This window comes from Mesocricetus auratus, unplaced genomic scaffold (assembly GCF_017639785.1).
Source record: "Mesocricetus auratus isolate SY011 unplaced genomic scaffold, BCM_Maur_2.0 Super-Scaffold_100037, whole genome shotgun sequence".
Lineage (NCBI taxonomy): Eukaryota > Metazoa > Chordata > Mammalia > Rodentia > Cricetidae > Mesocricetus > Mesocricetus auratus.
In genome coordinates, this window is record NW_024429215.1 from 9,863,403 (window position 1) to 10,115,428 (window position 252,026).

The 252,026-nt window shown below is 47.6% G+C and overlaps 9 protein-coding genes and 3 long non-coding RNA genes across 31 annotated transcripts; 7 read left to right on the plus strand and 5 right to left on the minus strand.

Moving 5' to 3' along the window:
- The first annotated feature begins 19,075 nt into the window (after positions 1–19,075).
- Positions 19,076–36,765, plus strand: Eddm13 (epididymal protein 13). 2 transcript variants are annotated; one of them, XM_040734030.1, is made up of 12 exons: positions 19,076–19,222; positions 19,443–19,469; positions 21,721–21,777; positions 22,328–22,345; positions 24,274–24,279; positions 25,487–25,495; positions 27,336–27,344; positions 27,975–28,001; positions 29,247–29,273; positions 31,973–32,094; positions 33,700–33,737; positions 36,428–36,765. In XM_040734030.1, exons 1-12 carry the CDS (start codon positions 19,216–19,218, stop codon positions 36,450–36,452), a joined length of 372 nt encoding a protein of 123 aa, XP_040589964.1. In that variant the 5' UTR covers positions 19,076–19,215; the 3' UTR covers positions 36,453–36,765. The 2 variants fall into 2 exon arrangements, with proteins under 2 accessions (XP_040589964.1, XP_040589965.1); XM_040734031.1 differs by lacking the exon at positions 21,721–21,777.
- Positions 36,766–38,768: 2,003 nt separating this feature from the next.
- Znf667 (zinc finger protein 667) lies at positions 38,769–67,709 on the plus strand. 5 transcript variants are annotated; one of them, XM_040734002.1, is made up of 5 exons: positions 38,769–39,646; positions 45,508–45,589; positions 48,304–48,430; positions 52,372–52,464; positions 64,654–67,709. In XM_040734002.1, the coding sequence occupies exons 1-5, from the start codon at positions 39,585–39,587 to the stop codon at positions 66,228–66,230; spliced, it is 1,941 nt and encodes a 646-aa protein (XP_040589936.1). In that variant the 5' UTR covers positions 38,769–39,584; the 3' UTR covers positions 66,231–67,709. The 5 variants fall into 5 exon arrangements, with proteins under 5 accessions (XP_040589936.1, XP_040589937.1, XP_040589935.1 ...); XM_040734003.1 differs by having other exon boundaries at positions 45,511–45,589; XM_040734001.1 differs by lacking the exon at positions 38,769–39,646 and adding an exon at positions 39,989–41,064 and having other exon boundaries at positions 45,511–45,589.
- On the minus strand, positions 44,891–52,800 carry LOC121135362. 4 transcript variants are annotated; one of them, XR_005872506.1, is made up of 7 exons: positions 52,759–52,800; positions 52,337–52,402; positions 51,214–51,347; positions 50,177–50,273; positions 46,442–46,535; positions 46,085–46,188; positions 44,891–45,560 (listed from the first exon to the last, which is right to left on the minus strand). It is a non-coding gene; the product is annotated as an uncharacterized LOC121135362 (long non-coding RNA). The 4 variants fall into 4 exon arrangements; XR_005872507.1 differs by having other exon boundaries at positions 52,337–52,472; positions 52,759–52,799; XR_005872505.1 differs by lacking the exon at positions 51,214–51,347.
- A 4,952-nt stretch (positions 67,710–72,661) lies between the features above and the next one.
- Positions 72,662–88,047, minus strand: Znf583 (zinc finger protein 583). Of its 4 annotated transcripts, none has more exons than XM_040734008.1 (5): positions 87,894–88,047; positions 86,376–86,451; positions 81,811–81,937; positions 79,766–79,861; positions 72,662–74,627 (listed from the first exon to the last, which is right to left on the minus strand). In XM_040734008.1, the coding sequence occupies exons 2-5, from the start codon at positions 86,382–86,384 to the stop codon at positions 73,144–73,146; spliced, it is 1,716 nt and encodes a 571-aa protein (XP_040589942.1). In that variant the 5' UTR covers positions 86,385–86,451; positions 87,894–88,047; the 3' UTR covers positions 72,662–73,143. The 4 variants fall into 4 exon arrangements, with proteins under 4 accessions (XP_040589942.1, XP_040589940.1, XP_040589944.1 ...); XM_040734006.1 differs by having other exon boundaries at positions 87,519–88,047; XM_040734010.1 differs by having other exon boundaries at positions 87,919–88,046.
- A 3,969-nt stretch (positions 88,048–92,016) lies between these two features.
- Positions 92,017–97,293, plus strand: LOC106022476. 3 transcript variants are annotated; one of them, XR_001197438.3, is made up of 5 exons: positions 92,017–92,163; positions 93,791–93,944; positions 95,954–96,080; positions 96,373–96,462; positions 97,038–97,293. It is a non-coding gene; the product is annotated as an uncharacterized LOC106022476 (long non-coding RNA). The 3 variants fall into 3 exon arrangements; XR_002386154.2 differs by having other exon boundaries at positions 92,018–92,163; positions 96,373–97,293; XR_005872503.1 differs by lacking the exon at positions 92,017–92,163 and adding an exon at positions 92,189–92,428 and having other exon boundaries at positions 96,373–97,293.
- A 20,947-nt stretch (positions 97,294–118,240) lies between these two features.
- LOC121135366 lies at positions 118,241–123,513 on the minus strand. Its single transcript, XR_005872511.1, has 2 exons — positions 123,235–123,513; positions 118,241–118,442 (listed from the first exon to the last, which is right to left on the minus strand). It is a non-coding gene; the product is annotated as an uncharacterized LOC121135366 (long non-coding RNA).
- LOC101829660 (zinc finger protein 471) lies at positions 118,441–129,573 on the plus strand. The gene is made up of 4 exons (XM_005085649.4): positions 118,441–118,628; positions 119,954–120,080; positions 121,639–121,734; positions 124,045–129,573. Exons 1-4 carry the CDS (start codon positions 118,611–118,613, stop codon positions 125,670–125,672), a joined length of 1,869 nt encoding a protein of 622 aa, XP_005085706.2. The 5' UTR covers positions 118,441–118,610; the 3' UTR covers positions 125,673–129,573.
- Positions 129,574–133,177: 3,604 nt separating this feature from the next.
- Positions 133,178–146,792, plus strand: Zfp28 (ZFP28 zinc finger protein). The gene is made up of 7 exons (XM_013124951.3): positions 133,178–133,453; positions 134,013–134,104; positions 137,104–137,230; positions 137,364–137,459; positions 140,259–140,419; positions 141,888–142,008; positions 143,573–146,792. The coding sequence occupies exons 1-7, from the start codon at positions 133,246–133,248 to the stop codon at positions 145,270–145,272; spliced, it is 2,505 nt and encodes an 834-aa protein (XP_012980405.1). The 5' UTR covers positions 133,178–133,245; the 3' UTR covers positions 145,273–146,792.
- A 1,822-nt stretch (positions 146,793–148,614) lies between these two features.
- Positions 148,615–181,449, plus strand: Smim17 (small integral membrane protein 17). Of its 6 annotated transcripts, XM_013124959.3 has the most exons (6): positions 148,615–148,809; positions 151,025–151,181; positions 152,810–153,386; positions 170,332–170,569; positions 171,768–171,844; positions 178,629–181,449. In XM_013124959.3, the coding sequence occupies exons 4-6, from the start codon at positions 170,428–170,430 to the stop codon at positions 178,737–178,739; spliced, it is 330 nt and encodes a 109-aa protein (XP_012980413.1). In that variant the 5' UTR covers positions 148,615–148,809; positions 151,025–151,181; positions 152,810–153,386; positions 170,332–170,427; the 3' UTR covers positions 178,740–181,449. The 6 variants fall into 6 exon arrangements, 3 of the variants coding, with proteins under 3 accessions (XP_012980413.1, XP_040589966.1, XP_005085705.1); XM_040734032.1 differs by lacking the exon at positions 152,810–153,386; XM_005085648.4 differs by lacking the exons at positions 148,615–148,809; positions 151,025–151,181; positions 152,810–153,386 and adding an exon at positions 162,749–162,940.
- Positions 181,450–199,523: 18,074 nt separating this feature from the next.
- On the minus strand, positions 199,524–204,103 carry LOC121135358 (olfactory receptor 10A7-like). Of its 2 annotated transcripts, none has more exons than XM_040734015.1 (2): positions 203,719–204,103; positions 199,524–200,896 (listed from the first exon to the last, which is right to left on the minus strand). In XM_040734015.1, the coding sequence occupies exons 1-2, from the start codon at positions 203,803–203,805 to the stop codon at positions 199,880–199,882; spliced, it is 1,104 nt and encodes a 367-aa protein (XP_040589949.1). In that variant the 5' UTR covers positions 203,806–204,103; the 3' UTR covers positions 199,524–199,879. The 2 variants fall into 2 exon arrangements, with proteins under 2 accessions (XP_040589949.1, XP_040589950.1); XM_040734016.1 differs by lacking the exon at positions 203,719–204,103 and adding an exon at positions 201,210–201,363.
- Positions 204,104–212,366: 8,263 nt separating this feature from the next.
- LOC121135361 (olfactory receptor 2A1/2A42-like) lies at positions 212,367–213,749 on the plus strand. The gene has a single exon (XM_040734023.1). The coding sequence runs from the start codon at positions 212,367–212,369 to the stop codon at positions 213,330–213,332; it is 966 nt and encodes a 321-aa protein (XP_040589957.1). The 3' UTR covers positions 213,333–213,749.
- A 9,169-nt stretch (positions 213,750–222,918) lies between these two features.
- On the minus strand, positions 222,919–224,745 carry LOC121135359 (olfactory receptor 10A7-like). Its single transcript, XM_040734020.1, has one exon. The coding sequence runs from the start codon at positions 224,694–224,696 to the stop codon at positions 223,725–223,727; it is 972 nt and encodes a 323-aa protein (XP_040589954.1). The 5' UTR covers positions 224,697–224,745; the 3' UTR covers positions 222,919–223,724.
- Positions 224,746–252,026: the final 27,281 nt, after the last annotated feature.

A 252,026-nucleotide genomic window follows, 5' to 3' on the forward strand; every position in this document is an offset into this window, starting at 1 on the left:
GAACCCCTGAATGTTAATAGTGGATAATTGACTCTTTTGTTGGGAGAGACACCTGTGTGTCCGTCTCAGAGAACTGAAACCTAAGTTCAGTTGTAAAGTGGGAGAGTTTAACCCCTTAGCATGTATGACCATGCCTGGCTTATGCATTCTAAGAAATATTTATTTTAGTATGTATATATGTATGTAGGGAGAAACTGGATTTGTGCGTGAGAGTTTAGTGGCCCAGAGAGGTCCAAAAGGATGGATGTTGGATCTTCTGGAGCTGGAATTGCAAGCATCATTGTGGGTGCTGTGAACCCAGCCCAAGTCCTCTGCTATGCTCTTAACTACTGAGTCATCTCTCCAACCCCTGTCTTTTATTTTATGTGTATTGGGGGGTTACATGTAGTGCCCTTGGGGGCTCTAAGAGGGTGTCCCAGATGTCCTGCAACTGGAGTTACAGTTGTCAGCTGTCATGTGGGTGTTGAGAGTCAAACCCAGGTCCTCTGTGAGGGGAGCCAGTGCTTTTAACCACTGAGCTATCTCTCCAGTCCTTGTCTTAATTGATACACTTAAATTGTTGTCTTGTTTTTAGAGACAGGGTTTCTCTGTAGCTTTGAAGCCTGTCCTGGAACTCACTCTGTAGACCAGACTGGCCTCAAACTCACAGAGACTTTTCTTTCTTTTTCTTTTTTAGAAGATTTATTTGTTTATTATGTATACAGTGTTCTCCCTGCATGTATGCCTGCAGGCCAGCAGAGGGCACCAGATCTCATTACAGATGGTTGTGAGCCACCATGTGGTTGCTGGGAATTGAACTCAGGACCTCTGGAAGAGCAGCCAGTGTGCTCTTAACCACTGAGCCACCTCTCCAGCCCCACAGGAGAGACCTTGAAAGCCTCTTCTCCTGCTGTGGGACAGCAGCTTTCCAGAGCCTCTTTCCCCATCCAACCATGACTTAGTGCCCGCTAAAGAATAATATCTTCATTTACTAATCAGAGGGGTTTATTTGTAACATTGATAACTGACCCCCACCACCACCACACACACACACACCAAAATCTAGCTAGCTACCTAGCCAGATGCATGGTGCATCCAGAAAGGTCTACACCGCAGTGTCGGGATGAGAGAAAGTCACATAGAACAATCTTTAGGGAGAGTTGTGCCTTCTCATCAGCCTCAGATCCTGTCATTAGAAACAGGAGAGCTAGTTTTATTTATTATTATTTTTTAATTTTACATCCATCCATTCATGTGTGTCTATACTGGAGTTGGTTTCTCTTACCATCCTGGGAATGAAACTCAGGTTCTGTCACGCTTGGGTCTAAGTGCCTTTACCCACTGAGTTACCAGATCCACGCCTTGCATTTTAATTACAAAGTTTCTTTTTTTTTTTTTTTTTTTTTGGTTTTTACGAGACAGGGTTTCTCTGTATTGTTTTGGAGGCTATCGGTCCAGCCCAGCCTCGAACTCACAGAGATCCGCCTGCCTCTGCCTCCCGAGTGCTGGGATTAAAGGCGTGCGCCACCACCGCCCGGCCACAAAGTTTCTTGATGAATATTTATCGCGCAGGGGAAAAAAAAACTACTTGCAAACTAGTGTCTCCAAGAATTGCTAGTTATTACGCCTCAGGGCCTGCTGAGAGTATGGGGAGGGACGGGGGGCGGGAATAAAACTTGTCCTTTGCCGAGGAAGCCACGGAGGATTCAGAAACAACAGTAGCCGCTCCCGTCATCAGGCAAACAGACGAATGCAAAGGACAAAACAGCCAGCTAATTAGTCCCCAGCACCACAGGGCAACACCTCTCTAGCTATTTCGGAGTTTAACTCTCCTGAATCGGTTCAAATCGACCTATTCCCAAATCCTTCTGCCGAACTCAAAGGCTCCGTTTTTCTCTTTGGTGTCTGTTTATCGTGTGCCAGGACAAGGTGGGTGAAGTAAATTGTAAATTAGTCACAGTGATCCCGTGGGGAGAGAGTTGTCCAGAGTCCCCGTGGGAGCTGCTAACCACTTTTAATGAGGTCCCGGACGGCGCAGCTCAGTTCCTGCCAGCCAGAGTTTTTAATTAGCTTCAAAAAGTTAACTCTGAGAACCGGGAAAACATCGTTTGTCAATTGCTGGCCCCGAGGGCGGCCCGACTGTACTCAGTCCTCACTAATTTAAAAAGTGATTGCTGTACTCAGTCCTCACTAATTTAAAAAGTGATTGCTGCCTGTTTCTGATGGGAAAGACAATACATATGTATTCCTCAAAGACATCTGATAACACAGAGGAAGGGCAATGGAGAATGTTTACATTGGCCCCAATCCCACCATTTTATTTAGTGGGTTGTTTTTTTGTTGGTGGTGCCTGCGTGTGTGCATGTGTGTGTGTGTCCTGATGCACATGAGTCTCTGTGAAAGTAAAAAGAAAAATCAGTTTCCCAGGAGTCTGCCTTTGTGTTCACCATGTGGGTTCAGAGACTAGGACTCGGGCTGCCAGTCTTGGCAGCAAACGCCTTTTCCTGATGAGCCTACCGCCTTGTTTTGTTTTAAACCAGGTCTCCTGTAGCTCAGGCTGGCCTCTAACTGGCTAGGTCGCCGAGCCTGGCTTTGAACTCCTGAGTGTGCTACCTCCGCCTCCCCATTGCTAGGTTTGCAGGCAGGTGCCACTCTTCCTGGCTCTAGTGACAATGTTGACACTGGTGGTGGCTTTTAGAGATTTTGCGTGTATGTAGAAATGTCTACACGGATGTGTATAAAAAGTATATAGACACACTGTTATGACAACACGCGTGAGGAACCTTGGCAGATTCAACGTCCGGCGAGGGTGACCGAGGTGGAGGGGCAAACTTGCCAGGCAGACAGAGCTTAGTGAGAAGTTTTATTAGAGAGGGGAAGGAGGGAAGGAAAGAGAAGAGAGGTAAAGAGACAGAGACAGAGAGAGAACTGAAGGAAGAGGGAGACAGGAACCGTCCAGTCTGCCCCTGGGGAACTTGGGGTGGGGAGAGTAAGTGGGCGGGGTCTTTCTTTTAAAGGGGTCCTCACACCTGTGTGTGTATTACCACAACCATGGAAAACCCTGGGCTGACCAGGGCACTGCCTGAGTGCCTTCTGCAAGGTGACAGGGGCAGGCCAGCATAATGCCTGCATCCTTACACACACACACACACACACACACACACACCTGTCCTTTAGTATTCAAGAAGAGAGTAGTTGTAATACCTGCTTCTAAAAGCCAAAAATCAATGGATGCTTAAGTTCTTCATAAAAAGTGTCCCAATTTAAACATAACTTATGCATCATCTTTTATTAAATCACCTCAATGCCAGGTGGTGGTGGGTTCACGCTTTAATCCCAGCACTCTAGAGGCAGATGCAGGGGGATCTCTGTGAGTTCAAGGCCAGCCTGGTCTATATAGAGAATTCCAGGACAGTTAGGACTATACAGAGAAACCTTGTGTCAAAAAAACAAAACAAAACCAACAAACAAAAAAAAATCACTTCTAATATCCGATGCAATGAAATCCTCTGCAAATAATTATTACACTGTATTGTTGAAGAAGAGATGACAAGGAAGACTCTACAGAGTGTGTGTGTGTGTGTGTGAGTGTGTGTGTGTATGTGTGTGTGGCACATGCCAGATGTTCTACTCCATCACTCTCCACCTTATTCTTTTGAGGCGGGGTCCATCACTCTCCACCTTATTCTTTGAGGCGGGGTCTCTCCTTGGACATGACGCTAGCTGGCACCACCTTATTCTTTGAGGCGGGGTCTCTCCTTGGACATGGCGCTAGCTGGCAGTCAGCGAGCCCCAGCCACCCTCCTTTCTCTGCGCTTCTCAGCAATGCTGGGGGTTACACGTGGGCATGACCATGCCCAGCTTCTTTGGAAGGTTCTGAGATTTGAGCTAAGGTCCTCACATTTGTATACCAAGTATTCTTATCTGATGAGCCCCCTCCCAGCCTCGATGCATTTTTTTTCTTCTTCTTCAAATATTTGCCATCCGAAGTGGGCTGAATCAGACGAACCGCACACATGCAGTTCTGTCAGCTGTGCATGCATTGCATATATGATATGAACTTTAGATGTGTATATTCGAAATTAATTTTGTAGGTTAGCATGCAGAGTAACGGTTTTTTCCTATTTCATGAACATTTCTTTATTTATTTTACATACTGAACAGTTTACCATCCTGTAGAGAGCTGCAGTGCCGCACCCTTAAGATGACGCTGGCTTCTGCCTTCTGCTAGCCTGACAGCAGGTGCTCTCTGTGATAAACAACACCTGTATTTGGTTAAGGCTGGATTATCAGGCTTGCTTCCGCGTACGTGGACCTATCTGCATGTTCCACGTGGCATACTGGGGTTGGCTGCCCAAGGGCTTTTAAGCTGTGGTTTGGGCTCCCTGGCGCTCCCCGGGAAAAGAAGATTGTTCAAGGTTCCTGAATAAACTGCTTAAAGAGGAGTCTGGGTGTTGCGTCTTCCTTGCTGGTGGAGGTGAACGCAACACCATCCTTCCTCTCCTGTTCCCTCCCCCTCCCTCCCATCTACCCTCCTCGCCATCCACTTTTCCTCCATTCAGAAAGGGGCATGGGCTTGCACACAGCATGGAAAGTCAAGTTGAGGCAGGACTGAGCTCCTCCCCCTGCCTCAAGGCTGGGCAAGGTAACCCAGCATGGGGAGCAGGTTCCCAAAAGCCAGCTAAGCATCCGGGACAGGTCCTGCTCTCACTGCTAGGAGCCTTACAACGGGACCAAGCGACACAGCTGTCACACACATGCAGGGGGCCTAGGTTGATCCCAAGCAGGCTCCCTAACTGTTGGCCCAGAGTCTGTGCGCTCCCATGAGCTCAGGTCAGCTGTCTCTGTGGGTTCCACTGTCAGGCAGAGTAATGGGTTTTATGGTGCGTCATCACGCTCGGTTCATTTGCTGCCCTCCCCTCTGCCTAAGGCGGGACGCATAGGGGGCAGTTCAGCCTGGGACACTATTTGGTTTGGGTTAAGCACTCCCCCCCCCCTTGTGACAGCTTATGACCTGCACTCACTATGCACAAACTCTTTGCCCCTCTGCAAGAATACGCCTAGCAGCCTCTGAATTCACCACACCACACACGTGCGTCAGGCTACTGTGCTCCCATCTCTGAGTAGTAAGTTTCCCTGGCCCTAGTAAGAAACAACCAGGAAGTGTGTGTGTGTGTGTGCGTGTGTGCGTGCGTGTGTGCGTGCGTGCGCGTGTAGGGGGCGGGTCACCCTGAATGGGCATTGTACGCACATCCACGTCTGGGATGAGGAAGTGTGTGTGTGTATGTGTATGTGTGTGTGTGCACGTGTGTACGTGTGTGTGCGTGCGCGTGTCGGGGGCGGGTCACCCTGAATGGGCATTGTGCGCACATCCACTTCTGGGATGAGGAAGTGTGTTTGCGTGTGCGTGTAAGCGTGCGCGTGTGTGCACGTGTGTGCGCGCGTGTGTGTGCGCGCGTGCGCGTGCCGGGGATGGGTCACCCTGAATGGGCATTGTGCGCACATCCACGTCTGGGATGCCGGCGCCCCGAGCAGGACAGGGGCGGTGGGTACAGAGAAAGTCTGGCGTCCTAGAGAGACTAAGGCACACGTTTGGGTTGGAGCCGCGGTCTCGGACGGCGACAAGGAAAAGCAGGGTGGCTGTGGAAACCCCAAAGCTGTGGTTGTCAGCCGTGACCCCTTGGGAGGGGGCGTCACATATAGATATCTGGCGGCAACATCACAGTGTCCAGTAGCAACGAGAATAGTTTCATGGTGGGCGGGGCTGTGCTAAGGGGTCGCGGCGTTAGGAAGGTAGGGGACTCGAGATGGGAAGGCGCCTGATGCGGGGAGCCTGCAGTGGAGGAGGCGGTGTGCACACACAAGCGAGGACGCTGGGATACCCGGATTAGGGTTAGGGCAAACTCCTCAGTCAGCAATGAGGCGCTCCTCCCCCTCCTCTCCTCTGCTCTCCTCCCTCTGCTCTGCTCTCCTCTCCCCCTTCCCTCCCCTCTTCCCCCCACCCCTCCCCTCTCTATCTCCCTCCCTCTCCTCTTTTGAGACGGGTTCGTCTGGGCCCCGTGCTCAGAGTGAGGAAAGAGCCACACCTCAGCTCGGGTGTTGGGGAAACTGAGGCGTGGAGGACCAGAGAAGGAGGGGTGGGTGGGTCCCCACGCTTGAGCAGGATTGGGGGAGGTTTTAGACTCCCGGGAAGAGAAGGAACCCGGGGGAGGACACAGACAGCTGGCTCGCCAAGACGGGGCCCACGCCGCTCCGCCAGCGGGCCACGGGCCACTGATAGCAGAGCCGAGCCGCTCGCTCCCAGCGCGCTGACGGCTTCCCCACCTCCGACGCCTGCCTCTGGCCCGCCGCAGCTGCCCGCTCCGAGACGGAGCCTCGGGGAGGCTCTGGAAGGCCCTGGCAGCTTCCCAGACCGCCCTCCTCTTCTGACTCTCAGCCCCGGTGCTGCCTGGCTGTCCCAACCACTCCGCACGAACTAGAGTCACCTGGGAGGAAGGGCGCACATTGGAGCAAAGGCCTCCGTCAGACTGGCTCGCGGGCGAGCCTGCGGGGGCGTTTTCTCCGTTAGTGAGCGATCTGAGAGGCAGGAGCCTCCCAGGCAGATGGTCCTGGGTGCATAGAAAGGCAGGTGGAGCAAGCCCGGAAGCAGACCTTTGATTTTAAGACTGGAACCTGTACCCCGAATAAACCCTTTCCATTTCAAGTTGCTTTCAGTCTTTTTTTTTAAATATTTTTTAATATTTGTTTATTTTATGTGTATGGGCACTTTGTTTTTATTCATGCCAGCAGAGGGCACCAGATCTCATTACCGATGGCTGTGAGCCACCACGTGGTTGCTGGGAGTTGAACTCAGGACCTCTGGGAGAGCAGCCGGTGCTCTTAACCTCTGAGCCATCTCTCCAGCCCCATCTGAGCCCTTATCGGCATGGGCACGCACCCGCAGTGCCCCTCAAAGCAAGCAAGCAAGCAAGGAAAAGGCATGAAACAGAAACAGGGGACCGGGTGTAGCTTGGCTGGTGGAAAGCGTAATGCCTGCCTGGGTTCGATCCCTAGAACCACGAAGCTGGGTGTGGTGGTGACACCCATCACCCCGACACTCGGGAAGCAGGGGCACAAAGGTCAGAAGCCTGAGGTCATTCTCGGTGGCACAGTGAATTCCAGGCTAGCTTGGGTTATGGGAGGCCTTGCCTCCAAAAAAAATCAAAATTGTTCTTGGTGTGGTAGCACATGACTGTGATTCCCAAACTTGGGACAATGAGGCAGGGGGAATCACCATGGATTGGAGTCTAGACCAGAATACAAAATAAGATCCTGTCTCAAAACAACAAACCCGGTAGGTGCTGGAGAGTTGACTCAGTGCTTAAGAGCACTGGCTGCCCTTCCAGAGGACCTGGGTTTGACTCCTAGCAACCCACACGGGGGCTCACGATCGTTGCTCTCTGGTGCCAGAGAATCTGACGCCTTCTTTGACCTGTGCGGGGCCTGAACGCACGTGTAGGCAAAACACCCACACATAGAAAGGAAAAGGAAAAGAAAAAAAAAAAACCTAAACTGCAACGTTAAGGGTTAGAGAATTGGCTCAGCAGTTGTTGCTATTTCAGAGGACTGGAGTTCAGGACCCAGGACTTCTGTTGGGTGGCTTTCAAATACCTGTAACCCCAGCACGCGCACACACACACACACATACACACAGACAGGCAGGCAGACAGACAGACAGATTTTAACACTTAAAAAAACAATAAAAATTAAAATGGATGTCACCAAACAAGATGTTGCATTTGGGTCACAGGAAAACCAGCAAGTACCTCCAACATGTAATTATCACAGTGTGTTGCTTTAAGAAAAATGCCAGGTGCCAGTGGGAAGGGGCAGTTGCTGGGCCAGCAGCTGGTGGCGTAGGCACCGCTCTCATCGGCTGGCTGCCTCCTGGTAGCTGGGGGGCATGTGTGGGCACTGAATTTTTGCCTTGAGAGCCCAGGAGAGCAGTGAGTGGCCAGTGTCCTCTTGAACCTGGAAGGAGAAGATCAGATACTCTGCCCAGGCCCTACTATGTGCAGACTGGAGGCACTTTTGAAGCGGTCCCTGGTGGCCCTCCTTTTCCTGGGCCTGGCCGAGGCCTGTGTTCCTCGTGGAGGTAAGGCTTCCACCCACCCGCAGCTCTTCCCTGTGGCATCTTAGGATGCTCTGTGGAGTCTTAAACAAGCAGGCCGCTGAGGCTGGACTCAATAAGCAATCCTGAGGTCTACCAAGGCTTCCTGGTTTGTTTGCTTTTTTAAAGATTTATTTATTTATTATGTATACAGCGTTCTGTCTGCATGTATCCCTGCAGGCCAGAAGAGGGCGCCAGATCTCATTACAGATGGCTGTGAGCCACCATGTGGTTGCTGGGAATTGAACTCAGGAACTCTGGAAGAGCAGCCAGTGCTCTTAACCACTGTGCCATCTCTCCAGACCCCAGGCTTCCTTGTTTTAAGCTTAGGCAGCCCTTTCTTCTTTTCTTTTTTCTCATGGAGATGGTTGCATGATTCCTGGGTGGTTGGCCTTGCCCTTAAAGACACCAGTGGCTTCCCTAGTTTTCAGTTGGTGGCCTTACCCTTGGAGTCACTAGTGTCTACATTAGTCCCAGGTTGTGGGGTTTGTCCCTGGAGGCACCGATGGCTTCATGAGTCCTAGGTCGGTGGTCTTGATCTGAAGGTCCTAGTGGCTACGTGAGTCCCTTGCTGGTGAATGTCCCTGGAGATGAACACACTGTCACCTACATCCTGGTTCTCTTAAGTGTCCGTTAGCCTCTTGTCCTCATCCGCTCCTCAGTAGTCACAGAATCCTCTGGACTGCTTTGTGTCATTGCGGAGGTCACATTTTGGGAGTGAAGTCACCAGTCCTACAGCCAGAGTGGAAGGGAGATGCCCGTTCTTCACACAGAGTCCCCTGGACTGCTCTGTCACTGCAGAGATCGAATTAGTGTAGATCTAACAGCTAGTCCTTTACGGTATAAAGATGCCAAAGACTACACTAAAAAGACTAGCACCTAGTCGGGCGTTGGTGGCACACGCCTTTAAACCCAGCACTCGGGAGGCAGAGGCAGGCGGATCTCTGTGAGTTTGAGGCCAGCCTGGTCTACAGAACGAGTTCCAGGACAGCTTCCAAAACAATACGGAGAAACCCTGTCTTTAAAAAGAAAAAAAAAAAGGCTCGCACCTTGTCACAAAACTGCATTATTCCCCCACTACTAGATATGCAATGACTTCAAGTGTTGGTTTGTACTCGGTGCTGGGAATAGTCGGGGAAAGGCAGGCATAGCTCTGTCTTGATGTGACCCTCATGATGACCAGATAACCACATCCCGTGAGGGGGCTCTAGGTAAGACTCTCCTGGAAAAGTGGCATTTGAGAGGAGGCCAGCAACCGGGTTAGAGATTACTTCGGGCAGTCAGCACGGCGTGTGTGTGTGTGTGTGTGTGTGTGTGTGTAAAGGTGTTGGGCTGGAAGATGCCGAATCCCGTCAAGGTTCTGAGAATAGTCGGTGTGGGAGAAAGATGGAGCGTAGAATGGGGGATGGTGGGTGAGCAAAGGTTCAAGTACGAACAGAGAGAATGTGGGAACCGGATGTGCAGGTCACTGGGGTCATGGGAAGCGTGTGATCGCTTCCTCCTCCTCCTTCCCTCGCCCCTATATCCTTCCTCTTTCATCTTAAGAGTTGTATCTTCCTATCATCTGTCTATCTGTCTAATCTACCTATCTACCTATCATCTGTCTGTCTGTCTGTCTAATCTATCTACCTATCTAATATCATCTATCTGTCTGTCTAATCTATCTATCTACTTATCTAATATCTGTCTGTCTAATATATCATCTATCTATATATCATCTATATCTATTTATCTATATACCTACCTTTCATCTATCTATCATTTATCTGTCTATCTGTCTAATATATCATCTATCTATCTAATCTATCACCTATATCTGTTTATCTACCTACCTATCTCTCCATCTACCTATTATCATCTATCTATCTGTCTGTCTGTCTGTCTGTCTCTGCGTGTGCCTGCCACAGAGTTCATGTGAAGATCAGAAGACAACTTAAGAGAGTTGGCACTCTCCTTCCACTGTGAGAATCCCAGGCATCGAACTCAGATCATCGGGTTTTGGTGGGGACAGAGCCTTCACCTGCTGAGTCATCTTACCTGCCCTTCTTCTTCTGGGTCCTTAGTCTTTTCCTGTCCTTCCGGAACTTCAAACATTTGAATGATCGGGGCTGGTTGGTCTCAGAATGTCTCCCGGCCAAGTGATTGATAATAGTTTGTCTCTTGCCTATGATGATCTCTTTGCTAAGGTTATTGGAAAACCAGGTTTCTCCATTACCTGTTACTATCTCCCCTATAATTGATAAATATTTGGGGGGGAGATACTGGGACTAAACATACACGTTCTTTTTCTTTTCATCTTGACCAATTAATTTTAGCAGCCACCTGGTAGATCTTGCCTTAAGAAGGGATTGCTGGCAGTGGTGGTGGCGCACACCTTTAATCCCAGCACTCGGGAGGCAGAGGCAGATGGATCTCTGAGTTCGAGGCCGGCCTGGTCTACAGGGCGAGTTCTAAGACAGCCTCCAAAGTAATACAGAGAAACCCTGTCTGGAAAAAAAAAAAAGAAAGAAAGAAAAGAAATAGACTTATTCGGATGTTTATAACAATGTGAGCTCACAGCGACTTGTCCATCAGTGGGCCATCTTTTGATGGGCCGGATGTTGACAATCACAAATTCTCTCTCAGACAGGCTAAAGCTGAGGTGACCGTAGATCCACAGGCTGCAAGTCCCAGAAGAACACCACGTGGGAATGTTTTGTTCACTCCTGTTAGGATGAAGCTTGAGGGGATCCTGCATTGGGGGGACCTTGGCGGATTCCATGGCGAGCTGGGACCGAGGCGGGGTTGGGGTGGGGGAGGAGGACAAAACAGGCAGACTGAGCTTAAGTGAGAAGTTTTACCAGAAAGGGGAGGGAGGGGGAAGGAAGGAGAAAAGAGGTAAAGAGACGGAGAGAGGACGGGAGAGAAGAGGGAGACAGGAAAAGTCCCGTCTGCCCCAAGGGAAACCGCAGGAAAGAGAGCCCAAGCGGGCACGGTCTGTCTTTTAAAGGGTCCTTTGCAGACTACTCACAGGGTACCGCCCTGGATGTACAGGGGCAGGCCAGCATAAGGCCTGAGTCCTTACGATCCCGGATCATCTTAAAAATGTGGAATGCACACGGAAGTCAATAATTGGTTCTCCTCTTCCTTCATGTAGGTTCCCTAGACTGAAATCAGGAGGTTATCAGCCCTGGTGCCAAGAGGTCTTAACGCTGAACCATCTCACCGGCCCTAATTCAATTAATTAGTTATGTACGGATTTACTATTTATTAGGAAACAGTCTCATCTTACTAGGTAGCCCTAACAAGCATGGAATTTGATAAATGCCAGTGACCTTAAGCCCCTAGAGATCTGCCTATCTCTGCACCCCACCCAACTGCTGGGATTAAAGGCAGGCATGTACCACCATGCCCAATCTTCTAACAGGATTGTTAAACAATTTAGGAATCCTTCAACTGGGGGCTGGAGAAAAGGCTCAGAGACTAAGAGCATGCGCCTGCCCTCCATCCTACATCACTACCTGTTTGTACGCTCTTGGTCTACTCTCTAGTTTTAGATTTCACCGTAATCTACACACACATAGTCTCTCTCTCTCTCTCTCTCTCACACACACACACATACACACACACATACACACACACACAAGGCTTAGATACTGCGTGTGGGAGAGAATATGCGGTGTCTGAATGTTTGAATTTGAGTAATACCTTGCTAAATATTATACTTTTTGAATCCACCCATTGTCCTGCCAATTTCGGTGTTTTTTTTATAGCTGAAGAAATTTCCACTGTGTTTATAAGTACCGCATTTTCGTTATCTGCCCATCAGCCAATGGGCATCAAGACTGGTTCCATCTCCTTGCTATTTCGAGTAGAGCAGAAATAAACACAGATGCACCAGAGTCTGTCTGGTAAGGGGACAAGGTCCTTGGGGTGCCCAAGAGTTGTGTATGTCACATGGTAGCACTATTTTGAGTTTTTTGAGAAACCTCAGTACTAATTCCCATAGTAGATATACTATTCTGCACTCCTGACAGCGGCGGGTAAGGGTTCCTCCTGTTCCTCTATTCCGCATTCTCCACGATGCTTCTGGTCAGATTTCTTAACTCTGGCTATACTGATCGGGATGAGGTGTTATGCTGAAATAGTTTAAATTTTCTTTGTCTTTGTTTTATGACTAGAGCTGTTGATGAAATGTGATCATGGAGAATAAGTCGATTTTGTCCCGGCATTCCTATGCGTGGTTGGCGCTTTCACAATGCTGATTGTGGTCTATACCTGTGGGGAAACGGTTCGCTGCTCTTGTGTTTGAAACAGCCCAGCTCTCTTTTGAACCAGATGTGGCTACACGGGCACTGTTCCAGCTCTCCCTTCTTTCTGACCCTTTTTAGTCCTTTGAAAGTGTGAGCTGCTGTCTGTTGAGAAGGACCAACACGGTCTTGATTACAGTTTCTCCCTTTGGACGTTGGGATGTATTGTAGAGTCAGTTCAAGGAAAGGCATCTAAAAGCGTGTTTATACCTTTAATCCAGCACTTGGGAGGCAGAGGCAGGCAGATGTCTGTGAGTTCGAGACCAGCCTGGTCTACAGAGTGAGTTCCAGGACAGCCTCCAAAACAATACAGAGAAACCCTGTCTCGAAAAACAACAAAACAAAACAAAAAAATCAAAATAAATACATAAATAAAAATAAAAGCTTGTTTACTTAGTTCCTGACATTCAAGCCGGTGTAACCCAGAACAAGGCTGTTTATACAGCTTCTGAGGAGCAGAGCTTCTTGAAGAGAGAGGCAGCGGTCCGTATGTCTGTGTTGGTTCACTGATCACAGTTAAAACCTCTCAATGTTGTCTCCTTTAGGATCCAAATGAGCAGCATTGCCTGTGGCTGCTGGCAGAGGGTGGCATGTGTTTGTCTGGGGGAGGTGATCAGTGGTTTACCCCAAGTATGGCACCAGCGGCAGACCAAAGGAAGGAATGCTTCGGTCACTGAAGAAACGACTCCTCTACCAGGAATTCTTTGCCCAACCAGCTTTGCAAATGTCTATAAAACCCATTTATATGTGTCTCCTAAGCTCTAAGCATAGGCTGGAGGATGAGCTAAGAGAATGCTGGCTGGCTGGCTGGGTAGATGGAGGAAGGAATGGGTATATGACAGGCAAGTAGATGATAGATGGGCGGTGGATGGATGGACGGGGGATAAAAGGAAGGAAGGAAGGAAGGAAGGAAGGAAGGAAGAACGTGTGGGTGTATGGATGATGAATAAGTTTGTGAGGGGTCGAATGGCTGTAGGGTTGAGTAGCTAGGTGGGTAACTGATGAATAGAAGGATCAGTGGACGAATGATGGACAAACTCGGGGAATGGGTGGATGGGTAGATGGACAGATGGGTGGATGGATGACGGGCAAGAGCATGGCCATGGATGGATAGGTAAATGGACACGTGGATGGGTGGAACGTGTCGCCGGGTGGCTGATATGTTCGTGGGCGGATGAGTAGATAGATGGGGAGCTGGTGAGGTAGCTACGTGGGTGCGTGGGTCAAGCATAGGTGGGCGGGAGACTAACAGTTGTTGGTGAAGGGGCAGACATGCCAATGGGTGGATACCGGGTGGACAGATGAGTAGACAGATGGGTGAGCAGGTGGTTGGAAGAACGGGTGGATGGAGGATGGATAGGTGTGTGGTGCATGGCTGGGTGGGTGGGTAAAGGGAGTGGACGGGGAATTGGCAGGTGGATAATAGGTGTGTGGGTGGGTGGATAAGCAGGCGGGTGATAGTCAGACATGAGGAGCTTGATGCATAGCTTTGTGGGTGAGGACATGAGTGAACCTGAGGAACTTTGATAGAAACTGTGTGTATTGTCTAGCCTCGAAACCATGGCAGTTGTGGTGGTCTTGATTACTATTGTGATTTAAGCCTCATGCCTAATTCTCTCCCTGCACCTGCTTCCTGGTCCTGTTGGAATCCGCACGAATGATGCTTTTGCCTCCAGTCGCAATGGAAGAAAAAAGTAAGAAATGTAGATAGATATTCCATGTTCGAGCCCTGTAGATGGCTCCTCTCAGATTGTGTTGGGTCTGGAAAACCCTCTGGGAATTCTGGGGAAGGGTGGAGTGTGGCTTCAATCTGCCAAACAGTCTTGGCCTGAGGGTTCAATTCCCAGCAACCACATAGTGGCTCACAGCCATCTATAACGAGATCTGGTGCCATCTTCTGACATGCAGACAGAAAACTGTATACATAATTTAAAAATGTGAAAAGAACTAACTATTGATGATCAAATTGAGATATAAAAGTGCAAGAAGATTCTGTTTGTGGTTCGTTGAATAAATGGATGCAGAGCCTGCTCATACTGCATGAATGTAGTGCTCTATCTATATAGATACACATCTATTTGGCTCTAGACACACACATATGTGTATATATATATATGCAAATATGTATATATGTAAAGCTAGTTTAAAAACACGAGACTAAAAGAAGTGTCTTAGTCAGGGTTTCTATTGCTCTGAGGAGACACCAGGACCACAGAAACTCTTTTTTTGTTGTTGTTTTTTGAGACAGGGTTTCTCTGTGGCTTTGGAGGCTGTCCTGGAACTCACTCTGGTAGACCAGGCTGGTCTTGAACTCACAGAGATCTGCCTGCCTCCGCCTCCCGAGTGCTGGGATTAAAGGCGTGCACCACCAACGCCCGGCCCACAGCTACTCTTATACAGGAAGACATTTAGTTGGGGCTGGCTTACGTGTGAAGGTTTAGTCCGTTGTTATCGTGGCAGGAAGCATGGCAGACATGGCGCTGGAGCTGAGAGTTCTTCATCTGGGTCCAGCAGGCAGCATTTGAAATCCCAAAGCCCACCTCCAGTGACACACCTCTTCCAACAGCCGAGCCTCGCTAACAGTGTAGTTCCTGATAACCAGCTATTCAAATATAAACCCATAGAAGCCATTCTTTTTTTTGTTTTGTTTTGTTTTGTTTTTCAAGGTAGGGTTTCTCTGTGGCTTTTGGAGGCTGTTCTGCAACTAGCTCTTGTAGACCAGGCTGGTCTCGAACTCACAGAGATCCACCTGCCTCTGCCTCCTGAGTGCTGGGATTAAAGGCGTGTGCCACCAACGCCCAGCTATAGAGGCCATTCTTATTCCAGTTACCACAGGAGGATCCTGGATACTTTTGGCAATCAGTATTACCACCATTTTTGACCTTTCTGAAATTATATGAAGCAAACTGCAGAGAAGCCCCTCACTTTATAACAATGGGTGTGTGTGTAACCATTCCATGAAGCAACAAAGAAGTTCAGGGGGAGACTGAGGAAGCTTGCAGGGTATTAACGCTACTCTCTTCTTTGCCTCTGCTTTCCGTCCTGATTCACTGGCTCCTGGTTCTGGCTCCTCTTCCAGTCAAAAGTAAGTCACAATCTGTATACATAAGCATGGGTTAGGGTGGGGATTCAGCTCAGGGAGACGGGAGAGAGGGACAAACAACTCACCATCAGGTTCTGCGGGAGCAGTCTTAGAACGCAACTCACCATCAGGTTCTGCGGGAGCAGTCTTAGAACGCAACTCACCATCACGTTCTGCGGGAGCAGTCTTAGAACGCCCAACTTGAACATGGCCACTCAACCTAGATCTGAAGGTCATGGGGTGGGGATGGGATCTCTTAGATCTTGTGGGAATGGTGCTTGCAAGAGAGGAAGAAAGAGTCATTGGTTTCCATGACTAGTTTTATATTAACATCAGTAGGATCGGTGAGCCCACCTGGTTAGGAGCCCACTCTTATCTGCACAGCCAGGCTCGACTGGGTGGGTATTCGCTGGTGACTTTCAGAGCAGACAGGCTCTCTTCTCTTTGGAGAAGGAACCATCTCAGACTCCAGCCAGAGCAGAAGGTGACGGTCGTCATGGAGACCATCTTCTGCTAATCTCCTGGAAGTCAAATGGAACAGGGAGGCCGGGCGTTGGTGGCACACGCCTTTAGTCCCAGCACTTGGGAGGCAGAGGCAGGCGGATCTCTGTGAGTTCGAGACCAGCCTGGACTACCAAGGGAGTTCCAGGACAGCCTCCAAAGCCACAGAGAAACCCTGTCTCGAAAAACCAAAAAAAAAAAAAAAAAAAAAAAAAAGGAACAGGGAGGGTTTAGATTCCTCACATAGCTGTTGCCTTGGCATCCTCACTTCTGGGGAAAAAAAGTGTCTTCAAAGAGAAGCAGGAACCATAGATTACATCAAAGCACCCCATTCTGGTTCCTTACCCTATTGGGGGGATCTTGGGAGTGCGCCGAGGGACCATGCACACTGCTGACGTAACTGATTCCATATTCCTTTTCAACTTTGATTGGATAAACGTTCTCACTGGTCCTGGCACATCCCCTCCTCCCCGCTGTTCTCGGGCTCACAGTGCTGAAAGGTAAGAGTCTCCATCTATTTCCTTCCCCATCCGTTCTGGTCGCCTTTGCCCCACAGAAATAACGTCAGCTGATGGTCAACCAGCCCTTCCTGTCCTGTGTCCACAGCCCAGCTTCTCATCTAGGGACTAGAGTGAACTCGAGTCCCAAGAATACCTCCTTTGACAGAATCCAAGCACCACTCTTTCCCCTCCAAAAAAAATTCAATATTTTTTCTTGATCCGTATGTACCTGGCTTGTATATTGATGAGATGCAAACTCAGCCAAGAAATTAAACAGCAAAGTAAGAATTTTCATCCGCAGTAGGCAAGGAGAGACTAGTGGTTTCCAGAGCACAGCTCTCCTCCAACAAAGGAGTCCACTCGGAGTCAAATAGGAAAGTACGTATGGGAAGGTGGATTCCCCAGCGTGCTTAGTTGAAGGTCCTATCTAAAAAGGGGCCGTGGAAAACACATCGTGGGGCACGTTTAGCTCAAGGTCATGTTAGAAAAGTCAAAGGTGGCAGCCAGGGACACATCTGAGCATGTCCAGTTTGAATCACAAGCATGGTGGAGAGAAATACTTCTGAGCACGCTCAGCTGGGGTTGTAAGATGATTGACAGGAACATCTCCGAGCATGCTCTGTCTGCATCATAAAGACAGTGGACTGGAATCTTTCCGGTATGTTCATCTTTAATCATGAATTTTTCTTTGTTCTTGTTGTGTTTTTGAGACAGTGTTTCCCTATGTAGCCCTGGATGGCCTGGAGCTCACTATGTAAACCAAGCTGGTCTTGAACTCTCAGAGATCCACCTGTCTCTAGCTCCCAAGCACTGATAGTCAAGGTGTGCACCACCATGTCTGACTACAAGGGAAACTGAAAGGACAGTTTGAAGGCGTTTGTCCCTAAAAAAGTCTTCCTTTCAGATCCAAGTTCAGACTGGGACAGAAACAAAAGCCATTTGACAGAGGACAAACTTTGCTCATTTTGGTTTTTTCTTTCTTTTTTTAAAAATAATTATTATTTTTTAAAATTTTATGTGCATTGGTGTTTTGCTTGCATGTATGTGTGTGAAGGTGTCAGATTTTGGAGTTACAGACAGCTGTAAACTGCCGTGTGGGTGCTGGGAATTGAACCCGGGTCTGTAGTACTCTTAACCACTGAGCCATCTCTCCAGCCCCCATTTTGGTTGTTTTCAAGACAGAGTTTCTCTGTGTAGCTTTGGAGCCTTTCCTGAAACTCACTCTGTAGACCAGCCCGGCCTGAAATTCACTGAGATCCACCTGCCTCTGCCTTCCGAGTGCTGGGATTAAAGGCATGCGCCACCAACGCCCAGCTCAGAGGGCAAACTTTAGATCTACCTAAGATCGAATTTGGCCAGACACAGTCAGACGGAAAAAGTCACACAGGCTGGAATGATGGCTCAGTGGTTAATGCACTTGCTGAAAGCATTAGGACATTAGTTCAGATCCCGAGAGCCCATAATAAAGGCAACAGGCATTGCATCCCAGCTGTAATTCCAGCAGCAGAAGGCGGACGTTAGGGACCCCCCAGGGCAAGCTGAGGTGAGCCTGATACCTCTTTCTAGAGTCATCAAAAGGCAGCCTTTCTCCTCCTCCCAGTGTGGCTGCAGGCAAGCCATTAGCCTGCCGTTCCCAGCTTACTAAGAAGTCCTCCCCGCGTCTGCTGCAAAGGGGCTCCCGGGAATCTCGTGGAACCGGAGTCTCTGGCCCTGCCTCCTGCCCCATTGTAGATCCCACTTCCCAGCATGTTCCCAGCCCCCGGCATCTGACCTCGTTTTTTGCTTTCTAATTCCGGCTTTGTCTCTTTGACCCATCCGACGACGTTCTGCGACCCATCTGTGATCTTGGCCACTGTGTCACCTCTCCTGGTCCTGCTCCCGTCAGGAATTGTGGGTAAGCATGGGCGTCACACCGGCAGTGTCACAGACCAGAAAGTTCAGTGGATAACTTTGAGCAAGAATTTGTGGGCTGGAAGACGCCTTTAACCCCAGCTCTGTGAGTTCGAGGCCAGCCTGGTCTAAATAGAAGAGTTCTAGGACAGCCAGGGCTACGTAGACCCTGTCTCAAAAGATTAAAATTGTGGACCACACTCATGCTTGTCTTTTGACCTCCACGTATGCACTATGGCACAGGTACACACACACACACACACACACACGTGCATGTGCACACACTGGCGCACACATGCATATGTTTAAAGGTGGAAGCCCTTAATGCTTCATGACCTGACCTCATCCTAGAGACACTCGTAGTAAAAGGAGAGGACCAACTCCAGCAAGTTATCCTTTGTCTTTCACACGTGCAGTGTAGTACGAGCAACTCCTTATTTTAAAAATAAAGGCCAGGGCAGGGGCTAGAGAGATGGTTCAGTGGTTAGGAGCACCTACTGCTCTTCCAGAGGATTCGAGTTCACTTCCCAACAATCATGTCCTGCAGCCCACAACTGCCTGTAACTCCAGTTCCAAGAGCTCTGTCGCCCTCTTCTGGTCTTGCCGGGCACTGCATGCCCGCGCACGCACGCACGCACGCACGCACGCACGCACGCACGCACGCACGCCAAAGGTTGATCTTTGGCCTCAATATGAATATGCCCACGCATGCACGTAGAAACCTGATAAGATTTTAGCATGTGTCATGCCCAAATGATGGAAACGCAAAGATGGAACTAATTCAGAATCAAGTGGGGTCACAGTCATGTACTACATGACGATCATATGTTGGGTCAGTGGTGAATTGCATACACTCCAACAGACCCTACAAACACATGTGTTGCCATCCTCGGTGGCCTTGACCCCGACACGTAAGGCACCAGAGCCACACTTCCCCCCAGAAAGTTGGCTGACTCCGTTTGACTGGGAAAATCCACTCATTGTGGATTTTTTTTTCTGTTGCAATTGTTCTGTGTGTGTGTTGACATTTATTTTTTTGTCTCCTTCCTCAGGGCTGATGAGCAGACTGTCCCCGGATGGTAAGTGTGTATCTATGTCCTCAGCCCACAGCCTTTCTCTTTCTTGTCGAGGGGTGACCCACGCAGACCTAGCGAGGCCACAGAATGCCTCGTGGGCTACCCAGTTGAGTGCTTCGTTTATTCGACTTGGAATTTAAACAGAAGAGATGCTGATACTGAAGGGGACCGCAGGGCCGAGGGATGCACGTGGGGGTGGCTGATGACGCCTGACGGGAGTTGATCCCATCTTTCCACCGTGTGGGTCCTAGGAATAGAGCCAGACCTTCAGACTTGTCAGCAAGCACCCTTCCATTGGCTGGCCCATCTTGCTGTCCCAAAATGTTGATGTGTGTGTGCATGTGTGTGTGTACACACCTGTGCATGCGTGCACAGGCCAGGGGAGGATACTGGGTACCCTGCTCTATTTCTTCCAGTCTGATTTCCGGGAGTACTTATTGTGGGATGGGCACCCAAAGATCATTTGTTTGCCAGGGAAAAATACTCATCTACTACCCAAGGCCCCATGGATTGCCCAGGCCTCCTCACTGACGCCTACATTCAGGGGGTCTGGATTGGTCCCATGCTGGCCTCTCAGTTATGAGCAGATTGGGAGCATGGGGGGAGGTTCTTGGAAACCATGGAGATTGCTCAATGGGCTAGCCACTGTTGGGGGACAGCCTGGGTTACATAGTGAGTCCCAGACTGTATCTTTTACTTTTCTCACAGCAGCGGGAGAATACCCCGGGCTTAGGAAAGGGAGGGCTTGGCCAGCTTGCAACCTGAGCGGGTAGCATGGTGGGGAAACCGTGGCGTCAGGAAACCAAGGCAGCTGGCTGTCTTGCATCCACAGTCAGGGAGCGGAGGGTGATGTCTGCAGGCGCGCGCGTGCGTCAAATACTCCTCTTCATTCCGCCCATGGGATGATGGTGCCAGGATTTAGAGTGGGGTCCCTCCAGCATCACTTAATTTTTGTCTACAAAACCCCTTAAGGACATCCCAGAAAGCTTGTGGGATGATCATAAATCAAACTGGCATTTGAAATCCTGACTCAAAAGACCAAGGAAAAAATTACTAAGCAATGAGCTAATGGGTTTGCAGATCTTCCTCAGGCTTTTTTTTTTCTAATGGGGGGGGGGAATGCCATGCCATGCTGTTAGTGTGTGTGTGTTCTCCAGGGCATCTCCAGTTTTAACAGTGACACCTCTCATTCTGGAATCCTTTGTACGACGGTTGTTTGTTCTACTTCTATTCCCCCCCCCCCCGGGCCCCCCGCCCCCGCTTTTGAGACAAGGTCTCCTGTGCAGCCCAAGCTGGTCTTGAACCCCCAGTCTACCTGCCTCCGCTCCTGAGTGATGAGATCACAGGTGTGCACCACCTGGATATGATGCAACTGTGTATACGTGCAGTCTATGCAGGCGTGCGTGCTAGTGCGTGTGTGGGCGTGTGTCTGCACACATGTTCCTGTGGAGGTCAGAGGTCAATGCTGACTGTCTTCTTCAATCACTCTCCATGTTAGTTTTTCTTGAGTCAGACTCTCTACACTCTTTTTATTAACCCTGTGTTTTGGTTTTGTTTTGTTTTGTTTTGAGACAGGGTTTCTCTGTGTAACAACCCTAGCTGTCCTAGAATTAGCTCTGCTGACCAGGCTGGCCCTAAACTCACAAAAATCACAGAGATCTGCCTTCCTTTGTCTCCCAAGCACTGGGATGAAAGGTGTGCGCCACCACATGTACCTGGCTAAAGTGTATTTATTTTTATCTTATGAGTGCAGGTGTTTTGCCTGTGTGCATGTCTGGGAGTCCTGCACATGCAGTGCCCAGAGGGGCCAGAAAAGGGCATCAGACCCCCCCTGGAGCCAGGCGTTCATACAGGGCGTTGTGAGCCACCCCGTGGCTGTCTTTTCAAAAGCAGCCAGTGTTCTTAACTGCTGAGCCGCCTTTTTGAGCTTTCCTGGTTTTGTTTTTATGATGAGGAAACGGAGGAAAGGGGTCACACGACTGGGAGGTGAATGAACCAAGATTTGAACACAAGTCCTGTTTGTTCAGCAACACCTCCGTGGCTCTTAGACTGGAGTCTAGGATGCTAAGATGACTCACGTGTCTTAGCATCATCCAGCCACAGTCTTGTCTCTGGGCCCTTTGAGGCCTGAGTTCTTTTCAGGTAGGGCCATGCCCGTACTCTTCCCCGTGTCTGGGAAAATTGTCTTTCCTTTCCCTTCCAAGTTTCTTTCTCTTTTTTCCCCCCACTCAGCTAACCCCTGCTCATCTTTCAGGTGTCAGACAAAACATCATATCCTCCTCCAAGAAGCCTCCCCTGGTACCCACTCCAGGTCAGCAACCACCACCCCTTTATAAGTTCCCGCCATGCCCTGCGGGTCGACCAGGAAACGACTCGAATCTCTGTCCCACTTCCCAAGGGTTTTGGTCCCCTTCCTCTGCAAGTTTTTAGAAACCATGGATATTGTTCCTTGGGGTAGACGCTGTCTCACCCAAACTTTGCTTATGCCCAGGATGCAGTAGGCACTCTGTATGTTTATTAAGAGAAAGAGTGGTTACAGACTTGAGTTTCTTTCTTACCCTGTAAATCGAGAGAGCTGAGTCGCCTGCTTTCTAATGGTGGTCTCATCTCCGGTCTCTGACTGGTTGGGGATGCTTATTTGGTGGCAAAACTATTAACCTCTCTCTTTCTCTCTCTCTCTCTCTCTCTCTCTCTCTCTCTCTCTCTCTCTCTCTCTCTCTCTCCCTCCCTCCCTCCCCCACCCCCATCTCTCCCTTGCTCCTCCACCGTCACGTACACACATACACACACACACACACACACACACACACACGTCTCTCTGCACCCCTGTTGAACATGGCTGCGTTTATCCTTCATAACAGACAGGACAGAAGAAGAAAGTAAGTACTTTGGAAGTTTATGACACTCAACTCCCCTCCCCAATGACTGAGCTCAGAACCTGGGAAGATGTCTTCTGCTGAACCACACCCCCCAGGCCCTCACTGGGGGATTCTAGACAAGTGATGTACTGATGTACCCCAGAAGCACTTCTTCTATTTTCAAACAAGTTCTCACTAAGCTGCCCAAGATAGTCATGACTTCAACTCTGTCTCAAAAGTAAAAAGAGGGAATAGCTCAGTGGTAGAACACCTGCCTAGAATCTCACAATGAGGGGCTGGGAGCATGGCTCAGTGGTAGAGCCCCTGCCTAGAATCCCCCAGTGAGGGGCTGGGGGTGTGGCCCAGCATTAGAGCCCCTGCCTAGAATTCCCCAGTGAGGGGCTGGGGGTGTGGCTCAGTGGTAGAGCCCCTGCCTAGAATCCCCTAGTGAGGGGCTGGGGGTGTGGCTCAGTGGTAGAGCCCCTGCCTAGAATCCCCCAGTGAGGGGCTGGGGGTGTGGCCCAGCATTAGAGCCCCTGCCTAGAATTCCCCAGTGAGGGGCTGGGCTGTGACTCAGTGGTAGAGCCCCTGCCTAGAATCCCCCAGTGAGGGGCTGGGCTGTGACTCAGCAGTAGAGTGCTCTGCCAGCATGTCCAAGACCCTATATTGAAGGCCCAGAGCCACAACAAAAAGGTTTGCTAGAGCAAGTAATTCACAAGTTAGGCAGAGAAAAACCAGAAGTAGTTTGGGGAACTGTGTCCAGACAGGACAGTGGGGCTGGAGGATGGGGACTGGAAGGATGATAATGCACATAGGATGATGACAGGCACAGCGATTCCATCGATTTATGTGGCCCAGTCCATTGCAAAGCCCCTGATTGCACAATGTGTAAGTATTTCAGATGTTTCTGATTGGCTGAGCCAAATTCTCTGGTCTAGGGCGGCTTGAGTATCCCTTAACTGAAATGCCCGAGACTAGAAGTGTTTCGAACGTCAAGCATTTTCAGAACTGTGAACATTGACGTAGACTCCGCCCATTCAGCATCTCTCACCCTAGATACCCCCAAATCTGATCTGGACAGCACCCAACCCAAAACAGGAGGTAGTGGCTCACACTTGTAATTCCAGCAGCTGGGAGGCTGAGGCAGGGGGATTGACTGATTCCAACCTGTGTCGTGAGTTGGTAGGTAGACCAAAGGATAGCCTTGGTCTACGGAGTGAGCAGACCCCATCTCGAAAATTACAAACAAATTAAGGCTGGAGAGATGACTCAGTGGTTAACACCACTTTCTGCTCTCCTGGAAGACTCAAGTTAGGGTCCTGGTACCCATTTAAGATAGGCTTACAATTGCCTGGGACTCCAGCTGGCTTCCGAGGACATGCATACGACATCTGCTTACACAGACATATACACACACATAAAAGTAAAATAAGCCTTTAAAATAGTAAAAAATGAGCCGGGCAGTGGTGGCGCACGCCTTTCATCCCAGCACTCAGGAGGCAGAGGCAGGCGGATCTCTGTGAGTTCAAGACCAGCCTGGTCTACAAGAGCGAGTTCCAGGACAGCCTCCAAAACAATACAGAGAAACCCTGTCTCAAAACAAACAAACATAGTAAAAATGTCACAGGGGCGTTTTGGAATAGGTATGTTCAGCCCGTTCAGACGTTAACGGGAAATAGCTCAAGTTAGACATGGGGCTGCCCACATGAGGTAAGGCTGGGGACACAGGAGAATGGTGCCTTTGTCTGCTCGGGGAGCCTGCAGACCTGGTCTCCTCCCCAGGTTCGTTCAACAGAGCAGGAGAACAACCGTTAAACACTTTTAAAAAATATTTCACGTGGCAGACAACAGCAAGGTGCCAGGGACGGGAGGTACTAACATCCATTCTACTCTCTTCCCTGCCCTTTTCCGCGATGATGCCTTGATTCCGATTCCAACCCGCTGTCCAGTGAAAAGTAAGTTACCTTTCCTTTCTATGGCTGATGACCTTTGGTGTATGGTGGAAGGGTCTCGAGTAGCCCAGGCTAGCCTCGAACTCCACATACAACCAAGGATGGCCTCACACTCCTGATCCTGCCTCAGCCTCCTGAGCGCTGGGATTACAGGTGTACACACCACCATGCCTAGCACAGGGAAATCTTTTTTTTTTTTTATTGTTTTACCCTTCGGGTGCGTGACTTGGGTGTTTCCAGACACTTGGAAGGAGCAGGGACAAGAAAGGATGGAACCAGGCATGGTGGCATGCACCTGTGATCCCAGCCCTCTGGAGACTGAGGCAGGACGGTTAGCAGCTCAAGGCTAGCCTCAGTTACATATTGGGTTTGAGGTTAGCCTGAGCTACATGAGGTTCCATCTCAAAAAAGAAAAAGGAAGGAAGATGGGGAGAGGAGAGGAAAGAGAGGGGATGGGAAGGAAGAGGAAAGAGAAGAGAAAGCTATTTTTGTTGTTTTGGGTTTTTGTTTTTGTTTTTAAAGGCAGGGTCTCTGTGTAGCCCTGGCTGTCCTGGAACTCGCTCTATAGACCAGGCGGGTCTTGAACTCAGAGATCCTCCTGCTGGGATTAAAGGCGCATGCCCACCCTTTGAGAAAGCTGGTTTTAGAGGAACTTGCCCTGCTTGTGGAGAATCCAGGTGGCCCACAGGCTCCACCCACTTCCTGGGGCTGCATGGTGGGGGCCCCGGAATCTGAGCGGATTCCCCAATCTCCCCATTGGCCTAGCGCCCAAGACAGCAAGAGTTATGTGCGCCTATGGGTAGAAAAGAAAACAAAGCTCAGCGAATAACCAGGAACCAAGCTTTCCTCCCTCACTTCGGGAGAGAAGAATGGGGCGCTTTTCTGATGCCCTCCAGGTATCTGGAGGATGAATCCCCGGGGGAGACTGGGGCCAGGGGATTCCAGCCAAAAGGATGAATGCGTCTTAAAATATCCGGGCACAGACGATTCAGCAGGGCTGTATACAGCCTCACTGGTGCCGTTTGGACTGGATGATATGTCCTTGTTCCCTGCGGGGGAAGGGGGGTCTCTACTGAGGATGCTCCGGGCGGGATGGGAGAAGGCCAGACATCATTAACAACCTTTCTCTCTCCTCTCGGATCGTCACTTCCGCTGGTCCCCAACAACTCCAACTGGATTTCCCTCTCCTTCATGCTGCCCGTTTCAACAGTATTGAAACGTAAGTTCATCGTTCATTTGTTCGCTCGTTCCTTCCTTCCTTCCTTCCTTCCTTCCTTCCTTCCTTCCTTCCTTCCTTCCTTCCTTCCTTCCTTCCTCCCTCCCTCCCTCCCTCCCTCCCTCCCTCCTCCCTCCCTCCCTCCCTCCCTCCCTCCCTCTCTCCCTCCTTCCCTCTCCCCCCACCTCTCTCTCTCTCTCATTCTTTTTGGTTTTTCAAGACGTGGTTTCTCTGTGTAGCTTTGTAAACCAGGCTGCCCTGGAACTCACAGAGATCCGCCTGCCTCTGCCTCCCGAGTGCTGGGATTAAAGGCGTGCGCCACCGACGCCCGGCTACAGTTTTCTGTTTTTCATCTGCTTCCCCTTTTTTTTTTGGTTTTTCGAGACAGGGTTTCTCTGTGGCTTTGGAGGCTGTCCTGGAACTCGCTCTGTAGACCAGGCTGGCCTCGAACTCACAGAGATCCGCCTGCCTCTGCCTCCCGAGTGTTGGGATTAAAGGCGTGCGCCACCAACGCCCGGCCTGCTTCCCCTTTTTATTCCTGGCAGGGGCTGACGGTGGGGGGGCGGGGTAGAGTGGGTTCTCATTACTCCCGTCTTCAAAAAGGCAGGCTTGGGAACAGCAAGATGACTCAGACCGTAAAGGAGCTTGCAACTAGGACTGAGTTTGATCCCTAGTATCCACATGACGGAAGGAGAGAATTGAGTCCACACACACACCAGTAAATAAGTAAATACAATGTAAGTGAAAAAAATCGTAAGAGAGGCTTGAAGAGATGTCTCAGTGGTTAAGAGCACTTGCTGCTCTTTCAGAGGGCTGGGTTCAGACCCCGCCCACATCTGGTGACTCATATCTGCTTCTAACTCCAGCTCCAAGGGATCTGATGCCCTCTTCTGTGCATGCACACGCACGCACACACTAATAACAATAACAACATTATGATAGTAAATATTAAAACAGGATTCTGGGGAAATGACTCAGTGGTTCCCAGAACCCATGAGTGACTCTCACCTGTAACTCCAGATTCCTGAGGTCCAATGCCCTTTTCTGGCCTCTGTAGTCACTCGCATTTCTGTGACAAACACACACACACAGATACACACAAACACATAAATAAAAATAAAAACAAATACTTTTTTAAAAAAATTGGAAGCTGGAGAGGTGACTCAGAGGTTAAGAGCGCCGGCTGCTCTTCCAGAGGACCGGGGTTCAATTCCCAGCAACCACACGGCATCTCACAACCGTCTGTAACTCCAGTTCTAGGGGATCCAACACCTTTCTTTAACCTCTAAGGGCAACAAGGATCCATGTGGTGCCCAGACACAAGCAGGCAAAGCTTCCGAACTTATGAAATGAAATAAAATAGATAAAAGTGGGAAGATAACAATCACTTAAAATGCCCCTCCATTCTGTCCTCCATTGTCGTTTGGTTTGTTTGTTTGCTTTTTTGTTTTGGTTTTTTGGTTTTTTGTTTTTTTGAGACAGGGTTTCTCTGTGTAGCCTTGGCTGCCTTGAAACTAACTCTGTAGACTAGGCTGGCCTCGAACTCACAGAGATCCGCCTGCCTCTGCCTCCCGAGTGCTGGGACTAAAGGCATGCGCCACCAATGCCCGGCTTTCTGTCCTCCATCACCATCGGATTCTCTTTGAAGCTCCGGGTCTCTTGACAAACCCTTCTCAGTTCAGCTCTTCTCTAAGGCCCACTGTCCTGAGCTCTGAGCGCTGGGCTCTGTTCTGGTCCCCTACCTCCCGCCGTGGAATGCTGTGATTTATTTCTCCCTCTTGTGGTCTCTTCTCTCGTGGTCCCTGGACTCATCACTACCTCCTGGCTCCTGGATGGACCACAGAGATCCTTGGTGAGCATCTCGAGCTGTGTGGGCCTGGGTCCTGATGCACACTCTGTGTGTCAGAGTATCGGGGGAGGCGGGGACCTGAAATGTGATGCCATTGGGTGCAGGCGTCCCTGGAAACCCAGGACCTGCCACGCAGGCAGCAGAACCCACGCCAGGCGCGGTGGTGCACACCTGTAATCCTAGGAAGATACAGACACGTGGATCTCTGGGGCTCACTGGCTAGCCAGCACAGCATATTTGGGGAGCTCAAGGCCAATGACAGACTCTGCTTCTAAAACTAAAATGGACAGCCCCTGGGGGAAAAAATCACAACTGGGGTTGACCTCTGGTCTCCATGCATGCAGCATGCAGGCATGCATGCCTACGCACATGGTGCTCACACACACAGACACACACACACACACACAGAGAGAGAGAGAGAGAGAGAGAGAGAGAGAGAGAGAGAGAGAGAGAGAGAGAGAGAGAGAGGATGTTTCCTAGCTTTTTCTCTGGTAAAGACAGACACTTGGTGCTAACGCTGAAGGCCAGAATTCTGCAGGGCTTGTTAAGACACAGGGGTTGGGGGTGAGCCTGTGGGCCCTATGACCCGAGCTCTGTCAGGCCGCCTTTGTGATTCTGTCTCTATTGTCCTAGGTCTGCTGAGCCTCCAAGTGCTGAGCGGTGAGTTGCGGACACCAACCTTTTTTGTTTTCGAATGTGCAGAGCTCTTGGGGTTGGGAGAGCCTTTAGGTGTCAGCAAGCCCTGCCTTCCTCAACCCCACCATCATTAGCAGACTAACCATGAGGCCTCGGGTACTGAACCAACAGACTACCTCACCTTCCATTCACCGTGCTGAGTCGTCTTGTAGGGACAGGACAGGGAGTATGACGTGTGCAGTACATTCCCAGCTGCGGCTGGAAAACAGTGTGCGGTGGCGCAGGCATGAATGCCAGCCCTTGGGAGGTGGGTGCAGGTGGGTCAGAGGTTCGTCCTGTGCTGCCTATCAAGTTCAAGGTCAGCCAGAACTACGTAAGACCCTGTCCCAAACAAACAACCACACACAGGAGAGCCGGGAGACGGCTCACTGGGAAAGGCCCTGCTGCCTAGGCTGATGTAAGCAGTGGCAGGAGAGAACAGAGTCTCACTGGGTGTGCTGGCATGCACACCTGTACCACATACGTGCACACACACACACACACACACACACACACACACACACACGGACAGACCCTATACAACACACACATCAGACATACCACCACCATACACAGACACACATGCACCATTAACCACACACACCATGCATACTCCCACACACACACACACAGACTCTGCACTACATATACCCTCCCATAAACCACCACCACATACCACGACACCCCCCCACATACACACAGACCCCACCCCCACCACACGCTACACACACCACATCCCCCCCACATACACAGACCCCACACCACACACATACACCAAATAAATGAATGCAATTTTAAAAACAAAGCCAAGCAGACGAGTGCAGCTAGTATTCTGGTGACGGGGGTGGGGGACGACGACGACGACACCAAGATGCTGGCGAAGCCATCTCAGAGTCTGAGCACTGCTGTTCTCCGAAGAGGGGCGTGCAGGGGACGTGAGGGCCGGGTGTGTCGGGGCGCTGGAGGGAGGTGACACCTGTGTCAAGAGTTGAAGGAGTAGGGGGGGCTCCGCCACACATGTGCGCGCATGCGCGTGTATCTGGGGAAGGGGTGTGGCATGTGTGTAGCCGGGTAGCAGTAGCGTGCCTGAGTCAAGTGACACCAAGGAGGCTACGGGCCGTCCTCATTCAGTCCCTAATTTTCCTTTCTCCCCTCTTCCCTTTCCCGGCTTCCATCTTCCTCTCCTTCCCTCCCTCCCTCCCCTACCGTCTCCATCTTTTTCCTTCTCAGAAGAAACGAATGACTGCAAAGAAGAAGGTGGGTGGGGCTATCCCCCAGCCCCCACTTGGGGCAGTTAGCGCCTTCCCTCTGAGTGAGGTGTGATGTGTTCCCCGAGAAAAGTCTCTGGGAAGCATCCACAGTCCTCGGCCACCCTTGCCCCCTCGGCTCCCCCCCATGTGGAGGTGCCTGACACACCGAGGTAAGAAAGAGGCACTCTGGCCGGGTGGCGCACGCCTTCAGTCCCAGCACTCGGGAGGCAGAGGCAGGCGGATGTCTGTGAGTTCGAGGCCAGCCTGGACTACAGAGCGAGTTCCAGGACAGCCTCCAAAACAATACAGAGAAACCCTGTCTCGGAAACAACGATGAGAAAGAGCCACCAAGCAACATGTTGTAGGAGATTGTGAGCGCCCCACAGAGACCCGATGTGAAGAAAATCAGGGCCCACACGATGGCTCCATGGTAGAAGGAGCTTTTGGAGCAGTGTGTGGACTGCATTCATTCAGATCCCACGTAAAGGTGAGGGGAGAAGCCGCCCCGTGACCTCCACACGTGCACACGCCTATGCACACCCACACAACGATAACAGAACACATGTCTTAGTCACTTTCCTATTGCTGCGATGAGACGCCCCGGCCAAGGCGACGTATAGAAGAAAGCATTGACTTGGCTGGTTTTCTTACAGTTTCGGAGGGCGAGTTCATGACTGTTGTGGTTGGGAGAGCAGCGACAGGAGGACCCGCATGACAATGGAGCAATGACTGAGAATTTACATAGATCCACAGGCACAGGGCAGAGAGAGAGAGAGAGAGAGAGAGAGAGAGAGAGAGAGAGAGAGAGGGAGGGAGGGAGGGAGGGAGGGAGGGAGGGAGGGAGGGAGAGAGAGTGAGACAGAGAGACAGAGAGACAGAGACAGAGAGAACTGGGGATGGTGTGGGCTTTTTAAACCTCAAAGTCTACCCACAATGACACATGTCCTCCAAAGAGACCACACTCTCTAACCCTTCCCAAACAATTACAGGAACTGTAGGACCAAGTATGCAAACACATGAGCCTATGGGGCCATTCCCGCTTAAACCACCACACACATCTTAAAAAATAGACTATTAAAAGGGGGGAGCGCTGCACGGTGGTGGCGCACGCCTTTAATCAACCAGCACTCGGGAGGCAGAGGCAGGCAGATCTCTGTGAGTTCAAGACCAGCCTGGTCTACAAGAGCTAGTTCCAGGACAGCCTCCAAAGCCACAGAGAAACCCTGTCTCAAAAAACAAACAAACAAACAAAAGAAAGAAAGAAAGAGAAAAGTGGGGGGCAGGCAAGCTGTCTTAGCAGGTAAGAGTGTTTACTGCCAAACTCACTGACCTGAGTTTGATCCCCAAGATCCATACGCTAGAAAGAGAAATGAGGACCCCTGCAAGGCATCCTCTAGCCTCAACACTTGTCCTTGTGGGGTTGAGCCAGCCTAGCCAAACTGGTGAGCGCCAGGTTCAGTGAGACACCCTGTCTCTAGATACATAGATGATAGATAGACAGACAGACAGACAGACAGACAAACAGACAGACAGATAAGAAAAGATGGAATAAAACATAAAGTGGAACAGGGCTGATGAAGACAGTGACATCATCCGACGGCCTTCACAGGCATGAGTGTGTGTGTGCACACATGTGTATAAAACACATACACACAGAGAACATGCACACAGGGAAAGTGACACAGTTAGTAAGATGGGCTTGGTGGCACATGCCTGCGATCTGGGTACTGGCAAGGTGGAGGCAGGAGGGTCAAGAGGTTGCCCCAGCGACATCTTTCGTGTGCAGCCAGCCCGAGTCCATGGGGCCCTGTTTCAAAAAAATCAATCCAAATCAAATAAACTCAACAAAAAGATGTAACTGGAGTCTCAGCCCCAAATAAGCACACAGAGACATACGTTAATCATTAAGCTGTTGGCCGATGGCTAGGGCTTCTTACTGGCTAGCTCTCTCTTAATTATTAACCCATAACTACTAATCTATGTATTTCTACATGAACTTATCTTACCAGAAAACGCCTACTGCGTCCTACATGGTGTCCCTCTGCATTGTCTCTCTGCCTACGTTTCCCAGAATTCTCCTCGCCTCCTAGTCCCACCTATCTCCCTGCCTCTACAGTGTTTTATTCATCAACCAATAAGAGAAACACATATACAGAAGGACATTACTCCACCAAAAAGAGGGACCTTGGTCAGGTTCCTGCAAAAGGTGGTTTGATGAGTGTGTTTTTTCTCAATGTACGGGTAACTCAGTGATGCCTAGATATGAGGAGAGAGAGAGAGAGAGAGAGAGAGAGAGAGAGAGAGAGAGAGAGAGAGAGAGAGAGAGAGAGAGAGAGAGAGAGATGAAAGAGCAAATAGTTTGCCTGAGAGTTGAGTGATGACCAAGATGGGAGAATATGGCCACAACGTCGAATGTTAAAAAAAAAAATTCAGGGCTGGAGAGATGGCTCAGAGGTTAGAAGCACTGACTGCCCTTCCAGAGGTCCTGAGTTCAATTCCCAGCAACCACATGGTGGCTCACAGCCATCTGTAATGAGATCTGGTGTCCTCTTCTGGTGTCCAGACATAATGGAAGCAAGATGTTGTGTTCACAATAAATAAATATTAAAAAAAAATTCAACCCAGGAGATACACACTCCAAGCTTGGAGTGCCAGAGGGGCAGGGATTTCTGGGTATTATCAATCATTCTCACCATTTTTCTCCAGTGAAGTCTCCCCCAGCCACCACCACTGCCAGGGTATTTGTGAAGAATAGCGGCTGGAGCTTTTTGAGATGTGCCTACATGGTGATAACCTTTCTCTTCGTGTCCTACAATAAAGGAGACTGGGTAAGGAGGCAGAACCTGGGGTGCCTTTCTATGTGTGGAGGGACGAAGGTGAAGACAAAGGGGAGACACAGGCTGGGAAGGGAGAGGAGAAGGGAGCCTACACAGTGCAGCAAACTTTCTTGTCCAACTCTCTTTTGTGGGACGGACAGCTCCCCAATAACCACAGGGAGGCTTAATATTAATTATGAAAGCTCAGCCTTAACTTAGGCTTCTTTTTTTTTAATTCAAACTAGCTCTTATAACTTAAATTACCTTGTCTCTTTTTAATTATTTATTGTTTTTTAATTCATTATTTTATTTTACATACCAACCATAGTTCCCCTCCCTCCTTCCTTTCCTCCCGTCTCCTCCCCCCACCTCCCTCCTACCACCACTCCCATCCACTCCTCCTCTGTCTTCATTCAGATAGGGTAAGGTCCCCCCCCCTTATTTTTTGGTTTTTCGAGACAGGGTTTCTCTGTATTGTTTTGGAGCCTGTCCTGGAACTCGCTCTGTAAACCAGGCTGGCCTCAAACTCACAGAGATCCACCTGCCTCAGCCTCCCGAGTGCTGGGATTAAAGGTGTGTGCCACCACAGCCCGGCTGATTCAGGACCAAGTCTTTTTGCTGTTTTCTGGAGATGCTGATGGATAAGACACCTGCAAGCATCTCTGCCTGCTGAGCCATCTCGATGAAAGAGGGTCTCTAATGTAGGCCAGGATGCTGACATTATCTGCATAAAGCACCACAGATAGTCCAGGGGGTGCTTGGGATCAACCCAGGTCTTCATTCCCGTCTGAGTTGTGAAATGAATCCTCTGGGCACTGAGTGTGGAGAGAATTTAGAGCAGAACCCAGGGGAAGCAGAAAGACCTGTCCATGGTCAAGACAGGGTCTATGGTGGTTCTGCACATGAGGAAACTCCTGCTAAATCTACTAGACCAGGGGCTCTCAACCTTCCTAATGCTGTGACCCTTTAATACAGTTCCTCATGTTGTGATGACCCCCAACCATCTAATTATTCTCACTGCTACTTCATAACTGTAATATTGCTACTGGTATGAATCCTAATATAAGTATTTCTGCTTTCTGATGGTCTCAGAAGAAGACCCCTGTGAAAGGGTCTGGGGTTGCACCACACAGGTTGAGAACCACTGAGCTACACTCTTAATCAGGAATGGACCTCATGGATTAGGTTTGAGGGCTGAGGGAAACGGGGAGACCCAGGAGTTGACTGGGGAGCCCTGGGTCTCACAGAGGTGACTTGGATCGGAACAAGGTCTGGGGACATTTTATTTTATTTTATTTTATGGGCCACCACTGAAGGATGGATTTCAGTGAGACGCTAGGGACAGCTGTCAACCTTCTTGCACCACGTGCACTGAAAAGTGACCCTGGTCAAAAGGTCATCGGTGTCTGTGTTAGACGCACTGGGTGTGGAGGTGGCAGGGCTTGGGAAAAACGGACAGGGCTTGGGGACGTAGGGAGGCCGGCCCATCACCAATACCTAACAGGCGGGAAGGAGGGACAGGTAGGAGGGAGGCGAGTGAGTTGGTTGGTTTTTGTTTCGTTGGTAATTTAATCTCTCTCTGTCTCGTGTTCCCTCCATCACCGTTGTCTCCGCCAGTGTTACTGCCACTATTGTAGCCCGGACATGAATGTGAGGTATGGCATCGCAGGGAAGGGCATTTCCGCTTTTGCCAATGGGTCAAGGGAGGTTAGCTTTAAACTTTTTTTTAAGGTTTATTTATTTATTCCAGACAGTGGCGGTGCACGCCTTTAATCCCAGCACTCGGGAGGCAGAGGCAGGTGGATTTCTGTGAGTTCAAAGCCAGCCTGGTCTACAGAGTGAGTTCCAGGACAGTCAGGGCTGTTACACAGAGAAACCCTGTCTCCAAAACAGAGAGAAACAAAGAAGAGATTTATTTATTTATTCATTTGTTTATTATGTATACAGTGTTCTGCCTGCATGTACACCTGCAGGCCAGAAGAGGGCATCAGATCCCATTACAGATGGTTGTGAGCCACCATGTGGTTTCTAGAAGTTGAACTCTTGACCTCTGGAAGAGCAGCCAGTGCTCTTAACCACTGAGCCATCTCTCCAGCCCCAGCTTTAAACTTTTAAAATTACAGTTTGTTTTGGAAGAGAAAAGCATTGACTCAGGAGCCCCAAGGCCAAGTTCTCAACACAAAGGAGATTTATTTCCCCAGAGGGAGGAAGGGCAGGGATAAGGGATTAAACACAGGAGGAAGAGGGAGGAGGGTAAGGGAACAAGGAATAGGGCAGAGGCATTTGTCCCAAAGGGGGACAAGGGCTGCCTCTAGATAGTGAGGAGACAGACGTGGAAACCGGCAGTTTATAAAGGCGAAAGGTGAAACCCCCAAGGGTCTTAGTTTGGGGCTTTGGTTGCCATGAAGAGAGACACCACGGTCATGGCAACTCTTTCAAAGGCAAAAAGATTTTAATTGGGGGTGGCTTACATTTTCAGAGGTTTAGTTCATCATCCTCACAGTGCATCACGGTGACAGGCAGGCAGAAGCGGTCCTGGGTAAGTAGCCAAACGTAGGACAACAGGAAGTGGTCTGAGAGACTGGGAGTGGCTTGAGCATATATGAGCCCTTAAAGGCCACCTCCACACTGACACACTTCCTCCAATAAGACCACACCCACTCCAACAAGGCCACACCCACTCCAACAAGGCCACACCTCCTAATAGCGCCACTCCCTTTGGCGGCCATTTCCTTTCTGTCTAATTTTAATTGTTCATGTTAACTAAGTGAGCAGAAGGGTGCTGAACTTCAATACTTCGATTGCTGGACCTTGGTAGTCAGCCTGGGGAGGAGGGAGTGGCCAAATGAGGGACTAGAGTTTGGGTGGATAGCGTCAGGGGTGTGATGGCTCTCAGCAAGGCAGAGGGAACACGAGAGAGGGACGATTTATTTATTTGTGTGTTTATTTATTTATTTAGAGACCGGGTCTCTCTGTGTAGCCCTAGCTGTCCTGGAACTCACTCTATAGACCAGGCTGATCTCGAACTCACAGAGATCTACCTGCCTCTGTCTCCCCAGTGCTGGGATTAAAGGTGTGCGCCACGGCCGCCGGCTAAGGAGGTTGGTTTTAAATAGCTAGTGTGGCCCAGGTAGGGTTTGAAAGCTCCAGTCGGAGTCACAGAATTGCACGAGGGTCCCAAGCTCATTCTTCTTCACCACGGGAGAACTGGCATGTGCACGCTCCCTCACCCCCCAACACAGTAAAATACATTTCAATGTCCTTCTAAGAGGGGCTTATGCTTTGCTCTGTTATTGGAGAGGAGCGCTAGGGAGATAGCTCAGAGGTTACTTGCCGAGGACATTAAATCCTCAGCACACACATTGTGGCACTCGGACTACCTGGAACTCCAGCCACGGATGTCCATTTCCGGCCTGCAAGGACACCTTGCAAGCGCATCTGCATTCACACGGACACTGAACCATCTCTCCACGCCCTCCCCACACACATGCATAATTAAAAATGAAACGGGAGCCAGAAAGACGGCTCAGAAGTTAAGAACAGTTGCTGCTAGGTTGGCTCCCAGCAACCCCGTGGTGACTGGCAGCCGTCAGTTGCAGGAGAGCTGACACCCTCTTCTGGCCTCAATGCGCACTGCATGCAGGTGGTGTACTTACGCATGGACAACGACACACATAAAACAAAAGTAAATAAAAAAATAGAAAAATACGGGCAGTGGTGGTGCACACCTTCAATCCCAGCACTTGGGAGGCAGAGGCAGGAGGGATTTCTCAGTTTGGGGCCAGCCTGGTCTATAGAGCTAGTTTCAGGACAGCCAGGAGTACACAGAGAAACACAGTCCCGAAAGAAAAAACAAAAACAAAACAATCCCCCACCCAAAGATAGAGATAGAGAGAGAGAGAGAGAGAGAGAGAGAGAGAGAGAGAGAGAGAGGGAGGGAGGGAGGGAGGGAGGGAGGGAGGGAGAGGGAGGAAGGGAGAGAGGGAGGGAGACAAAGAAAGAAAGAAAGAAAGAAAGAAAGAAAGAAAGAAAGAAAGAAAGAAAGAAAGAAAGAAAGAAAGAAAGAAAGAAAGAAAGAAAGGAAGAAGCCAAGCCTTCAGTAGGAGCCAATCCCCAAGAGGTCTGAGGGACGTGACATCAGCCCTAGGGGGAGGAGGAAGAAAGTGGGTGGGCCCTGCGGAGCATGGCCCTGGTCCAGGATGAGGGCGAGCGAGCGGGGTAGGCTCGGGCGTCTCCCATAGAGTCCTGTGGGGCGGTTAGGGTGCCACGAGGCAAGGCGTGTGGTTACTATATGACGATGTAAATACGTGTGCGATTGTTTCTCCCCCTCTCGTGTCTTCCCCAGAGACGACCCCTGCTGCTCTTTCTAGTGAGCCTGGCCCGTCTCAGTCAACCTACACAAGCCCTCGAGCTCCCAGGCATCTCACCTGCAAGGTGGCCCTGCAACCCGGAGGGGAAGTCTCTCAGGGGACCGAGCAGCGAGAAGAGGCCCCGAGAGAGCGAGCGGAACGAGCCTCTGCTTCCGGACCACTTTCGGCCTTTTCTTTGCTGTTCCTCTAGTGAAACGTGCACTTGTGCAACGCCTAAGGGTTTCTTTCTCGTGTTCACAAAACGCAGCACCCGAGCACAGGGTGGTGGGGTTCTGAGGGTCACCTGTAATTCTTAAATAAAAGGATTCTTTAACCGCTGCAGTCAGTGGGTGTGCATGCCTCGAGGGCATCGGTTTAGCCATCTTTACACACCAAACCCATCTTGCCGGACCTCGACTACAACTTCAAGGCGCGGGATCCTGATTCCCCTTTTTTTCTTTTACGGTGCATTTGCCTGCATGGATGTCTGTGTGAGGGTGTTGGCTTCCCTGAAACTGGAGTTGCAGACAGTTGTGAGCCGCCGTGTGGGTGCTGGGAATTGAACCTGGGTCCTCTGCTAGAGCAACCAGTGCTCTTAACCACTGAACCATCTCTCCAGCCCATGTCTGTGCTTTTGTTTTGGAGATAGGGTTTCTCTGTGTAGCCCTGGCTGTCCAGGAACTCACTTTGTAGACCAGGCTGGCCTCGAACTCACAGAGATCCGCCTGCCTCTGCCTCCCGAGGGCTGGGATTAAAGGCGTGCGCCACCACTGCCTGGCTTATTTCCTGTCTTTTAATTCTTTAATAGGCAGGGGAAATGAGCCCATTCCTGCACTCGTAGACAGTATCGGGGTAGATGCAGGACAATCAGGAGTCTTGGGCCATTCTTGACCACATAGTGAATTCCAGGCCATTCTGGAATACATGGGGATTTGTCTCAAAACAAGAACAAAGCCGGGCGTTGGTGGCGCATGCCTTTAATCCCAGCACTCGGGAGGCAGAGGCAGGCGGATCTCTGTGAGTTCGAGGCCGGGCTGATCTACAGAACGAGTTCCAGGACAACCTCCAAAACAATACAGAGAAACCCTGTCTCGAAAAACAAAACAAAACAAAACAAAAAAAGAAACAAGAGGATGGAGAGATGGCTCAGCGGTTAAGAGCACTGGCTGCTCTTGCAAAAGACACGGGTTCAGTTCCCAGCGTCCCAAAAGGACGCTCACAGCGATCAGTAACCCTAGTTACAGAGGATCTGTCGCCCACTCCTGGCCCCTGTTGGTACACACTTGGTGTACTTAACATTCATGAAGGCAAAACACGCCTAACATAAAAATAAAATCTTGGGGAAAAAAAAAAAAGAGTGGTGGTGGCGCAGGCCTTTAATCACAGCACTCGGGAGGCAGAGGCAGGCGGATCTCTGTGAGTTTGAGGCCAGCCTGGTCTACAGAGCGAGTTCAGCAGGGTTGCAATAAACCATGTCTCGAAAAACCAAAACCAAAAAGGAGAGACAGAGACAGAGAAACAAAGACAGACAGTCAAAGACAGAGTGATACAGAGAGATAGAGATGAGAGAGAGAGAGAGAGAGAGAGAGAGAGAGGGAGGGAGGGAGGGAGGGAGGGAGGGAGGGAGGGAGGGAGGTTAAGTGCAGGCTGTATACTGGATCTACTCATGACTGTATCCTTGGCAACCACACTAGTTGGACTCCTAACAAGTGCGCAGTCTGTTAAGTTACAAGCGAGAACCGGGGTGCTCCGTAGAGCCTTCAACGACCCAGTTTGCCCCAAGAGCAGGATTTCCTGTCAAATCTGGAGGAACCAAACACTCCGCTCACTTACTATAATAAAGCAGTCAGCCAGGCACGACGTGGGGTTTGCGCGTACACTACTGTTGCACAAACAGCACCCCCAGTCCCACCCCACCCCCAGCGCCCGAACGAAGGCCGTGAGAATCCTGGAGGGAAGGGAGTCAGCCCTCCCTGGCTGCGCTTGGGAGCCTGGGCCGGGGACAGACCAGCCAAGGTCCCAGGGCCGGCCGTGCTCGCACCTGTCTCACGACTTCCGGCTCCAGCCGGTCACAGGCTCAGAACTACAACTCCCACGAACCTTCGCGCCTACCCGTTTCCTCCCCTCCCTCTTTTTCCCACCAGGTCACGCCTCAAGGGTTTTCCGCTTCCCAAATCATTTCCTTGATGCAGCCACACCTCCCGCCTCTCTGCTTCTCGGAAACTACCATGCCCAGAAGTCGCTGGGCCACCCCAAGTCTTCCAGGCGGGTTGCCTTGGAGACAAAGAAATGCCAGGCCGGGATGGGGTGGGGTGGGGTGGGAGTTGGGGGATAAGGAGGAAATCTGCGCGCCTTGCGAAGGAAAGCAGGATTCCGATCGGTGTTCGCGTCCTCTTAGTTTTTTGTGTTTTTTTTTTTTTTCTATTTTCTTGCTTTTTTTCCTCCTCCGTTCTTTTTCTCCCCCCTGTGTGGAAGTTCTAATTTTTTTTCCATGCAATCCTCCCCATGGTATTATTCCCCCCGCCCCGGCCCTTGCCTTCTCCTCGCCCTCGGTAGGCAAAAGAGCACTTTTCGGGGGGGCGCACAAGCGCGTGGAGACGCGTGTCGTCTCCTCGTGCCTCGTCTTGGAACCCTTGGGTGCCGAAGCTTGGCTCGGCTGGGCAGTTGCAGGGGTGAGGCGGGAGAGAGGTTGGTGAGTCAGTCTGCACACGCAAAGCCCGTGAGGCCCGCTGCTGGGGTCCCCAGGGGTCTCCTGGGTGTTCGATCCCTGGTGCGGGGTCCTCCTGGCTGACTTACCCCGCACCCCACCCTCCCCTGAACTCCCCCAGCCCAGGAGTCGGGCTAGGCTTGTCTCCCCCTTAGCTAGCCACACCCCCTTATATAATTCAACCCAGGCTGCCCCGTCCCTTCCCTACTCTCTGTGCCCTGCCCCCTCTCCTCCCGTCCCCGGGAGCACGTCCTCTCGGGACCCTCCCAGTGTCCCCGCCTCTGACGCGCCCCCCTTTTACCCGCAGTAAATCTCCTCCTCCTCCTCCTCCACCAACCAAACCAGCCGCAAACCCACCGCCTGTGAAGCGGAAACCGCAGTGTCTGCCCCAGAGGACTGATGGCGTCTCAGGACGGGTGCCGCCGGCTCGCCCGGTGCCCACTCGGATGTCCCCCTCTGGGACGACGCTCGCCGCTGTCAGCTCTCGACTGAGCATCTCAACAGGAAAGTAAGTCACGTCCGAAAAGTTCCTGGAACCCCCGCCCGCCCAGATGCAGCCGTCCGAATCGGACCAAGTCAAACCGAATCAGAAAAAGCCCACGTTGAACGGATGCAAAACGCTCCCGCATGGCTTTCCATCCTCCGGGGGGGGGGGGGAGAAGGGAAAGGGGACCAGAAAACAAACAAACAAACACGAGGCTATTATCTGGGGTGGGAGGGACAGCTTAAATACCCCGTGGGAGTGGCCTTGAGCATCTCTGGGGGAGGGGGTCGTCATCACTTGGCGGGCTTTCCGAGAGGTGGCAGGTTTGGAGAGATGGGGAGGGGGTCCTGGGTGGAGCCACCACCGGAACAATGTCCATTCCTATTTATTTATTTATCTATTTATTTATTTCGTTCACCCACTGGGAAGTGAGTGCCACCTGTAGCAGCCCGCCCCCTTCCTATTTATTTATTTATCTATTTATTTATTTCGTTCACCCACTGGGAAGTGAGTGCCACCTGTAGCAGCCCGCCCCCTTCCTATTTATTTATTTATTTATCTATTTATTTCGTTCATCCACTGGGAAGTGAGTGCCACCTGTAGCAGCCCGCCCCCTTCCTATTTATTTATTTATCTATTTATTTATTTCGTTCATCCACTGGGAACTGAGTGCCACCTGTAGCAGCCCGCCCCCTTCCTATTTATTTATTTATCTATTTATTTATTTCGTTCATCCACTGGGAACTGAGTGCCACCTGTAGCAGCCCGCCCCCTTCCCACTCTCCAGGACCCTGGTGGCATCACCGTCCCTCCTGGGTAGGTGGAGAACCTTAGGAAGGGTTGTGAGACCCTTGAGCGTCTCACCTCGTCTTGGGGGGCTCCACAGCCTGTAACCCCTGCTCTGGAGATGCGGCCCCTTCACCCTTGGTCCCCCCTTCAGATAAAAGGTGTGTAGAACTCTTTAAGCGTTGTGCGCCCGTCCTCCTCCCCCCACCCAGTTTCTGGTTCGGGGGCCTCGGGCAAGGTGCGTGCGCTGGGGACCTCAGTCTTCCCATCTGCGACCCGAAACCGCAGTGTCTGGCCCTGGAGTGTTGTCGAGAGCACTGTGGGGTCTCAGGACGGGTGCTGCTGGCTCGCCCGGTGCCCACTCGGATGCCCCCTCTGGGACGACGCTCGCCGCTGTCAGTCTCCACTGCCGGCGGATCTGAACGAGCCGCGTCCACCCCTCCCGGGCCCTTGGCGTGTGCGCACGCAGGTTTGGAGGATTTGCGCGGCTGCCGCGCGCTTCCCCCTGTGCAGCAATGGCCGCGCTCCTGCTAAGGGATGCCTTGGGGTCTGGGGTCGAGCCTGTGCTCATCCTGGCGGTCTCCGTGTGGCTGGAGGCACTTCTTGCCCTTCGCCGACTTCGCTCAAGGATCGCCACCACCCACCGCTTCTCCCAGGTGAGACTCCCCCGGGCCTTGGAGTCATGAGGGCTGCTCAAGAAGCCTAGGACAGCTGGGCCGTGGTGGCGCACGCCTTTAATCCCAGCAGCACTCGGGAGGCAGAGGCAGGCGGATCTCTGAGTTCGAGGCCAGCCTGGTCTACAGAGCGAGTTCCAGAACGACCTCCAAAACAATACAGAGAAACCCTGTCTCGAAAAACAAACCAAGCAAACAAGCAAACAAAAAGCCAGGCCTTTCTTCCCCCTTTAAGTGGGATTTCTACTGAGATTGCTAACAAAAAGCCTCAGGTGTACCCCTAAGCAGTGGTGAATTGTGCGCGGATTCCCGCGCTCTGCCAAGGAGAGGCTTCATCCAGGCTCCAGGCCGGGACGCTCCCCTCCCCTCTCCCCGTCCATCATTTCCCCCCTCTCGGGGTCACTAGGTCTCCAGATGGGCGACCACGAAGGCCCTAACGCCCTTCCCTCCCCCAGGTTCTGCGCGTGGTCACCCGCAGTCCCTTTCCGAGGCGGGAGGCGAGCGGTGCAAGCTCGCGCGGGAGCTCCCCCACCCCCCGAACCCGAGGTGTGAGCCGCTGGGAGGAGAAGCACCCCGGGCATGGGCCGCCGGCTGCAGGGACCGAACCCCTGCAGCCGGGGAAGCGCGCGCGCGCGGTGCGAAAATCGGCGCGGGGGGCGGGCGGTGGGGTGGGGGTGGGTCTGGTTGCGCGTCGGGGGCGTGGCCTCGCGCAGTCTTCCCGGGCTCTGATTGTTTGGTGCGCGTCAGGGGCGTGGCCTCGCGCAGTCTTCCCGGGCTGTGATTGCGTGAGCGGGGCGGGGAGTGGGTCTGGCTGAGCGTCAGGGGGCGTGGCCTCGCGCAGTCTTCCCGGGCTCTGATTGCGTGAGCGGGGCGGGGGATCGGTCTGGTGCGCGTCAGGGGCGTGGCCTCGCGCAGTCTTCGCGGACTCTGATTGCGGGGCGGGGGGGTGGGTCTGGTGCGCGTCAGGGGCGTGGCCTCGCGCAGTCTTCCCGGTCTCTGATTGTCTGGTGCGCGTCAGGGGGCGTGGCCTCGCGCAGTCTTCCCGGGCTCCCGCAGCGCGTCGGGGGCGTGGCCTCGCGTTCCCGGGGAAGCCCGGGGGCGGGGCGCTGGAGGGGGCGGGGCCGCGGCCGTCTACGTGTTGCTGGCGGGGCAGCTGGAGGAGCGGCCCTGAGGGGACCCCGCGGGTCCCGGAGGCGAGTGCGCAGGCGCGGGGGCTCGCCCGCCCGCAGGTCTTTCTCGCAGCTGTGAGGCGGACGGTGCAGCGGGGAAGGCAGGTGAGGGGACCGGCGACTGCGTGTACGTGTGTGCGCGTGAGTGTGTGTGTGCGTGAGTGTGTGTGCATGTGTGTGAGCGCGAGTGTGAGCGTGTGTGTGAGTGTGCGCGTGAGTGTGCGTGGGGCGAGCACGCTTGAACCCCTCTCCTGACCCGAGGCGACTCCGTGCAGGTTTGGCGGGCCTGGCTGGGGGTGTGGACCCGGTGTGAGGATCCCTCAGGTGTCCCCACGTGTGTGTGTGTGGAGGGTGGGGGAGGGAGAGAGATGCGACCCCTGACTAGGCCTGTGAGCCTCCAGAAACAGGTGAGAGAGACAGACAGACAGACAGACAGACTAGGCCTGTGAGCCTCCAGAAACAGGTGAGAGAGACAGACAGACAGACAGACAGACAGACTAGGCCGTGGGCCTCCAGAAACAGGTGAGAGACAGACAGACAGACAGACAGACAGACAGACTAGGCCGTGGGCCTCCAGAAACAGGTGAGAGAGACAGACAGACAGACAGACAGACTAGGCCTGTGAGCCTCCAGAAACAGGAGAGAGAGACAGACAGACAGACAGACAGACAGACAGACTAGGCCGTGGGCCTCCAGAAACAGGTGAGAGACAGACAGACAGACAGACAGACAGACAGACAGACAGACTAGGCCGTGGGCCTCCAGAAACAGGTGAGAGAGACAGACAGACAGACAGACAGACTAGGCCTGTGAGCCTCCAGAAACAGGTGAGAGAGACAGACAGACAGAAAACAGGTGAGAGAGACAGACAGACAGACAGACAGACTAGGCCGTGGGCCTCCAGAAACAGGTGAGAGAGACAGACAGACAGACTAGGCCGTGGGCCTCCAGAAACAGGTGACAGACAGACAGACAGACTAGGCCTGTGAGCCTCCAGAAACAGGTGACAGACAGACAGACTAGGCCCGTGAGCCTCCAGAAACAGGTGAGAGAGGCCTCCAGAATCAGGTAAGAGAAAGAGACAGACAGACAGACAGACAGACAGACAGACGAGGCCGTGGGCCTCCAGAATCAGGCCCGTGTGGCAGCTGTGGCGTGTGGACACATGTGGGGTCTGAGGTCTCAGCTGCGCCCGTGAGTTTGGGGGACAGACTGTTTGTCACAGTCGGGGGGCTGCTGCGGGTGTCAGCCGCCTTGTGGGAAAGGGGAGCCGCAGCTGGTTGGAGGGGCCTGCAAGTGGGGGGCACACAGGCCTGGTGTCTCTGTCGTTGCTAGAGAGAGAGAGGGAGAGACGAGAGACGGGGGAGGGAGGGAGAGAGAGAGAGAGACGGAGGGAGAGAGACTGAGAGAGAGAGAGAGAGAGAGAGACTGGGGGGGACAGAGAGGGGGGAGACAGAGACAAAGACAGAGACACTGAGAGAGGGAGGGAGGGAGGGAGGGAGGGAGAGAGGGAGGGAGGGAGGGAGGGAGGGAGACTGTGCCACCAGATTTCAGTGCGTGGCTTTGTTGAGTGCGCCAGGGTGTGAGGACTGATTGCGCCTTATCTCACCTGTTACTATGGCAACGGGCTCCTGTACAGCAGGAGATGCTGCGATGGCCACTCTGGAAAACTGAACCTGTTAAGGACGAGGCCTTCCCTTCTGCACAGCGGGATGGATGACGGCCTCCAGGGGACACGCGCACACACACTCGCACACTCACACAGACACACTCACACGCACAGAGACATACACTCTCACACACACGCATGCCACACACAGACACCACACACACAGACACACTCACACGCACAGAGACACACACTCTCACACACACGCACGCCACACACAGACACCACACACAGACACACTCACACGCACACACGCACAGAGACACACACTCTCACACTCTCACACACACGCACGCCACACACAGACACCACACACAGACACACTCACACGCACACTCACACACTCACACACAGGCACACATTCTCACACACACACTCACACACACTCACGCACGCACGCGCACGGCTAACGGGACCCACTGAGCGCCGTGTGGGGTCCGGCCTTGGTTGCAGTCTGAGAGTGGGGTTTTGTGCTCTGCTGTTGACCTGTGTGCAGGTAGGGCCGGAGTGACGAATCCCCAAAGAATGCGTTGTCTGCTTTTGGAATTTGGCTGTCTTCCAGATGCTCTGCTCTCTCTGAGTTGAGCGGTGGTGCGTCCCCCACCCCTCCTACCCCCCCAGGCAAGCGGCCGCCGTCCTGGCGTCTGCCTGAGAATGCTTGGACCTGTGGAACCTGTTGTGTGTCTCCCTGACCAGGGGATCTTGAGGAGATAAGCGGAGGTGGTGGGGGCAGGCACCGTGTGGTGGATGTCGCGGGACCCCTTTGGAGTGACCTTGTTGAATCGCCTCGGCCATCATCAACAGACCATTGCATCCCAGCCCATGGTTTTTTTTTTTTTTTTTTTTTTTTTTAGCATTGCTCACTGACAGAAGCAGCAGCCCGCTTATTAGGTCTATAACCTCGCAGGGGAGAATAGAAGGTTATGTTGCTGCTGTAGCAAGTTGCCCCAGATGTAATGGTTTCAGAGCGTCATGTGTAGTCAGTGTTTACTAATCTTTTAAGTAATTAATCCAACCAGCAATTATTACGATTACTTCTTAAATTCCCAGCCCCAGCGTATGCTTTTTGTTAGGCAGCTTCTCTGGGTGTGGTAGCTCTGGGAGCAGGCCAGCGAACGGAACGGTCAGGGTCCTTGCTCTTGAGCCTAAGTCGCCATGTGCCACGCGGGCTTGTTTTCCTTGCGTGAACGACGGTACACGGCAACAGGTTCCTTCTCGCTTGGACTCTGGTTGCGGTGCCTGGCACCGGCAGTCACCGGGCAGATGGAGGGCTGGGTGGGTGTCTGCACATTTCTTCATTTGTGGTCTGATCGGGAGCCCGCTGTGATTATAGGGGCTGGGTGTTGTAGGATTCCCTCCTTGCTTCTTCCCAACCCCAAGCGTGGGACAGACGGAGGGACACATACTCACACACACACACACACACACACACACACACACACACACACACACTGGATGGATGGACGGACGGACGGACGGACGGACGGACTTGTTCCAAGTGCCTGGGCCTTTGGAGAGGTGATTGGAGACCAGGGACTTTGGGACCACTCCAAAGCATCGAGCTTCATGATTTTTCTTTTCCACCAGCAGTCCGCCTCAGCCTCTGAATGTGAACCATCAAAGTCAGGGGGAAATGATGCCTGTAGCACGAGGGAAATCAAAATCCAAGGTAAGTGGTGACCCCCCCTCCCCAAATATTCCATTCTGTCTTAATAAGACGTGGCCCGTTTGTTTTCTTTCTGGAGACTCCCTGCCTCCAGGAGACAGATGTGACACCGGGTGGTCCTCCCATTGCTATGGAGATGGGACCTGAGAAGTAGCCAGTACCCGGAAAGCTGCTGTGGGTCCCATTTCCGTTCCTCTCAGTGTTCACGGGACCACTCGCGGTCCACTCAGCATCTGTAGAGGCTCTGCTGGACTCAGAAGTGCCCTCCCCAGGAAGACTATGAGAGCTCTGTAGTTTCCTTGGCTGGGGATGAGTACCCAGGGGGCCCACTCAGCCAAAGGGGTTAGGTGTGTATGTGTCAGATTAACCCAGTTGTGTCACTTTGATTTTCTTTGTAAAACCAGTGCTCACATGGAAGACGTCTGCCTGGTTAAGGTACGAGAATGGGGAGTATAATTTAGAAACGGAAGAGAGGGGTACACAAGCCTTATGACTCACCTGCCTCACCACTGGAGATGACGGGATGAGTGTCGCATCAGCTCCAGGGCAATTTCTCATAATTTCCAGCCAGCCAGTGGTGGTGCACACCTTTAATCCCAGCACTGGGGAGGCAGAGGCAGGCGGATCTCTGTGAGTTCGAGGCCAGCCTGGTCTACAGAGTGAGCTCCAGGACAGCCAGGGATACAGAGAGAAACCCTGTCTTGAAAAACCAAAACCAAACAAACAAAAAAACCCCACATTTTCTCAATCTGGGGATGTTGCTCAGTTGGTAGGTTGCTTGCTAGGATGCATAAACCTTGAGTTGGACCCCCCCTGCACCCCCATAAACAGAGTGTGGTGGAACAAGCCTCTAACCTTATTACTCAGGAGATAGAAACAGGAACCTGGAGAGTTTAAGGTCATCTTTGGCTACATAGTGAGTCCGGGCTAGCCTTGGCTGCTTGAGGCCCTGTGTCAAAGTAACAAAACACATTTCCCTCAGTTACGTGTGTTTGTTCTCTCTTGCTTCCCCAATAGCTTTACGTCAGCATACATTCCCTGTCGCTTCTGATTTGGTCGGGATTCAGACACCACACAGTTCAGCTGTGTCTCCTGCTTGGGTTTCCCAGGGCCCAAATCAAATGGTTGACGAACTTTATTTTCATTAAGGGGCTTAGGTTGTTTTCCAGGTGTGTTTGTTATTAACAAAATTCCGTTCAGTTTTACATTTTCCACATTTTTACACCATCCCCCCCCCCATTTTCATGGGAGCAGTAGTCAGGCAACCCAGAGGAAGACCTAGGTACTCTATATAAGTGTCCCTGGTGCTGAGGGGATGGCAGCAAAGTGCTTGCCGTTCAATCAGGAGGACCTGAGCTAGGGCCCGTACGTAAAAAGCCACGCAGATGCCGGCCAGCAGGACGGCTCAGCAGGTAAAGGCCTGTGAGGTTGATCCCCAGGACCCGCACTGTGGAAGGAGAGACCCAGCTTGTCCTCCATGTCGTCCTCTGACCACCACCCGTGCATCAAGCCACACACTCTACCACCCCACTTACATGCTTAAGTAATGTAGAAAAACACACAAAGACTGGACTCGGCAGCGTGTGTCTATAACCCCACCTCTGGGGAGGGAGAGAAAGGCGGCTCACTGTGAGCTCCAGTGAGAGCCCTGTCTTAAGAAACGAAGGTGGGGGCTGAAAGATGACTCAGAGGTTTAGAGCACCGGCATGCTCTTCCAGAGGTCCTGAGTTCAATTCCCAGCAACCACCTCTGTAATGAGATCTGGCGCCCTCTCCTGGCCTGTAGGCATGCTGAATGCTGTATACATAATAAATAAATCTTAAAACAAAAACAAAGGTGGAGAACGGGTGAGGGAGCTAACTCATTGTCCATCTCTTATCCCGACACACATGTACAACATCTCCCTGTTGTTGTGGTGAAGCAGTGATAAACCGATTAAAGAATTTTTTGTTGTTTTGAAGAAGCCACACTGATTGAATCCCAGCTCCTTGAGTTAGTAATTGTGTGAACTACAATAACTTACCTCATCTCTCAGGACTTAGTTTCCTCATTTGTAGTGTTACTATGATCCTCTTGGCAATGCGTCATGACTACTAAGGGTGAATACTGAATTTTTAAAAAATGCCTTGATTATAAAAACCAGGAAGACTAAATTGCTTTTTTTTTTTTTTTTTTTTTTTTTTGGTTTTTCGAGACAGGGTTTCTCTGTATTGTTTTGGAGGCTGTCCTGGAACTCGAGGAGATCTGCCTGCCTATGCCTCCTAAGTGCTGGGATTAAAGGCATGCGCCACCAACGCCCGGCAAATTGCTCTATTTTTTAATGTAGCGTAATCTTTTTTTTTTTTAAAGATCTTGTATTTATTATGAATACAACATTCTGCCTATGTGTCTGTCTGCAGGCCAGAAGAGGGCATCAGATCTCATTACGGATGGTTGTAAGCCGTTATGTGGTCTCTGGGGATCGAACTCAGGACCTCTGGGAGAGCAGCTAGTGTTCTTAACCACTGAGCCATCTCTCTAGCCCCCAATGAAGCATGATCTTTAATAGCAGATTTGTTACGTTACACTATATGCTATTAGTTTATTTAATATCTCTGCTGTTTTTGGTCCCGGCACTCCCGCCATGACACATCTCACATGTTTGCCATTCTCTCTACCATGCAGAAGTAACTTTTGAAGCTCACGGCTGAATGAACTTGTAACTTTATTCATTTCAGGCACCAGTGACTTTTGGGGACTTAGTCATCTACTTCTCACAGGAGGAATGGGAATGGCTGAGTCCCATTCAGAAGGATTTGTACGAAGAGGTCATGCTGGAGAACTATCACACTCTGGTCTCGCTTGGTAAGGTGTCATGCTCCCCTCTCTGACCTCATCAGAAATCCACGAGCAGCCTGTGAAGGCATGTGTCAGTCAGGGTCTGTTCAGGAGAATGGAAGCCATTTCGTGTGTGTGTGTTTGTGTGTGTGTCCATGTCCACTTCTAAATTACACAGTTGTTTTTTATTGTCAGTGACCATGGTCAGTTTTAGGACATTGTCATTACCCTCCGAAGAAGCCCTGTAGTCAAGAGCAATTCATTCATTTCCCACACCTGTGTATCTATCCCCTGAGACTGGGAAATCCCTAGCCCTCATCATGCCTCTTTGGATTTGCTAATCTGAGCCTTGTGTGCTAAAGGAATGATAAACACATGGCCTTTTCTCTCTTGGTATACTGTTTTGAGGTTCACCCCTACTACAACACATTAGCAATACTTCGTTCGATTAATTACATTGTCTGGCTAGACATCTTCATCTCCTTTATGTTTCCTTAACTGGTGGGTAGTTAGGTTGTTTTACTCTTTATTCTTTTTTTTTTTTTTTTTTTTTTTTTGGTTTTTTTTTTTTTTTTACAAGACAGGGTTTCTCTGTTTTGGAGGCTGTTGGTCTAGCCTGGCCTCGAACTCACAGAGATCCGCCTGCCTCTGCCTCCCGAGTGCTGGGATTAAAGGCGTGCGCCACCAACGCCCAGCTACTCTTTATTCTTAATGAATTGCCACTGTGAGCAGTCATGAACCTATTTTTTGTTGTTGTTGGTGGTGGTGTTTGTTTGTTTTTCAAGACAGTGTTTCTTTGTATAACAGTCCTGGCTATACTGGAACTCACCCTCTTGATGAGGCTGGCCTCGAACTCACATAGATCCGCCTGCCTCTGCCTCCCAAGTGCTGGGATTAAAGGTGTGGGCCACTACTGCCTAGCTTCATGGACAGGTTTTGGGGCATATGTTTTTATTTCTTTTGGTTATTTGTTTTATAAATGGAATTGTGGGTCACTTGTAAACTGTACTTTTTTTGTTTGTTTTTGCTTTTTCGAGACAGGGTTTCTCTGTATTGCTTTGGAGCCTGTCCTGGAGCTCGCTCTGAGACCAGGCTGGCTTCGAACTCACAGAGATCCACCTGCCTCTGCCTCCCAAGTGCTGGGATTAAAGGGGTGCGCCACCACCACCACCTGGCTTGTAAGCTGTACTTATTTTATAATTTAAATATTTTATGTGTATGAGTGTTTTTCCTGCGTGTATATTTTTGCACTGTGTGCATGCCTGATACCCATGGAGGCCAGAAGAAGGTGTTGGATCTCCTAGGCAGTTGTGAGTTGTGGGTTCTGGGAACCACACCCAGGTCTTCTGCAGAAACAGCTGTTGCTCTTAACCTCTGAGCCATCTCTTCAGCCCCCTGTACTGACTTTTTTCATTGTTGTTTTGTAAGAATTTACTATAAAGAGTTGCTGTACAGGTGTTAAAAGGTGAACATGGACACTCATTTACCAAGGCTGCAGCTTCCAGCTCCGAGGCTGGGGGTAGAAAGAGAAGAGTTTGAAGGTTTTTTTTTTTTTTTTTAGGACTAAGAGGCAGAGCCTCGAACAGCTAGAATTCATATTTCTGAAAGAGAAAGGGTGTGCTTGTTTATACAAGACTAGTCCTACGAATAAGGGGATTAAAAGAAAACTGGGAAATTGAAATAGAGCCCTATCTTAGTTAGAGTTGCCATGAAGAAACACCATGGCCACAACACCTCTTATAAAGGAAAACATTTGATCGGGGGCTGGCTTACAGTTTCAGAGGTTCAGTCCATTATTGTCGTGGCGGACCATGGCAGTGTGGAGGCAGACATAGTGCTGGAGAGGGAGCTCAGAGTTCTACATCTGGATCTGCAGGCAGCAGGAAGAGAGAGTGAGCCACTATTTTGGTTTGAGTTTCTGAAACCTCAAAGCATACCCCCCAATGAGACACTTCCTCCAGCAAGACCATACCTCCTAACAGTGCCACCCCTTGTGGGTCTATGGGGCCATTTTGGTTGGTTGTTTTTTGTTTTGTTTTTCAGGACAGGGTTTCTCTGTGGCTTTGGAGGCTGTCCTGTAACTCGGTCTGTAGACCAGGCTGGCCTCGAACTCACAGAGATCTGCATGCCTCTGCCTCCCGAGTGCTGGGACTAAAGGCATGCACCACCAATGCCTGGCTATTGGGGCCATTTTTATCCAAATCACCACAAACTCTGGCAAAGCTGGCAAAGGGGGCATTTAGATTGTAGAGCTTAAGGCCATGTAAAGTCAGATACTTTCACTTTAAAATCCTTAATGGGGGGAGGGCTGGAGAGGTGGCTCGGTGGTTAAGGACACTGACTGCTCTTCCAGATGATCTGGGTTCAATTCCCAGCACCCACATGTCAGCTCACAACTGTCTGTAATTCCAGTTCCAGGGGACCTGACACCCATGGAAAAAAATCTCAATGCATATAAAATTAAATAATTTTTAAAAATCCTTAATGGGTCCAAGTTGCTGTTTGTTTGGCTTTGTGTGTGTGTGTGTGTGTGTGTGTGTCAATTAGTTATTTTAATGTATAGAAGTGATTGTATGGTCTATAACTATACATTGCTTGCTTCTTATTTAATACACATACATTTTGACCTCAGAGCCTTGAATGGAGGCACAACATAGCAACAGGTCACAGAATGCTGGCAATTTAGAGCTGAAGGATGATAGTTTAAGACTTTGTTCCTAGAGCATTTGACCCTATGGTCAAAAAAAATAGTTTATTCTATAGTTAGTGTCCTAGTCAGGGTGTCTTTTGCTGTAAGGAGACAGCATGACCTTGACAACTCTTAGGGAAACATTTATTTGGGGCTGGCTTATCGTTCAGAGGTTCACTCCTTTGTCGTCACGGCAGGGAGCGTGGCAGCATTACGACAGACGTGGTGCTGGAGAGGGAGCTGAGAGTTCTACAGCTGGAGCAGGAAGAAAGTGTTACTGGGCCTGACTTGAGCGTACAAAACCTCACAGCCCCACCCACCCCCAATAACACACTTCCTCCAACAAGACCACACCTCCTAATAGTGCCACTTCCTGTGAGCCTACAGGGGCTATTTTCATTCAAACCACCACAGTTAGTTTAAGCAGCACTACTGTATGAAACTTAGTTTTCATCTTCTCTGTATGAAAATTTTAAACCAACGCTCACATCCAACCATTCAGCACAGAATAGTCTGACCTCAGAAGGGCGAAGGTTTTCCCAACAGCAAACAATTCTTACTTGAGTATTGGACAGACGTTGTAATTCTGACACTACTTACCTGGGTCAGCATCAGATCCAAAGATTAAGAGCTCAGTGTCACAAGACTATCTCTACCTCAGATAACCATGTACAAGTCTAGGCCTCTGGAGTTTCCAACTAACTGTAGGTTGGGGGGGGTCTCACAACCTGCCCCCTTCCAGGTTTGATAGAACTGAGATATGTACTTAAATTTAAAGACACCACAGATGCTGTAGGTGAAAAGGCGAATCGGGAGCTATTCAGGGAAGAGGGCAGAGTGGCTATGCCCTCCCTGGGAATGCTTCTCTCCACACGCTGTGTTCAGCAGCCTCAGTGCCTTTAGACTCCTCCTTTGGGGTTCTAAAGGCTTCATTATGTTGGTCTGACTGATCAGTCTCCAGTCTCTCACTCGCCCCATTGTGAAGTTAGGGGATGGGATGGAGGTCCAAGCTCTAACCACTGTTGGTTTGTTGATTTCTCTGACCAATCCCGAGGAGCCCCTGTGCACTTGCTGTCTCTTTAGCGTAGGGGAGACACCACGTCTTAGAAATCACCACCGTCCAGCCTTATCTCTACCTCACCGCATTCTTCAGCCGCCCCACACATTCCGTGTATTTCTATTGTGATGCCAAGCCTTACGTTTTCATTGACCCAGGGCGTGGCTCTCATGTCAGTGGTGCTCACCTAATGGTCGGTTCTCTTGTCTGTTCCACGTCCAGGTCTTGTCAGTCGGAGACCAAATATCATCACCTTGTTGGAGAAAGGGAAAGCACCATGGATGGTGGAGCCATCGAGACGGCGCCGGGGCCCTGGTGAGTGACTGAGAACCAAGGCCTAAGTCATATCATTCAGTTTGCAAAAAGATGCCAAAGCAATACATACACTGGCCTGTCTACAAACAACAGAAATATATTTTACAAAGCCTTAAGAGTTGGTAATTCTAAAAGGAAGACTAGCTGATATAGTATCTGGTGACAAACTACTTCCTGGTTCATAGATGTTACCTTTTTTTTTTTCCCAAGACAGAGTTTCTCTGTGTAGCCTTGAGTGACCCGGCACTTACATTGTAGACCAGGCTGGTCTGGAACTCACAGAGATCTACCTACCTCAGCCTCCCGAATGCTAGGATTAAAGGCGTGTGTCTCTTTACTTCTTTTCTCTTCCCTTCCCCCTTTCTCTCTGTTCCTGGTTGCCCAACACCTACCCCTCCCTTGGCTCCTTTTCCCAGTGAACTCCATGTGGGTTTGTTGAGTTTTGTGGTTTGTGTTTCATCACTGTTAGAACAAGTGCCTGTCCCTTAAAGGCAGTGGTCACTCTTAAAAGGGCAGTGCCTACCACCTGAAGAAAATCAGCCCCAGTCTGAACCCCTCTCTGGGGCAGAGAGTTAAGGAGCCGTTCCGTGCTGTGGTCTTTACAGCTCCTAAAGTGTGCTCTTACCCAGTACCAGGCTCTTCCATGCTTTTGGTCAGATACCTGGTGTAAATCGTGTGATGTAAAACTTTCTGCTACTCCTGGAAATGTTATAAAAGTCAGGTATTTCCTGTGTTTGAAGGAGTTCTCCAAGGCATGCTCTGGGGACTTCTCTGGAGAGTTCCCTATGGCTTCCTCCCAGCTATGCATCTCATGGCTCGTGTCTCAGAGGCTCTCATTGTGTGAGTGCTCTCCCTCCTCCTTTATCCCTCCTCCCATCTTCTTTCTCTGTCTCTCTCTCTCTCACTTTAGAAGAAGCTCCTCTCCAGGTTCAGCCTGTTTGCCGCACCTCCTGCACAGCCTGTATCCGAGAATGTAGCGAGGTGGTCGGGATAGATGACACACAGACCAGTCGGTTGCGTTAAGAAAACTTTATGCTCCCCCAAATCAGCTTAGGAGAACTTCCCAAGAAAAACGCTTCTCTTCAGAAAAAGCTTCTGCCATCCATACACGCACAAATCTCCAACAGCCCCCTCACACACCTCTCACAGACCTCTTCTCCCTCCTGGCTGGTGGTTAAATCTCCGGCACCAGAATCTGGAACAGCGGGGAGTAGCTAGCCATCGGGAAGATCAAAGTCATGGTGCTTCAGTGACCGAGTCCCCTCAGCCCTTATCAGGAGCTTATGGCACTGAATTGTTTTCAGTAAACATTGTCTCGAAGCTGCCTGCTCCCAGGCTGATCGAGGAGTGGGTTTCCGGCCAGGGTCTGTGATCCCCACACCTGTTCTTCCCTTTAAGACCTCAAAAGATGTTTGGTCCTCAAATACATTGAACCAGTTGTTATCCCACACTCTTCATGCCTCCTGATGGTGTTCCTGAGACCCTTCCTCCTGATAAAGCTCGCTTCCTAATGGGCAACCATTGGCTTCCTTTCCTGAGGCAACCGTGCGTCGCCTCTCTGTAGACAGCAATCACGTAGGCGCCTCCTCTTGCAGATGTTACTTGAAAGCTCGCCACCACACGTGGCAAAGCCCCAGGCCTGCGCAGAGAGCTCGGTTGTAAGTCTTTAGGGAGAGAATAACAAATGTTCACTTAGTCTCTACTTGGCATCAGATATGCTTTGAGGTCCGGGTTCCTCCCAGCAGTGCTGTAGTAGATGGAATTAGTGCCGTTGCATCATGGCACTGCCGCCCAGAGAGGTCGGAGGGGCCCAGTGGCTTGACAGACCCTGAATCGGAACTTAGTATGCTTTTGTATCCAGAATCTTCTTCCTTTTACAGTAATACAGTATTTTTCAACCTTCCTAAAGCTGCGACCCTTAATACAGTTCCTCATGTTGGGGTGACCCCCCAACCATGCAATAATTTTCATTGCTACTGTGATGAAATAGGATATCTAGCATGTGACCCCTGTGTATGAGTGATTTGACCTCCAAAGGGGCTTGCAGTGACAGATTAGCCCTGCCTAAGTCTAACCAGCAAAGGAGATTTAGCAAATGAGCGCCATCTGCAGAAACACAGTGTAACGGCAGTCCAGGGTTCATTTTCACTAGAGTTAGATGTCACTCTTCTCCCCCCTAAACCCCACCCCAAGGGCTTGGAGATAGCCATCGCGTAGTCATTTTCCTACGGTTGAAGGTATTGACTTCTGGGTTGTAAATTTCTCTTGTTGTGTGTAGACATTCATCTGTAGTCTAGACTTTGGAATATGTTCCCCATTGTTTTAGTTTAAAATGTTTTTTTGTACCCTTTTTAAAATATATTTAAATTAGAAACAAGCTTGCTTCTCATGTCAGTCCCAGTTCCCTCTCCTTCCCTTCCACACCCACTCCCCCCACCAGCCCCCTACCCAATCCCCACTCCATTCCCCAGGGAGGGTAAGGCCCTCCGAAGGGGATCTCTAGAGTCTGTCATTTCGTTCCAGGGAGGGCCCAGGCCCTCCCCAAAGTGTCCAGATTGAGAGAGCATCCCTCAATGTGGGATGGGTCCCCAAAGCCCATTTGTATGCCAGGGATAGATACTGATCTACTACCCAAGGCCCCAAAGATTGCTTAGATCTCCTCACTGACACCCAAGTACAGGGGGTCTGGATCAGTCCCATGCTGGCCTCTCAGCCATCAGTCTGGGGTCCAAGAGCTCCCCCTTGTCAGGTCATCTGTTTCTCTGGTTTCTCCAGCCCAGTCTTGACCCCTTTGCTCATCACTCCTCCCTCTCTGTCACTGGGTTCTAGGAGTTCAGTTTCGTGTTTAGCTGTGGGTGTCTGCCTCTGTCTCCATCAGTCCTTGGATGGAGGTTCTAGGATAAGAAGTAAGCAGTTGTCAAAATCATTATTAGGGAAGGGTATTTAAAGTAGTCTCTTCACTACTGCTTAGTTTGTCAGTTGGTGTCATCTTTGCAGATCTCTGGAGATCTCACTAGTGCCAGATCTCTGCTCAAACCTAGAATGACTGCCTCTATTATGTTATCTCCTATTCTACTCTCCTCTATTCTTCCCCCAACACAACCTTCCTGCTCCCCCATGACCTCCTCTCCCTTCCTCTTCTCTCCCTCTCTTTTTCCTGGCTCCCTTTCCCTTCCCCCACCCTGTGCTCCCAATCTGCTCAGGAGATCTTGTCTCATTCCCCTTCTCTGGGATACCATGTATATCTCTCTCTTAGGGACCTTCCTGTTTCCCTGACTCTCTGACAGTGGGATTGTGTGCTGGCACTCCCCTGATTCATGTCAAAAATCCATATATGAGTGAGTACATACCATTTTTGTCTTTTTGTGACTGGGTTACCTCACTCAGGATGGTTTCTTCTAGTACCATCCATTTGCCTGCAAATTTCAAGATTCCATTGTTTTTTTCTGCTGAATAGTATTCCATTGTGTAAATGTACTACATTTTCTCTATCCACTCTTCAGTTGAGGGGCATCTAGGTTGCTTCCAGATTCTGGCTATTACAAATAATGCTGCTATGAACATAGTGGAACAGAAGTCCTTGTATGAATGTGCATCTTTTGGGTATATGGCTAAGAGTGGAATTGCTGGGTCTTGTGGTAGACTGATTCCCATTTTCCTGAGGAATCTCCATACTGATTTCCAAAGTGGCTGTATGAGTCGGCACTCCCACCAGCAGTGGAGGAGTGTTCCTCTCTCTCCACATTCTCTCCAGCATAAATTGTCATTGGAGTTTTTGATTTTAGCCATTCTGACAAGAGTAAGATGGTATCTCAGAGTTGTTTTGATTTGCATTTCCCTGATTGCTAGGGATGTTGAGCACTTTACGTGTCTCTCAGCCATTTTAGCCTCCTCTATTGAGAATTCTCTATTTAATTCTGTAGACCACTTTTTAATTGGATCCTTTGGTGCTTTGGAGACTTGTTTCTTGAGTTCTTTGTAAATTTTGGAGATCAGCCCTCTGTCAGATGTGGGGTTAGTGAATATTTTTTCCCATTCTGTGGACTGCCTTTTGTCTTGTTGACTGTGTCCTTTGCCTTACAGAAGCTTCTCAGCTTCAGCAGGAATTATCGATCTCAGTGTCTGTGCTTCTGGTATTGTGTTCAGGAAACCGTCTCCTGTACCAATTTATTCAAGGGTACCTCCCAGGGTCTCTTCTAACAAGTTCAGTGTGGCTGGATTTATGTTGAGGTCTTTGATCCATTTGGATTTAAGTTTTGTGCATGGCGATAAACATGGATCAATCCGCATTTTTCTACATGCCAGTCTCCAATTATGCCAGCACCATTTGTTGAAGATGCTTTCTTTTTTCCATTGTATATTTTTAGCTTCTTTATCAAAGAGCAGATGTTCATACATGTGTGGGTTAATATCAGGATTTTCTATTCTATTCCATTGGTCTACCTATTTTTGTGCCAATACCAAGCTGTTTTCAGGACTATAGCTCTATAATAGAGCTTGAATTCAAGAATGGTGATGCCTCTGGACATTGCCTTGTTGAATAGGGCTGTTTTGGCTATCCTGGGTCTTTTGTTTTTCCATATAAAGTTGAGAATTGTTCTTTCAAGGTCTGTGAAGAATTGTGCTGGGATGTCAATGGAGATAGCATTGAATCTGTAGATTGCTTTTGGCAAGATTGCCATTTTTACTATGTTGATCCTACCTATCCAAGAGCATGGGAGATTTCTCTATTTTCTGGTGTCTTCTTTAGTTTCTTTTTTAAAGACTCAAAGTTCTTGTGATACAGGTCCTTCACTTGTTTGGTTAGGGTTATCCCAAGGTATTTTATGTTGTTTGTGGTAATCATAAAGGGTGATATTTCTCTGATTTCTTGCTCAGCCCTTTTATCATTTGTACATAGTAGGGATACTAATTTTCTTGAGTTGATCTTGTATCCTGCCACTTTGCTGAAGGTATTTATCAGCTGTAGGAGTTCCCTGGTAGAGATTTTCGGGTCACTTATGTAAACTATCATATCATCTGCAAATAGTGAAAGTTTGACCTCTTCCTTTCCAATTTGTATCCCCTTGATCTCCTTTTGTTGTCTTATTGCTCTTGCTAGAACTTCAAGTACAATATTGAAGAGGTATGGGGAGAGTGAGCAGCCTTGTCTTGTTTCTGATTTTAGTGGAATCGCATGTGAGTTTGATGCTGGCTTTTGGTTTGCTGTATATAGCTTTTATTATGTTTAGGTGAGTTCCTGTTATCCCTGATCTCTCCAAGACCTTTATCATGAAGGGGTGTTGGATTTTGTCAAAGGCTTTTTAAGCATCTAGTGAGATGATCATGTGATTTTTGTTTCTCAGTTTGTTTATATGGTGGATTACGTTGATGGATTTTCGTATGTTGAACCATCCCTGCATCCCTTGGATGAAACCTACTTGATCTTGGTGGATGAGTTTTCTGATGTGTTCTTAGATCCGATTTGCCAATATTTTATTGAGTATTTTTCATCAATGTTCATGAAGTTCTCTTTCTTAGTTGTGTCTTTGTGTGGCTTGAGTATCAAGGTTATTTAAGCCTTGTAAAAAGAGTTTGGCAAAGACCCTTTTGCTTCTATTGCATGGAATACTTTGAGAAGAATTGGTATAAGCTGATCTTTGAATTTCTGGTAGAATTCTGCACTGAGGCCATCTGGACCTGGGCTTTTTTTGGTTGGGAGACTTTTGATGACTGCTTTTATTTCCATGGGTGTTATAGGTCTATTTAAATTGCTTATCTGTTCTTGATTTAATTTTGGCAGGTGATATCTATCCAGAAAGTTGTCCATTTCCTTTAAATTTTCGAATTTTGTGGAGTTTTCAAAGTATGACCTGATGATTCTCTGGATTTCCTCAGTGTCCGTTGTTATGTCCCCCTTTTCATTTCTGATTTTGTTAATTTGCATGTTCACACTCTGCTGTTTGGTAAGTTTGGACAAAGGTTTGTCTATCTTGTTGATTTCTCAAAGAACCAACTCTTCATTACATTGATTCTTTGTATCGTTTTCCTAGTTTCTACTTTATTGAGTTCAGCCCTCAATTTGATTATTTCCTGGCATCTACTCCTCCTGGGGGAGATTGCTTCTTTGTGTTCTAGAGCTTTCAGCTGTGATGTTAATTCTCTGGTATAACTGTTCTCCTGTTTCTTCATGTGAGCACTTAGTGCTATGAACTTCCCCCGTAGCACTGCTTTCAAAGTGTCCCATAGGTTTGGGTATGTTGTGTCTTCATTCTCATTGAATTCGAGGAAGTCTTTAATTTCTTTTTTTGTTTCTTCTGTGACCCAGGAGTGGTGCAATTGCGCATTATTCAATTTCCATGAGTTTGTAGGGTTTCAGCAATTAGTGTTATTGTTGAATTCTACCTTTAAAGCGTGGTGGTTTGATAAGATACATGGAGTTATTCCATTTTTTTTGTACCTGTTGAGGTTTGCTATGTTGCCGAGTATGTGGTCGATTGTAGAGAAGGTTCCATGTGGCGCTGAGAAGAAGGTATATTCTTTTGTGTTTGGATGGAATGTTCTATAGATGTCAGTCAAACCCAATTGGGTCATAACTTCTATTAGTTCATTTGTTTCTTTGTTACGTTTCTGTCTAGTAGTCCTGTCTAGTGGTGAGAGTGAGGTGTTGAAGTCTCCCACTACAAGTGTGTAAGGTTTTATATGTGCTTTGAGTTTTAGTAATGTTTCTTTTACGTACATGGGTGTCTTTGTATTTGGGGCATAGATGTTCAGAATTGAGACTTCCTCTTGGTGGGTTTCTCCTGTAATGAGTATGAAATGACCTCCTTCATCTCTTTTGATTGATTACAGTTTAAAATCTAGTTTGTTAGATATTAGGATTGCTACCCTGCTTGTTTCTCGGGTCCATTTGATTTGAAAATGTTTTCCCAACCCTTAAGTCTGAGGTAACATCTGTCTTTGAAGCTGATGTGTGTTTTTTGTGTGCAGCATAAGGATGGATTCTGTCTTCGAATCCATTCTGTTAGCCTGTACCTTCTTATGGGAGAGTTAAGACCATTAATATTGAGGGATATTAATGACCATTAATTGCTCATTCTTGTTTGTTTTAGAATGGTTGATGGTGGTGGAATTGTGTGTGGATTTCCACTCCTTTTCTCTTTTGGCTGTTGGTAAAGTGGGATTATCTATTTTCAATATTTGTCTGGTTGTAGCTAACTTCCTTGTATTGGAGTTTTCCTCCTAGAACTTTCTATAGGACTGGGTTAGTCGGTGTATTGTTTAAATCTGGTTTTGTCATGGAATATCTTGTTTTGTCCATCTATATTGATTGAAAGCTTTGCCTGGTATAGTAGTCTGGGTTGGCATTTGTGGTCTTTTAGTGTTGATAGACTGTCTAACCAAGACCTTCTGGCTTTCATAGTTCCCATGGAGAAGTCAAGTGTAATTCTGATAGGTTTGCCTCTATATGTTATTTGACCTTTTCCTTAGTTGCTCTAAGTATTCTATCTTTATTTTGTATGCTTGGGGTCTTGATTATTATGTGGCGAGGAGACTTTTTTTTTTTGTGGTCCACTCTATTTGGTGTTCTGTAAGCTTCTTGTACCTTCATTGGCATGTCTTTCTTAAGGTTGGGAAAGTTTTCTTCTATGATTTTGTTGAATATGTTTTCTGCCCCTTTGAGTTGGGTTTCTTCACCTTCTTCTATACCTATTATTCTCAGGTTTGGTCTTTTCATGGTGTCCCATATTTCCTGGATGTTTTGTGTTAGGGGTTTGTTGAACTTAAGATTTTCTTTGGTCGATGAATCTATTTCTCCTAGTGTGTCTTCAACACCTGAGATTCTCTCTTCCATCACTTGTATTCTGTTGGTTATGCTTGTTTCTTAGTACCTGACCGTTTCCCCAGTTTTTCTATTTCCAGCATTCTTTCAGACTGTGTTTTTTTTTTTTTTTTACTGTCTCCATGTTAGCTTTCAACCATTGCACTGTTTGAATTATTTCTTGTAATTTTTGCTTCGTGTTTTCCTTCCTTTCTTGCATTTGTAGGGTTTTTGGTATGTTTTTATTCCATTTCTTTTCTTTTCTTTTCTTTTTTTTTTTTGGTTTTTCGAGACAGGGTTTCTCAGTAGTGTTTTGGAGACTGTCCTGGAACTCACTTTGTAGACCAGGCTGGCCTCGAACTCACAGAGATCCGCCTGCCTCTGCCTCCCGAGTGCTGGAATTAAAGGCGTGCGCCACCAACGCCCGGCCTTCTTCCATTTCTTTAAGGGATTTTCTCACATCCTCTTTGAGGGCCTCTATCATTTTTATGAAGGTGTTTTAAGGTCATTGCCTTCTGCTTCATCTGCACTGGGGTGCTCAGGTCTTGCTGCTGTAGAATCTCTAGACTCTGGTGGTGTCGTATTTGTTTGTCGGTTTCTAGTGTGTTCTTATATTGCCTCTTTCCCATCACTTCTTCCAGTGGGTGTAGAAAGAGCCTCTTCCTCTCCCGGTGGGTAGACAACCAGGGTTCCCTTTTAGTGGGTGCAAGCAAATCCAGTAGTCTCTGGCCTCTGCTCTCTGCTCTCTGTTCTCTGTTCTCTGGCCTCTGTCCTGAGTGCGGGCAGGAGTGGACCGGCTCTCTCTGCAGGCTTCCTGGTTGCTTGGTCGTCTGTCCGGGGACGAGTCGACCTGGCTGCAGTCCCTAGGCCCGGGGATACCTAGTTTAGAATGTTTTTAATATTTATTTGTTTGTGTGTGTGTGTGTGTGTTGTATGCTATAATGCATGTTGTGGAGGTCAGAGGACAACCTTGTGGAGGTGGTTCTCTCCTCCTACTCTTTTGAGTAGCTGAGACAGGGTTTCTCTGTGTAGCCCTGGCCGTCCTGGAACGCACTGTGTAGACCAGCGTGGCCTCAAACTCACAGATACTCACCTGCTTCTGCCTCCTGAGTGCTGGGATTAAAGGTGTGCGCTACCACTGCCCTGCTGTCTTTCTGCTTTCATGTAGGTTCTAGGGATATAACTCAGGTCTCCAGGGTTATGTGACATCCCTGGGATTAACTTTAGCATATGCTGTGGTTTAGACTCCCTTCCTGGACACGGGGAAAAGAGCTGAAGGGATGTGTTACTATTCAGTAAAGAAAAGGAGGGGTCTTCAGTAAATGAAGATAAGAAAGTATCTGCAGAAAGTGGTCAAGAGAGCCTACTACTCTTCCAGAGGAGCCGGGTTTGGTTCTCACTGGGTGGGCACCTCTAACTCTGGCTCAGGAGATCCAGTACCTCTGTGTGTACCTACACAGTGAACACACACACACACACACACACACACACACACACACACACACACACACACACACACACACACACACACGCAATCATTGGGATCAGAGTCAGGAAGAATTCTACAATAAATCCCATTAATTTGGTTTCTTTGTATTTATCTATTTTTAACAATGTATATGTGCGTATGAGTGCAGGTGCCAGCAGAGGCTAGAGACCTCAGATTCACCCAGAGCTGCAGTTACAGGTGGTTGCTTGTAAGCCACTCAGTGTGGGTGCTGGGCACTGAACTCGGGTCCTGAAGCAGTATGCATTCTCAATTACTGAGTCATCTCTCCAGTCCCGAACTCTTTTGAAAATCTTTTATATATTCTCTGAGAGTCTTATACATATATGTATTAATTATATCTCCCTACACGGTCCCCAGGTAGTCTTCCTCCTTCCACTTTTTGTGTGGTTTGTTGTAAACCACTGAGTCCTTTTCAGTGCTGCCTGCTGGAATATTGACTCATCTGGGTGGCTTGACATCGTGCAGGCCACCCTAACTGCAGCGGATTCCTGAGAGGACCGACTCCCCGTCCTGACTCTTAGTGCTCTGTCCACCCCCTTCTCCACCATGCTCTCTGAGCCCTGGGGGCCAGGCTTCTTGTTTATCCGATCTTGCTGGCTTCGTGGGGAAATTTTCTGTGGCTTTCTTTATTTCCTCATTTTACCAGAATGTAATTCTGGCATACTATTCTCCCACAGTAGTACGCTAGTTGTTACACATATTAAACAGCTGCAGGATCACAGAACTTTCCCCCAGCATTCCTGGAGTGGCATGTGCTTCGCAGTTCATAATGGTCCAGACTCGAGGAAGGTAAAGTGGCCCTAGACCGGACACTGCATGGTACATCCAGCAAGGGCCAGATCGGTATTCTAAACTCACGCACGTTGATATTTTGACAAATATATCCTGTGATATACTTGTAATATAACATATAATGCTATAAGATGCTATAGTTAGTCTTCTGTCTTTTTTTTAAAGATATATTTATTTATTATATATACAGTGTTCTGCCCACGTGTGTGTCTGCACACCAGAAGATAGCACCGGGTCTCATTATAGATGGTTGTGAGTCACCGCATGGTTGCTGGGGATTGAACTCAGGACCTCTGGAAGAGCACCCAGTGCTCTTAACTGCTGGACCATCTCTGCAGCCCTTGTTGTCTGTCTTAATTGGTTTTCTGTCAGTTGTGTTAACTAACACTCTGCTGGGGAGAGGTAGACAAACACCTGCTCCCTCCAGACAGGGAACCAATGGCAGACCAGCCTAAGGGCACCACCAGAGTCCACCTTGATAAACCAATGGCAGACCAGCCTAAGGGCACCACCAGAGTCCACCTTGATAAACCAATGGCAGACCAGCTTAAGGGCACCACCAGAGTCCACCTTGATAAACCAATGGCAGACCAGCCTAAGGGCACCACCAGAGTTCACCTTGATAAACCAATGGGCTTTACTGAGGTTATTTACAGGGGTGTGGGTAGAGGATGACTACTTACAAGGGCAGGAATGACTCAAAGGACAGCTATGTCACCAAAGCCCACTCCAGAATGTGTCAGGTGACAAGACCTTTCCTGGGGAGACACACCACACACTCTACTCACCCCAAATAGGGGATCCCACAACAGATCAAAGCACAGGTAACCTCCGAGTCCAGCTTAGTGAACCAGTGAGCTTTATTGGGGTAACTTACAGGACTGTGGGTCAGGGGTTACTCACAGGAGCAGAGATGACTCAAAGACAGCTGCATCACCAAGGCCTAATCCCCGATGGGTGACAGCTCACAAAAGCTGGGAAACTTGGAGACCAGCCCAAGCCTGCAGGCAGCTCAGCGGGTTGGAGAGTGTCCTTTCCAAGTGACTCTGTTCGCATATTTGTGCTTCTCAGGATTCAATATTCAAGAATATCCTTGTAGGATTTAAAACTTTATAGAGCTATTCACTCAGTTTAAGAATATAATTTTTTTCATAAATTTACGAAGTTGGATGTCCCCATAATCCAGCTTTAGATGATTTTCATCATACAGGTAATATCTCTCTTACCCATTTACAGTTAATTTCTATTCCCCCCTTTAATCCCAAATAACTGCTCAATGTTTCTGTATAAATATTCCCTTTTGTGAACATTTCATGAGGTGAAATACATTTAACTGGTGAACAATCTATGGAATTAGATGTGGCATGTGATGTAAAATGTATCACATACACAGAAGGGATTTGTTTGTTCTCTTTCAAACTTCCAACTTTCCTGAATTTCGGTTACTAAATATTTCTGGAAAGCCCTGTCCTGCATTTGTTTCCTGTTGCTGTGATTAAATACCCAGAAAAAAAAAAAAAGCATCTTAAAAGGAGAAAGGATTTACTGCTTCACAATTCTAGGTTACAGTCCATCACGGAGGGAAAGTTAAAGCAGCAGGAACTTAAAGCAACCAGCTACTTTATGTCCACTGTTAGGAGCTGAGAAATGAGTCCATGCGTGCGCTGCTCAGCCAGCTTTCTCGTTTTTATTCTGCCTGGAACCCCAAGCCCAGGGAACGGTGCTGCCCATAGTGAACAAAGGAAGTTAAGACATTCTCAGAGGCCCTTCTGCCAGGGGTTCTGGATTAAAAGTAATCACCACAGAGCAAGATCATTAATAAAGAAATCTGTAAAATCCGAGGCCGGCCTGGTCTGCAAAGTGAGTTTCACGACAGTCAACGATGTTACATAGAGAAACCCTGTCTCAGAAAACAAACAAAAGTAATTTCCATAAGACCTTAGTATAGTAGTGGGGATTACAGTAAGGCACATTGTTCTTGTTAACATTGTGTTGTTATAACCACTAATTGTAGGAACTCCTTTATTACACAAGCTTCATTTCTTCAGTACAGGAAAACTAATTCTGACGTCTTGGTGTATTTCAGAATCAGGGTCTAAGCGTGAAACCAAGAAGTTACCATCAAATCAATGTAACAAATCTAGGCAAAGTGTCTGCCAGAAACCAGTGTCTTCACAACAAAAGGACACCACAGAGAAGACAAAACAAAACAAAAATTCACTCACAAGCAAACCCAAGAAAGGACATTCGGGCAAGAAATCTTTAAAGTGTAATGATTGTGGAAAAATGTTTTATCGAAGTTTGTCTTTTAAGCTTCATCAAGACTTCCATGCTGGAGAGAGATCTTATGGATGCAGTAATTGTAGACAGGTTTTCAGACAGATCTTATCCCTCATTCTTCATCAGAGAGTTCACAATCAGAAAAAAAGCTATGAGTGTGATAAATGTGGGGAAAGTTTTAATAGAAAGTTAACCCTTATGATACATAGGAGAATTCATGATGGAAAGGAAAATTTTAACCATGAGAAGGCCCCAGGTTCAAGCCCATCTCTCAGTGTACACCATAATAATCACATTGTTGAGAGTGTCCACCAGTGCAGAAAATGTGGGAAAGCCTTCAGCCGAATGTCGTCCCTTTTACTTCATAAGAGAATTCACAACAGAAAGAAAATGAAAAAGTATAATAAATACAGGAGAGACTTAAAAAAGAAGACAGTCCTTGTAAATACAAAAGATTGTATTGGAAAGAAAACTCACGAAAACAAGAAGGCCTTAAGTCAGAGTCTCAAGCAGAGAACTCACCACTTAGAAAATCCTTTTACGTGTAGAAAATGTGGGAAGTCCTTCAGTAGGATCACAACCTTAATGCTTCATCAGAGAACTCATGCTTCAGGGAACCCCTACCAATGTGATAAATGTCAGAAAGACTTTAGACGGCTTTCAACCCTCATTCTGCACCTAAGGACTCATAACGGGGAGAAGCAGTTTAAGTGCAACAAATGTGAGAAGGTCTGCAATCGGCATTCATCCCTTATCCAGCATCAGAAAATCCATAAGAGGAAAAAGAAACTCATTGAGTGCACCGAATGTGGAAAGAGGTTTTGTGGAATTAAAAACCTTAAAGTACATCTGAACATTCATTCGGAAGAGAAGCCTTTCAAATGCAATAAGTGTAGTAAAGTTTTTGGCCGCCAGTCATTTCTTATTGAACATCAGAGAATTCACACTGGAGAAAAGCCCTACCAGTGCGAAGAATGTGGGAAAGCATTCAGTCACCGAATCTCTCTCACCCGCCACAAGAGGATTCACAGTGAAGACAGACCTTATGAGTGTGACCAGTGTGGGAAAGCCTTCAGCCAGGGTGCTCATCTTGCCCAGCATGAGCGGATTCACACTGGCGAGAAGCCCTATGCATGCAAAACATGCAAGAAGTCCTTTACTCAGCGCATATCCCTCATCCTACACGAACGAAGTCATACGGGGGAGAAGCCCTACGAATGTAACGAATGTGGGAAGGCCTTCAGTAGTGGCTCGGACCTTATACGGCACCAGAGAAGCCATTCTTTAGAGAAACCGTATGAATGTAGCAAATGTGGTAAGGCTTATAGTCGGAGCTCATCTCTGATTCGACATCAGAGCACACATTCAGAGGAGAAATCCTGAAGCTGTTGCTATCTCTGCAAAGGCCAAAAAGTTCATCAAAGAAGTGTTCTAGGGCATGGAGAATGTGTGTAAGTGTTCTTGACTTGTGATGATGTATGTCCTGATACACTCACCATAAGCTGAAACATTTAAAACAAAAATGTTTCGTATACCTACCCTACCAAATGTGATCATTTAGCATAACGTGGAGTCCCAGTCTTTCACTCTGCTCATTGAATGGCTTCCTGAGGGCTATGGCCTGATGCTGCTGCCCAGCATCTGGAGAGTAATCATACTGCTTACTGCTTATCTGCAGCCTAGGGCACGATAACTATTTCGAACCTAATGGATATCACTCCTGTGCCATCGTAACACTGAAAAATCCTAAATGAGAAATCATTAACTGGAGGGAGGGAACTATCTGCCTATAACATGTCTTGTGTCTACGGGGCCATTTTATGATGTCCTCCCTTTGAAAGCCAAAGAGCAAGAGTAGCTGGTGGACTTTGAACTGAAGATCTGAAATCGGCTGAGGCGTGCTCAGGATACTGGGTGATCGGGGTTTTTGAATGAAGGTGTTTTCCGGTGGGTATTTTATTTCCAGGGTAGCTTTGGAGACAGTTCACTAGATACCTACAGTGAGATGCAAAGCCCTAGTCGAGGTCCAGGGAAACGGACCTCAGAACTAGAACGCCCCACAGGGAGACGGGGTGGTGCCGCTCTCCTGGTAGAAACGTGTTGGGGTGAGAACAAAGAAGAGGGAGTCTTTGGGTTGTTAGATAGCGTTCACAGCGGTGCGGAGCACTGGTCAATACCACACTGCCTCCACGATGTGAAGATACACTGAAATTTGATAGGACTAAGACAGGCTGGGGGTGGGATGGGCAGGAGGTACCGAAGAGTGAGGAACCTCAGAGAAGGAAGAAGTGACTTTTTAACTTTTTTTTTTTGAAAATAGTCTATATTTATATAAACAGCATTTTCATGTAATAATGCTAGTTGGCATACAAAAAGTAACTGTGTCTGTGTTTTTACGGCCTGAATATTTGTGTCATCCCAAAACTCTTATGTTGAAGCCCTAAGCTCTCAGTGTGATGATATTTGGAAATGAGGTTAACGAAGTCATGATGCAGATGGGCCTTTTTAATACATATATTGATCAGAGACACCAGAGGGCTTGAACTCTTTCTGTACCGGATGAGAACACAGGCTGCTTTCTGCAAACCAAGAAAGAGCCCTTACCCATCCCTGACCAGTGTGATACCCTGACCTTGGATTTCCAGCTATTGAAGGAACTATGAGAACCTCATTTCTCTTTAAGTCAATTAGTCTGTGATACTGTGTTGTAACAGCTCGAGCTGATTAATACCTGGAAGAACTCCTGGGTTAATGGCTGGCTATTTTCCTTTGAGCTGTCCAACATGTTCAGTGTATTTCTCTGTCCCTCTTTCCAACTTGTGTAAGTTATATAAGAAATAAACTCTGAGTTCTTTTGTGTGATTAGATTGTATATAATCAGGCTCGTTTATATGTGTTTTCTTTCTGCAAAAGCTATTTAGGAGAACACTTGTTAAAAAAAGTTTATAGTGCTGACCATGGGAGTGTCTACATTTGACCACAACTGTTGGGGTTTGAATAGGAAATGTCCATCATTGGCTTATCCCCAGCTGGTAGGAGGCTCTGGGAAATTTTAAGTGAGGTCTTACTGGGGGAACTAGATCATGGGAGTGTGGGTGTGTCCTGGGGACTGTATCATGTCCCACCCTCTCAAAAAAATTTTAAGACTTTAAAATTTTACTTTATATGTATGAATATGTGATAGAAGACGCAGACCCACAGCCAGACATTAGGCAGAGCTCAGGGAACCCTGAGGAAGAGGAGGAGGAGGAAGGCTTGTAAATGCCAGAGGGGTCAAGGACACCAGGAGAACATAGCCCACAGAGTCAACTAAGCAGGACTCAGAGGGCCTCACGGAGGCTGAAAAAGCAATCTTGGAGCCTGCAACGGTCCGTGTTTGGTCCTCTGCATATGTTATGGTTCTTTAGCTTGGTGGTTTTGTGGGACCCCTAACAGCGGGAGTGGGGGTGTCTCCGCTTTTCCCTGCTCTTCAGACCCCTTTCCTCCTACTGAGTAGCATCATCCAACCTTGATGGGAGGGTTGGTGCCTGGTCTTAGTGTAACTTGTTATGCTGGCTTTGGTTGATACTCCAGGGGGTCCTACTCTTTTCTGAAGAGAAATCGAGGATCCCGGGGAGAGGGGAGGTGGTGAGGAGACTGCGAGGAGAGGAAGAGGAAGCTGCAGTCTGGATGTATTGAATGAGAGAATAAAGAGTTTAAAATATTCGTATGTATGAATGTTTTGCTTGCACGGATTCACGTGCACCATGCATGTGCCTGGTGCTCTCGGAGGCCAGAAGAAGGCATCGGATTCCCTGGAACTGGAGTTATCGCTGTGAGTCACCATGTGGGTGTTGAGAATTGAACCTCTGCAATAACAAGTGCTCTAAATTTCTGAGCCATTTCCCCACCCCCCTCTCCCCTTTCAGGTCAACCAATTTTTAGTATTTTGTTATGGCAGCTCAAGCTGACTGATACATTGGGGAGTTTTCACAAGAACCTCTATCCCTCCCCTTACCCCTCTCTTCTGATTACCACATACCCGGCTCACCCTACTACTATGATGGACTGAAACCAAAATAAATCTTACCTTGTTTTGCTCAGGTATTTGTCTCAGGAATAAAAAAGTCTAATACAAGTAAAACAACCTAAACTTATGGAAGTTCAACTTGCAGGCCGGGTAAAAGCAGCTGGTGTGCTGTTTTAATGTTACATTTTCAGATATGTAGACAAAAAGTCACTGCAGCAATGAAGAATTGGACAGAAGAGGATGAGGAGAGGCATGTTTGTCTCTCTCCATTTCTAGCCCCCTTCACCCCTGCCCAAATCTATATTCTCTCTCATCTGCCTGGGCGGTTGGTTCCAGATCGACAGTGTCCCTAAGAGCATGCCATCTGGCATGTGTGGCTCAGTGGTAGTAGAACATGTATGTATTCTACTTTGCCGCGGTAAAACATTGACTAAAGGCAGCTCAGGAAGAAAGGTTATTTGGCATACACTTCCAGGGCACATTTCTTCGCATGCTTAGCTATGCGAAGTATAGCTCAGAGTATCCTGCCCAGAGTTTCTTACCCACAGACATCGATTTCCAATTAAGACAATCGCCTACAGACATGCCCGCAGCCTGATCTGGGCAGTTTCTCAATTGAGACTCCAAATGAATCTGAGCTACAAGCCTGATGGACCTAAGTTCAATCCCTAGGACCCGCATGGCGAAGGGGGAAAACCAATTCCTGCAAGTTATTCTCATGCACACACAGTAAAATGTATTATCTAAAAAGAGTATATAAGATTGGACTACCCAAAAGACACCTTAAATGCAGGAAATAAATATAAAATGTGTGTGTGTGTGTGTGTGTGTGTGTGTGAGAGAGAGAGAGAGAGAGAGAGAGAGAGAGAGAGAGAGAGAGAGAGAGAGAGAGAGGTGGATAGGGGGTATAAACACTTAAAAAGCTGAAACCAAAGACCAAAGCAAGGAATAAAGGATAAAAAGTTACAGAGTAATTGCCAAGCATGTGGTGAGGCTCTAGGTTCAATTCTTAGCACAGAAAAAAAAAGCTATAATAAAGGGGTCAGTTTCCAAAACCACATAATTTTAAGTGGACATAAGTTGACTCCCAGAGGTACATATGAAATGAAGTTAAAGAGCCAACAGGCAAAAGGAGAAATAGATCTGAAGTAGGTAAGTGTTGGATGGCTTAGCAACTAGGATCACCACTTGGCTTGAGCTACCCACATAACTTATCCCAAAAAAGTGTTTAGCAACTTTACCTTCAAGCTACACATGTGTTACACAAGCAAGAGGACCTAAATTCAAATCTCCCAACACCCATGTTAGTCAGGCATGGCAGCACACGCCTGTCACCCCAGTTCTGGGAGGATCTGGGGGGGGGCGGGGTTGGTGGTCAGACAGAATAGTTGAAAAGGTGAATTCCAGGTTCATTGAGAGGCCTCCAAAAATAAAATAAAAAAAAAAGTAAGGCCCGGGGGGCCGGGCATGGTTTATGCCTTTAACCCCAGAACTCAGGAGGCAGAAGTGGGGGGATCCGTATGGGTTCAAAACTAGATTGGACTACTTAATAGATAGTTCCTGTTTGACAAAACAAGAAGTAGGGGGCTGGAGAGATGTCCCGGTGATTAAGAGCAACGGGTGCTTGTAGGGGTGAGCCCAAAGGGGCGTGGACAAGGGTGGGCACAGGTGAGGATAAAAGGAAGCGAAAGAAAAAGTACGCTCTCTGGGAAGCCTGTCACACTTCTGATCTCCCAGCTTGTATGTCAGTGTTTTCTGTTAATAAATATATTTGATTCCACGTTGTGGTTTGGGTACAGCTGCTGACAAGTGCTCTTCTAAAAGACTCTGTTTCAGCTCTCAGGACCTGTAGTTGCAACTCCAGTTCCAGGATCATAACCGGGGACCTCTGGGCACCTTTTATGGTGGTCTTGTGGGACTAAGTATAGGCAGATCTCTGTGAGTTCGAGGTCAGCCTGGCTTACAAAGCGAGTGAGTTCCAGGACAGCCAGGACTGCTAACACAGAAATCCTGTCTCAAAAAACAAACAAAAACCACAAGGACTTGTAGGTGCCTGTTATAATCCCAGACAGTGGCAACATATATTCTATTATTTATTTTTGGTTTTTCGAGACAGGGTTTCTCTGTGGCTTTGGAGGCTGTCCTGGAACTAGATCTTGTAGACCAGGCTGGCCTCGAACTCACAGAGATCCACCTGCCTCTGCCTCCCGAGTGCTGGGATTAAAGGCGTGCACCACATGAGTAGTTCATTTGTTTTATGGACATTCTCAAAGAGTCAGTTTCTGTTTTGATTTTCCATGAATTCCACTCAGAATTGGGGAGGGGCAGATGATGGGGATTGAGCCTTGCTGGGGGCCCCCTCATACAGGCTAGCCTGGTACTCAGGATACTCTAAGTCTTCTGTTCTATTGCTCCCATTGTTTCGAGAGAGATTTTTGTATGTTATGCATATGTTAGGAGTGTTTTGGCTGCATGTCTGCATGTGCACTATTTGTGTGCAGTACCCATGGGGGCCGTTAAGGGGACGTCAAAAGCCCTGACCCTGCAGTTACAGGTGACTGCTGGGAACTAAGCCAGGGCCACTGCAAGAGTAGCCACTGCTCTTAACCGCTGAGCCCTCTGCAAACCCCTAGTGTCCATTCTTAGGTCTTCTTGAATGGAATTCCTGATACGGGTGCTAGTTTGATTCAAATTTTGGGCACATTCCAGTTATCTTTCTGTCATTTGTTTTTAAGGTCATTCCGTTCTGGCCAGAAAACATTTCACAAGACTTGAATTCTTTTGAATTAACTGAGATGTAGGGCTGGAGAGATAGCTCAGTGGTTATGAGCACAGCGTCCAGACTGGGTGGTTCATCAACAGGTGTAACTCCAGCTCCAGGGAATCCAGTGCCTTCCTCTGGACTCTTTAGGCACGTGCACACATGCATGCGCGCGCGCGCGCGCACATACACACACAGACAAAATAACGTAATGTGTGGTGTTTTTTGTTTTTCTGAGACAGGTTTTCTCTGTGTAACAGGATGTCCTGCTTTGTAGAAGCAGGCCGGCCTTGAACTCAGAGATCCGTCTGCTTCTGTCTCCCAAGTGCTGGGATTAAAGGCGTGCGCCACCACTACCCAGCTGGAGATAGCTATGGTACATCTTGGTAAGTGCTCTAGGTCACTGATTACTGATCAGATTTTCTGCTTGTTTTATAAATACCCATTTTTCATATATATAACATTATATCTCAGTAAATTCTACCTCGGAGTGATTGCTTTACTCCAAAAAGCTTCATAGAACTTGAATAATGAAGTTAACATGTTTCCCCTCTATCAACAATTTAATGTCAACCCAAATGCATTAGATGTCACTCATTTAATACACACACACATAAGATAGGGTCTTGTGAGGCCCGTCAGTGGGGGTGCATGCCTTTAATCCCAGCACTTGGGAGGCAGAGGCAGGAGGATCTCTGAGTTCGAGGCCAGCCTGGTCTACAGAGTGAGTTCCAGGACAGCCTCCAAAACAATACAGAGAAACTGTCTTGAAAAACAAAAACAATGACTATATATATATGATCTTGTTTAGCCCAGGCTGGACTTGAACTTGCCACATAGCCAAGAATAACCGTGAACTTTTGTGCCCATCTTCTGTGGTGCTGGAGACTGGATGCGGGATTGTGCATGTTAATGAGGCACTTAACAAACCAAGCTGCATCCTCAGCCCCCAACTTCAGTATCTCTAATTAAAGCCAAAGTTCTAATGCCCCAGGTCTGTGTGGGCATTTAATCTTTATGATTAAAATGATCAGCTCTTCTTTGTGCAGCATCATATCTTTATTGTAGATTAATAGTATTTTACACTAGGCACTCTGCTCAGAAACTGACATGCGTGGTTTACTTCTCCCAATAACTTGAGGTAGAACCATTATTAGTCTCCTGAAGGGTACAAGGGACCAAATGCTCTGAACTTAGGGATGGAAAATGGAACAGCAAGGACTAGATTCTGGATCTATGCTCACTCTACAGGGATGGGGACAGTGGCATAAAGGCTTTAGAAGGCAGTTTGAAATAAGGGGCCTGCTAGGTTACCTTAAGGACTGTGTGCTTTTTCCCCTATGAACTTTTAGGTGTCAGTGAGTCATCTTAAGTAATGGAGGATAAATAATGTGACCAAAAGGTGCTTTTTGAAAGTGAAAAGACAGAGGCGTGGGTGGATATACCGGAAAGCTATTTCAGTAACCCACATAAAACAGATTCGACACGTAGACGCCAGGATGATGAAATATAAATGTCCTAATGGGTCAGATCTGGATCATGTTTAGGAGATCGAGACTATGTAGAGCTATTGGCGACTGGCTGGATGCAGAGGGTGGCGGGGAGGAAAGGGACAGGAGCGCCTCCATCGCGTGGACCCTCTCGTGATGAGCGAGATGTGCACGCTGTCTGAAGGACTTGCTGCAGTCTTTACACTCGTACGGCCTCTCCCCAGTGTGGATCCTCTGATGGAGGGTAAGAGACCCACTGTAACTGAAGGCTTTCCCGCAAATGCTACATTCATACGGCTTCTCTCCCGTGTGGATCCTCTGATGCTGAGCAAGGCCCGCGTTCTGGCTGAAGGTCTTCTGACATTCCTTACACGTGTAGGGCTTCTCTCCCGTGTGGCTCCTCTGGTGCTGAGTGAGCGATGAGCTGTTGCTGAAGGTCTTTCTGCACTCGGCGCACTCGTAGGGCTTCTCTCCCGTGTGAACTCTCTGATGCTGGTCAAGGTAGGCCATCTGACTAAAAGCTTTCCTGCAGACTTTACATTCGTAAGGTTTCTCTCCCGTGTGGACTCTCTGGTGTTGAGAAAGATGTGCATACTGGCTGAAAGACTTCCTGCATTCTTTACATTCATAGGGTCTCTCTCCGGTATGGATTCTCTGATGTACAATCAGGTATCCTCGGTGGCTGAACGCTTTCCCACACACATTGCACACATAAGGTTTCTCTCCCGTGTGAATCCGCTGATGCTGAGCAAGGAACGAACCGTTACTGAAGGCTTTCCCACACTCCATACACTCAAAAGGTCTCTCTCCGGTATGGACTCTCTGATGCTGCGTCAAGTGCGCGATCTGGCTGAAGGCTTTCTGACACTCCTTACACTGATAAGGTTTCTCTCCGGTGTGGACTCTTTGATGCTGAGCAAGATGCGCATTCTGGCTGAAGGTCTTCCGACATTCCTTACACTCGTAAGGCTTCTCCCCGGTGTGGATTCGCTTATGTTGAGCTAGGTTTGCGCTCTGGCTGAAGGCTTTCCCGCATTCAATGCACGCGAAGGGCTTCTCTCCGGTGTGAATTCTCTGATGGAGAGTAAGGGATGAGGTCTGGTTAAAGACCTTTTCACATTCATTACATTTGAGGACTTTCTTTTCTCCATGGACCTTCTTGTGTCTCAGTTCAGCAGGCTTTTTCTGGTAGCTTCTCTTTCGTGACTCACACTGAGGTCCTCTTTCTTTGGTAGAGTAACTTTGGGGGACATCGAGTATTGCATCCTGATGGAATGATTGCCAAGATGGATCACCCCCGCTACTTTGATCTTCAGGGGTGTCTCTATGAAGCTGATTAGAATGTGCCTCCTGACCTCCCAACTTGTTCTGAAACCAGTCTTCACTTGGATGGTCTTTCAAATTGGGATAGTCAAGGCTATAGCTAAAATGGCTTCTTTCCACTGGTAGGACTTTGGCTGAATCTTCATAAATATCTTGCTTTGATGAAAATTCAACGCCTTTGAATACATAATCCCAATCTAAAGGATACCAAGGTAACAGATGTTTTAAAATTAATTCATTATAAAAAAAAAGTGATCAAACAGAAAAAGTAAAATAAGAGAAATTAAAGGATTTAACATCTCTTAATGCATCTTTAAAACTAAATTAAGGAAGGTGATTAAGCTGGGCACAGTAGCATACACCATATTAATCCTAGCACTTGGGAGGCAGAGGCAGGTGGTTCTCTGTGAGCTTGAGGCCAGCCTGGTCTACACAGTGAGTTCCAGGGCAGTTAGAGCTAATCTATGGTTAATTTTTACATCCTAGGAAATATTTCTCAACATTTTTCTTTGTAATAAGTTCTAAAATATAAATTTTCGCCGAGCGGTGGTAGCGCATGCCTTTAGTCCCAGCACTCGGGAGGCAGAGGCAGGTGTATCTTTGTGAGTTCAAGACCAGCCTGGTCTACAAGAGCTATTTCCAGGATAGCCTCCAAACCTGTCTCCAAAAACCAATACACACACACACACACACACACAGATTCAGTTGATTCCTGAAGCCACAATGTCTTCATGAAAACATAAATTCCTATCAAACTGCTTGCTTTTATTAACTTAGTATAGGCTTTAATTTGAGTTTTCCTTATTTGTCCCCAATAAGATTACCACTTTTAAAAACGACATTTATCTAACGTGTACACATAAGTGAATGCTTTACCATTTGTGTGGAGGACAAGGGACAACCTGTGGGCTCTGGTTCTCTTTCCACCCTGTGTCCTAAGGGTCGAACTCTGGTCATCAGGCTCGGTGGTGCCTTTACCTGATGAGCCATCTCGGTGGGCCAACATATTCACATCAGTAAGTTAGGTCTTTTCAAGGGTTCTAAGCCATATCATAATACACTTCAAAGTGCTGACTGAAATCAGAGAGATGTTCTCTACACTCAAAAGAATTAAATTAAAAAAAAAAAATAGCCGGGCGGTGGTGGCTCCTGCCTTTAATCCCAGCACTCGGGAGGCAGAGGCAGGCGGATCTCTGTGAGTTCGAGGCCGGGCTGGACGACAGCCTCCAAAACAATAGAGAAACCCTATCTCGTAAAAACCAAAAAAAAAAAAAAAAAAAAAAAAAAAAAGAATTAAATTACCAAACCAGTCCTATATTTATCGAATCTGTTCCCTACGTATGTCCTCACTAGTGAATTCCACCAAAGATTTAAGGGAAAAGAATACTATTCCGTGAAGCCTTCTCAGAAAGTAGATAATAAGAGACTCCTGAACTTGTTTTACAAGTCCAGCATTATCTTGATAATAAAGCCAGATAAAGAAACCACAGGAAATTAGTCACACCACAGAGCAATAGTGTCTAAACATAAATGCACAATGTTTAACAAAGCCATAGAAAATCAAAGAAATAATATAGGAAGCATAATTTTGACCAAAATAATTAACCCAAGGAATGTATAAGGTTGGATTAATATTGGAAAATCAGTGCCATTCACTATGTTAACGGTAAAAAAAAAAATTGTATGATCACCCCAAAAGTGTAGAATGTGTATTTGAACTGGTAAGTAGAAAATTTTTAGCAAAGTAAAACTAGAAAGGGAACTGATCTTTATGATATATAAACATAATCCCAAACAAAGTTTTTTTGACATTTACAATTTCATTCTAAAAGTGACATGAAATGTAAAGGTTCTAAAGCCAATTTTACAAAAGGTTCTACATGGTGTCAAAGATTAGTATATAAAGTAATCTGTGTCAAAACTCTTCAAATCCTATGATGCATATGGATGCAGCTTACAGTCTATAAACATATCCTAAGATTGCTACTACCCGAGACAGGTGCATCTCTGTGAGTTCAAGGCCAGCATGGTCTACAGAGCGAGTTCCAGGACAACCAGGGCTACACAGAGAAACCCTGTCTCAAAACACTCCCTCCTCCAAAAAGAAAATTATAATTAAAAAAAAAACTGTCCGATCAGATACAATAAGACAACTAGACCAAAATGTAACGGAACAAGAAAATTATCTTCTAAACATCTCAAGTGAAAGGAAAATTTAAAACTATAGGAAAGAATAATAAAGAAAGTATGAACTATCAGATTCCACAGGAGACAGCTGAAGATACACAGAGGAAGTCTCATAGCCCTTGATAATTTATCACCAAATAAGAGAATGAAATGATCCAAAGCTGGAGAATACAATGAATGAGAAAACCAGGAGGAAAGAAAAAAGAGAATAGGAATATAAAATAAATGCACATGCTGGATCTTGAAAAACAACTGATTTATGAATAGCAACCTAGTACAATATTCTCAAATGATAAGCATACAAGAAATTAAAATAGCAAACTATTTATAGGTATAAAAGAAAGTTATGAGATTACACTGCTCAGGAAATAAAACTGATAATGGAAATGAAAATAAATAGTAGACAAACACACACAACTTAAAGAAACCATAGAGGCTATTTACTACAGAAAACTGTCAAACATCTGCTTCCCTGAGACCCCAGCATCGGGTGTTACCTCTCGGCCATTCATTGTCTCTAAACCAGACTTTCAAGCCTCTGAGTTCAACTGCAGGCTGCATTTTATATACCCATGCTCCCTCCCTATACCCCAGACAGAATCTCCAGGCCCGCTAGAGCTCACCATGTAGGTGATCCTCCTGCCTCCACCTCCCCCGTGCTGGGGTTAGAGGTGTGCACCACCATGGCAGATTCATGCAGTGCTGGGGATGAACCCAAGATTTTACAGAAGCTGGGCAGGCGCTCCACCAATGGAGCTACTTCCCCAAGCCCTGGAATTCTTTGTCCTCAGCCAAACCCGTCTCTCCTCCTACCAACCCATTTCTTCTGATTATCTCTATTTCGAGTATCACCCTGGAAATACCCGCATTTGAAAAAAAAGCTGTGAGACTAAGTTTTCTCTGATGGTTTACAACTTCCAAATAAGCCACAGCATTGAGGATGCTGCGTCCCAAGCAGAAAACTCAGTGAAGAGTAAGTGAATGAATGAATTAAAGCATCAGTCTTTCGGTGTAAGAGGAATGAGTGGGCCGGGCGGTGGTGGCGCATGCCTTTAATCCCAGCACTCGGGAGGCAGAGGCAGGCGGATCTCTGTGAGTTCGAGGCCGGGCTGGACGACAGTCTCCAAAACAATAGAGAAACCCTGTCTCGTAAAACCAAAAAAAAAAAAAAAAAAAAAAAAAAAAAAGAGGAATGAGTGGTTGAAAAGGAATGAGTCTAGGTTTTTCTTTTTCTTTCTTTTGTTTTTAATGCAACAAACCAACCAGTGCAAAACTAAAAGACAAAAGGACAAGGACTCATTGTGACATTTGGATCCAGAGAAGAGGGATGAGTTAGCAGAGATAATAGTAACTTGTGAGATAAAGTGTACAGAAGCATAATTCAGGGGATTGTGCTCGTGTTTCTTCCTAGGCCTTGGTGCTAGGATGTGTATTACATTCAGTCTTTTAACTGTCTCGTGCTGGGCTGGAGAGATGGCGCAGTGGTTAACACCACACACTGCTCTTTCAGAGGGCTGGGCTTGGTTCCAAGCACCCACATAGCATCTAACAACCAGCTGCAACTCTAGTTCCTGAGGATCTGATGCCCTCTTTTGGCTTCTGTGGGCATACAAGTGGTATAGACATACATACAGACCAAACACCCCCCCACATATAATAATGAATAATTGTGTGTGTATGTGGGTGGGTTGAGACAGGGTTTCTCTGTATTGTTTTGGAGGCTGTCCTGGAACTCCCTCTGTAGACCAGGCTGGCCTTGAACTCATAGAGATCTGCCTGTTTCTGCCTCCCGAGTGCTGGGATTAAAGACGTGAGCCACCACTGCCCAGCATGAATAAATCTTTAAAAAAAAAAACATAAATTGAGCTGGGCGTTGGTGGCGCACGCCTTTAATCCCAGCACTAGGGAAGCAGAGGCAGGCGGATCTCTGTGAGTTCGAGACCAGCCTGGACTACAGAGTGAATCCAGGACAGCCTCCAAAGCCACAGAAAAACCCTGTTTCGAAAAAACCAGGAAAAAAAATTTGTCAGGTGCAGTTAGTTCACCCATTTGCATGTTTTAGGGTTCTCCAAGACCCCTTGTCTGGGGATGGGCTGTCCCTCTCAAACCATCCCTGTGAGAAGGGGGAAATAATACTGCAATAGCCCCCAGTAGAAACACCATGTGCACAGTGTTGGAGAGATGGTTCAGCAAGCACACTGGTTGCTTTTGCAAAGGCCCTGGGTTCAGTTCCCAGCACCCACACGGTGGTGTAGAAATGTTAGTGAATCCAGGTCCAGGCATCCGACTCCCTCTCCTGGCCTCCGCAGGCATTGCGTGCGGTGTACTTACTATGCAGACAAAGCACTCATACGCATGAAATAAAAGCAAATCTTACAAAAAGGGAATACCATGCCCTTGCGAACAGTGGCTCTCACCCTTCCTAATACTGCACCCCTTTAATATAGTTCCTCATGTTGTGGTGACCCCAACAATCAAATCATTTTCGTTGCTGCTTCATAAATGTAATTTTGCTATTGTTATGAATCATAATGTAAGTATCTGTGTTTTCTGATGGTCTTAGGCAAACCCAGAGAAAGGGTTGTTCAACAGCCCCCATGAGTCGAGGCCCACAGAGTTTGAAGCACTTTGTTTCAGAAAAAAAAGTGTCCTTGAACACAGCTAGGAGGAAGATATTCCCAGGCACCTTCCCAAAGCAGCTACTGTCCACCCTATGAAACAAACAAAAAAAGCCCGTGGTGGGAATGGTTAATGGTGGAGACCGTGAATAGGAAGTCTCACTCGGGGAAGGCCTGGAGCCCTGTGTCCATCCAAAACTCCTGGTTCCCCGGCTCCCCTTGTCAATGTGAGCGTCTGACCTGATGCTCTACTGCCTCTCTGCAGCTTGCTGTTTCTTCTTCTACTGCTGCAGACTGTGCACGTACTAAACTCCCTCCCTCCCTCCCTCCCTCCCTCCCTCCCTCCCTCCCTCCCTCCCTCCCTCCCTCCCTCCCTCCCTCAGTCTAAAGCAGCCTGTTGGATTGTCCCTCGCATGGACCACACGCTTTAACAAAACCTACTCCAGAAGCGCCAACGACGGGCTGGGCCTTGGCCAACATGTGAGCCTCTCCCGACCGGAGCCCCCCCTCCCTAGCTTGTCCCCACTCACCAGGGCTTGCACCGCTGGATCCCTCCTTCTGCACCATGCAGGGCTCTTTTCCTTGTTCCAGTAGTGAGATCACAGCTGGCTTGTAAACAGGAATTCCTGCTTCCAAGAAACAAGAGGAATCAGCCCCGCTCGGAGACCAAGTCGAGACCCCCGCTCATGGGAAGGTGACGGTTACAGGTGGGAGCTCAGGGAGACGGGGAATATTCTTTAGTGAGCGACACTAAGGGACAGGCTGTAAAAAGCTACCTACTCTGTAAAATGTTAACTTTTGCGGGGGAGCAGAAGAAAAAGGAGGCGGCAGATTGGCTGACAGCAGCTAGTGAGAGCTCTGGTGGACCTGCCCGGGACTGAACCAGGCCCTCTGGATGTGGGCGACAGTTACGTGACTTGATCTGTTTGTTGGGGAGAGGTCCTGGCAATAGGATCATGGACCGGCTCTTTTGAGTCCATTCCCTAAGGTGGGACACCATGCTCGGCCTTGATACAGCAGCGAGGGGCTTGGTCCTGCCTCAACTTGGTACAGACTCCCCAAGGAAGGACTTACCCACGCTAAGGAGGGAGGACAGGAGACAGGGAGGGGGGGGACTCGGGTTGGTAATGTAAAATGAAAACTAATTTTCTGAATTAAAACAAGGAAAAGGGGGGGGGGAAGCAGTTCTCTCGGAACTTTCGGAAGTGGGTTTGCTAGCTTGCCCGGGCTGTTTCCGGAGGCACTCCTCCTTCTCCAGCAGCAGTGGCTGTCCTTAGTTGTCAACTTGACCACACCTGGAGCTACCTAAAACCCACGTGGCTGATACACCTGAGAGGGACTTTTTTCTTTTTTAAAGATTTATTTATTACATATACAGTGTTCTGTCTACACTCCAGAAGAGGACACCAGATTGAATTGTAGATGGTTGTGAGCCACCATGTGGTTGCTGGGAATTGAACTCAGGACCTCTGGAAGAGCAGTCAGTGCTCTTAACCTCTGAGCCATCTCTCCAGTCCCCGACTTTTTTTCTTTTTTCTTGGTTTTTCGAAGCAGGGTTTCTCTATGGCTTTGGAGGCTGTCCTGGAACTAGCTCTTGTAGACCAGGCTGGTCTCGAACTCAGAGATCCAACTGTCTCTGCCTCAAGTGCTGGGATTAAAGGCGTGCGCCACCACCTCGTGGCCAGGGCCTTTTTTCTTAATTAGAGCATTTGAAGTGGGAAGATCCACCTTCAGTCTGGCCCACACCTCTCCCTGACAGCCGATATGAAGAGTCTGCTTGCTCTAGATCCTGCTGGCCAAGGCCACAGCTTTACTGGAATCAGAGCCGACTTTGAGATTTTGGTGTGCACTGAAGGCCAGCCGAGACATCCAGTAAGCCATTCTAATAAATCCCATGTGTATGTATGTATCATACACATTATGTATATATACACAGATGTACATATAATGTAACATTTGTGAAAACCATGTATGAGTACACCCATGTATATAAACCCATCCTATCAGTTCTGTTCCTCTAGAGAACCCTGGCTAACACACCAGCCCTCTGCACTCACGGAGCTACGGGCATACGGGCCACTCCAGGGGCTTGAGAAAGAGATGCTGGGCCGATAAAATGGCTCAGTGGTAAGAGTGCTTGCTGTGTAAGCCTCCTGGCCTAAGTTCCACTCATGGAACCCTGGAAAGGCGGGGGGAGACCTGACTCCACGGAGCTGTCCTCTGACCGGCACGTGCACACTGTGGCCCGTGGCACAATTCCCCAGCACACACAGATAGTGAAAGGGGCCAGTGAGGCGGTTCAGTTGGGGAAAGGTGCTAACTGCCTGCAACCCCCCCCCGCAAGAATTGCATTCTATCCTCAGGGCCAACTAACTCTTGAAAGCTGTCCTCTGATTTCCAAATGTCTCTCTCTGTCTCTCTCTCTCACACACACACACACACACACACACGTGACTTTAAAACTTTTTTAATATAAAGGGGAAATTTAGTAAAGCAACTCAGAGGCATCCCAGAGACATTCTGCAGAACACAGCCCCACATGCAGAACTGGAAATCCATAGAGACCTCCTCTTACCCAGCGACACCAGGCTCCTGTAGTTCTCCAGGGTCACCTTCCTGTACAAGTCTCTCTGAGCATCGTTCAGGCATTTCCATTCCTCTCGAGTGAAGTTTACAGATACATCCCCAAAGGTCACCAGCTCCTGAAACGACACAAACACATCCTGGTTCAAGTGCTCCCACGGGCCTCCATTAAGTAGCTTACCCTGGACACGGCAGCACATTCCTGTAATCCCAGCACTCAGGAGGCAGCCTGGGCTACAAAGTGAGTGCAAAGCTATACTGTGAGACCCTGCCCCAAACCAACAAAAATAATACAACACAAAAGTCTCAGGACCAGCTAGACTGCCTATGGTTTGGGAAAAGCAAATATGGTTTGCTTTTTCTGTTGTTTTGAGATAGGGTCTTGCACGTGGCTCAGGGCTGTCTCAAACTCACAGCCCTCTGCCTCAGCTTCCCAAGTGCTAAGACTGTGTGTGTGTATCGCCTTGTCTGTCTTATATGCCCCCTTAGATAGGGTGTAGCTACACAACTCAAGCTGGTCTTGAACTCTTGGTCTTCTGCCTTAGTCCCCCAAGTGCTGGACTTACAGGTATGGCTACTGTAAGTCCTTCAAGGCACAAGTGGCCAGGTCCCCCCCCCCAACTACTCTAAAGACCACAAAGGCAGTTTCTAGCCCCTGGAGACGCAGGTGGTCAAGCTCTGCCCTACGGGACCAAAAAAAGAAAAAGAGCCCAAGATCAGGAGAAAGGAATGTCACCAATCCCTGAGCTTGCCCCAAGAGGAGGCCACAAAATCCCAGCAATCATAGGCCACCCTACAAGGCTCCGCCCCCCAAGAAACCCTAGAGTATAAAGCCTGCTTCCTGCTTAGTCCCCTGCCGCTTCTACCCTGAGCAGAAGCAACCATCTTTTTTTTAATACTTATTTATCTATTTATTAAGTATACAGTGTTCTTCCTGCATGTCTGCCTACAGGCCAGAAGAGGGCACCAGATCTTATTATAGATGGTTATGAACTACCATATGGTTGCTGGGAATTGAACCCAGGACCTCTGGAAGAGCAGCCAGGGCTCTTAACCTCTGAGCCATCTCTCCAGCCCGGCAGCCATCTCCTTGTGCCTCTCCCAATAAATCTCTTGTGAGGTTTGTTGTGTGGTGTGACTTTGTGGTATTCCTTGGCTCCTGACTCCCCTCAGAGCTGTAACACTTATAGCCACCACCTTACTTTCTAAAACATTATTGTCAAGTGATTGCCATGCTTGGTTTTGGTATTCTCTTATGAGAATTGCGTAACTTCTGAGAAACTATTTACTGCTGGAGAAAAGAGTTACCACTCATATACAGATCAGTAACACTAAAACCAACAGTGTCCAATGGGTGATTCACACTAAACGCCAAAGAACTCCATTTGGAGAAAACAGGATACACCCGGGCAGAAAAAAAAAAAAAAAAAGGAATGTTATGTGAGTGATGGATTGGTATTAACTTAGAAACTAAAGAATTTATAAAAGTGATTTATAATTAATTAGATGCGTCCAAACAAGGCAAAAGAAGAAATAAAGTTGTAAACAAAGAGCAGATGAAATAAAAGGAAAACAAGGAGAATGTTAGGTTTACACCAACACCTGTAAGTCCTAATGTTGGGGAAAGATGTACTAATTAAAAGACTATAGGATTTATTTTCATAATCTCTTTATAAAGAGCACTTTAAAATGTAATCTTTATTGACAGTAATTATCTTATGAGCTTATGTGTATGAGTGTTTTGCCTGCATGTATGTCTGTTCACTATGCATGTGCTTGGAGCCATGGAGGCCAGAAAAGGGCATCATATCTCCTGGGATTGGCATTACAGATGGCTGTGGGTGACCCCCCCGCCCCGTTCTCAACCTTCCTACTGCTGAGACCCTTTAATACAGTTCATGTTGTAGTGACCCCAGACCATAACACCACTTTTGTTACTACTTCGTAACTGTAATTTTCCTACTGTTATGAACCATAATGTAAACACTGATATGCAGGATATCTGTGCAACCCATTGTGAAAGGGTTGTTCAACCCCCAAGTGGATTGCAAGCTACAGGTTGAGACCACGGCTCTAAAGAACCCTGACTAATATATTTTCTAAAAGACGGCTCTAGTATACCATGACTTGAGATGGGGGAAGGTCACCTTACCCTATGAACGTCACCTAGCTCATAAATATTCATAAGGACTATTAAATCCAAATGGAGAACTCATACATAGTGCTGGCGTTTGTGATGGCTGGTGCAGCCAACTGGACAGGTGTAAGTGTTATAGCCCTGAGAGAGGTGTCCTGGCAGTCAGGAGCCAAGGAATGCCACAAAGTCACACACCGCACAACACACCTCACAAGAGATTCCCTGGGAAAAACACAGAGATGGCTGTCTCTGCTTGGGTGAGAAGCAGCAAAGAACACACGAACACACACACACACACACACACACGAGAGAGAGAGAGAGAGAGAGAGAGAGAGAGAGAGAGAGAGAGAGAGAGAGAGAGAGAGAGAGAGTTTCTTGGGGACAGAACTTTCCAGGGTGGAGATTTTCAGGAAGGTGGAGAATCCATGGGACTTCAAGTCCTAAACTTGGGGAGAGCTCATGGATTGGTGGGATTTCAAGCCCCAGAAGTGAGCTCGGACTTTTTATCCTACACTAGAATCACCAAGTGTCTCTTTCCTCCTCCTCCTCCTCCCCTTGTTGTTTTGAGCAGGGTTTCTCTGTGTGTAACTGCCCTGGCTGTTCTTGAACTGGCTCTATAGACCAGGCTGGTCTTGGACTCACAGAGATCCACTTGCCTCTGCTGCCCCTAGTGTTGGATTAAAGGCGTGCACCACCACAGCCTGGCCTCACTCGGTGTCCCAACTGTCTTTTCTGTTGCTGTGATAGAATAACCCGACAATGGCTGGAGAGATGGCTCAGTTCCCAGCTTGGGGTGCTCACAACATGGTGTCTTACAAACTGTCTGCACCTCCAGTTCCAGGGGCTTGCCCCTCTCCCTCCCTCCTCGGAACTCCCTGTGTAGCAGGCAGGCACACGGTACACAGGTATACACGTAGGTAAAACATTCATACACACAAGATAAACAAAGCTAAAGAACGAAAAAGCGCCCTGACAAAAATAACTCCAGTGGGAAAGGAAGGATTTATTTCAGCTCACAGTTCAAGGTTATGGTCCATCATTGGGGAGGGAAGAACAGGGACAGGAACTCCAGACACCTGATCTCACTGCACCGTAGTAAAGTAACAGTGATGGCTGGGTGGTGGCGGCACACACCGTTAGTCCCAGCACTCTATTGGCAGAGGCAGGTGAGTCTGAGTTGGTGGCCGGTATGGTCTACAGAGCGAGTTCCAGGACAGTCAGGGCTCCAGAGAAACCCTGTCTCAAACAAACAAGGAATGCCTCTCCCCATAAGTTTATATAGTTGGATCTCAGGCATCAGTGAGTAGTACTTCTTGAGAAGGATTAGGAGGTGTGGCCTTGTCACAGGAAGTGTGTCACTGGGGCAAAGTTTTGAGGTTTCAAAAAAGTCGAAGCCAGGCCCGGTAGCTCTCTACTTAATTCCTTTAATCCCAGCACTCGGGAGGCAGAGGCAGGAGGATCTCTGTGAGTTCGAGGCCAGCCTGGTCTACAGAGAGAGTTCCAGGACAGCCTCCAAAACAATACAGAGAAGCCCTGTCTCGGAAAAACAAACAAACAAGCAAAAAATTTTCTTCAACACCATATCTGTCTGAGTGACACCATGCTCCCAGCCATGATAATGGGCTAAACCTCTGAAACTGTAAGCCCGCTCACAGTTAAATGCTTTCTTTTATAAGAATTGCCATGGTTGGGGCTGGAGAGATGGCTCAGAGGTTAAGAGCACTGGCTGCTCTTCCAGAGGTCCTGAGTTCAATTCCCAGCAACCACTTGATGGCTCACAGCCATCTGTAATGAGATCTGGGGCCCTCTTCTGGCCTGCAGGTGTACATGCAGGCAGAACACTATACAATAAGTGAATGAATGATGAATAAATAAACAGATGAAGAATTTATGTGGTCATGGCGTCTCTTCACAGTAATAGAAACCCTAAGACACCACCCAAGGGGCTGGAGAGATGGCTCAGTGGTTAAGAGCACTGGATGATCTTTCAGAGGACCCTGGTTCAATTCCCAGCATCCATATGGCAGCTCACCGTGGTCCGTAACGCCTGTCTCAGGAGATCTGATGCCCTCTTCTCGAGTCTGCAGGCGCTGGGCATGCATGTGCTCTGCAGACACCCATAAAACCAAAAAACAAGACAAGACACCGCCCAAGTGTATTTCTGCCTCATTAGAGTTCCTAAGAGCACCAAAGCCATAGGGGAGGTGGAATGAGTCCTTGAATGAAGAAGCAAATGCTGGCTGGGGGGGTGGGACGCTCTTGGGCTTTTGGGGACGCTCTTCTGTGATGCCATGGAGAACAAGACCAAGTCACTGGGCTGGGGAGATTTTGTCGGACTGCTGAATCTTGGAAACTGAAATGCCCCTTTAGCCTGACTGAGAAATAAGGTGGCATTTCAGGGACTAAGAAATGCTTCTTACCTTGGACATGGCGTTCAAGCTTCAAGAATATACGGCTGCGTTTCTGGGAGGGGGGTGATGTCCTGAGAAAGCAGAGCTGGACAGGAAAAAGAAACGGTGAGTTCCAAGTGCGCCCGGCTGCCTCCAGCACCGCCAGCCCAGAAGCCTTCCATTCTTTAAATTCAGTTACTTTCCCCGTGTACTTTAGAACTCCGGAACTCAACACGCACTTTCATGTCTACATTATCTCTTCCACTTACAGCGATAAAATAGTAAGAGCGAAGGCGTTATCAAGTAAGAACCTTCCGGCCTTTCGCACACAAAGGTTTTTCACAGCTGAAGATACCCGAGGGAGTCGCTGGGCAAGTAACTGAGCCAAACTGGAAACCAGACCTGAATTTACAGTGTACAGATGATGATGCTAACAGGAAGTGTGTCTCTACCCTTTCCACAAGGATGAGAAATAGGCTCCCGAATGAAGCTACTTTACACAGTGGGCATCAGAGGGGCCGTGTCATCTGGAAGACACTGCCAAGGAGCTGCTCCTGAAAGCCACTTCCTCAAAAAGGGAAGAGAGGGGAAATGTGTTCAGTCACCGTTTGTTTTTTGAGACAGGGTTTCTCCGTGTTGTTTTGGAGACGGTCTGTTGGGCCCCAGCCCCACCGGGTCTCTGTGAGTTGCTGGTTAGCCTACAAGTGCAACCTGTTTTCTAGTCCTGGCTTCCTGCCCCGGCCTTGACCCTCTGACATCAACATCCAGCAGGAGGAAAACTCGCTCTCTTCTACCTGAGGTTTTTCAACTATGCTGTAAACCTGTATATAAAGCTCCTCCCTCCTACATACACCGCCACGGCCTCAGTCTCGCTGTCACACACTTGTCACAGCCTGGGTCTCCCAGACTCCAAGAAAAGTCCTCGGTCCCAGGCCTCCTCGACCAAGTGGCACCCTGTCACCGGGGTCCCCAAACAAACTCTCCAGCCGCGGTCCCCTGCGCTGTGACGAACTGTCAACACAACTGTCCCAGCTTCGCGTCGGTCCCAGGGGTCGCACCCCACGCACCGGCGCGCACACACACACACACACACACACGCACGCACACACACACACACGCACACACGCACGCACACACACACACGCACACGCTGTCCCAGCCGTCCAGTCTTACGCGGCATCCGGTCACTGGTCCCCGATCGCACCGCGGCGTGGTCTCCTGCTGTCACGCACGCCGCCGCCACCACCCCGGGCTCGCCGAGGGTGCAGGCTCGGCCACGGGTGCTTCAGACGGGGGTGGCGCGGCCGCACTGCCACGCAGGTGTCGTCCCCCACGCACACACACACACACACAGCCCGGGGGCTGTCCCGCACTGGCCCGAGACTCTGCGGAGCCTCACGCCACTTCCAGCCGCACAGTCGCAGGCTCGCCGGGGCTGGGGACGCGGTCCCGGGCTCCCAGCCACGTGCCCCTCCCGCGCGGAGGCGTGGCCTCCCGCCACACACACGCACGCGCACACACACGCACACACACACACGCGCGCGGTACCCCGCTCCTCCTCCGGCCGCCTCACTCCTCGCCCGGCGCCGAGGCACGTCCCGCGGGGCCCGGGGCTCGATCTCGTGGCGCCCCGGGAGCTCACAAAGGCGCGGCTTGCAGGGCGGCTCGGCGCAGGGGCCTCTGGGAGGTGGAGTCCAGCGTCTGGCCGGAGCGGCGCGGGGCATGCTGGGAACGCCCCGGAGGGGGCGCGGCGGTTTTCGCGGGGCGGGGCGGGGCGGGGCGGGGCGGGGCGGGGTGGGGCGGGGCGGGGCGGGGGTGCGGGAGCAAGAGTCTCGGCAGGACTCGGTCGGTCCCTTCTTCGCCTCCGGGTTTCAGAAGCCGAACTCTTTCGGGCTGCGCAGGCGCAGCGTCCTCCGCCGCTCTAGCGAGGGGCGGGGGCGGGGAAATGCTCGGTCACGCATGCGCAGTGCTGACTGGCGGCTCTGCTGGCCCGAGTCAGCCAGACCAAGACTGCTAGTCCCCGAGTTGTTCAGGTCCCACGATGCTGTCTTCCTTACTTGTTTGTTTGGTTTCTCTCAGTATTATCTTTCCTTTTTTTTCCCCCATTTCTTCTTTTTTTCTTTTTGAGACGGGGGTTTCTCTGCAGCCCTGGCAGTCCTGTCACAGTGTAGACCAGGCTGGCCTCGAACTCACAGACCCACCTGCTTGAAGGCCTGTGCCACCACCGCCAAGCATGGCCACATTTAATAAACCCCCTCTCTCTGTACTTCAGCATTGTTTCTTTAAGTGGCTTATTGAGGAAAGTGAACACAGGGCCCAGGTACTGACCCCTACTCTTACTGCTGCGGTCCACAAGACCCTACAGGAAGATTCCAGGGGACGTCTCCCCCGGGCTAGCCCACGAGACCACACAGGAAGATTCCAGGGGACGTCTTCCCCGGGCTAGCCCACGAGACCCTACAGGAAGATTCCAGGGGACGTCTTCCCCAGGCTAGCCCACGAGACCCTACAGGAAGATTCCAGGGGACGTCTTCCCCGGGCTAGCCCACGAGACCCTACAGGAAGATTCCAGGGGACGTCTTCCCCGGGCTAGCCCACGAGACCCTACAGGAAGATTCCAGGGGACGTCTTCCCGGGCTAGCCCACGAGACCCTACAGGAAGATTCCAGGGACGTCTTCCCGGGCTAGCCCACGAGACCCTACAGGAAGATTCCAGGGACGTCTTCCCGGGCTAGCCCACGAGACCCTACAGGAAGATTCCAGGGGACGTCTTCCCCGGGCTAGCCCACGAGACCACACAGGAAGATTCCAGGGGACGTCTTCCCCGGGCTAGCCCACGAGACCACACAGGAAGATTCCAGGGGACGTCTTCCCCGGGCTAGCCCACGAGACCCTACAGGAAGATTCCAGGGGACGTCTTCCCCGGGCTAGCCCACGAGACCCTACAGGAAGATTCCAGGGGACGTCTTCCCCGGGCTAGCCCACGAGACCCTACAGGAAGATTCCAGGGGACGTCTTCCCCGGGCTAGCCCACGAGACCCTACAGGAAGATTCCAGGGGACGTCTTCCCCGGGCTAGCCCACGAGACCCTACAGGAAGATTCCAGGGGACGTCTTCCCCGGGCTAGCCCACGAGACCCTACAGGAAGATTCCAGGGGACGTGTTCCCCAGGCTAGCCCACCGGGTCAACGCACTCCACTGGACAGGAGCCCCGCAGGCAAAGGCTTGGGGACGCCTGCCTTCCGAATAGTCCCCGTCGTTCCTGTGCAGTCCCTGTGAAGCCGTAGCGCTCCCCCTTTCCCACGGCAGTGTGTTGACCAATTCTTGGACACAATTCCCCCTGGCGCTGGTGAGCTGGATAACCCTGGGAGATCTCATGTGGAAGGCGTCACACTCTGGAGGAAATCTTTTGTCCTCACAGTCAAATCTGCATAACTTGGAAGCCGGCTCCCTGCAGTTCTCTCCTGTGGCTGGCTGGATGCCCAGCGAGGAGAGCAGCCTCGCAGACGGCCGCTTTCATAGCTCCAGAAGGACACGCAGACGTCTGCCCCCGCTGGCAGGCAGGACTGGGGGGCAGCGGCCGGCGCAGAGTGAAGCTTGCTAGCCTGCGGCTCAGCTGGCAGCTGCAGCCTCCCGATCTCACCTCGTAGCTTCTCCCTGCGTTGGAAGCATTCGCTAGCAGTTGGCGAAAATGCTAATACGGATTAAGGGCCCTTTTTCCTTCCACAGCGTGAGCTGGTTGTCGTAGCCACCGCGACGCTGCTTTCAGCTCCGGCGAAAGCCAGGACAAAACCCAACTCACATGGTGTTTCTTTCTTTGCTTACGTTTATTAATTATAAACTTCTAGTATTTCTTCCTTGTTTTACGTTCATCATTTATAGACTTCTACGTTCACTGACCACATAAATGCAACTTTCTGCATTAACACTTTTCTCCCTTATTAGCGATAATACGCCCCTCATTCCACGTGCCCCTTCCCCCACCTCTTGAGTTCAGCAGGGACGCTTAGAGAGTCACGTACCCTCTGAGATGAGACTGGACACCTGCCTTATCCCACGATCTTATCTGCATTTCCTGATTCTGGGGGACATGCATGCCCGAATCCTTGTTATTGTTAGAGCTGTTAATTGTATCTGTATCGGACATAAAAAAGTAGAAACCCCTATTTTTGAAGAATAAAGAGCCATGAGAGGAACTAGGGTGTTAGCCGTTTTATTTCCCTGTCACCCTCAGACTCCTTTTAGAAAAACCCTACCCACCCACCTCCTGCCTAGCCCCTAGCCTGGACCCTGAGACAGCAGCCAGGCTGCAACTTGAATGCTGCTTACCATAGGTCTGGACTCAAAACAAAACAAAAAACCAAAAAAACCCAAAAACATTCAACAAGATTGTTCAGATGAGAGCAGAAAGACTACTGACCCAAATCATTATGGCCAAATTATTTTAAGGCAAGCTTTCTTATTCATGTACACGGGCTGCCTTCCCCTGAGGCCCAGTTCAAGAGGTCAGCTTTAGATGAGAGAGAGACAAGGTTTTTAAAGCTCAAGCGCCCTGCAGAAATAAAGACATGGTTGCCAAGTGGGCATGACAGCAGGTAGTCAATACAAGGAAGTCATATGTCTCATCACCTTTTGAAACAAAGGTAGGTTTGCAAGATGGTTATAGCAACTCTTTAAACAAAGACATGATTGCCATTCACGGAACAGGCAGTACAGAACCACGTGTAGTTAAGCTTATAGGTGAGGCACAGTCCAATCCTTTGGAAACAGGCTCAATCATAAACAGGAAGGAACCTAGTTTATCTGAGATAGACGCAGGCTGGTTCTTTACATATATTACACTTTTTTTCTCTAAGTATCTTACTAACTTGCTTGTGTTTTTTGAGACAGGGTTTTTCTGTGTAGCTGTCATGGAACTCACTCTGTAGACCAGGCTGGCCGGAACTCACAGAGATCAACCTGCCTCTGTCTCCCAAGACCTTAAATTAAATTAAAGGTGTGTGTCACCACTGCCCACTGCTAACTCTTATCTCTAGTCAGAATTGTCATTGATATCTCAAACAAGGTGGCTCACGACTTTAGGGGATCTGTGCACTCTTGCTGTCTGGGTTGGCACTGCACTCATGGAGTGCACACGCAGGCTCGCACACATAAAAAATCGTCTTTGGAAGTGCTCTATTGCTGTGAAGATACACCATGGCTAATCATATCGCCTGCAAAAATAAACTTATTTCTTATTTGCTGGTGTGTAAATTACCTTGCTTCAATCTTCGGTGTAAAACAGGGCTATGTTGTTGTTTTGTTTTTTCCCCATTAAGTGAAATTTTAGCTGTAGATCCTCTATAAATGGAAAACTTTTTTTCAGTCACATTTTCTAAAGTGTGCATCCACATATAACTGATTCCATACTAAACTACCCGTACAGGATTAAAATCACACACCACACACGGTCACAAAAGTTACTGGATACATAGCCATGGCCACGCGGCCACGCGACCACGCACCCCGCGCTACTTCCAGACGAAGAACACGGGATTCGAACACCCACGTCTCAGCACTTAGGAGCGTCCCTCGCGGCTCACAAAACATTGCTACACTTGCTTAGGGCGTTCGGCATCCTCGAGACTACATTTCGCAGAAAGGACTGCGACGTCAGCTTGCTCTCCAGCAGCGCCAGCGGCGCTTCTGCGCTTGCGCCATCTTCAGGCGAAGGGCGGTGAGTGCGCCGCTATTTGGGTGGTAATCGGACTGTACGCAGTAGGCAGCCGGACCAAGAAGAAAACGACGAGAGGATCCGGAGCTGTCCGGAAGCTCTGCGGTGAGTAGGGGAGCGCGGACCAAGAGTCCCAGCCTTCAGACTAATCGCGATGCCTAGCCCCACCGGCTTTTTATAGGCTTCCCGGTCCTGGACTACATTTCCCGTCGTTCCCCGCGGCTAGCGCTCATTGGCGTCTCCTTCTTGTGGTGCTCAATTTCTCAGCCAACCTGGTAGACCTAGGGCAGCTTGGGAACCGTCCTCCACTTTCTGGAATTAGGGATGTTTAGCGTTTAGATTTGTTTGCCTTTGTTTATTCTTAGACAAGGTATTGTTTTATTTTATATATTATATGTTTATATGCATATTAATATATGTACATATATATATATCATTAAAGCAGGTCTGGAGTTGCTTAAAGTACATTTGCAGTAATTTTTTTTGTTTATTCTTAGACAAGGTATTGTTTTATTTTATATATTATATGTTTATATGCATATTAATATATGTACATATATAATATATATCATTAAAGCAGGTCTGGAGTTGCTTAAAGTACATTTGCAGTACTTTTTTTTTTTTTTTTTGGTTTTTTGAGACAGGGTTTCTCTGTGGCTTTGGAGGCTGTCCTGGAACTAGCTCTTGTAGACCAGCCTGGCCTCGAACTCACAGAGATCCGCCTGCCTCTGCCTCCCGAGTGCTGGGATTAAAGGCGTGCGCCACCATCGCCCGGCGAGTATAGCCTTTTAAAAGGAGGTCTTGTATGTTATTATATGTATTGCCTGACCCCCAAATGACAAACTACAAAAGCTTGAATTTTGTGTTGATTTTTTGTGGGGGCCATTGTGTGCCGTGAACACCCACGTGGAGGTCGGAGGACACCTCACAGGAGTGGGTTCCCTCCTTCCACCGTGCGGGCTGTGGGAACCAAATTAAGATTGTGACGCCTTATAGCAGGTGCCTTTGTCCACTGAACGCTGCATTCGTCACCTAGGATGCTTTCCTCTGCCATTGCTTCTCTTGTTTTGAAACCATGTACCGGTAGTGGCTTGACCGGTTTTTGCTGAATGTTCATATAATTGTCAAATGCTCTAGTTGTGAATAACTTTTCTTGATGACTGATGGTTTTGTTTTGTTTTTCCCTGAGATAGGCTTTCTCTGTGTAACCTTGGCTATCCTGGAACTAACTTTGTAGACCAGGCTGGCCTCAAACTCAGAGATCCTCCTACCTTCTTCTTCTGAGAGCTGGGATTAAAGGTGCACACCATCACCTGGCAATAACTGATGCTTTTAATTTTTTTTTTTTTGAGAGGAAGTCTGCTTCCTGAGTGCTGGGCTTAAAGATGTGTATCATTGTGCTCAGCCCTCAATATCATTTTAAAGACTTACTTTTTAAAAATTTGCGTGTGTGTGTGTGTGTGTGTGTCTTGATTATTGATTTTATATTCTATTATGCTAGAAAATGCTTACACACCTACCTACTTGTGGACTTAACCTATTCATATACTATTTTTTTTTTTTTTGGTTTTACAAGACAGGGTTTCTCTGTATTTTTTGGGGGCTGTCAGTCCAGCCAGGCCTCGAACTCACAGAGATCTGCCTGCCTCTGCCTCCCGAGTGCTGGGATTAAAGGCGTGCGCCGCCAACGCCCGGCTATTCATGTACTATTGTGTGTGTTTTTCTTCAACAGCCTCCTACGCTGCCCTGTCTCTGGAAGGGTACGTTTATGTACCGGCGATGGGATACTGGTCCTGCTCCATCGAATTGTCTGATTAGCCTCTGCAGCTTCACCCGATTTGGCCTGTGGAGGTCTTTGTGAATTTGAAAGCTGGAGAAACAGCCAGGTTGGCTTGAGGGGTTCCATTTGATGAATGGGAGATCAAATTGCTGAGTCCTGTGGATACTTCATTTCGGGTCTAGGGCTGTGTACCTCATGCAAGTTCTCCTTTCTCCCTGGGTGAGGAGAGCTCTCCCTGTCCCTTGAATACTGTGGGTCTCCATCACTGGGACAGGTCTGAGGACGCCTGAGTTTTTCACCACCTGCAGTATTTGAGTGAAGTAGGGAGAAAGGACCACTCATGCTGTACCTCTTCCTGGTGTTGGGTGACAGTTTAGTCTAGCAGTTAGAAACAGGTGTGGACCTCACCCTGGCATTCAGGGAGCTGAGGCCTCCGAGTTTGCTCTTTCTTCCCTCAGCTCTGACATCTAAGGACTCTGTCCTTCCCCAAGACAGAAACGTGGAGGAAGACCTATCTGCCCTTGAACTCCTGGAAGTTATGCCGCTTGCAAGTTTTTAAATCACGGAAATATTTGTTATCCCCAAACTTCCTGCCCAGATTCCACCAGTTAATCTGGTTCCCCAGGTCTGTTTTAGAGCGTAAGAGAGATGGATGGTAGACCCTGTTTTGTTCTTTGAGACAGGGTTTCTCTGTATTGTCATGGAGGCTGTCCTGGAACCAGGCTGGTCTCGAACTCACAGAGATCTCCCTGCCTCTGCCTCCCGAGTGCTGGGATTAAAGGTGTGCGCCACCAACGCCCAGCCCAAGCTATGCCCTTTTTTGTTACTCTGACATGTGGTGATTCATTCTACAGTGAAATTTTTGGAGCAAATCTCCATTTCCCTGCATGAGAAGGGAGCATCCTTGTAGGTGCTAAGCTTTGAAAGAAGAGAGATATCACACAGGAAAATGGATTTAGTTACCATTTGGGCCTGTGGTTTATTGTCCTGCATTGCAAGAGATTGACATTTGGGTGTAATGGAGACCTAGCTGGGAATCCAGAGATTATATGTCAGAGTATGATCTGATTTGAGGTTTACACCAAACATTTGGGTCTTGCTCCATTTGCTTCTTCAGCTTAAGCACAAGAGAAATACAGAGCTGAGGATCATGGGAATAGCAAGTGAGAGTCTCATCCTGATGGGTTGGTGGGTAGGTTCTTGGAGCTTGGAAGAACTTTTGAGATTGAAAATGTGCTCTGATTCCAAAATATGAGGATGTTTTAGTCATTTTTTTAAAAGAGTATTTATTATGTATATATTCATTCCACCTGCATGTATGCCTGCAGGCCAGCAGAGGGCACCAGATCTCATTACGGATGGTTGTGAGCCACCATGTGGTTGCTGGGAATTGAACTCAGGACCTCTGGAAGAGCAGCCAGGGTTCTTAACCTCTGAGCCATCTCTCCAGCGCCTTAGCCATTCTTTTCACTTAAGAAACTGTACAGTCAATAAAAGTATTCTTCATTCCTCGTTTGTCTCGTGAAGAAAGCGCTTTGCACTATGTTCTGACGTAATGGCGAGCTGAGCTTGGCAGCAAACTTTTGACTTCAATGAAGCTCCTCTCTCTGAGATACACAACTTTTTCTTTGGACACAGGGTCTTACTGTATAACACTAGCTGGCCTGGAGATCAGGCTGGCCTCAGACTCTCACAGTGACCTACTTGCTTCGGCTTCTGGAGTGCTGATATTATAGGCATGTGGTACCACGGGGCTATAAAATGTTTTTAAAACATTTTCTTAACATGTAGGGGAAAGTTCATCAAGTATCTTTGTCCCAGAATAGAAACACATACTTCTAACCTGAATTGCGAATTTATGAAAACTCCACGGAACCTTTTAATTTTCATCCCTGACCTATCCACAGAAGTGTTATATCCAGCAAAGTGGAGTGTATGGAAATCCTGTAACCCTGTGCCTTCCATGTACTCATTTTTTTTTTTTGACAGCCAGCCCCTTCTGTTTTGTTCACTAGAACAACCCCTTTTCTACAGAGGCTTCCTCCAGCTCCTTCATCCCACCGGGAAACATCCTTGAAGGAAATATTCACGCAGTTTTCATACTTCTTGTTTCAGGGTTCAGAACTGTTCAGGGATGTGGCCATAGTTTTCTCCCAAGAGGGATGGGAGTTCCTCGAGCCTGTTCAGAGGGATTTGTACAGAGACGTGATGCTGGACAGCTACAGCCATCTGGTCTCACTGGGTAAAGTGGTCTGGCCTGTTAGTCTGGACAGTCCTGGGAGTCCCCCGTCCTGGTCAGTAATGGGGTGGCCTCTGGCATGCCCGTCCTTGTCAGTTCCATGTCTGGTCACTTTTGAGCATACAAAAGGCAGCCACTTGCTGGAATTCATGCCTTCCACTAGTCTTAGGTCACTATTGCATTTTTCTTTGGCCCTTTCTGTAGATGACATCCTACCCAGTGACAGAGCCCTGCATCTGAATCCCAAGGCCTTTCAGGGTGACCACATGGTGTGTTATTTTTTTCTCTTCTCCAGGTCTTAGCATATCCAAGCCTGATGTGATATCCAGCCTAGAGCAAGGAAAGAAGCCCTGGATAGAAGGAATAACAGGAGGCCTGTTTTCAGGTGAGTGACAGGCCTTGTCAGGAACTAGAAACCCAGAGACCTCAGCATTATTGCCATGTCTGCAGCTTGACCAGTTAGGCAGGACCAGAAATCACCAGTACAGCACTCTTCAGTTAGTTTTATAGAGTATAGTGGTGGCCTTACTTAGGAGAAAGGAAAAGTGTCCCCCTGGAATAAACCCACAAAACCCAATCATTTTAGGTGGATACAGTAGAGAAAATGGCATTTTGGAGAAAGGAGTACTTTCAAAGGAGTTTCTACAGAGGTAGCCAAAGTGTTTTCCCCACATGGTCAGAAGAGAACAAGCATTATATGGTCACTGTAATTCCTACAGCTCTGTCCATGGTTGTTCACAAAGTCTTCTGTTCATCAAGGTAGTAGTTTAATATCCTTGGCCATGCCAGCCATGGTGGCGCACGCCTTTAATCCCAGCACTTGGAAGCCAGAGGCAGGCGGATCTCTGTGAGTACCAGGACAGTCGGGACTGCTTTACAGAGAAAACCAAAAAAACAAAACCAACCAAACAAAAACCAAGTATCCTTGGCCAGCTATACTTTGTCTGCTTCCTTTGTAAGATGATAGCCGGCTGTCCTAGCGTTTGAGTGGATCAGTATGTAAGTGAGCAGCCTAACTGGAGTCCGTCTCTGCATCTGGATAGACCACAGCAGGCACTTGGATCAACCAAATGGTGTTTGAAAAGAATATGTCTCAGGGGCTGGAGAGATGGCTCAGAGGTTAAGAGCACCGGCTGCTCTTCCAGAGGTCCTGAGTTCAATTCCCAGCAACCACATGGTGGCTCACAGCCATCCATAATGAGATCTGGCGCCCCCTTCTGATGTGCAGACATACATGAAGCAAGATGTTGTATTCATAATAAATAAATATAAATCTTTTAAAAAAAAAGAATGTGTCTCTACTTTCTGACCTGTTCATGTGGCTTCATCCTTCTGTGTCGTGAGGACTGATAAGTTTGCAGGGTGCATTACTGAGGTGGCAGCAGCCAGCATCTTCCTCACAGAACCTGACGCCTCTTTGGCAGCAATACCTTCCACTCTATGCAAGCATCTTTTATTCCCGGAGCTTTCCATCAGAACACTCACAAAGCGACACTGATGTCACGCGGTGTCTGTGCGGTCCTCTGGACTCATCTGCTTCAGCCATGAACTTTATGAATGGATTCAGACGCAGTCGTCACTTTTGCCCGTGGTTCCTGACGTCATCATTCAATGAGTCTTTTTACTCAGTGGGGTTGGTCGCTGTGGTTGCGGTGTAACTTGCCACCTGTCCTGTAGTCCTGTGCCAGGTAGAATTGGATAAAATATGCCATGCAGCCACAAAATGATTCTCATTGTGTGTGTGTGTGTGTGTGTGTGTGTGTGTGTGTGTGTGTGTGTGAATGCCAGTGCGTGCATCCTGAGGCTCCTGTGTGGCGGTCAAGGATAACTTTTGGAGGGACTCTCACACTGTACAGAGGCAGAGGTTACCTTGTCTTTTGGCCATACTGTGTAATCCAGGGTCGTCCCAGGAGCCTCCCACCGATTCTGTTGTCTGCTTCTCATCTAACTGTAGGAATGCTGGGATTACATGGACGAGCCAGTGAATCTGGCTTCGTGTGGGTCCCGGGATTGAACTGCGGTCGCCAGGCTTTCATGGCATGCATTTACCCACTGAGCTACCTTGCCTGCCCCCGTGTGGTTCTCGCTTCTAATCTGACTAAGATCCAAACATGATGCTGTAGAAGGATCTCACCTCCCCCACCCGACGCCCAGTAAACTGAGCTCTAAACAAGACATAAGGTCATTCTTTTTCCAGCATTCCCTCTAAGTAATGGAAGAGTTCCAGAATGGACATGGCCGTGGTGGTCAGTTCCATTCCAGATTAAGCAGCCGGAGTAGGTGGGGACCAGAGGTACCTAAGGATAGCTGCTGTATTGTTACCGTGTCCTGGAAGACAGATGTGTCGGGGTACCCTCTGGCTTATTTTGTCCCTCCCACACATGCTAAGGCAGGTCAAGGATCCAGCCACACACCCCTCCTGTCACTGCTTTTTAAAGTTATGATAAAATACTCATAACCAAAACTACCATCTTTTTGTTTTTGTTTTTTGTTTTTTGGTTTTGTTTTTTTTTTTTTTTTGAGACAGGGTTTCTCTGTGGCTTTGGAGGCTGTCCTGGAACTCACTCTGTAGACCAGGCTGTCCTCGAACTCACAGAGATCCGCCTGCCTCTGCCTCCCGAGTGCTGGCACTAAAGGCGTGCGCCACCAATGCCCAGCAACTTCACCATTTTTTTGGGGGGGGGTTTTCGAGACAGGGTTTCTCTGTGGCTTTGGAGGCTGTCCTGGAACTCGCTCTGTAGACCAGGCTGTCCTCGAACTCACAGAGATCCGCCTGCCTCTGCCTCCCGAATGCTGGGATTAAAGGCGTGCGCCACCAACGCCCGGCCTGCTTCACCATTTTTTTAAGCATACAGTTCAGCCATATTAAGAACATCCACAGTGTCGGGTAGCCATCCCCTGGTCCGTCTCCAGCGCATCTGGCAGAGTCCGCGTGATTTTTGCAGAGCGTACAACATTGATACAACATAGGCCTCTTAAGTGCAGTGTTGCTGGATGCTGGCAGCTTTGTACACCTGTGTTACCACCACCAAATCAAGTGGGCAGTTCCTGGTATCCCTTCCTGTACCGCCCCCGAAGCCCTACCAGGAAGCTGTCCGCTTGCAGAGGTCACTCCTGATTATGTTTCGTAGAATCTACTCGTGTTTTTTCTAAGCATGGCTCAGGGCTGCACTGATGTTTTAGATCTAGTATAGCTCTGTTGTCATCCCACTTTTTAAAAAAAATATTTTATTTATTAATATTATGTGTCCAGTCTCCTGCCTGCAGGCCAGCAGAGGGCACCAGATTGAATTGTAAATGGTTGTGAGCCACCGTGTGGTTTCCGGGAATTGAACTCAGGACCTCTGGAAGAGCAGTCAGTGCTCTTAACCTCTGAGCCATCTCCCCAGCCCGTCATCCCACTTTTGCAGTGCTCCCTCTTCGGCTTTTCTGTTTGCCTGATTTCCAGTTGCTTAGTCACATCCAAGAGTAGGTAGGTGTTGAACCTCCCCATTCCCTTTTAAAGTCTGCCAAGGATTTATAGTGGCCGGGCAGTAGTGTCACACGCCTTTCATCCCAGCACTCGGGAGCCAGAGGCAGGTGGATCTCTGTGAGTTTGAGGCCAGCCTGGTCTATAGAGCTAGTTTAGAAACCTTGCCTTGGCCGGGCGTTGGTGGCGCACGCCTTTAATTCCAGCACTCGGGAGGCAGAGGCAGGTGGATCTCTGTGAGTTCGAGGCCAGCCTGGTCTACAAAGTGAGTTCCAGGACAGCCTCCAAAGCTACAGAGAAACCCTGTCTCAAAAAACAAAACAAAAAACAAAAAAAAACAAAAAAAAAAAAAAAAAGGAAACCTTGCCTTGAAAAACCAACCCCTCCCCCCAGAAAAAAAAGAAAGGTCATTAGTCACAGTGAATAAAAGCCATGAACAGGCCGGGCGGTGGTGGCGCACGCCTTTAATCCCAGCACTCGGGAGGCAGAGGCAGGTGGATCTCTGTGAGTTCGAGGCCGGGCTGGACCGATAGCCAAACCCTGTCTCGTAAAAAAACCAAAAAAAAAAAAAAAAAAAAAAAAAAAAGCTATGAACAGGTAATTATAGGTCCCGGGCCACCAACACAAGTTAGGATCTGATAAACATCAGGTGGTTCCAAGGGTAATCTCAGCTGTATTGTGACCAGCTAGGTTGTCCACAAACACAGAAATGGGTCTTCATGCTCCCCTCACCCCCTGGATTTCTGGGCTAGACAATGGGAAAGGAGACCTTTCTGTGAGCAGTCACATGTCAGAAGGCTTTGTAGCTATGATCGTGGGACACTCGTGTGTGACAAGACGCTGAGCAGTGGCAGGGAGGAGCTTCTCATGGGTGGCCCTCCTGAGAAGCTGCCAGCTTTCATTCTCGTTTCTTTTTCTGGAAAAAGGAAGATACCCATTTTCTGTTCCTCTTCCTTTTCAGCCTTGGAATCTGGGTGTGGTACCAAAATATCCTCAAATCGACACGCTCATGAGATGGAGTCACCACGGGGGGGGGGTAACGGGAGGCCTCACAAGCTCCAGTCTTGAGAGCTCGAGTTGCCAAGACAAGCGGGCAATCCAGACAGAACTGCCGGGCCCGTGTTAACCAGTCATGAAGAAATGCCCACGTTAAACCGGCAAGCCTCCCTTTCTTTTTACCAGACAAAGTCCTGTAGATCCAATAAGCGCAGGAAAGACTTCTGGCAAGAGCAGGTCCTTATTAATCGAGGAATTCCTACTAGTGAGAAGCCCTACAAATGTAGGGAATGTGGGAAGGCCTTTAAATATGGTTCGCGACTAGTCCAGCATGAGAATATTCACTCTGGCAAGAAGCCTTATGAATGTAAAGAGTGTGGCAAGGCCTTCGGTCGGGTCTCACATCTTAAAGTACACCGCAGAATCCTTACTGGGGAGAGGCCCTATGTGTGTAAGCAGTGTGGGAAGACCTTCAGTCCCAGGTCTCAGGTGACTCAACACCAGACCGTTCATACTGACTCTTTGAGCGCAAAGACTGTGGGAAGGCCTTTAATCAGGGCTCCACTCTTAGCCGGCATCAGAGGATTCACAGCGGGGAGAAGCCCTACCAGTGTAAGGTTTGCAGCAGGGCCTTCAAGAGGGTCTCACACCTCACGGTACATGACAAAACCCATGCGCATGACAGGCCGGCCGCGGGCACGTGGGTTTGCGGGAAGGCCGTTAGTCCTTGCTCACGACTCACTTGACATCAGGTGATCCAGTCCAAGGAGAGGCCCTTCGAGTATAATGAGCAGAATGAGTCACCATCGGAGGCTGCGCAGTAGAGGAACACGTGGGAACGTAGTCAACGTAGGAAAGCCGTCCCTTGGCACTTGCCCGCTGTCAGTCATCAGGGAATTGGTGCTGGCAAGCAACCACGTGAGCGGAAGCGATGCAAAGAACCCATTGGCTTAGGGCGATCCTAGCTGGTGCATCTTGGAGAAAGGGAAGCTAAATGCACTGAAAATGTGACGTCTCTGTTGAGAGTTTTCTAAATCCAAAAACAGGGAAAGGTTGGAAATAATTTTGTCTCCCAATACATCCGAGAATCTACTCATGGGATTTTTTTTTAAAGATTTATTATGTATACAATGTTCTCCCTGCATGTATTCCTGCAGGCCAGCAGAGGGCACCGGATCTCATTACAGATGGTTGTGAACCACCATGTGGTTGCTGGGAATTGAACTCAGGACCTCTGGAAGAGCAGCCAGTGCTCTTAACCTCTGAGCCGTCTCTCCAGCCCTAGTCATGGGATTTTTGTGGTGTTTTGGTGTTGTTTTGAGACATGGTCTCTCTATGGAACCTTGGCTGGCCTAGAATTTGCTGTGTAAACCAGGCTGGCCTCGAACTCATAGAAATCTGCCTGCCTCTGCCTTCTGAAAGCTCGGATATTAAAAGTATGTGCCAGTGGGTTAACAATGAAGTAAATCCTGCAGACACCATGAGTGATGACAAAAAGAAAGAATGGATACTTTTACATGCTAAGAAAGGAAAACAAAGCTATATTCAGGGTGTGGTGACATATGCCTTGAATCCTACCACTTGGGAGATAGCAGCTAGTGTGTCTGTGAGTTCCAGGCTAGCTGGACCCTGTTATAAAATAAAAATAACCCCAGCCCACGGGAACTAAAAGAATTTTATAAAAATTTCTGTGTGTATATGGATGTGCAAATACTTCAGTGCATGTGTAGTGATCAGAGGGTAACTCTGTGGGGTCACTCCTTTCTATCCTTTATGTGGGTTCCAGAGGTTAAGCTTAGATCACCAGGCTTACCCACTGAGCAATCTCACTGGCCCTTTTCATAATTCAAAACACACACACACACACACACACACACACACACACACGCATGCACGCACGTTCGTGCACGTTTAATCCCAGAGGAATGGTTTACAGGTTTTGAATACATGCAAACCTGAATAAGTACTTAAACACACTAAATGAAGGATTCAGAACTATGAAACAGCCAGGCATGATGGTATGTGCTTACAATCCCAGCTCTTGGGAAGCTGAGGCAGGAGGATTTCCTCAAGTTCAAGGCCAGGTTGGGCTACGTAGTAACACACTGTCTTTTTTTTTTTTTTTTTTTTTGGTTTTTCGAGACAGGGTTTCTCTGTATTGTTTTGGAGGCTGTCGGTCCAGCCCGGCCTCGAACTCACAGAGATCCGCCTGCCTCTGCCTCCCGAGTGCTGGGATTAAAGGCGTGCGCCACCACCGCCCGGCCAACACACTGTCTTTTTTTGCTTGTATTTTTTGTTTTTTGAGACAGGGTTTCTCTGTATTGTTTTGGAGGCTGTACTGGAACTCGCTCTGTAGACCAGGCTGGCCTCGAACTCACAGAGATCCTCCTGCCTCTGCCTCCCAAGTGCTGGGATTAAAGGCATGTGCCATCAACGCCCATCGTAACACACTGTCTTGAAAAACAATGAAAGTACCAAACATCCATTCAATAGATAAAATTTTAAAAAATACAGACGAGGCAGTAGTTGCGCAACCTTTTGCAGATAAAGGGATTGTTTCTGAATTAAGTTGTTTATAAAACTGGAGCCTGGGCAAGGTATTGCTGTGTAGCCCTGGTTGGTCTTCAATTTGGGGCAGTCCCCTTGCCTCTGTCTCACTACTATTGGGATTATAGGCCTGTGACACAATGCCTGGCACTATTTCTAGCGGAAAACATTCACACTCTGTGTAGACAGTATATTTTTGTGACTTCTGGATCAGAAGATGTGGAATCTGTAGGAAAAGGTCTTCTTGCCCTGTAGGCAGACTTTTCTGTCCTGCCAGCCAGTTCCCAAATGACCACGCTGAGGCTTACTATTAATTATAAATGCCTGGCCAATAGCTTAGGCTTGTTACTAGCTAACTCTTACATTTTAAATTAACCCATAGTTCTTATCTCAATACATGAGGGAAGTTCATCTCCTAGGGTCTCCTCTCCACACCCGAGACACCTCCCCTTCTTTGAGCTCTCCTTTTGTCTGCCGGTCCTGCCTAACCTCTACCTGTCCAGCTATAGACCAGCTTCTTTATTAACCAATCACAGTGATGCACATTCACTCAGTGTAAAGGATTATTCCACACTGCTCTGTGTCTGATTCTTACATTACTCCATTATTACTTCCTATTTCAGGAATAGTCTTGATTTTGGACAGTTTTTCTTAGTTTCTACATGTCTAGATTGTTTGGGGGTCATCCTTTGTCTTGTGTCACAGGTAGATTTTTGTTGTTTACCCATCAGACATACCCAGTTATCGTTAGCATCTGCTTCTCTTGCTTTAGAATCTGAAGATAGGGCGGGCATGTTGGCACTTGCCTTTAATCCCAGCACTCGGGAGGCAGAGGCAGGCGGATCTCTGTGAGTTTGAGACTAGTCTGGTCTACCGAGCGAGTTCCAGGATAGGCTCCAAAACAATACAGAGAAACCCTGTCTCGAAAAAAACAGAAAAAAAATCTGAAAATAACAGATTAGAATTTTCCAGCCTCCTGTGCCGCTAAAGTGACCAGTGTATGTCTATACTGGCTGCTGGAATCTTCTGGGGGCTTCTGGAAAAGAAGTTCATGTCTTAATAAAAGAGATGCTATCCTTCCAAACTGATTTGCAACAAAAAGCAATGTCCCTCAGCGTGGAGGACCTTCATGGCAGGAAATGGGAAGGAACAAGTAACTACTACTGCGTCTTCCAAAGGATGCCCCAGCCTAGTTCCAGATCTAACCCTCCCAAATCAGTCATTAATAAAAACAGTGCCCCGTACACACGCCATCCCACCCACCACTTTGATGGAGGCTATCCCCCAGTTGAGCTTTTCAGATGATACAATCGACCCACTGGGTGGTAGTGGCACATACTTTAATCCCAGCACTCCAGAAGCTAAGGTAGAGGATCTCTGAGTTCAAAGCCAGCCTGGTCTACAGAGTGAGTTCCAGGACAGCCAGAGCTACACAGAGAAACCCTGACTTGAAAACAAAAAGAACAAAACAAAAAAAACAACAAAAGGTGTGTGTGTGTGTGGAAACAGTCCAGCTAGGTAGCACGTCCTATGTGCCTTGAATAGCTAGTGTGTGGAGTTGTGTCACATTCTAGGCTATTTCTTGCTGTTTTGCCGTGGTGCCACAATCCCAAAAAGACATGCCTTTTTTTTTTTTTTTTTTTTTTTTGGTTTTACGAGACAGGGTTTTTCTGTATTGTTTTGGAGGCTGTCGGTCCAGCCTGGCCTCGAACTCACAGAGATCCGCCTGCCTCTGCCTCCCGTGTGCTGGAATTAAAGGCGTGCGCCATCACCACCCAGCCCTTTTTTTTTTAACCTCAACAAGGGAATCACATTCTGTATCATTTTCGGACTTGTGTCTTCATAATTATTTAAAAAAGATTTTTTGTGTTGACACGTCAACTGATGTTTGTCGTCCCTCAGTGTAAGCACCTTGTGAAAATCAGTGACAGTTGTCTCTCCATTTCCCTGGTGCTGAATATTCAGGTTGCTTCTGAGTTTCCGATGATTTAAAATTCTCTGATGAGCGTATTCCGTGTGTGTGTGTGTGTGTGTGTGTGTGTGTGTGTGTGTGTGTGTGTGTGTAGTGGTGGTGGTGTTTGTTAGTGTAGGATCCATCCACAATATTATCTCCAGGCTGGAGATCTAACAGTACATACTTAGATGGTATAGCTTCATTCACTGCAGCCCATCTTGAGAACTGTTGTTGGGTTTGGACTTCTGTCACCGGCTGTCAGAAAATCAGGGAATTGGACCCACGTTCTTAGGGAGACCTCTTTTGAAATCAAAATCCCACTGAGCTTGTGGCCTTCTCGGAGTTCATGGAGAAGGATGTTTCCCATCATCCCTTCCGGTGAAATTAGAATTGGTCTAGCCGGGTGTGAGTTCGAGACCAGCTTGGTCTACAGAGTGAGTTACAGGACAGTCTCCAAAACAATACAGGGAAACCCTGTCTGGGAAAACAAACAAACAAACAAAAACAAAACAAACAAAAAAAAAACAAAAAAAAAAGAATTGGTCTGGAAGCCAAGCCTACTGAGTATGTGGACACTCTGTTGTCAGTGGATTAAGGAATCCCTTCCTGGGTTGGAAAAATGGCTCAGAAGTTAAGAGCATTGGCTGCTCTTCCAGAGGTACTGAGTTCAATTCCCAGCACCCACATGGTGGCTCACAACCATCTGTTATGTGATCTGGTCCCTCTTCTGACCTGCAGGCAGACATGCAGGCAGAATACTGTATACATAATCTAAAAAAAAAAAAAAGGAATCCCTTCTTTGCAAGGCATTAGTTGAGTCTGGGCTTACTTGTTCTGGAATGTGTGTGTCTGGCCAGGGTAAGCATGGGAGAAAGGCCTGGCTTATGAGAGCAACATCTCAGTAGTAGGCCCCAAACTAGCCCATACTTCAGAACAGGTTGGCTGGGTATGGTGGTGTGGAGTAGTTACTTGAAAGATTGAGGTAGGAGCATCATCGAACCCCAGAACTTCCAAGCCAGTTTGAGCAGCAATATTCCGTCTTTAAAGAGCAAACAAACAGACAAAACAGATGTCTGGTGTGGTAGCACATGTCATTAATCCCAGCATTGTCAGGAGGATCTTTAGTCTGCTGAATGAGTTTCAGAGCAGCCAGGGTTAGTTACACAGAAAAACCCAAAACAAAACAAACAAAAAAGGTGTATTTGAATACTCTGTCCAGCAGGTGGCACTGTTGTACTGTGAAATGTCCCTCACTACCAAAAGATTATTAAAAGTCCTTTCATCTCTTCTTGCCTCAACCCCCGGTGGGTCATTATCTTCTAATATCTTCTGACCCCTTGTGGACCGCTTTGCAGGACAGAAATAGAATAAATTTCACTAGACATTGTTTCGTTGAGACAGGGATTTTTGTTTGTTTTAATATTTTTATTGATCCAATCTATGACCTCATCACCATTATGTTTTAGCACCGAGCTGCCTCTGCAACTTCAACAGACATTCACTAGAACTCAGTGCAATTTAGCTTCCTTCCCTACAACACGGTTTAAGTGTGCCAGTTGAATTCTGGCATCCCCTCCCCCATTGTAGAGACCCAAACCCAAGGAGCTCAGTAAGTCTGTCCCTTACCTCCGTTGCAGGATTGGACCATCGTGTCTAGGAACATGAAAAGTGCAGAAAGTCAAAGATTCTAGATGGTGAGACCAATGAGGAGGCTTCTGTGTGTCTGTCTGTCTGTCTGTCTGTGTGTCTGTCCATCATCTCTGCCTGTCTATTCATCTACCGTATATTATTCACCCTTCTATAACCCACCTATCTATTCTTTCAATATTTCAAGAAGTGGAGCGATAAGTCTTTTGTTATTGATAACAATTTTCAATCGTGTATGAGTTTCTTCAAATGAGGTGATTAGAAGTTTTTGAATCTTTGTTTTTCATTTCTCCATTTCCAGGTCCTGGGAGCTAAAAGTGTTTTGTTTTGTTTGTTTGTTTTTGTTTTTCGAGACAGGGTTTCTCTGTATTGTTTTGGAGGCTGTCCTGGAACTTGCTCTGTAGACCAGGCTGTCCTCGAACTCACAGAGATCCACCTGCCTCTGCCTCCCGAGTGCTGGGATTAAAGGCATGCACCACCAACTCCAGGCTTGCTGTAAGTGTTGTGAAACAGGATCATCATTCTAGCCTAGGCTGGCCTAGATCTATGAAACCAAAGCTGGCCTTGAACTTGTGGCAATTCTCATGCCTCAGCTCCCCAAGTTCTGAGATCACAGGAATGAGTCAGTGCACCCAGCAAGATCACCCAGTTAAGGTCTTTATATGACTTCAGGGAGCTAACTAGTTGCCAGAGGAACAAACCAAGTGTTAGGACAAGCTGCAACTCGAAGCTCTATGGAGATAGATAAAGGATTAACAGTAGCAGATGATTTAATCAACCATGCCTACCTAACGAAGCCTTAGTTCCCCCCACCCCCAAAAAACAACAACAAAAAAGACTTCAAGGCTTTCAGAAAGAGCAACCAGAAGATAGCAATGTGCTGGGAGGGAGACACACTTCAGTTCCGTGGGGTTACAAGTCCAATTCTCGGGGTGGACTTATGTTTGTGTCCTTTAAAGTCTCCTAAATTAAACAACAACAAGAAAAAGCACGCGTTTCCTCGATATCTCTCACTCTAACACATTAATAGAACTCGAGAAGTGAGGGCGGCCGAAACCCCACTTTAGAGTCAGAAACAGACAAAATAGCCAGCCTGGGACTTCCATCACAAACAGTGGGGAATTGTTTGGGGCCAAGACTTCAGCCTCCAGGCAGTGTCGAGACAGTTGATGACAACCAGCCTATATCTTTTATGGAAAAGATTTTCAAAGATGCTGAAATGTTTTCTGAAGAAAATAGGAAAAACATGATACACACTTCCTGCTTTATATTTTTTTGTTTGTTTGTTTTTTCGAGATAGGGTTTCTCTGTGTTGTTTTGGAGACTGTCCTGGAACTAGCTCTGTAGACCAGGCTGGCCTCGAACTCACAGAGATCCGCCTGCCTCTGCCTCCCAAGTGCTGGGATTAAAGGCCACCAACTCCCGGCCCTGCTTTATATTTCTTTATAGCCTTTTTTTTTCCCCCAATCACATGTCAGATCTGTCTCCATCCATGGGAGGTAAGGTCTGAGAAGCCAGGTAACTGGGTTTCTCGTTTTTTCTTTCTCTCTTCATTGAAGTGGCCTCATGTTATGTGTTTCAGCCTTTAATCCAAGTGTTGATTTCTTGGTCCTTCAAAGGCAGGGATACTTTCCACTTTGGCAAAGGGCAGAAAAAGCCAGACTCTTGTATTCACGTTCCTATAACGTCGTGTGCATTGCTCCCAACACTAATAAACGACATGCCCATTTTCCAGGTGATTTGCTGGTCACAGAGGCCATCAACATGAGTGGGAGGGAGGAGGCGATCAGACGCAGAATAGTGGCCGTCCTTGCTGTGTGGCAAAGCTTAGATCAAACTTCCAAGCCCGCCGGCGTCGTGGTTTGCTCACTCCTGTAACCGCACCCAACGTTTGGGAGACGGACACAGACGGACCAGGAGCTCAAAGTCTCCCTTGGACACATAGCCAGTTCGGAGGCTAGCCTGGGCTAGAGATCACCTCCTATCTCCTCCCTCCCTAAACAAACAAACCATAGTCTCAACCCAACATCCAGGATGGAGCTTGGCGAGGCGGCAGGGACGCAGACGTCAAGGAGACGCACCCGAGAGCCGCGCTCGCACGACTGCGGCGGTTGGTAACTAGGGACGCCTGTGGTCTCCAGGCTGACGCCCTAGCTGCCACGCCCCCCGAGACCCCGGGCCGCGCCCCTCCGCGTAACCACGCTCTCAGTCACACAGCGTCTCGGCTCCCCTCCCTTGTGTCACCTGCTGCGGTGGGACAGCCTTAGAAAGTGCCCTTCACCACCAGCCCCGCCCCTCCCCTCTGACTCCTCCCAGCCCTGCCCTCGCCGCAGACTCCGCTGGGGACCCGCCCATCGGGCTAGGCCCCGCCCCTCGCCCCCCAGTCCTCGGAGAGCCCGCCCTACTTGATAACCCCACCTCCTACCTTAGACTCCTGGGTTTAGCCCCGCCCTCACCGCAGGCTCCGCTGAGGTCCCGCCCTTTCTCCGCAAGCCCCGCCGCCCCCTCTCCAAGCCCCGCCCTCACTTCAGGCTGCCGAGGACCGCCCCCACGTGCTAATCCCCGCCCCTCACCTGCCACTGCAGAGAACCCTGCTTTTCTCCTTCAAGCCCCGCCCTCGCCTCAGACTGCTGAGATCCCGCCCCTTTTCCGCTTAGCGCCGCCCTCACCATTGACTCCGCTGAGAACCCGCCCTTTCTCCGCAAACCCCGCCTCTTATTCTGGATTCTGCTCAAGCCCCGCCCTCTGTCTCCCTAAGGACCACCCTACTTGATAACTCCGCCCCTCACCTCGGATTGCTGAGATCCCTCCCCTTTTCCGCTTAGCACCGCCCTCGTTATTGACTCCGCTGAGATCCCGCCCTTTGTCTGCAAGCCCCGCCTCGCCCTCACCTCAGGCTATGCTGGGAAACGCTTACTTTCCAGGCCCCGCCCCTCACCTCAGACGGCGCTCAGAACCCGCCCTACAGGATAACCACGCCCCTCATCTCAGCCTGCGGAGATCCCGCCCCTTCGCTTTGCACCGCCCTCACCATTGAGTCCTCTGAGATCTCGCCCTTCCTCCGCAAGCCCCGCCCCTTCACATTCTGCCGAGAGCCCGCCCTATGGCTAAACCCCGCCCCTCACTTCAAGTAGCCCCGCCTTCAATCCCCCGGACTAAGGAAGCGCTCTGCTCCGTACCCGCCTCTCACCTCGGTCTTCTCTGTGGACACGCCCCTTTAGCTAAGCCCCGCCTTCCTCGGACTGCGCGCCTTCTCTGCAGCGGCTGCCAGAGGCTTGCGCCTGCGCACAGAGGGCTTGTCCGTTTCCCTCCCGGCGTGGCCTGCTTGACAGCGTCCGGGTGAGTTGAGGCGGTCGTTGGGGAGTGCGAGCCTGAGAGCTGCGGGCAGGGGAGGCCCTCCTAAGGCCCCGCGTTTCCCAGACGCCAGCGTCCGTGGAGGTAGGCGCGCGGAGGCGTGGGATCTGGGGGCGCGGGGGCTCAGACAGACGATGGGGAGTCCGGATCTAAGGGCGTGCGTGGGTGTGCCAGGCCGGAGTGTGTGTGAAGCCAGCTGGGCTGTGAGTTTGCAGCGAGACTGCACGTTCGTGCCGGTGCGTGAGACAGGCAGGCAGAGCCGGAGAGATGACCGTGAGGTCTGCCTTCCGGTGGTCTGCATCACAGCTCTTACATGCTTGCAATCTCCAAAGTATTACATACCTCGATGACCGTGCGTGACTGATGGCTGGCACACTCAAGGTAGCTTGCAGGGTCGTCAAAGCGCACCCATGCACGTGTGTGTGTGTGTGTGTGTGTGTGTGTGTGCGTGCGTGCTTGCGTGCGTGCATCAGAGACTGAATTTGAGAAAACGGGTATGAGTCTTGCCTGAGGATAAGTGTCGTATGGCTTTTTCCTTTTGGTTTTTCATGATTATGTCATTGACATGTTGGAGAGAGTGTATCAGGGCCCTGCAGCCATAGCGGCTAACTTAGAAGAACAGTAATGAGACAGCTTGGCCTTTTGTAATGGTGATGTGACCTGAGCTGTCCATCCTGAGGTGGGTGTTATCCGACCCACTAAGTCATGAAGTAGGATGTGCATAGCAGCACTCTGTTGCCAAATAGAAGTTGGAACCAGGGAATTGGGTATTGCCGTGACAGGCCTGGACATGCTGCTTGTTGGTAGAATGTGGACTTTGGGACTTTGGTTTAGGAAAGAAGTTGAATGCTTTAAGTGGAGTTTAATTGACCATTCTAGTAAGAGCAGGGAAGACAGTGGTGATAAGAGCATTGTAGATTATGATGACCTGACTCCAGAGGTTTCAGAGGAGAAGAATATTAATTAGTAAGTGGCTTAGAGACCATTCTTGTGATATTTTGGCAAAGAATGTGGCTGCTTTTTCCCCCCTTGACCTAAAAAAATCTGCCTGGGGCTAAATCAAAGACTTTTTTGGATTAATGACATTGACGGAGGTGCCTAGTAGTGACTGTGTCAGGTAGTTCTTGGTCACTCTTATGCATATCTGTATATAACAAAAAGGAGCAAGCTGAGCAAGAGAAAATTTTTTTTTTGGTTTTTCAAGACAGGGTTTCTCTGTGGCTTTGGAGGCTGTCCTGGGACTAGCTCTTGTAGACCAGGCTGGCCTCAAACTCACAGAGATCCGCCTGCCTCTGCCTCCCAAGTGCTGGGATTAAAGGCGTGCGCCACCAACGCCCGGCTCCAGAGAAAAAATTTTAAGTGTACGGTTTGAGGAGAAAAGCAGCACCAGGATGTGTAATAGAGCTAACTCCGGTGCTCAGGGAGACAAAACAAGCATAAAGGAAAGTCCGATGCTAAATGGAATAATGGGAATGCTGACCTCAAGGCAAGATCCCTCCCAGCCGCTCTTACAGTTCTTGGAAAGGAATTCGAGAGAAGCTTAAGCAGTGAAGGAAACGATCCCACACAGAAAACCGATGAAGATGTCATTAAACAAAGCAGCCATGTTCCAGCCCCAGAGAGCAGCAGAACTTGGCTGCTTTGGCCCTGTAATTCTAGATTTGGAGTCAGGGATAGAAGAAAGGGGTTCTGGAATCTCCTTGCGTGGCTAAGGAAAGCCGCCGAGGCCAGGCATGTGTCAGGGGTGTCCTGGCATGGAAGCCCCGAGAGGTCACTGCATGGGGTTGGGAATGTGAGGCCTGGATCGTGCTGAGATGCCCGAGTCGTGGGATGCCTGCCAAGAATAACTGCAGATTGAGCGTGGAACTGAGTAGGGAGAGAGAAGTGTGCTGTGCTCAACAAAGCTGCAAGGAGATGCAGAGTCTGGAGTTGGCCCTGCTGGCTTCCCGTCTTGCTTTGGTTCAGTATTTCTGCACTATGCTCCTTTCCCTCCCATCTGGAATGTTAATGTAGATTCTGTCTGATGGTGGGTTGGAAGTATGTGATCTGCTTTTTAACTTTTTTTTCACATTTATTTATTTTTTATTTTGTGTGCATCGGTGGTTTGCCTGCTTGTATGTCTGTGTTAGGAGGTCAGATCTTAGAGTTACAGACACTCATGAGCTGCCATGCGGGTGCTGGGAATTGAACCCAGGTCCTCTGGAAAAGCACCCGGTGTGCTGTTAACTGATGAGCCGTCTCTCCAGCCCCTGCTTTTTAATTTTGATTTTACATGGGTTACAGTTAAGAGATTGCCTGACGTCTCAGAGAGATTTTGGACTTCGGACTTTTTAACAGTATTGAGACTGTGATAGACATGGGGACTTTTGAAGTTGGATGGAACGCATTGTCATCGGGGAACTACTTGAGAAGGATTGGAAGGCGTGGCCATGTTGGGGTAGGCGTGACCTCGTTACTCATGGTCTCCCTGCTGCTGCCTTCCAAATGTTGGGGTTACAGTGGCATGCCTCTGGGCTCAGAGGACATCCCATTCTGGTGGATGAGAACCGGAGAGAAAGAAGAACAGTGTGTGTGCAACCAAGTCGGATGAGAAGGATGCTCTGAACCATAGTGCCGTACTTGAGAGGCTTTCTGAACCTAGGGTGGTTGGAGCTGTAGAGTCTGTGCATGTGAGAGAAACAGACAAGAGGCTGGGATCTTGGTGTGTGTGTGTGTGTGTGTGAGTGTGTGAGTGTGTGTGTGTGTGTGTGAGAGAGAGAGAGAGAGATTGGGAGGTGATAAGCTGGGGTGTCTCTGTAGATGTGTGTGTGTACCCAGGCCTCTTGGAGATCACGGTGTGTGTGTGTGTGGTTAAGCAGTGTTGTGCCTTGTCTCGGGTGCCTGGGATTGTGTCTTCCATGAGATTAGAAAGCGTGTGAGCTCATGTGTTGGTATTTGCATTGTAATCGTGGCCTGGTGTGTATGGAATGGCTAGTTTGAAGATTGTTAGAATTAGATTTGTAAAACATAAAAACACTATCACATTGTAAGTTAAATTTCTGTTTATTAGTTTTGTTTCGGGGACACAAGTACACCACAGTATGGTTGGTGTGTGTGTGTGTGTGTGTGTGTGTGTGTGTGTGTGTGTGTGTTAGAGGGCAACTTCTAGGAATTGTTTCTTCCCTTCCAACAAGTGAGTCCCAGAGATCAAACCTAGCTCCACAGGTACCTTTACCCTCTGAGCCATCTCCCTGGGAGATTTTCTTTTTCCTTTCTTTTTCTTTTATTCTGTATTATTATTATTATTATTATTATTATTAGGTCAGGGTTTCATTGGCTAGTGTTGAATTCCTGGAACATATCCTGCCTCAGACTTCTGATTGTTGGGATTTCAGGTATGCACTACCATGCCTTGTTAACATTAGATTCTCCCTCTCTCTTTTTATTTTTATTTTATGCGTATGAGTGTTTTGCCCCAATGTATACCACATGTTTTCCTGGTGCCTGTGGAGGCCAGAATAGGGTGTTGGATGCCTGGAACTGGAGTTACAGGTGGTCGTGACCTACCACATGGGTGCTGGGAACTGAATTGGGTCCTCGTGAGCAGTAGGTGCTCTTAACTGCTGAGCCGTCTCTCCAGCCCCCAGCATCACCAGATGCTTTCTGTGTTGGGCTGTTTAGAACTCTGTGCTGCTGGGGTGAGAGTCCTAGGCTCTAACATTCCAGAAGCTGCAATGGCTGGGCTGGGCTGTCGGGAGAAAGGGGAGCCCTCTAGTCTATGTCAGGAAGGAGGAGAAATGAGTGGGCTCAGGGCAGGAGTGACACAGTGGCAGAAATGATTCCTTGAGTTCCATTGTTGCACAGTGAGAAGAAGGTGAAGGCCCTGGGTTTGGGGGTAAAGGAAGACAGCAGCTCTTGTCTCCGGTAACATTGGGGGTGGGGTTTAAAGCAGACTGTGCCAAATTATGGATCAGAAACCTCCAAAGGGAATACTTCCACCTTTGCCTATAAAATGGTAGAAATAGGTATTTTGTGGGAGCATTTGACGACCAGATAACGGGAAGTGGGTGTAGGTGGACTTTTCTGTCCCGTCCAGCCAGTTCCCAAATAACCACACAGAGATTTATTATTAATTACAAATGCTCGGCCAATAGCTCAGTTTGCCACGAACTAGCTCTTACAACTTAAATTAGCCCATATTTCTTGTCTATGCTCTGCCACGGGACTTGGTACCTTTTCTCAGTAGAGAAAGTTTATTTCCTGCTTTCCCTGCATCTCCTTGCCACTCCCAAGACGCCTCTTCTTTTTTTTGCTCTCATTTTATCAGCCAGTCCTGCCTAACTTCTACCTGTCCAGCTATTGGCCAGTCAGTTTCTTTATTAAACCAATCACAGTGACATATCTTCACATAGTGTAAATGAATATTTCTCAAGGGGGTTTGGGGCAAGAATTCAGGAGCCGTCCAGTGGATGGCAAAGAGTAATTTGCTATTCTCCGGTAGTGACTGTTACTTTCTCACGACACTTGCTGTGTCGTGACTTGAATACAGTCTACTGTGACACAGAAGTCATGGTGGCATGTCAAAGTCATGTTTTTTCAGTGAGCGAGCCCTTATCTGAGCCCTATCAAGAGCTTTATAGCACTGAATTGTTTTCAGTAAACATTATCTCACAGCTGCCTGCTCCCAGGCCGAAGGGGAAGTGGGTCTCTGTTCAAGGTCTGGTGTCCCCACAATTCACCCCTTTTTATTTTTAAATGAGGCACTCCTGGCTTAGGTCAAGTAGGGTCACCCTCCCTTTCCCGTCCTCGGGGGACCTTGAACCCCTGTCTTAGGTGGGAGGGGTCTTCCACACAAGTTGCCCGTCACCAGAGTCACCCCAACCTTAGAATCATTTGTAATAAGGCTTTATGGCTATTGGGATTGCCATGGGCTAAGGCACTTTGAACTCAGCATGAAGCCAGAATGCCTAAGGCCATTGTTACCATTCCTAGGACCCCTACTGACATAGCGCCTCTCTGTCACCTGCCCATCCCCCCATATGGGCCATAGCATTCTACCACCAGCCTTTCTTTGCTACAAGGGTGATTTATAGTTACAATTTGACGGTTAAAACAGTGATAAAGTTTACAATCATTTTAAGATCTACTTAGGAAAGCATTAGAGAGTGCACTTGCACAGATACATTAGGTACAATCATTGATGTTACACATGTAGCATTATAAAAAATATGAACATGAAAGACCCCAAAAGGGATACTTTCACGGAAGGGAGACCCGAACCCAAGGAACAACGAGACCACGAGCTTGGATGCAACAGCAAGAGGCTTTATTGATAATACACGGGTACCCGGGGCGTCTCAGTCTCGGGAACTGAGAGCCCCGAGCTGGGGACTCGGGGATTCTTTTATAGCAAAAAGTGCAGTACAGAAGCGAGAAGCCTAGTTACAGGACCCTGATTGGGCAATTTAAATGAGGCTGGGGCTCAGAACGAGGGCAATTGAGGTTTTGCTTGGAACTCAAGTCTCGGCCTTGGCCCTATCTGAGGAACAATAGGTCTCTGTGCTTGTCCAATCTTGCTGGGCTGGCTATGCAGACAGCAGACACCTGTGTCCCTGGGCAGAGTTCCCTTCTGATAGTAGTGACTATTCAGCCATTCAGCCATTAGGACCTTGAGCTGAGCTCCCTTCTGATAAAAAAATGACTATTCAGCTGAGCTGTGGGGGAAACGGAATTTTCCATAAGCCTCAGCTGCCTGTGTATACTGGGCCGGGGTCTTTCAAACAAGAGGCTTGTTGCACTATTTACAGAGTACCAATTTGTTCCTGTGGTGATGTAGTCTGTCGATTTAATGTCAGTAATATCAGCCGAACATGCAACCCGAGTCAAAGTCTTTTTCTCGCACCAGGACAAACCACATTTCTCCAGAAAAACACACTGGCATAGGTGTGATTCTAGAAACAGGAACCACCAAGTCTGATATTTTAAGTGACCATGTCCTGTTCAAATACTGAAAAGAGGCTTTTGTCACTCATCACAGTCCATACCAATGTCCAAATGTTTTAAATGGGTCCTTTTTTCCCCCAAAGGGAAAAGCTGGCAAAATGAATTCTGTTGTTTTAAGGTGTATCAAAGGCTAGCTGCTAATCTTCCAGTTTTGTTGCCTTTGGGATGAAAACTCACAGGTCCAGGAGGTTGATGTAGCAGGCCTGATGAGAAACTGGAAATCTTGAACTGACTGTTTTATTTCTTTCTCGGGCTGTAGATTTGATGACATCAAGGGTCAGGAACACTGATTTAGGAGATCTCGAACTGGCTTGGGCAGGCTCCCATGGTCTCAGGTCCAGTTTTCTCTGCTCCATGCATCTCACCAAATGTTGTGACAGCTACTGAAGCTTTATTCTTTTTCTGCAAGAAAACACAAACATGCCCTCGACCCCAAATTAGGGTCTTCTCCACTGTCTAGTGTATGGATGTTTTCATTTGACCTGAGCAATAGTTGCTCAAGTTTCATTATGCCAGAATCTGTCTGAAGCAGATTGCTCACTGGCATTTACATTTTAAAATTTTTTAAATGAGGAGTGGATTATTCAATGAATCATGTGGGGACTGGGGACATTACTCCCCCTTTTTTATTTTTAAATTTTGTATGAACTGTTGAAGTTGGACCATAACAGTAGAAGGATTTGTCTACCCTCCTTAGTCAACTATTTAGGTGAATTGGGATCACTATTTAAAGTATTAGTAAATGTCCTTTAAAAGGGACATAACCATTAAGTACCTTTGAGAATCATTTAAGGATTGTAAACTATACTATGTCCCAAATAGTCACTTTTTTTTTTCCTAACCTGTAGCTCTCACTAGCTGACTAGGCCTCATTTGCATCTGAGTTGACAAGGCCTAATTTGCATCTACACAGACACCTTTGGGGGTGGGGCCTGCCAAAGCAGCAGGGCAGTTCCCTGAAAAAAACCTCTCTCTCTCTCTCTCTCTCTCTCTCTCTCTCTCTCTCTCTCTCTCTCTCTCTCTCTCTCTCTCTCTCTCTCTCTCTCTCTGAGTGAGGAGACTGGTCACATTGCTTTTGCAGGCTGGAAGCCGAGAGCCATGAACCAAGAGCTGAATTTCCTCTTCGTCCCTTTTTTAATTAACCCAGGGTCTCAGCCCACGAGATGGTGCCACCCACAGGGTGAATCAGCTTCTTAGTTAAACCTCACTGGAAACGCCCTCAGGCATGCCCAGCATTATGTCTCCTAGGTGATTTTACTATTTATTTATTGAAAATAAATTTTTCATATGCTATATTCTAATCATGGTTTCCCTCTCTCATCTCCTCTCAGATCCTCCCTGCCCATCCAACTCCATGCCTTCTTTTTCTCTCTCTTTAGAAAACAGGCAAATAGGGCTGGAGAGATGGTTCAGAGGTTAAGAGCACTGACTGCTCTTCCAGACGTCCTGAGTTCAATTCCCAGCAACCACATGGTGGCTCACAACCATCTACAATGAGATCTGGTGTCCACTTCTGGCCTGCAGACATACATGCAGACAGAACACTGTATACATAATAAATAAAAATAAATTGTATAAAAAAGAAAACAGGCAAATATAAAATAGTAAATCAGAATAAAACAACAAACAGAAAAAAACAGAGACAAAGTATGAGAAACATGTACACAGAGATATACACATACAAAAACAAAACCCATAAAAACACAAAATCAGAAACCCTAACGGTATGTATGCAACAGACCAGTAAGGTAAAACAAAACAAAACAAAAATGCCCAGACAACCAAGTGTTCAGAGAAAAAACTCCCTCAAATGCCATTGAGTCAACTTTGTGGTGGCCATCTATTATTGGGCATGAAGCCTGACTTCAGTGTAGTGTGTATACCCGGCGAGGCTTCGTTTGGGGGAAAAGCTAATTTTTCCTTTGTAAGCGGATGACCACTGGAGGTAGCTTCTGGGCTAGAAATGGGGGTTCCTGTCGACTTGCCCTCTCAGCACGGGCACCCCATCTGCCTTGGCCCTGTCCAGGCTCTGTGTATGCTGCCAGGGTCTCTGTGAGTTGGTCTGAGTGTCAGTGCTGTTGTGTTTAGAAGACACTGTTTGGCGTCCTCCATCCCCGCTGGCTCTTATCCTCTCCCACATGGTTGCCTGATCCCTGGGAGGATGAGTTTGAGGAAGACATCCCATTTAGGACCCAGTGTTCCAAGGTCTCTTACCCTCTGCGCATTGCCCAGGAGTGGGTCTTTGTCTTAGTTCCCATCTCCTGCAGGAGGACGCCTCTTTGGTAACGACTGAGCAGGACTCGGATCCGATTCACAGTTTGGGGTCGTCGGTGGCTTTAGATGGAGCCAAGTGGACAGTGACATTGGAGCAGCCTCCCTACTCTCAGCCGGCTCTGTAGACTTGGACCAGCTGAAGCTGGGAGGAAGGAAAGAGCGGAGCAGCTGACACCGATAATGCTGGCAGGAGAAGCATGCAGACCTTGGCTCTCCCTACATTCTCTTCCTCTAGTCTGGACTCCCCAGGACACAGTTGTTCTCCAAGGGAGCAGCCAGGAGGAGAAGGCAAGAAGTCACCCTTGAACTAATGGAAGCCATGTTACAGGTTAGTTTGTGTCTGTTCTCCTTTATGAGATGGGGTCTTGATGATTGGCACTGAGTAACACGACTTTGGAAATTCTGTTCATAGTCTGTCCCAGGACCTGGCTGCTCCTTCTCCCACGGGCATCATCCTTTAACTGCCTAGCAAGCGATGAGGCATAGGGCCCACTCTGGAATGTTCTGTTTCCTTACCTTATGCACACTCCTTCATGATGTAGAATCTTCCTAGTGCATGGCAGGCACCTTGAATGTACCTGGTGTCACTGGTTCTTGAAAGTTAATGAGGCTTGGGCCTGATTAGTTCTTGGATGGGAGACAGAATATAACTATGGAGCCCAGGTTGGCTTCAAACTCATAGCAATCCTCCTGCCTCATGCTCCTGAGTAGTAGGATTATAGGTGTGTACCACCATGCTCTGAATGTACATTTCTTTCTTTTCTTTTTTTTTTCGAGACAGGGTTTCTCTGTATTGTTTTGGAGGATGTCCTGGAACTCTCTCTGTAGACCAGGCTGGCCTTGAACTCACAGAGATCCACCTGCCCCTGCCTCCCGAGTGCTGGGATTAAAGTGAATGTACATTTCTTAACCATTTTGGGCTCTTGTCCATGGCTTGTTTTCTTTTTTCATGAAACAGGTGTCTTGGTACTACTGAATTGGGTTCCAGGTTAGATGGACATGCATCCCTCTACATGAATTTCTGTCTCCCTCTGACCCTAAAATAATAACATGGGGTTTGTAACTGGCATCTGAATTTGAGGAAGCCTGTGACATCCAACCCTCCGTCTGTGGCATATGACACTGTCTGGGGAATGTGATCCAGGCTGGGTTCAGTTAGAGCACTGTCACCTGCTACCCACAGCAGAGATGGCTGGTTGCAAGTAGGCAGAGCCCCACATATTTTGATCATCAGAGATCAAGAAATTTTGAGGGTGTAGAAGAAAAGGAGTGTTGGGTTTTGTTGTTGTTGTATTTTTAAGTAACCTTCACCCATCATGAGTCATTTTATCCTTTCCTTTTTTCTTTTTATTTCAAGATGAGAAGCGGTGGCCCATTTTGTTGCCCAAGCTGGCCTTGAACTCCTGACCATAGGCATCTTCACCTCCCAAGCAGCACACTTAATCTCTGTCCCACTCCCAGCCAATGCTAGTTTGTTTTCTAGCTACATATTTGGGTTTCCCAGACATTTCATATAAGTGGAATGACACAAGATGTAGTCTTTTGTGTCTTCCTTCATTTAGTAACTGACTCGCAAGGTGGACAGCCACCTCTACCCCAAACAAAAGAATAAGGATGCAACAAAACCTTGTAAATGTGTTTGTGTCATCTCAGGACTCAGTGACATTCAAAGATGTTGCGGTAGACTTCTCCCAGGAGGAATGGGAGCGGCTGAATCCTGCTCAGAGGAGTTTGTACAGGACTGTGGTGCTGGAGAACTACTGGAACTTGGTCTCAGTGGGTAAGCATCCTCCCGGCGGATAATCCAGGATCTATCCTTAAGCATATTTCACATTAAAAAAATTTTTTAAAAATTATGTTATGTGCATTGGTGTTTTGCCTGCATGTATGTCTGTGTGAGGGGTCAGATCCTGAAGTTACAGAGAGTTGTGAGCTGCCATGTGGGTGCTGGGATTTGAACCCAGGATCTTTGGAAGAGCAGTCAATGCTCTTAACCTCTGAGCCATCTCTCCAGCTGCCACCTTTCACATTTTTACTACTAAAGCTTTGCTTATCGTGTCAGGGTTAGATGAGAATTTCAGTGCAGTCCGTGAATTTGATGTCTTGTCAGATGCTTGTGGTTATATCTTTAGGCAGTTAGAAACCCAGAGTTGGTGGGAATTGCAGCAGGTACGTCTGCTGTATGTTGCCTCTCTGTTCTGCTGTCCTCACCGTCAGGTGGTAACAGGGCTGGAGAAGAGCATGGCCTGTTTACTGCCGTAATGGGGCCTCAGACCTAGCGCAACTGACTCCATGATGGAAGTGCTGTTCAGGCTGTAAAATGCAGCCAGCAGACAGCACCCCCAGCTCAAATGAAACAAAGACCTAAGCCGTCACAGTCCGCATAGTTCTGGGGAAGTCTCTGAATGCACTAACCTTGCCTTTTGACTTCTTTAGCTCTGCTTCTGGCTAACTGAAGTGTGAGGACCCAGAACATGGTTTTTTTTTTTTTTTTTTTTTTTTTCCTGCTTAAAAGCTCACCCTGAGAAAGATTCAATGCTGCACTGGGATCCCAAACACCCAGTGTAGTCACCGTCTGGCTAATAAAGACTTTCTATTGGATAAAGCCCATGTCCGAGCAGTCTTCTCTGGTTGATACCCCGCAACACTGTACATGTAGAATTTAACTCTGCGAATATGTTTGCAAAACGTTTTGTTACATTAATTTGTATGGAGGGACATTGATTTTACATGAGGGGACACATGTATGCCATGTGCAAGTTGGAGGGTGACTTACAGGACTTGGACCAGCTGAGGTCATCAGGTTGGTAGCCTACTGAGCCATCTCAGTGACCCCCAAATATGTGTCTTTTTTTTTTATTAACTTGTGTTAAATCAGTGAAATCTAATGTCTTAAACTATCTTCTGATGCTTGCTATTGGAGAGACTAATATGGACCCTTGTAAGCCTGGGGACCCTATGTGTTCCTAGATGAGCTTGCTGTCAAGTTCCTTGTCGCATCCTCTTTACCTTCCTTAGACTAGTGGTTCTCATCCTTCCCAATGCTGTGACCCTTTAATACAGTTCCTCATGCTGTGGTGACACCACCACCATAAAATTATTTTTGTTGCTACTTTATAACTGTAATTTTACTGCTGTTATGAATTGTAATGTAAATATCTGATATATGACCCCCCCCAAAAGGGGCCATGGTGCACACTATAAGAATAGTTTAATTTCTGTGGGGTTGACTGTTGACAGCAGCCACTCAACTATCCCAGAGTTTTATGTAGTCTGCCTGACTTATGTGCCAAAACAACCCAAACGTAGCCATTTTTGTCTTTTTTTTCCCCATGCAGGAGCTTGCGTTTCCAAGTCACATCTGATCTCGTTACTAGAGCACGGGAAGGCGCCTTGGGACATGAGGGGTGAGGTGACAGAAAGCACATCACAAGGTGAGAATGCGAGCAGCAGGTGGAAAACCTCTCTAGGGAATGGCTCCCACCTTCAGAGGCCCCACCTCCTCGCTGGGACTTCCCAGGCATTCTTCCCAAGCCTTAGGACAACGGTCCTGGGTGTGAACAGAAGTTCCCTTGCCTGGCACGGACTCCCTTATACCTCACTCTCCTCTTCTGCCTCCCTCTGGTCTCTGTTGTAAGTCGGTTTCTACAAAGGAGAATGTCCCAGTTCCCTTTCTGTTGCTGTGTGTACGTCATGAAGCTCCCTGACAGAAGCAGCTGTGAGGCGCACGGTGTTTCTGTTAGCCTGCAAGTCCACACTAGTCCATGGCTGTGGGGAGTTCACAGTGACACGATCACGAAGCCGCTGGTCACAGCAGAGAGAGTGGAGCCTGTTACTCAGCCAGCTTTCTCTACTAATAGACAGTCCAGGGCCGCAGAGCCGAGAATGGTGCTGCCTACACCGGCAGGCCCATCAATTCAGGCAAGCAAGGTGGTTCCCCTCAGACATGCTCACAGGCCAGTCTTATCTGGACAGTCCCTCACTGAGACACCTTTCCCTAACCATCACCGATAACTACAAAACCCTACACTAACTGGCCTAAAACGTGCCACTTTTCCTGAGTTGTTGAAAGTAAGAAAATGAATGAAGCCTGAGTTGTATAAGATATAAAAAGTTTGGTACACTGGAACACAGACATATACAGGATGGACCTTAGGAGCACTGTTTTTTGTTTACGAAATTATAACCATGCAGCTGCCTTTAGGTCCTAGAGGCGCACGCCTTTAATCCCAGCACTCGGGAGGCAGGTGGATTTCTGTGAGTTCAAGACCAGCTTGGTCTACAAGAGCGAGTTCCAGGACATCCTCCAAATCCACAGAGAAACTGTCTCAAAAGACCAAAACAAACAAACAAACAAATAAAATCCTAGAGGGAGGTTATAAAGCATAGTGTGTGTGGTTGCTGAGTATCTCTGAGAGAGTTCTGAGAAGCAATAGTAATTAAATATGTCGGTAGTTAAACAAAATTAGCTGCATGTTCTAATATAAAAGCAGGAGACATGGTCCTGGAACAGTGGCTCAGTCGTTAAGAGCTGAGTTCCGTTCCCAGCGCCCACATGGCAGTTCACAGCTGTCTGTAACTCCGTGTCCAGAGGATGTGACGTCCTCTTCTGACCTCTGCAGGCACCAGGCATGTGCACGGTGCATAGATGTACATGCAGACGAGACATCCATACATACTGAATAAATAAATAAATACTTATTTTTTAAACTTATTATGTATACAGTGTTGTGGCATGTAGATGGCTGTGAGCCACCATGTGGTTGCTGGGAATTGAACTCAGGACCTCTGGAAGAGCAGCCAGTGCTCTTAACCTCTGAGCCATCTCTCCATCCCATAAGTACGTAGTTTTCAAGGTGGAAGACTGAAGTGAGTTTAGCTGTAGTCTGGTACAAATCCCGTGCTCCCTGGGAACTGCTTCTCCTAGACCTCACCTCGCACTGGGTTGTGTGTTCATCTTCCCACGCTGCCATTCCTTCCCTGCTCTTCCCGCTGCCGCATTTGTCTCTGTCACTCGGACGGCACCTGCTGTAGTCAGTGGGAGAGAGGAGGGGTTTGCTTCGGGCCTGTGGTTTCAGAGGTTCCCAGCTTTGGTCAGCTGGCCCCGTGGCTTCGGGGCTGGCGGCAATGCGGAAGCTTGGAGGAAGGGCATGGTGGGGGAAAGCTATTCACTCCTGGCAGCCGGAAAGCAAACAGAAGCCTGCCCAGGCTCCTGAGTTGTCCTTTAGTCCAGGCTCCCCGTGTACTGACTAGTGACGTCACCTACAGGGAAGGCATTGCCTCCCGAGTTAATCCGCTTTGGAAACAACCTCATAGGCACCCAGAGGCATGCTTTGCCAGTCTCCTATGCAATTTCTCATCCAGTAGAGTTGATGGTCGGTTGAAATTATTTATGACAAGCTCTATGCTTAGGGACAGCCTTGCACAGTTTACAGTTGGTATACTTGTGTGTAATTGTATGGAATTTACTAAGTAGTTGTGTATTATTTCACTTCAGATGTTTCTTTTGTTAATAGAACACATTGAGATGGGAGATCAATGCAGTATGGAATATAATATATTTGTCTACATATAGGCTGGGGGGACAGAAGGCATGGCAGGCTTCCAGAGAAAAGAGAGAGACAGAATACTTTTCCTTTCCTTAAATAGCCCACCTGTCTAATCTTCATATCTCCGCCCTTTTGGGTGGGTAGCTTTGTGGGCTACAACACATTATTGTTTTTTTTTTTTTTTACATTTTTCAGATGGAGAATCTGTACACAAGACACAAGAATTATCTCTGAAACATTTTGTGTCTGATAATGTGTCAGTGGAGAAAATGACAAGTTTTGGTTATGAGTGCCCCACTTCTGGAAAAAGGTGGAAATGTAAAGACCTTTTTGAAAGACAAATGATGAATCAAAGCATGCTATTTCACATGAAAGAAAGAGTCACTCATAAAGAAACTCACACTAAAGAAATAGGCTATAAATACTCCAAATCTTCAAAATTGCTCCTTTTGGACAATGCAGAAGAGACTATTTATAGTCACAGGTCAAATAAGAAAAGCTTCTCCAGAAATCCCAAGGCACGAAGATATAAGAAAATCTGGGCAGGAAAGAACATTTTTAAATGTAACGAATGTGAGAAAACCTTTACCCACAGCTCATCTGTTGCTGTTCACCAGAGAATTCACACGGGTGAAAAACCATATAAATGCACAGTGTGTGGAAAAGCCTTCAAACAGAGTCATCACCTGGCCCAACATCACACGACTCACACCCGAGAGAAACTCTTCGAGTGTAAGGAGTGCAAGAAAGCCTTCAGCCAGAATTCATACCTCATTGTACATCAGAGGATCCATACCGGAGAAAAACCGTATAAGTGTAAGGAATGTGCAAAATCCTTCAGGCAGCCTGCACATCTGGCTCAGCACCAGAGGATTCACACGGGGGAGAAACCCTACAAGTGCAAGGAATGTGGGAAGGCCTTCCGGGACAGCTCTACCTTCTCTCAGCATCAGAGGTGTCACAGCGACAAACGACCCTTTCGGTGTGTTGAGTGTGGCCAAGCCTTCAGGTATAACATGTCGCTAACTCGTCACTTTCGGCATCACCACGCCGGGGAGAAGCCATTTGATTGCGCTGACTGTGGGAAAGTCTTCAGTATGCACACAGGACTGACCCTGCACAGGAGAATTCACACCGGAGAGAAGCCTTACAAATGTGACGTCTGTGGAAAGGCTTTCCGCAGTGGGTCATCGCTGACCGTACACCACAGAACCCACACAGGAGAGAAGCCTTACAAATGTGACGTCTGTGGGAAAGCCTTCAGCCACAGCATGTCACTCACTGGCCATCAAAGAGTACATTCTGGAGAGAAACCTTACGAATGTAGGGAGTGTGGCAAAACTTTCCGGCAGAGTATCCATCTTGTTGTTCATTCAAGAATTCACACTGGAGAAAAACCCTACAAATGCAAGGAATGCGGGAAAGCTTTCAGAGAAAGTTCACAGCTGAGCACTCATCAGGGAAGTCACACAGAAGAAACACCTTTTGAATGTAAGCAGTGTGGTAAGTTTTTCAAAAGAAGTACCTATCTCGCCAGACATCAGAAAGTCCACACAGGAGAGAAACCTTATGAGTGTAACGAGTGTGGGAAAGCCTTCAGTTATACTGCCTACCTTGTAAGACATAAGAGAGTCCATACTGGGGAGAAACCTTACAAATGTACCGAGTGTGGAAAGGCATTTGGCGATGGCTCCTCCCGTGCTCAGCATCAGAGACTTCACACGGGTCACAGGCCCTGCGTATTCGACAAATGTGGAAAGGCATTCAGAACAAAGTCATCCCTTGACTGTCACCAAAGATGCCATACTGGAAAGAAGCCTTAAAACGGTGTCCCCTCTGGCAAATCCTTTAGCCACTGACAAACTGTTGCCATTCTTTAGAGGATTTAACTTCCAAGCAGATTGTTCATTCTATGGGGAAGGATTCACACACGTGAGAGAGCTCTTAGGAATGCAAGGACCGTGGCGAAGTCTTCAGGCAGTGTTCTTAAAATGTCCATCATGGGTGAGTTCTTGATGCTGAGTCATTTCAGGCATCCCTTTGTGTCACCAACTCCTGTGTATACACCTGCTAAGTGTTTCCATTTATTTTTGTTCCGGTTACCATGCTCCGAAACACAATTGTGTCACTTGGACTTCTCCAAATGTCTGTAATTGCTGTTGTTTCCTTCAAGTTTATCATTCATTTTACAATCAGAATCTTTTAAAAACATAAATGTTATTTATGTAATTCTTCTAAAAACTCACTGTATAATGTCTATTTAGTGGAGATGAGATGCTTAGCAACATGGTTGACTACATTAAGTTTGAATGGAGAACATCCTTCCAATGATTACGACACACATAAGCAGAGAACACAGAGGCCACACCCAAAAGGAACATGGAGGGACATTTGTGAGCTAATGCCTTTATTGGGACCGAGGGCCCAGATGGAAACAAGCAGGTATGAGTTCTGGGAGAGCATGTCATGTAGGAAGTCATCATTGTGGCACATGTGTCCAGGCCATCGGCAGCAGCTCATTTAAAGAAGTGGTGGGGGCAGGGAGCTCAGTTTGACAGGAGAAATGCTTCTAAGTTCTTACTCTTGGCACCAGCTTGAGTCGTTTGTGGACCGTGTCCTGCTAGAAAGTGTCAAGGGTGACCGACCTATGTCTCCATCATGGGGAAGTTCATTAGATAGACAGCAGGAAAACATACAGTTATAGGACGTCACTACACCGACCCATGGACAGTGCTTAGAAAACGTGTTAGATCAGCAATACTATTTCTAAACTATGAACTCTGGAGTTGGGAATATGACTTAGATGATCAGAACTGTTTAGATACTGGAAGTATCTTCAGGTAGATGACAATTAGCATGTGTATTATGCTTAAAGTTTAATAACATAGAAACTTTCTAATGTGTAAAGAAATTAAATATGGTCTGACATGTAGAACCTGTTTTGGGAAGGGCCTAGAACTTTAAATAAGACTGGAACAAAAGGATTAGAATTTGTCTGGAGAAATATGTGCAAACAAGAGAAAGAAAGGATGGCTTTCTGATGCTTATTATCAAGCCTGTGGCAGGTCATTCTAGCTGAAACAGTGAACTCCAGGTTCACCATGAGATCCTACCTCAAAACGTAAAGTGGAAGGTGATGGACCCACGTCCACTTCTGCCCTCCACAGTGCACACATGGGCAGTCACACCCACAAACGCGCACATGTGAAGACACATTCAAATCAGTAAACAACAAATAAAATTTAAAGTGGGGGCTGTGGCTGGGCTTGGTGGCACACACATCTAATTCCAGCACTCTGGAGGCAGAGGTGGGTGGATCTCTGAGTTTGAGACTAGCCCAGTCTACAGGGCAGCCAGGGTCATATAGTGAAGCCTTGTATAGCAACAACAAGAAAAGATCACAACCAGGGGCTGGAGAGATGGCTCAGAGGTTAAGAGCACTGGCTGTTCTTCCAGAGGTCCTGAGTTCAATTCCCGGGGACCACATGGTGGCTCAAAACCATGTATAATGAGATCTGCTGTCCTCTTCTGGTGTGCATAGATACATGCAGGCAGAACACTGGATACATAATCAATAAATCTTAAAAAAAGAAGAAGATCATAGCCAAGCTGAACACCTACTGTAGCAGAAAGGAAAACAGGGAGCCCAAGCTTCCACTGTGGTTGTTCTAGAGGACGAGGGGTGATTTCTGGGCAGCCCGTCTCATGGTAGGTTCTGGTGGACGGTATGCCTGCCTTTCCTTGGTTATCATCAAGTCCCCCCACACCCTGCATAATATATTTAAGTCTGCAATTGTTTTTCCCAGAGGCTTTTGCCAACTGGTTTCTTTACGGGAAACAACAACAAAGATTGGAGTCTGACAGTTGGGGGAAAACAGGGCACTTTTTCCTGACTCTTCTGCTTTGGGTGCTGCTGCTGCCGCCAGTGGTCTCCTCCAAATCCTTGCCCATTCTCTGAGTTGTTAGGGCTCCGGCTTCCATCAGGGCAGCCTGGGAGTTTAGCTCCTATAGAGGGTGTGGCTCTTGGATCATGGTAATAGTTCTATGGTTCTGAGTCTGTGGTTCTCAACCTCTTTTGGTTGCAAGCCCTCTGGGGGTTGAGCAGCATTTTCACAGGGTCGCATATCAGACATTTACATTATGATTCACAAGTAGAAAAATTACAGTTATGAAGTAACAATGAAAGTAATTTCATGGTCTGGGGTCACCACTACATGAGGAACTGTATTAAAGGGTCACAGCATTAGGAAAGTTGAGAACCTCTGTACTAATTCTACAGAGTTGGCTCCAATTTTTGTTTGGCTTATTAACTGTGGTAAATTACATAAGTTGATTTTTGAATGTTGAACTAGCTTTGCATTCCTGAATGGACGCCAGGTGGTCTTGAAGTGTCCAAATTGAGCATCCTTAATCTGAATATTTGGGATCCAAAATGCTCCAAAGTCTGAGACTTTCTGAGTGCTTCTATGACGTCAAAAGTGGCCAATTCTACTCCTGATCCCATGTAACAGGTTGTACTAAAAAAAAAAAAATAAGAAAACTAAAAGATTGTTATCAAATTACTAGGGCTGGGGAGAGGACTCAGTGGTTAAGAGCACTTGCTGCTTTTGCCGAGGACTTGGATTTGGTTCTCACAACTGCCTGTAACTCCGGTTACAGGGGATCCTATGCTCCTCTCTCGCTGCCATAGGTACTATATGCACCCAAGGCATGTAAGCACACGAAGGCAAAACACTCATGCACATAAAATACAAATAAATTTTTCAGGTGACACAATGCTACGAGATTGTTTTCGTTAAAAGAAGTTTTGTGTACAATTATCTCTAGGTTATAGGAGATGTTTGCGAAGCCTAAATGGATTTTATATTTAGACTTTGGTTTTGGCCCTGAAATATTTCGTCATGGTATGCACATATTCCTAAATCAGAAAAAGTAATGTAACACTTTTGGTCTGAAGCATTTTGGATAATGAATATTCTGCTCGCCAGGGAGTGTGTGGCACAGACCTTTAAACCCAGAACTAAGGAGGCAGAGGCAGGCGGATTTCTGAGAACAGCCTGGTCTACAGAGCAAGTTCCAGCACAGCCAGGGCTACACAGAGAAACCCTGTCTCGAGCAACCAAACAAGAAAACAATAGCATTCTGCTTACTCTGAAATGCATTGCTTGTGTCTGTTAGGTAGTTTAAATGAAGGATCATCACATCTATGTTCATGAGAGACACTAGTCTGCAATTTTCCAAGGCTGCATGGCTGGTCCATTTCTTAAGCAAGCTTGGTAATTTGTAAGTTCTTTTAAGAACTAGGTTTGTTTGTGTACCTCTCAGTGGGTATGACATTGCCCGCAGTGCTTGCTTGGTTATCTCCTAATGGGACTGGTGATGTAACTCAGTGGTAGCACACTTGCCTAGCCTATGTCAGGCTCTGGAATTGGACCCTAGGACAAAACCAAAATGAACAAAATAAAACAATGAATACATTGCCAGGTTCCATAGCAAAAGCAATCCAAGCCAGCCCCCGCCCAAATGCCTCTAAGAAAAGTATTGATGTCTGTATTTTATTAATATGTTCCCATTTCCTTTTTAAAAATGTTAGACTGAGTCTCACTGTGTAGTCCTGGTTGGCCTATGACTTGCTGCGAAGACCAGGCTGCTCTTGAACTCACAGAGGTCTGCCTGCTTCTGCCTTCCCATTGCTATTAAGGACATGTGACCCTACATCTGCCCTTTTTTTTATTTCTTGGGCAGTTTGGATCTATCTATCTATCTATCTATCTATCTATCTATCTATCTATCTATCTATGCACTGTTTTATTTATTTTTATTTTTAGGTTTTTGAGACAGGGTTTCTCTGTATTGTTTTGGAGGCTGTCCTGGAACTTGCTCTGTAGACCAGGCTGGCCTCGAACTCACAGAGATCCATCTGCCTCTGCCTTCCCTAGTGCTGGGATTAAAGGCGTGCGCCATCAACGCCCGGCCTGGTTTTATTTTTGAAAGCTTTTTGTTTCATTGATTTTTCTAATATTGTTTGGTGTTTAGCTGACTGTCTGTTGGGGACTGCTAGAACCTTGAACAAAATGGAGTCTGTCAACCGTTTCTTGGCCTTCCGCCTACGTGACTGCGAGCACACATGCCCTTGAGACAAAGGAAAAGGCTAACCATTAAAGTTAAATTTACACAGGGCAGCCCACCCGCCTAGCCAGGGGGGAAGTACCCTTACAGAGTAATTGTCTTTGTTAAACAAAAGATTATAGTGTTCTGTTAAATACTTCCTACCCCTCCCTAATTCCTGCACCTGACTTACGCTGACAAGCATTTGTGGAATGCAACTAATGACTGATGGAAAATTACAGCTTTGTCTTTACCGTATTTGGTGTATATTTGAATTGAGACTTGATTGACATGCTTGTACCACCCCCTGAGGTCCTTCCTCTATAAATTCCAGCGCGCCCCAAAAAATAAAGGCTCTTGATCAGCGAACGTTGTCTTGAGCCTGATTCCATTAACCTCTTGAAGTTCACTTTCCAGATCGGATCTGCTCGTGAAGGCCCACTAAATTAGTAGCGACCCTCATCACCTCACCCCCGCGGGTCGGGGGTCCCTTCCCGGGGGTCGCAACTGTCTCTGTCTCTCTGTATGTGTGTGTGTGTGCATGTGTATGTGTGTGTGTGTCTGTCTGTCTGTCACTTCCTCTTTCCAGCCCTTGGTTTACTTTGCTATTCTTTACCCAGTTTTTATTTTTAAGATGGAAGCTTACTTTTGAGCTTCCATTTTTTTTCTGAAAAAAAAAGAAAAGAAAATCTTTAGTTGCCAGTCACAAGTCTAGATGTGTTTGCATTTTCATTTAGTTCTAATTTTTTTTTCAGTCATAATGATTTGGTGAAAAAAAAAAGTCTACTTGGCTATTTTATTCAAGTTAGAGAGGTGATCAAATGATACTTTGATAGGTATCACCTAGTTGTGTTATTCAGAAAGATTTACTTTTAATTATGTGTGTCTCTGCGGGTATGTGCACATGTGTGTGGATGCCCTCAGAGGTCAGAAGAGGGCATTGGATCCCCTGGAGCTGGAGTTCCAGGTGATTGTAAGCTCCCAACAGAACTCAGGTCTTCTGCAAAAACAGTGTGCACTCTTAACCACACAGCCATCTCTCCAGCCCCTTGATTCTCTTTCTTTCAAAATATTTTTTATATTTTTTTTCAAAATGTGCTCGTTGATTTGATTCAATAGTTAGAGTAGTGCTAATTCTCAAATATTTTGGAGGTTTGTAAATCCTTTTATGTTAGTGTTGTGCATTCTGCTGGTTTGATACCTGACAACCAAGAATACGATATCCTTAATTTGTGCTGTCAGTCCTTTTGCCAGGATACAGAATATTTTTTACTATAATTCCTTATCGATTTATTCAAAATTAATGGGTATTCTGCTATCATGGAATTATGACAACAGACAGTGAAGAGACAAGTAGCAGTGTCTGTCAGTTATCCAGCTGTTGGTCGGTCTGATTCTGGAACAGCCTTTTCTGTTACACTGACTTGTGTCAATTCTGTTACACTTGTCTGTTCTGCACGTGCCTCAAGGCTTCCTTGGATTGCTCTAGTCAGGGAGTCATCTTAATTCAGTTACTGAGATCATGAGTTCTTTGGAAAAGGAGACCAATCTCGAGTCAGGAGATGGGGCTGGCGGTGGCTTTAATAATAGCTATGTCACTTGTGTTCTAGCCAGTGAGGTCATCTGCTGAGCAACAGCAGGGCACAGTCCCTGTTTCTACACGTGGTCATGAACAGGAGCACAGCCGCTAACTTAGTGTATGAAGGTGAATTTAAAACAAATTAAAGGGTAGCGAGAAGAGGCAGGGTGTGGTGGCGCCTGCCTTTAATCCCAGTGTTTGGGAATCAGAGGCAGACAGATTTCTGTGTGTTGTAGGCCATCGTGGTCTACATTGAGAGTTTCACACCAGGTGGAACTACATAGTGAGACCTTGTCTCACAAAAAACAAACAAACCAACCCACCACCACCAACAACAAAAAACCAGTGAGAGCTATAACACTTGGCTGCACTCTCTTAGATGCAGGTCAACGACAAACAGGATCAGCCCACAGTCCTAAATGCGACGTTTATATAAACCTTCTCAAGGGTTGGGGAACATCATGTAAGGGGGAACAGAAATGATTGTAAAGAATCTGAGCATGGCGAGGAATGCTGTGGAACGCTTTGCAATGTTTCTGGACACGCCATGACTGTTGTGCTCATGAGCTCATAGGAACTGATTACCTGCACAAGATCAGGCCAATCATTATTCCAGCTTACCCCCTAACTTAGCCGAGGAGCTATTGGCAAATGAAGGAAGCTGGTAGAGAGAGGGAGGGAGTCTTTTTTCTTTGGGGATGTGCCCCGCCCCCATAAATTGCCCGTGATCAAGGGGATGGTCTCCTACACAAGTGCATGCAGCACTGACTAGATTCAGTTGGATATATTTAAAAAAAAATGAATGTGGGGCTGGAGAGATGGCTCATAGGTTAAGAGCACTGACTGCTCTTCCAGAGGTCCTGAGTTCAATTCCCAGCAACCACATGGTGGCTCACAGCCATCTACAATTCAATCTGGTGCCCTCTTCTGGCAGAATACTGCATATGCAATAAATAAATCTTTAAAAAGAATGAATGTGGAAGTATTGCACGTTGGACAGGATCAAGATATGGTGTGAAACTGATAATAAACATTTTAAGTGAGCATCCCAGAAGAAAATCTGGGGAAGACCGCAGACCCAGGACGCGGTAGAGCACGCAGGGGAGGGCCTTTTGAACACCATGTATTAGAGCTGAGGTGTTCTGGGGAGAACGGAAGGAGCTGATCGCAGCAACTAAATCCCAAACCCACGAGCGCCTCCCGTCAGAACCACTGTGGACTTGTCAAGGCCCGCATTCCCCCAGCCCAACTCACAGCATCCCCCAACTCCCCTCGGTCAATCAACCTCAGACCGCCACCTCGCACGTGCGCTCCCACGGCCACCTCAACTCCCAGAAACCTCTGGGGGAGCTGCTTTGTATCTCGAGCGACCCGCGTTTCCGGCAGGGGACCGTGGTTCACAGCAGAGGTCCCCTCTCTCGGCGGGCTGGGGCGGGGCAGACTTGAGTCCCGCCCGGCCCGGAGCCGCCGACTTCCCGACTGGGGACTACACTTCCCAGCAGGCCTTGTGCGCAAATCAAAAGTCCACTTCCGGCGCGTTCGGGCTGAACCGCCCGAGGGTCGGAACCTTCAGGTCCGGGTTCGGCAGGGAGAGGGCGTGGCGTGGCGGGCGTGGCCTGGAGGGTGCGGGTGTGGCCGGGGGGGCGTGTCCGTGAGGCCTTAGAGGGCGTCTGCGGCCTGGCCAGGGCAGCGCGCGCCCCTCGCGTGACATGCGGGGGGTGGCGAGTGCGGGGCCACGCGAGCCCCGGGCCCTCGTGGGGCGCGGCGCCCTCTGCACCAAGCCCAGGGCTGGTGGGGACCCTGCAGTGGGGACCCCAGCCCCACGTGGACGTCCGGCCCCGGGAAGGCCGCGCTCCAGGAACGGCCGGGTCTCCCAGGGCGGGCACGGGGCGGTGACCTCGGGGCCTGCGCACAAAGGTGAGTGGCTGGTGTCCAGGCTTAGCGGGCGAAGGCGAATGGGTTCTGGGGTGCGAAGGGAGGGGATGGTCCGAGGGTTCTCGGAGGCCTCCGTGATGGAGATGGTGTCGCTGGGCGCAGAGTGCGAGGTTAAACGGGAAAGCAGTCCTTGAAAGCTCAACTTGGAGCCAGAGCAGAATCAATCGAGCGGGGACGCTGACGTCCCCGGCGCCCACGCTTCAAGGGATGCAACTTCCAGGGAGCGGGGGGACTGGAGAGATGGCTCAGAGTGGCTCACAACCATCCCCGACTCCAGTTGCAGGGGGTCTGACCCCCTCTCTTCTGAACTTCATGGGCACAAGGCATGCACGCGGTGCACGAGTGCACCCGCAAACAACACACGCACGTAAAATAAACTCGAAGACGCGACTCCTACTCGCCGTCCTACCCTTTGCCTATCCCGCACGGCACAGGGTAATAACGGGATCTCATCTCTCACCTCTCCGAAATGCCCCCACCCCCTGCGCGTGTCGGGCGTAGTCTTGTGTGGACTTGGTGTCTGGTCCTTCCTTTCCCGCAGCGCTGCTTTCCAGAGATACCAACTTCCTCCCGGAGATTAGCGGTAAACGGGAAGATGCCCCTACAGGGACTAAACTGAAAGCCGAGTCTCAGGTGAGTCACACTGTCTCCCTGCTTCCTGAAAGAGTCTTGCCTTTTCCGCCACTTAATGATGTTTATTTTCTCTGAAAAGTTTTCAGTTTAAGAGACCTGCCCTGGGTGCTGTTCCCTCCTACTCTGGTGAGGGATGGGCTACAGGGATAGCTCCAAGCTGATCAGGGCTCTGCTTTCTTCAGTCCTTTTCGTTGCAACTGTTATTTCTCGCCTGAAGAGCCCTTTGTTGTTGACTGTATTTATTTAGACAAGGTCTGTCTACACAGTCCTGACTGTCCTAGAACTCACTATGTAGTTCAGGCTGGCCTTGAACTCCCAGAGGTCTGCTCCTGCCTGTCTTTCCTGAGTGCTGATATTAAAGATGTGTGCCACCAAGCCCTGCGTCAGGAGGATTCTTACGGTCAGAAGTGCAGCCATCTTTTCTACCTGGTTTCTTTGATGTCCACAGGGTAGGAGAATTACATTATGGCTAAGCCCCACTTAGGGGGTCGAGGCGATGTCTCAGCGGGTAAGGGTGCTTGCTCTGTGTGTGTGACGGCCTGATTTTGGATCCCTAGTACCTGTGTTAAGAAGGCAAGTGTGTTCCCGTAGACCTGAGCATTTCCAGGCAGAGGCAGATGCGTTCCAGAGCTCTCTGGCCCATCAGCCTAGCCGAAAAAGGTGAACTTCTAATTTAGTGAGGAAACCCTGTTTCGGAAGCAATAAAGGAAGCTGTTCAGCAAGCTGGTCATGGCAGGGGCACAGGAACCGGACACTCGTGGGCACATACCACATACATACATGATGCACACACACACAGAAGTTTTCACTGAGCTGATGAAATGACTCAGTGAGTGAAGGCACTTGCTGCCATGCTGGACAGCCTGAGTTTCATCCCAGGGAGCTACATGGATGAAGGAGAAAACCGATCCTTGAAAGTTGTCTTCATAATTGTGCTTGTACACACACACACACATACCACACACACACACACATGCGCGCGCGCAAACACTAATTTTTTTAGGAATAATTTTAAATTTGGAAACATTTCTTGGTCTCTAGGAGCTCAGAACAGAAAGTCAAGGAGGCACAGAGTCCAGATACTGAACCTTGGGTCTGGGACTCCTTTCCCTGTTTCTTTTGATTTTTGAGACAGGGTCTCACTATGTAGCCCAGGCTAATGAATAGCTCCCTGTGTAGACGGCCTTGAACTCATGGAGATCTGCTCGTCTCTGCTTCCTGAATGCTGGGACTAGCGGTGTACACCACCACACCAGGCCTTCATCCTTATCTGTCACTCTGGGCTTCTTGCTTCTGCTTCTGTGACCTCTGCATCTACTCCTTTCTCTTCTGAATGCCAGAGAGTTCTCTGCATGCCAGCTCTAGCCAAGTAGACTCTCCACTCAAAACTTTCCAAGGTGTCCTTGAAGAAAGACCCCGTCCCTAAAGTGACTGAGAAGATGTTTGATGTGGTTCCTCCTTATCTCTGATATCTGCCTTTACCTTCATCCCCTTTGTTTCCAGAAAGCTGCCTTCTCATTTCATGATCTACCCTTTAAAATCTCAACTCTCAGGTACTCAGGATGCTGTAGTTCCATCAGCATCTTAAGCCCAGGAATTTGAGATAAGCCAAGGTATTTTGCCAGTTATAAGAAAACATTTGAGTGCTTTTTTACCTTGGAGAGTCACCGAATGCTAGTCTCCTTGATAGTGACAAGGTAGTAACAAATGCTAGGGGAAATAGTGACATAGGACTCAGACATGACTAGACATATTGGTTACAACTTAGAAAAATTGTTGTTTTAAAAATTGTTTTGGGGGAGTAGTTTTATAGTCTGAAGATTTTCCCTTTTTTTCATATTCCAAAAAAAATAGGCATCATTTTCTTGAATTCAAAAATGTGTACAAACACACAGATTAAAAACTATATAGGGAGATGACATGATTTGTTTAGTAAAGCATATATGAAAAGTATTTGAAAATCTGAAAAACAAAATGAGTGCAAGACTGAGTATCTGGAATCCTGAAGTTGGGACTCTGGGACTGGGCTCTAAAAAGCCTGTGGGAGACTGTGTGAGAATGCATAGTCATCGTTTTGCCTTCTTTCACTATTTCAGAAGAGAGTAACTTTTACTTACTCTTTGTTTTTTTGGTATATGTGAGCAATGTATCTTGATCATAGGCGCCACAGCTCCCATTCGAAATTTTATATTTAGAGACATAGTCGCCACAGTCCAGGCTGGCCATGAGCTATGTAGTTGGAGACAGCCCTGAACTTTCAGCGAAAATGATAGACAGTAGCAACCCTTAGGCCACACCCAGGGCGTTACTGGGTCTTTGAGAATCCTGTCCTGGTTTCTTTCCTGGTCCATGTGCTGTTCCAGTCCACGCATGCGCCACAAGGTTGCGACAGAGAACCCATGGTACTCAGGACACCTTGGCTTTCATTATGTATTGCTAGAAACTGATGACAAGTATTTTATGGGAGTGCATGCCTGTGCTGGCTAGTTTTATGTCAGCTTGTCACAAGCTATGTCATCTGTGAGGAGGGAACCGCCGTAAATGTCGCCCTGAGAATGGGCTCTAGGCAGGCCAGGAGGGCATTTTCTTACTGATCAGTGGGAGTGGGCCCAGCTCGTTGTGGGCGGGGACACCCCGGGGCTGGTGGTCCTGTGTTCTATAAGAGCAGGCTGGGGAAGCCAGGAGGAACAAGCCAGTAAGCAGCGCCCCTGCATGGTCTCCGTCAGCTGCTGCTCCTGAGGCCCTGCCCTGACTTCCTTTGGTGATGGACTAGAATGTAGATACATAAGGCAAATGAACCCTCTCTTCCCCAACTTGCTTTTGGTCGTGGAGTTTCATCCCAGCAACGGTAACCCTGACTAAGACAGTCTCCAAGTGCGTTTGCACCCTAAAGGATGAGGGTGAGGACTTGAACACCGGGTGGGAGGACGCGGTCCATGTAAGAACTCTCTGGTAAGCATGGGCTCTGGCTGAGCCACAATGCGTTTTTGTCATTTCAGGGCTTGGTGACGTTTGGGGACGTGGCTGTTGTTTTCTCCCAGGAGGAGTGGGAATGGCTCAGCTCTGAGCAGAGGAGTCTGTACTGGAGGGTGATGCTGGACAACTACAGGAACCTGGCGTCCCTGGGTGAGGGACTCCCCGCTCCTGCCCCGCCTCTTCCCGTTCACGCCTGTGGTCCCGGAGTCGCATCCGGTCTCCCCCATCCCACACGACCGCATCCCGGTTTTCTTTCTCCTCTCTGCTTTCCTTATGACTCCAGGACTTTGTGCGTCTAAGCCAGATATGATCGCCTTGTTGGAACAAGGAAAAGATCCCTGCGTGTTGAAAAGAAAGACGGCAAGAGGCCTGCGCCCAGGTGAGCAGGAGGTGGGGGTGTGGCTGAGCAGGAGGTGGGGGTGTGGCTGAGCAGGAGGTGGGGGTGTGGCTGAGGTGGGGGTGGGGGTGTGGCTGAGCAGGAGGTGGGGGTGTGGCTGAGGTGGGGGGGGGGGTGTGGCTGAGCAGGAGGTGGGGGTGTGGCTGAGCAGCAGGTGGGGGTGTGGCTGAGCAGGAGGTGGGGGTGTGGCTGAGCAGGAGGTGGGGGTGTGGCTGAGCAGGAGGTGGGGGTGTGGCTGAGCAGCAGGTGGGGGTGTGGCTGAGCAGGAGGTGGGGGTGTGGCTGAGCAGGGGTGGGGTGTGGCTGAGCAGGGGGTGGGGGTGTGGCTGAGCAGGGGGTGGGGGTGTGGCTGAGCAGGAGGTGGGGGTGTGGCTGAGCAGGAGGTGGGGGTGTGGCTGAGGTGGGGGTGGGGGTGTGGCTGAGCAGGAGGTGGGGGTGTGGCTGAGGTGGGGGTGGGGGTGTGGCTGAGCAGGAGGTGGGGGTGTGGCTGAGCAGGGGGTGGGGGTGTGGCTGAGCAGGGGGTGGGGGTGTGGCTGAGCAGGAGGTGGGGGTGTGGCTGAGCAGGAGGTGGGGTGCAGTGAGGTGGGGGTGTGGCTGAGCAGGAGGTGGGGGTGTGGCTGAGCAGGAGGTGGGGGTGTGGCTGAGCAGGAGGTGGGTGTGGCTGAGGTGGGGGTGGGGTGTGGCTGAGCAGGAGGTGGGGTGTGGCTGAGCAGGAGGTGGGGGTGTGGCTGAGCAGGAGGTGGGGGTGTGGCTGAGCAGGAGGTGGGGGTGTGGCTGAGCAGGAGGTGGGGGTGTGGCTGAGCAGGAGGTGGGGGTGTGGCTGAGCAGGAGGTGGGGGTGTGGCTGAGCAGGAGGTGGGGGTGTGGCTGAGCAGGAGGTGGGGTGTGGCTGAGCAGGAGGTGGGGGTGTGGCTGAGCAGGAGGTGGGGGTGTGGCTGAGCAGGAGGTGGGGGTGTGGCTGAGCAGGAGGTGGGGGTGTGGCTGAGCAGGAGGTGGGGGTGTGGCTCAGGGGAGCAGGAGGTGGGGGTGTGGCTCAGGGAGCAGGAGGTGGGGGTGTGGCTGAGCAGGAGGTGGGGTGTGGCTAGGAGCAGGAGGTGGGGGTGTGGCTGAGCAGGAGGTGGGGGTGTGGCTGAGCAGGAGGTGGGGGTGTGGCTGAGCAGGGGGTGGGGGTGTGGCTGAACAGGAGGTGGGGGTGTGGCTCAGGGGAGCAGGAGGTGGGGGTGTGGCTGAGCAGGAGGTGGGGGTGTGGCTGAGCAGGAGGTGGGGGTGTGGCTGAGCAGGAGGTGGGGGTGTGGCTGAGCAGGAGGTGGGGGTGTGGCTGAACAGGAGGTGGGGGTGTGGCTGAACAGGAGGTGGGGGTGTGGCTCAGGGGAGCAGGAGGTGGGGGTGTGGCTCAGGGGAGCAGGAGGTGGGGGTGTGGCTGAGCAGGAGGTGGGGTGTGGCTCAGGGGAGCAGGAGGTGGGGGTGTGGCTGAGCAGGAGGTGGGGGTGTGGCTCAGGGGAGCAGGAGGTGGGGGTGTGGCTGAGCAGGAGGTGGGGGTGTGGCTGAGCAGGAGGTGGGGGTGTGGCTGAGCAGGGGGTGGGGGTGTGGCTGAGCAGGGGGTGTGGCTGAGCAGGGGTGGGGGTGTGGCTGAGGTGGGGGTGGGGGTGTGGCTGAGCAGGGGGTGTGGCTGAGCAGGGGGTGGGGGTGTGGCTGAGCAGGGGGTGTGGCTGAGCAGGGGGTGGGGGTGTGGCTGAGGTGGGGGTGGGGGTGTGGCTGAGCAGGGGGTGTGGCTGAGCAGGGGGTGGGGGTGTGGCTGAGGTGGGGGTGGGGGTGTGGCTGAGCAGGGGGTGTGGCTGAGCAGGAGGTGGGGGTGTGGCTGAGCAGGGGGTGTGGCTGAGCAGGAGGTGGGGGAGTGGCTGAGCAGGGGGTGTGGCTGAGCAGGAGGTGGGGGTGTGGCTGAGCAGGGGGTGTGGCTGAGCAGGAGGTGGGGGTGTGGCTGAGCAGGGGGTGTGGCTGAGCAGGAGGTGGGGGTGTGGCTGAGCAGGGGGTGGGGGTGTGGCTGAGCAGGAGGTGGGGGTGTGGCTGAGCAGGAGGTGTGGCTGAGCAGGGGGTGTGGCTGAGCAGGGGGTGGGGGTGTGGCTGCGCTCCCAGCTCGTCCCTCACACGGTCTCACCAGCAGATACTGTGGCCTCTTAGGCATGGGCTTTGTGCCTTCAGGCCTCCTCTCCCTCCCCAGCATGGCTCCCTCCCCTTACAGATAGTTTACTTTTCTCTGCAGCCTTCCTTTGCCTCTCAGACCTATGAACTCACCTTTTTTTTTTAAAGGTGTTTATGTGTGTCTGAATGTGTATGTTTAGGTGAACGTGTGTCTGTCTGTCTGTGTGTGTTTATATGTAGGTCAGGGGTCTTCCTCTATGACTGTCTTTTTTTAATAATCTCATTTTACGTATGCGGGTGTTCTGCCTGTGCGTGTTTCTGGGCACTCCAACACGTGCATGCCTGGAGCCTGCAAAGAGGACAGTAGCTCTCCTGGAACTGGAGTTACAGTTGTGAGCCACCATGTGGGTGTTGGGAATTGAACCCGGGTCCTCTGGAAGAGCAGTCAGTGTTCTTAACCACTGAGCCATCTCTGCGGCTCCATTGACTTGTGCGTGCGTGTGTGTGCGTGTGTGTGTGTGTGTGCGTGTGTGTGTGTGTGTGTGTGTGTGGTATTTTGCCTGCAAGTATATCTGTGCACCACGTGTGCCTCCCCCACCGTGCAACACATAATAAGAGCCGTTTGCTTTGTTAATTTCTCTAAGACTTAGAGGCTGTGTGGGAGGCCAAGGAGTGCCCTCCAGAGGACTTAGGTGAAGAACAGTTATCCCAGGTGGTGCTAAGACAACAGCTCCTGCACCGTAGACCCAAGCGCTCTGTGTTAGGGGAAGACTGGAGTGGCAGCGCTGTGTCCCAGACACGGAGGGTAAGTTGGGGTCACCTCAGGCAGCCCTTCACGAGTCCTTGGACGGTATGGAATCTCCATTGCATGCACTGTTTCCTGTGGACAGATTGTGACCCGGTGGGAAAGAGTTGTATTGTCTTGAGACGCACAGTAAAGTGTGTGTGTGTGTGTGTGTGTGTGTGTGTGTGTGTGCACCCACAGATGGGGGGGACGGACAGTCACAAACAAGCTCTGCAGGTGATGGAAGTTTGGTTCCGAGCGAGCGTCTGAGGACTCTGAGCAGGGTGTCAGGAGTTTCTCCTGTCCCCTCTGCTGGGAGAATCCCTCCCTGAGGACATGGGAGCACCCACCCTCCTCATAAGGTCTCAGTTGGGTTCCTAGTGCTGTGGTAAAACACCATGACGGAAAGGAGCTCGGGGAGGAAAGGGTTTATGTCATGTGACAGCTTGTAGTCCATCATCCAGGGAGTCAGGGCAGACACTCAGGCAGGGCAGGATCCTGGATGCAGGAGCTGATGCAGAAGCCGTGGCGGAGTGCTGCTCACCGGCTTGCTCCCCATGGCTTCAGCCTGTCTTTTATATCTTGGACCACGGGTCACAATGGGCGGGCTTTCGCACATCAAATACTGATTTAGAAAATAGCCTGTAGGGGGCTGGAGAGATGACTCAATGGTTAAGAGTGATGTCTGCTCTTCAACAAGTCCCAGCAACCACATGGTGGCTCACAGCCATCTGTAATGAGATCTGGCGCCCTCTGCTGGCCTGCAGGAATACATGCAGGCAGAGCAGTGTAAACATAATAAATTACTAAATAAATCTTAAAGAAAAGCGAGTACCCTGTAGGATTGCCTATAGGCCTGTCTGGTGGGAATACTTCCTTAATTGAAGATCTGTCTTCTGTGTCAACTAGCCAGCACACCAAAGTACACTTTCACCGTGGTTCATTCCAGAGAACTTCCAGAGCGTAGGCCAGGCTCTGCTGGGAGGATTGGGTGATCCCGCGGTGGCCGCACCGGAAAGTCTTCATCCACCTCCGCAGCGGCAGAGAGGGTCTCTCCTCTCCTCTCAGCCCGCCTCCCCATCCTGCGTGCCCTCTGACGCTGTGCAGTTAGGGCAGGACTGCAGTCAGATGTCTGCAGCCTCAAGTGAGGGTCTCTCACCTCCCCTAAGGGAGCATCGTCACCCCACAGGCTGCTCTTGCTGTCTCTTACATGGTTGATGTGGTGAAGGCGGCAGCTGTTTCTCGGGGGACTTCACTCCGTGACACCTTCTTTTGTCAAACACACGCGCGCGTACACACGCACACACACACTCACACATGCATGGACACTCACGCACACCTACGCATGCACGCACTCAAAGGCAATTCACGGTATACCCTCTATAGCTCAAGTGACACACATGGTTCAGAGTGTGCTGTTTACAGCATGTGGACACGCTCCACCCTACTCTGGCCTCCCAGATTCACGAATGTGTTTGGGCCTTTTCAGGCATTGGACCCCAAGACCATCACAGATACGGCTAGAGACAGCTCTCCACAGCTTGCGTCAGCTCCGAAGAGTTTCTGTAAGAATGTGGCTTGGGAGGACTCTGATGACCTGGGGTCCTTAGGTAAGGCCTTGTCCCTCCTGGATCTGACTGTGGTGACCCGGGGTCCTTGGGTAAGGCCTTGTCCCTCCTGGATCTGACTGTGGTGACCTGGGGTCCTTGGGTAAGGCCTTGTCCCTCCTGGATCTGACTCTGTCTTCAGGAGCACTTTTCGTGGTTTGTTGTTTGTTTGTGGCTCTTTCGAGACAGGGTTTCTGTGCCTTCCAAGTGCTGGAATTAAAGGCGTGTGCCACCGCCCTATTTTTTGTTTAGCGTTGAAAGTGTATGTTTGAATGTGAAGCTGCCTATCGAGGTCAGAAGATGGCTGGAGTTAGAGGTGATTGTGTACTGCCTGATATGAGGGCTAGGAACCAAACACACACACACACACGCACACACACACACACACACACACACACACTCGCGCACACACGCACGCACATGCCCACATTCTCTAATTCTTCCGTCTGTGCTGAGGGATGATCCTTCTGTACACTGAATATGCGTCACTCATTGGGTAATAATAAACCGATTAGCCCGTAGCAAGGCGGGATAAAGTTGAGGACTGGGGTGAAGAAGGGTGTGATGGGTAGACACGAGCCTCTTAAGAGGCAAGACACTAGAGGTTGGGTAAAACCCTGAGCCCTGTAGCGATACACGCGCTAGTAGAAACGGGTTAATTTAAATGTAAGAGCTAGCCAGTAATAAGCTTGAGCTATTGGCGGAGCACTCTGTAATTAGTACAAGCTTTTGTGTGTTTGTTTCGGACTGGGCAGTCAGGACAGGAAAACTGTGCCTCCATCGACACGGCAGTAATAATCTTTTCTGTCAGAGTCAGGAAACAGCTCACTCAATTTCAGAGTGACAAGAGTATAAGCAAACACTTTGAGGACGCTGTGTTTCCAAAGCAGATTTGGTCTCTTTACTGGGGCGAGGGAAGAGGTCCTCTGTGGTGCAGAGAGAGCTGGCACCGGCTTGTTCTTGGGTGGGTGTGGTGACGTCACTGTAGCTTTGGGCAGGACGCAAGTCCTCACCACCACATGCTGAAAACTGCCACATTTTCAGCATGTGGTGGAAAGAAAAATTACACCCGTAGATTTCAGAATGACGCCTCTTCCTGTAGTTTCCTTTTTATTCTTACTCACTTGGGTGCTTGTCAGCCTCTCAGTTTCTTGGACGCCATTAATGTTAAATGACCCATTTGTTTCCTCTTGCGTCTCAGCTGTACTTCAGCAGTTGGCTGGAGAAAGGGAAAGCGTGTGCGTGTGAGTGTGCGCACGTGCGTGCGTGTGTGTGTGTGTGTGAGTGCGTGTGTGTCTGTGTGTGTGTTGTGCACGCACGTGCACGTGTGAACCATTGAAGAATCCCTCTAACGGAGAAGACCAGACGTGATGTGGATAGCTTGCATGAAGTAAAGTTTGAAATTTCTGACTCAGGTATTGCAGAGAAACGGAGATGTTATTCCTAGTGGCTCCTTTGTGCCCACAGGACAGCGTAGACAGAGGTCAGAGTGCAAGGAGACAGAAGCAGAGGATCTCTTCCTCCTGACACATAATAAAGGAGATAATGTTTCCTTCATCTGTTTCAGGCCTGCGGTCTGTACATGGGGCCCAGGGTTTGTTCTCAAAGCAAGACTCAAATGCTGAAAGGTTAACAGACAGAACGTGGAGCACTAAACTTGAGTGCTCCACTTTCAGAGAAGATTGGGATCCTGAGTGTGGGTTTGAAAGGAATGGTCAAGACACACCGTTTGAGCAAGACACAGTTACTCAGAGCAGAGCCTTCTCAGAGAAGAGAGAGCGTGTGTGTATCGAGTCTGGAAGATGCCTTCATTTGGATAGTTCAGAAGGGAGAAGTCACAATTGTCACTCAGGCAAAAGTTTCCCCCCAAACTCAGCGGGCATGCAAGAAGCAGAAATGTACGCAGGAAGAAAACTTTTCAAATGCGATGAATGTAAGAAAACCTTCACCCAGAGCTCCTCCCTCACAGTTCACCAGAGAATTCATAGCGGAGAGAAACCCTATCAGTGCCATGAGTGTGGCAAGGCTTTCAGTGATGGTTCCTCTTTCACACGCCACCAGAGGTGCCACACAGGCAAGAAGCCGTACGAGTGTGGCGAGTGTGGCAAGGCTTTCATCCAGAACACCTCCCTTGTACGCCACTGGCGCTACTATCACACCGGGGAGAAGCCTTTCGATTGCACGGACTGTGGGAAAGCCTTCAGTGACCACATAGGGCTTAATCAACACAGGAGGATTCACACGGGAGAGAAACCTTACCAATGCGATGTGTGTCACAAATCCTTCAGATACGGCTCATCCCTCACGGTGCACCAAAGGATTCACACCGGAGAAAAGCCATACACGTGCGACATCTGCAGAAAAGCCTTCAGCCACCACGCGTCGCTCACCCAGCATCAAAGAGTGCACTCCGGGGAGAAGCCCTTTAAGTGTAAGGAATGCGGGAAAGCCTTCCGGCAGAACATCCACCTTGCCAGCCACCTGAGGATCCACACGGGGGAGAAGCCCTTTGAGTGCGGGGCGTGCGGGAAGGCCTTCAGCATTAGCTCGCAGCTTGCCACTCACCAGAGAATTCACACGGGAGAGAAGCCTTACGAGTGCGAGGTGTGCAGCAAGGCGTTCACGCAGAAGGCTCACCTTGCCCAGCATCAGAAAACTCACACGGGGGAGAAGCCGTACGAGTGTAAGGAGTGCGGCAAGGCTTTCAGCCAGACCACCCACCTCCTGCAGCATCAGAGGGTTCACACGGGAGAGAAGCCTTACAAATGCCTGCAGTGTGGCAAGGCCTTCGGCGACAACTCATCCTGCACTCAGCACCAGAGACTTCACACGGGCCAGAGGCCTTTTGGGTGCGTGGAATGCGGGAAGGCCTTCAAGACCAAGTCGTCCCTTATCTGCCACCGCAGATGTCACACTGGGGAGAAACCCTACGGGTGTAGTGCATGCGGCAAGGCCTTCAGCCACCGCCAGTCCCTTAGTGTCCACCAGAGGATTCACTCTGGGAAGAAACCGTATGAATGTAAGGAGTGTAGCAAAACCTTCATCCAGATTGGACACCTCAACCAGCATAAGAGAGTCCATGCCGGGGAGAGAGCGTATAGCCGCAAGAGGGCCACGAGGGTCTCGAGGCAGACCGCACACTTTCCTCACCATCCGCGAATCCATGCCGGGGAGGCACCCGCTCACCCTCCTTTGCCCGCCACAGCCAATCCTGTGGATCTCTTCCCCAAACTCATCTGGGGTCCATCCTCGTTTTCAGCATCATAGCCTCCAAACGTTGCCCTTCCCACTAGGCTGCTTTTAACAGCTCACCTCTCCGCCCCTGTGCTCAACTTTTCCTTACCAGTTTGTTCTTCATGTTGCAGTCAGGTTGGGTTATTTATTTTTTTGGAGTGTAAATGTAATTAATGTGCTCATTGAAAACTTATTATCCATTGGTTAATGCTTGAGATGTGCTTCGCACAGCGCCTGATCCATACCAAGTACTCAGCAAACCCGGCTCTTTTTAAAAGTTTATTTTTGAAAATGGAAATGTTACCGTCGTCGGCCCTGATAGAAACGATGCATTAGAACGAGGTTAGGAGAAACCAGGTTTCAAAACAGAAAGCGAGTTCTCTGAGCTGCTGCCGAGGCTTGCTTCTTTTCCTTGAAAACATGGTTCTAAGCCAAGGGTATGGTGGGTTCACCTGTAATCCTAGTGTTCATGAATGCAAGGTCAGCTGGGGCAACTTAATGAGACCCCCATCCCTAAATAAAAACAAAGCAGTTGATCCCATACTGCTGAACTGTATCATGGCTGTGAATTTGAATTATGTGAGTATAAGCTAGGTAAGAAAACTTTCAGTGAGAAAACTACTATACAGGTGATAATCAAAGGATAGACAGTGTATGTAGGCCGCCTGAAACAAATGAATCAAAACAGTTGGGACAGTACAAGGTCTTATATACATGTAGTTAAAACTACAAACAAATTACTTAAGAATGACAGAACTCTGAAGGGTTTCATCTATTTAAAGTCACTGGCTTATGAATACATTCTTGGTAAACATCCGAGGAAGTATTAACACTGGGGTAAACTGATCTAGGGGGCAGCAAACTGACTTACGGTCTGTGTCACTGATTACTTTTGTATGGTCCATAATCTAAATTTCTAAAAATGTGTTGAGTGGTTTTACACATTGGAGGAATGTTTCAGCCTGGTGACTATGCGAAACATTTTCGTGTCTGTAGGTGACGATGTATGGGCTTGCAGCCAACATGTTCACTTTTTACTGTTTGTGGTGCTTTCATCCACGGAGCCAGAACAGAGTTTTAGTGAGTCACAGCCATGGCTGTGACTTTGGCTGCTTTTGTTCTTTGTTTGTTTGTTTGTTTGTTTTGCTTTTCCCAGGGGCAGAGTTACCAGCTGCACTGGAGACTGTATGACCACATTAAGTCACAAATATTTTCAGCTGAAGAGTAGAGGAGACTGCTCAAAAGTTTCTAACCTCATGGCAATAAACCCTGCCCAGAAAACCAAAACCAAACCCAAGACTATTGGGCTCGGCAGGTAAAGGTACTTGTTGCCAACCCTGCTGGCATGAGTTTGATCCTTGGAACTCATGTGGTAGAAGAGAAAATTCACTAATGAGAGTTGTCCTGACTGCCACAGCTTCACACAAGTGCTGTCGCATGTACACTCTAAGACACAAACAGTAGATCGCTTAAAATACAGCAATAAAGCAATTTATGGAGAGATGAAATTATTAAATGATATAAAGCTCAATAAAATATATTTACAGAAAATATTAAAATGTTTATGAATTATCTTTCCGAAACAAGTCCCATGAGGATATGTCGGCAACTTCAGGGAACAATTAGACAAGAATATAAAGGATTTTTTTTTAAAGAATTGTTTATTATTTTATTGTAAGACATGGTCTCTATGTAGCCTTAACTGTCCTGGAACTCCCTCTGTAGGCCAGGCTGTCTTCGAATTCACAGAGATCTGTCTGCCTCTGCCTCCCAAGTGCCAGGATCAAGGGTGTGTGGGATTAAGGTTGGCTTTTTGTTTATTTGTGTGTATATGTATGCCACATGTGTTCATGTGCCCACAGAGGCCAGAAGAGACTTCTGGATCCTCAAAAGGGCAACTCAAAACAGGACTTTAAAAATTTCAAATATGCTAATCCAATTCAAAGATACACTAAATTGATATGTGCTAGGGAACAGCCAGAGGAAAATATTGAAAGCCTTCTTTTGTTTTGCTTTCTATTGTTACTTTACGAACAGATCTCTTTGTGTATCTGCAGCAAAGACGCTGCAGTTCCTAACATACGAGTCTCAGGTGTCAGTCAAGGTGGTTCAGACAGCCTCTGCTGCACTGCGTGGTGTGGCTGTATCCACAGAGCAAACTATACAAGTGTCGTAAGTGCCAAGGCTGCAGGGGAGCCACGTAATGCAACGCGAGAGATCGCTGCCCAAGACCTCAGGTTCATTACGTGTTGGAGTCTGAGTTTTTGGTTGTCTGCAGCCTTTTCACAGTGTGTACATTCAGTCACGCAGCTCAAGAATCCGGGATCTAGAGTTCGCTGAAGCTTGTGGTATGGACCGCTGGGAGCAGCGCTGGCTGTGTCTGTACCTTTAGGATCCAGAGAAATCAGCTGTCATCGCTGCCCACTCAAGGCATGCCACAAGTGTAAAAAGTGGTCCGTTTGACTGACGGTCCAGTTGCTTAAAGTGGCCAGGCAGCAAGAGAGTCCAATAGACGCCAATTAGAGGCTCAGGTTGCCGCATCCAGCATCTTTGCCGGTTAAGACAACGAGCAAACGCCAGGAGGGCTTTTACATTTTCCATTGATAGTAGTAGTGGCTGGGTCTCTCTACATTGCCCTGGCAGCCCTGGAACTCACAGAGATCCGCCTGCTTCTGCCTCCCAAGTGCTGGGATTTAAAGGCGTGCGCCACCACTTTGCCTGGCTAGTAACTTTTTTTTTAATATGTATTTATTATGTCTTCTCTGCCTTTCTGCCAGAAGAGGGCATTCCATCTCACTACAGATGGTTGTGAGTCACCATGTATGTGGTTGCTGGGAATTGAACTCGGGACCTCTGGAAGAGCAGCCAGTGCTCTTAACCGCTGAGCCATCTCTCCAGCCCCAGCTAGTGACTTTTTAAGAGTATGCTTTAATTATGCTGAACACATGGCCGGGGCGTAGGGACATGTAGATTTGTCTCGGTTATCTGTCCCACAGATCAAAACACTCTTTGCCACTGAATATTAAGCCCCGAACAGGACGAAAACGTGTAGTCTTGGAATATTCAGCCTTGTAGGGAAAGGTAAGTCTGTGAGTGAAGGTGCTATGTCAGGGAGCAATAACTAAAGCATGAAACAGGTTAACAGACTCAAAAAAATCAGAATTACACAAATCACAAAATCAAATATTTTTTCTCCTGTCTTTTATTCTGTGTCCCGGTGCCTTCTAAATCTCATAGTGCAAAGCTGTCTTCTATTGCAGAAACCACGGCGGCCTCATTGACTTGGCCTCCCATCCTGGGCCTGTGCGCTCTTCCCAAACCGATAGACACGCCTGAGCACACAATACCGAGAGTCTTCTAAAGACTGGATCTGAATCGGGGGACAGCAATTAGGGAACAGAGAGCGGTGACCAGTCTTCTGCATCCTGGGACAGCTCCTCCTACTCTTGTCCGACGAGGACTACATATCCCAGTTGCCATTGCGGAGAACCGCACGACCACCTCCGGTAGAAACCGGAAGTCAGTGTCGCTGCCGCCCCTGAGACCCGGGAGTCTCGGGTGGAGTTGTTGGTGAGTTCGGGGTGAGGCTAGACCTGATCTGGGAAGGCTGCCGGAGTGGTGTTCAGGTCGGCGCGAGGGTGGTCTGGCATCCGTGGGTCTGACACGCGTGTGGTGTGAGAGTGGGAACGGGGGACTGACCGGAAACGGGAGGCGAGGTGGGCGGGGCACTGTGGGACCCTGTCCCTGGGAAGTGGGAGAGGCCGGGTTCAGAGCCAGGGAATGATGCTCCCAGGGGCCTCCTGTTTTCTGGCTGCCACGAATGCCCCTCAGTAAGTGTCTAAGGCTGATATTTTTAACACTGTTGGACAGTTGATCCAGATGGGTAAGTAACATCAAGAGTTCAGACTCACAAACCCCCGCTCTATGAATTTGTTTTTTAATGACAGAATTCTAATATCATGTACATCATAAGGATTAAATAGACTCATACGTACTTGCCGTGGTCCCTGCCACATTCGGTTCATTTTTATTATAATAATCTTTTGAGAAGCCCGTGGGATCTGTATTAAAGAAGTCAGAATCAGGCGCTGAAGAGATGTATCGGCAGTTAAGGGCACTTGCTACTCATGCAGAAGACCCAGGTTCAATTCCCAGCGCTCACATGGTGGCTCCCAACCATCTGTAACTTCACTTCTGGGAGCTCCAATGTCCTCTTCAGACAACCTTGGGCTCCTGCACACATGTGGTGCACATACACGCACTCAGGTTCACATACATACACATAGAGTGAAATAAATAAACACTTTAAAAAAGGAAGTCCAGAATTAATTCAGCTACTTTCCCCTTCATAATTAAAGGTACACATCAGAGCATGTAACAAGGGACTTCATCAAAACTTATTTTTCAAAGAGCAAATTGAGAGCTGGGTCTCGTGACAATTCTCTGACATCCTCAAGGGCTGTTCCTTTGGGGAACACGGCTTCTGCAGGAATTTACCTCATCAAACCTTGACTAGTTTCACAGGGAAGTATGTTTTTTTGGTGTCTACTTGAATAAAGAGTACTGGGGTCAGGCACACTAGTGTGGTGACTATTTTTCATTACTTATAGGCTGTTGGATTTGTGAAGAAGTCTTCCCAGAGGTTTGACATGTAAAATGGTGATGTTACTCCCTACTTTCTTTGACAGATAATGGAGATTTAAAAAGTATTAAGCTGGGTGGTGGTGGTGGTGGTGGTGGTGGTGGTGGTGGTGGTTGTGGTGGTGGCGCACGCCTTTAATTCTGGCACTCAGGAGGCAGAGGCAGGAGGAGCTCGGTGAGTTCGAGGCCAGCCTGGCCTACAAGAGCTAGTTCTAGGACAGATAGGGCTACACAGAGAGGCCCTCTCTCAAAAAAAAAAACAATAAAACAAAACAAATAAAAAAGTATTAAAGGGACTGGAGAGATGGCTCAGAGTTTAAAAGCACTGGCTGCTTTTCTAGAGGTCCTGAGTTCAGTTCCCAGCAACGACATGGCAGCTCACAACCATTTATATTTTCAGTTCCAGGGATCTTATGTCTTCTTCTGTCTCCTCAGGCACCATGCATGCACGCAGTACACATATGTGCAGGAAGCCACCATACACATAAAATAAAAATAAATGTTATCTTTTTAGTTGTGAAGCTAGCCTTTAACGGCTGAGCTATCCCTCCAGTCCAATAAAAAAATAAATCTTAAAAGCAGAAAGATAATTAATCCAGTCTTTCTGGAGCCACGGAGTTGGCATTTAGGCTTACAGCAAATTAGCCCAAATATCTACTTTTCCACACTAATGATTGCTATTTTTGCAGTGACTATCTGGACTACCATTTTTAGTAAACTAAGAGTCTAGAAAGAGGCAACGAAGATACAGTAATTAATTCCTGCTACTGAAGATATGTTACTAAGAGGTTCCTTCACGGGCTGGAGAGGTGGCTCAGTTAAGAGCACTGGATGCTCTTCCAGAGGACCTGAGTTCAATTCCCAGCAACCACATGGTGACTCACAACAGTCTGTAACTCCAGTCCCAGGGAATCCAATGCCCTTTTCTGGCCTTCGTGGACCAGGCATTCATGTGGTACGCAGACATGTAGCCAAAATACATAGAAAGTATTTTTAAAAATCAGAAAACAAATACTAAGTGTGCAACACACCCTATCCATCTCTGTTAATGAATGGGTTTGGCTGGGGGAAATGTTGCAAGATTGGTTGGTTGTGTTCAACTTGTGTTTGTTTGTTTCTCTGTCTGTCTCTCTCTGTGTTGTAGGTGTGTTTCTGAGTTGTATTTTTGCAACTTGGGTCTCCACAACTTATTTCTCATCCCTCAGTTGTATGCTTTCAAGGTGAAGTCCTTCTACAAATGAAGATCCAGGAAGGAGTGAAAGGGGCAGGAAGGAATCGAGTTGGTTAAAGCCGTATCCCTGGTGAGTGAGCTAATATTCCCTCTCACTGAAGTGAAGTCTTAAGGGTTTGGTGATGTTCGTTTCCCTTTGAAAGTTACTTAAGACTAGAAGCTTGGGACTTGTTTCCTATTTCCTCTGTTACTCACGAATGATGGAGCCATGGGGATGGACTCAACAATCCACTAATTGCCCCCTCATCTGAGAAAGACGGTACCTAAACCAGCTCTTTGTGTTCAGTCCTCTCATGGGCCTCGGAAGGTAGAAGAATCATCTCTGGGGGAACTCTGAGAGTGATAGTCTATTAGAAATATGGCGAGGCACCAAGCATTTATATAGCAGGGTCAGTGCTTCCGGAAGAGGAAACTCACTGTGGGGTAGTGGGGAAGGGCCACTGATCAACTATATGATACAGTGGTGAATTAGAAAATAATGTCCCGGGCTGGAGAGGTGGCTCAGGGGTTAAGAACACTAGTTGGTCTTCCAGAGGTCCTGAATTCAATTCCCAGCAACCACATGGCGCCTCATAACCATCTGTAATGAGATCTGGTGTCCTCTTCCTACCTGCAGGCATGCATGCAGGCAGAACACTGTATACATAATAAATAAAAAAAAATTTAAAAAATGTCCCTTCCTCTAAGCTAGTGTAGGTCAAGACAGTCCATACAATGTGGCATGAAGTCTGTATTAGTTTCTTTTTGTTGCTGTGATAAAATACCAAAAAGCAACTTATGGAAGAAAGGGTTTATTTTGGCTGATGGTTCTAGAGGAGCGAGTCCATCATGGCAGGGAGGCGTGGGAGAAAGAGGCAAGAGCAGGGCACTGAAGTGGCGCGTGCCAGCCGCACATAGGGAGTGCACAGAGTGCGCCGGAAATGGCGCGTGCCAGCCGCACATAGGGAGTGCACAGAGGGCGCCGGAAGTGGCGCGTGCCAGCCGCACATAGGGAGTGCACAGAGGGTGCCGGAAATGGCACAAGGCTGCACACTTTCAACGCTTGTCCCCCGCGAAATGCACTTCCTTTAGAAGGCTCTACTCCTAGCCGGGCGTTGGTGGCGCACGCCTTTAATCCCAGCACTCGGGAGGCAGAGGCAGGCGGATCTCTGTGAGTTCGAGGCTGGGCTAGACCGACAGCCTCCAAAACAATACAGAGAAACCCTGTCTCGTAAAAAACCAAAAAAAAAAAAACCAAAAAAAAAACTCCATCAACTAGGGGGTCAGGGTTCATTCATTTTATTTTGTCTCCTGGCGTCCTTGGTGAGGGATCTTTGTGAAGGATATAGCAGCTCAGTTAGACTCACTGCTGAGGGGGAAAGTGCTAGAAAGGACTTGGGTTCCCTGGGCTGTATCTGGAATGAAGTATTTTTCCATTTCAAAAGTATGTACAGCATAAGCAGGCAGCACCGTATAGTGCGTATCTCACCTAGGTCACTCAGTTTGGTGCAGTTTCTTGCACACATTCTTCTTATTTGTTTATTTTTTATTTTTTGACACAGGGTTCCTCTGTGTAGCCCTGGCTCTCATGGAACTTGCTCTGCCGACCAGGGTGGCCCCGCACTTACAGAGATCCTCCTGCCTCTGCCTCCAGAGTGCTGGGATTAAAAGGGGGTGAGCCCACAGACCTGAGCTAAGACTTTGCTTGTGTTGTTTTAGGGCTTAGTGACTTTCACAGATGAGTATGGACGGCTGAGTCTTGCCCGGAGGAGTTTGTACGAAGGCGATGCTGGGCGACTGCAGGAACTTGGTGGCCGTGGGTAAGGGTAGCACTGGCACTTACTGTGACTCAGTATCTCCTCAGGCCTTTTCCGTCTTCCAGCACTGTCCCCCTTCAAGACTGCTGGTTCTCAACCTTCAGGTCACATGACCTCTTAGTGGAGGATCTAATGAGCCTTTCACGGGGTTGCCTTAGAGCATCGGAAAGCACGGGTATTTTACATTAAGATTCATAACAGTGGCAAAATTACACTTAGGAAGTAGCAACGAAGACAGTTTGATGGCTGGGGTGGGGGTTACCACAACATGAGGAACTATGTGACAGGGGTCGCAGCGTCAGGAAGGTTGAGAGCCGCTGGCTGATTCAGACCAACCGTAGCTCTTGCTTACAAACTTCACTGCCGACTTTCACATCTTACATACAGGTCTTTGCATTTTTAAGCCAGATGTGGTCCCGTTACTGCAGCGAGAGAAGGAGCCGTGGGTGATAGACAGGTGTCCGGAGGTCCGTGCCCAGGTGAGCGCATGATTATAGCTGGAGAAGTTACACTTGAGAGTTTCTTCTCTTTGCTGCTTGTGGGGAGATTCCTCTTAGATTCTCCCAGATTGATGTCGGCCGTTGTAGCGGTTTCTTCTCCACTGGTGTAACCTACCACATTTACCTTTATGTAGTTCCTACACATACCAAAGTTTGTTTGTTAACTTGTGTCCATCGATGTTTTCGTAGTTCCCATCAGAGGGCGAGCGAGGAGGCAGTATTCTTCCCCGGTTTCTATTTCACTTCCTGCTTGGGTTCTTGTCCCGATTTCCCTCAGTGGTAGACTGTGACCGGGAAGTATAAGCAGAAATAAATTCTTTTCCCTCCTAAGTTGCATTTGGTTGGAGTGTTTTATCACAGCAATAGAAAAACAGGATAAGTAAGCATCTAATCCAAGCCAAAATAAGTTGTAAATAATCATTGGCATTTCCAGAGATCAAAGTAGGAGTGAATGGGTTGGAAATCTAGAGCTCTAATAAAATTCAATGTGTATGTCTTTAAGAAAAGGAATAAAACATAAACAGGACAAATAAGAGAAAATATGTAAAGCCACAAACATAAAGGACTTAAAAGAATCACATGAAAGCCAGGCGGTGTCAGCACACACATTTAATCTCAGAGCTTGGGAGGTAGAGTTCGAGGCCAGCCTGGTCTACATAGTGAGTGCCAGGACAGGCTCCAGAGCTACACAGAGAAACCCTGTCTCGAAAAACTACAATAACAAAAGAGAATCATATGAAGGTCTAGGGCGTGGGTTAACCTATTCAAGGCCAATGATCCCCCAATGACCCCCCATCCAAATAAATGAAGTAGAGCAACATGAATCTGTTTTCCTCAGCTCTCTGTCATGAATCTGAAAATCGAGTTGATTGGGTGGTATTTTAGGAGAACACAGAGGTGTAGATGAACATGACTGATAATATAAGAGATAGGACAAAAAGCAGTACAGAAAGTTGTTTATGAACTGCCACCCCAAAAAGAGAAAAAGTCACAGTCTCGTTTCACCAGTCAATCCATAGAACCTTTAAGGAAAAATATCCTGCACATTATTATTTACGCTGAAATTTGGGGTAAGTAGTAAGAAAGAAAGTTATAGTCAGAGAGACTTGTTGCTCCTGCAGGGGACCTGAGTTAGGTTCCCAGCGTCCATTTGGTGGCGCACACTAACTCCAGTTCTGATGTACTCTTCTGGCCTCTTCAGGTACCAGGCACACATGGGGTACATATATGTATGTGCAGAGAAGACACTCATACACATAAAGGTTCAAAAAACATTTTTAAGTAAAATGAAAAGGAGAGCTTCTAAAATAGTTGTTCAGGAATACAGCTTGTTATTTGATAACAGTTTACCAAAACCACCAAAAATGTAAGTTGCAGAAAAATTCCACCTACAAATATTGGTACAAAGAAAAGACTGTATATAATATTGACATTACGGCCAGTGGTGGTTTATTCCTGGTATGCATGGATGGTTGTGGCATCTCATTTTATTTAAGAAATAGTAAAAAACACAGACCTCTTCTGGGCTTCAATAATCACTTGATGTGCAGGGTTCCTTCCTAGCATTTATTAAAGGAAATGTCTGTCAATATCTTTCAGACCAGGAGTACATGTGGCTGACTAAAGAATTATGTCTAAATCAGGATATTTATTCATGTATTTATTGTTTTTTTTTTTTAAGACAGGGTTTCTCTGTGTAACAGTCCTGCTGTTCTGGAACTCACTTTGTAGAGCAGGCTGGCCTTGAACTCACAGAGATCCGCCTGCCTCTGCCTTTGGAATGATGGGATTAAAGGCAAGTGCCACCACTGCCTGGAACATTATGAAGGGAAAATTTCCTACACAATAATTGTGAAAATACTTACAAAGTATGCTCTGCAATGTTCCCCATTAGGTAAAAACTGGAAATATAAAAAGTTGTTTGAAGCCTGGCAGTGGTGGCACACTCCTTTAATCCCAGCACTCGGGAGGCAGAGGCAGGCGGATCTCTGAGTTCGAGACCAGCCTAGTCTACAATCGCTAATTCCAGGAGAGCCTCCAAAGCCACAGAGAAACTCTGCCTTGAAAAATCAAAAAACTTGTTTGAAATCGAGTCAGTCAGAAAACATATTTTAGACATGAGACGATCACTCATATACATACCTTTATTGTGAAAAGAAACCACTACCAAGTCTGGGACAGATTTCCATATGGATTCATTATCTTATCTAACAGATATTTTCCCCCCATGGAGGAGGGAATATACACTTTTGGTACAGAAAAGAAAGTACATTCAATTATGAAAAAATACAAACAAGACCTTGGAGAAAAACAGATAAAACGTAACGACTTTTAGAAAAACGTTTAACAAAATAGCAATCCTAACTCCTCAGCAGAGAATTCATACCGGGGAGGAACCCTGTGAATGTACTGAGTGTGGGAAAGCCTTCAGCCAGAGTGCCCATCTCGCTCAGCATCAGAGAATACACTCAGGTGAAAAGTCCTGTGAATGTGCTGGTTATGGGAGGGCATTCAGTCAGAACACTCATCCAACACCAGAGAATTCGTACTGGGGAGAAGCATTACCAATGTAAGCAGTGCAGTACAGTCTTCAGCCAGCTGGCACACCTACCTCCACATCTGGTCCATACTGGAGAGAAACCTCACGAATGTAAATGCTGAAGAGCCGTCAGGCATCCCTTTCTCATTCCCATGCCCCAAGCCCTATTTTCAGTCTTTGAAATGCCTTTTTTCAGTCCATGCTGTATCATGATAGTGCAAGACACAGCTGTGTTTCTGTGATAATGTGAAACTGTCGTTCACCTTGTGCCTCAAGTGCTTTTTAGCACTATACCCAGTTTTATCTGTTAAAAACATGTGACCGTGTTTCATTTCCATTTAAAATACTTTCTTTGAAAAAGAGACACATTTTAAAGGCTTACTACACGATGCTGGGTGTATACCTAGTGCTAAATGAATGTTAGCTATCTGTTGAAGTACACATTTTCTTGGATTGCTGTGGTGGCGCACGCCTTTAATCCCAGCACTCGGGAGGCAGAGGCAGGCGGATCTCTGTGAGTCTGAGGCCAGCCTGGCGTACAGAGAGAGTTCCAGGAGAGCCAGGGCTACATGGAGAAACCGTGTCTGGAAAAAACAAAATTAAAGAAACAAAAAGGAAGGCAGGATGTATTTTTTATATTTTGGATTTATGTGTATGATTGTTGAGATCTAATTCACATACCATGTAATTTCATATAAGCCCCTGCTCACCATACACTCTGTGTTGCTATCAAATGTGAAAAGGAGCATAGGGCTCCACTTAGCAAGCGTGCAATTCAGGGTGGAGACGGCTCATCGGTTAAGAGCAGTGGCTGCTCTTCTAAAGGTCCTGAGTTCAATTCCCAGCACCCACACGGAGGCTCACAATCATCTCTAGTGGGTTCCAGTGCCCTCTTCTGTCATAAAGAAGTACATGCAGATAGGACACTCATACATAAAATAAATAAATCTTGAAATTTTTTTAAAGAGTGTGCATGCAATTCAGTGGCTCTTAGTGTATTCACAAGAGCTGTGCAACCATTTCTACAGTCAATTTAAGAATATTTTCATCTAGAGCCGGGCGCTGGTGGCACACGCCTTTAATCCCAGCACTCGGGAGGCAGAGGCAGGCGGATCTCTGTGAGTTCGAGGCCAGCCTGGTCTACAAGAGCTAGTTCCAGGACAGCCTCCAAAAGCCCCGGAGAAACCCTGCCTCGAAAATCAAAAAAAAAAAAAAAAAAAAAAAAAAAAAAAGAATATTTTCATCTAAGTAGTACCTTGTCCTGGCAGTTATCCAAGAGTGGGTAAGTTTCATTTGCATTTTGGGTGTGTGTGCGTGTGCGTGTGTGTGATGTGTATGTATGAATGAGTATGTGCATGCATAAAAATGTATGTGTGACACAACAGTGTGGAAAGTGGGAGGGTAACTCTCCTGAGTTGCTCTACTGCCACTTTGTGAGATCTGGGCATCTACCTCAGGTTAGTCAGGCCTTAAGACACCCTAACCTGTTGAGTCGTCTCACCAGCCCGAGTCATCTCTGGTGTCGACGGTGTTACTTAGTGTGCGGGGAGTGTCCAGGTTTCCTCGGCTGAATGTCAGATTTTCCCATTGCAGTAGGGAAGAGATGGGCTGACCAGACATCACTGGGACACTTCCCTCTCTAGAAAGACAGATTGGTGCTTTCACACTAGTGAGAGCCTTAAATGCTGAAGAGCAAGGAAAACTGACGGTGCTGCATCTGTGAGTAAAGGAAGCATTACAGGCAGCCCAGACGATAACACTGGTTCCTTGTAATTGATGTGACCACCAGATAATAGTGTCCGGTAGACAAAGACGAGACTGAAGACAGCACATGTAACAATGTAGTCTGTGATATCCAAAGGAACATTTCAGGGCTGGGATGAAGACAGCACATGTAACAATGCTGGTTTTATATATACAACTATGTTATCCATTTGAATCAGCATTCTTCACAAAGTGTACAAAGGTATGTGGGATAGCTTTTATCAACTTGATACAATCTTGAATCTCCTGGGAGGACGTTATCAATGAGGAGCTGTCATACACAGGCCAGCCTGGGGGACTGATCGCATTAATTGATGTGGAAATTCCTAGCCACCGTGGGCAGCACCATTTTCTGAGCTTGGGTCCTACCTGCTTAAATCTGGAGAAAGTGAACGGGACAGTAGGGATGTTTGCTGTCAGTCTTGCCTGCTCTTGTCTGTGGATGTGACGTGTCTTTTAAGTTCCTGTCACCTTGGGATTCTTGCTATTATTCTGTGATTCCTGGTGGTGTGACCCAGAGAGTCTGTGGCCTAGAGTTAATATCCTGAGTAATATTTTAATAAGTGTCCCTAACCGTGATAGTACTTGGAGAATTGCTGCAATTGTTAAAAGCTTGCAGGAGGAAGCAGAATACAGTGCTACCAACGTCAGCTGTGTGGAGGTATGGGGTACAGGAGGACTTTAAACACCTCATGGCCAGAGACCCATTGTGTGGAGAAGATGTGACAAGCCGTGCACATTTGAAAATTGGTTGGAGAAGAAGTAAGAGGAAGAAGATTCTGAGCGAGTTCTGTTTGACCCTCCTGCCCGTCCAGTTCCTCATTCTGGAGATGAGAAAGTAGTGGCCCTCAGCCGTTTGATTGATGGGTCAGTCAGGAGAAGGAAGTGCTTCAATGGACGGTGAGATGGCTCAGCAGGTAAAGACACTTCGCTGCCAGTCTTGGCGACTTGAGTTCAATCCCTAGGACCCACATAGTGGAAGAAGAGAACCAACCCTCAAGCTGCCCTCTTCAATACAAGTAAAAAAATAATTCAAAAGCGTTAATGCTGCATTACAAGTGGGTTCTGCTCTCTGGGGGCATTTAAGACGAGGGTTCCTTGTATCTTTGCTGCTGGAGCACTCCTCAGGGCCACTCCTGGTGATCCGATCCAATCCTGTTCATTCAGGAATGTATTCCTTCATTCATCAGCTTTCAGTGTGTGGGTGGATTTTTATTGCAGTGACTTCTTAAAGAGCCTGCACAACTCAAAACGCACATAACTCAAAACTAATTCTGACAGAAAATAGTGGGTCTGTGTCTTCTCATCAGGGGCAGTGCAAATGATAACAAAGTCACTTTACAAAATAGTTTTGGTTATCTTTTAAAGCATAGCTACCTGAAGCATTTTTTAAATTAAAAAGCATACCACTCAAGCTCCTGTTTTCAAATGTTGGTAGTAATGTGTAGTCATGATGTACCTCTATAAATTAACCACCACATCTCTGTCTCTTTTTTTGAACACATAGGTCTGTATTGTATGTGTGCATGTTTGACTGCATGGATGCATATATGTGTAAAGGTTCACGTGTGTGAAGGACCGAGGTTGGTGTTAGATCTCCCTCAAGCACTCTCCACCTTTGTGTAGCAAGGCAGGGTCTCAGACTGAACCCAGAGCTCACACCACTGGGAATTCAGGCAGGCTCCCATGTCACTTGGCATTCACGTGGGTGCTGGGAATCTGAATAACAGTCCTCACACTTGCGTGGGGAGTTCTTTGCATATCGAGCCGCTCCCTTAACTCCCAGAAACGGCACCTTTCCTGTGACCCCACCGCATAAAAACAAAAAACCCCACTAAACTCATGAGGGCACTTTCCACCCCCATGACACTTAAGGTAATCGGCAGCCTCAACATGGGTCTTCCTCCTCTGTTTCCCTTTCCGCATGTTCTCTAAGGAAATATTTAGAATCTGTTAACAAATCTTACTGAGGGTGTAGCAAGGCCCTGCCGTCCTGAGAACTAAAGGTGTTTCTTTGAAGTGACTGCAGTTTTTGTCTTAATTAGCTTCTGTCCCACGCTCTCCACGGTCCCCAGTGAGCTGTGTTTCCAAGCAACAGAAGGGGTTTCTCCTGTACAGGTAGTGACTTAAGGTTTCTGAATGGGCGGATAAGGAAGCCTCTCTGTAATACTGTATAAAATCAGCACCAAAGTCAGGCCGTGCCGTTGAGGTTAGGGCCAGTTCCGGGCGCCATGAGTCAGCACCGCGGACAGCGCACGGCTTTAGCAAGCGGTTTAGTTCCTCGCGCACGGCTCTGTGCTTCAGCACCGCGGACGGCGCACAGCCCTAACAGCAGCCGTTTGATCTCGTGCTTGTCTGTGGGTCAGCACCCGGGACAGCGTCCTTTAACCCTCGAGCCTGCTCGAGAACAGAACCGCGGACAGCTCCTCCAAAGGGTTTTAGTTTGTTCCACACTAGAGGACAGCAACGGTTCAGTGGGAGCTGACTTTTGCCTCCCACTTCCCGAAAGCGTTAGAACCAGGGGCACCTGCAAATAGTTCAGCAGAGCAGACAGCGCATATTCCACTGGATTAGCACTGCAGGCTGATCCAAGGGGACTTCCATCACCAAAGGCCATTTTTGCAGCATTTTTTTTTTTGAGCACCCTCCTGAGCTTACTCTCCCAATCACCCAGTTGTAGAGTTTCTGGTTGGAGATATTTGCACCCTCCCAGGATGACTGGACCATACCCACAGAAGTTCAGCTGTATGTTTATGCCACAGAAGGAAATTTCCCTGCAAACAAAACAAAAACCCCGATGTCACTGAACGCACTACCCAGCACTCAGTTGCTCAGGCTCACAGCCCAGATATTCCTAGATTCGTCCCTTGTGTTTATACCCCAGAACCACATGCCTGCCAGACCTCTCTCGGCTCCATGGTGTATCCTGAATATATCCACATCTGTCATCTCCATGACCACTGTATCTCAGGCCTCCAGAACTGAAGCAAGCAAATAAATAAATAAATAAACGTCTTAGAGTTTCTACTGCTGTGAAGAGACACCATGGCCACAGCATCTCTTTTAAAGTAAGCCTTTAAGTGGGGCTGGCTCACAGACTTAGAGGTTTAGTCCACTATAGTCATGGCAGGAAGCATGGTGGTACACAGACAGTCTTGGTGCTAGAGAAGGAGCCTAGAGTTCTCCATCTGGATTGACAGGCAGTAGGGAGAGGAGAGACAGAGACAGATGCACAGAGAGAGCTGGGGCCTGGTTTGAGCATCTGAAACCTCAAAGCCTTCCCGAGTGGCATACTTCCTCCAACAAGGCCACACCTCCAAATGCCCCTCCCTAAGCATTCAAATATGTAAGCATAGGGACCAATCTTATTCACGTCACCACACTTCTGAAAAGGTTTTAGGAAAACGAATTAATATAAAATAAGAATGCTAAGTAAGTTAGAAATGGTGACACCCGACTGTAATCCCCAGCTTTTGGGAGGTGAAGGCAGGACGGTAGTTCAAGTTCACCTTCGGTTTATAGCAAGTTCGAGGCCAGCTTGGGCTAGATGAGGCCTTGTCTCAGGAGAAACCAAAATGAAAAATAAGTGGAATAAGTAGTATTATGGTGTTACATGGCTCCTCCCTCTACACCTACACAGGCATACATACACCACACATCCAAAGAAAAAAATTAAAATAGTGATAACTTGATGGAAACTTGTTTGCTTGTTAATTAATTTAGAGAGAGAGGGGGTAGTGTGTGTGTGTGTACACACGCGTGTGCGCACATGTGCCATGGTGCATGTATGGAGGTCAAGGATTTTTTTTATCCTGTGTGTCCTGGGGATCGAACTTGGGTTTTAACAGCAATCTCCTTTTTCCCACTGAGCCATCTCGCTGGCCCCTGATGAAGTGCTTTATCAAGCACTCACTCTGCATGAGAAATGAGTACTAATTCATTTAACCCTCCAAGGCAGGAACTATTCTTGTCCCCAGTTTTTTTTTCAGGCAAAGAAACTGAAGTCCAGCTATTGATAAAAAGATGTATTTATTATGTATACAGTGTTCTGTCTGCATGGATGCCTGCAGGCCGGAAGAGGGCACCAGATCTCCCTACAGATGGTTGTGAGCCACCATGTGGTTGCTGGGATTTGAACTCAAGAACCTTTGGAAAAACAGTCAGTGCTCTTAACCTCTGAGCCATCTCTCCAGCCCTAGCCAATACTTAAGTTTTCCACTAGTACATGCTTGGATCTGCATCCGGGGACCCAGCGTGTCAGCTCCTCATGACGTCGCGAACTGCTCTCCTCCCCTTGCCGGTCCTTATGCTAACCTCTTGACACTAAAGGAGATGTGAGAACTGAATGGAGTGTTTCGCTTTGCAATTCAGTTCTCTTCAGGTCACATTCGAGCTGTCCGTGGAATGGCTTGGGGACTTACCTCCTAATTTTCAAAACACAGAGTGTCTCCCAACAATGATAGAACAATCAATGTAAGTAATATTGGTAAAATTGCCGTGTAGTTTAAAAAATATTGACTAATTTTGACCTTTTGACAATTTCGTACGTGTATACAATATAGTCTACTACTCTCTCCCCTTGCCCTCTCTTACCTCCTTCCTGTGCCTATCAAACCTTACCCCATGCCCAGCAGTTACCAGGCTCATGACTTTTGGTTCGGTTTTGTGACCCATTATTTTACAAGGGCACTGTCCTCTGCTGCCTGGGAGGGGCAGTCATCAGGGGCACACATCAGAAGGCAATGAATGACTTCCTAGTCTCTGAATGGGAGCGGTAGCGACCTGCAGATTGAGAAACCACTTATCTGGAACATATTAATTTGTGGGCGTGTCTGTGGGGACTGTCTTCACTGTTAACTGACTCAGGAGGGCCCGATTCACTGTGAACAGGGGATCCTGGGCTGTATAAGTAAGCTAGCACGCAGTACTGTGACATAACTTCATTTCTCCTTAACTGGGCATGGGGGGGCGCGCCCCATTTTGGCCAGACCCTCGGGGCCTACACTGCATCCGGTCTCCTGCAACCACACCACAGGCCCGCGGTCTCTGTGGCCTCTCCAATCTGTCTCCAGTTCTTTCAAACGCAGGCTCCCGGAGGAGGAGGAAGAGAGAAGGCCACCTCCTTCTCTTCCCCACACCTCCCACCTCCCACCCGCAGCCTCCGCGTCTGCGCAGCGGCTGTCCTTGCCGCTCCGGCTCTGCAGTGCCTGGCAGAGTCTGGTTGGGGAGGGTGAGTCCTTAGAGGGACCCCCGCGGGCGGGACGGGGGCTGGAGATTGGGCTGGGGGCGTGGGCAGTGATCCGGGGAGGCGCATTCGTGTGTGACTGTGCATGCGTGTCCATGCGTGGGTCCGGGGTGGGCGGGTTCGCAGCACAGCTGCTCTTGGTCTGGGGTCTGGGAAGGGGGCGTCCCGAAAGCCACGTGGAAGGAGACGGCGGGAAAGGAGGCGGGGGTCTAACCAGGTTGGGTCCGTTTTTATTTACTGCTAAACCTGATCTGCTTATCCGTTGCCTGCACATCGCACACGAATTTCAGCAGCCAGGGAGAAGGGACCCTGCAGGGAGCTTGCACTCAGGTGGCTGTGTTCCCTGGTAGATGTGTGCACGTGCTCATCATCTCCCGGGGGCTGGGGGAGGGTCCTCGGTCTCCGTGTTGGGCTGGTTGCACCTGGGGACCTGGCCGCGTGTGCACCTGAGCACATGTGCGTTGTGTCTGCCCTGGGCTCGGTGGGGTGTATCCTGCAACAGGCCAGGGGCATAGGTTGTGAAGTCCCACAGGTGCCGGGGTTTAAGGGGCAGCCCGACTCTCCTGAGCTCTGAGGCTGCGATGGCGATGCTTGCCCATCTGTGCAATGGAGCCATAACCGTAACTACTCCGCAGGGCTTGAAAATCATATTCATCTCAGGAAAAAGCGCCTCTGTTACTTACTGTAATAATCATCATCATCATCACTATTATTATGAAGATCACTGCCTCTTATCCTTTCTCGCTTCAGCGGGTGATACATCTTCTAACTCACCATGAGCCTCAGGGAGTGTGAGATGTAAATCCCCTGGGTCCTGCTTCCCTCCCTCTTCCCTTTCATTCACTGAACCTGAACCTGCTGGGTCTTCTAATCCCTCCCCCAGGTTTCTCCCTGTGTCACCGACTCCTGCCCTTCCTTCCTTCCTTCCTTCCTTCCTTCCTTCCTTCCTTCCTTCCTTCCTTCCTTCCTTCCTTCCTTCCTTCCTCCCTCTCTCCCTCCTTCCCTCCTTCCTTCTTTAAATTTACATTGTCTTGTGTGGGACACAGAGTCCAGAGGACAAATTGTGGGAGCTGATTCTCCTGGGAATTGAACTCGTGGTCAGGCTTGGCAGCAAGTGCTTTTTACCCACTGAGCTCTCCCCACCCCAAACCTGTGTTTTCTTCTCTAGCTCCCTGCTTCTCAGCCTAAATCTGCGATTAATCCTGCTTCATATTGAAAGTAAAGCAATAAAGAAAACCCAATTCTGAGGATGCTCCAACACTTTCCCATACACAGACACAGACACACACACGCACGCACACACACGCACGCACGCAGGCACGCACGCACGCACGCACACAGGCACAGTTTTGTATCTCAGCCCTGACCCGATCCCTCTGCCTCTGCCTCCTGAGTGCTGGGGTTGCAAAGGAGCATCCTGGTGGCTGGTTCATGCAGGGCTGAGTGCTAGGCAAGCAGTCTACCGCCCAGCTACATCCTTAGCCCATTGTCTGTCCATGCTGAAGTCTTGTCTTTTCACAATGCCCCCCTACAGCATACACCCCAGCCCTTACGGTCTACCCTAGGTCTGACATCGCTGTTTGGCTCATGGGGTGTCGCCTTTTTAAACATTTGAAATTGTGGACATTTTAAATGACAGACCCTGTCTCAGAAATAAATAAAAAGGAAAGGAAAGGAGACCAAAATAGAGGTAATATTAGGTGACAGGAAAGGAGGGAATGTAGGCAAAAGGACATGAGTAAGGAAGATGGTACAAAACTACTTTTTTTCACTTTCTGGTTTTTTAACCTTTTCCATAGTTAAAAAATTATTTATTTATTTATTTATATCTAACCCATGGTGGATAAGTGAATTCAGCTTTCTGGGTACTGAAGTAGTAAAAAACCATAGCATAAGTAACTAACCAGCTAGCTGTGAGTAGTAAGTGCAAAACCCTTACTTAAATGAAGCCAAAAGCTTCCGGATAGCCAGTTTCTATACAGACGAACTTCACTGAGATGTACAGAGTTGGGGGCTGGGCACGAGTTTGAGTGGATTCCTTAAACCAGCTGCATGTTTTTATTTGTGAACAGTTAATTAGAATAAACCAAATTTATTTAAATATTTTAAAAGTGCAAAAGGCGTCATCTGAAATATAATTTTCCAGTCTCCTAAGAAATCAAAAGTGGGGCTGGAGAGATGGCTCAGCAGTTAAGAGCACTGGCTGCTCTCCCAGAGGACCTGAGTTCAATTCCCAGTGCCTACATGGCAGCTCACAACTGTCTAACTCAAGTTCCAGGGGACCCGACACACAGACACACGTGAGGGCAAAATACCAATGCACATGAAATAAAAATAAATAATTTTTTAAAAATCGAAAGGGACAGCCACACGTCCTGTGTGTTGGCCAGGCTGAAGGGGCAAGGCAACTCCTCCCAAAAGGACACTTGAACCGATCTTTGCAAAGATACGACCCTGGGTGCTCTATTGTTTCTGTGCAGTGGCTGGCTCTTTTCTTTGTGATGCAGAAGCAGTCCTCTGGATTTGCGTTTTGTCGTTCAGTTGCAGAAGTGAGAGCCATAGGGAGGTTCTTGCTTGACCATAGGGAGGTTCTTGCTTGCCCCAGTCCCAGCCTTACTGTCCTCCGCACTGTCGTGATCTGCTGCTCGGTTTGGTCCTGCCCGCTCACCTCCAGGATATCAGTAGCTATCGAGGGGGACGTTCAGTTCATCCATAGGCTCTCAGGGCTCTGCAGGGGCCTGATCCGAAGTTCTGTTGAGAATTATTGTGAAACATCCCATCCAGTCAAACACCCATGGCTGGCAAGTCGTTTTGGGGGGGGTGACATTTAAATTAAGGTTAGCCTTGAAGGCAGGGTGGTGCTTCAAGCCGGCCGTGCCAGGAGAAGGAACGTATCGCTTACACTCCATTCGGCAGGTTTTCTGTCCCTGCAGACATCTCAAAATGCCTCTGCGGGTGGCTGCTGTTATCTCAGCGTCTTTCAGGGATGAGCAAGCTGGAGCTCAGAGAGGTTTCGTGTCCCAGGAAACAGTAAGTGCCAGGGCAGAGCTTACATTCAAGGGCACACTGTTAGCTCAATGCTTGCTTTACCTGCTACCGGTTCTAACCCATCCCTTCACATGTTTAATTATAAACATGTACAATGTGTATTTGTGTACATGCATACATACATGTGTAGGCACATACAGTTTATACACATGCAAATCCATATTTAAGCTAATCCACACCTATCTCCACTGTGTAAGCGAATGATAATTTATTTACTCATCTTGTTGACAGACATCTACGTTGTAATGCTTTGTTGTCTCAACTGGTCTCAAGCCTCAGATCCTATCTGGGCCAGCAGAATGCTGACATTGCAGATGCTCTTGACCTCACCCAGAGGTTGTCAGTATTTGCTTTTGAGTCAGGGTCTCGTGCAGCTCAGGCTGTTGTACTGAACTCACCATGTAGTCGGATTTACTTATCCTCCTCTTACATCCACTCCCTGAGAGTTGGGATCAGACGTCTGTGCCACCACAGTTCGTGGTGCGGGACTGGGGACTGATCCCAGGGGCTTGTGTGTGCTAAGCAAGAGCTCTACCAACTGAGCTCCATGCCCAGCCCCAGGCGTAATAGTGTGTGTGTGTGTGTGTGTGTGTGTATGCGCGCGCGCACGCGCGCGTGAGCGTGTAAGTACTCTCAGAGGCCAGAAGATGTCAGATCCTCTGGAGCTGGAGTTACAGAATGTTGGGAGCTGTCTGATGTTTGTGCTGGGAACCGAACCCGGGTTCTCTGCAAAGGCAGCCAGTGCTTGTGACCACTGAGACATCTCTCCAGTTCCAGTGACCCATAAAGTGTGTGCATGCAGCAGCCCATGTCGGCACTCGTGAAGGTCAAAGGGTGCTTTCCTCGATTCCTCTTTACCTTATTTATTTTGAGGCAGGGTCTCTTTGCCCAGCCTGGTGGCTGCTCACTGTTTTGGCTGCTTTGGTTGTCCAGCAGGCCCCTGGAATTTTGTCTCTGCTGCTCCTCCAGGGAAGAGGTTACTCATGGATGCAGCAGGTCGACCAGATGTTCAGACCTGGACTTTGCTGCTCTCTTCTTCCTCCTGGATGTGAGTCGACCAGATGTCCTGGCTGGACTCTTTTTTTAAAAATAAATATAATATTTTTCCCCTTTTTTACAATGAGATTGGAACACAAGTCCTCATGCTCTACCCATTGAATCATGTACCAGCCCCCTGAGCAGCTTTGTTTTTTAAATACAGACAGAGGAGTGGTGGCTTCCACAGACACATGGACACAGGACAGTTTCCCTCTGTCTTCCGTAGGTGCAGAGGACGGGAACATCACTTGTGGGGGTATGCATATGTTTAGCCTTAGCAGATGGTGTGGTGGGGTTTTCCTAAACGGTTGTTGGGCTAACAGACACTCCCACCAGCACCCATGAGCCAGCTTGCTTTTAAAATCTAAGCAGAGAAACCCTGTCTCAAAGAAGAAAAGAAAAGAAAATTACCTCTGAGAATTTCCCAGGGAGATATATCACAGTGGGAGGGGGAGTGCCGGTCTCTTTTCATTTTTATGCTTTTTACAGTTAATTGAGAATAACTATGAAAACAGACACAGTGAAGATTAGCAAATACCGGATCATGTTCTGATTAGAGATGTCCCATTGGTCCCTGAAGCTGCTCGCCACTCCCTAACCAAGGGGCACCCCAACAGGAGAGAGGCTAGCAACACAGCTGCTGAGCGTGGCATCTCATGCCCCCAACCTCAGTGTCCAGGAGGCCCTGGCAAGAGGAGCAGGAGTTTGAAGCCAGCCTGGGATGTCTAGTGAGTTCAAGGCTACCCTGAGCTACTTGGTAGTGTCTAAAACAAAACAAGGGCTGGCGATATGGCTTGGGGAGTAAAGGCACATGCCACACAAGCCTGGTGTCTTGAGTTCCATTCCTGGATCCCATGGTAAAAGGAAAGAATTGAATTGTGTATACACAAGCACACACACACTGAAAATTTAAAAACCAGCCAACTAAACAAACAACAGATACATTGGCAGTAAGCTGAGGCATTCTCTTTGATTCCTGTTGAGAACAAGCATTTTTCTTTTTTTCTTCCAGGAATTCCTGGGTGAGTCTAACATCTTTGCCTGTGCCTCTTTGGATGTTACACTAACTAACATCCATAACTAAAATGCTTTGTCCATAACTGAAAATCTAGATCATTGTAACCAACCAGGACAGGGAGTGACAAGGCTAGTGGGAACTTTACTTTTGTGGGTACAGGGGGACATGGTACACACGCGGAGGTTGGAAGACAACTTATGGGTCTTCATGTGGGTCCCAGGGATCAAACTCAGGGCATCAGGCTTGGTAGAGGCTTCTTCACGCCTGGAACCATATTGCCAGCACAAAGCTAATGCATGGACTGGGGAGAAGGCTTAGGGGTTGGGCAATATGAAGGGCTGGGTGAATCCCAGGAGACAGGGAGATTGTGACAAAAGCTTCTATATCCTGGGGACAAAAATCTCAGCCAGGCTGACGTCTGGGGCAGCAGACAGAGAGCAAGGTGCTTTCTAACAAAAGCATTGGATGGCGTGTGAGGCAGAGACAAGACAAAGATAGCATTGTTGGAGCTTCCAGGAAGGATGGAGGGGTCTTGAGCAGGAGTGAGGATCTAGGAGGAGAATGTACTGCGGGTACAGAGAGATGAGCTGCCTTGGAAAAATTATGCATTGAATTGTGGAGTCAGAGGCCTTTGAGACATACTTCTTCAAGAGATAAAATAATGGATGGTGGGCTGGAGAGATGGCTCAGCAGTTTTCCACCCTGCTCCTGCAGGGGACCCAAGTTTGATTCTTCAGAAACCACATTGGGCAGCTTACAACCTCTGGCAACTACAGTTACCCTACATTATCTCTCTCAGTGAAAAACTGGACTCTTTGTTTGTTTGTTTTTTGAGACTGAGTTTCTCTGTGTCTTTGGAGGCTGTCCTGGAACTCACTCTGTAGACCAGGCTGACCTCGAACTCAGAGATCCACCTGCCTCTGCCTCCTGAGTGCTGGGATTAAAGGTGTGCACCACCACCACCACCCAGAGAAACTAATCTCTTTAGCCTGTTTTGTCATTCTCTTAGTCTGTCTTCCCCTCCCTTCAGGCTCCAGGTACCTGGTACTAATATAATAACACCCTTCTAGGAAATCAGCATTTTTAGTTTACATGCATGTTCTAGATTCATTTTGTTACTGTAACAAAACATCTTGACAGCAAGCAGTTTATTGGAGGGTAGAGTTTACTGTAGTTCACAATCCCGTGTTACAGGGAAATAACAATGGCAGGAGCTTGAGACAGTTGGTCCCGTCACATTTATGGTCAAGAGTGGAGAGAAATGAATGCATTGTGTGGTCCCTTCCTTGCTTGTGCTTGACTCAGTTTCCCCGCTCTTATGCAGGTCCACGCCCTTGCCTAGGGAATGGTGTCCCCCACAGTGGGCTGGGGCTTACCGCTTCCCCTAACTTAATTAAGATGGCCCCCTGCAGACATGCCTACAACCCAGTGTAGAGCATCCCTCATTAAGAGTCTATTCCCAGGTGGTTCTGGGCCGTGTCAAGCTGATACAGCTGACAATCTCAACACGAAAGTGATCTCAAGGTGTAAGTGACATCATATGGTGCCTGTCTTCTCGAACGTGTTTTAAAGCGCATCTCGGCTGCCAGTTTTCCTCCAGCTGCTTAAACAGAGATGGTTGAGCCTGGCGTGGTGGCGCCCATTTGTAATCTTAGCACTTCATGAGCTGAGATGGGAGTACCGTGAGTTGGAGTCAAGACTGGGCTACGGAGACACTTGAGGGGCTAGCCTGGGTTGTCTAAGGAGACCTTGTCACAGACAGATGGACAGGCAGGCAGACAGATGGCTTCTTCCATTTCCTTACGCCATCTGGCAATCACTAAAGCAAGCAACAAGCATTTGGTATCGTTATATCCCCAGCCCGAATAGATTTCCGATAATAAATATTTTTGTTTCCCGGCATGCTGCTAGGAATCTGCGTCTATGGTGGTTAATCTTGTCATCTAAATTACCATCCATGATGTAATGGAGTCACCATGGAAACCCCGTGGGCATGTCTAATAAGGATGTTTCCAGACAGGCGTAACTGATTAGGAAAAACCTACCCTGACTGTAGGCACCTGCATTTAGTCCAGTGGGGCTCTGGACCAGACGAAAAGGAGAAAGTAAGATGAATTCTGGCATCCACCGTTCTCTGCTCTCCCCGTCATGCTCCTGCAGTCATGCCCTCCCGTGACAGGTCATTTTTAACCTCTGAACCATCTCTTCAGCACCCTCCTGTCTCCCGAGCAATCGGCACCATGCCTAGCACCATTCACTATATGTCCATCAGTCCTTAGGTTTTGAGTCCTGTTCCCGAGGAAACTCGTAGGACCCTGGACCAGAGAAGTCAAAGCTTGCCGTGGAAGCGTCACCTCCTCCTGAGGAGATGCAGAGCCTCAGGACTGAGCAGACCCAGGGACTGCTGCCTCGGGACAGCCGGGCGTGGGAGAAGCCAAGCCACCCCACCTTCCCCAAGGACTGGGAGGCTGTGGAGGTCGGGGCCTCCAGCTGCGACAGCGATGAGAAAGGTGAGTGGTCCTGTGGGGGGTGGGCAAGGGACATGCTCTCGGCAGAGTTTAGGGAGAAGCTGAACATCCATTCTGCCACTCACTGAGTCAACAGAGAGTGAGTGGAATGTTGCATTGGACAGCTTAAAAAAAAAAAAAAACAAAAGATTTATTTCTGCCTGCATGTATCCCTGCAGGCCAGAAGGGGGCGCTAGGTCTCACTGTGGATGGTTGTGAGTCACCATGTGATTGCTGCGAGGCTGGGGTGGAACGGATTACTCACCAGGCTGAGGCTAACCTGGGTTAGATGGAGATTTCCAGGCCAATCTGAGATACGTGAAACAAAACAGTCTCTGCTAGCTTCATTCCTCGTAGGACGGAGGAGGATGCATAGGTTGCAACTGTGTGGAAAATTCTTCCCAGGAAGCTTCTCTCACGGAAGGTAGAGAGACTCCTGGACTCTCTTTCTCTCAGGCTCCCTCACTCAGGTTTTGGCTGGAAGCTGGCCAGGGAACGTGTGTCTTCTGACAGGTGAACAGAGGAGCCCATCAGATGGCCCAGGATCTGAATTCGGGCCTGACATGTTATTGGCCCCACATGAATCATGCATGTATGCATGTATATCTGTGTGTTTATGTGTGTGTATGTGTTTATGTATATACATACATATGTGTGCTTTATGTGTGTGTGTTTATATGTATATATACACCTATGTGGGCTTGTTTATATGTGTATAAACATATGTATGTTTTATGTGCATGTGTGTATGTGTATTTGTATGTATATATATGTGTTTGTATGCGTGTGCTTGTGTGTTTGTATATTATACATATATATGTGTATATGTGTGTTTTATGTGTACGTTTGTATATGTGTGTTTGCTTTGTATGTATATATGTATATGTGTGTTTGTGTGTGTATGTGTATATATACCTATATATGTACATATACTTGTATGTGTGTGTATGTTTAAATGTATATATGTATATATCTGTGTATGTGTGTTTATATGTATATATGTGTATATGTATGTGTTTGTATATATCTGTGTGTATATCTGTGTGTATGCGTGTATTACGTGTGTGTGTTTATACATGTTGGTCATTGGTAGCTAATGGATGGGGTAAGTAGATAAGGCATGGAGAAGGCAAGGGGAACCTTGCTGAAGTGTCCTGGTTGCTCACTAGCAGCTCCTTTCTCTGTTTCGTTGACTTCACAGATCTGTCCTCCCAAGAGACTGGGTTGTCTCAGGAATGGAGTTCAGTAGAGGAAGACGATGAGTCAGAGGACTCCCAGGTATGTGTAGGAGCACACATGTTACCCTGATGAGCAGTGAGTTGTCACCTTTCCTTCCTCAGCCTGCAATGACTTCACTGCACAGAGGTTCCAAGTGCTCTCTCGTGGGAGATATGACGCATTCCTGTGGTGATCAGACACAGTGGAGGGTCCCCAATGATAAGTGTGCATCTCTCTCTATGCAGACACCATCCATTGCTCTGCACTCATAGTCAATCCGTCCATCATCCATCCATCATCCATCATCTATCCATCATCCATCATCCATCATCCATCATCCATCATTCATCCATTCATCATCCATCATCCATCCATCATCTATCCATCATCCATCATCATCCATCATCTATCCATCATCCATCATCATCCATCCATCATCCATCATCCATCCATCATCATCCATCATCATCCATCATCATCCATCATCCATCATCCATCCATCCATCCATCATCCATCATCCATCATCCATCCATCATCCATCATCCATCATCCATCCATCATCATCCATCATCATCCATCATCCATCCATCATCCATCATCCATCCATCATCCATCATCCATCATCCATCATCCATCCATCCATCCATCCATCATCCATATATGTGCATCTCCCTCTATGCAGACACCATCCATCGCTCTGCACTCATAGTCAATCCGTCCATCATCCATCCATCATCCATCATCCATCCATCATCCATCATCCATCCATCATCATCCATCATCATCATCCATCATCCATCCATCATCCATCATCCATCATCCATCCATCATCCATCATCCATCATCCATCCATCATCATCCATCATCATCCATCATCCATCCATCATCCATCCATCATCCATCATCCATCATCCATCATCCATCATCCATCCATCCATCCATCCATCATCCATATATGTGCATCTCCCTCTATGCAGACACCATCCATCGCTCTGCACTCATAGTCAATCCGTCCATCATCCATCCATCATCCATCATCCATCCATCATCCATCATCCATCCATCATCATCCATCATCATCATCCATCATCCATCCATCATCCATCATCCATCATCCATCCATCATCATCCATCATCCATCATCCATCCATCATCCATCATCCATCCATCATCATCCATCATCATCATCCATCATCCATCCATCATCCATCATCCATCCATCACCATCCATCATCCATCATCCATCATCCATCCATCATCCATCATCCATCCATCATCCATCATCCATCATCCATCCATCATCCATCCATCATCCATCATCCATCCATCATCCATCATCCATCATCCATCCATCATCCATCATCCATCATCCATCATCCATCATCCATCCATCATCCATCCATCCATCATCCATCATCCATCATCCATCCATCATCCATCCATCATCCATCATCCATCCATCCATCATCCATCCATCCATCATCCATCCATCCATCATCCATCCATCCATCCATCATCCATCCATCATCCATCCATCCATCCATCATCCATCCATCATCCATCCATCATCCATCATCCATCATCCATCCATCACCATCCATCATCCATCATCCATCATCCATCCATCATCCATCATCCATCCATCATCCATCATCCATCATCCATCCATCATCCATCCATCATCCATCATCCATCCATCATCCATCATCCATCATCCATCCATCATCCATCATCCATCATCCATCATCCATCATCCATCCATCATCCATCCATCCATCATCCATCATCCATCATCCATCCATCATCCATCCATCATCCATCCATCCATCATCCATCCATCATCCATCCATCATCCATCATCCATCATCCATCCATCCATCATCCATCATCCATCATCCATCATCCATCCATCATCCATCCATCCATCATCCATCCATCCATCCATCATCCATCATCCATCCATCATCCATCATCCATCCATCATCCATCCATCATCCATCATCCATCATCCATCATCCATCCATCCATCATCCATCATCCATCATCCATCATCCATCATCCATCCATCATCCATCCATCCATCATCCATCCATCCATCCATCATCCATCCATCATCCATCCATCCATCCATCATCCATCCATCATCCATCATCCATCCATCATCCATCCATCCATCATCCATCCATCCATCCATCATCCATCCATCATCCATCCATCCATCCATCATCCATCCATCATCCATCCATCATCCATCCATCATCCATCCATCATCCATCATCCATCCATCATCCATCATCCATCATCCATCATCTATCCATCATTCATCCATCATCCATCCATCATCCATCCATCATCCATCATCCATCCATCATCCATCCATCCATCATCCATCCATCCATCCATCATCCATCCATCATCCATCCATCATCCATCTATCATCCATCCATCATCCATCCATTCATCCATCATCCATCCATCATCCATCATCCATCATCCATCCATCATCCATCATCTATCCATCATCCATCCATCATCCATCCATCATCCATCCATCATCCATCATCCATCCATCATCCATCCATCATCCATCCATCATCCATCTATCATCCATCCATCATCCATCATCCATCCATCATCCATCATCTATCATCCATCATCTATCCATCATCCATCCATCATCCATCCATCATCCATCCATCATCCATCATCCATCCATCATCCATCCATCCATCATCCATCCATCCATCCATCATCCATCCATCATCCATCCATCATCCATCCATCCATCCATCATCCATCCATCATCCATCCATCCACCCATCATCCATCCATCATCCATCCATCATCCATCCATCATCCATCTATCATCCATCTATCATCCATCATCCATCCATCATCCATCATCCATCATCCATCATCTATCCATCATCCATCCATCATCCATCCATCATCCATCCATCATCCATCATCCATCCATCATCCATCCATCCATCATCCATCCATCCATCCATCATCCATCCATCATCCATCCATCATCCATCCATCATCCATCCATCATCCATCCATCATCCATCCATCATCCATCATCCATCCATCATCCATCATCCATCATCCATCATCTATCCATCATCCATCCATCATCCATCCATCATCCATCTATCATCCATCATCCATCCATCATCCATCCATCCATCATCCATCCATCCATCCATCATCCATCCATCATCCATCCATCATCCATCCATCATCCATCATCCATCCATCATCCATCCATCATCCATCATCCATCATCCATCATCCATCCATCCATCATCCATCATCCATCATCCATCATCCATCATCCATCCATCATCCATCCATCCATCATCCATCCATCCATCCATCATCCATCCATCATCCATCCATCCATCCATCATCCATCCATCATCCATCATCCATCCATCATCCATCCATCCATCATCCATCCATCCATCCATCATCCATCCATCATCCATCCATCCATCCATCATCCATCCATCATCCATCCATCATCCATCCATCATCCATCCATCATCCATCCATCATCCATCCATCATCCATCATCCATCATCCATCATCTATCCATCATCCATCCATCATCCATCCATCATCCATCCATCATCCATCATCCATCCATCATCCATCCATCCATCATCCATCCATCCATCCATCATCCATCCATCATCCATCCATCATCCATCCATCATCCATCCATCATCCATCCATCATCCATCCATCATCCATCATCCATCATCCATCATCCATCCATCATCCATCATCTATCCATCATCCATCCATCATCCATCCATCATCCATCCATCATCCATCATCCATCCATCATCCATCCATCCATCATCCATCCATCCATCCATCCATCCATCCATCCATCCATCCATCATCCATATATGTGCATCTCCCTCTATGCAGACACCATCCATCGCTCTGCACTCATAGTCAATCCGTCCATCATCCATCCATCCATCCATCCATCCATCCATCCATCCATCCATCATCCATCCACCTACTCGTTCACCCATCCCCTTCATCTAGCTACCTTCCATCTCCCATGGAAACTCTGGGTTTGATGTCCAGCACACCATAAGTCTGGAATTCCAGCACTTAGGAAGTAGAGGCAGAAAATAGGAAGTTCAAGGGTCATTCTTTTTTTCTATAATTTTAAAATTTAAATTAGAAACAATCTTATTTTATATATCAATCCCAGTTCCCTCTCCCTCCCATCCTCCCATACCCTCCACTGACCACCCCCATCCCACCCTCCATCCACTCCCCAGGGAGGATGAGGCCTTCCATGAGGGATCATCAACATCTGTCACATCATTTGGGGCAGGACCAAAGTCCTCCCCCTGTGTATCTAGGCTGAGAGAGTATCCCTCCATGGGGAATTGCCTCCCAAAGCTCATTTGTACACTAGGGATAAATACTGGTTCCACTGCCTGAGGCCCCATAGACTTCCCAGGTCTCCCAACTGACACCCACGTTCAGGGGGCCTAGCTCTGTCCTATGCTGGTTCTCAGCTGTCAGTCTGGGGTCCGTGAGCTCCCACTTGCTCAGGTCAGTTGTTTCTGTGGGTCAAGGGTCATTCTTAACTATGTAGTGGATTGAAGCTAGTCTGGGCTTTCCTTAAATAGGGTAATACAGAAGACATACATGCAACCCATGTTAATGCATATTGGCCATCTTTATTCTTTTTCAAATTCACTTCATCTTCAGAAGGAACAATGTATAGGTTAGCATTCATCTCACTGTTAACACAACACCTGACAAGATGTTGGAGGAGGCAAGATTTATTCCAGCTCATGATTTTAGACGGGTCTCGTCCATCAGTCCAGTTAATGCGGGTGGGAGTGTGTGGCGAGGCTCTTCACCTAGGAAAAATGAAGAAGAAAAGACACAAGGAATCACAAATTTGTATAGGTCTGCTCTAGTGATTAGTCCCTGTCCCCACCCCCCAAGCCTCCCAGCACAGTACTGCTAGCCGTGAACAAACAGAGAAAACACTGGCCGGTAGGAGATATTCAGAATTAGACCATAAAAAAACAAAAACAAAAGCACTGTCTAACCTGGGAAGAGAAAAGCGAAGTTAAGAAGCAGGCATCTGAGGCTGGGGAGATGGCCCAGTGGGCAAGAGTCCTTTCTGCTCTTCCAGAGGACCCGAGTTCTGTTCCCAGCACCCTTGTCGACTGTAACTCCAGTTCTGGGACCCAGTGCTCTCTTCTGGCCTCTGTGGGCACTGCATTTGTGTGCATATCATCCACTACCACCACAGACATACATACGTGTAATTCAACACGACCTTGGGTTGGAGAGATGGCTCAGCAGTCAAGGGCGCTGGCTGCTTTTCTTTTCCTTTCTTTCTTTCTTTCTTTCTTTCTTTCTTTCTTTCTTTCTTTCTTTCTTTCTTTCTTTTCTTGTTTTTGTTTTTTGAGACAGGGTTTCTCTGTATTGTTTTGGAGGCTGTCCTGGAACTCACTCTGTAGACCAGGCTGGCCTCGAACTCACAGAGATCCGCCTGCCTCTGCCTCCTGAGTGCTGGGATTAAAGGCATGCGCCACCAACGCCCGGCAACGCTGGGTGCTTTTCCAGAGGACTCAGGTTCAATGCACAGCAACCACATGGCTGCTCCTAACTATCCAAAGGTCCAGTTCTGGGGGATTAGGCTCCCTCTTTTGGCCTCCACGGGCATCAGGCATGCACATGGGACACAGACATACATGCAAGCAACCTCCCCCACACCATGTACAATAAAAAAAATTTTTAGAAGTGAAAGCTTAAAAAGAAACTAAAATAAATATTAAAAAAGAAAAGAAATGTTTTTTTTTTTTTCTGAACCAGAGGATGCAGCTATGATGTCTTTGGTCAGAGTGATGGGACTAAGAGGAAGTGGTCAACTCTGGAAATGTTTTGAAGTCAACAGTATTTGCTGGTGCCTCAAATGTGGGTGGAGAAAGAAAATCGTCAAGGATGATGCCGTGTTTTAGAACTGGATGGATCTGAAGGAATGACACAGAGTATATATCACGCTTCTTTAGTGAGGAGCAGATATTAGGATATGCAGGGTGGGGGGCATGTAAAACTTAACGTGCCTGGTTAGGGGGACGGCTTAGTGCGGAGAGCAAGTATGAAGAATGGCATTTGGGTTCCCAGCACCCAAGCAAATGCTGGGTGGATGTGACAACCTGCACTTATTTAATTCTAGCACTCTGGATGTGGAAGGTGGAGACTGGGGATCCCTGCTGCGGGCAGGCTAACTACAGTAGTCTATGTCATCAAGCTTCAGTCGAGAGACCCCGCTTCAATGTATATAAGGTGGAGATCAACTAAGGGAGATTGCTTATGCCAACCTCAGACCCCCACCCGCATGTGGACGCACACATGTGTGTATGTACACATGTGTGTGTCATATACACGTGAACATGCACTTACACAAAACACAAGTGTGCAAGGAAGTTCAAGGTGGCTATTATCCTTACAAATGAGTGTGTTTACACAATGAGATGGACAGCTGGAAATTTAATTGGGGGGTTTGGGTCAAGAACTGGACACCTGGGGCACAAAGCTAAGGTTTTCTATACCAAGTGATATTTTGAAATTCGATCTCTTTATTCTGAAAAAAATTTTTTAACACAGGTGTGTTGCTGGCTTTCGTATAGTTCTCTGCTATCTGGTTATTCTGTAATGCAGTTTAAACTCAGACAACTTCCCTGCTGGTAGACTCCTAGTCCCAGGGTCTTATTTTCCAGCAGTTAATGATGCTAACCTCTTCTTGTCCAGCGCTGATATTTTCTTTCTGTCTTCTTCTTCCAGGGCTTTATGGAGTGGTCCAAAGCTCCACAGCAAACAACCATCGTGTTGGTAGTGTGTGTGCTGTTCCTGTTCTTGGTTTTAACTGGGATGCCCATGATGCTCCACATTTAACTGTCACGGTAGCTACTGTATGGAAACTTAAGCCCCGTGTCCCATTAAAGAACTGTCCTCCTGGCTAGAAACCAGGAATGGGTACTGATCATTACAAAATGCCTTTCAAGCATCCATGGAGATGAGTCTATTATTATTTTTAATTTGTTTATTTTAAAGATTTAGTTTTAATTATGTATGTGTGTCTCTGTGTGTGTGTATGTGCTATTGTGAGTGCAGTGCCTGCAGAGGCCAGCAGAGGGAGTCTGATCCCTGCAGCTGGAGTTGTAGGCAGTTGTGAGTTGCCTGACATGGGTGCTGGGAGCAGAACTCTGGTTCTCTGCAAGAGCAGTAAGCACCCTTGACTGCTGAGCTGTCTCTCCAGCTTCATGAGTTAATTTTTAGTATGAGTTTTTTTTCCATTACTGAAATTCATTTAAATAAATGTATCATTGAAGGAATACATCATTGATTGTAAAAACACATATTATTTTGTATACTGCTGAGAATTTTCCTTATTGCTGAGAAAGAGAAATGTGTATTAATTGTAAGACATTATGAATAAGAAGACATCTCTTCAGAGAAGGTGAAAAATGTGCAACTTAGGGTCAATGTTGAACCATCTTCCATCTTCTAAAAATATTATATTACAGTTTAATGTTTTGCTTACATGTGTGTCTGTGTATCGAGTGTGTGCCTGGTGCCTGTGGAGTTCAGAAGAGGATGTTGGATCCCTTAAAACTGGAGTTATAGATGGTTTTGAACTACAGTGTGGGTGCTGGGAATTGAACCTGGGTCCTTTGGAAGAGCAGCCAGTGATCTTAGCGCTGAACATCTCTCCAGCCTCAGCATCGTAGCATCTTCAGTATGTATAGTCCTTCCATATGCTGCCTTCTTTTTCTTGCTGTTTTATGTAAGGACTCTTGCCTCTGTCTTCACGTGTTCATTTGGTGCTATTTTTGTGAAGTTTTGGTCTCATGGTTTAAGCTTGCATCACTGAGAGAGCTGGGTAACTTTTTACACTTTTTAATGCTTTTGAATAATTTCCGTAGCGTGAGAAATATCAGGTCTTTGATGGTTTAAGAGAATTTGCTGTGGCTGGAGAGATGGCTCAGTGGCGTAGAGTGAGTTTCACTCTTGCGATTTGCTTCTAACACACACATCCGACAGCTCACAACTGCCTGTAACTCCAGCTCCAGGGGATCAGACGCCCTCTTCTGGCCTCTGGGAGCATGACACTCATGTGCACATACTCATATTCCTCTCCTCATACATATAATTAAAAAATAAATCTTTAAATTTTTTAAAGAATTCACCAGTAATTAGTTCTGAGATTTGTGAGGGGGGAAATCTCAGGCAATGTTTAGATAAAGGTGTGAGTAATCATAACTCATTTATTAGTCATTACTATGATAATTCTATATTGGTAGCTTGTGAATAGTTTCTTACTTTGTGGATTCATTTTGATGATTTATAATAGTCTTTTATTCTCTAGAGAGTTCTTCATTCTGTATACCTTTTGAGATTATAGGCTTAATTATGAACACTATTTTTATAATTAAACAAAAAGGTTCTCTGCATTTTTTTCCTGTCACTGTTCTCCTTTTGTCTCTAGAGGTTACTTGTTACTTGGTTTTAACCACACACTTACCTGGTTCTTCTTATTTTTCCAAAGATCTGGTGTTTGGCTTTATTTACATCCCTTCTTTAATTTGTTATTTAATTTTTACATGTTAAATTATAAAATACATATAGTGTTTAGTTCTACCTTTATTTCTTGTGTCACATTTTAAGCTGAATACTTAAATTCTCTCTGTACTTGCAATAATAACATATTTAATAATAGAAGCATCCTTTTGGATATAACCTTGGCCACGTTTTTGACATTATCTAATCGACATCCTTGCTTGTTGTGACAAGTGTGTTAGTTTGCTTTCTGTTTAACGACACTTTTGTGGGGGTGGATGGGAGGGGCCGGGAAGACGGCTCAGGGGGCAAGCGCGCTTGCTCTGAAAACGCGAGAGGACCTGAGTTTGAATGCCCAGGGTCCGTGTAATACGCAGCTGTCTGTGTTGAAGCCTCAGCGTTAGTGGCATCTGGTGGAGACAATGGCCAGAGCTCTCCGGCCAACCAACTTAGCCAACAAAGCAAGTTTCCAGTTCAGCGAGAGACCCTGCCTCAAGGGGGAAGGTGGATAGCAGTGGGAGAAGGCAGCCCATGTTCTGTCCTGATTTCCACAAGCACATGCGTGGGTGGGCACCTGCACACTCCCATGCGTGCAACCAACCCACCTACACATCCCCCCCACGCAAAAGGGAAAAGTTGTCTAATTTTTATGCTGTGCTAATGTAAACTGTAATGTAGTTGCTTCTAATACAATGTGCAAAGCTTCAGCTATGGCCGAGGATATGCCCAGCCTTTGTAACTGTTCCACGGATAATTAAGAGGAACATTAGCTCTTTGTAGAATAGAGAACCATGTGTGTCTGTCAACTCCGACTCTTCGGCCACGCTCCCCAGATTCACCTGTTACGTGACTTTGGACTGCTGCATCCATTATTTTGATTTGCCAGTATATTTTCATAATATTTACTTTTTATGTACTCCCTAGCTGTCTAATTCAATACAAACAAATCCAGAACTGTTATAATTTGCCTAATAAATTTCAATTGTAAAACACCAGGCAGACAAGGCATATAATAATCACTCAATAAATGCCAGTTAAAACCTGATTCTGACTCTTCTATTACACATAAAATGATTGCCTTTATCTAATTTGATAATCTGGAAGTTTCCTTGTCAATTGTAAATTGGTATGAATGCCCTCTTTTTCAAATCCTCTGTGGGTGTACGCACAGAATATATCCACTGCACCATTTTGCTTTAAAAGGATTTTCTTGCCGGGCGTTGGTGGCACACGCCTTTAATCCCAGCACTTGGGAGGCAGAGGCAGGCGGATCTCTGTGAGTTCGAGGCCAGCCTGGACTACCAAGCGAGTTCCAGGACAGCCTCCAAAGCCACAGAGAAACCCTGTCTCGAAAAACCAAAAAAAAAAAAAAAAAAGGATTTTCTTTTCTTTTTTTTTTTTTAGATGTACTTATTTTATTTTGTGTGTTGTGTTTTCCCTGGTGCCCACAGAGGCCAGAAGAGGGTGTTGGAGTCCCTGGAACTGGAGTTACGGATAATTGTGACCAAACCCAGGTCCTCTGCAAGGGCAGCCATGTCTCGAGCACCCAGAGTGTTCGTATTTTTATTTACGTGCGCACGCGCATATGCGCAGGTGCGTACCTGCTTGTCTGTGTGTGCTACACGGTATGTGATACCCACGGAGGTCAGAAAGGGAGCCGGATACGCGGGGACCGAAGTAACCGGGGCCGGTGAGCCACACGATGCAGCTCCCGGGAGCTGGACCTGGGTCCTCTGCAACATCAGCACGTGGTCTTTACCGCTGAGCCATCTCTCCAGCACCGTGTGAAAGTGTTTCCAAACGCCTCCCTGGGGTTGCTACAGAAATGATCAGGAGTACTTATGAGACGATCTCTCCCCTTTCGCCTCTCTCAGGGTAACTGTACCCAACAGATGCTTAAAAGAATGTAGACGTCTACTTTTATGTAGTTGGGGTTTTATTAGCTAGAAACGAGAGACAATTCAAATACGTGATTTTTTTTGTTATATATATGAATGCATTAATTTTTAATTAACATGATTTATATGTCGTAGTGATTAATATATTAACTGTATTATACAATTAGTATGCAGTATAATACATCATATCATATAAGTGTAGAATTAATATGAAATTGATATATAATTTATTTACAGTTAATATATTATATATTGACAGGTTACATGTTAATATGTTAAATTTATCAGTGTATTGATAAACATGTTACGAGAGCACATTTATTATGGGTCCGTGTTACACTAAAACCCGAGGTGGAATTGCTGTTAGATTTGGCTCAATCCAGGGACCCAAAGTGTTAACAGGGTGTTTCCTCTTCTTTTCATTCACTGGCACTTCTGCAGCTTCTGAGACTGTCAGCCCTCTCCCAGCTGCAGTCTTAGGGGGTTGGCCACCTCTTCCGGTGGTCGCATCGTCCAGGTGGCAGCCCCTCCTCAGCTGGTTTACCTCCCCAAACTCTCAATCACGTTTTCGAAGAATTCACACACCCATGAAGTGTATATTGGTAATATCCATTCCCATTCCTTCTTCCTTCCAGCTTGCCCCACCCCCACGACATATTCCCCATCATCTTCCCCACTTTGTGTCTTTGAAAAAGAACCTACGAGGGGCTGGAGAGATGGCCCAGCGGTTAAGAGCACTGGCTGCTCTTCCAGAGGTCCTGGGTTCAATTCCCAGTACCCACAAGGCAGCTCAAGACTGTGACTCCAGTTCCAGGGGTTCCAACAACCTCACACAGACACATACACGTGCAAAACACCAACGCATGTAAAATAAAAATAAGTAAAAAACAAAAAACTAAACAACAACAACAAACCCCACTGAGCCGGGCAGTGGTGGCACACGCCTTTAATCCCAGCACTTGGGAGGCAGTGGCAGACGGATCTCTGAGTTCGAGGCCAGCCTGTCCTCCAAGTCACACAACCCCACCTGCCTCTGCCTCTGCCTGGGATTAAAGGCAAGCAGCACCACACCTAGGCCATGCTGGAAGTTTTAGCTGGTTTGATCCTGTGCAGGTTATAACCACAGCTGCTGTGAGTTCAAGGCTGAGAGCAGCACAAATCCGTCCTTTCTGAGAGCCGGGAGGAGGAGGTGTTTCAAGGTTCTTGAAACAATCTAATTAAATGTATCTGATTTTCTCTTCTGGTATGCGAGCTGCAACTGCCCCTCTCGCCACGAGATGGCACTGTTTAATAAGGGACAAGGAAACAAGGCTTGCCATTCAAAATTAAATTTAATGGGGAAAAAATAAGTACAACATAAACGGAACCCGAAGATGCTTTAAAATTTTTTTTAGATGAAACGCTTGAGCACAGTGGTTAAAATTTATTTTCTAAGCGTAATAAAATAGCCCAGCCGTTAACCTTTATCTTTCTAATGATTTTAAGTATTTTAGAATATTTTTGATGGGGCCCGGTGATGTTTTCCACAGTGAAGGCAACGCGTCACGTTCCCACGCACAGTGCACAAGGTTACAGTTTATCCAAATCCTGATAGCGTGCTATTCTATTATTTATTCGGGGGGGCCGGCACATGTGTCAGAGGACAACGTGTGGGCGTCAGTTTTCTCCTTCCATCTTGAGGGTGCTGAGAACAGATCTCAGGCTGTTAGGTCTGGCAGCAAACCCCCTTCCCTACGGAGCCTTCTCGCTGACTCTTACCTTTGGGTGACAGGGGTGAACGGGTTACGTGCCAGAATTTCCCGTTTCTTTTGAACAGGAAAAGGTAATTTATGGCCATTTCCCCCCATGGGTGGACGCTATGAGCATCTCTCAAGCCCTGGAACCACAGCGCCCCTTTCTCCCCAACACCGACTTTCTTGTTAGAGGGTCCAGATCCCCAGGGGCCCGGCAGGAGAGGGGAGGGTGCGGTATTCTCCGTTGTAGAGGAGAGAATGGAGGAACGGGTCCGGTTACCCAGGCAACGCTTGCTCAGGATCCGGGAATGAGGAGGGAGCCCGGGCGGCGGGGGAGGGGTGAGCGGCTCAGCGCCTGGCAGGACTCAGAGGCCGTGGTGCGCGCGTCCCTCGGTGTAGCCAGCCGCTTCCCACCTGCGCCCTCACTTGGTCTGTGTTTACAATTTCACGCCTGCTGTCCGCATAGGTTAGGGCAGTAATCCACAAGGTTTATAGCGCCTGGATCCCTGCGAGCAGGTTCCAAGCCCCGTTTATTTTTTCCTTCTAAGAACTCTTGGATTTTTTTGGGGGGGTGGGGTGGGGGGGTGGAGAGGTCACTTCCAGTTTCCCACAGGATGTAATAATGCATGTGTTTGATTTAGGAAGCAGATATGAGACCGCATGATGGAATGGCGGGGGTGGGGGGCGGGGGCGGGGTGAGGTGGGGGTGATCACAACCAAGCCTGTTGACCTGAGTTAGTGGTGGAGGGAGAGAGCTGAGGTCTGTAAGTAGTCCTCTGGTCTCCACGGGCATGCAACATGGGCAACGGCCCCCTCCCCCGATAGATATAGAAAAGTAGATGTGAGAATTCAACTGTCCTTTACTGGGGACTGTATCGGTGGGATTTGCAAGATTGATAAATGCCACATCTATTAATAAGGGCTGTTCTTGAGGTGTTAATTGTTGTCTGCTCAAAGTATCTCGTGCGGCTATATATTAGGTTTGTACTTTTTTTAAGTATGAAAATTTCTCCGTTTCAGCTCATAATACAGAACATAGACATAGATATAAATCAAATAATGCATTGTTGATCATTCGCAGTGATTCTGAGACACACCAATGCGTTTGAGAATTACTGTCCTTGTGGTAATGGGTAGTAGTTTTCCTTTGTCGAAGAATCGAGATGTTAAAAAATTAAAACATTTACTTACTGAGTATGAGCTTGTGCGTGCGTGCGTGCGTGCGTGTGTGTGTGCGTGCGTGCGTGCGTGTGCGTGCGTGCGTGTGTGCGTGCGTGCGTGTGTATGAGAGGGAGCCAGCCACTGCACCGTGTGGAGGGTTAATGACCTGAAAACCTCAGGTGGCTGAGCAGCTCTGGGTAGGGAAGCAGACTTGACTGATGACACCTGTGGGCTGTCAGGTCTCTGAATTTTCTAATAAGAGCACACCTCTTTGAGTGGCATCTTCCGCTCTGAGATTGCAGGGTAGCTCCAAGCACCCCGTGCCCCCTGTATGGTCTCCACACCCATGGAGAGGCTCCGCCCTTCAGTTGTCTGGATAAAAAGAACAATTCTGCTTCTGGGCATGTCTGTCTGCTTCTTTTATTTCCACATTGCCTCCATCAACCCTGATCTAACAGTGTGGATCTCTTTTCCCCTCTGTGGGGCCAAATCTAGGTCAACAGACTTGGTGGCAAGCTCTTTTAACCACTGAGCCATCTTGGTGACCCAGAAGGCAGATATTTAACAGTCTTGGTAAATGATGTTAGCTAGTTGTGAAGCTATGTGATTTTTAAAAATTTATTTATTTTTATGTGTATTAGTGTTTTGCCTGCATGTATGTCTGAGTGCGAGGGTGTCAGGTCACCTGGATCCGGGGTTACAGACAGTTGTGTGTCACCATGTGGGTGCTGGGACTTGAACCCAGGTCCTCTGGAAGACCAGCCAGTGCTCTTAACAGCTGAGTCATCTCTCCCAGCTCATGTGATTGTTTTGATGGCTCTAAATGCTCACAGGAATGTAATCCAGGTGTGACATTTCTTTTCCCCCCTTTTATTGAAAACAGATTTTTTTCTTCACATAAAATGTTCTGATTATGGTTTCCCCTCCCTCTACTTTTCCCAGTTCCTTCCCACCTCCTCTCCCTGAATCTGCCCATTTTCAGTCTCTTATTAGAAAACAAACAGGTACCGGGTGGTGGCGCACGCCTTTAATCCCAGCACTTGGGAGGCAGAGGCAGGCGGATCTCTGTGAGTTCCAGGCCAGCCTGGACTACAAAGTGAGTTACAGCGCAGCCAGGGCTACACAGAGAAAACCCGTCTCAAAAAACCAAAAAACCAAACCAAAACCAAAAATAAAACAAACAAACAAACAAAACCCCTCAAAACAGAAAACAAAAAAGGAAAACAAATAGGCTTCTAAGGGATAATAATAAAATATAAAAGAAAAACTGACACATCAGAATAAAGCAAAACAAACAAACAGAAAGAAAAGCCCCCCAAAAGAAGGCACAAGAAACAGAGATCCACTCATTTGCACATTTCAGGAATCCTATAAAAAATGAAACTGAGCAGGGTGGTGGTGGCACACGCCTTTAATCTCAGCACTTAGGAGGCAGAGGCAGGCGGATCTCAAGTGAGGTCAATGTCAGCCTGGACTACAGAATGAGTTCCAGGACAGCCAAGTCTACATAGAGAAACCCTGTCTCTAAAACAAAACAAAACAAAAAGAAAAAGAAATAAAAGAAAAGAAAGCCCTAATATATACATGAAGCACCTGCAGGATAAAAAGAGAAAATATATAAATAAAAATTAATTAGATAAAATCTTTAAAAAGCCCTACAAAGGAACCTCTAAGATGCCTCGAGTTGTTTTTTTCTTGGCCTGAGGACAACACCTACACAACTGATTGAATATGGAGAAGTCAGGCTGTTGCCTACACAGGGCCTTCAACCCTGTGTTCCATGGTCTTTGGGACAGGAAGGAACTCTGCATTCTGTGTAGGAGAAATGTAACACAAACCCTTGGATCTCCAATGGTGTCAAATGTGCTAGGGCAGTGGTGGCCCAGAGCTTGTGGGGGAAACCAGCCAATTACTGATTTGACTAACGGCCCATCCATGCGATGGAACCTGTGGTGATATATTGTTTACGACCTAATAAAGCTTGCCTCGAGATCAGAAAGCAAAGCTAGCCAAGCCACCAGGGAGCTCTAACCTCTACCAAGGCTGAGGGGATCCTGTCCTGAACGTGGCTGGAGACTAATTGCAGATTGAATCCCGAGTGCCTGCTCCTATCTTATATACCTCTCTAGTGCTAGGATTAAAGGCGTGAGCTGTGTTTCTCTTTTAGAATGATTTACTCTCATGTAGCCCTGGGTGGCCTTGAATTTACAGAGCTCAGTCTGCCTCTGTCTGGAGTCCTGGGATTAAAGGTGTGAACCACCACTGCCCAGCTTCTATGGCTGTGGCTAGCTTAGCATTCTGATCTCCAGGCAAGCTTTATTAGATCATAAAAAAAAATCACCACAGGAACCTGTACTCAACACTGCTTGGATGACCAAGAACCTGAGACGAGATAGTCCAGGAACCTAAGATAAAACCAAATAACTGTTCTTAAAAAAAAAGGGGTGGTATTATTAAAGTGACTCCTCATGGGGCTGAAGAGATGGCGCAGAGGTTAAGAGCATTGACTGCTCTTCCAAAGGACCTAGGCTTAATTTCCAGCACCCACAAGGCAGCTCACAATTGTCTGTAATTTCAGTTTCAGGGGACTTGACTCCCATAGTAAAACACCAATGCATGTAAAATAAAACATTTAAAAAGTGATGACATTCGGCTACACTCATAGCTCAATGCCTTGCTCAGCCATCATCAGAGATGCTTTCTCCTGCAGCAGATGAAAATAGAAACCAGACATCACACACACACACACACACACACACACACACACACACACACACACACAGAGGCAGACAGACAGACAGAGACAGAGGGATATACATATATACATACATACATACATACATACATACATACATACATATATATATATATATATATATAGCATCCAGGAAGTAAACAACTCAAAAGTTTCAGGAAGTCCTTGACACTGACCAAATGCCCTAGGCTGCCCTGCTCAAGCATACACAAGCAGTAAGGACAGATTAGAGACACGCTGTGACAATCTGATCTGCACAGAACAGTGATTCTCAACCTGTGGGTTAAGACCTCCTTGGGGTTGAACAACCCCTTCACAGAGGTCATTAAAGACCATTGGAAATATAAGATATTTTCATGATGGTTTATAAAAGGAGTAAAGTTACAGTTATGAAATAGCAACACAAATAATTTAATGATGGGGGTCACTACAACATGAGGAACTGTATTAAAGGGTCACAGCATTAGGAAGGTTGAGAACTGGTGGATGCTCATATCAGGCTGAAGTGCCTCAGAGACACACTTATTTGTCAAGTTGCTGCAAAGGTGTAGAGTGAGTTCCAGAATCCCTGGCCTCATGCACCATCACCCATGCTTGGGTAGGCTTCTGTTGATGCAAGCTGTCTTTGAGTCATTTCTATCCCCGCAAGTAACCTCAGTAAAACTCACAGGTTCACCAAGTTGGTCTTTGGTGGTATCCTTACTTTGATCTGCCATTGATTCTGTCTGGAATGAGTAGATGTTACTTCTTAACACCTCCCCAGGTCTCTCTCTCTCTCTCTCTCTCTCTCTCTCTCTCTCTCTCTCTCTCTCTCTCTCTCTGCCTGTGGATCAGGATGTGGCTCTCTGCTACACTCCAGGGCCACGAGAGCCACCATGCTCCCCCTGTGTTTCCCACCATAATGATACTGTACTAAACCTTTGAAGCTGTAAGCTAGCCCCCAACTAAGTGTCTTCTTTCATAGGAGCTGCCTTAGTCGTAGTGTCTCCTCACTATGGAACAGTGACGGAGACACAGAATAAAGCAGCAAGACTCAATTAGTTTTAATACTAAGGACACATTTATAGGAGAAATGCTTTCATAAATAGTATTGATGTAAGCAGAATTATTGGTTGTCTCGAGACAGGATCCTGTGTGGCCCAGGTTGGCTTTGAACTTCACATGTAGCTGAGAATGACCTTGAACACCTGATTCCTCCTGCCTCCAACTTCCAAGTCCTGTCACGAGAAGAAGCATGCACCACCAGAATATTAGCCTTGCTGCCAAGATTTTAGCCCAAGTCTCCCTCAAACCTTCCTCTCTGTGGTTAGTTCATTTACCTGAAGTCTTACAATGACGCATTTCTGTCAGACATACTCAATTTGGTAAGCTGAGTCTTTTCAAATAGAAACAACCACCATAATACCTGTCACCAGAGACTATTAGGTCCTAGAAATTGGTCTCTTATCTGTGGGCTTCAACTAGACTTTGCACCAACCCTACAGACTTGTAATTTAAGGGCATCTAAAAGCAATGAGTACCACACAGCATTGATCAAAAAAAGATCTAAGACACAAAGGAATTCAAATCAGGGGACCCAAAAGACAAGTCTGCATCCATGCCGCTTTATTTTTGTTTTGAGATAGTCTTTCCATAAGTTACCCTGGCTGGTTTTGAACTCACTCTGTGGGCCAGAGAGATTTCAATTTTTTTGTTTGTTTTTGAGACAGGGTTTCTCTACAGAGCTGTCCTGGAACTTCCTCTGTAGACCAGGTTAGCCTAGAACTCATAGACATCCACCTGCCTCTGCCTCCCTAGTGCTGGAATTAAAGGAGTGCACCACCACAGCCCAACCTGTGATTTTTAACATTGAATCTATTTACAGAAGTTGAATGAAGAAAATGGAATAAATTCATGTAATGTGTGATTATCTAGCCATTAAAAGGAAAGAAATTCTTTTTTATTATTATTTATTTTTAAATTTCAATTTCAATTAGAAACAAGGTTGCTTCACAAGTCAGTTCCAGGTCCCTCTCCATTTCCCTCCCCTCCTCCCGTGCCCTCCCCCCAACATCCCCTCATTTCCCCAGGGAGGGCGAGGCCCTCTATGGGGGTGTCCATAGTCTATCATTTCATCTAGGACGGGGCCTAGACCCTTCCCCAAGAGTCCAGGGTGAGAGTGCATCTCACATTGTTGGATGGGAATCCAAAGTCCATTTGTATACCTGGGATAAATACTGATCTACTACCCAAAGCTCAATAGAATACCTAGGCCTCCTCACTGACACCCTCATTCAGGGGGTCTTGATCAGTCCTATGCTGGATTCCCAGGCTGATGCCTGGGATTCAAGAGTTAACCTTTGTCAGGTCAGCTGTTTCTGGGGGTTAAATCAGCCCAGTCTTAATCCCTTTGGTCATCAGTCCTCCATCTCTGTCACTGGATTTCTTGAGTCCAGCTCAGTGCTTAGCCACGGGAGTCTGCCTCTTCTTCCATCAGCCACTGAATGAAGGTTCTGTTTCCCAAACTCTTTGGCCATGGGATTGTAGGTTGGCACTCCCCAGATCTATGTCTAAAATCCATATATGAGAGAGTACATGCTGTAAAGAGAAGACTTTCCTTGCTAGCTGCTTTGGTTTATCACCCACCAGTCGCCTGGGCTCTGCCGCATTGTAGTCCCCAAAAAACACACAAGACACTGTATTAATTATGAAGCTTTTGGCCTTGCTTGTTTCTTACTGGCTAGCTCTGACTTAAGTATTTACCCCATAATTGTTAATCTAAGTATTTCTCTTACCGGAGAATAGTTCCGGGCTTCCTACCCTATGGCGTTACATCTTGACTCTCTGTGTTTCTCCTACCCAGAGTCCTCTTGGACTCCTAGTCCCACCTATCTTGGTTCCCTATTGGCCCAACAGTGCTTTATTGACATAATCACAGGACTTCCCACATCATCTCCTCTTTTCTGTCTAAACAAAAAGAAAGGTCTTAACTTTAACATCGTCAAATTATATATAAAAGAACAGTTATCAAGTAAGAACACAGTTACAATATTTTAGCAAGATTTCAAGAAAATATCATCCATCCCATCCTTGTGAGTCCAAAGTTCTATATGTAGCTTATATTTTATCATAACTAAGGAAAACTATAATTATAACTATCTGTCTTAACTCCATCAAAGACCGCAGAAGAATAATATATAAACACTAGGATTGACAGAGACATCTTACTGCCTGGACAGTCACCCAAAGTTCCTCTGTAACGTTGAGGCATCCATCTTCAGCCCGTAGGCCACAATGTGTCTGGAACACTTCTCAGCAAAGCAGGAAATTTCAAACTGTCCATCTGCATTTGCAGTCTGTCAGTCATTTTTCTTTGTCCTGCAGAAAGTCTCTTAGACTCTTTCATGAAGCAGGAACCCTGTAAGACTGAGTTCAGCAGTCACTTTCCTGTGGGTCCTGCATGTCCAGAATATACAACAACAGTCAAGCAGTACAGGCAAGAGCAGTTTCTTGCCCAAATGGCTAATCTTGCCATGTTGAAAGCAAACTCCATAACAAGTTTCTTCGATGCCCTTCTTCCTCTCAGGCGTAATTGGTGCTGCCAGGAGCAGACATTTCCCATTGTCAAGAAAAACCCTAAACCATTTTAAATGCCATTTTCTGAAGGTCTTTGAGAGGTTTGAAGACTGTCTATCTATCTCAAATATATTTCTGTATATCTAGAAAACCTAACTTACCTAACTATAAATTCTGACTATTATAAGTAACTATCTGTAATCTGTATTTAATTATGCATTACATTTTAAAAGATCAGTATAAGCACAATACTTAATCAGGAGGAGAAATATACACATCACAAAATTGACCTTGAGTTTGTATCAATAAATGAAAAAACATACCCATACCACAATTCCCCTTTTTACCATTAAAAAGAGATTGGTTGTGATCATTAACCAATTATAAACAATCCCATTTAAATGAAAACAAAGGTTTATAAACAAGATGGGAATTAGGACGTCGCTCATTCCAAACTGCTTCATGCTGGAAGGGGGCGCTGTTCATACCATGGGGATCATGACAAAACTCAGAAACCTGTATAAGTCCTTAGTTTTAGGGTCTGTAAGACTGCATCATCTTAGCTGTTTCAGTTGTTGGAACACTTGGTCCACTGCTTCCGGGGATCTTGGTTCATCAAACCACAGAAGCCTGGAAGGAATCTTCAGCTTTTCATTTTCTGTAGAAACATAAATGAAATCTCCTTTCCCAAGTAACATATCCTTATACTTAAATTTTGAAGTCAAGGCATTTTCAAAAGATATAAGTTGAATTAATTCAGCAGCATTTATAATCAAGTGTACTTTAGCAGTTGTTCCTTCCTGAGCAATCAAAAAACTGAAAAACACAATAGCATACAGTATCCAGACTCTCAGTGTATTTTCCATCTTTACGTGGCTTATTTATTTATCTATTATTACTCTATTTCTTTTATTTTTATTTCTTTTTCGCTGAGACAGGGTTTCTCTTTGGAAATCTGCTTGCCTCTGCCTCTGCAGCAATTCCTACCGGCGCACGCCACCACAGCCTAGCTTCTCTATTTTCCACTATGCCTTTTCGTTTTCTCTCTCAATCTTACGTATATTTTTAAACACACTGTAAACCTTTAGAGGTTTTTCTTCATCCAAGTCTGACTTTACCGTAAATCTTTATGTTTTTCTGGCCTCGTGTCTTATCTGTTAAAACCGTGGCTGTTTAAAACTGCCGTTATTCCAAGATGGTGGGCGTAAGCGTGACTCCAGCTGCCGGCTTGGAGATGTGGTCACTGCCACTTCCAGCTGTACGTACACACCTTTCATTGTTAGCAGAGCCTCTTAAAACAACCTTGCTGGTTTTTTTAATGCTGAGGAAGACTCCCTTAAGCACACCGAGTGAGTCTCTGCTTGTCGCTAGTAAAACGGAGAACAGAGCTCACCTGAGAAAATGCTGCTACCAAAAATCTGTGCTTCTCTCCGTTCTTCTGTTTCTAAAATTCCTTTAAAGCTTTTGTCATTCTGCATGGAAATTCATCATCCCACTCCTGATCACCATTTGTAAAGGGAAGCTTTTTCCTTGAGAGAAGCCTTCCCGCCAGCCTGGTTCCAGAGCCGCATCAGTCCCAAATAAACACACAGGAGGCTATATTAATTATGAAGCTGTTGGCCTTGCCTGTTTCTTACTGGCTAGCTCTGACTTAAGTAATTACCCCATAATTGTTAATCTAAGTATTTCTCTTACCGGAGAATAGTTCTGGGCTTCCTACCCCATGGCGTTACATCTTGACTTTCTGTGTTTCTCCTACCCAGAGTCCTCCTGGACTCCTAGTCCCACCTATCTTGGTTCCCTATTGGCCCAACAGTGCTTTATTGACATAATCACAGGACTTCCCACATCAACATGCCATGAGTCTCTTTTTGTGACTGGGTAACCTCACTCAGGACGGTTTCTTCTAGTGCTATCCATTTGCCTGCAAATCTCAGGATTCCATTGTTTTTTTCCGCTGAATAGTACTCCATTGTGTAAATGTACCACATTTTCTTTATCCACTCTTCAGTTGAGGGGCATCTAGGTTAGTTCCAAGTTCTGGCTATTACAAATAATGCTGCTATGAACATAGTGGAACAGACATCCTTGTTGTATGGATGGGCATCTTTTGGATATATGCCTAAGAGTGGAGTTGCTGGGTCTTGTGGTAGGTTTATTCCCATTTTTCTGAGGAATCTTCATACTGATTTCCAAAGTGGCTGAACAAGTTGACACTCCCACCAGCAATGGAGGAGTGTTCCCCTTTTACCACATCCTCTCCAGCATAAATTGTCGTTGGTGTTTTGATTTTAGCCATTCTGACAGGAGTGAGATGGTATCTCAGAGTTGTTTTGATTTGCATCCTGGATGGCTAAGGATGTTGAGTACTTTCTCAAGTGCCTCTCAGCCATTTTAGACTCCTCTATTGAAAATTCTCTATTTAGTTCTGCAGCCCACTTTTTAACTGGTTCCTTTGGTGTTTTGGGGTCTTGCTGCTTGAGTTCTGTGTAAATTTTGGAGATTAGCCCTCTGTCAGATATGGGGTTAGTGAATATTTTTTCCCCATTCTGTGGGCTGCCTTTTTGTCTTGCTGACTGTGTCCTTTGCCTTACAGAAGCTTCTCAGTTTCAGGAGGTCCCATTTATTAATTGTTGATCTCACTGTCTGTGATACTGGTGTTATGTTCAGGAAGCTGTCTCCTGTACCAATTCACTCAAGGGTACCACCCACTTTCTCTTCTAAGAGGTTCAGTGTGGCTGGATTTATGTTGAGGTCTTTGATCCATTTGGACTTAAGTTTTGTGCATGGCGATAAACATGGATCGATCCGCATTCTTCTACATGCCAGCCTCCAGTTATGCCAGCACCATTTGTTGAAGATGCTTTCTTTGATATATGTTATTATAATACTGGACTTTGATGTCAGAGTGAGCATAATGCATGGACATAAAACATGAACACTGTACAGTTCCTCCTACATGTATGGGTTACCCAAAAGAGCCACATTGCTAGGCACATAGAGGAGAATTACAGTTGCTAGCAGCATGAAGAAGTAGACTAAAGAGTGAATACTGGGTACAAGGTTTCTGTTTTACAGGATGAAAAGCACTGTAGAAACTGGGCAGTGTCAGTGATTCAAACAACACAAATGAGTTTATTGTTAAAACTCCAAGTGTCTAAGTGTTCTGGATCACTGACTTACCCTCTTGCCAATCTGGAAAGAGATCTCAGAACTACAAAAAAATTGCAGTTGTTTGTAAATGGAAGCAGTTTTTCTTTTGTCCTGAACACCAGGTTCCAATCAGTCACACAAAAGCTTATATTAATTACAAAATGCTCATTCTATAGCGCAGACTTATTACTAACTAGCTCTTACAAACTAAACTAAACAATTTGTATTGAGCTGCATTTGCCACATGGCTGGTGGTTTTACCAGAGCATCTTGTTTCTCTGGCATCTGGCTGGAATCTCTTGACTCAAGCCTTCTTCCTCTGTGTCTTTTCAGTTTGGGTTTCCCACTTAGCCTTACTCTGCCTCTCTATAGGCCAAATCAGCCTTATTACTAACCAATGAGAGCAAAACAAAGCCACAGTGACAGAAGGAATATCCCAGAGCAGTTCTTTGAGTGTTGGGAAGGGTATGCTGTGAAAGTTGGAGACACATCTTACTCCAAGAAGCTTGGGACGGGTCACCTGCAAGGTGTGAGGCAGTCAGTCCTCTCGGGGTAGATTAGCTCATTTTCTTCTTGTTGTGAGTGGGCAATTGATGAAAATCAGCTGACAGCTAAGGAAGAGACACCGTCTGTCATGGCGCTAAAGGCGTGGCACCAGGAGTCTGGGTGGCTGATCACATTGCATATGCAGTCAGGAAACATCAAACAGGAAGGGGAGTTGAGCCTTCTTCAAACCTCAAGGCCTGCCCCCCAAATCCACAACCCTCTAGAAATCTGCTGCCAGTTGGGGCAGTACTAGCAGATAGTCTATGTATATTCCCCTAGTCACTTGTATAGCAAATATTGTATGAGGGCTACATAATATTGCTTATGATGCATTGATTGCAAAATATAAGAAAAACAAGCATTTATGTGTTCAATGCAGATGGGATTTGTGGTTTTAATTTTTATTTGTTCTTTGAGATTTTTGTACATGTCTACCATGTATCTTACACACATCCACCCCTCATTTCCCCACCTCCAACTCCCCCTGCTTTCCCAATAACGTCTCCTTTTCAACCCCATGTTCTCTTATAATCTTATAATCTAATCAGTGCTGTCCCTAAGTGCATGGCATAGGATCATCCATGGGCTCAGACAACATTCCAGGGACCACACTATAGGAAAGGGGCTGCCAAGGGCTGGAGAGATGGCTCAGCACTTAAGAGTACTGAACGCTCTTCGCTCTTCCAGAGGATCTGGGTTCAATTCCTGGCACCCACGTTTCAGCTCACAACTGTCTGTAACTGGAGTTCCAGGGGACCCAACACCCATGGCAAAGCACCATTGGGCCTCATGCTGGAATGCCTGACCGGCTTGGTCCTGAGTGGGTGGTCCCAGCTGCTATAACTTCATGTGTGCAACGGGTGTGTCATGTCTGGGGGGACAGCACTCCACAGCACTCCTCCCCATTCTCCAGCTCTCCCATCCTCCTCCTAGAGATGTATCATGAGTGTTACGATGAAGCAAGGGGGGCCTTGAGTGGACCTTGAGTGGGGGAGCCTTGGTGCATTCCATGGCAGGCGAGCGAGCCCGAGGTGGAGGGACAAACACGCCAGACAGACAGAGCCTAAGTGAGACGCTTCATTAGAAAGGAAAGGGAAGGGGGAACAAAGAGAAAAGAGGTGAAGAGACACAGAGACGGAGAGAGGACGGAAGAGAAGAGGGAGACAGGAAACGTCCCGTCTGCCACAGGGGAACAGCGCAAAAGAGAGATGCGGGCAAAGACAGCTGGAAGAGAGAGCGTAACTGGGAGGGGGGTTCCTTTCGTTTAAAGGGGTCCTTTGCACCTGCGTGCAGACTATGCAATCATGGAACCCTGGGGTGGCCCGGGCACTGCCTGAGTGCATTCTGCCAGGTGATACGGCAGGCCAGCATAATGCCCGAGTTCTGATATCGTGAGCCTTGAAAGTGGGCTGATAAAATCTTCAGCCAAGCCCACACTCACTTGTTCTCAGCATTACAGACAAGAACAAGTATCTTAACCAGGTTCCTGGACAAATTTAAGGATGTAAACGTGAATACTCAAAATGAAGTTCAACAACATGACCGTTGTAGCCCCTCCAGAGGACCTGAGCTCAGGTGCCGGTACCCACATCAGGCACCTCGAAACTGACTGTAACTTCAATTCTAGGGTATCCGATGCCTCCGATCTTGGGGGTTCCGATACTTGTGTGCTCTTATTCACACGCAGACACACCTGCACGTAACTAAACCTAACAAGAATAAATCATTTCTAAAATAACAAAATTACGTCATTTTCGGGAAAATGTGTGGAACTGAAGAGCGTTGTGTTAAGGAAAGTAAGCCAGAATCAGAAAGACAAATCTTGCGGTGGGGTCGGGGCCGCTCAACCCGGGGAGAATCAGGGTCCGGTACTCAGGTGGGCAAAGAGTCAGCGAGGGACAAACAGACGCGAACACATGAGAGGGCTGAATCTGAGTGTAATTTCTCAAGGCATGCATCAGACTTTTATAATCATTACATGAGGAAGTAAAGAAATTAATTTCGTACATATGTCAAGGTACATTGAAGTCAGCAAAATCAACACATAAGGCACATCATAAGACTAGAAGTTCAAAATAGAACAGTTAATTTTGCATTCATGTCAAGGTACATTGGAGTCAGCAAAATTGGCACAAAAGGCACATCGTGAGACTAGAAATTCAAAATAGAAAATCAAACACATAAGAACTGGTATTAGCCAGACAGTGGTTACAACATGATAACATCAGCTCTGTCTGAGATCAAACTATTCTTAGAATAATTTCCCCTGTCTTATGGGCATATGCCCCAGCCATAGTCTCAATTCTTGGTCCAGTGCTTAACCCACCATTGGCCTGCCTTCTGTAATTTTCTGATTATATTATTTTGCTATGCTTTGGATAATAGACACCAAGGGAGGCTCCCTATAGCAAGCCTTTCCATGAAAGTCAGGGTGTGATACAGCACATGTTCTCCTGTTATCTTCTTCATCATAAATTCCAGTATAAGGAAGGGAAGCAGTTGTTGTCCTAAGCATTTGGGGAGATTCCCTATTTACTGGAGGAGCCCACCATCGGCCCCTGATTTTGTTAGTTCTGTTTCTGGCAAGGAAGTTGGAACATCAGTGGTGACCAGAGGAGGAACATCTAATTTTATTGGACTTCAATCAGATTGGACCCTTGAGGCATACTTATTCCTACACAAAAATTAATAGCAAAAATAAAGTACAGAAACATCCACTGGTTATTGCTAGAACAATTCTGGAGCACATCGATGATATGGGATGCCAGGGACCTCCAGGACACTTGTTTCCATGAAACTTTTGCCTCGGGCCTGTGATCAAGTTTTTAGGCTGGTCATGCAGATACCACTGGAGTGGGTGTGGCAAAATCTCACATATTTTCTCTTAGATTCATTCAGAATGGAATTTTTTTAAGATGATAAAGCAGATGAAGCTGTATTTGGCTGGGGAAGGAGGTACAAAAGAGGATAATTCGGTGTGAACATAATTTTACATGTGTACGCACATGGTCATGAACCCTCTTGTCTCTCTCATTAGTATACACTAATTTAAAGAGACCCTTGTGGGAAGATGACAGGGCTACATGGAGACAGGTGTTGGCTGCCAAGCCTGATGACCTCAGTTTGAAACCCAAGCACCCATGTGGTGGACGGAGAGAACCCAGTCCCTCAAGTTATCATCCAACCCCCACATGTCACCCTGTGGATGCACAGAGAGAGAGAGACAGAGACATAGGCAGAGAGATGCCATAATTACTTTTCAGACAGAAATTCCACCAAAAACCAGAAGAGGAAGAGTCACCTAGTGAGACTACCAGGTGCTGAGAATAATAATGTAAATCCAAGTGTCCTCCAGCTAGCTTAATGATCCCACATCAAAGGCAAGCTGTGTAGCCACACACACTGTGAGGTTGCTTCCAATCCTAACATAACTTTGCGGTTTGTTTTGGTCTTACAGGCAGGGTCTCACTACAGCCCTTCCTGGCCTGCAATTCCCTAAGTAGACCAGGCTGACCTCACACTGCTGAGTTCTGCTTCCTCTGCCTCCCTTGTGCTGGGATTACAGACGTACGCCGTTAAACCCGGCTCCTTATTGTGCTGTGTCTTAATGTGAAATGCATTACTGTAGCTCATGCTAATCTCTCAGAGCCTGATTTTAACTTACTTTTAATTGACAAATGAAATTGTGCAGGTGATTCTTAGGTTTGACTATTTTTAAAGTCAGAGGAGATATCCTTGTACCACCTGTTAGATACTTTACATGCTGCCACATCTAGTGTCTGACCAAAAGCAACACAATAAAGAACAGCTTATTGTGGCTCACAGTTTTGCTGTTTTGAATTATTTCTTATTTATTTTATATCTGTGGATCAGAGAGCAGGCATGTTCACCATGTGTGTGCAGTGCCCATGGAGGCCAGAAGAGGGCGTCGCATCCCCCTAAAACTGGAGTTACAGGCAGTGAGATCCAAGAGGTGGGTGTTGGGAATTGAACCCCAGGCTTCTGCAAGAGTAACACGTGTTCTTCAGGACTGATTGGCCCTCCATTTGAGGGTTCAGTTCCCCGTGGGCAGAGAAGCATGGCGGGGGGGGGGGGGAGAATTATGAAACATTGTGTCAGAAGTCAGGAAGCAAACAGCAAGTGGGACCCGGCTATGAATCATCAAGGTTGACTCTCAGTGACCCATGTCCTCCAGCCAGACTCCACCCCCTAAAGATTCTCCTACCTCTAAAACAGCACCCACCATGGGGGGACCATGAGTTGAAACATATGAGCATGTGGAGCAAATTTCATACTCAAATCACAACATACCCTAACATTTATATGAGATTAAAATTTAATGGTTTCTTTCTGAAATTTGTTTTTTCCGTGCTTCAGCTGGCAATTCAACTTGCATGGAAAAGATGCCTTCACAATGCTTTTGAACTCCAATCCAGCTGCTACGTCAGTGGAGAAACAGAATGCTAACTCCTCAATACATGGAGCAAGTTAATACTTTGACTTTGTTCAAGGGGACATTAGGGAATTGTGACATCATCCACACATTCTAGAAGGAGCATCCCAGCAATAGAATCTTTTAGAATGGATTTAACGTACTTGTGAATTGAGGTCCTCAAGACCACTAAGTTAGAAACGCTCCCCAAGGAATCGGGTAAATGAAGTCATATAGAGAGGTCAAGGGGTAAAGGTACCTCGTCTCTGAATGAAGACACGAACTAAGGCAGCCTTGACCTCCTTGTTCCGCAGGCTGTAGATGAGGGGGTTGAGCATGGGGGTCAACATGGTGTAGGACAGGGACACCACTTGCTTGCTCTCAGGGGAGTAGCTGGACTTGGGGCGCAAGTGGATGATCCCCGTTGTGCAATAAAACAGAATTACCACGACGAGGTGGGAGGCACAGGTGGACAGGGCCTTGTGGCGCCCAGAGGCTGACGGCATCCGAAGGACAGCAACCAGAATCCTGGTATAGGATGTGACTATCAGAGATACAGGAACAATCATAATTAACATCGTGGCCACGATCGCACTGGCCTCGAAGACTCTGGTGTCTGCACACACCAGGCTCAGCAGAGGTGGTATGTCACAGAGGTAGTGCCGGATGCCCTGAGACCCACAGAAGGGGAAGTTGAAGAGCCAGATGGTGAAGACCAGCGACACAGGGACTCCTGCGAGCCAGCAGGTGGTGGCCAGCAGGTGGCACAGCCTCAAGCTCATGATGGTACCATAGTGCAGAGGCCTGCAAATGGCCAGGAAGCGATCCCAGGCCATAACTGTGAGGAGCAAGGACTCAGATATGACACAGGACAGCACGAAGAACAGCTGCAGGGCACAGCTTATGGGGTACATCCCGCGACCAGGTCGCAGCAGGGTCACCAGCAGACGGGGCGCCACGTCCAGTGAGAAGCAGATCTCCACCAGGGCCAGCTGGCGCAGGAACAAGTACATGGGCGCTCGCAGGCCTGGGTCCAGGCTGGTGAGCAGGACGATGAGCGTGTTGCCTAGCAGCGTGAGCAGGAAGGCGGCCAGGAAGAGCACTGCGAGCATTGGGCGCAGGGAGGGCACATGTGCAAAGCCCAGCAGAACGAACTCCAGCTCATGTGCGCGGCTGTGATTGGTCCAGGGACGAGCTGCCCACAAGGGTGTCATGGGCTCGGGATTCGAGGCTGCTGAGCTAAAGACCAAGGAGGAACCCTATGGAGTACCAGAGGGAGGAGAAGATGAAGTGAGAATTGTACTTCGTGAGTCTCAACTTTCACCTTGCCTAGGAGAGCTTATGAATGATAAATCAAGCCAAGGCGTCACCATGGACAGTGCCCTTCTTAAAATCCCCAGTGAGGGCGGATGAATCAAAGCGACCTCGTCCTCTAATCTAGCCTGTCTTTGCCCTTACAGCCTTGATCTTCAAAAACAAACAAAAACAAACAAACAAACAAACAAACAAAACCCTTAGGTAGCCCTGGCTGTCTTGGGCTCCTTATGTAGATCAGGCTGTCCTGGAACTCACAGACATCCTCCTGCCTCTGGCATGATCCACCACGCCTGTGAGACGTTCTTGGCTGGCTCTCCATCCTAGTCCCCTTCTGAACTTCTGGCTCACTAGAATTCATTTCCAGAACCTTCTCATCTGTGGTCCCTGCTATTTCCTTCTCACTTCATGGCCTTTGTCACACAGGCAGCCTTGGTGAAACTTAGTGTGTCACAAAACCAAAACAGAACAAAGCGATGTCAGTTCAGGACATGGATTTGTGGGACAGTGAGGACTTGGGTTGAGATAGACAGAGAGTGAAATGACAGTAATCAGAATTTCATATGTACATATATATGACAAATATATATGACATATATATGTGAGATTGCCAAAGAACAAATAGAATTTATGAAAAAAATTCATAAAGAAAAGAAATTAACTTTGGTTTTGTTCAGGGTGTTTTGTTTGTTTGTTTTTTGTTTGGCTTTGAGTTTTTGTTTTGTGTTTTGAGACAGTCCTGGATGTCCTGGAACCCATGCCCTGCTTATTCAGTTATGTCTTTTGTGTATATCTGTGTTTTTATGGAATTCCTGTGTGTGCAAACATGTGTGTCTCTGAGTCTACCTGTGTTTCTTGTGCTTTTTCCCTGGCTTTCCTTCTGCTTGATCCAGTTTGTTTGCATTTGCTTTATCTCTTTTGTTCTATGATTATTCTTTAGATGCCTGTTTGTTTTCTAAGGAGAAGAGGTGTGGGTTAGGACTTGTAAAAAGCAGGGGAGAGGGAACTGTATGAAATACAGGAAACAAGGACTACTGTAAGGACAAAAAGTACCAAAGCTCATTCCAGCCACACTCTTTATGGCCTGGGCATAGGGTCCTGGAGAACTGAAACCCTGGACGATCCCAGGCTGAGGATGTAGGTATGGAATGGATTTTAATCATCATCAGACATTTTGTTTTGTTGTCTTTTTTTGTGTTTTCATGTCAAAATGAATCATTCAACTAGAACCAGGGCTATGATCTCTCACTGCTTAAATTCTCCATCACCCAAAAACAAAAATCAGATCCTATCTGTATCTCAAATCATCATCTTCAGGGATTAAGTTTCTGGACCACTTCTGAGCCAGGAAATTCATTTAGCAGCACCCAAGCAGCATTCTTAGTGAATTAGAGCATTTTGAGATATGATCGTGGCATCCACCAAGGATTAGAACTGTTTCTAACATGCCTCTGATCCCCACCCTATGCTAAGGATGTGCACACAAAGAACACAGCACCCTCCCCTTATTTTTTTCTTAAGACTGGGTCTTACTGCGTAGCCCAGGATGGTGTGGAAGTCAGAATGCACCTCAGACTGGCCTCCTACTTACAGAGATCCCCCTGACTCAGGCTGTCAAGGTCTGGGGTCACCAGGAATTTCATCTTGCTCCTCCATCACAATCAACATCACCCCATCATCATTGTAGTGTCACCACGGTTATCATTGTCGCCATCAGTAAGACTCTAGGACCACCGCCATAATCACTGTCACCATCAGCAGGGTCATCTGTATCTCCACCACAACCAACCACCATTATTATCACATCAGTATAGCTTTGCTCATCACCATCATCGTCACCATAATATAATCTTAGTCATCATCATGTCATGACTGTATCATCATAACTTTAATCATCATCATCATCACCACGATATTATAAACTTTATCCTCACAATCATCACCATCACCCCACCATCACCACCAGCATCAACGGCAGCATCACAGAACTATATAACCTTAATCTTCGTCATCCTGATTAACGCCTCCATCAGCACCACTATCACAGAATGAAAAAGAAAACCCAATGATGTTCCTCTCCCAGGGATCACTACAGCATCTGTCAGGCAAACAGAGCCTGTGTTCATTCTTGCCTGCAGCATGAACCCTCACCCTTCATGGAGAGTCAGCTCACCTCTTCTGCTTCTCTGTCTGTCTGGAACTAAGTGGTGACAAAACTACTCTCTCGATCCAGGAGTCCCCAGGGCCTACTGGGATCCAGAAACCACAGCTTTCAGTCTTTGGCTCTGAGCAGAAAATGAGAGCCCAGAAGACTCTCTCTCCCCTTGGAGAATTGTGTTCATTAGGTGACTCTGTGCCCCAGGTGAAGACAGAGGGAGGCAGAGAGTCTGCAGCCCCTGCTTCCCCAGAGACTGTGGTCCTGGCCATGCTTTCCTCTTGCTGACTTTCCCTCAGACCTACTGGACTGTGTTTGCCCCTGTCTACACAGAGAGAGTCCCCACTTCCCTCGATGCCTTGTAATGTCACTAAAGATTTCTGCTCTTGGCCCCTGCCATCTTCATGTCTGACCAAGTCACGGCACAGCTCTCTGTGTCCCAAGGGCTCCTGGCCATGCCATGGAAACTGAGAAGGGATTGAAGTATCGGTGTGAGAAGCCCGTGGATACAGTTCTGCTGTGATGAGTGAAGAAGATAAATGAGGAAGGTTTGCATGGACCTCCCAGTGGGAGAGCACACACAGCCCTTCCTTCTTTCTGGGAGAGGCTTACCTGTGGGCACAAAGCAGACAGCTGCATAGGGACAGCTGGAGCAAGTCCATGTGGCTTTGGATCCAGGCACCACCAGTCTTTAGCCATGAGACATTGATAAAGTCACTTCTGTTCGTCATCCATGAAATGTAATTCGTGTAGGACATATTTTATAGGGCTAGAGAATGGTCAGTCATTTAAAATGTTTTATTCTATTTTTAATCTTGGAGGGTGCAGGTGCCTACAGAGGCCACAGGCATTGGATCCCCAGGAACTGGATTACAGCTGCTGTGGGGGTGCCTGGAATGGATGCTGGCACTCAAACTCAGATTCTGGAAGAGCAGTACACATTCTTTTTTTTTTTTTTAAAACTTTTAAAATTATTTACTTATTATGTATACAGTGTCTGCCCACATGTACACCCACAGGCCAGAAGAGGGCACCAGGTCTCAGTACAGATGGTTGTGAGCCACCATGTGGTTGCTGGGAATTATTTTCCTGAGATTTTTAGGTATCATGGCTCATTCTCTTCCTTCTTTTCTCCTCCTCCTCCTCCTTTCCTTCCTCATCCTTCTTTTTACAGGGCAGAGACACACTACTGCTCAGCGATGTCCTGGAGGAAGTCATTGATGGTCTTTGGGAACCTGCAGGTCTTCAATGATGGAATCAGCCAGTGTGTCAGCATAGATGGGAAGGGCTTTGCAGATGATGGCTGCTGGAGGAGGAAGAACCAGGTTCCTTCAACGGTGCAGCTGCTGGTAGGCTACCTGGGACCCATTGCATGACCACACCCACTCACATTTTGGTCATCAGTAATCGGGCTTAGTGTGTCACTAAAAATAAAAGAGAAAGACAAAAAATTGGGGAGCAGTTGCAGTGGGTGATGGCCTGGGAGGATTTGGCTGGGGCAGAGAGGATGAGAACAAAGTACATTGTATGTAAGTGTGAAATTTTCCAAGAATAAATAAAAATCTATTTTGAAATAATTTCTTACATTCAATTTCTAAACATGCTTTTTTTCTGGGTGAAGTTTCATTCCCACACCTGTAAGGTTTCTAACCTTTGATTCCACATTGCTGCCATCATCTGTGATTATTTTTTCCTGAGTCTGAAGTTGCATGGGAAATGCAACAAATGTCATTTTCTCAATGGTCTGGCAGAAATGAAGATAGTCTAAGAGACAACTCTCTTTGAGTCATTTTTGCTCCCCCAGCCACCCAATAAAACTCATTGATTCATCAACTTGAACTTCAGTGGTGTCCTTAATTTGGTCTGTCCTTGTCTGGGATGAATAGATATTTTCTCATGTCTCTCCAGGAATAATGTCACACAAGAGATGGTTTGCTTTAATTCTCAACTTGATGCCAGGTAGAGTCACCTGGGGAGAGAGTTTCAGTGAAGCACTGTCTATATTTGGTTGACCATGGGCATGCCTGTAAGGGATGGTCTTAAAATAAGTCAAAGTTAGGCAGGAAGACCCAACCCACTGTGAGGGGCGTCCCTTCCTAGGCAGATTGCCCTGAACTGCACAAGACTGGAGAAAATGAACATAAGCAAACAAGGGAGAAAGTGAACATGTCTTTCTGCTCTTGATGTTGGATCATGTGGAAATTTGGTGATTGACTTATGTCCGATCCTATCAGAATTCATGTTTTGCAATGTAGAAAGTCACAGTCTACCCACAATGTACAAGACATACCTGTAATGTGTAGTCTTTCCACCAGCTGCCTGGGTTGTGTTGCCATTTTAGCCCTCAAATAACATATGAGACACTATATTAATTATTAACCTCTTGGCCATTTGCTTGGTTTATTATTGACTAGCTCTGACCTAATTATTGACCTATGACTGCTAGTCAAATTTTTTTTTTTTTGAGATAGGGTTTCTCTGTATTGTTTTGGAGGCTGTCCTGAAACTTTCTTTGTAGACCAGGCTGGCCTCATACTCATAGGTATCTGCCTGCCTGTGACTCCCGAGTGCTGGGGCTAAAGGCATGCTCCCGGCTAGTCTGAGTATTTCTATGTGGTCTTCTCTTACTGGAGAAAGTGTCGGACCTCTTACTCCTCTGGCATCATGACTGACTGTGCCTGTTTCCCAGAATCCTCCTCGGCTCCTAGTCCCACCTATCTTGCTTCCCTATTGGGCAACAGTGCTTTATTTATGCCAGTCAAACATACACACAGAAGGATTTCCCCCATAGCATACCAGTGTTGCTTTTTTCTGACTTATGGGTACTTTGGTGGCTAGTTTTTGTCACCTTGACACAAGCCAGTGTCATCTGGGAAGAGGGAACTTCAACAGAGAAATTGGCATCATATTTTACCTGTGGGGAAATGAGCAGGGAAGGGCATTTTCGTGTTTAATCATTGACATAGGAAGGCATCCCCCATTTTGTTGGTAAAAAGGCTGAGAAAGCCATGAAGGCAAGGCAGGGAGTGGTGTCCCTCCACAGCCTTTGCTCCTGGTCTCGCCTCCAGGTTCCTGCTCTCTTCAAGTTCTTGCCCCGACCTCCCTCAGTGTGGATCTGATTTGATTGTTTAAGCCAAATAAATCCTTTTCTGCCTGAGTTGGTTTTGGTCATCCTCTTTATCATTGCCAAAGAAAGCAAGCTAGCACTGACACTAACCATGTTACTAACCATGTTAGAATGGATGTGTTGGCTTCTTCATAGTGTGGTGCGTATGTGTGTGTGTGTGGTGTGTGTGTGCACGCTCGCACGTGCGTGTGCACTCATGTCTGTGTGAACACAGAGTCTAGAGGCCATGTTGAGTACCCCGGTCTCTCCCTCTCCGTCTTATTACTTCAATCCAGGGTCTCTCAGTGAAATTGGACCTCAGGTTGTGACCAGCAGTCCTCATAATCCTCCTGCCTCTGCTCCCTGCAGCAAGGGTTACAGGAGTATTCCCACAGTGTTGGGGTACAGAAGTATACATAACCACACTGGGCTGTTTATTGGGTGTTGGGATTTGGATTCAGGTTCTTGTTCTTGTACAGCGGTAGTAATACAATATTATGAACACTCTCCACCCACTCACCCATACTTGTATAACAAACCCCACTGAAACTCATGAGATCTGGGGTGAGAAGACATTTGTTTATGTATATCTAGGAAGTGTGTCATGCAACAGGGTTTCTTGTGGGTTACAACAGCTGCTGTACTTCAAATTGGAGGTGGCCAGAGGGACCCCAGCCCAGAGAGAATAGCGACGTTACCTCCTGATGAGGAATTGCTGGTTCGTGTGGAGATTTTGTCTTCAATATTGTGAGAAGCAGCCCTATGGTTTACCATAGTGGCTGCATCTTTCACATTACTTCCAACAATGAGTGAGTGATGGATCTATAATTGCACTTGGAACCTCAGACTAAAATGGGCAAGATGCTAGCATGTCATGTGAATCTTGCTACAAAGAAAAGGAAAGGGAGTACTCTTGCGTGCTAAAAATAGGATTAACCTTAGGAACACACAAGGGAGAAAGGTACCAACTACAATAGGCCACACATGGTGAGTTCCATTTGTATCTCTTACCTACATTAGTTCATCCCGTAGAGCAGAAAGATGAGGGGTTGGGGGAGAGCTCACTTGGTAAGGTGATTGCTAAGCAAGCCTGAACACCTGAGTCTGAGCTCCGAGAATCCAGACACACAAGTGTGAGGACCACAGTTCACCTCCCAGAACAGATACAAATGCTACGTGGGCATGTAATCTTAGCCTTGGGAGGCAGAGATGGGGGATTCACCACGGCAATCTGGCCACAGGGAATAGGCAAATGTGTGAGCCCTGGGTTTGATTGACAGACTCTTCCTCAAGGAACAAGGTGGGAAAGCAATTGAGGATGATTCCTTCTTAGCCTTGGACCTCTGTATGCACATGCATACATGTATAGGTGCAGCCCCACACATGTGGCCATATACATGCAAACACACACACACACACACACACACACACACACACACACACTGGAATGGAAAAAAGAAACAGGAGGAGGGAAACATCCTCACCATCAAGCTTGCCTCAAGTGGGGAATGGCTTAAATCAGGAAGGTGGGGATGTTGATACACGGTTATAGCAGTGGCCTCAAATCCCCTTAATGCAATGGAGTGAGACCAAGCTTCTTAGTTTCATAGGCACAGAGGGCAGCTGTCCACTGCCCCACAGAAGGACTCCTCCCATGCAATTCAACCACCGCCATCACTTAGTTTGTGTTGTGTATGGCGATGGGTACCTGAAACACTCGGCAGAGACAAAGAAAATGAGATCCTCTATTCAAAGTGGGCTGTGGTCTCCTGGCCCTTCTCAAGGGACAAAGGTTTGGGTTCGTGAGTTTTCCAAGGGTCTAGAACAGGACGTGTATACAATGTGTTAATTGGTGCAGCGGTGGGCATTGGGGAACTGTGAAATCATAAAATAAGGCAGATAAGAAATCACAGAGATGGATCTGGGCCTGGAGAGATGATGCAGCACTTAGAAGAGGAAACTGCTCTTGCAGAGAACCAGACAGCGTTGGCTTCCCAACACACACGCAGATCAATGTCCCTCAACTCCAGCACTGGGCAGCTTGCACTCTAGGGATTCTGAAGGCACTGCACACATGTGCATATACCCTGTCCAACATAAATTTGTATAAACATAGTAAAATGTGAAAGACAGAGCTATGAGAGAGGAGAGAAGGACTGAAAAACAGAGAGAGTAGTATATTCAGACAGAAAATGATTCTAGACAAGAATGCAAGTTGGTTATACACAACTTTAATCTCAGCACTTAAGAGGCAGAGGCAGATGTGTCTCTGAGGTCAAGGCCAGTCAGGTCTACAGAGTGAGTTCCAGGACAGTCAGAGCTACACAAAGAAACCTCATCTCAAAAACAAAACAACAAAAACAGACAAACAAATAAACAAACAAGAAAGATTCTAAGAGAGAAGCAGAGAAAACCAGAGAGTTGAACAGAGTAAGAGAAACTCAGACAGATGCAAAGATGGAGCAAGTCAGAGGCGGAGAGAAACTCTGCCGAGGAAGAGGCAGGGATATGGTAGCGGGGAGATCAGTGGACATTTGACAGGGAGAACCCCAACAGAGACATACCAGGCAAGAAAAGGCAGAGAACAAGAGCTAAGCGAGGAGAGCAATTAACGTAGAGAGGGACGGGTTGAGAGATGCCCCTGGATCTGAGAAGACAGGAGAGAAAGGACAGGGACAGCAGGGCATCTCTGAAGACCAGGGTTCGAGTCGCAGGACCCATATGGTGGAAGGAAAGGGCTGACTCTTACAAGTGGTCCTCTGGCCGCTACCCCCTCGATAGTATACAAAGAAACAGATAATGTGAAAACCGAAGGCAGGCGGTAAGGAGCGATGGAGAAAACCATAGTGCAGAGAATCTCCTGCCTTTTCTCTCAGGGTGACTTCCATTCTCACGCCCATAGGGGCCCACATGGATCTGGGGCCAAGATCAACACACTGAAGCCTCATTAATTACAGATGGGGAATAATGGGTCCTTGTGGGAGATTAGTGTGGTCCCGATGTCCTGACCCAGGGAGAATTCAAAGTGGGGAGTCCTGTAATTGGTCCCCTGATCCCTCTGGGTCAGAGCTCTCTAGGGACCTGGGTGGAGGCCTTAAACTCATACCACAATGAACATAGTCTGGATAATTTGCCACCCCCCCCCCACTGCTGAGCCCGGGTGCCTCATGCATGCTGTGCACCTTTGGTGGTGGGAAGAGTCTATTTGCTCCACAATGGGGATGTGTGGCCGTGGCTTCACTATGCGGTAAAGAAGGAGGGGTTTCTGTGAGGTGAGCCTGTTGAGGTTGTAGATTCTTGAGGGAGACCTACGGGCGTCAATGAGATGCTATGTGACCCAAAGGAGCTGTTGTACAAAGTGATGCGTGTGCATGTAGGTCAGAATGTCTTATAGGGGAATCCCATCTCTCTCCATCTCTCTCCCATCACAGTCTTCACCCAATATCACAGGATAGGACTGTAGGCATCTCTCATGATTGACTTCCTCCCCTGCACCTGTGACTGCAGTGGGTTATAACTACTGGGAGACTCTGATATTTGTGAATCTCATGTTCAGCCATGGTCTCTCTGTTGAGTCCTGGGCTCATCTATTCAGTGTTGATAGATATGAGTTTAGGGTTCCCACAATGACCTAAGAAACACAATACTTAAAATACCTCTATTTCTTGCACTTGCCAGGCCAATGCAGTAGGAAAACAAGATTGGGTCTAGCCTGGTATACATAGTAAGTTCTTGGCTAGTCTCGGCTACACAGCAAGATTGTTGAACAGATGGGGGAAAAGTGCTCTCCAAGAGTCAAGGAGGAGAAAAGGAGTTAGTTCTCACTTCTTTAAAGTGAGTGTGAGTTTTTGGTCAAGGGCAAGGAAATTTCAAGGGTTGCTTATACAACTGAACATACGGTACTTCCCTAGCCCTAAGGTCCACATACCCACTGAGAGAAGAACCTGGAAGTCTTCTCAGATGCCCTGGTCAGTCAGAATGTGTCACCCTGTGATTGACACAGTAATGGCCTTCCCGCCCCACTTGGCAGGGCGTTGGCTAGACCACCTACACGCACATTCTTTTTTTGGTGGCCACATTCTAGCCATTGGCCACCTTGGCCCAGCCATGCTCACTTCAGTCACGTGACCTGGACTCACTTCTGGGTGTAAAGGGTCTTCTGCCTCCAACACCATCTCCCCAGGCTTCATATACACCTCTCTAGTGTCTCTAACGCATTAACACACGCTTCGAACAAGTTTGGAAAAGACGTGCAGAGATTGTCTGCATCTTACAAACGAGGAAACGGGATTCTTCTTCTTAGCACATGGGAAGAATTAGTACAGAGCAAACCACCTGAAGACATTGTCCCTCTTGGCCACTCCTTTCCCATCCTTTCAACAAATGGCCTTTGGTTACCTCGTCACAAACTTTGAGGTCAGCTGGGACGTATCTAGGAAGGGGTTCTGGAGGATGGGAGACTGTCGTGGTCTCCCTAAGGGGAACAGGTCCTCCCTGGAGAGGAACAGCCCAGACATTTCCATGAGCGTTCTGCTTCCCTAGTGCCTGTCTAATCTGCAGCAGAGAGGGGTGCAGCCGAGCCAGAGGTTTTATGCCCAGCTGTCTCTTCACATGGGCTGGGCCTGGCCCCTGGTAGGGAAGAGAGAGAACGAGGATGAAGAAAGGAGAGGGAAGGGGGGATGGTGAGAGATGAATGGTCAAGGAGAGCAGGGGGAAGAGGGGGATGGGTGGGGAGCAGAGGAGGGGAGCAGAAGAGGCCATTAGAGGCAGAGTCACCTGTGGGGACAGGGAGACACCAAGACAGGATAGGAAGAGAGGAGAACAGGCTCCAAAGGGTGGCTGGGTGGAGAGATTAGGACAAGGTAGAGAGGGACGCAGGGAAAGGTAGGAAGCAGCGAGGAAGGGAGGAGAGAAGGACGAAAGGGAGGAGAGAGGGGAAATGGAGGCAAGACTTGGGGTGGGCAGGGCTGTGGCTAAGGATAGGTGGGGTGGGAGGAAGTTGAGGGGGGAGTTAAGTGCCAGGAAAAACAATCTGAGGGCGTCGTGTGAATCCAGGAGAAAGCGGTGATGGAAGAGAGACGGACAGCTCGGAGAGGGAAGGGGAGAGCAGAGGGGACGGAGGGCAGGAGGTGTGCCTGTGACTTTGTGTGTCTCGGAAGCGTTGTATAATATAGTCTCTTTCCAGCAAAATAGGGAAGGGCCTCTTGAGACGTAGCCTTGGATCCTAGGCACAGCTTCGGGCGTCAGAATGACTGGCTCGGAGTGGTTTAAGAAGCAGGGAAGAGAGAGGAGGAGGGCAGCAGAAGGCAGTGTCGGAAGGCCTGGTGCATGGACCACCCGGGGTTTATGCTTGGGTGTGGGGTCCAATGGCCCCCAGAGCTGGCTTGGTCTTACAACCTCTAACATAACCCCCCACCTGCCAGGCACCAACACCCTCTATGTGAGATATTTTGGGGTGAAGGGCTGAATGACAGATGGTGAGGAGGTGGAGTTAGCACTGGATTTGGAGGGTTGGGCTTAGAGTTGGGGGGTCCCAGGCTCTTATGAGGACTTAGACCAAACCAGCCTGAAGGAACCTGGTTGTGAATTACTGAGCCAGATGCTGATGTAGAACTACGGATACAGGAGGGATAATGGAAGGGACTGGCAGGGAGGCAGGAGGGGAGATGGCAGGGAGGGGAGAGGAAGTGGGTGGATGAAGAAGAGGAAGAGGGAAGAGAGGAGATAAAGGAGAAGTGGAGGAGGGAGACCGGAAGAGAGAGGGGAGGATGGAGGATGGAGAGAGGGGGAGAGACAGAGGTAGACAGAGAAGAGGGGAGGGGTATGGGAGGAGGGGGAAACAGAGAGAGAGGAGGGAGGAGGGAGGAGAGGGGAGAAGGCTGGGGATGAAGAAATGGGAGGAATGAGGGAAGAGAGAAGGGAGAGGAAGAGGGAAACTTCAGATTCGAGACTTCCTTCAGTGTAACATAGTCTGCGAGTGGCAGAGACAGAACCAGTAAGAAGCTACAGTAAAAGGCAAGCGAGACATAACTTAGAGTTGGGGAGAACAAAGGAGGGGTGAGGGAGGGGAGGGAGGAGCTGGATGCCCCCCACATCCCTTACCCTCCTAGCCCAGAGGGGCTGCAGTGATCCTGCCCTTGTCTCTGTCTCCAGGATGGGGCCAGGAACCCTCAATGACTCAAGAACCCCCGAGTTCCTGCTGCTGGGACTGTGGGCCCCACCTTCCCTGCGTCCCTTGCTGTGGGCCTCTCTTCTCCTGGCCTACCTCGCCACGGTGTTGGGTAACGGTGCCCTGGTGGGACTCATAGCCCTGGACAGACGACTACACCGGCCCATGTACCGCCTGCTGACCCACCTGGCCCTGCTGGACACGGCCTATGTGAGCACCACGCTGCCGCAGGCGCTGGCACACATGGCCATGCAGCGTGCCCGCCTCTCCCTGGCGCGCTGTGGGGCCCAGCTGTATGTGGGCATCTCCCTGGGCAGCTGCGAGGCCATCCTCCTGGCCGCCATGGCCCTGGACCGCTGTCTGGCCGTGTGCAGACCCCTGCATTATGCGACGCTGGTGACCACGCCCCGTTGCGCAGCGCTGGCTGGAGCATCCTGGACGCTGGGCTTTGGACTGTCTGTGCCCAATGCGGTGGCCGCACTGCGCCTGCCCTTCTGTCCCGGGAGGCCTGCGGTGGACCACTTCTTCTGTGAGCTTCCTGCGGTGCTGAGGACAGCGTGTGCGGACACCACAGCCAACTACAGGCTGGTCTACGGCCTGGGCGTGCCCATCCTCCTGGTGCCCTTGGCCTTCATCCTAGCCTCCTACGCCTGGATTCTGGCTGCGGTGAGCAGGTTGCCCTCGGCTGGGAGTCGCCGAAAGGCCCTGTCTACCTGTAGCTCACATTTGGCGGTGGTCGGGCTCTTCTATGGAACCGTGAGCGCCATGTACCTGCGGCCCCGAGCCTCTAGTGCTCTCCCCGCCAGACATCATAAGCTGGTGGCCGTTTTCTACCTGGTGATCACACCTGTTCTCAATCCACTCATCTACAGCCTTCGAAACCGTGAGGTCCACGCGGCAGCCCAGTATGCCCTGGCCCGACTCCGGGGCGGGAGCACTGTGCTGGGCTAAAGCTACTCGTGCGAGGCATAGAACTTTCTCATTGCTGGTCCCTTCAAATTCCGTGGGGACATCTTTGTATTTTATTTTTGTTAGAGAAGGTCTCAGTAGGTAGTCACCTAGCTTGGAACTCATTAGGTATGCCCAGGCTGGACTCGAACTCACTGAGAAACGCTTGCCTTTGCCTCCTGAGTGCTGGGATTAAATGGGTGTGCCACTCTTCGGGGATGTTTTAAAAATTGTACATGTTTATTGACATTTTGAGGATTTCCCAGAGTGTGTTCTGATCACGTCCATCTCCCACTCCTCCCCCAACTCCTTCCAGACGCACCCCTACTTCCAACTGCAACCCCCAGTTCAGTTTGTGTCCCCTTGTCTTCATGGGTGTGGGGCCATTGAATGGAGCAAGGTGGACCTACCGGGGCTTTGCGCTTGCCAGGCCAGCCCTCTGCCACATCCCCAGCCCTGACGGCACTTTTAAATAAAGAAGTAGATGAAATTTTCAGACTTGCTGTGGCTCCATCATTCCTGTTACCGTGGAGAGTGAGAGAGAAATTACAGATAAAGTCACAAAGGAACTTTGCACTGCACCCAGAAAATTCTCAGTGGACACTGCTGTCTGGACACCCCATAATATGTGTATGTCAAAGTCTGGAAGGAGGCTCCTGGGGGAGGAAAGCCAGTGGGGAAGGCAATGTGATTCTTATTTTAGTAGCGATGCATAGATATTGAAAAGTTAAACTACTTATTTTATAGACATGTGTGTGCCTGAGTGTGTGTGTGCACCGTGCACATTCAATGCCCGAGGAAGCCAAAACATGCTGGATCCTCTGGAACTGAAATTACAGACGATTGTGGACACTGTGTGGGTGCAGGGATTCAGACCTGAGTCCTCTGTGAGAGCAGTCGGTGCTCTTAACCGTTGAGTCATCTCTCCAGTCTCTGCTCTTTCTTTTTCCTTTTTTGTTTAAGACAGGGTTTCTCCATGTAGCCCTGGGTGTCCTGAAACTCACTTTGTAGACCATGCTGGCCTAGAAGTCAGAAGTTCTTGATCCTCCTGCCTCAGCCTCCTGAGTCCTAGGATTAATTAAAGATGTGCACCACTGGCCCAGCCGGATATTAGTGGCGCTTGCTCGCCTTAAAACACTCGTGAGGCAAAGACCGCTGGATCTGTGTGAGGTTGAGTCCAAACTGATCTACCAAGGAAACCCTGTCTTGGAGATGAGAGAGAGAGAGAGAGAGAGAGAGAGAGAGAGAGAGAGAGAGAGAGAGAGAGAGAGAGGGGAGAGGTGCATACCTGGCTACTCTTCCTTTTTTTAGTTACTTCAAAATCTAAAAATAATTTGTATATAGCAAGGTCCTGTTTTTGTTTTTTTCTATCCCAGTCATCAGGCAAAATACAAACTTAACAATCTCATTCTCAGAAATGCATGGCAGAGGCAGGAGGATTGAAAATTTCTCGTTCACCATGAGGGCTTTCATACATGTCCTCATTCAACTACATCATATACTTGGACCACAGTTACCACCAAAACCTCTTCTTTCTGCCCCTCTCAGCCTTTTGGTCCTCTATGGTAGGTTTCTCCACCGACACAGTAGGCCAGATCCAGCCAAATTAAAAAGTAATAGAGCTGGTTTATTTTGGCAAAGGACTCCTGGGTGATCCTCCAGGCCCCAGAGAGTGGGGCAGGAGAAAATTCACTTGGCGGTTCTAAAGTAGGGAGCTTAAATACCGTGTAGCCGGATGGGGGGTGATGACGGGTTTGTACCCAAGTATGGCACACGGCACGCTTTTAGCTAAGCAGGGTCTTGAGCAGCTACCAGCTTCGGGGGATTGGCCACCAACACTGGAGAACTGGAATTTTTGGAGGTTTTTTTTCTGAGAGGGAGGGGTTTGAAGAGGGAGGAATAGCCGGATCAAGCAGGAGTGAGCTGGAGATTCCTGGTGAGCACTTTGCATTTCTCTGTCTTTAAAACAAGACCAGACAGCCCGTAGTGGTGCATGCCTGTAATCCCAGCACTAGGGAGGCAGAGGCAGGCAGATCTCTGTGAGTTCCAGGCCTGCCTGGTCTACAAGAGCTAGTTCCAGGACAGCCTCCAAAGCCACAGAGAAACCTTGTCTCGAAAAACCAACCCCTCCCCTAAAACGGTTAGAAATGCTTTGTGTTTTTCTCCATTTAATAAAATGTTTGGCTATAGGTATATTATAGATCATTTATGGTCTTGACGCACCTTCTTTCTATTCTGAAATTTTCCAGGACTTGTATCATAAAGGAATGCTGATTTTTAAATTTTTATTTTTTTAGTTAGGTATACATGTGTGTCTGTGTGTACGTATGTGCACCTGAGTGCCTGTGTTTGCAGAATGCATAGGATGCATATCCTAGAACTGGAGTTACAGGCTGTTGTGAGCCGCCAGATGTAGATGCTGAGAACTGAGCTCAGGTCCTCTCCAAGAGCAGTCCATGGTCTTAACTGCTGAGCCATCTCTCCACACACTGTTTTTGCATGTGCAGAGAGACCAAATTCACATCTTGAGCTTGTCACAGCCTCAGTTTTTGATCTTGTGCCTTAGTTTCCCCAGATCAAAACTCCACACCACTATGACATAGGTGATCATGGGATAAACCAGCAGGAACAGATTATAAATCAAAGGTGCCAGTAAACTTGGGCCTGTACTCTCTCTGTTAGTCAACTTCTCACCGCTCTAACAAGCACCCAAGACAATCAGATTACAATGCGAAAAGGTTATTTTCTTTCGGCTCACAGATGCAGACGCGCCAGCCGCCACTTTGGGTGAGGGAAGCAGAGCATAGGAGGAATGTGTTCCCTCTATCATTCTACAGGTACACTGGGAGTGCTCCAAAACCATGCATAGGCTCTGAGACCAAGCTCTTGTGATACAAAATAACAGGACACATCATTTGATGATACATGGAGAACAAGGGATATGATAATCACTTAACAGCATGGTGTATTTTGATCACTACCCACAGGACAAAGAAGGTGGGAATATTTTCATGTTAAGTTTGGAGAAGAAAAACACTGTGTTGGGTAGTTCAGAGGGTCTTTTAAAGTCTATATAATTAATGAATTAATTAATTAATTTATTATGTGTATAGTGTTCTGCCTGCATATATGGCTATGCACCAGCAGAGGGCACCAGATCTCATTAAGGATGGCTGTGAGTCACCATGTGGTTGCTGGGAATTGAACTCAGGACTCTGGAAGAGCAGCTACTGCTCTTAACCTCTGAGCCTTCTCTCCAGCCACCTATTTTAGTTTTTAAAAATTATGTGTATGTTGTGTTTGAAGTTCATGCTCATGTGACTGCAGGAGGCAAAGGAGGCCGGAAGAGGGCATCGAATCTCCTGGTTCTGGAGTTGCAGGCGTTTGTGGGACATCCAGGATGTGCCAGGAACTGAACTTAGGTTTTCTGCAAGGACGGTACTCTCTCTTCACTGCTGAGTCATCTCTCCAGACCCCCTTATTCTCTTTAAAGTTTTTAATTACATGTGTATTTTCAGCTAACTAATTAACTAATTAATTTGTGTGTGTGTTTGTGTGTGTGGAGTTCAGAGGATGACTTGTGGGAGTTGGTTCTCTGCTTCCACCACCCCAGTCATGAAGACAACACTGTGTCATTAGGCTTCCCTGTAGGTGCCTTTACACACACAGCCACAAGGCTGGTCTCTTTTATTCTTCATACAAACAGAAACATGTGGGTGTTTAAAAGGGAATTTATTTCAGAAATTAATTTTAGTGATATATCCCAAACTGTAAGTTCAGAGGGTGTGGTTTCGAGGTTCTTTCACCAAAAAGATATGAACGTCTAGGGGTGTTTCCATCATCAGTTGAGTCATCTATGCTCAGGGTAGACCAGTACTCCAAAAATTATAGGAATATGTCCTACAATTATAGTGTGAAAGTGAACAAATATATAATAACATTAAAAATTCGATGGCTTATTAAGAGTGTCAAGCACAGAGGTGTCCTATAGTCCAGTTTACACCCTTGGTAGACACCCAAGTCAGAGAAAAGCACAAATCTATACAAGACACTGTCTATGGTATTTACATCTGTGCCACTCACAATAGCCCCAATCATGTAGAAACAACTCAGCTGGGGCTGTGGACATAACTCATTGGGTGGGGTAGGTGCCCGTCTAGAATTCACCAGGGAAGGAGATGAGGGGTGTGGCTCAAGTGGTGCTGTTCTAGCCTAGAATTCTCCACTGAGGGCACGGGGAACATATCAGTGGCAGACTACCTGCCTAGAATCCACCAATGAGGTGCTGGGAATGTTGTTTAATGATAGATCATTTACCTAGATGCTACCTGAGAGAGGCATGGGACATGTCTCATTGGTGTAATGTTTGCCTGTACCCCACCAGTGAATGGCTGAGGGTATGGTTCATTGATAGAGCACACATCTAGAATCCCCCTGTGAGGTGCTAGGGCATAGTTCAGTCTTAAAACAAAGGAAGACAAAAAAGAATGCTTGCTTAGCATGCACATTGGTCTAGGTTCAGTCTCTGGCACCTTCTGAACAGCCACGTGCAAACACGCAGGTGTGCACATGCACACATGATGGAATACTAGAATCAATATTAAAATGAAAGAAATCTATGCTAGGCGTGTGTTACAATGCAGATGAACCTTGAAAATATTTTGCTATGGGGCAAAAGGTGGGGGCTACTCTGGATACTAATTTACATGAATATCCCCCAATGGTCCTATCCATAGAGACTGAAAAAAGTTGAGTAGGGACAAGACATTTCGGGAACATCTACTCAATGGTCACAAGGTCTCTTTAAGGAGTGATGAGGTATGTGGGATGGAGCCACATCCTCGTGAATGTACTAAAGAACATTCTTGAGTCAGAATTTCTCTATGTAGCTATGGAGGCTGTAGCCAGGCTGTCCTCAACTTCACAGAGATCCACCTGGTTCTGTCTCCGGCCAGCTAGAATATTAAATTTTTTACTTTAAATTGGGCGAGTTGCACAGTATGTGGATGGTGTTTCAAAGAGCCTGCTAAAATTAGTGATGCTGACTGCACAGTGAGCAGAGTGATTACTTTGTTCCGTCATGCTCCAGGTACTGCTCCAATCTCAGCACTTTCAAATGATTGGCAGAAGCTGGACCGATGGCTCAGTGCTTAAGGATGTGTACTAGGGCTGGAGAGATGGCTCACAGGTTAAGAGCACTGACTGATCTTCCAGAGGTTCTGAGTTCAGGTCCCAGGAACCACATGGTCTCAACCATCGGTATGAGACCTGGTGCCTTCTTCTGGCCTGCAGGGATGCATGCAGGCGGAACACTGGGTACATACTAAATAAATATAACTTTAAAAAAAGTTAAAAAATAGAATGAGTGCTGCTCTTCCAGAATCTGAGTTTGAGTGCCAGCATCCATTCCAGGCACCCCCACAGCAGCTGTAATCCAGTTCCTGGGGATCCAATGCCTGTGGCCTCTGTAGGCACCTGCAGCCTCCAGGATTAAAAACAGAATAAAACATTTTAAATAACTGACATTCTCTAGCCCTATAAAATGTGTCCTACATGAATCTCATTTCATGGACGACAAACAGAAGTGACGTTATCAATGTTTCATGGCCAAAGAGTGGTGGTGCCAGGATCCAAAGCCACATGGACTTGCTCCAGCTGCCCCTCTGCAGCTCTCTGCTTTGTGCCCACAGGTAAGTCTCTCCCAGAAAGAAGGAAGGGCTGTGTGTGCTCTCCCACTGGGAGGTCCATGCAAACCTTCCTCATTTATCCTCTTCACTCATCACAGTAGAACTGGGATCCATTGGCTTCTCACACTGATGCTTCAATCCCTTCTCAGTTTCCCTGGCATGGCCAGGAGCCCTTGGGACATAGAGAGGAAGGGGAGTTGGGCCCCCTTCAAACCTCAAGGCTTGCCCCCCAATTCCACAACCTTCTAGAATAGTGCTGCCAGTTGTGGCAGTACTAGCAGATAGTCTATGTATATTCCCCTAGTCACTTGTATATCAAATATAATATGAGGGCTACCTAATATTGCTTATGATGTATTGATTGCAAAATATAAGAAAAACAAGTATTTATGTATTCAATGCAGACGGGATTTGTGGTTTTAATTTTTATTTGTTCTTTCAGATTTTTGTACATGCCTACCATGTATTTTACACACATCCACCCCTCATTTCCCCACCTCCAACTCCCCCTGCTTTCCCAATAACATCTCCTTTTCAACCCCATGTTCTCTTATAATCTTATAATCTAATCAGTGCTGTCCCTAAGTGCATGGGCATAGGATCATCCATGGGCTCAGACAACGTTCCAGGGACCACACTATAGGAAAGGGGCTGCCAAGGGCTGGAGAGATGGCTCAGCACTTAAGAGTACTGAACGCTCTTCCAGAGGATCTGGGTTCAATTCCTAGCACCCACATTTCAGCTCACAACTGTCTGTAACTGAAGTTCCAGGGGACCCAACACCCATGGCAAAGCACCATTGGACCTCATGCTGGCATGTCTGACCGGCTTGGTCCTGAGTGGGTGGTCCCAGCTGCTATAACTTCATGTGTGCAACGGGTGTGTCATGTCTGGGGGACAGCACTCCACAGCACTCCTCCCCATTCTCCAGCTCTCCCATCCTCCTCCTAGAGATGTATCGTGTGCTATGATTGTTGTACCCACTCAGAGAGGACCCCAAGGCTCAAGGACCTTAATGACACCAAATCCAAGTACAAGAAGGTCCATTTATTTCAGGAAAACCAACTCGCTGGGGCTCAACTCTGTCAGGAGGGCAGCAAAAGCAAGGCACTTTAAAAGAAAAAGGGAGGGGAGGGGGTAGTCCCAAGTCTGCAAGTCCTAGTTTGCAGGGTATAGTAAAGGTTATCAGAAAGAGAAGGCCATGAGAAGTGAGCAAGAGTCCTGAGACTGCAAGTCTCGTTAGGGTTCCCATAGTTACAGAGATTACTTAGCACAGTAAGTCTTTATACATAGTTATAGCATCTCAATTTTTCATACAAATTTTAAGACGAGGCCTTGAGAAGACACTAACTGCCTTTGGTTAGGTAGAATTAATTGTCACATCTGTTCTCTGGGATTCCATGGCCGGAGCACAACCTGTGATTGTGGGCTAAGGGAGTAGCTGCCAATGCTGTTGCAGCTGCTGGTGGGTCTGAACTTCTGATCTTGTAACACCTCCCCTCACTTAGTTGGGGATTTTTATTCTCCTTTTTTTCCTAATCCATTTTCCTTAGTGGCCCAGAACACATCAATGAGGAAGCTCAAGGAGAACCCTGAGTGGGGGGATTCCATGGCAGATGAGCAAGACTGAGGTGAAGGGATAAACACGCCAGGCAGACAGAGCCTAAGTGAGGAGTTTTATTAGAAAGGGGAGGGGGCGGTGTTGGGGAAGTCCTGTGCATTTGTCAATAAAGCACTGTCTGACCAATAGGGAATCTAGATAGGAGGGACTAGGAGTCCAGAAGGACTCTGGGAAGGAGAAACACAAGAGAGTCAACATGTAACGCCATGGGGTAGGAAGCCCGGAACTATTCTCCTGTAAGAAACATACTTAGATTAACAACTATGGGGTAATTACTTAAGTCAGAGCTAGCCAGTAAGAAACAAGCAAGGCCAACAGCTTCATAATTAATATAGCCTCCTGTGTGTTTATTTGGGACTGATACGGCTCTAGAACCAGGCTGGCGGGAAAGCGGCTCTGGAACCAGGCGGGAAGGCTCCTCTCAAGGACAAAGCTTCTCTTTACAGGGCGGGAAGAGAAAAGAGGTAAAGAGACACAGAGACAGAGAGGACGGAAGAGAAGAGGGAGACAGGAAACGTCCCGTCAGCCCCAGGAGAACATCAGGAAAAACAGAAGCAGGAAAGAGAGAAGCAGCAAAGACAGCTGGAAAAGATAACCTAAGTGGGCGGGGTCTTTCTTTTAAAGGGGTCCCTTGCATCTGCGTGCAGAATATGCGCTGCCTGAGTGCATTCTGTCAGGTGATACGGCAGGCCAGCATAATGCCTGAGTACTTATATTGTGAGCCTTGGAAGTGGGCTGATATAATCTTCAGCCAAGCCCACACTCACTTGTTCTCAACATTACAAACAAGAACAAGTATCTTAACCAGGTTCCTGGACAAAAGTATGGATGTAAATGAGAATACTTGAAGTTTAACAACATGACCGTTGTAGCCCCTCCACAGGACCTGAGCTCAGGTGCAGGTACCCACATCAGGCACCTAGAAACTGACTGTAACTTCAAGTCCAGGGGAACGGATGCCTCCGACCTTGGGGGTTCTGATAATCGTGTGCTCATATTCACATGCAGACACACCTTCATGTAACTAAACCTAACAAGAATAAATCATTTTCAAAATAAGAAGTTTATGTCATTTTTGGAAAAACAAGTGGAACTGAAGATCGTTGTGTTAAGGAAAGTATGTCAAAATCAGACAAAATTCACATTTTTCTCTTATTTACATAATGGAGTTTGTTTAAGATGTCAAAGTAGAAGAAGTATTTGGAAGAAGGAATCCAGTGCCTGCGGAAGGAGGTACAAGAGAGGATAATGCAGTATTAATATAATTTTACATGCGTACACACATGGTCATGAACCCTCTTGTCTTTCTCATTAGTATACACTAATTTAAAGAGACCCTTGTGGGAAGATGACAGGGCTACATGGAGACAGGTATTGGCCGCCAAGCCTGATGACCTCAGTGTGAAACCCAAGCACCCATGTGGTGGACGGAGAGAACCCAGTCCCTCAAGTTATCATCCAACCCCCACACGTGCACCCTGTGGTCACAGAGAGAGAGAGAGACAGAGAGATAGGCAGACAGATGTCGTAATTACTTTTCAGACAGAAATTCCACCAAAAACCAAAAGAGGAAGAGTCACCTAGTGAGACTACCAGGTGCTGAGAATAATAATGTAAATCCAAGTGTCCTCCAGCTAGCTTAATGATCCCACATCAAAGGCAAGCTGTGTAGCCACACACACTGTGAGGCTGCTTCCAATCCTAACATAACTTTGCGGTTTGTTTTGGTCTTACAGTCAGAGTCTCACTACAGCCCTTCCTGGCCTGCAATTCCCTAAGTAGACCAGGCTGACCTCGCACTGCTGGGTTCTGCTTCCTCTGCCTCCCCTCTGCTGGGATTACAGATATACACGGCTAAACCCGGCTCCTTATTGTGCTGTGTCTTAATGTGAAATGCATTACTGTAGCTCATTTTAATCTTTGAGAGCTGATTTTAACTCTCTTTTACTGACAAATAAAATGATGCAGGTAATTCTTAGGTTTGAATATTTTTAAGATCAGATGGCATATCCTCATAACGTGTGTTAGATACCTTTCTTGCCACCATGTCCAATGTGTGACAAAAAGCAAGTTAATCCCAGCACTCGGGAGAAAGACGCAGACAGACCTTTGTGAGTTCGAGGCCAGCCTTGTTTACAAAGCAAGTTCCTGGACAGCTTCCAAAACAATACAGAGAAACCCTGTCTCAAAAACAAAAAACAAAAACAAAAACAAAAGCTTATTGTGGATCACAGTTGCACAGTTTTCAAATATTTCTTATTTTTATTTTATATCTGTGGGTCAGAGAGCAGGCATGTTCACCATGTGTATGCAGTGTCCATGGAGGCCAGAAGAGGGCGTCACATCCCCCTAAAACTGGAGTTACAGGCAGTGAGATCCAAGAGGTGGGTGTTGGGAATTGAACACCAGGCTTCTGCAAGAGTAACACGTGTTCTTCAGGACTGATTGGCCCTCCATTTGAGGGTTCAGTTCCCCGTGTGCAGAGAAGCAGTAGGGCGCAGGAATTATGAAACATTGTGTCAGCAGTCAGGAAGCAAACAGTAAGGGGGACCCGGCGGCTATGAAGCATTAAGGTTGACTCTCAGTGACCCATGTCCTCCATCCAGACTCCACCCCCTAAAGATTCTCCTACCTCTAAAACAGCACCCACCATGGGGGGACCATGAGTTGAAACACATAAGCATGTGGAGCAAATTTCATACTCAAATCACAACATACCATAAATCAGTTGATTTAGATGAGATTCAAATTTAACGTTTCCTTTCTGAAATTTGCTTTTTCCTTGCTACAGTTGGAAGTTCTGCGTGCATGGGAAAGATGCCATCACTGTGCTTTTGAACTCTGTTCCAGCTGCTACATCAGTGGGGAAACAGAATGTTACCTACTGAATCCATGAGGCAAGTTGAAAATTTGGCTGTGGTCAAGGGGCCATTAGAGAATTGTGACGTCATCCACACAACAAACATGGCCATCCCGGCAATAGAGTCTTGAAGAAAGGATTTAACGTACTTGTGAATTGATGTCCTCAAGACCACTAAGTTAGAAACGCTCCCCAAGGAATCGGGTAAATGAAGTCATATAGAGAGGTCAGGGGGTAAAGGTACCTCGTCTTTGAATGAAGACACGAACTAAGGCAGCCTTGACCTCCTTGTTCCGCAGGCTGTAGATGAGGGGGTTGAGCATGGGGGTCAACATGGTGTAGGACAGGGACACCACTTGCTTGTTCTCAGGGGAGTAGCTGGAGTTGGGGCACAAGTGGATGACCCCCGCTGTGCCATAAAACAGAATTACCACGACGAGGTGGGAGGCACAGGTGGACAGGGCCTTGTGGCGCCCAGAGGCTGACGGCATCCGAAGGACAGTAACCAGAATCCTGGTATAGGACGTGACTATCAGAGATACAGGAACAATCAAAAGTACCACAGTGATCATGAAAACACTGGCCTCGAAGACTCTGGTGTCTGCACACACCAGGCTCAGCAGAGGTGGTATGTCACAGAGGTAGTGCCGGATGCCCCGAGACCCACAGAAGGGGAAGTTGAAGAGCCAGATGGTGAAGACCAGACCCACGGGAGTTCCTGCGAGCCAGCAGCTGGTGGCCAGCAGGTGGCACAGCCTCAAGCTCATGATGGTACCATAGTGCAGAGGCCTGCAAATGGCCAGGAAGCGGTCCCAGGCCATGACTGTGAGGAGCAAGGACTCAGATGTGACACAGGACAGCACGAAGAACAGCTGCAGGGCACAGCTTATGGGGTACATCCCGCGACCAGGTCGCAGCAGGGTCACCAGCAGACGGGGCGCCACGTCCAGTGAGAAGCAGATCTCCACCAGGGCCAGCTGGCGCAGGAACAAGTACATGGGCGCTCGCAGGCCTGGGTCCAGGCTGGTGAGCAGGACGATAAGCGTGTTGCCTAGCAGCGTGAGCAGGAAGATGGCCAGGAAGAGCACTGCGAGCATTGGGCGCAGGGAGGGCACGTGTGCAAAGCCCAGCAGAACGAACTCCAGCTCATGTGTGCGGCTGTGATTGGTCCAGGGACGAGCTGCCCACAAGGGTGTCATGGGCTCGGGATTCGAGGCTGCTGAGCTAAAGACCAAGGAGGAACCCTATGGAGTACCAGAGGGAGGAGAAGATGAATTGAGAATTGTACTTCGTGAGTCTCAACTTTCACCTTGCCTAGGATGCTTACGAATGATAAATCAAGCCAACGCGTCACCATGGGCAGTGCCCTTCTTAAAATCCCCAGTGAGGGCGGATGAATCAAAGCGACCTCGTCCTCTAATCTAGCCTGTCTTTGCCCTTACAGCCTTGATCTTCAAAAACAAACAAACAAACAAACAAACAAAACCCTTAGGTAGCCCTGGCTGTCTTGGGCTCCTTATGTAGATCAGGCTGTCCTGGAACTCACAGACATCCTCTTGCCTCTGGCATGATCCACCACGCCTGTGAGACGGTTCTTGGCTGGCTCTCCATCCTAGTCCCCTTCTGAACTTCTGGCTCACTAGAATTCATTTCCAGAACCTTCTCATCTGTGGTCCCTGCTATTTCCTTCTCACTTCATGACCTTTGTCACACAGGCAGCCTTGGTGAAACTTAGTGTGTCACAAAATCAAAACAGAACAAAGTGATGTCAGTGCAGGACAAGGATTTGTGGGACAGTGAGGACTCAGGTTGAGATAGACAAAGCAGAGAGTGAAATGACAGTAATCAGAATTGCATATGTATATATATATATGAGTCTGCCAACGAGCAAATTAAATTTAGGATAAAATTCATCAAAAAAAGAAAAATGGTAGAAAATTGCTTGGGTTTTGCTTGCCTGTTTGTTTATTGTTTGGTTTTGGTTTTGGATTTTTATTTCATTTTTTAAGACAGTCCTGGCTAACCACGTCTTTGGTGGCACAAGCCTTTAATCCCAGCATTCGGGAGGCAGAGGCAGGCAGATCTCAGTGATTTCTAGACCAGCCTGGTCTACAAGAGCTAGTTCCAGCACAGCCTCCAAAGCCATAGAGAAACCCTGTCTCGAGAAATGAAACCACAAAAAAAAAAGACAGTCCTGGCTGACCTGGAACCCACAGTGTAGACCAGGCTGGCCTCAAACTCACAGATCCACCTGTCTATTTCCCAAGGGCTGGGATTTAAGGCGCGTGCCAGCACCCCCTGGCAGAAATTGTTTTCTTAAAGAATTAAGATTTCCATGACAACACCAGACCAAAAGTAAAAAATAAAAACATACCAAGGGGATAAACTCAAGGGCTCTGTTTAAACTCCCTGAAGCTCATAGGATGTCACTAGAAGAAAGACTGGACAACTCTGAACAAAACTCAAAAAGGAAAACACCAGGAGGAGGAAAAGCCTCACCTAGCAAATGGAATACACAAGAAAGGAGAAGGTCTGATTAACACTATGTGTCTAGAGAGAAATCCCTGCAGCATAGGAACAAGGCAGCCTCCTCTGAGCCTATTTCTTACCTGTGAAGTGGTGATAACAGGGTTTCACTTGGGAGGCTGCATGGCACAGCACTAATTATTGGGGTAGCCCCAAGTTTAAAAACTCAGCATGGCCATAGCCATCTTTAAGGGGGGTCGGGAGGTTGGGGAAGTGAAACAGGGTTAAGAACCTGTGGCACCATCATGAGGTCCTGAGTTCAGACCCCCAGCCAGACATGGCGGAGGGAGCTTTAACCTCCGCACTGGAAGGACGGGCAGAGATGGGGGACCATCCGCCAGCTAGTCTACCAGAAATAGAGAAGGCCAAGTTCAGTGAGAGACCCTGGGTTGAAAAATAAGGCAAGAGATGCAGGACGACCCTTGAAAATGACCCGTGGATTCCACTTACGTACACCACTCTGGGGGGGGGGGAGACAGATAGACAGACACAGAGTGACACACACAGGAGACCATTGCAACATTGGCCATGGCAGCATGACCTCATAGTCTGGCATTAGGATGATGGAGGAAGGAATCAGGAATTCAAGGTCATCTCCTAATTATACATAGCTCAAGGCCACCCTGTCTCAAAATATAAAATATGAAATAGGATGGGATGGGAAAAGAGGAGAGGAGGAGAGATGAGGAGGGAGGGGAAAGGAAGGGAAGAAGGGGAGAGGAGGGGGAGAAGGCAAGAGGAGAGTTAGGGGAAAGGGACAGGGCTGGAGTGGAGGGAGGAAAGAGGGGAAGGGGAGAGGGGAGTAAGGAAGGGGGAGAAGAGAAAGGGAGGGGAAGGGTCAGGGAGGGGAGGGATGGGTATCAAAGTACAGTGACATAGAAAATATTCAGGAAATGTTGTACCCCAAACCCAAGTTGTAAAATAATAAGGACAGAGCGGTATCTTAGGTTGGGTTACTATTACTGGGATGAAACTCCATGACCAAAGCACCTTGGTGAGGCAAGTGTCCATTTGGCTGATGTATCTACAATGCAGTCATTGAAGGAAGTCAGCACAGGAACTCAAAGAGGACTAGAGCCTGGGAGCAGGAGCTGATGCAGAGGCCATGGAGGAGTGCTGCCTACTGTCCCGGTCCACATGGCTTGCTCAGCCTGCTTTCTTATAGAACCCAGGACCACTGGCCCAGGGACAGCACCATCCACAAAGTGCTTGACCAGCCCACATCAATCGCTGATTAAGGAAATGCCCTACACAAGATCTCCTGAGCAAATTGGAAGCATGGGGGGAGGGGGAGGGAGTTAGGAGAAAGGGAAAGGACAAGAGAAGGGGAGAGGAGGGCATGAGGGAGCAGTAAGATTGAGTCAGGGGAAGAATAGAGGAGAGCAAGAAAGGAGATATTATAACAGAGGGAGACATTGTGAGTTTCAAGAGAAATCTAGCACTAAGGAAATGTCCAGAGATCTACAAGGATAATCCCAACTATCAATCTATGCAATATTGCGGAAGCCACCTTAAATGCCCTTCCCCAATAATGAGACTGATGACTACCTTATATGCCATCCCAGAGCCTTCATCCAGTAGCTGATGGAAACAGAAGTAGACACCCACAGAAACACGGAGCTGAACTCCTGGAATCCACTTGCAGACAGGGAAGAGACCTGAACAAAGGTGTCAAGACCAGGCTGGAGAAACCCACAGAAACAGCTAACCTGAACGAGGGTGAGTTCATAGACCCCAGATTGATAGCTGGGAAACCAGCACAGGACCAACTCAGACCCCCTGAACGTGGGTGTCAGTTAGGAGGCCTGGGCAATCTATGGGGCCTCTGGCAGTGGAACCAGTATTTAGCCCTAGTACATGAATGGGCTTTGGGAGCCCACTCCACATAGAGGGACACTCTCTCAGCCTAGACACACAGGGGAGGGCCTAGGCTCTGCTCCAAATGACTGGAGAGACTTTGAAGCTCCCTGGGGAGCAGAAAGGGGATAGGATGGGGGTTGGTGGGGGGCAGGGGAGGAGGAGAGGGAGAAGGAACTTGGATTGGTATGCCAAAAGAGCTTGTTTCTAATTTAAATAAAAAAAAGTAAATGCCCTACTCTACAAGCTTGCCTACACCACAGTCTTTTGGAGGCATTTTCTTCACTGACAAGCTCCTTTCTCAGATGACTTTAGCCTGTCAAGTTGAGCTGAAACTATCGAGTACAGACTGTAGGATACAAAACACACCACAGAGTTGCCTGGTTTTTCTTTCAGGCCCACATGTACAGGGAGAAATGTACCATAAATGTGGGAAAGGATACACCCTAAAACAACGATGGAGATTCCTCTCAAAAAATGAGGATCCTGGTTGGAAGTAATAGGGAAGTTTAGCTTTGGTCCTATTAGGTTGTGGGCTGGCGAGATGACCCAGTGGGTGCAGGTGCTTGCTGCCAAGCCTGACAAAGTGAGTTTGATCTCTGGAAATTACATGGTGAAAAGGGAGAACCTGCAAGTTGTCCTCTGACTGCCACACTGCATTGTGACATGCACACACACACACACACACACACACACACACACACCTTAAACACATACGTACATAAATAAATGTAATCTTAAAATCTAACTTTCATTTTTAAAAACTACTGTAAACAAATCACTCTTAAGGACAGTACATGGCCAAAATCCCCTAAAAAAATGAATTCAGTGGCATCTTGGGGTCTTGTTATCACATAAATTTTGTGTCAGGGCTTTGTTTCTTTATTCTTCAGGGAGGGGTTGAGATAGGGTTTCTCTGTGTAACAGCCCTGGCTGTCCTGGAACTCACTTTGTAGACCTCATAGAGATCCTCATGACTCTGCCTCCCAAGTGCTGGGGTTAAAGGCATGCATTACCACCACCCAGCTTATTCATTGACTTTTAACTTCCATGTATTTTGTGTATATATTATAACATCCGGGTCTCTGTATTGCAGTCCTGTGTGTGCAAACATGTGTGTCTCTGATTCTACCTGTATTTCTTGTGCTTTTTCTCTGGCTTTCCTTCTGCTTGATTTGTCCTAATCCAGTTTGCTTGTGTTTTCTTTGTCTTCTTTTATTCTATGAGTATTCTTTAGATGTCTGATTGTTTTGAGGAGAAGAGGTGTGAGTTAGGACCTGTAAAAAGTGTGGTAGGGGAAAGTGTATGAAAAAAATCTATTTTCAATAAAAAAGAAAAGCAGAAAAAAAGATTACTGTAAGGACAAAAAGTACCAAAGCTCATTCCAGCCACACTCTTTATGGCCTGGGCATAGGGTCCTGGAGAAATAAAACGCTGGACCATCCCAGGCTGAGGATGGAGGTATGGAATGGATTTTAATCATCATCAGGCATTTTGTTTTGTTGTCTTTTTTTGTGTTTTCATGTCAAAATGAATCATTCAACTAGAATCAGGGCTATGATCTCTCACTCCTTAAATTCTCCATCACCCAAAAGGAAAACCAGATCCTTTTTGTATTTCAAAGCATCATCTTCAGGGATTAAGATTCTGGACCACTCCCGAGCCAGGAAATTCATTTAGCAGCACCCAAGAAGCATTCTTTTAGTGAATTCGAGCATTTTGAGATATGACCATGGCATCGACCAAGGATTAGAACTGTTTCTAACATGTCTCTGAACCCCACCCTATATTAAGTATGTGCACACAAAGAACACAACACACTCTTTGTATTTTTTTTTCCTTAGGATAAGGTCTCACTATGTATCCAAGGTTGGTCTGGAAGTCCCAGTGTAGCTCAGACTGGCCTCCTACTTGTGGACAGTCCCCTTATGAGGCTGCCAAGGCCTGGGGTTCCATGTCCCAGTCACCAGCACTTGTAGGACCCGGCACTTCCTGCCAGAAAGCTCCAGAAGTGCCTGGGATGCCCATATCTTAATGGCGTTTAAACAAAGCTGTGCCTTGATATCTGATTTTCATTACAGACTCAGCGCCTCCTTCGGGAAGCTGGAATGAGAGATGGGGTGGACACAATCAGATATTAAGGGAATGAACAACTGAAAGCAGGCAAGGCATTCGGTGTGTGACCTTTATCTTGTTGAGCACTTCTCCCCCAACCTGTAAAAGGGAGGTCATAATATACCCAGACTGGTGGCAAGCCAGAGAGAAAGTTTGTCACTGAGTACGTGCCCCCAAAGTGTTTCTAAGAGTGAGATAGAAGCTTGAATTCAAACTCTACCAGTTAGCACCTGTGAGAATGGCCTAACTTTTCTGTCCTTTATCTGCAAATTCACCATCACCCCACCATCACCACCAGCAGCAGCAGCAGCAGCAGCAGCTTCACCTAACTATATAATCTTAATCTTCGTCATTGTGATGAACACCTCCATCAGCACCACTATCACAAAATGAAAAAGAAAACCCAATGATGTTCCTCTCCCAGAGATCACTACAGCATCTGTCAGGCAAACAGAGCCTGTGTTCATTCTTGCCTGCAGCATGAACCCTTACCCTTCTGTCCCGCGCTACCGTCTCGCCAGCAAGAACGACGCAGAACACTCGGATCCTTCTGCAGTAAAGCTTTAATGCATCTTGAGAGATAGATGATCAGCTTCTTAGAGGGAGACCCCAAGCTAAGAAACCCAGCCCCTTATATAAGCCTAGGAGCTCCGAGTGAGATGTGTAGAGCCGGGATTGGTGGTTTGCACATCACCCCAGATGACGTCACGGGAGAGGCACAGTTTAAACAGTTAACTCCAACTGACAGCGACAGTTAACTCCAACTGACAGCGACAGTTAACTCCAACTGACAGTGGATGTCAGCGCCATCTTCTAACGGCAATAGCGATAGCGAGGGCGGCTCCTCACATCTCCCCCTATTCATTTATTTTTGAAGCAATAGGACACCCACAACTTTGGAGTGGAGATAGAGGTCAAATCCCCATGTGCAAATTCGGAACATGTACAAAGCTCCTCTCCAGGGTCTTATCCCCAGAGGAAGTCCTGACCAGTCCGATGTCTTTTTTTGGGGGAAGGAGATCATGACATAGAACCTTCATGCAAGATGACTTATCTCCCAGGAGAAAGTCGTTATACCGCAGACCTCTCCTGTGCAGTGCTTAGCCTTGCAACTCCTTGGGCTGCTGAAGCCTACCCACTCTATCCCGTGCAATGAGACTAGCCTCGTGGGGTGCAAGAGCTGGGAGGCCAGCGACCTATTGCTTTAACATGGTTAACCAAATGTCAGGGGATGCTCCGTGTTCTAAGGCAGCAAGTGCTTGTGCCACCACCACTTTCTCCTTTTGTTTGGGCTCTGAGCGTACACACCATCCAAAGCATCAACACTATTCCACAGCAGAGAACTAGGCTAAATGATCCTACCCCCACCCATTCCTTAAAATAAGAAAATGCAGATGAAATCCAGGGGAGAGGTCTTCCATCAGAGAAAGATCCAGATGCGTCGAATTCACTTGCAGGATCGCCATTCTCAACTCACGGAGTGTCTGCTCAAACTCAAAAGTCCAATTCTGTAATAAATGTTGAGACAGAGCTTTTGACAGGTTAGCTGCTCTTGTAAAATTCTCATATTGTACTAAGTGACACAAAGGCCAGGCAACTTTGTTCACATCCCAATTTGGCCATCTGCCACAATATATCCAATTGTTCCTGAACCAAATTAATCTGTTGGTTTACCAACATCAGGCCTCCTTGTATCTGAGAATTGGCAGTGGCCTGTTTATCTAGGACCATGGTCACAGTGGCCTATAGTTCATTAATGGTTTGAGTTGTCTGCACAGTGGCAGAAAGTGCAAGGGCCGAGGCGGTAACCGAAGCAGTAACCGCGGCGGTGGCTATCAGGCCCACAATAATAGCAGAGATCCCAAAAATCTCGCTTTTCCCTAAACAAACTCAAATTACTTGGCGCCTCAACAGGAGCTGGAATAAATCGAGGCATGCGCATTACCAAAGCAAAAGGGTGCTTAATAGCATCCCAGCATAATGCATAAAAACAATTCTAAGCAGAACAATTTATTTCTTTCTGATTCTTACCTAAGGTATCATTACTCACAACCCAAATAAAGGGCAGCTGAATAATTAGTTCTCTTAAAAGGGGTATACTTAACATTGGAGGAGGACCAATCAGATGATCCAGAGCTCTGTCCCTCACTCAGACTGTTGCCTAATGCCCCTTTCCAATCAAAAGTAATCTGTCCCTTCTCACTATCATAGGAGAAAGATCAGTACAGCTTCCATTAATTCAAAAGGATTAGCATTAGATCTTTCTGGATCCATATGAATAAAATTATCCTTTAATGAAGAAATCACAGTAAAGCACAAGCTTCCTACTAATGACAAGGTTCTCTCATCCTGAAAACTCTGTATCTGAGGATCTAAAGGCAAAAAGGCAAGCCCCAACTCTCTATTATTTGTGAAAAATCTAGGGAACACCTGGGCATTCTGCATCACTGGCATCGGTAGGGGAAGGTAGACATGATGGCCCACCGTAACTCTCCCATCATACTAGGAACCATCATCCCGAGTAGGAGAGTCTTCATCACCCACTTGGCCTCCATCCTTCTTATTCTGGAGTTGTGAAGGAGCTCTTCGAGTGAGTCTTTCAGGGATCCACAGGGGGTTTTCTTCCTCCTGTGGAAAAACACACACAGCTCCCCTGGATCTTATAAGAATAGGATCCGGGCCTTTCCAGAGATCAGTCAAGACATCTTTCCATTTTACCATTTCTTTTGGCCTATCAGGCTCTAAACTGTGGCGATCAGCCGCAGTGTGGCCTTGGGCATCACAGTTCAAGAAATTAAGGGTAAAAAGTGCCATGGATACAGCAACTCTTGGTACCGAGGGTAGAACATCCTCAATACTCCCCTTTTGTTTAATCAGATATGATTTGAGTGTACGATGGGCACGTTCCACAATGCTCTGTCCTTGAGGGTTATAAGGTAGGCCAGTTAGATGGGTAACATTCATTTGCCGACAAAACTGTCGAAATTTTTGAGAGGTATATGCTGGTCCATTGTCTGTTTTTAAATTCTGGGTTTTCCCCAAGCACTCCAGGCCTCAAGGCAATGTTGAATCACATATGAGGCCTTTTCCCCTGTTAGGGGTGTGGCAAACATTACGCCAGAACAGGTGTCAACAGAAACATGAACATATTGAAGCCTTCCAAAAGAGGGAATATGAGTAACATCCATCTGCCACATCTGCAATGGTCTAATGCCACGTGGGTTTATTCCCATGTGGGGAGTAGGTAAGAATTCGCAGCAATTCTGGCATTGAGTAACAATTTCCCTAGCCTCTTTCCTGGATAGAGCAAAACGACGGCGCAAGGTCTCAGCCGTCACATGAAAGCGCTTATGGAATTCTTTTGCTGCTTGTGCATGGGTAGACAAGGCAGCGGCCACCAGCTTTGTAGCCTTGTCCGCTAAGTCATTCCCTAAGGACATGGGACCTGGGAGTCCAGAATGTGCTCGGACATGGGTAATGAAAACAGGAAATCTCCTATTTAACAAGGCAGCTTGTATCTTCTGAAAGATGTTAGCAACTCTGCTGGAGGATCTTATTATTCCAGCTATCTCAAGGAGATTAACTGCATTAACCACATAAGAGGAATCTGATACAATATTGAGGGGTCCTGGAAAAGCCTCAAGAACCTCCAGTACTATCAGACATTCTACAACTTGAGGTGAAGTTTCATTATATTGTTTAGATATAACCCTATCCTTGACCACATAAGCTCCCATACCAGTTTTTGATCCATCAGTGTACACCACAGTCCCATCTGGGAGTGGGTCTTTAGCTGTCACTTGTGGAAACACTATAGCCTGGTTTAGGGCAAACTGTAAAATTGGATGCTTTGGAAAATGATTATCAATTTGTCCTGAAAAGGAAGTAACTAAAACTGCCCAATCACTAGATGTGGCTGCCAAGGTCTGAACTTGTGCAGCAGTATAAGGCACAATCAAGGAATCAGGATCCCTGCCAAAATGTGTAACAGCTGCTTTTATTCCGCGAAGCGCGAGCTGTGCAACAGCATCAGGGTACCAGTCAATAATCTTAGCAGGGGAAGCATTTGGATGAATCCAAAGTAATGGTCCATGTTGCCACAGGACTGCAGTTGGCAATTGAGCTGTCTTAAAAACACACAGATTAAAAGGTAGTGACTCCTCAATTCGTTGTAATTGTGCTTCCTGTAAGGCCTCTTCCACCATCTATAAGGCTCGGTGGGCGGCAGGGGTAAATTTTCTGGGTGAGGAGATATGAGGCTCACCCTCCAGGAGATCGAAGAGGGGTTTTAGATCAGCAGATGGAATTTTTAAAAAGGGCCTCAACCAATTTATATCTCCCAGAAGTTTCTGAAAATCATTTAATGTTTGTAAGTGGTCTTTGCGAATTTCTATTTTCTGAGGAACTATATTTTTGGGAGTAATCTTTGAGCCCAAAAAGAGCCCTGTATCTGCAATTTGAACCTTTTCTGAGGCAATCTCTAATCCCCACTGTTTTAATTCAGCCACCAGCATGGGAAAAGCCTTTTGTAAAACATCTAACTCTTTGTGACAAATAAGAATATCGTCCATATAATGGATAACGATTAAAGATGTAAATTGCTTCCTAATTGGCTCCAAAGCCTCCTGCACATATAGCTGACATATTGTTGGGCTATTGGCCATGCCTTGCGGCAGTACCTTCCACTGAAATCTCTTGTCTGGTTCCATATGATTAAGAGAAGGGATAGTGAAGGCAAACCTTGGTCTATCCCGTGGGTAAAGTGGAATAGAGAAGAAACAATCCTTAATATCTATAATAATAAGCTTCCAATCTTGAGGAAGTGCAGAAAGCAAAGGAAGGCCTCTTTGAACAGGGCCAAAAAGATGCATCTGATTGTTAATGGCCCGCAGGTCGTGGAGTAATCTCCACTTCCCAGATTTCTTCTTAATAACAAAAATTGGTGTATTCCATGGGGAGGTAGAAGGCTCTAGATGCCCCAGCCGTTCCTGTTCTTGCACTAATCTTGTGACAGCCTCTAATTTTTCAGAGGATAGAGGCCATTGAGAGACCCATAACGGCTCCTCTGTTTTCCATGGTATGGGTCGTGAAGCCTCAACGGCCCCTAAATAAAACCCAGTCCTTTTCTACCCCGATTTCCGTGTTGTGTAATGGGTTTTATTCTGCCTTGTTCTTGCCTACCCAAGCCTCTACCATTTGTATACCCCATCTTTGCCATAATGGCTGATGCCTGGGGGAGTATTCATTAGTTAGGGTCATGCCCATGGCTTGTAACACATCTCGTCCCCATAAATTTACAGGGAGTGGCAACACATAGGGGGTAAAACATCCCTGTTTGCCTTCAGCATCCCGCCAGGTTAAGGCTGAGGCACTGATGGCAGGAGAGGACTGGTATCCAAGACCTTGTAGAGAATGAGATGAAACAACAGTGGGCCAAGACTTCGGCCACCAATGGAGTGAAATAATGCTTTTGTCTGCTCCCGAATCCATTATCCCTTCAAATTCTTTTCCATTAATTAACAATTTTATTGTAGGTCTCTCATTTAGGGGTATAGCCAGATAGGCTGAATCACTTCCAGAAGATCCCATAGCCCTTTTTTGTAAAGTGTAGGTTTCTCCATCCCCGAGGGAGGGCAGCAACACCAGTTGTGCAATTCTATCTCCCTGCTTTATAGAAAATACACCCCGAGGGCTAGAACAGAGAACTTGAATCTCCTCTTTATGATATGGGTCAACAATCCCAGGATATATAATGAGTCCCTGTAAAGTTAAGGAGCCACGGCCCAGAATAAGCCCAATGGTGGCAGGGGGCAAAGGTCCAGGGGAATGGACTGGGACCGGTTGAACATTCATTTGGGGCATGAGTAAGAAGTCGGAGGCGGCACGCAAGTCCATTCCGGAGGTTCCTCGGAAACCTCTACTTCCTCTTGATTGCTTTTCTGAAATTGGTTCCCATATTTCTGAGGGCCCTGGGACCATGGGCCCCGTGACCCGTTTTTTGATTGGGGTACCTTGGATTCTTCAATAGGGGGCAGAAGCCTCCCTTTTACATCCCGGACTGACCTGCATTCGCTAGCCCTATGATAACCTTTACCACAACGATAGCAAAGCTTCGATTCTCTTGTTCTTTCAGGGGCTTGACAATCTTTCTTAAGGTGCCCCATTCTCCCACAATTAAAACAAGCTTTTCGATTAGATAAATCTCTATACCTGTGCGTTTGTAAAATGGCGGCAGCTAGTCCTGCATTGGTTAGGGGTCCCCCCAGCTCCCTGCACACTCTGAGCCAATCTTGTAAACCTTTGCTTTTGCGAGGGCGATAGCCGCTCGACATTCCTGGGTTGCTTGTTCATAGACAAGTTGCTCAATCAGGGGCATAGCTTGTTCTGAATCACCAAAGATGCGACTGGCGGCCTCTGTCATTCTGGCCACAAAGTCTGAAAATGGCTCTTGGGGTCCTTGGACAATCTTTGTAAGGTGTCCACTGGACTCTCCCCTTTTTGTGAGGGCCTTCCATTCCATGTATTGTCCCATGTTGGGAAGCACTGCTTTCACTGTCGTTTGCCAGTCAGTGGGAGTCATGGCAAAATTAGCAAGCCTTTCCACCTGTAATGTGGTAAAGTTAGCATTGACCCCATAATTACGAACGGATTCGGCCAATTCTTTAATTTGATTGTAATCTACGGGGGTATGTACTCTTCCGCCTTCCACATTCTCGAATACTGGAAAAGCCATTTGTATTTTTCTCCGTTCCTCTAAAGGTAAAAAGGAGTCAGTACCAGTATTCAGCCGAAGCTCATATGGCGGAGGCGCTGAGAGGCGTGAGCCCGCCGGATTTATAGGCGGTGGCCTCACATTCATTTTTGTTTTCAGTGGCCGGTGTCTATCAGGGTGATATCTTTTTCCTCATACCGTGCCACCTCCTCCTCTAGACCACCTTCTTCGCTAGAATCCAGAGTGTCAGAATCAGAATTATCTAGCTCCAAGGCTTCTAGCTCTACTGCAGGGTATAGACTAGATTCTGGCTTTTTCTTTTTCTTAGATTTGTTAAGGGGTGAATGATAACTCCCTTCTTTCTCTCCCCCTTTCTTAACTTCCTGGGGAGGGCCTTTTTCTTAGACATGTCTTTTCTTTTGCGAGCTCCCATTCTCTCACTCCGTTCAGTTTCTGACATGCTATCCTGAACTTCCTCTAAGGTTCCCTGACTTTCTATTATAGCAGGGTGACAGGCCTCATCCTCCAAGCAGTTTTTAACTAGCTTCCAAATGGCTTTGGTACCTAAGCAGAGATCTCCTTCTGCATGCTTCCTGTCTAGTTCTTTACCTAGCTTGTTCCATGAGGCCACAGTGAGGGACCCGGAACAAGCATACCATGGTGCCACTCTATCTACCTCCTTCACAAAATTTTGAAGTGTTCGTGGTGCAATTTTAAGATCTCTTTGTTTTAGCACAGTCTGTAAGGCTGTAACCACTGACTGTGACGACCCCATCGCGCTGACAGCTTATCTAAAAAACGCGCTCAACTCCGTTACCAGACTGACAGCACCAGACTGACAGCACCAGACTGACAGCACCAGACTGACAGCGCCAGATGGACAGCGCCAGATGGACAGCGCCAGATGGACAGCGCCAGACGGACAGCGCCAGACGGACAGCGCCGTTCTGTCAGCACCAGCCACGATGAAGGAGAAGGACAAACAGGACTAGCACCAAAGCCTCCACTGACCCGTCCCACGGTGATGACAAACTAAGGCCAAAGTCGAGAAAAGGGTTGTTCAGGATAAAGCATACCTCTCTGAACCTACGTCCCTGCAGTTCTGAATCCGCCCCGTTTTCCGAGGGGTCTCCCGCGGCGCCGGCGATGTTGAAGAGTTCCCGGGTTTCGGCACCAGATGTCCCGCGCTACCGTCTCGCCAGCAAGAACGACGCAGAACACTCGGATCCTTCTGCAGTAAAGCTTTAATGCATCTTGAGAGATAGATGATCAGCTTCTTAGAGGGAGACCCCAAGCTAAGAAACCCAGCCCCTTATATAAGCCTAGGAGCTCCGAGTGAGATGTGTAGAGCCGGGATTGGTGGTTTGCACATCACCCCAGATGACGTCACGGGAGAGGCACAGTTTAAACAGTTAACTCCAACTGACAGCGACAGTTAACTCCAACTGACAGCGACAGTTAACTCCAACTGACAGCGACAGTTAACTCCAACTGACAGTGGATGTCAGCGCCATCTTCTAACGGCAATAGCGATAGCGAGGGCGGCTCCTCACACCCTTCATGGAGAGTCAGCTCACCTCTTCTGCTTCTCTGTCTGTCTGGAACTAAGTGGTGACACAACTACTCTCTCGATCCAGGAGTCCCCGGGGCTGACTGGGATCCAGAAACCAAAGCTCTGAGCAGAAAATGAGAGCCCAGAAGACTCTCTCTCCCCTTGGAGAATTGTGTTCATTAGGTGACTCTGTGCCCCAGGTGAAGACAGAGGGAGGCAGAGAGTCTGCAGCCCCTGCTTCCCCAGAGACTGTGGTCCTGGTCATGCTTCCCTCTTGCCGGCTTTCCCTCAGACCTCCTGGATTATGTTTGCCCCTGTCTACACACAGGGAATCCCCACTGCCCTCGATGCCTTGTAATGTCCCTAAAGATTTCTGCTGCTGGCCCCTTCCATCTTCATGTCTGACCATGTCACAGCACAGCTCTCTATGTCCCAAGGGCTCCTGGCCATGCCAGGGAAACTGAGAAGGGATTGAAGCATCAGTGTGAGAAGCCCATGGATCCAGTTCTACTGTGATGAGTGAAGAGGATAAATGAGGAAGGTTTGCATGGACCTCCCAGTGGGAGAGCACACACAGCCCTTCCTTCTTTCTGGGAGAGGCTTACCTGTGGGCACAAAGCAGAGAGCTGCAGAGGGACAGCTGGAGCAAGTCCATGTGGCTTTGGATCCTGGCACCACCACTCTTTGGCCATGAGACATTGATAAAGTCACTTCTGTTTGTCGTCCATGAAATGAGATTCATGTAGGACACACTTTATAGGGCTTGAGAATGTCAGTTATTTAAAATATTTTATTCTGTTTTTAATCCTGGAGGGTACAGGAGCCTACAGAGGCCACAGGCATTGGATCCCCAGGAACTGGATTAGAGCTGCTGTGGGGGTGCCTGGAATGGATGCTGGCACTCAAACTCAGATTCTGGAAGAGCAGTACACATTCTTTTTTTATAAAAGTTATATTTATTTATTATATACCTAGTGGGTTTCATGCATGTATCCCTGCTGACCAGAAATAAGGGCACCAGGTCTCATTACAAATGGCTGTGAGCCACCATGTGGTTGCTGGGAATTGAACTCAGAACCTCTGGAAGATCAGTCAGTGCTCTTGACCTCTGAGCCATCTCTCCAGCCCCAGTACACATCCTTAAGCACTGAGCCATTGGTCCAGCTTCTGTCAATCATTTGAAATTGCTGAGATTATAGCAGTACCTGGAGCATGATGGAACACAGCAATCATTCTGCTCACTGTGCAGTCAGCATCACTAATTTTATCAGGCTCTTTGAGACATCATCCTCATACTGTGCAAGTCACCCAATTTAAAGTAAAAATTTTGATGTTCTTGCTGGCTGGTGGTGGCGTATGCCTTCAATGCCAGCATTGGGGAGACAGAGCCATGTGGATCTCTGTGAGGTTGAGGACAGTCTGGGTACAGCCTCCGTAACTACATAGAGGAATTCTGACTTGAAAAACCAAAAAACAATTTTTTAAAATTATCTTTGGTACATTCACGAGGATGTGGATCTGATGAGGGAAGTCCTGTGCATATGTCAATACAGCACTGTTGGCTAATAGGGAAGCAAGATAGGTGGGACTAAGAGTCGAGGAACATGCTGGGAAGGAGAAACACAGGGAGTCAAGATGTAACCACCATAGGGATAAGAAGCCCGGAAACTTCTCCCGTAGGATAACTACTTAGATTGACAATTATGGGATAAATACTTAAGTCAGAGCTAGCCAGTAAGAAACAAGCAAGGCCAACAGCTTCATAAGGGGCATGTAGGTTGCTTCCAGGTTGTGACTATTACAAATAATGGTGCTATAAACATAGTGGAGCAGATGCCCTTGTATGAATTTGCATCTCTTGAATATATGCCCAAGAGTGGAATTGCTGGGTCTTGTGGTAGGTTGATTCCCATTTTCCTTACTGATTTCCAAAGTGGCTGTATGAGTTGGTACTTCAACCAGCAGTGGAGGAGTGTTCCCCTCTCTCTACATCTTCTCCAGCATAAATTGTCTTCGGTGTTTTTGATTTTTGCCATTCTGACAGGAGTAATATGGTATCTCAAAATTGTTTTGATTTGCATTTCCCTGATGGCTAAGGATGTTGAGCACTTTCTTAAGTGTCCCTTGGCCATTTTAGCCTCCTGTATTGAGAATTCTCTATTTAATTCTGTACCCCGCCTTTTAATTGGGTCCTTTGGTGTTTTGGAGACTTGCTTCTTGAGTTCTTTGTAAATTTTGGAGATTAGCCCTCTGTCAGATGTAGGGTTAGTGAATATCTTTTCCCATTCTGTGGACTGCCATTTTGTCTTGTTCACTATGTCCTTTGCCTTACAGAAGCTTTTTAGTTTCAGGAGGTTCCATTTGTTAATTGTCGATCTCAGTGTCTGTGCCACTGGTGATATGTTCAGGAAGTGGTCTCCTATACTCGTTGAAGAGTATCTGCCACTTTTTCTACTAAGAGTTTCAGTGTGGTTGGATTTATGTTGAGATCTTTGATCCATTTGGACTTAAGTTTTGTACAAGGCTATAAACATGGATCTATCTGCAGTCTTCTGCATACCAATACCGAGTTATGCCAGCACCATTTGTTGAAGATGCTTTCTTTTTTCCATTGTATAGTTTCAGCTTCTTTGTCAAAAATAAGTGTGCATAGGTGTGTGGGTTAAAATCAGGGTTTTCAATTCGGTTCCATTGGTCTACCTGTCTATTTTTGTGCCAATACCAAGCTGTTTTTAGGACTATAGCTCTATAATAAAGCTTGAAGTCAGGTATGGTGATGCCTCCTGAAATTCCTTTATTGTATAGGGTTGTTTTGGCTATCCTGGGTCTTTTGTTTTTTTCATATAAAGTTGATTATTGTTCTTTCAAGGTCTGTGAAGAATTGTGCCAGAATTTTGATAGGGATTGCATTGAATCTGTAGACTGCTTTTGGCAAGACTGCCATTTTTATTATGTTGATCCTACCAATCCAAGAGCATGGGAGATCTTTCCATTTTCTGGTATCCTCTTTGATTTCTTTCTTTAAAGACTCAAAGATCGTGATATACAGGTCTTTCTCTTCCTTGGTTAACATTATCCCCAGATATTTGATGCTGTTTATGGCTATTGTAAAGGGTGATGTTTCACTGATTTCTTTCTCAGTCACTTCATCATCTGTATATAATAGGGCCACTGATTTTTTTTAGTTAACCTTGTATCCTGCCACTTTGCTGAAGGTGTTTATCAGCTCTAGGCGTTCCCTTGCAGAGTTTTTCGGGTCACTTATGTAAACTATCATATCATCTGCAAATAGTGAAAGCTTGACTTCTTCTTTTCCTATTTGTATCCCCTTTATCTCCTTTTGTTGTCTTATTGCTGTAGCTAGAACTTCAAGTACAATATTGAAGAGATATGGAGAGAGTGAACAGCCTTGTCTTGTTCCTGATTTTAGAGGAATTGCATTGAGTTTCTCTCCATTTAGTTTGATGTTAGGTGTTAGTTTACTATGCTTTTATTATGTTCAGGCAAGTTCCTGTTATCCCTGATCTCTCTAAGTCATGAAGGGGTGCTGGATTTTGTCAAAGGCTTTTTCAGCATCTAGTGAGATGATCATGTGGTTTTTCTTTCGCAGTTTGTTTATATGGTGGATTAAATTCATAGATTTTCCAATGTTGAACCATCCCTTCATTCCTTGGATGAAGCCTACTTGATCATGTTGGATGATTTTTCTGACACATTGGCTTGTGGACATGTCTGTGGGAGACTGTTGATTTTTCATTGATGTAGAGAGAGAGAGCCCATCGTGAGCATCACCATTCCTTAGCCGTATTGGTCATGGACTGTATGAGAGAAGAGAAAACCAACTGAGAGCAAACATTTAAACAAGGGTCTGTGTTTATTTTCTTTCTGCTCTTGACCACCGATGTGATGTTGTAAATGCCTACCTTGAACTGCCGGTGAATAGGGACTGCAACGTAGACTCCTTAAGTCAAATGAACTGTTTCTTTCTTTACAGCAACAGAAATGAAACAAGAGCAGCCAAAGAATTGAAAGTAAGCCTTTGTAGCTGTGTGGGGAGTTCATGTTCGCAGTAGTGCTATTCCAGACAAAGGCGGGGCAACCACCTTCATGGGGCAACTACCTTTGTGGGGCATCAAAAGATGAATAAATCACCAATAAAGTTTGATGCTCACTTACAACTGAATACTTAGCCACACAAAGAAGGAAATGCTGACCTATGCTGTGTTGGGTGCACACTGAAGATGTCAGGTCAAGTGAGAAAAAGAACTCATAAGTCAAGCGTGAACCCATTTGGTCTTATCAATAAAAAGCCAGAGTCAGATATAGAGGTGCTAAAAGATCAGAGAAGCAAAGGAGCAGCCGCAGTCACTTCTTACCTCTCTGAATCCTCATACCAAAAGGGGTCAAGGTCCTGTCTACACCCAGCCTTATCACTTTCTGTCTCCACCTCATGTAGTCACTTCCTGTCACCTCTCTGTACAGACCTCCGGACTTCTATGGTTATAGTAACTGGTGGCTATCTCCACCCTCTGATCTCCAGGCAAGCTTTATTTATAAGAACACAAACAAGATATCACAACACATACCAGTTAATGATTACTGTCTGATTCCACCTCCACAAGAAGTGTATCCAACTTTTATTCACAGAGAGATAGAGAAGCTAGGGTGTAGGTTGTCAGAGGCAGGGGGTAGGGAGAGAATCTTAGAGTTCAGTGGATGAGGAGTGTCAGTTTTGTAACATGATAAGTCTTGAAGATAAGAGAGTATTTATTGGAAAACAATGTACATGCAGTTGATGTCACCGAGTTAAGTACTTAGGATGCATAAATAGAGCTGCTATCACAGCCAGTTGTAGAGCGCTTACTTAGAGTCCAAGTTCCATTTCTGTTGTTGCAATGCAATAACCTGACAAAGAGCAACTTGGGGCCACAGGGGTTATTTCAAGCTTACAATTCCAGGTTATAGTCCATCATTGTGAGGAAGCCAAGGCAGGAACTTCAAACAGCTGGTCACATAACATCCTGAAGGGACCAGACCCTCACTCAGCCCTCTGCTTTAGCAGCCATGACAGCCTGAAGAAAAGAGTCAGCGACATGTGCTTGCCAGACCTTGCCCCTCCTCCCATTCACTAGGAGGTCAGGTACTCTCCATGTGCCAAGGAACCAAAGGGAATTTAGCTGGGGGGCTTTGGATGGGCCTTACAGCACTTTCCGGTGCTTTATGGTGCTTTACAGTAAAAGAGGCTTACAGGGATGTGCAGAGCATAGCAACCGCCCTGGGAGGGCCTATGGGCCATAGCAACCAGTTGACCAATCAACACAGGACAGGTCATCCAAGCCGGAAATCACAGCAGTCCTGAGACTGATGTGTACCCCTAGACACTCGCCTTAGTCTGCCCAATAAATTCCCTGTCTAGCTGGACCTTGGATTCCTCTCACACCACCCGCCATGATGGATGGATGAAGGGCCCAAGTTAATGCACTTAGCTCATTAATCAACGTTAAAAGACTCTTTGCATTGGCATCCAAATGGGTCTCTTAGTGATGTGGGGGTTCAGAATTTGGGCACAATGATCCAACATCAAGAGCAGAAAGACATGCTCACTTTCTCCCTTGTTTGCTTATGTTCAGTTTCTCCAGTCTGTGCAGTTCAGGACAATCTGCCTAGGAAGGGACGTCCCTCACAGTGGGTTGGGTCTTCCTGCATAACTTTGACTTATTTTAAGACCATCCTTTACAGGCATGCCCACAGGTCAACCAAATGTAGACAGTGCCTCACTGAAACTTTCTCCCCAGGTGACTCTACCTGGCATCAAGTTGACAATTGAAGCAAACCATCTCTTGTGTGACATTATTCCTGGGCAAATATCTATTCATCCCAGACAAGGACAGACCAAATTAAGGACACCATTGAAGTTCAAGTTGATGAATCAGTGAGTTTTATTGGGTGGCTGGGGGAGCAAAAATGACTCAAAGAGAGTTGTCTCTTAGACTATCTTCATTTCTGCCAGACCAGTTAGAAAAGGACATTTGTTGCATTTCCCATGCAACTTCAGACTCTGGAAAAAATAATCACAGAAGATGGCAGCAATGTGGAATCAAAGGTTAGAAACCTTACAGGTGTGGGAATGAAACTTCACCCAGAAAAAAAGGCATGTTTAGAAACTGAATGTAAGAAATTATTTCAAAATAGATTTTAATTATTCTTGGAGAATTTCACACTTAGATACCATGTACTTTGTATTCATCCTCTCTGCCCCAGCCAAATCCTCCCAGGCCATCACCCACTGCAACTGCTCCCCAATTTTTTGTCTTTCTCTTTTATTTTTAGTAACACACTAAGCCCGATTACTGATGACCAAAATGTGAGTGGCTGTGGTCTTGCACTGGGTCCCAGGTAGCCTACCAGCAGCCGCACCCTTGAAGGAACCTGGTTCTTCCTCCTCCAGCAGCCATCGTCTGCAAAGCCCTTCCCATCTATGCTGACACACTGGCTGATTCCATCATTGAAGACCTGCAGGTTCCCAAAGATCATTAATGACTTCCCCCAGGACACGCCTGAGCAGAAGTGTGTCTCTGACCTGGAAAAAGAGGGATGGAAGAAGGAAAGGAGGAGAGAGAGAAGAAAAGAAGGAAGAAGAGAATGAGCCATGATACCTAAAAATCTCAGGAAAATAATTCCCAGCAACCACATGGTGGCTCACAACCATCTGTACTGAGACCTGGTGCCCTCTTCTGGCCTGTGGGTGTACATGTGGGCAGACACTGTATACATAATAAATAAATAATTTTAAAAGTTTTTTTTAAAAAAAAGAATGTGTACTGCTCTTCCAGAATCTGAGTTTGAGTGCCAGCATCCATTCCAGGCACCCCCACAGCAGCTGTAACCCAGTTCCTGGGGATCCAATGCCTGTGGCCTCTGTAGGCACCTGCACCCTCCAAGATTAAAAACAGAATAAAATATTTTATATAACTGACATTCTCAAGCCCTATAAAGTGTGTCCTACATGAATGTCATTTCATGGACGACAAACAGAAGTGAGTTTATCAATGTCTCATGGCCAAAGAGTGGTGGTGCCAGGATCCAAAGCCACATGGACTTGCTCCAGCTGCCCCTCTGCAGCTCTCTGCTTTGTGCCCACAGGTAAGCCTCTCCCAGAAAGAAGGAAGGGCTGTGTGTGCTCTCCCACTGGGAGGTCCATGCAAACCTTCCTCATTTATCCTCTTCACTCATCACAGTAGAACTGGATCCATGGGCTTCTCACACTGATGCTTCAATCCCTTCTCAGTTTCCCTGGCATGGCCAGGAGCCCTTGGGACATAGAGAGCTGTGCTGTGACATGGTCAGACATGAAGATGGAAGGGGCCAGCAGCAGAAATCTTTAGGGACATTACAAGGCATCGAGGGCAGTGGGGATTCTCTCTGTGTAGACAGGGGCAAACACAGTCCAGTAGGTCTGAGGGAAAGCCGGCAAGAGGGAAGCATGGCCAGGACCACAGTCTCTGGGGAAGCAGGGGCTGCAGACTCTCTGCCTCCCTCTGTCTTCACCTGGGGCACAGAGTCACCTAATGAACACAATTCTCCAAGGGGAGTGAGAGTCTTCTGGGCTCTCATTTTCTGCTCAGAGCTTTGGTTTCTGGATCCCAGTCAGCCCCGGGGACTCCTGGATCGAGAGAGTAGTTGTGTCACCACTTAGTTCCAGACAGACAGAGAAGCAGAAGAGGTGAGCTAACTCTCCATGAAGGGTAAGGGTTCATGCTGCAGGCAAGAATGAACACAGGCTCTGTTTGCCTGACAGATGCTGTAGTGATCCCTGGGAGAGGAACATCATTGGGTTTTCTTTTTCATTCTGTGATAGTGATGCTGATGGAGGCATTATCATGATGACGAAGATTAAGATTATATAGTTAGGTGAAGCTGCTGCTGCTGCTGCTGGTGATGGTGGGGTGATGGTGAATTTGCAGATAAAGGACAGAAAAGTTAGGCCATTCTCACAGGTGCTAACTGGTAGAGTTTGAATTCAAACTTCTATCTCACTCTTAGAAACACTTTGGGGGCACTTACTCAGTGACAAACTTTCTCTCTGGCTTGCCACCAGTCTGGGTATATTATGACCTCCCCTTTACAGGTTGGGGGAGAAGTGCTCAACAAGATAAAGGTCACACACCGAATGCCTTGCCTGCTTTGAGTTGTTAATTCCCTTAATATCTGATTGTGTCCAGCCCATCTCTCATTCCAGCTTCCCGAAGGAGGCGCTGAGTCTGTAATGAAAATCAGATATCAAGGCACAGCTTTGTTTAAACGCCATTAAGATATGGGCATCCCAGGCACTGCTGGAGCTTTCTGGCAGGAAGTGCCGGGTCCTACAAGTGCTGGTGACTGGGACATGGAACCCCAGGCCTTGGCAGCCTCATAAGGGGACTGTCCACAAGTAGGAGGCCAGTCTGAGCTACATTGTGGCTACCAGACCAACCTTGTCTACATAGTGAGACCTGATCTTAAGGAAAAAAAATAAAAAGATGGTGTTGTGTCCTTTGTGTGCACATACTTAATATAGGGTGGGGTTCAGAGACATGTTAGAAACAGTTCTAATCCTTGGTCGATGCCATGGTCATATCTCAAAATGCTCTAATTCACTAAAAGAATGTTTCTTGGATGCTGCTAAGTGAATTTCCTGGCTCAGGAGTGGTCCAGAATCTTAATCCCTGAAGATGATGCTTTGAAATACAAATAGGATTTGATTTTCCTTTTTGGGTGATGGAGAATTTAAGGAGTGAGAGATCATAGCCCTGATTCTAGTTGAATGATTCATTTTGACATGAAAACACAAAAAAGACAACAAGACAAAATGCCTGATGAGGATTAAAGTCCATTGCAAACCTACATCCTCAGCCTGGGATGGTCCATGGTTTTAGTTCTCCAGGACTCGATGCCATAAAGAGTGTGGCTGGAATGAGCTTTGGTTCTTTTTGTCCTTACAGTAATCTTTTTTTCTGCTTTTCTTTTTTATTGAAAATAGATTTTTTTCATACACTTTCCCCTACCACACTTTTTACAGGTCCTAACTCACACCTCTTCTCCTCAAAACAATCAGACATCTAAAGAATACTCATAGAATAAAAGAAGACAAAGAAAACACAAGCAAACTGGATTAGGACAAATCAAGCAGAAGGAAAGCCAGAGAAAAAGCACAAGAAACACAGGTAGAATCAGAGACACACATGTTTGTACACACAGGACTGCAATACAGAGACCCGGATGTTATAATATATACACAAAATACATGGAAGTTAAAAGTCAATGAATAAGCTGGGTGGTGGTAGTGCATGCCTTTAACCCCAGCACTTGGGAGGCAGAGTCATGGGGATCTCTATGAGGTCTACAAAGTGAGTTCCAGGACAGCCAGGGCTGTTACACAGAGAGACCCTATCTCAACCCCTCCCTGAAGAATAAAGAAACAAAGCCCTGACACAAAATTTATGTGATAACAAGACCCCAAGATGCCACTGAACTTATTTTTTGAGGAGATTTTGGCCATGTACTGTCCTTAAGAGTGATTTGTTTGCAGTAGTTTTTAAAAATTAAAGTTAGATTTTAAGATTACATTTATTTATGTACGTATGTGTTTAAGGTGTGTGTGTGTATGTGTGTGTGTGTGTGTGTGTGTGTGTGTGCATGTCACAATGCAGTGTGGCAGTCAGAGGACAACCTGCAGGTTCTCCCTTTCCACCATGTAATTTGCAGAGATCAAACTCACTTTGTCAGGCTTGGCAGCAAGCACCTGCACCCACTGGGTCATCTCGCCAGCCCACAACCTAATAGGACCAAAGCTAAAATTCCCTATTACTTCCAACCAGGATCCTCATTTTTTGAGAGGAATCTCCATCGTTGTTTTAGGGTGTATCCTTTCCCACATTTATGGTACATTTCTCCCTGTACATGTGGGCCTGAAAGAAAAACCAGGCAACTCTGTGGTGTGTTGTGTATCCTACAGTCTGTACTGGATAGTTTCAGCTCAACTTGACAGGCTAAAGTCATCTGAGAAAGGAGCTTGTCAGTGAAGAAAATGCCTCCAAAAGACTGTGGTGTAGGCAAACTGTGGGGTAGGGCATTTACTTTTTTTTATTTAAATTAGAAACAAGCTCTTTTGGCATACCAATCCAAGTTCCTTCTCCCTCTCCTCCTCCCCTGCCCCCCACCAACCCCCATCCTATCCCCTTACTGCTCCCCAGGGAGCTTCAAAGTCTCTCCTGTCATTTGGAGCAGAGCCTAGGCCCTCCCCTGTGTGTCTAGGCTGAGAGAGTGTCCCTCTATGTGGAGTGGGCTCCCAAAGCCCATTCATGTACTAGGGCTAAATACTGGTTCCACTGCCAGAGGCCCCATAGATTGCCCAGGCCTCCTAACTGATACCCATGTTCAGGGGGTCTGGGTTGGTCCTGTGCTGGTTTCCCAGCTATCAATCTGGGGTCTATGAACTCACCCTCGTTCAGGTTAGCTGTTTCTGTGGGTTTCTCCAGCCTGGTCTTGACACCTTTGTTCAGGACTCTTCCCTGTCTGCAAGTGGATTCCAGGAATTCAGCTCCATGTTTCTGTGGGTGTCTACTTCTGTTTCCATCAGCTACTGGATGAAGGCTCTGGGATGACATATAAGGTAGTCATCAGTCTCATTACTGGGGAGGGGCATTTAAGGTGGCTTCTGCAATATTGCATAGATTGATAGTTGGGGTCATCCTTGTAGATCTCTGGACATTTCCTTAGTGCTAGATTTCTCTTCACACTTACTATGGCTCGCTCTATTATGATATCTCCTTTCTTGCTCTCCTCTATTCTTCCCCTCACTCAATCTTACTGTTCCCTCATGCCCTCCTCTCCCCTTCTCTTGTCCCTTCTCTTTCTCCTAACTCCCTTCCCCTCCCCCATGCTTCCAATTTGCTCAGGAGATCTTGTGTAGGGCATTTCCTTAATCAGGGATTGATGTGGGCTGGTCAAGCACTTTGTGGATGGTGCTGTCCCTGGGCCAGTGGTCCTGGGTTCTATAAGAAAGCAGGCTGAGCAAGCCATGTGGACCAGGACAGTAGGCAGCACTCCTCCATGGCCTCTGCATCAGCTCCTGCTCCCAGGCTCTAGTCCTCTTTGAGTTCCTGTGCTGACTTCCTTCAGTGACTGCAATGTAGATACATCAGCCAAATGGACACTTGCCTCACCAAGGTGCTTTGGTCATGGAGTTTCATCCCAGTAATCGTAACCAAAGCTAAGATACTGCTGTGTCCTTATTATTTTACAACTTGGGTTTTGGGGTACAACATTTCCGGAATATTTTCTATGTCAGTCTACTTTGATACCCATCACTCCCCTCCCTGACCCTTCCCCTCCCTCTCTCTTCTCCCCCTTCCTTACTCCCCTCTCCCCTTCCCCTCTTTCCTCCCTCCACTCCAGCCCTGTCCCTTTCCCCTAACTCTCCTCTTGCCTTCTCCCCCTCCTCTCCCCTTCTTCCCTTCCTTTCCCCTCCCTCCTCATCTCTCCTCCTCTCCTCTTTTCCCATCCCATCCTATTTCATATTTTATGGTTTGAGTCAGAGTCCCTCATAACATAATCCAGGTTGGCCTTGAATTCCTGATTCCTGCCTCTATCATCCTAGATCTGGACTATGAGGTGGTGCTGTCGTGGCCACTGTTGCATCTGTCTTTCTCTTTGTGTCTCTGTCTGTGTCTGTCTGTCTGTCTGTCTGTCTGTCTCTCTGTATACACAGTGGTGTATGTAAGTGGAACCCACGGGTCATTTTCAAGGGTCGTCCTGCATCTTGCCTTATTCTTCAACCCAGGGTCTCTCACTGAACTTGGCCTTCTCTATTTCTGGTAGACTAGCTGGCGGATGGTCCTCCTGTCTCTGTCTGTCCTTCCAGTGCGGAGGTGAAAGTTCCCTCCGCCATGTCTGGCTGGGGGTCTGAACTCAGGGCCTCATGATGGTGCCACAAGTTCTTTACCCTGTGTCATTTCCACAGCCTCCTGACCCCCATTAAAGATGGCTAAGGCCATGCTGAGTTTTTAAACTTGGGGCTACCCCAATAATTAGTGCTGTGCCATGCAGCCTCCCAAGTGAAACCCTGTTATCACCACTTCACAGGTAAGAAATAGGCTCAGAGGAGGCTGCCTTGTTCCTATGCTGCAGGGATTTCTCTCTAGACACCTAGTGTTAATCAGACCTTCTCCATTCTTGTGTTTTCCATTTGTTGGGTGAGCCTTTCCCTCCTTGTGGTGTTATTTGAGTTGCTTTCAGAGTTTTCCAGTCTTCATTCCACTGACATCCTATGAGCTTCAGGGAGTTTAAACACAGTCCTTGTTTTTCTGCCCTTAGTATGTTTTTATTTTTTATTTTTGTTCTGGTGTTTTCATGGAAGTATTTTTTCCATATTTTTTATTTAACTTGTTACACAAGCCACTCTCAGTTCCCTCTCCCTCCTCTCCTCCCCCATCCCCAATCCTCCCAACTCCTCACCCCCACTCCATCCCCCCTCCACTCCCCATGGAGAGCAAGGGCCTCCATGAGGGATTTCCAGAGTCTGTCACATCATCCAGGGAATGGCCCAGGTTCTTCCCAATGTGTCCAGGCTAAGAGAACATCCCTCCACCTGGCATGGAATCCCAGAGTCCCTCTGTATGCCAGGAATAAATTCTGCTCCACTCTCCAAGGTCCCACAGATTGCCAAGGCCTTCTCTCTGCCCCAGGTTCAGTGGGAGGATGTCTGGATCAGTCCCATGCTGTCCCCCCAATCATCAGTCTGGGGTCCATGTGATGCCTCTTGTTTAGGTCAGCTGCCCCTGTGGGCCTCTCTAGCCTGATCCCTATTCCCTTGGTCATCATTTCTCTTTGCAACTGGGTTCCAGGAGTTCAATTCGGTTCACAGCTGTGGGTGTCTGCCTCTGCCTCCATCTGGATGAGAGTTCTAGGATGGCATATAAGGCAGTCATCATTCTCACCATTATGGGAAGGCATTTAAGGTAGCCTTAATGCCAGTTGGTGTCATTCCTGTAGATCTGTGAAGATCTCACTGGTGCCAGATCTTTCCTCCAACTTATAATGGCTCCCTCTTTTATGGTATCTCCCATCCATTCCTCCTCTGTCGTGGAAATCTTTATTCTTTAAGAAAATAATTTCTGCCAGGTGGTGGTGGCACACGCCTTAAATCCCAGCCCTTGGGAGATACACAGGTGGCTCTCTGTGAGTTTGAGGCCAGCCTGGTCTACACTGTGGGTTCCAGGTCAGCCAGGACTGTATAATGAAACAAAAGTCCAAACCAAAACCAAAAAATAAACAAACAAGCAAGCAAAACCCAAGCAACTTTCTATCTTTTTGCTTTTTTTGATGAATTTTATCCTAAATTTAATTTGCTCTTTGGCAGTCTCATATATATATATGTATATGTGTATATATATATATATGTGTGTGTGTGTGTGTGTGTGTGTACATATGCAATTCTGATTACTGTCATTTCACTCTCCGCTCTGTCTATCTCAACCCAAGTCCTCACTGTCCCACAAATCCATGTCCTGCACTGACATCGTTTTGTTCTGTTTTGGTTTTGTGACACACTAAGTTTCACCAAGGTTGCCTGTGTGACAAAGGTCGTGAAGTGAGAAGGAAATAGCAGGGACCACAGATGAGAAGGTTCTGGAAACGAATCTAGTCAGCTAGAAGTTCAGAAGGGGACGAGGATGGAGAGCCAGCCAAGAACCGTCTCACAGGCGTGGTGGTTCATGCCAGAGGCAG

Bases quoted from the DNA above. Each gene is read 5' to 3' on its own strand.
- Eddm13 (XM_040734030.1), top strand. The intron at 32,095-33,699 runs GTAAGGAGGCAG...TGTCTCCGCCAG, and splicing joins CCTACAATAAAGGAGACTGG to TGTTACTGCCACTATTGTAG. The intron at 33,738-36,427 runs GTATGGCATCGC...TGTCTTCCCCAG, and splicing joins AGCCCGGACATGAATGTGAG to AGACGACCCCTGCTGCTCTT.
- Znf667 (XM_040734001.1), top strand. From the start codon at position 40,946: ATGCCTTGGGGTCTGGGGTCGAGCCTGTGCTCATCCTGGCGGTCTCCG. The intron at 41,065-45,510 runs GTGAGACTCCCC...TTCCACCAGCAG, and splicing joins CCACCCACCGCTTCTCCCAG to TCCGCCTCAGCCTCTGAATG. The intron at 45,590-48,303 runs GTAAGTGGTGAC...TATTCATTTCAG, and splicing joins GAGGGAAATCAAAATCCAAG to GCACCAGTGACTTTTGGGGA.
- Znf583 (XM_040734008.1), bottom strand. The intron at 79,862-81,810 runs GTAAGAGGAGGT...TCTTGGAAGCAG, and splicing joins CAGGAGCCTGGTGTCGCTGG to GAATTCCTGTTTACAAGCCA. The intron at 74,628-79,765 runs GTGAGTGGGGAC...GGTATCCTTTAG, and splicing joins ATCCAGCGGTGCAAGCCCTG to ATTGGGATTATGTATTCAAA.
- LOC101829660 (XM_005085649.4), top strand. The intron at 120,081-121,638 runs GTAAGCATCCTC...TTCCCCATGCAG, and splicing joins CTGGAACTTGGTCTCAGTGG to GAGCTTGCGTTTCCAAGTCA. The intron at 121,735-124,044 runs GTGAGAATGCGA...TACATTTTTCAG, and splicing joins GACAGAAAGCACATCACAAG to ATGGAGAATCTGTACACAAG.
- Zfp28 (XM_013124951.3), top strand. From the start codon at position 133,246: ATGCGGGGGGTGGCGAGTGCGGGGCCACGCGAGCCCCGGGCCCTCGTG. The intron at 137,231-137,363 runs GTGAGGGACTCC...TTATGACTCCAG, and splicing joins CAGGAACCTGGCGTCCCTGG to GACTTTGTGCGTCTAAGCCA. The intron at 142,009-143,572 runs GTAAGGCCTTGT...CATCTGTTTCAG, and splicing joins TGATGACCTGGGGTCCTTAG to GCCTGCGGTCTGTACATGGG.
- Smim17 (XM_013124959.3), top strand. From the start codon at position 170,428: ATGCAGAGCCTCAGGACTGAGCAGACCCAGGGACTGCTGCCTCGGGAC. The intron at 170,570-171,767 runs GTGAGTGGTCCT...TTGACTTCACAG, and splicing joins CTGCGACAGCGATGAGAAAG to ATCTGTCCTCCCAAGAGACT. The intron at 171,845-178,628 runs GTATGTGTAGGA...TTCTTCTTCCAG, and splicing joins ATGAGTCAGAGGACTCCCAG to GGCTTTATGGAGTGGTCCAA.
- LOC121135358 (XM_040734015.1), bottom strand. From the start codon at position 203,805: ATGGCTAAAGACTGGTGGTGCCTGGATCCAAAGCCACATGGACTTGCT. The intron at 200,897-203,718 runs GTAAGCCTCTCC...GGTACTCCATAG, and splicing joins TGTCTGCTTTGTGCCCACAG to GGTTCCTCCTTGGTCTTTAG.
- LOC121135361 (XM_040734023.1), top strand. From the start codon at position 212,367: ATGGGGCCAGGAACCCTCAATGACTCAAGAACCCCCGAGTTCCTGCTG.
- LOC121135359 (XM_040734020.1), bottom strand. From the start codon at position 224,696: ATGACACCCTTGTGGGCAGCTCGTCCCTGGACCAATCACAGCCGCACA.